This window comes from Hypanus sabinus, chromosome 3 (assembly GCF_030144855.1).
Source record: "Hypanus sabinus isolate sHypSab1 chromosome 3, sHypSab1.hap1, whole genome shotgun sequence".
Taxonomy (NCBI): Eukaryota; Metazoa; Chordata; class Chondrichthyes; order Myliobatiformes; family Dasyatidae; genus Hypanus; species Hypanus sabinus.
The window spans coordinates 43,045,324-43,289,116 of record NC_082708.1 but is presented as its reverse complement, the minus strand read 5'-3'; the positions used below and the strand labels follow the sequence as shown (position 1 = coordinate 43,289,116).

At 40.2% G+C, this 243,793-nt stretch overlaps 1 protein-coding gene across 8 annotated transcripts; it reads right to left on the bottom strand.

Moving 5' to 3' along the window:
- Nucleotides 1-231: 231 nt before the first annotated feature.
- Nucleotides 232-205,454, bottom strand: spata13 (spermatogenesis associated 13). Of its 8 annotated transcripts, none has more exons than XM_059964180.1 (14): nucleotides 205,090-205,448; nucleotides 137,965-138,096; nucleotides 95,502-97,304; nucleotides 79,794-80,135; nucleotides 76,250-76,394; nucleotides 46,076-46,212; nucleotides 37,179-37,358; nucleotides 33,505-33,696; nucleotides 20,261-20,440; nucleotides 16,348-16,580; nucleotides 13,529-13,658; nucleotides 11,165-11,537; nucleotides 6,403-6,477; nucleotides 232-1,791 (listed from the first exon to the last, which is right to left on the bottom strand). In XM_059964180.1, exons 2-14 carry the CDS (start codon nucleotides 138,028-138,030, stop codon nucleotides 1,613-1,615), a joined length of 4,035 nt encoding a protein of 1,344 aa, XP_059820163.1. In that variant the 5' UTR covers nucleotides 138,031-138,096; nucleotides 205,090-205,448; the 3' UTR covers nucleotides 232-1,612. The 8 variants fall into 8 exon arrangements, with proteins under 8 accessions (XP_059820163.1, XP_059820166.1, XP_059820165.1 ...); XM_059964183.1 differs by having other exon boundaries at nucleotides 137,989-138,096; nucleotides 205,090-205,446; XM_059964182.1 differs by lacking the exon at nucleotides 205,090-205,448 and adding an exon at nucleotides 184,512-184,618.
- Between the last annotated feature and the right edge of the window lie 38,339 nt (nucleotides 205,455-243,793).

Genomic DNA, 243,793 nt, shown 5'->3' with positions numbered 1-243,793 from the left:
CTGTTTATTGCTCTTTACTGTATTTAGAAATTTTCCATTTCATTATTTTTGAAAGCATCTTCACTTAACAGAATTTTTTTTTTTACATGTGCCTAAAACTCTTGCACAGTGCTGTATGTCAGTGATAATTAAGCTGATTCTGATAGCCAGTGATTCAGCTGGCTGTTAGGCAGCATGAGTAAAACCAGATTCTTGATTAAGCACAAGTAGCAAAGCTAATCAAAGCACTGATTGAAATGAGAGAATCATATTTATTTCACCAAAATAAACAAATTTAGCAATTGTTTTTATTACATTAACTGCAGATAAATTACTGCGTCAATTAAAAAAACAAACTAGCTTAAAAATAGTTACATCAGTTATGTACATTTATGCTTTATGTTCCAATATTGTACAACTGGCAATTGGGTTTATCCGGTCATAGACAAAAAGTAACAATGCATTCAAAGCATAACTATTGCATGAAGTTAAATGTCACAAGAGGAAAAGCAGTCTCAGCAAAAGATCAAATACATAAACTCTCAGTATGTACAGAACAATTTTAATAATGCAAATCATTTGACTGGACACCTGAAAAATAAAGAGGAGAGCTTTTTCCCAGCTTTTTAGCAGTTATTGTGGCTAATGTACTTTAGTGCAGAAGACTTGCACTATGGTTTGATAGTAACATTTCCCCAAACAATAATTCCCTCTGTAACTTAAAAGACATGTAGCAAAATGCTTTTTTGTTATAAATACATTTCAATGCCATACATTTTTAAGGCATCATTTATACAATAAATTAGTCAATAGTGAAACAACAGTGCTATACTTTTTAAAGTAAGTTTTAAATTCAAGACTTTGTAAAATACTTAAAATCACCATTTCGAGAAACATGCAGCAATTCCATAAATGCATTTACTGAGACACATTCTGGGGAGAATTGGTTATGCAAGGGTTTGGTTTCTGTTCTCACAGTTCATGCCATAATTATAATGATCATTAAAGTAAAATCAAAAGTAACAGTCCATGTGTGCTTGTTTTTGTATTCTTCATTTGGAATAAATTTTCCCTCTACTGAGCCTGGTGACTTACATACGGCAAAAGGAAGAAAATTCTTATTGTGCTTTCAGTACAAGTAAACAATAAATTTTAAGGCCTTAATACGTGAGGGAGAAACTATTTTATTTCCTTGCAATTCGTTGTTTCTATGAAGGAATTCATCTGCAAAAGTCTTCACTTAAAGCACATCTCAAATTTAGTAACCTATGTCTATGCACATTTTGGTAACATGTCACATTGTAATAATATAGTTCTTTGGAAAATCTCTGAAACCAAGTCAGGCCTGTGGATTTACAGTATCTCAGTTGGGAATGAATTGCAAATTTCATTTCCATGAAATAAAGAAAAAGAATGTAGATTTCCTTGTGACGGCTTCATTCTCCATTGTCTGGCTAATTTGAAAGGCATCAGCTGAGAAATGTGGAAAGCAGAAGCACAATTTTTAAATTCATACATGACGGCCCTTTATCGTTCGACTATTCTCAGAATTACTTTCCACAACTTTCAATAAGTTGAAACTACATAGTAATTGGTTTAGTTAATTTCATCCTTATACGAACCAAATACCTTTTCATTTCTTAAAGGGGGTCAACTTGCTAAAGCTGTGCCAAAATGGAGATGGTTTACGTTTAGGCTCAGCCAGTGCAAAAACTTGTTGTTGAGGAATACTGGTAGGCACTGTGATGTGACGTTGGTGGAGTGGGTGAAGGGGCTGATGTAGAGGAACAGAAAATCCACTGTAATTCGTTCCTAGAAGAGTGAAAGGAGAAAATAACATTGCACCATTAGCATTTTTAACAGTCCAACTCAGATCAGTAAGAGGAATAATATTTAGTCACTATAATTTCACTCACATACACTTACTTCCTTTTAAATACCAATGTGCCAATACCCTTTTTGCCACCTTACTTCTGCATCAAGGGCATTTGTTTCAACAAGTAAGCCATTGCTAATCTACTATGAGTTGCTGGGATAATTCAACAGCAGAAAGCAAATGTCTGGGTGACTATCAAAGTTCAAAGTATATTTATTATTAAAGTACATAGATGTCACCACATACTAACCCTGAGATTCATTTTTGTATATACATTTACAGGAAAATAAACACAAATTAATTTATGAAAAACATTAACAAAAACTGACAAATATCCAATGGGCAAAAGAAGACAAATCGCTAATAATATATATTTTTAAAGTACATGAATAATACTAGAAACATGAGTTGCAGAGTTCATGAAATTGAGTCTATAGGTTGTTGCATAATAACTGTTCCTGAACCTGGTAGCGTGGGACCCAAGGCTCCTGTCACCCCTGTCCGACGGTAGTAGTAAGAAGAGAGCATGCCTGGAATCAGAGCTCCTTGCTGAAAGGAAAAAAGCAAAGAATGCAGAATACCCCTTTCACTGTTGCCCCCAATAACAAATATATCACATTGGATACCAGTGGAAGCTGCAGCCATATCAAGTCACTGGCATTGAGTTTGGCTCAGAAGGGAAGGGAGGAGAGCAGTAAAGATACATGATTCAATAGTTAGAAGAACAGACTGGAAATTGTGTGAGCATGATAGACTCCTGGATGGTATGTTGCCTCACAGGTGACAGGATCAGGAACGCATCTGATCGGGTCCATGGCGTTTTTAAGGAGAAGGGTGAGCATGTAGAAGTTGTGGTAGATATTGGTACCAATGACGGACATTTGCAAGAAAAAGTTTGTGAACCTTTTGCAATTACCACGCTTTCTGCATTACTTACTTGTGTTCCAATTTTATCTAAATCATAATAATAGGCAAAACAATCTGAATTAACTAAGCAACACACATAAAATGCTGAAGGAACTCAGCAGGCCAGGTGGCATCTAAGAAAAGAGTACAGTCGACATTTCGGGCTGAAACCCTTATGCAGGACCCTTCTCTTGTCTGTCTTGATTCTTGTCTCTTGCCTAAACTAATAACACACAAACATTTGAACTTTTCATGTCTTTATTGAACACATTGTTTAATCATTCACAGTCCAGACAGGAAAATGAATGTTTATCCTTGTATGTAATAACTGGTAGAAACTCCTTTAGCAAGGATAAATTTTAGACCATTTCTTCATACAAAATTGTTTCAGTTCATCAATATTTCTGGGATACCTTGCATGAACAGCCCACATCAGGTAGTGCCATAACATCTCATGTTTTGGAACGAGATAAAAAGTCTGGACTCTGGCTTGGCCAATCCAAAACATGAATTTTCTTCTTTTTAAATCATTCTGTTGTTGATTTACTCATGTGTTTCTGATCATTGTCTTCCTGCATCATTCAACTTCTATCAAGCTTCAAGTAATGGACTGCTACCCTGACATTCTCCTGAAAAATGTCTTGACACAATTTCTTCATTGTTTCTTCAACATTTACAAACTGTAACAGTACTGAGTTTCCTCCATTTATGGACAATTCCTTACTGTGGACTGATAAACACTCAGGTATTTAGAAATGCTTTTGTAGCCTTTTCCAGCTTTGTGCATCTCTACAATTCTTCTTCTAAGGTCCTCTGAAAGTTGGTTTGATTGAGGCATGCTGCACATCAACATTTCCTTCTTGCGAAGAGCAGGCTCTTCTCAAGAAATTCCTAGAGTGCCTACAAGATGTCTTTTTAGAGCAGTTCATCAGTTATTCTAGAATGGGTGTTATGCAATGAACTAGAATTGATTAGAGACCTTAAGGTAAAAGGACCCTTAGGGGTAAGTTATCATAATATGATATATTCACCCTGAACTTTGAGAAGGAGAAGCTAAAGTTAGATGTATCAGTATTACAGTGGAGTAAAGGGAATTAGATAGGTATGAGAGGAGTTGGCCAGAACTGAATGAAAAAAGAACACTGGCAGGGATGATAGCAGAGCAGCAATGGCTGGAATTTCTGGAAAGAATTTGGAAGGCTCAGAATATATACATACCAAAGAAGAAGTAGTATTCTAAAAGAAAGGTGACACAACTGTGGCTAACAAGAGAAGTCAAGGCCAACATAAAAGCCAAAGAGAGGGCATTTAATAGAGCAAAAATTAGTGGGAAGTTAGAGGATTGGGAAGCTTTTAAAGACTAACAGAAGGCAACAAAAAATGTCATTAAGAAGGTAAAGATGGAATACAATAGTAAGGCAGCCTATAATATTAAAGAAGATAGCAAAAGCTCCTTCAGTTACATAAAGTATAAAAGAGAAGCGAGAGTGGATATCGGACTGCTGGAAAATGATGCTGGGGGATAATGGGGGACGACAAAATAGCAGCCAAACTGAATAAGTATTTTGCATCAGTCTTTACTGTGGAAGACACTAGCAGTATGGTGGAAGTTCCAGGTGTCGGGGGCATGAAATGTGTGAAGTTACCATAATTAGAGAGAGGGTTCTTTGGAAATTCAAAGGTGTGTAGATAAGTCACCTGGACCAGATGGTGTACACCCAAGGTTGTGAATGAGGTGTTTCAAGAGATTGTGGAGGTATTAGTAATAAGTTTTCAAGAATCACTAAATTCTGGAATAGTTCTGGAAGACTAGAAAATTGCAAATGTCTCTCTAGTCTTCAAGAAGGGAAAGAGGCAGAAGAAAAGATACTATAAGCCAGTTAGGGAAGATGTTGGAGTTGAGGGTGAGGTCTCAGGGTACTTGGAAGCTCCTGATAAAATAGGCCATAGTCAGTATGGTTTCCTCAAGGGAAAATATTGCCCGACAAATCTGTTGGAATTCTTTGAAGAAGAAACAATTAGACAAAGAAGAATTGGTTGATATTATGTACTTGGATTTTCAAAAGGCCTTTCACAAGGTTCCACACCTGAGTCTGCTTAACAAGTTACGAGCCTGTGGTATAACAGGAAAGATTCTAGAATGGATAAAGCAGTGGCTGATTGGCAGGAGACAAAGAGTGGGAATAAAGAAAGCCTTTTCTGATAGGCTGCTGGTGACTAATGGTGTTCCACAGAGGTCTGTGTTGGGACCAATTCTTTTTACGTTATATGTCAATGATTTGGATGATGGATGATAGCTTTGTCACAAAGTTTGCTGACAATACGAAGATAGGTGGTGGGGCATGTAGTTTTGAGGAAGTACAGAGGCTACAGGAGGACTTTGACAGATTAGGAGAATGGGCAAAGAAGTGGCAAATATAATAGTGTTGGGAAGTGTGAGGTCACAAACTTTCATATAAGAAATGAAAGGGTTGACTATTTTATAAATGGAATGAAAATGCAAAAAACTGAGGTGCAAAGCCACTTGTGAATCCTTGCGCTGGCTTCCCTACAGGTTAATTTGCAGGTTGAGTCTGTGGTGAGGTAAATACAATGTTAGCATTCATTTCAAGAGGTCTAGAATATAAGAGCAAGGATGTAATGTTGAGGCTATAAAGCACTGGCAATGCCTCATTTGATGCATTGTGAGCAGTTTTGAGCCCCTTATCTTAGAAAGGGTTTGTTGAAACTGGAGAGGGTTCAAAGGAGAGTCATGAAAATGATTCCAGGATTGAATGACTTGTCTTATGAAGAGTGTTTGATGACTCTGGGACTCAGAATAATGAGGAGTAACCTCATCGAAACCTATCGAATGGTGAAAAGCCTTGATAGAATGGATTTGGAAAGAGCTTTTACTTTGGTGGGAGAGTCCAGGATCAGAGTACACAGTTCAGAATGGAAGAGCGTCCTTTTAGAACAAAGATGAGAAATTTGTTTAACCTGAGGGTGGTGAATCTGTGGAACTCCTTGCCACAGGCAGCTGTAGATGCTAAGTCTTTATGCATATTTAAGGCAGAGGTTGAGATTCTTGATTGGTCAGTGCATGCAGGGATACGGAAAGAAGGCAGGAGATTGGGGCTAAGAGGCAAATTGGACATGATGAAATGACAGAGCAGACTTGATGGGCCAAATGACCACCTTCTTTAGGACTGGAAAAAAAAGAGATGAGGACCATGAAGCTGCTTGCTACAGAGATACTTTGGTACACTAAGGAGATATGCAGTTTTCCTATCAGATTCCCCCTTCTCCAGCCCTGTATCTCTTTCACCAATCAACTTCCCAGCTCTTTATCTCACCTCCCCTTCTAGTTTCATCTCTCACCTTGTGATTCTTCCTCCCTTCCCCCACTTCCTTACTCTGACTCATCTTGTTTTCCAGTCTCGGCCCATAATATCGACAGTACTCTTTTCCATAGATGCTGCCTGGCCTGCTGCGGTCATCCAGCATTTTGTGTCAGTTGTCTAAATGTTTAACATTATTTTCTTATTGCTATGTTTTTTTTCTGCTCATGTCTGTGGGATTTTAAAAAAAACATTTTACTAATTATATACCATTTCTATAGTTTTGTGAGGTGTCAGAATTATCTTTATTTCTGAACTTACCCTTCATTTTCCCTCGCCTGGATTTTTTGGCATTTAACATAGCTTGTTTCTTCTGGCTCTCTGATATCTCAAATCCTGAAAAACCAATGCAAAAATAAAACTAAATGTACTTCATAAACCACAATGAACCAGAACACAAAACATGTGTTGATATAGTAATGACAGGGGACAATGTAGAATAATTTCTAGATTCTGAAGCAATTTCTGTTTCTATGTATTTTTATTCCTGATCCTTTTCAGAATTTATTTTTCCTGAAGGTAGTGAATTGCCAGTTTCAATCACTGCACAGAAATGGCTCAGAAGTGATAACGATTGTTACTAAATTCTCCCAATTCCTCTCATTAGGGAAGTCCTTCCCCTGCAGTTAGTTGTGTTTCATAACAAAATGGATATGGCAGGTACACATGGAAAAGAAACTTGAATGTATTATCCCACCATGGTACCGCAACAAAACACAGCACAGTAACACAGTGAAAATGCTGTAAGCAACTTAGGCAGCATCTATGTTGGGGAATAAACAGTTGATGTTTGAGGCTGAGACCCTTCATCAGGACTGGAAAGGAAGAGAGAAGAAGCCAGAATAAGGTGGTAGGAGAATAGCAACGAGTACAAGTTGGCAGGTGAAAGGTAATTTCAGGTGAGGGAGAAGGTGGGTTGGTAGGGAAGGGGGAATGGAGTAAGAAGCTGGGAGATGATTGATGGAAAAGGTAAAGGGCTGAAGAAGAAGATATCTAATAGGATAGGACAGTGGACCATGGAAGAAAAGGAAGGAGGGGCACCAGAGGAAGGAAATGGGCAGGTGTGGAGCAGAGAAAGGGTGACAGAGGGAACTAGAATAGGGAATGGAAAAAGAGAGGTGGAGAGAGGAGAATTTACCAGAAATCAATTTTCATGGCATCAGGTTTGGTGGCTACCCAGATGGAATCCTTCAACCCGAGTATTCCCTCATTATGGCAGTAGAGGCGGCCTTGGACAAACACGCCAGAATGGGAATGGGAAATTGGATTGAAATGGGTGGCCACCAGGAAATCCTGCCATTTGCACCAAACGGAGTGAAAGTGGACAACAAAGGAGTCCCCAATCTACATCAAATCTCATCAATGTAGAGGAGGCAACCTCACTTACTTCATTCCCTTCCCCTCTCCCACCTTCCACCTCACCTGGTCTAAACCATCACCTGCCAGCTTGTATGCCTTCCCCTCTCCCAGTGTATCATTCTGGCTTCTGCCTCCCTCCTTTCTAGTCCTGAAGAAGTCTCGGCCTGATACATCGATTGTTTATTCCCCTCCATAGGTGCTGCTTAAGATTTCCAGCACCTGCAGAATCTCGTTTACACTGAACAGTAATCCATGTAAGATATTCCAACATTTCTATTAACAATCAATGGATCAAATTGAGACTCTGCTGTAAAACCACATCTAGTAATGATTGATAGTAGACAATCAAATTGCTAAAAGGAGACAATGTCATTTTCAGTGATAGCAGGGTCTGGCACGCTAGCAGCAAGAACAAGGCTAAAGAACTTACAACCACGTTCATCCAGAGAGCCCAGAAATTACATGTTACTTGCCTCTTACTTTTGACTTCCCCAAGTGCAACATATCACACTTGTCCAGATTAAACTTCATCTGCTATTTCTCTGTCTACATTTCCTACTGGTCTGTATTCTGGTGAATATTTTAACAACTCTCCGGACAATCCACAACTCTGCCAATATCAATCGGTTTACCTACATTTTCCTACACATACATACACACACGTCACAAACAACAGAGCTCCCATCGCTGATCTTTGCAGAACACCACAGGTCACAGAGCTCTAGTCAGAATAATAGCCTTCTATCTTGAATAGCTAAGCCAATTTTGAATCTAATCTCCCAAGTGTCCATGTGCCTTATCCTTCTAAATCGGACGACCATAGGCGAACTTGGTAAAGTCTGACTTGTTACGCCTGCAGCCCCCTCCTTTTTGAGAATCGCAGGAGCGCTGTTGATTTGGGTCAGGAGACCCAGGAAATGAGAGAGAGACGTTTGGAATGTCTGGACCCCCCCTCCACCGGCGATAGAAAGCTATGGGACACGGCCATTATCTCTTGAAGACGAACTTGTGTATTGCAATACTGTGTTACGTGGAAGCCCTCAGGCAAAGTGGGCTGGTTGAGGGAGGGATTGCATCACCCCCAACCTGATTGACATCTGAGACCCTGTGAGTCAGGATAAAAGAGGGTCTGTGGGAACAGTCCCTCAGACGCACCAGAAGAAACGCTAGCGATCCCGTAATAGCAAAAGCCGGTGGGAAGGCCACGTGCGTCCTTTTCCATTTGCCCCGGAATCGGTGTGCCTTTAACACGGAAGAACGGGGAAACCAACTCCCAACGACTCTCGAAGGATTGACATCATAAAAGGAATGGGCAAGTTTTAACCCGTCTTTCTCTCCAACCAGAAAGCTGCAGCTTGAATGAACTAAAGTGACTTTTATATTTCCATTGGACAATACATTATCTCCTAGACAACGATAGAGCTATTTCTTATTGATTATTATTATACCCGCGCTTTTAGATTTAGTATTGACGACGTATATCATCTGTATGTTTGCATTGATATTATTTTTGTATATTTTTATCAGTAAATACTGTTAAAAATAGTTCCATCAGACTTCAACGGACCTCTCTATCTTTGCTGGTAAGTGACCCAGTTACGGGGTACATAACAGACTGAAGTCCATAAACATCACATTCATTGCCCTGGCCTCATCAATTGTCTTTGTCACCTCCTCAACAAATTCAGTCAAATTTGACAAACTGGACTTCCCCTGCACAAAGCCATGATGAATATCCCGAATAAGTTCATGCTTTTCTAGGTGAGTAGACCCTATCTCTAACTCGAACACACCTCTAAGTTTCTGGTTTGTTTCTATTGCCCTTCTTAAATAGATGAACAACATTAGCTACTATCCAGTACTCAGATCTGTATCAAGGCCTCAGCAACCCCTTCTAATAACCTGGGATAAATCTCATGTCCTGAGAACTTACCCATCTTAATGTCCTTCAGCATACCCTCCCTGATTTTGTCCTCTTGCTGAGTACCAATCTGAGGTACTCCTTTAGAACCTTTCCCATTTTCTCTGACTCCAGGTATGATTTCCCTCTTCGAGTAGTCCTAAGCTCTCGTTTATAGGTTCTCTTTAATCCTTCTCACAAAGTCCTCCTGATTCTCTGCTTTTGTTCTTTTGCATTCCTCAACAGCTCTGACCAATTTCATCTTCCTATACCTTACACAAGCTTCAATTTTCTTTTGTAAAATTTGCACATCTCTCATCATCCAGGATTCCCCAACTTTATCAGCCTTGTCTTTATTCCTCATTGGAATATGTAGACCCTGGATTCTGATCAGCTGGCATTTAAACTACCCCCACACCAAATGTTAACCTCTCAATAAGGCTAGCTCCCATTGTAATACTTAGCGCTCACTCCTTACCCACACCACTGCCCCTTTCCCCAATGTCTGGTCTTATTACCTATCTTATCTATAATTATCTGAAAAGATAGAGTTATAGTCACTGTTCTTGAAATGCTTTCTGCTGAAACTCATTTCCCAATGCAAGGTATAGTATGGTTCCTCCCCGGTTGCACTATCCAGAAGCCTTCCTGGATGCACCTAACAAATTCTACCCAATGTAAGTTTCGGGGAATGAGCCTCAGTCAACATTGGGGAAACAAAAATGACCCTGTTGCTTTTACACCTTTCCATAGTATGCACACAAATCTGTTCCCCTGTCTCTCACTGGCCACCATAGCCCTATCACAGCTATTAACCATTTATTATTCCTGAGCTCTACCCATATTGCGTGACATCCTCTATAAGTGCAACTGTGACATTCTCCCTGATCAGTGGTGAATACCAGCAGCCCCACCCACCCTCTCAACTTTTTTACATTCCTCTCTATCGTGTCTGAAACATCTGAATCCTGTAATGCTGAGCTGCCAGCCTGCCATTCCTTCAACCAAGTCTCCATAAAAGGTACAGCATCATATGCTAATCTAGATCCCTTACCCATAATACTCCTTGCATTGAAATAAATACACTTCAAATCTCAAAGTACATTTATTTTCAAAGCATGCATGCTTTATACAACCTTGAGAATTTGTCTCCTTACAAGCAGCCACGAAACAACGAAAGCCAACAGAGTCCATTAAAAACTGAAGAGTGGCGAGAACGTTCACCACAACGTTCCTTGGGATCGGGGAGTTCAGTTACGAGAAGAGATTACCGTGAAGAGATAGGAGAGAGGACTGCAGGAAAGCATCCCCCCACCCCAATTGAAGGTAGATAAAACAAGAGGTAAAATACAGTTAGGATAAGGTCAGGGAGAAGAGAATTAGGGAGTATCTTTGCCACCAATGGATGGTAAGTTCATGGAATGTACTGCCGGAGGATGGTTGAAGCTGGATTGCTGACAGCATTTAAGTGCCAAACTGAGAACTTCAATTGCCTAAGCACAGAAGATTATGGAACAAGTACTGGGAGTTGGGACCAATATGAAAGGCTGCTCACAGCTGGGATGGGTGAGATGGGCAGAGTGGCTCGTTTCCCTGCTGGATGGTTCCATGACTCAAAGCTAGTAGGGAATTTGATTGTTCCAAGTCAGCATAGGCTTAATGGGCTCTAATGGCTTCCTATGTCATAAGGAAACAGGCATAGATGGAAAGAGTATACACCTCACTTCACCTTGTTGTACTTAAACATTCAGAAACCAAACATACCCAGTTCTTTGTCTTCTTGTACTCTTCTCCTTTCATCTAAACATGCCTGCAGCCATCGGTGTTTGTCCTCGGGCTTTCTGGCACAGAACAAGTGGACTTCCTCTGTTACTTTACTTATCAATTTAAAGGCATTTTTTAAATGAAGGTTAAGATCTTTGTCTTTGCCATCCTCAACATTCACTGTTTTTATCTCATCCATGTCAATGTGGCCCTTATAATACAACAAATCTCGTCTCAGTCTATCTTTTTTACAGAAAAACAATTGATGGTCAAAAAGAAATAAAGTCCTCTGTTGGTTTTTTCCTTGGCTTGAGATTTTGGTCAACTCTCCAGAAAAGATTAGTTCAGAACTTCTAGTTAAAACATCTTGCCCCTGAAAAATATGAAGAAAAATGACTTGATATATTGGAGCAGAGAAACAGATGCGGGCCACTTAATTCCTCAAAAAGGTTCACAGAATGTGACATTGCACCATATATCTCAATACCTCAATCAAAATGTTATCAGTCTCAACTTTGAAAATAGCAAATAACATGGAAGTAATTCCACAAGTGGGAAAGATTTCAATCTAAAAGTAACACACACAAAATGCTGGAGGAACTCAGCATCTATGGAAATTAATAAACAGTTGACATTTCAGGTCAAGACCCCTTCTTCATGACTGGAAAGGAAGGAGGAAGATGCCAGAATAAAAAGGTGGGGGGAAGAGAAGGAGGAGTGTTTTCTCACTACACTTGTGAAAGATACAGTACAAGTATCCTTTTCCTACTATATCTTTATAGCTGGATGTGTCAGGCAAAATCATGTAATTTTCTCCCTCTGCCTTTACCCAATTCATTCTCATAAATAACCTGAAAACTAACTAATCACCCCTTTCCCCTCGATGTTTCAAACAAAATAAATCTAGGATGTATGTAATTTCTCCTTATAATTTAACCCAAGATGATAACATATAAATCTACTATTGAATATATATTGTACTGCTTCTATAGGTGACAAGTAATACTATCCAAAAATGCTCAGTTCGCCAAATGTGGTTTAACTATGGCTCTCAATACCTGTACAATGTGCACTGTTTTTAACCCATTCAGTATCAAATCTCCAGCAGAAGAAAATGGTGGTGTCAGTTACAGGGAGTAAGACATTTTTGAATGGAAAAAATAGCAAATGCAATTCAATCCAGAGAAGGTCAAGATAATTACCGAAACTAAATAAGGGTGAGAGAATTGGGTACAGCTCTGAACGTTAAATTGCATGAAGGATGTGATATTTATTTATTTGGAGCTACAGTACAGAACAGGCTCTTTCAGCCCAACGATCTGCACTGCCATAGTGCTGTGCTAACTACTGAGCTACTGTGGCACCCATGTACTATAGAGGCTGAAAGAGGCAGCTTACAAAGATGCTTCCAGGGTGGGAAAATGTTATAACAAGTGACTGATTAGTTGCCTATTGTTTTATTTAGAATAAAGAATACTGAGAGAAAATTTAAAAGGGATGTGTAAAATTAAGGAAGTCCCACATGGAGCATAATTTTAAGGTAGAATTAGAAGGGGTGTTGTGTAAAGATTTCTTCACTTGAGGGTTGGGTGCCTGGGATATGAATCTGGGAAAATTGATAATTAAAATATGAGAGTAATTTTAAAACTAGATCTGATGTATCTGGCATTGTCATATGCTTCTCGATGGAAAGGGTCAGTTTGTCTGGCTGGTAGGCTCTGCAGATTGAGCATAGGTAGCAGCTGTGATCTGGTAAATAGAAATCAGGCACTGGACATTTGCCATTGCTATTTTCAGGACAAAAATTCATTGCCAATATTAAGGTATTATTTGACAATGGAGCCACTGGTTCTGTGATTCAACAAAATCAAAGAAACTAGGGGAATATTTATGTAGCACATCTATCTCAATCAGAATTTAAAAAGGATATTATCTCCATCACAATTTCTGAAGCAATGCACATGATGTAATATTAACTCTAACAATGACTTACTGTTTGAGTGAACCTGCTTGACCATTAAACTGGTTTAAATTCTGGAATCACTCTCTGACTCCGTCTCAATGAATTGTTTTCTGCTCCTAACCTTCTTGCCTGCTAAATGCTATTTTCACAAATAGTTACTGATTTACATATACATAAAGTAACCTAACTGATAAACTTGGAGAGCGAAAAACAGATTAGTCATTAAAAGTAATGAGAAATAAATAGCAATTTCCAGGAACTGTATATACCGAGTTAATGTGAAACTATAATAAATGTAAGTAAAACATTCCTAAATAAACAAACTTTAATGTAGAAATGTTAGAAATATTCAGATAAACTAAAGCAAGTCAAAATACAACTATTTACTATGTAACACCCACCTCCCAGTTTACAATGGACACTTGCCACTGAGCAATCTTGTCTATACTTTCTAGTCGTCTTTTGCGTTCATTAATCAGATGTGCTACATTCTTCATGGCCTCATAAGCAGCACTGATGCTTTGGTAATCACTGTGGAAAAAAGAGATCTTGTTGATCTTTGCTACAATTAAAATAAAATGATTAATAATAAAGACAGAGTAGTAGAAATACTCAGCCAGTTACGCAGCAATTGTAGAAACAGAAGCAGAGTAAACATTTCAGGTTGATTATCTTTCATCAAGCAATAAAGCAGGGTGGAAAATTACACATTCTAAGTGTTTTCTGGTTAATTGGTCCATCGTTTAACTGAGGCAGCAGGTTATTTGGCACAACTCTTAAAGAGCAAAAACTAATCAAGAAAATAGCCGGGATTCCCTTCATTTATTTGGGACAATATCCCACTTAACTTGGGCAGGCAACTGTTGCAGAATGATTTCTAATTAGTGTCAGGTGTGTGCGCTTGTGCCGTGCTTAGAGTGAACAGTTTTTAAATAGCATGTTTTTAAAGAATAAATAACAGTTTTTTAAGTAAACAGTTTTTAAGTTGCATGTGTTTGTGTTCAAAAGACAGTAATTTTGTCACTGAAGGTGGTGAGAAATAAGCAGCAAGACAGTTCAGAACAGTTTCGCTCACCATGGTTTCAAGCACTCCGGATAGGAGATGCCAGAAACAGCCAGGAGTGAAAATTAAATGTTTCTACTACTTCAACAAGTTAGGTACTATGAAGAATTTGAAGGTATCGGCAATCATCTTGATGCTACAATGAAAATGAAGATTTGGAGAATGTGATTGTTGATAGCATTGTATAAAGGTTATTCATTATCTACACTAGGTGTCTGCACTAATTTTGTTCATTTACGGTCAATCAAAAGAATGTGGCAGTGTACAGGTGTTACTGGAGGAACTCCTCCAGCAATAACAATTAGGAGCTAATACAGTTTTATAGTACTGAGATAGTATTGATATGTTCAAATTTTGTTCTGTATTTTATTTAAATACATACTTTGTTAATCAGTTTGTCTTTTTATTTTTTTTATCTATTTCCATGAAACTTCAGCTAATTGAGGCAAAATGTTTAATTAGGCCAAAATGTACTGGTCCCGATGTGTCCTAATTAACCAAAATCCACTGTAATTTCAAAAGTCTGATGGCAGATACAGCCTTGAAGTATACACAGTGGCCACTTTGTTAGGTACATCTATACACATACTCATTATTGCAAATAACTAAACAGCCAATCAAGTGGCAGCAAAAATGCATAAAAGCACACAGATATGGTCAAGAGGTTCAGTTGTTGTTCAGACCACACATCATTATGGAAAACAATGTCATCTAAGTGACTTTGGCCGTGGAATGAGTGCTGGTGCCAGACAGAGTGGTTTTATTATCTCAGAAACTGCTGACCTCCTGGGGTTTTCAAACACAACTGCCTGTAGAATTTACAGAGAATGGTGTTAAAAACAAAAAGAAAATCTATTGAGTGGCAGTTCTGTGGGTGAAAACACCTTGTTAATGAGAGAGATCAGAGGAGAATGGCCAGACAGGTTCAAGCTGACAGGAAGGCGACAGTAACTCAAATAACCATGTGGGGTGTTGAAGAAGCATCTCTGAATGCACAACACATCGAACCTTGAAGTGGATGGACTGCAGCGGCTGCAAACACAAACATACACTCAGTGGTCAGTTTATTAGATACGTGAGATACAGAATAAAGTGACCACTGAGTGTAAATAGTAGTAAAACATGTCCAATGATATCCTGACTCTGAAGTAAAAAACACATTCAGCTCTACGCCATCTGTGCCACATTTGCTTAGGTAGGTTCCGCCAGTTAAAACTGTGTGCAAAACTCTTCTCCCACCCAAAACAATGACGATTTTAGAGTTCTCAAATGGTTAGAACAAAATGGGTGGAAACAAATATATTGAAATCTTCCTGTTTCCATTCCTTTACTTTTCTAACTGATTTCAGTGCTAGCAGGGAGACAAAATTATCCTCTGGTCAACAAGATGAAATAATGGGTAATTAAGAATGATGTCCTCGCCTCATCCTAATCCTTCACCTCCCCTGAATTTGTGGATTTTAAGTAAGCATACGAAGTGATGCTGGTTTGAAGCCCACATGATTAAATACCAGCATTCTCCATGGATATTCACAGTATTTCCAATTATTTTAGTATTGAAATATATCCATGTACCCTGGCCAATACTCACAGGAGGACGAGGAGAAAATAAAGCTATCAGAGGGATGCAAAATTATGCATTTTAAATTTATTAAAAAAATTAATATCGGGTGTCATTCCTCCATTGCAAACTTAAATCTTACATCCAACTAAGAATTAATTTAATGCAGGAAAGAGGAATTATTGAGAATTATTGGCCATATTATTTTCTTTTGCAAAGTGAATTTCCGACACAAGCTGTCATTCACAGTAGTACCTGAAGTAAGGTATCTGATTATAAATAGCTAGAAATATAGCCTTTCATTGTAACCAGGTGGAAAGGTGTAATAAGCTCAAAAGGATTCCTAGTCCCTCACTCATAATAGTTGCAGGAATACAGACTTCTGATTCAGGTATGACATGAAGACTCTCAGATCTTGTGCTTCTAAAACTCAGGATGCTTTTCAGTGTAATTTTCTGTACTAGAAGTTGCTCTTGAATGTTGGTAATGATAATCTTAACCAAAATTATTGTACGGTCACTGACAGAAGAAAACACCTTGCACTTTATTTTTTGTAGGTAATGTGGTTAATACATATGGAGCTCCAATTCTCATACCTGTGATCTGGGGTAGTATATTTGAGTAATTCAGCGAGCTGTAGTGGGTATTTACAAATCTTCTGGACTGGAGTCAAAAGAAAGCCATCAATGGCAATGTCAATCATCTGTTGAAGCAGTCGACAAGCCTCAAAAAAGTGGCGGTATTTACTTTGCTTCATCAGTCTGGCCAGCTCAAGACATGCACTGGGATGATTATTGCAATATTCTGAGTATATCCCGAACTCAGCTTGCTGTAAGGAAAAAATATGTATTTAAAATGGGTAAAAAAAAGATTCCATCCTTAATCTTAAATGAATGTTTTTAAAAAAAACAGCTGAATTCAGAGCCACTGCCTCATTTCAACAAATAAAAATATCAATTTCAACATAGGCATTTTAATATATGTATATCTTGAGTTGGAATCACGTATTTTCTCTGAAGTACAGTTGAGTACAATACACAACAAATATGGTGTATCTACCACCATATCCAACTGCATCAGTCATAAACAAAGAATAACAATTTGCGTTAATACATAATCTTTAACAGAGCAAAACTTGCCAACGGGTGGAGCTGGAGCATTACCCTCCACATAAGGACAAGGCTTTAAAGTGTGCAATGAGGAAAGAGTTCAGGAAAGACGGGGAGAAAGACTCAGTGAGAAAATTTTCTCTGTCAGGAAGGTTTACCATGATTTAGGTTATAGTTTGAACAAGGGACTATAACCGACAAAACAGAGGGTTGAGGGAGCAGGTATGAGTAGGAGGTGGGAGGAGAGGTGAGGGGTGGAGGAGGGAGAAAGTTATAAGGGGGAAATTAAAAGGTAAAGAAGGTTATAGAAAAATATTGAAAATAAAATCAAAGAAAGCCCTAAGGCATTTTAAATGTACCAAAAAGAACTAATGAAAGAATAGACACAAAGAGATTCTGCCAATGCTGGAAATGAACAAACAGTCACCTCCTCCCTCACCACCATTCGGTGACCTGAACAATCCCTCCAGGTGAGGTAACACCTCACCTATGAGTCTGTAGTCATCATCTTCTATATCCAGTGCTCCCACTGCAGGCTCATCTACATTGGTGAGACCTGAGATAGACTGGGGGACTGCTTTGTTGAGCACCTGCATTCCATCCACAACAGGTAGGATTTCCTCCTGGCCACCCATTTCAACTCCATTTCCCATTCCAATATCTCAATCCATGGCCTACTCTATTGTCACAATGAGCCACAAGGAGGAGCAACACCTCATATTCCATCTGGGTAGCCTGACAGCACAAACATCAATTTCTCTGACGTCCAGTAATATCTCCCCCATGCTCTTCTCATTCTCTTCCATTCCCCATTCTAGCTCCTTTCTCACCCTTTCTCTTCTCCTCACCTGCCCATCACTTCTCTCTGCGCCCTTCTTCCTATCATCCACTCTCCTCTTCTATCAGATTCCTTCTTCTTCTTCAGACCTTTACCTTCTCCACCTATCATCTTCCAGCTTTTCGCTTCATCTCCCCTCGTCCACCCACTTGGCTTCACTATCATCTGCCAGCTTGTACTCCTTTCCCCTCCCCCCCCCCCCCACCTTCTTATTCTGGCTTCTTCTCTTTCCTTTCCAGTCCTGATGAAGGGTCTCAGCTCAAAATGCCGATTGTTTATTCCTTTCTGCAGATGCAGCCTGTCCTGTTGCATTCCTTCAGCATTTTGTGTGAATGTTGCTGTACTTTAGATCTGGGACTCTTAATCAGAACTGAGAGAGAGACAGAGAGAGATCAATTAGCAGAGATAAAGGGAGAGGGCAATGGGTGTAATAAAGGGAATTTATCCAACAGGGTGAAATAGTGGGGTAGTGAATGGGGCAAGTAAGCTTATTTATCTGTATAATGTGCACATTCTGTGTACTGTTGTACATACTGTATAATGTTTTACTGGAATATGCCTCTTTCTCCGTTCTGGAATGCTACACGATTCTTTTCTATAGATGCTGGCTGACCTGTTGTGAATTTCCAGCTCGTCCTACTTTTATTTGAGATTTGCAGAATCTCCATTTTTTTTGTTGATCTTACATTTATTGAAGATGTCGGGATAGTTAGTCTACTTTAATCACCATAATTTTGGTTTAACGACAGTGTAGATAAGGCTGAAAAGAGAATTCTTCCACCTATTTTAGGAATCTTGGGAATGAGTATGCTTTTGAGTACAGCTCATTTTCTCTCTTGTTGCACAAGGGTAGATAGGCAGGATAGAGATAAACACCCTTCTATCCTGTTTAAAGCAAAAAGGAAATTAAACAGTCACAAATAATTTGATATGAAGCTCGCAAGGGGGAAGTTTGCACCCATATTTCTGCCTGTACTTTCCCATTAGAGGCATATCTCTGAAGCTCATGACTATACATTTTTTAAACTATAAAGCCAGCAATGAGCAATCCTTGGGCTAGTTGGCATCAATGGTGTTTATTTTAATGAGCTGCAGAAACTGTAAGTAAAAGGAAACTTCAGAGGTTAATTATTAGTCATTACTGATAAATAAATAGTGGCAAATAATCAGTTTTGTATTAACTAAATCTTCACAGGCATATAGTCTGCTTGCTGCTCTAAAGAATTTGGAGCAAAATGATGGAATTCCATCAAAGACATTTAAGAAATAATGAAATCTTACTTTTATTTCTCTCAGAGTAGAGTTTCTGGTTTCATCACTGGACTAGCTCTACAGTCAATTGCCCAAACCAGTTTAGTTTCAAGAATGACAACTTTATATCTGATCAATTTAAATAAAATGTATAATTTTTGCTAAACTTAAACCCAGAAAGCAACCAACTGCAGCGTTGCCTGTGTGACAAATTACATATCACTTGTAACCTTAGTAAGTAAATCCATCAACCGCCCAAAACCTGAGTCTTATATGGGTCTTTTTTAGTTGTTGGACAGAGAAACATCAAAGGATATTGCACACTTTTCAGTAAAGATTCATCCCAGACTTTATATGGACAGTATTATTATTTAGAGTATGATAATGGCGAAGCAATTAAATGATCAGACAATTAATTTCAATACCTAGACTAACAATACACGGAACTTGAGTTTAAATCCTACCTTGACATTTGTAGAATTTAAATTCAATCAATAACATAGAGTCAGAGTACTGCAGACAGAAACAGGCACTTTGGCCCATCTAATCCATGCTGTCCTGAGCTTCTGCCTAGTCCCATCTACCTGGGCCTGGATCATATCCGTCCATACTCCTCTGATCCATGTACCTCCAAACTTCACTTCAATGTTAATGACACAGTTGAACTCTGCATCTATCACTTCTGCTAGCAGCTTGTTCCACACTTGAACCACCCTCCGAGTACATTTAAAAACAGAACCTGGTATCGTTCAAAGGAGGAAAACTGCCAGTCAGTCTATGGCTCTAGCCCAACAATACACTAGATTATTAAATTCCTTCTGAAATGGACTCTCAAGCGACTCAGGTCAAAGTTATTTAAGATGGGCAATGAATGTCCATATTCTGAAAAATGAATTTAAAAAAAATAAGAAAAGCTATACTCCAGAAAACATAAAAATGAGGTGGGTTTTGCTGGTGCTGAAACCAAGGAAGTATCTAGAATAAAAGTAGCCATAATCTACCAAATCTGAAACAGATTCAAGAAGATTACAGTTTAGTCAGAAAGGTCATAATTCACAATTCATCTCTACTTATAGCTATCACGTTTAAAAATCCACAAATATGAAGGCATTTTTAAGTATGGTCTACTGCTGTTAAATTATAGGAACCTATTCAAATAAATTCTACTTCCTAAAATGTGTTATTTAACTGAAATCCAAATTAAAAGGATGAAATGATTGTAGAAAATCTATAGTCAGGCATGAAATTGAATTGATAATGGAATCAAGTCAAGATTATGCACTTTAAGTTACAACTATGCATGTAACATACATGTCGAAGGAAACAGGATCCTATTTCACTCAGATGAGGCTCATTTCGATTGAACTGTTTCTCCAAGTCCTTCAGAAATTTCCTCTGGAATTTGTAAATCTCTTCAATGTTCCCAAAAATAGTAGTCAACTGTTCTTCAGCAAACATCCCTGTATGTTTGCGACACTGACGAATATACCCCTAAAAAGTAGACAATACATGTCAAGCATTTTATATCTAATATCAATCAATGTGATGAAAATAGTAATTAGAAGTGGTCTTGATTTTTCATCCAAGTTCTTCCAAGACCACAGCAATTTAAAATTGCACTGGTTTTATTATCCACAATCAGTATTCCTACGCATGTTAAATAATCAGCTGTGCTAAATGAACTTGCAACTCAAAGAAGAAACGGAGAAAGTACCACTTAATAAATTATCCCATTAGAGTGAAACAATAAAGATAGGTCATTCATATTGGACTGTCAGGATGAATCTTGAAAATGCACACATAGCCAGCATACCGAAAGGCTTTATTGTCTACATACAAATCATAAAACCCACATGATTTAGTTGATAGATCTACTAAACTTACAAATATGATGATGAAACTGGTTACACCATTAAAATGTTCAGGCAAATACATTCAGTGGACACTTTACTAGGTGCACCTTTCTAATACTGGATAGGACTCCCACCCCACCTTGCCCCCACAACAGCCTGAATTCTTTGTGGTCGGCTGCAGAATTTCAGCTTCACTTAGTTGGTATTGTAGTGGTTACTTTAAAACAAACTAAAACCCCTGGCTGAGCAAGGGACTTGACACTGTATGACACACTTCCAAATTGAAAAAAGTACGTTTGATCCTTTATTATGAAACCAGCAAAAATGAACATTCTTATATAACGATAAAAAACTAATGAAACTAAATTAGCAATAGCAGAATAAAAGTAATTAGTATTCAAATTAGTAGTCAACAAAAAATATCATCCCCAGCTCACTCCCCATCAACTAAGCTAAACTAACTAGATCAAAGCATGAATATGTAACTATACTCATTTGCTTCTACCATGTCGCAACCCACGACAACTTATCGTAACACAATATACAATACAGACAGAAAATAGATATGATGGTTACTACATCCCAGCCCCTAATTATTACACCACAATAATTAAAACTGCATAGGACTAAAGTAGGAGACAAAAAAATTTTCAAGGATAAACATCTTAACATTTATGCAACTGCTCTTTCTTCTTCCAGAGAAGTCATGCAAGAGTAATCTAGGCCAGAGGTTACCAGCACTTAGCTCGGTATAGAGTGCTCTTTACCACCACTCTCTGAAGTCATGAAACTTCTACAGTTGTAGCTCCTCAAACCTCTGCCTTCCGTAGTCTAAAGATCCTGGTTGTAGGCATGCCCAGGCAGCTGGTCTTGGTTTTGATGTGCACCTGCTGCACTAATCCTCTTCTGTCTGGAAAGACTCGAATGTCTTTTCCCATAATCCATGACTTGCAAGGTGCTGTGTCATCACCTATAGGAACAATGACTCCTAGGAGGAACCTGCATCTTATACCTGACCATTTCTGATGTTCCTTTAACTGCGGCAAGTACTCCTCAACCCACCATTTCCAAAACAAGTTTGACATGTTTTCAAGGATGAATGTCTTCCCTTTGGAACTCTCCTGGTGGTAAGGTCTTCAGAAGCAACAGATCACTGAGTGTTAGTGCTTCTAAATCATTGCGATCAGAGGGTGCCTTTGTAATTGTACAACCACTGATAATAGCCTCTACTTCGCTAAGGACTACTTGGAAACCCTCTTTGTCAAACTTCTGTACCTTCATGGTGGAATTGAGGACCATTTGCACATCTCTCCTATCTGCCCCCCCCCCCCCCATGATGTGAGCCAACCAGGAGTGAAAAATCCACTTAATTCCTTTCTGAAGTAGGGCATCACTGATCTGTGAATGGTCCCACTTCTCAATGGCTTCTCTCAACACACGCTCATTTCCAGCAACATTTGCTGCATTATCAGAGTGCAGTGCATGAACCTGTCCTCATCATGCTATAAAGTGTCGGTGCATTAACAAAGGAATGTGTGTCTAAAGAAGATGAAACCAATGTGAGCAGCTTGTATAGCTACAAAGGTAAATATGACCCCATACCTCTTCACGGTACTCCTTTCACTTGGAAGGTCCAAAGTAGACCAATGCTACACATGTGAACGAAGGTTCACCTAGAGAGACCCTGTCCAGAGGTGGATCTGCCATCCAGGAGCTGCGTGCAACCTGCAATAAACAACACGCCTAGACACGATTCTTCTTATAGCTGTACTAGCACTGGAAATCCAGCATTTTTGTTACAGCCTGGATAACGTGTGGTTAAGGCCAGCATGTCCTACCTCTTGATGTACATGCCTCAGAATGAGGCCTGAGATATGAAGGTCCTTTGTCAGTATTACAGGCTGTTTAGACTCTTCAGGCATGGCTGCCCTACTAAGCCATCCACAAACTCTCAAGACACTGTCTTCAAGGACTGGAATGAGCTTGAAAATATGGCTGTTATTTTTCACATTTTCGCCCCTTTGCAAACTTGAGAATTCATCTGGTAATACCTTTTTTGGGCAAAACTCAATTACCTCCTTTTCAGCCATTCTGATATTTAATCTTCTCAACCTCTCTCCAAAGAATACTCTTGTTTTTCTTCATCTGAGTCAGACTAAGGAAGAGTGATGTTCAATTGCTTCTTCTTCTTCTTCTTCAACAAAACCAGGTTCTTAAATCTAAGAGTCCGGGGCACTGTCTTCCTCAAAAAGGTCCAAGATAAGAAGTGATGGATTATATGTATTATGGATCCACCCCCTCTTCAATCTACATGGCATTCATTATAACAATTCTCCTGACTTCCAGATCATCTAGCAGGAGTACTCCAGAACAATCGGGACTCACAGGCCATTCCCTTTCAGGCTGAAGGAGATACTGAGGCCTTGAGATCCATGTTTTATTCTTCAGAAATGCTTTTAACTTCAACCCTCTCGAGGTCACATTTGCTGGATTGCTTTAGGTGTTGACATATCTGCCTTGAGATGCTTGTGAGACCTTAAGAGTTTCTGAAACATTGTAATGAAGGTTTGGAACCAGGAAGTTTCAACCTTGATATACTTCAGCAGAGAAGTCTTATCAGTTCAAAAAACTGTGTCATGAAGTTGCACGTGCAACTCCTTCCTCCACAACCTGTCCTTTCAGCTTGCCATCATAGCAGCAGTGAGCTCTATACATGGGAGGGAAACTAACTTCAGTGAAGCTACCCTAGATTTTCCCATGATAAAAGCACTGTGCACCTGACAGTCCATGTTGTGCAACAATAGGTAGGTCACTGCTCTATAGCCCCCTTTGCTTGTGGTATAACTGCTTAGCAGTAACTTCTCCAAAAATGCAAGGGCTTCAAACAATGAACAACCTTGAAATCTTCCAACTTGCAGAGTTCTTCCAGCCAGCTTGTCCACTCATGAGCAACTGATGCTGATATAGTGTCATCCCAGCCAAGTTCTTTCTTACATAGGTCTTGTAAAATCCTTTCAGCAGTTAGCACCACAGGACTTAGGATTCCTAAAGGATTATAAATGAAACTAACTGTGAAGAGGATCCTCCTTCTGGTGAGCGCTCCATCTTGGATTGTGATCTTGAACTTCAAAGTATCAGACAGCATACACCATTGCACACCCAGTACTCTCTCCACTGAAGGTACATCTTGATTAAAATCCTTTGTGTCTTCCTCTCTTTGCTCTTCTGGCATCACAACTAGCACACCATGTCTGTTGTTTATCCACTTTGACAGTCGAAGGCCGCCTTGAGCACAAATGGAAAGAAGACTATGATAGAGAGATACAAGGCATCATCAGCATAAGAGCAATGCAAAACCTCATCCACTGTCTTGCAGCTGAACTATTCCTTATTGTCTTCTGCACATTTCCTAAGAGCGACACAACTCCAAAGTCCACCATATCTTGGCTGGGGTCACATCAGGCCATCAGAGAAATCTCAGCAAATCTGCATCTTCCACTAGTAGTTTAACCAGCTGAAACATCAATTCAGTATCTGCCATCAGTGCCACTGGTTCTTTTCTGAACTGTTATTGCACCATTCTGTGAGATCATCCTTGTGAAAGCTGAGCATTAAGATATATTTCCTGAAATGTCACTCCATGGTCAAACATGAAGATTCCCTTTTCAGGGCTAATAAGCACCACGATGTGGAATATACCAGACTTGGCCATCACTGCTTTGCAGATCCTCTGCTGACACACTTTCGGCATAACCTTTGGAGAAGACATCCTTCGTGAAAGATGTGTCATCAGAGTGAAATGACAAATCCTTCCTAAACCTCTTCTTTAGATTTAGAGCACATGTTCAGCAATCTTCCTATTACTGGGCATGTTAACTTCCTTCTTTCTCAAAGGTAAAATGATCTGGTCGTAGCCATTCACCATTTTGCAGAACTTGCAACCAGCTCCACGAACTTGAGATCCTCTCTTGATAAAATAGTTTGTTCATCTTGACTGCATTCGGGAAAGTCTGCCTTAAACTGCTAATGCCAAAGTTCATTCAAGTTCAAAACTGAGATCCTGTTAACTCAGCTCAGGCTGTGCATAGACTCTTCCATTACCATGGTCTCCTTTCGGTGGTCCATTTACAGTCCAATCCAACATTGTTCTAATTACATATTAACACTGAGAATCACTTGCAGTGGCTCCAAACCTTCAGGCACATTAGTTCTTACCAGCAGCTTAATTTCGGAATCAATCTCTGGCAAAAAAACACGTTTCAAGTGAGAACAGCCCTGGAGATCTCTCTGTCATGGAATGTTCCTTCTATGGATAGAAATACTTTCCTCTGTACAGGTGTAAGGTAGTCACAACAGTTTTCACCATCTAAACCTGTAACTTCCAATTCTGAAACAGTATCGCTACTCATTCTCTTGACCCATTGAGTTTTAAGTGTATCTTTTTACCAGTGAGGTTGAGCTTGCCCTTAAGGCCCGCTGTGTAGAACACTGCTGTACTTCCTTGATCTAGGAAGGCATAAGTAACTACTGTCTTGTTACCCTTGTTAGACTTCACATCCCAGAACTATGGGAAGTTTACAATCACGATTGCCAGCCAATGTAAGGCCATTAGATACCAGGGCACTGCTCACTGCTGTGTCAGATTCTTTCACAGCTTGTTTTAATTCTGCACCCTTTGAATATGAAGTATGCTGGGATGCTTGCCACTGCAAACGTTGCCTGAAAGATGCTTCCTGCAGTCCTTGCTGATGTGTTCCGTACACAAGCAGCCAAAGTAGACACCATTTTCCTTTAGGAAGGCAAACTTCTCACTATCAGACCTTTGAGCTGTTGGATATGACATAGGTTCAGAGGGCTTTATTAGTGCAGGCTGCGAATAAACACCCTGAACTACCTCTTGGGGGTCTTGTTCCTGTATCCCAAACAACTGATGAACAAATGGATCAACACTCAGTGACTGGTTTTGTTTTTCTCCATGCCTCTTCAATATAAGAATTTGCACCATAGGACTATCCTACTGGAGCACTTCTAGCACTCCCCACACTTGAAGTCCTTAGCAAATTACTTTTAACCATATGTGCGGCAATTTCTTCCTCCAACTTAAACTTCCTTTTCTGTAGCTGTTCAAGTGGAACAGTTGTTGCTCTTCAAGCACATGTATGTCCTTCAATAATTGTCAATGTGTTATTAATGCAGCTAGATCAGACTGTTTCCATGCATAGAGGTGGTATTAGTTACAGAACATTTTCTTCCTGCAACAGCTTCGAGTGCTGACATTTGACACACTGTTGTTCAGTTTCACATCATCTGCTATATGCATAGTCGAAACATGCCTTGGAATTTGAGAAAAGTGGACAAATAAAAGGTGACACACACATTTACTCATTGCAGCAACATGACCTTCACTGTAACACATTTGAGTCAATCATTGTTTCACAAACTCGTTGAATGAACTGCTATAGCTATCAATGGTTGAAAAACATTCAGTCTGTATTTTTTTCCTATTTATCATAACATTTTTTCCTGTTCATCATAGGAAAGTAAAGAGATTGGTATTTGATGTTGCTTAGCAACAGCTTCACAAGAGATTAGTCAAGTCCTCAAGACAAGTTTGCACTTGTAAGGCATTCTCCCTATTTTCCATAAGATTCTTAATTAATGATATTAAACCTTAAATTTTGTTCGCATTTATTTTATACTTCTTTTGAAGACTTTTGATTCTACCAGTTAAAGCTTTTGAAGTTAAGCTTAATTTCCTTTTTGCCAGCTCCCAACTTCAGGGTTGTCAGCATCAGTTCCATGCTTTGATCAACTCATGTTATTTTCTCTTTATTGCATAACTCACAATTACCTCTTTGTTCACCCACAGCACATTTGCAAAATGTACTGGTGATATTTCATTCAATAAATGTAGGCAACAAACAAACTATCAGCGCATCCACAGCACTTAACGGGACAAACAAGCAGCCTTCAATTCAAATTTTGGCAACCTGGATAATATTTCAACACTTCAATAAGACAAAGTGATGAGTCCTCAGGCAAACATCACCCAATCAAGCAATGGTCCTCAATGGACAGGCAGCACTGACCACTCAAAACCATGTTCAAACTGTAAATACACAGCATGAAACAACAAAAGGTCACAGATAATCCTGTCACAGATAATCCTACCACAGGCTGCTCCAGTTTCGCTAACAGGTCCAAGGCCTGTTTGCAGTAGACTAATCTTTGCAGTAGATTAGTGTTTGTTTGGTATGACAATTTTTTTTATTGAAAAAGTGTAACGGTTACTTTACAAACCGAAACCGCTGAGAGACCGAATGAGGGATTCAACACTTTATGACACATTTCCAAATAACTGAGTTCCAATTCGGAAAATAGTACATTTGATACTTTATTACAAATGCAGCAAAGACAAGCAATCATATATAGCGATTAAAAAAAACAAACAAAACTAAATTAGGAATATGGTGGAATAAGAGTAATTAGCGTCCAAATTAGCAATCAACAAAAAAATATACCCGGCTCACTCCCCATCAATTAAACTACACTAACTATACTCATTAGCTTCTACCATGCCCTCAAGCCACATGATAAATTACTGTAACCCATGATAAATGCATAACACAAAATACAATATGTACCAGCATGAAATAAGCACATAGATCTTACAGGTATTAAGGAGCCTAGTGTGTGCCAGGCAAACATTCCCTACACCATGACACCACCACCACCAGCCTGAACCTTTGAGCCTGTTGTACATCCTACATTAAGGATGGATCTATGGAATCATGCAGTCACTGCCAATCTCTGGCCTTACCATAGGTAGCAGAAATTGAGAGTCATCAAACCAGGCGATGTTTTTACAATCTTCAACTGTCCAGTTTTGGTGCTCACTCTAGCCTCAGTTTCAAGTTCTTAGCTGACAGGAGTGGAACCCAGAGTGGTCTTCTGCTGCTGTGGCCCATCGACACCAAGGTTTGACAGGTTATGCATTCAGTGATGCTCTTCTAAACACCACTGTTGTAACATGTGGTTATTTGAGTTATTGCTGCCTTCCAGTCAGGTTGAACCAGTTTGGCCATTTTTTTCTGACCTCTCTCATTAACGTTTTCGTCCACATGGCATTTGTCAACCATGGGATTGTGTTCAAGTGCTATGAGGTAATGTTACAGCTATACAAGACTTTGGTCAGACCCTACTTGGAGTACTGTGTTCAGTTCCGGTCACCTCACTGCAGGAAGGATGTGGATACTATAGAGAGAGTGCAGAGGAGATTTCCAAGGATGTTGCCTGGATTGGAGAGCATAACTTATCAGAATAGGTTGAGTGAACTTGGCCTTTTCTCCTTGGAGCAACAGAGGATGAGAGGTGACCTGATCGAAGTGTATAAGATGATGAGGGCATTGATTGTGTGGATAGCCAGAGGCTTTTTCCCAGGGCTGAAATGGTTAACACGAGAGGGCATAGCTTTAAGGTGCTTGGAAATAGGTACCGAGGGGATGCAAGGGGTAAGTTTTTTGACACGGAGTGGTGGGTGTGCGGAATGCACTGCTGGTGGCGGTGGTGGAAGCGAATTCAATAGGGTCATTTAAGAGCCTCTTGGATAGTTACATGGAGCTTAGAAAAATAGAGGGCTAATCGCTAGGTAAAGTTTAGGCAGTTTCTAGGGTAGGCTACATGGTCAGCACAACACTGCGGGCCAAAGGGCCTGTAATGTGCTGTAGATTTCTACGTTCTGTGTTCTAGAACTTCCACTCACTGATTTTTTTTTGTTTTTTACACCATTCTCTGTAAACTCTAGAGATTGTTTTGCCTGAAAATCACAGGAGATGAGCAGTTTCTAAGATACTCAAACCACCCTGTCTGGGACAAACAATCATTCCGTGGTCAGTCACTTAGATCACACTTCTTGCCCATTCTGATGTTTGGTCTGAAAAGCTGAACCTCTTGACCACGTCTGCATGTTTTTTTAATGCACTGAGTTGCTGCCATATGATTAGCTAATTAACTATTTTCATTAGCGAGCAGGCATATTGGTGTACCTAATAAAGTGGCCACTAAATGTATTTTTGTTTACTTATAAAGACAATTCTTTTAAAATTATTGTAATTCACAGACCACAATTTAATTAGGCAGCATTTTCTTATTTAGTTCAACAGAACATTGTGGGTGAGAGGAATTGTTCCTGTGTTGTACTGTGTTGTGTTGTACCTATGATCTGGCTCATTATTCAGTCGTTCAGTATTCAGAATCCAGTAATTCCATTACCTAACACTAGCCACAGACCCTATCCAGAAAGATGCAAATGTTAATTCAAGGCATGAATTATACACACTGATGTATTCCCAAACCTATAGCATGCAGTCACTCAGGAATAGAACTGACAGGATGTATGGCCAGAATACACACGGATCTCCATTACAGGATTGCTTATATGGAATAGAGTGGAAGGAGACAATGGGAAATGGAAGATCTTAGAACCATTTGCTATTGCTCTTAGGGATTCTAATTCTGTGCAGGGTATTAAGAGAGCGGATAAATTACATAAGGTTTCGTTATACGTGGATGATTTATTAGTTTACATTTCAAACCCTAGGAAATCTATTCCTTTTATGTTATCTATATTTACGGAATTTGGTATTTTCTTTGGATATAAACTTAATTTACATAAAAGTGAATTTTTCCCATTAATAATTATTCTGATTATTATGATCAAATACCTTTTAATATTACTACAAACCATTTCACTTACCTTGATTTCAAAATTACTAATAATTTTAAAGACCTATACAAGTATAATTTCTCCCCTTTAATTGAATATACTCAACAAGCACTTTCTAAATGGTCGCCTATGTCGATGTCGTTGATAGGTCGAATAAATGCTATAAAAATGGGTTATTTTACTGAAATTTTTACATATATTTCAAGCAGTTCCCTCTTTTGTTCCAAAAACATTTTTTGATAAAATAGACTCTGATTTTGTCTTATGTTTGGAATAATAAAAGCTCTAGAGTGAATAAACTTTTATTGCAAAAACCAAAAAAAGATGGAGGACTGGCTTTACCAAACTTCAGATTTTATTATTGGGCAATTAATATTCGTTATATTACTTTTTGGATTTATGATATAGATAACCAAGATCGCCCTTCACGGTTACATTTGGTTGAAAATTCAGTAACGGGGTTTTCTTTAGCTTCTTTATTAGGAGCTCCCCTTCCGTTTTCGCTCTCCAGAACAGGTAGACAAGCTCTCAACCCTATTGTTAAACATACTTTAAAAATTGGGTTTCAGTTTCGTAGAATTTTTGAATTAAATGATTTTCTACTTTCTAGTAATATTTATTCTAATTTCTTTTTTAAACTATCAACTTTGGATAAGGTTTTTTTAACATGGAAAATTAAGGAAATAAAAACTTTTTTAGATTGGGTTTTACAGGACTGTTTAATGTCCTTTTCTCAGTTAATGGATAAATATGGCATCTCTAATACACATTTTTTTTAGATACTTACAGGTTAGGAATTTTTTACTTGATTTTTTACCGAATTACCCCTTGGCCTGCTCTTTAAATTTGGCTTATGCTATTTTTCAGCTTAAACCATTTCAAAAATGATTAATATATACTTTTATAAACAGTTAATGAATGCTCACATGTTGCCTAATGATAGGGTTCAACGCACTTGGGAAATAGAATTTTAACATTCACTTTCAGATAATCAATGGAGTAAAATTTATTATCTAGTCAATAATTCATCTATCTGTGGACGCCATACCTTAATTCAGTTTAAGTTAGTACACAGGGCCCATATGTCCAAAGATAAATTGCTGCATATTTTTCCTAATATAAGCCTTATTTGTGACAGATGTAACGCAGAAGTGGCTACTCTAACTCATATGTTTTGGTCACGTGTAAGCTTAAATAATTTTTGAAGGGATGTGTTTAGAATACTATCTAATGTTATAGATGTGGATGTTCAACCCAATTCACTTACAGCAATTTTTGGGATCATTCCAGAGGAAGCAGGCAGATTGTCTGCTTCCGCTCAACATGTGATAGTTTTTTCAACTTTACTGGCTAGGAGCGCTAACTTGCTACACTGGAAAGACTCTAATCCACCTACTGCTTTTATTGGCTCTCCTGCATTATGTCATGTCTAAGCTTGGAGAAAATTGGAAGCCGGAAATTTAATACATCTTTTAATTTTGAACAAGTCTGGCGACCCTTTATTCAATATCTTCACACAATTTAATTTTTTTTTCTTTATTCTCTTTACAGAAAATCCTCATCTCTCAAGAGGGTTCGGAGATGACTGGAAGATGTTTTTTTTTCCCCTTTCTCTTTCTTCTAATTTTATCCTCGAATGGATTGCCCAATCTTTCTTCTCTTTTCTTCTTTTTTTGTTTCAGTGGGTTTTTTTTTCTTTTATTAAATAAAATTTCCAATCTTTTTTTTTAACGATTGTTAAGAGGAGTTGTGTTTTTTTTGGTTATATTGTATATATAACAGCATAACATTTTACCTATCTGATTTTGACAATATATACTTCTTTTTACTGCTGTTTATATGCCTTTTGTATTATCTGTTTGCTAAACTTCTCCTCTGATTTGTATATCCTTTACTGGAAAACCAATAAAAAGATTGAAAAATGAAAGGAAATGAAATGAAATGAAGGATCAAATGCAAGGACCATTCACATAGATAAGGGCAATAGTGAAGGATCAATAGAACATTGTCAATCTGAAACATGAATAATTTCTCTGTCCATCTGTGATGTTTTACCTCAAAGTTCAAAGTAAATCTATTATCAAAGTACATATATGTCACAATATACTGTACAACCCTGAAATTCATTATCTTGCAGGCATACTCAAAAAAATCCCAGAAGCATAATAGAATCAATGAAAGATCACACCATCAGTATGCAAAAGACAACTAATTGTACAAATATAAAAAGAAATAATAATGATAAATAAATAAAAAAAGCAATAAATATGGAGAACATGAGATGAAGAGTCTTTGAAAGTGAGTCCATTGGCTATGGAACAGTTCAGTGATGGTGCAAGTGAAGCTGAAAGAAGTTATCCTCATTGGTTTAAGAACCTGATGGTCGAGCGGTAATAACTGTTGCTGAACCTGATAGTGTGAGTCGTGAGGCTCTTGTGTAGCTTCTCCTGATGGTGACGGTGAAAAGAAAGCATAACCTGGATGGTGGGGGCCCTGATGATAGAACCTGCTTTCCTGAGACAGTGCTCCATGTGGATGTGCTTTACTGTGATGTACTGGGCCATATCCACTCGTTTTTGCATAAATTTTTTTTGTTTAAGGGGATTGATGGTTCCATATCACACTGTGGTGTAGACAGTCAATATACACTCCACATCTATAGAAGTTTGTGAAAGTTTTAGATGTCATGCCGAATCTCTGAAAACTAACGAAGCTGAGGCTCTGCCATGGTTTATTCATAATTGCACTTACAGGCTGGACTCAGGACAGAACCTCTGAAATGATAACACCGAGGAAAGTAAAGTTGCTGACCCTCTCTACATTTGATCCCCTGACCAGAACTGGCTCTTAGCTCTCCAATTTCCTCCTCCTGAAGTCAATAATCAGTCCTTGGTCTTGCTGACAATGAGTAAGAAGTTGTTGCTATGGTACCACTCAGCCAGATTTTCAATCTTATATGCTGATTCATCACCACATTAGATTTGGCTTATAACAGCGAGTACTTCCTAAACATTCTCTTTTACTTTCATATTTCTAGTCCATGCAGCTTTGTTGTTGGTGGTAAGCCTAGCGACAGCTGAAGGAAAAATCAAAGGTAATGAAGGTTCCAACATCTACAGTGAAAATTTGAAGGATATGGTGTAGGTACTAGAAACTGAGGAAGTGATAAACAATGCTGTTAAAATTGAATATATAATTGAAGAGATCAGACAAAGCAAAAGAAAACAACACAACATCAAAATATTTAGAAATTATTTCCGTGAAGTATGAACAAGTTTGAACTTTGTCTATCTGGGCTATTATGTTTTTGTAGATCTGGAAGCAGGAAAGGCATGAGAAATTGGGGGTCTGAAATTAGGGATCTTGGAAGGAAAATCTCCTAAGGAGATGATGATAATTTGGAAAATTATAGTTTGTTTAATGGTTGGGTTGTGGCCCAAGGGTAAGTCAGAGAGAACTTGCACAGTTTCTTTGGACTGATTATTGTTCATCAGCCCTTCACGATCACCCTTGAGTGTATGAATGGTACTTTGTCAAACCACAACAATGATATCCATGTCAAAAACATTAATAAGCTTACTAAGATTGAATTTAAAAGGAATGAATGTCACTGATTTGCAATGAAGTTAGAGAAATTGATTTGAGAAGACAAAATAAAGTTGATTGATATTATAGCATCAAATCAAGAAGCTAGAAAGGTTACACTGGGACAAAGATTCTTAAAATAGAAGAAACGGTCCACTGTACTGGTGGAAAACAGAGGAAAATACATACATCAAGCGTTACTCTTGAAAATTGTTGATAAATTCATTAAAGAGCTGACATTTCCTCAAACACCTTTCTCTGCAACTATAGACCTTTGTAAATAAATTTGCTTGTTGAAAGGAAAACTGGACCGTGTTTCAGGGGAAAAAAAACCAAAGGTGCCATTATTGCAGCAAAACTCCCCCCAAATTCAGAATTGAATTTTTGATTACCTCACAGATGTCTTTCAGATGCTTAATGTAGACTCGTTCAGTGTTCATTATCTCTTGGATTACATTTGTTCTCATCTGCTCTTGGTTTTCCACGTTTTTGAGAAGGTGATATTTATTGAAGTGGGTATCCAACTGCTCATCTGGAAACTTGCCAGTGTATTCACCTACTGCACCTTCCTGGTTCACCCGTAGCTAATAAGATATAAAAGTAATTCCAAGTAACCTGCTGTGTCTAGAAAAGCTTTCACATCCATTAAGTCAGATACTGATTTATATATAACTAATTTCTAACTTACACACACCTTCACACGCACTTTTCTTTTTGCGTCACATCGTTTAACGAGAGCTAATGATGAAAGTCACTTGTATTAAGCTATAAGACATAGCAGCAGAATTAGGCCGTATGCTCCACCATTCCATCATGGCTGATTTATTATCCCTTTCAACCCCATTCTCCTCATAATCTTTGACAACTTTACTAACAAGAACCTATGAACCTCTGCTTTAAATATACCAAATGATTTGGCCTCTACTGGCATCTGTGGCAATGAATTCCACAGATTCACCACCCTCTGGCTAAAGAAGTTTCTCATCTCTGTTCCAAAAGGACATCCTGTATCCTGAAGCTGTGCTGTCTGGTTCTAGACCCCTCTATGTTCATTCTAAATAGGCCTTTCAATATTCAATAGGTTTCAATGAGTTCCCCCTCCCCCCCCTCCCCATTCGCCTAAACTCCAGCAGGTACACACCAGCCAAGAGTCATCAAACACTCCGCATAATTAAATATAGTTGTTCCTATTATCTTTACGCCACCACTCCTGGCAGCATGACAGATTTTGCATTGCTGGCTCTAACTACCACAGGTGTACAGTCACCATATCTCAAATCATGAGATTACAATAAATATTTTTCCAGAGACTTTCTATGATATGTATCATCATTTAATGGCTGCAGGGAAAAAAATGCACAAAATAAAATCTCAAGCATTTTAGTTGTCTTGTAGAATTACTTAATGGTATCTAGTTTAAATCTCAGAAATAAAACCAAAATTTAACAAACTCCTGATTTTTCAAATAAATACTTGTTTTAAAAATATAAGTACAGACATGTTTTTACAATTGAACTCAGATTAAGTGTTGACTTTGTACTTGAAATAAAAACAATTCCAAAGCAATGTATTGAATCAAATAAAATACAGATAAAATTTGGTTATTTGAAGTAATCTAAAATGTTTCATTAAATACTCTGTTTGAATCCCATTACAATTAAATTTTATATATATATATATATATATATATATATACACACACACACACACGCGCGCGCACATGCGGAAACTAGATTAAAATAATTAGTAAGACTTGACTGAGGTGTGCAAGATGATAAGTGGCATTGATAAAGTGGGGCAGCCAGAGACTTTATCAGGGTGCAAATGGTTAATATGAAGCAGCATAATTTTAAGATGATTGGAGGAAAGTATAGTGGGAATGTCAGAGGCAAGTTCATTTTTCCCCACGTAGAGAGTGATGGGTGTGTGGAACACACTGCCAGGAGTGGTGGTAGAGGCAGATACGTTAGGAACATTTAAGAGATTCTTTTTTAAAAAAAATATGAACTGACGGTTGATGACTCTTTTTCTTTATATATTTAGACGATGGTTAACTGTATTGCTTCTGGGGGTTAATTCCTAATGGGTTTTTTTGTAGTTAGTGGGTTTTTTTTAGTTAGATGGGGTTCTTTTTCTTCCCCCCCCTTCTTTTTCCAATATATAAAAAAAGAAAAAAACAGAGATTCTTTGTTAGGTGCTTGCTGCAGGTGGTGGGAAAATGGAGGGCTACGTGGGAGAGAAGGATTACATTGATCTCAGAACAAGCTGTAGGGTTGCCGCAACATTGCAGGCCAAAGGGCCTGTACTGCGCTCAAAAGTTTGTGTTCTGTGTAAGACAGAATTGACTGTATGCACGTTCTTGAGGAACAAATGGAATACAAAATGATTCTTTTCCCATAACAACTAATTTTTGTAACACAATATACATTTTGTATTACTTAGGACATTTTAAACAAACTGTTGTGACATTTTGAAGGAATAGTACTGTGATAAATCAATAGCTAAAAAAAGCAATGTCTATAATTGGAGGATGCTCAATTGTTGCTTTTTCTTGTTTGATTTCACAAAATAAACATCTTTAGATAGGTAACAAATTAACCTTATCAAGCTGTTCTTTGAAATGATAAAGTAGTTAACTAGTTTCCATTTGTCATTTACACCATTTTAAAATTTTGTCCATTATGACTAACAGAAATGTGTGATTCACGCATGAAGTAATGGAAACTGCTTAAGTTTTTGTACTACGTTTTTGTTGACTGGAATGTGAGTTTTTAATCATAAAGTTAACCCTAACCCCTCCTTTACCATTACTTTCCTATGCAATACCATACACTGTTCTGTATTGAAAAATGTTTATTTCTTAGATTTTGCCCTCAGTAAATGTCTCTCTGCAATGAATTCATGCCGAAACTTCATGCAAAAACATGTTAGTAATGTGTGCTCAAAGTTGTGTTTTTCTGTTTGATATACAGCCCACCATGTTAATCTCCTTGAGATTCTGACTGACATCTTGTTCACCACAAAAGTGTCGTGGAGGATTTGGCTGAAGATTGCCCAATTTTTCAAAGACTTCCTAAAGTTGCTTCTGGCAACAGGGACCTAACACCAGGCACAGTACCAGGAACACAAAACTGAAATAGCTGGCCATAATGTTAGTTCACGTCCAATCTTTCAGGTCCAAATACAAATCATTTTCATGCTCTAGAAATCACTGTACTGTACTGAGCATGGGTACAGTGTTCGTAGTTTACATCTGTTATCATTTATTAATACTGAAATACAATACTAGTGAATTCAAATCCTTTACTAGTATGCGATACAGTAGTGGTAGAACAATTCTATCCATTTTAACTGTTAACAGGAACAAGATCAGAGTCACTGAATGGTGAAATGACATTAATGGAAAACACTGCACATGGCATTAACTAACCCACAGCCAATGTTGTGGATTAACTTATTGCAGGGTTGAAGAGGATCTCTTGGCATGAAGCATACCCAAAAGAATCTATAGATAGAGTTCTGGATCATTTCTTAACACATACAAGATCAAGTCACACCATGGTCACCACGAGTTTAAACTCAAATTTTAAGAAAAATCAAAACCTATTCTTAGCATTGGTACTCATGAAACTACTGAATTGTTATGAAAACTAAAGTCCTTCGGGAAAGAAAATTGGCCAGATTTAATTAGTATGTGCAATATACAAACTCCAAGCCCACCAGCCTGAGTGACACTTGTCACAGACAGAGAAAATTAAGGAAGGACAATAACAATTGATCAGCTATATTCAAATTCAAAATATTAATAAAAAGTAATATTGAGCTTAAAAACAGCTGCTAGAAGTACTAACAGATATTGGGCATTTGGCTATATTAGATCAGGGTGGCAAAGAAGTAAGTTACTTGCAAAATGTAGTCATCGATGTGCGCATATTGCAGAGGAACTACAAAACTAAGGAATAACATTGAATTATAAGTAAGGTTTACCAAACATATTAACTCATCTGCACTCATGGAGAAGACAACCTATGATCATATTTCTCAAATTTCATACTCAAAAACATACTCGAACAAAGCTGGCAGGAAACCAAGCTTCTTTGTCATCAATCAGTCCCCACCACCATTCCTTGTTGGAGGCATCAAGTACTCGAATGACTTCTCCAGCTTTGAATCCAAGCTCTTGATCATCCATGGTAACATGATCCCATAATGCCTCTGCATATACAATGTGGCCGTCGCTTATTAGCTATAGAAAAGAAAACAAATTTCAGTTTCAACATATTTAATGGATAAATGTAAAATGTCAAACAGAATTAATTAGAAATCTATAATTATTAAAAAGTAGGGGACAGCCTGAAATACTTGGACCCAGTGATAATGACTAACGGAAAACAGTTCAGGTTCACTTGCTGATGTGTGTTGTGGTTTAATTTCAACTAAGCTAGCGAACAGCTTTGACTTGAGTTAATGAGGAGCAAATATCTTATCTATGATTGACTTCATAGAAAAGCTTGCTGATATTCACTGTAAAAACTCTTACAATGTTCGAAGTACATTTATTATCAAAGTATGTATACTGTATACAACCTTGAGATTTGTCTTGCAAACAGCCACTAAACAAAGAAGCACAATAGAACACCATTTTTAAAAACTCAAAGACCATCAAAAAACCAATGTGCGGGGAAAAAAGAACAAATTGTGCAAACTATAAAAAAGTAAACAAGTAACAGACAGAATGTTAACTGCAGAGTCCATGAAAGTGAGTTCACAGCTCAATGCTGAGGCAAGTGAAGTCGGTCCTGAAGCTCAATGGTTGTAGGCCAGTCATGGAGCCAGTTTAGGACTGAGGTGACTGCTGATGGTTGTAGGCCAGTCACGGAGTCAGTTTAGGACTGAGGTGACTGCTGATGGTTGTAGGCCACAGTCACAGAGCCAGTTTAGGATTGTGACTGCTGAAGGTTGTAGGCCAGTCATGGAGCCAGTTTAGGACTGAGGTGACTGCTGATGGTTGTAGGCCAGTCACGGAGCCAGCTTAGGACTGAGGTGACTGCTGATGGCTGTAGGCCACAGTCACAGAGCCAGTTTAGGATTGTGACTGCTGAAGGTTGTAGGCCAGTCATGGAGCCAGTTTAGGACTGAGGTGACTGCTGATGGTTGTAGGCCACAGTCACAGAGCCAGTTTAGGATTGTGACTGCTGAAGGTTGTAGGCCAGTCATGGAGCCAGTTTAGGACTGAGGTGACTGCTGATGGTTGTAGGCCAGTCACGGAGCCAGTTTAGGACTGAGGTGACTGCTGATGGTTGTAGGCCACAGTCACAGAGCCAGTTTAGGATTGTGACTGCTGAAGGTTGTAGGCCAGTCACGGAGTCAGTTTAGGACTGAGGTGACTGCTGATGATTGTAGGCCAGTCACGGAGCCAGTTTAGGACTGAGGTGACTGCTGATGGTTGTAGGCCTGTCACGGAGCCAGTTTAGGACTGAGGTGACTGCTGATGGTTGTAGGCCACAGTCACAGAGCCAGTTTAGGACTGAGGTGACTGCTGATGGTTGTAGGCCACAGTCACAGAGCCAGTTTAGGACTGAGGTGACTGCTGATGGTTGGAGGCCACAGTCACAGAGCCAGTTTAGGATTGAGGTGACTGCTGATGGTTGTAGGCCAGTCACGGAGCCAGTTTAGGATTGAGGCACTGCTGATGGTTGTAGGCCAGTCACGGAGCCAGTTTAGGACTGAGGTGACTGCTGATGGTTGTAGGCCACAGCTGCAGAGTCAGCTCAGTGCTGTAGCGCCTTCATCAAATCACATAAATAGTAAAACAAAAGCAAACAAAATCACACAGAACATGAACTACAGAGTTCTGAAAAGTGAGTCCACAGCTGTGGAGCCTGTTCAGTGCTGAGGTGAGTGAAGCCTGTGCAGGAGCCCAATGGCTGCAGGGCAACAACTCCTCCCCAGCCTGGCAGCGTGACAGGTGGGAGCCAAGTCTCCTGTACCTCCCACCTGACAGTAGTAGTGAGAAGACATCCTCAAAGATTTTAATCTTGCTCAACTCTTTAATCGGCATGGAGTAACTGAGACGATCATGGATTCACGCTCCACTATTAGGTCACTAAGCAGCATCCACTCCCAGAGATGGCCGTCTCGGCCTTACGTGCACTCCCATGTTCCGCTTGCTGAATCCCCCAGGAGACTGCAAAAGCTCCAGATCATTTAGGCAAAAGTACATCACAAATAAAAGCTTCAGTTATTGCGTGACCTACTAGTTCCAAAATGATCACAACTCTCACAGTTCCTTTGGAAATGATAAACTAAAACAAAATAAACACCCTCCAAAAGACAGAGTGATGTGGAAGAACTCAGCTGAACCAAACATAAAAATACTTACCAACCTTAGTCACACAGAGAATGAGCCTAGGGAATTAATAATGATAAACAAGGAAATGGCAGATGACTTACAATTGTCCTCAGCTTACAAGTGTTTCCCTTTGGTACCCTCATCCGAGTCACTTGTATCAATTTGTAAAAAAGAAACTGGGGCTCCAGCACCAATCCCCATGGCACACAACCCCTTAAATCTTGAACGCCTTAAATCTTCAATCGCAAGCTGCCTGCTGGAAATGTGTGTAGAATTTATCCTGGCTCTTCTCCCTCAACCTTCTCTAAATAAGATAGTAGTAACATCCCAAAAATATACCTGGGGTAATGAAAGTGATGGAAAAAAAACTCAGGAAAATTTCAATCACCGTAAACTTAGGACAAAGTAAATTGCTGGAGCTCCATGTTCTGACAGACATTATTCTAGGTTCTTAAAAGAAACAGCTGGTGAGATGTACAAATTTTTAAAAATTCTTGAATTTCACAGAATGTTCTATTTGAGTGGAAAACAGCAAACACAAGTTCCATTAGTCAGGAAGTGAGATAGAATCTAGGCCAGTTAGCTTCATATTGGTCACAGGGATGTGGCAGAAGCTATTACTGAGGACATCATAATTGGGTAAAGTGCAAGGTAACCTGGAAAAAATAATACAGTTTTGTAAAACGGAAATTATAGATCACCAATTTTCTGGAGAATCTTCAAGTTATTACGTACTGAAGATAATAGAAAATCAGAAATGAATTATGCATTATTTTCACAATGCACTTGTCTAAAAGAAAAATGATAAACCAAATGTTATAGAAAATGAAAGAACTCAAAATGGAAATGAAAAATTATTCAACTAGAGATGCTATGCTTTAGCTTTAGAGGACTGTAGTGAAACATCTGGAATATTTTGTCCATTATGCCCCCCCCCATTTAAAACCATAAGATATAGGAGCAGAATTAGGCCATTTAGCCCATCGAGCCTGCATCACCACTTCATGACTGATCCAATTTTCCTCTCAGCCCCAAACACCTGCCTTCTCCCCATATCTGTTCATAACCAAGAACATATCAACCTCTGTCTGAAATATACATAAAGACTTGGCCTCCACAGCCACCTGTGGCAACGAATTCCACAGATTCACCACTCTCTGACTAAAGAAATTCCTCCACATTTCCATTCCAAAAGGATGCTCCTATATTCTGAGGCTGTGCCCCCGGTCTTAGATACCCCCACCATAGGAAACGTCCTCTCCACATTCACTCTATTGAGGGCTTTCACCATTCACAGAGTCATACAGAAGTACAGCAAAGAACAAGCCCTTTGGCCCATCTAGTCCATACCGAAACCATACAAACTGCCTACTCTCATCGACATGCATCTGGTCCATAGGCCTCCATACCCCTACCATCTACGTACCTATCCAAATTTCTCTTAAATATTGAAATTGAGCTTATGAAATATTGAAATACACCACTTGTGCTGGCAGCTTATTCCACGGTCTCACAACCCTCTGAGTGAAAAAGTTTTCTCTCATGCTCCCTTTCAACTTTTCACCTACTTAATAGTTTTCAATGAGGTCACCCCTCATTCTTCTGAATTTCACTGAATACATGCCCAGAGCCATCAATCCCAGAATCATTTTTGTCAACCTCCTTTGAACCCTCTCCAATGTTGGCACATCCTTTCTTTTTAAGGAGCACAAAACTGTTCACAATACTCTGATTGCGGCCTCACCAGTGCTTTATAAAGTCTCAACATTACATCCTTGCTTACGTTCATTTCCTCTCAAAATGAATGCTAACATTGCATTTGCCTTTCTCACCACCAATTGAACCTGCAAAATAACCTTTAGGGAATCTTTAGGGAAAAGACGCCCAAGTTTGTTTGCACTCCTGATTTTTCAATTTTCTCTCCATTTAGAAAATAGTCTACATTTTATTTCTTCTAACAAAGTGCATTACCGTACATTTCTAGAAACTGGATTCCATCTGCCTTCTTTGACTATTCTCTTAATCTGTCTAAGTCCTTCTGTAGCACCTCTATTTCCTCCAAAATACCTGTCTCTCCACCCATCTTTGTTATCGTCCACAAACCTGGCCACAATGCATTGATTTCCTTCATCCATCATTGACATCAACATAAAAAAAAAAGCTGACCAACAAAGACCCCTATGGAACACCACTAGTCACCAGCAGTCAACCAGAAAAGGCTCCCTTTATTCCCACTCTTTGCCTCTTGCCCATCAGCCACGGCTTTACCCATGCTAGTATCTTACCTGTAATAGACTAAACATTTAACTTGTTAAGCAGCCTTGTGTGCACCTTGTCAAAAATCTACGGAAAATCCAAGTATATAACATCCACTGATCCTCTTTCATCTATCCTGCTTGTTATTTCCTCGAAGAATTCCAACAGATTTGTTAGACAAGATTTTCCCTTAAGGAAAACGTTGACTACAGTCTATTTTATCACGTTCCTCCAAGTACCCCAAACCACATCCTTAACAAATGACTCCAACGTCTTTCCAACCACTGAAATCAGACTAACTGGCCTATTATTTCCTTTCTTCTGCCTCTCTCTCTTCTTGAAGAGTGGAGTGACATTCACAATTTTCCAGTCTTCCAAAACCATGCCAGATCAATTGCCTCTACAATCTCTTCAGTTAGCTTTTTCAGAACTGTGGAGTATATACCACCTGGTTCAGGTGACCTATCTACCTTTAGACCATAAGATATAGGAGCAGAGGTAGGCTATTCAGCTCATTAAGTCTGCTCCACCATTCAATCATGGGCAGATCCAATTCTTCCTGTCATCCCCACTCCCCTGCTTTCACCCCATATCCTTTGATGCCCTGTCTAGTCAAGAAGCTATCTATCTCTGTCTTAAGTATACCCAAATACTTGGCCTCCACAGCCGCTGATGGCAACAAATTCCACAGATTTACCACCCACTGACTAAAGTAATTTCTCCACGTCTCAGTTCTAAATAGACATCCTTCAATCATGAAGTTGTGTCCTCTTGTCCTAGAATCCCCTATAATGGAAAATAACGTTGCCATATCTAATCTGTTCAGGCCTTTTAACATTCGGAATGTTTCTATGAGATCCCCCCTCAGTCTCCTAAACTCCAGGGAATACAGCCCAAGAGCAGCCAGATGTTCCTCATACGGTAACCCTTTCATTCCTGGAATCATTCTCGGACTCTGAACCCTCTCCAATGTCAGTACATCCTTTTTAAATTAAGGAGCCCAAAACCGCACACAATACTCCAAGTGTGCTCTCACAAATGCCTTATAGAGCTTCAACATCACATCCCTGCTCTTATATTCTATACCTCTAGAAATGAATGCCAACATTGCATTCACTTTCTTCACAACAGACTCAACCTGGAGGTTAACCTTTAGGGTATCCTGCACAAGGACTCCCAAGTCCCTTTGCATCTCTACATTTTGAATTCTCTCCCTATCTAAATAATAGTCTGCCAGTTTATTTCTTCCACCACAGTGCATGACCATACACTTTCCAACATTGTAGTTCATTTGCCACTTCTTTGCCCATTCCCCTAAACTATCTAAGTCTCTCTGCAGGCTCTCTGTTTCCTCAACACTACCTGTTCCTCCACCTATCTTTGTATCATTGGCAAATTTAGCCTTAAATCCATTAATACTGTAGTCCAAATCATTGACATACATCGTAAAAAGCAGCTGTCTCAACACCGACCCCTGTGGAACTCCACTGATAACCGAAGCCAGCCAGAATAGGATCCCTTTATTCCCACTCTTCTGTTTTCTGCTGACCAGCCAATCCTTTACCCATGCTCATAACTTCTCTGTAATTCCATGGGATCTTATCTTGCTAAGCAGCTTCATGTGTGGCACCTTGTCAAAGGCCTTCTGAAAATCCAAGTACACCATGTCTACTGTATCTCCTTTGTCTACCCTACTCGTAATTTCCCTCAAAGAATTGCAGTAGGCTTGTCAGGCAGTATTTTCCTTTCAGGAAACCATGCTGGCTTTGGCCTATCTTGTCATGTGCCTCCAGGTTGTCCATAATCTCATCCCTAACAATCGATTCCAACAACTTCCCAACCACTGATGTTAGACTAACAGGTCTATAGTTTCCTTTCTGCTGCCTTCCACCCTTCTTAAATAGCGGAGTAACATTTGCAATTTTTCAGTCATCTGGTACAGTGCCAGAATCTATCGATTCTTGAAAGATCATCATTAATGCCTCCGCAATCTCTCCAGCTACTTCCTTCAGAACCCAAGGTGCACTCCATCAGGTCCAGGAGATTTATCCACCCTCAGACCATTAAGCTTCCTGAGCACCTTCTCAGTTGTAGTTTTCACTGCACAAACTTCACTTCCCTGACACTCTTGTATATCCAGTATGCTGCAGACGTCTTCCACTGTGAAGACTGATGCAAAATACGTATTCAGTTCCTCTGCCATCTCCGCATCTCTCATTACAATATCTCTAGCGTCATTTTGTATTGGTCCTATATCTACCCTCGACTCTCTTTTAAACTTTATATATTTAAAAAAATAGTCATCTGTTCCCTCCTAATGACCTTCTTAGTTTCAACCTGTAAGTTTTTAAAAGCTTCCCAATCCTCTATCTTTGCATTAGCTCTGCCTTCCTTGTATTCCCTCTCTTTTGCTTTTACTTTGGCTCTGACTTCACTTGTCAGCCACGGTAGTGTCCTTCTTCACCTTTGAAAATTCCTTCTTATTTGGAATATAATCTCTTGCACTTCCCTCATTTTTCGCAGAAACTCCAGCCATTGCTGCTTTGCTGTCTTTCCTGAAAATGTCCCTTTCCAGTCAACTTTTGCCAGTTCCTCTCTCATGCCATTGTAACTTCCTTTACTCCAATGAAATACCAACATATTGGATTCGCTCTCAAATCTCAATGTGAACTCGATCATATTGTGATCACTGTTCCCTAAAGGCTCATTAAGCTCTCTTATCACCTCCAGATCATCGCACAACATGCAATCCAGCACAGCTGATCCCCTAGTGGGCTCAACAACAAGCTGTTCCAAAAAGCCATCCCTTAGACATTCTACAAATTCTCTCTCAAGATCCAGTACTGACCTGTTTTTCCCAATCCACTTTCATATTAAAATCCCCAACAATTATCATGACATTACTTTTCTGACATGCCTTTTCTATCTCCTGCTGTAATTTGTAATCCACATCCCGGCTGCTGCTTGGAGGACTGTATACAACTGACATTAGGATCCTTTTACCTTTGCCATTTCTTAACTCAACCCAAAGACACTCTACACCTTCCAATCCTACGTCATCCCTTTTTAATAATTTAATATTATTTCTTATACACAGAGCCACACCACCCCCTCTGCTTACTAATCTATCTTTCCAATACACTGTATATCCTTAGATGTTTAGCTCCCAATGACCGCCATCCTTTAGCCAAGTTTCAGAGATGGCCACAACATCATAATTGCCAATCTGTAGCTGAATTTCAAGATCGTCCATTTTATTCCTCACGCTGCGTCCATTCAAATCCAGTTTCAGTTTCCCCAAGAACCTTCTCTCAAGTAATGGAATCTTAAACACACTTCTGCCCCCTGACACTCTCAAACTTCCAGAATGCTGCTGTGTCTTCCACAAGAATGGATTAATGCACAGGAAGCAGTTTAGAGACATTTTACTCAATAAATATTGGTGTGGATGGGTTGTCTTAAGAGGAATGTTTAGACAAGCTAGACTTTTATCTACTGGAGTTTTGAAAAATGACATGCGATGATTGAAATATGCTAGATCATGTGGGGTCTTGATAAGAAGCAGATGTTTCTTTTTATGGTCAAATCCTGAAACAGTTTAAAAATAATGATTCATCCTGAATCTGCTTCACTCCTTATTAATCAAATGATGCCAATGGTAGTGATGTGATAGGCTCTCTGTCTCAATTTTAACATTGGTATGAAATTTGTGCTAATGTGATTACAATATATTTTAAAGAAACTCAGTTTATTTAATTATCTTTATAAACAATCTATAGATAAGCTTGAAGTGCATTCAAAGGAAGTAATTCATTTATTAAAGGCATAACTGCACATGCTGGAAATCTGAAATGAAAAAGAATGTACTAGAAATACTTAACAAGTCAGGCAGCATCTGTAGAGGGAGAACCAGTTAACATTTAGATAAATGGCACTTTATCAAAACCAATTCACTTAACTGTTTAATTTAAGTCAAGTCAAGTCAACTTTTATTGTCATTTCGACCATAACTGCTGGTACAGTGCATAGTAAAAATGAGACAATGTTTTTCAGGACCATGGTGTTACATGACACAGTACAAAAACTAGACTGAACTACATAAAAAAAAAACACAGAGAAAGCTACACTAGACTACAGACATACACTGGACTGCATAAAGTGCACAAGAACAGTGCAGGCATTACAATAAATAATAAACAGGACAGTAGGGCAAGGTGTCAGTCCAGGCTTCAGTTATTGAGGAATCTGATAGCTTGGGGGAAGACACTGTTACATAGTCTGGTCGTGAGAGCCCGAATGCTGAACTTTCGATTAGATCCTTAAAGTAAAATGTATGTTATCTCATAATACTTCACCTCATTTACAGCAAGCTGTTCTCCACCCAGCTGAAGGTATCTGGGATTTGCATGGTTTATTGCTGCATATGCTAAATCCTCCTCACTGCCATTGTCATCAACCAGTGCAGAAGACTCTGTAGCTCCATCTGCACAAACTGAAAGGAAAAAAAAATGGTTTAACAACTTTATATCTGAAACTTTCAATAAGTTTATGCTGCTTTTTAATAATCAACTGCATTCTGTGCAAAAGCATTGAAACTATGGTTAATTTAAATCTAGAACTAGTTATATTGGCAATAGCAATCAAAACATTTGAGGATGATGTCATACACAGATAAAATGACACTTCCTAACTACTTAGCCTTATCCATACTCCACAGCAAAATGTAGAGTCTAAAGAAATAGTCATCTTCAGCATTTGTGGAAACTTCAGTATCAGCCATCAAAAGTTACAAGTACTTGTACTGGCAGGAAAAAGAAAATCCAAAAAGTACAAATTGTATATATGTCACAGCAATCATAATAAACGGAATTCTGATGCATTGTGTTTGCATTATTTTGTTAACTTACAACAAAAGCTATTCCACATAAAATTTCATGGCTGTAAGGTAGCTTGATTTGCCCCGTGAAAGCCACTAAATAAAGCCAAATTACTTTTCTTTTACTATAGCTTAACAATGTGTAATGTCACCATATCGAATTTCATAGTTTCTTAGTAAAATTGGGAAATGCAGCAAATTTTCTGATTGCATCATAATTCAATTAATCTGAAAACATTGTGGATTTGCTATCTGTTTCTCTGATTCAATTAAAAAGTGCTTGTTACCATCAGATTTCTAGGAACCCCTAGTCTAGAGAGAGAGTTTAAAAGAAGTGAGTGGGGGTAGTTGATGAATTTTGCAATTGCCCCTACTCACATCCTTTAAACTCTTCCCCCTTTCTCTCTCTACGTAATCCAATGTCTCATTGGGGACCGTGGCTTGCCAAAGTTTGTGCACCACAGTTCCCGAAAAGACACTGGATTGTGTAGAGGGAGAGAGGGTTTAAAAGAAGCAAACAGGATCAGTCAGCACATTGAACTGCGCTCATTTATGCACCTGGCAAGAGCCAATATAAAGAAGTTACATTTAAGCAGAACAATTGTTGCATGAGTGGGCCATTGTGAGAGTGGCAGCTGAGGCTATGGCTCATTGAAACTTCAGCGAGGAGAGGCGTAGCCATAGGTAGATTTTTTTTCCTTTCATTATTTATTTTTACTTTCTTTTTTATTGCACATTCAGTGCAATAACAGGGTAGGGGAATGGTCCCATTGTGGGATGTAGGAAGGTAGAGAGGCCCAGTGTTCCTGACCAGCAAGAAGTGCATCCAGCTGCAGCTTCTAACAGCCTGTTGAGTTGTAGTTGGAGCTAGAATTGGATGAACTCCTTATCATTCGGGAGGCTGAGAGGATGATAAATAAAGTTACTCCCAAGGTGCAGGACATAGATAACGGGGTGACCATCAGGAGGGGGAAAGGGGACAGCCAGTCAGTGCAGAGTACCCCTGTGGCCATACCCCTCAATAACAGGTATATCACTTTGGATACTGTTGTGGGGATGTCCTAAGCCAGGGGTTCCCAACCTGGGGAGCGAGATGGAATTTCAGGGGGTGCGACAAAGAGTGGCTTGTGTCCTTGAGCGACGAGTCACAAGTCATCACTCAGCTAGCTACCAGTGTGCCTTGAGAAGAGGTAGTAACGTTTGCCCCAAGCACACTCCAGTCTCCCGCTGCCCGAGTCGAGAGAGACATAAACTCACTCCAGTCTCACGCTGCCCGAGTCAGCGTTGAGGATTCTCATCAATGTTAGCTAGAAAGTTGCACCTCAGAGTTGAGGAGTCTCATCAATGTTAGCTAGAAGGTTACATTCAGAATTAAAAATCAGCTCATGATGCCAAAATCTTTATACATCCCGAATCAAACATCGAGTAGTGACTTCGCGTTAAAAACAAACCCGCAGACATTAGGTAACTTATTCAATTATAAAATTTCAAAAAGCTGCATTTTGATAAAAAGCAGCTGAAGTCATTCATTCGTATTTGTCTCAATGCATTAAAGAAGTTTTTGAATTTCAAACAAAGGTTTTTTTTCTCTTAAAAGGTTTTTTTCTTGAATCGTCGATAATTTTGAATTGTGGTAGTTGAAGAGGTATCATGGTTAGCATCAAGGACTTTGAATCGTGTGATGGGAGTTCGTATCCCCAGTAATCATCGGAAATAGGTGTCTAAAGTCAGTAGGGTATAGCCTAATAAGTCGCATCGCATCCCCATAGCATTTCCATTTGACGACTTATCTTGGCGTAACCGCAGATAATATCGTAATATAATATTCGAAAGCGTATTTCTTGTGATACTTTGCTACAGGCGTGTCTGGTTGAGTAAAGCAGTTATCCCTGACTTAGTCAGATAGTTTTTCTCATATTAGCTCATTTTTTTCTCTCTTTGCCCTTAATCCTTCATCATGTCAAAAAGAAGGAAATGGAATGATGACTATGTGTGCTTGGTTTCACTTGCACAACAAGAAATGATGGCTTCCAAAAACCCTAGTGCATTCTTTGTAGCGTTGTGTTTTCCAACTCAAATCTGAAGCCATCCAAGCTTCAAGAGCACTTCAAGAACAAGCATGGCGGAGCTGACGTTGAAAGACATGATGTTGAGTCATTGAAAATCAAAAGAGCTCATTTTGATTCATAAGGAACTCTTCCAAAATTAGGTTTTGTTTCTGTTGAAAAACCACTACTTCTTGCTTCATACCAAGTGGCATATAAAGTGGCCAAATCCAAGAAGCCCCATTCAATTGTGGAAAATCTCATCAAGCCATGTGCACTGGAAATAGCAACAATTATCCTGGGCAAAGAAGCAAAAAAAAAAATTTGAACAGGTGCACCTAACAAATAATGTCATTCACAACTGAATCAGTGATTTGAGTGAAGATATTTTGGACCAAGTCATCTCAGATGTCAGTGCTAGTCCTCTTAAAATCTCTATTCAGTTGGAGGAGTTAACTGATGTCTCCAGTTGTAGTCAACTCATCACATTAGTGAGGTATGTCAATGATGGTGCTGTGAAGGAAGATTTCCTGTTTTGTAAAGATCTGAAAACAAACACAACTGCAAAAGATGTGATGCAGCTGGTGAAAGACTTCTTTGCCAAACATGATTTAGATATCAAAGTCATTGGTTCTGTGTGCACTGACGGGGCACCTGCAATGCTTGGAAATAAATCTGGCTTTTCTGCATTGATGAAAAAGGAGATTCCAGACTTGCAAGTTACCCATTGTTTTCTCCATCTGCATGCTTTGGCATCAAAAACATTGCCTCCAAATTTGAAGAAAGTCCTTGATACTTGTGTGAAGATCATCAACTGGATCGGGGGCGTGCTTTGAACCATCGCATCTTCAAATCATTTTGTGAGGATCTGGGAAGTGAGCATTCAGTTTTGCTTTTCCACACAGAAGTCCATTGGTTGTCACGAGGACAAGCTTTAACCTGCTTATTTGAACTGCGGGAAGAAATCAAAGTTTTTCTGGAGAGGTGTGAATGTGATCTGGTTGGGGCAATGGAATCACAGGAAATCACCCAAATGCTGGCTGGCTTAGCTTGGCATTTTCACTTGTATGAATGACCTGAGTGTTTCTCTTCAAGGAAAAGGGATAAACATATTGAAAGCTTGTGAGAAGTTGAATGCCTTCAAAGAAAAGTTACGTCTTTGGCGTCGAAGGATGGAAAGAGGCAGTCTCTCAAATTTTCCTTCAATAGAAGAGATGGTTGAGGATGCTGGATCCATAATTCCTACTGTGCGTAAAGAAATTGTGGCTCATTTGGAAATGCTGTCAGAATCGTTTGATGGATATTTTGCTGCTGGAGATCTGAAGATTTCAGAAGAGTGGATCATGAATCCATATTCCTACAATTTGGAGAAAATGTCAGATGATGAAGAGCTGAAGGAAGATCTTATTGATTTGCAGACAAATCAAGTTCTTAAAATGCAATTTGAAAGTAAGACTTTGGAGGAGTTTTGGTGTGCAGCACTGGATATGTTCCCAAGGCTTGGTGGAAAAGCACTCCGTGTCCTCATTCCATTTGCAACAACATACTTGTGTGAATCTGGATTCAGTTCTCTTTTGTCAATCAAGACAAAATCTAGGAATCGCCTGAATCCACAAGCAAACCTGCGGATTGCAGTCAGCAAGAAAGTTCCACTTTTTGACAAAATCATGAATGAGAAGCAGAAGCAAAGAAGTCATTGAATTTTATGTTCACAATTGGGATTGATTTTACTGTTTACATTTTTTCTGAATAAATTAGTATCTAATTGCTCAATTTATATTTGCATTTTATGCACTGAGTTAAAAGCTTATTTATTTTTAAGTTCAATTTGTTCACCCAGAGTATTGTATGTGGTTCAAAAATTAGAAAGTAAACTTCTTCATCTTCAAATGTGATATTACTTTTGTAGGGAGTGCGAACATTAATCAAACATTTCCTAGGGATGTGGGGCATAGAAAAGATTGGGAACCACTGTCCTAAGCAGAGGAAAACCATAGTGGTGAGGTCTCTCATATGGTGGCGCAGAAGAGAAGTTGGGGAGAAGAGGCAAGCTGTAGTGATAGGGCATTCATTGGTGAGGGGAACAGAAAGGAGGTTCTATAGACAAGAACGTGATTCCTGGTTGGTATGTTGCCTACTGGATGCCGGGGTCAGGTTCAGATCGAGTTCACAGCATTCTCAACGAGGAGGATGAACAGTCAGAAGTCGTGTTCCACGTCAGTACCAATGACATGGGCAGGGTGGGTGATGAGGTCCTGCAAATTGAGTTGGGAGTTAAGATTCAGAGAAGGACCTCCAGGGTAGCGACCTCAGGATTGCTACCTATGCCATGTGCTAGTAAGGCCAGAAATAGGAAGTTCATACATGTGGGTAAGGAGATGGTGAAGAAGGAAGGACTTCAAATTTTTGGGTCATTGGGCTCTCTTCCAGGGAAGGTGGGACCTGTACAGAAGGGATGGCTTCTACCTGAACTGGATGGGGACTAGCAAGAAGGTTTGCTACTGCTACAATGGGATTTTAAACTAGAGTTGCAGGGGGATGGGAACCAGAGCACCAGAACAGATAGTGGAGTGGTTATGGAGAAAGATACAAGATCAGGAATCAAAAAGTTGAGCGCTGTGGGACTAATGCTCCAAACTGCGTATATTTCAATGAGAGGAGTGGTATAGGAAAGGTGTATGAGCTTATGACATGGATTAGCACATGGAATTATAACACTATGGCCATTAGTGAAACTTGGTTGCAGGAGGGACAGGACTGGCAGCTTATTGTTCTGGTGTTCCAAAGTTTTAGACTTGATAGAGCAGGAGAGGTTGAAGGGAGAGGGGTGGCATTACTAGTCAGGAAAAATGTCACAGCAATGTTCAATCATGATAGACTGCAGAACTCAACTAGTGAGGCTTTATGGGTAGAACTGAGGAATGGCCACATTAATGGGATTATATTATAGACCACACAAAAGTACACAGTATTTAGAGGAGCAAATTTGTAAAGAGATTGCAGACTGTTGCAAAAAACATAAGGTTGTGATGGTAGGTAATTTTAACTTTCCATATGGGAATCCCATACTGTAAGAGGGCTGGATGAGCAAGAGTTTATCAGATGTGCTCAGGAAAGTTTCCTTAATCAGTACACAGAAGTCTCAACTAGAGACAGTGTGATACTAGATTTCCTATTAAGGAATGAAACAGGTCAGGTGACTGAAGTTTGTATAGGGGAACACCTTGAACCTAGTGATCAGGATGCATTAGTCTTAAGATAATTATGGAGAAGGATAAGTCTGGATTGAGATTCTAAATGGGGAAAAAAGCCAATTCTGATGGTATTAGAAAAGATCTGACAAGTGTGGATTGGCACAGTTTATTTTCTGGCAAAGGTGTACTTGGTAAATGGGAGTCCTTCAAAAGTGAAATGTTGAGAGTACAGCGTTTGTATACTCGTGTCAGAATACAAGTAAAGGTTAACAGGCTTACTGAAGCTTGGCTTTTTGAGAGATATTGAGGAAAAAGAAGGGACATAACAGGTATGTGCAGCTAGGAGTATAAGAAATGCAAGAGGACACTTAAATCGGAAGGGCCAGAAGAAGGCAGAGGTTGCCCTAGCAGACAAGGTGGAGGACAATCCTAAGGGATTCTACAGATATGTTAAGAGCAAAAGGATCATAAGGGACAAAATTGGTCCTCTGGAAGATCAGAATGGTAATCGATGCATGGAGCCAAAAGAGATGGGGGGAGACCTTAAATGGATTTTTTGCAACTATATTTAATTGGAAAACGCACTTTGTCTATAGATGTGAGGAAATGCAGCAGAGAGATTATGTCCCTATACTGATTACAAAGGTGTTTGCTATCTTAGGGCAAATTAGGGAGGATAAAATCCCAAAGCTTGACAAAATGTTCCCTCGGACCCTGTGGGAATCTAGTGTAGAAATTGCAAGGGCTCTAGCAGAGATATTTAAAACATCCTTAGCCACAAGTGAGGTGCCAGCAGATTGGAGGATAGCTTATGATGTTGTTGTTTAAGAAAACCTTTAAGAGTAAGCCAAGAAATTATAGGTTAGGCCACTGAGCATGACATCAGTAGTGGATAAATTATTGTTAGACATTCTAATAGCCTGATATACAAGTATTTGGATAGACAGGAACTGATTAGTGACTGTCAACATGGCTTCATGCATGGAAGGTCATGTCTAACCAATTTATAGAGTTTTTCCAAGGAAAAACCAGGAAAGTTGATGAAGGAAAGACAGTGGATGTTATCTACATGGACTTTAGCAAAACCTTTGACAAACTTCCACGTGGGAGGTTGGTCAAGAAGGTTCAATGACTTGGCATTAAAAATTAGGTGGTGAATTGGATTGACCTCACTGCTTTGTGGGAGAAGCCAGAGAGTGGGAGCAGATGGTTGCCTTTCTGACCGGAGGCCAGTGACTAATGGAGTGCCACAGGGATCGGTGCTGGGTCCATTGTTGTTTGCCATCTAAATCAATGATCTGGATGATCATGTGGTTAACTAGATTAGCAAATATGTGTATGACAACAGGATTGAGGGTGTAGTGGACATTGAGGAAGACTATCAAAGTTTGCAGTTGTACCTGGACCAACTGGAAAAATGGGCGGAAAAATGGCAGTTGGAACTTAATGCAGACAAATGAGGTGTTGCACTGGAGGTCCAACCAGTGTACTGTAGATCTTACATGGTGAGTAATAGGGCACTGAGGAGTGTGGTAGACAGAGGGACTTGAAAATACAGATCCATAACTCCTTGAAAGTGGTGCTACAGATAGATAGGACTGTTAAGACAGCTTTTGGCGCATTGGCCTACAACAGAGCTTTGATCAGCAGCCATTCTGGACATTGGAAGTTTGAAGTGCAGCAGCTATCATCTGAATGGAGAGAATCAGAGTGGAGATCTTGAGGCTTCAGTGAAGAGAGACTTCAGTCAGAAAGCAAAAAAAAAGAAAAGCTCAAGATTAAGTTTTTCTTCTCCTTTCCTCCTTTATATCTACTCAGGGTGGACTGTAGAGATGCCAGGCAGTTTAGTGGCTAACAAGAGAAGTCAAAGCCAATGTAAAAGCCAAACAGAGGACATAACTATGGCAGGATGCTGTTTATTGACCATAGCCCAGCATTAAACACATTCATTCCAACAGTCCTGATTGAAAAGTTACTGAACCTAGGGCTCTGTACCTCCCTCAGCAACTGGATCCGCGACTTCCTAACTGGAAGACCACAATCTGTGTAGATTTATAACAACATCTCCACCTCATTGACAATTAACACTGGCGCTCCACAGTGGAGACACTAGCAATATGATGCAAGTTCCAGGTGTCAGGGTTCACAAAGTCTGTGAAATTACTAGAGAGAAGATTCTTGGGAAACTAAAAGGTCTGAAGGTGGCTAAGTCAACTGGACCAAATGGTGTACACCCCAGGGTTCTGAATGAGGTGGCTCAAGAGATTGTGGGGATACTAATAATGATCTTTCAAGATTCAATAGATTCTGGAATGGCTCCGGAAGACAGGAAAATTGTAAATGTCACACCACTCTTCAAGAAGGGAGAGAAGCAGAAGAAAGGAAGCTATAAGCCAGCTATTGGACCTCAGTGGCTGGGAAGATGTTGGAGTTGATTATTAAGGATGAGGTCTCAGGGTACTTGGTGGCACATGATAAAGTAGTCTGTATGGTTTTTTCCCCCTCAAGGGAAAATCTTGTCTGACAAATCTGTTGGAATTCTCTGAAGAAGTAACAAGCAGGATAGACAAAGGAGAATCGGTTGAAGCTGTGTACTTGGATTTTTAGAAGGCCTTTTACAAGTTGCCGCACATGAGGCTGCTTTATAAGCTCAAGACATTAAAGGGAAGATTCTAGAATGGATAAAGCAGTAGCTGATTGGCAGGAGGCAAAGAGAGGGAGCCTTTTCTGACTGGCTTCCAGTGACTACTGATGTTCCACAGGGGTCCGTGTTGGAACCAATTCTTTTTACCTTATATGTCAATGATTTGGATGATGGATTTGATGGCTTTGTTGAAAAGTTTGCAGACAATATGAAAATAGGTGGGGGGGGGCAGGAAGTTTTGACGTAGGGAGGCTACAAGGACTGAGATGGATTAGGAGAATGGGCAAAGAAATGGCAAATGGAATACAGTGCCACGAAGTGTGTGGTCATGCACTTTGGTAGAAAGGGTTGACTATTTTCTAAATGGAGAGAAATTACAAAAAACCTTAGGCACAAAGGGACTTGGGAGTCCTTATGCAGGATTCCCTGAAGGTTAATTTTCAGCTTGAGACTGTGGTTAGGAAAGCAAATACGATGTTAGCATTCAAGGGGATTAGAATATAAAATCAAGGATGTAATGTTGAAACTTTATAAAGCACTGGTGACCCCTCACCTGGAGTATTGTAAGCAGTTTTGGGCCCCTTATCTTAGAAAGGATGTGCTGACATTGGAGAACATTCAAAGGAGGCTCAAGAAAATTATTCCAGGATTGAGCGGCTTGTCATATGAAAATCGTTGGATGTCTCTGGGCCTGTTTTCTCGGGAACAGAATTCAGAAGAATGAGAGGTGGCCTAATTTAAAGTTACCAAATGGTGGGAGTGTCTAAGACCAAATGACACAGCCTCAGAACAGAAGGGTGTCCTTTTCAAAAGGAGATTAGGAGGAATTTCTTTAGCCAGCGAGTGGTGAATCTGTGGAATTCTTTGCCAGAGGCAGCTGTGGAGGCCAACTCTTTATCAATATTTAAGGCAGAGATAGATACTTGATTGGTCTGGGCATAAAGGGATATGGGGCAAAGGCAGGAGATTTGGGGCTGAGAGGAAACTTTGATCAGCCATGGTGAAATGGTGAAGCAGACTCGATGGACCAAATGGCCTAATTCTGCTCTGAAATCTTATGGTCTACATAAGACTGAAAGAATGCAGAGCAAAATTACAAGGATGTAGCCAGGACTTGAGGACCTGAGTTAAGAGAAAGGTTGCATAAGTTGGGAATTTTCTTTCCTAGAGTATAGAAGATAGAGTGTGGATTTAATTGAGGTATACAAAATTATGAGGGGTATAGATAGAGTTTACGTAAGTAGGTTTTTTCCCCCCACTGAGGTTGCATGAGACTACAAGCAGAGATTATGGGTCAAGGGTGAAAGGTGAAATGTTTAAGGTGAACATGAGGGAGAACTTCTTTACTTAGAGGGTGGAAGAAGTGTGGGACAAGGCGGCAGTGGGAGTGCTGGATGTGGGGTGTATTTCACCTTTTAAGGCAAATTTGGATAGGTACATGGTTAGGAAGAGTAGGCAGATAAATGGGAGTGCAGATCGATGGGAGTAGGCGGATAAATGGGAGTGCAGTTTGATGGGAGCAGGCGGATAAATGGGAGTGCAGTTTGATGGGAGCGCAGTTTGATGGGAGCAGGCGGATAAATGGGAGTGCAGTTTGATGGGAGCAGGCAGATAAATGGTTCAGCATGGACTTGATGGTCCCAAGGGCCTATTTCTGTCCTGTAGTGTTCTGTGACTCTATCTCTCCTTATGTTTTCCTCTTGCACTGTAGTTTTACACATTCTGTCATTATTAAAGAAACCATCAACAATTTTAGTTACTTATAATTGTATTTTGCTTGTTTTCTCGGGAACATATAAATTTGTGATATTATTAAAATTATTCCAAAAACCTTCCCCCCACATTAGTAAAAGTAACAACACAGAAAACATTATTGTGCTGATTGTTTCACATTGTTTTGATAGCAAAGTAAACAAGTACTGCTGACCAAGCAAAAGTTCTATTACAACATAAAACTTGTATGTTATGTTCCTGAGGTCAGTAATAGAATGCACACTCTGAGAACAGAACATGCAGTTGCCTAGTTAAAAAAAAAACAATGTATTATCTAATATATGTCCAAATTAAAACTACTGTTCACCCACAAATTCTACAATAAGTTTCAAGTCAGTTTAGTTGTGTTCAAAATTCATCCTCAGAAATTATTGGTCCCTGAAGCTTCATAAATTAGCATTGGCTCTGACGATCACTAGAGAAATTCAAAACTCATGCCAAGTATGTCAATAAATACAAAAATAATATGGTGGAGAAAAATTTAAAGAATTAAGTCAATTGATCTAACTTTTTATTTTCAAGGGTTTTCAATTTGAAATCTATATATATTATTTATCAATTTGGAGAAATGCAAGATTCATTGAACATAGGATTTTGAATAGATAACAGATTTTTTATCCATTGCTCAAATATAATGTGCCATCAATGACACAATACTGCACATTACAAATGGAAGGAACAAAAATTTGACCCTAACTGAAGAGATGGATTAGTTCCTTAACCAATAAGATAAAAAATTGATAAGTGTAAAACAATGGAAGAGTGAAATAAAGAGCAAGAACTAGATTTAAAGGCGTACAAAAAAAGAAAAGTATAGATAGAATTAATAGTGAAGGCAAGTAAAAAACGTAATGTTGAAGTTAAGAATATCTAATAGTTATTACATGCATGATTGCTTTTCAGCAGCTTAATAATACTTTTTGAGCCAAAGATATTTAATAAGCATGTCACAAAAAGGACACACACACACAAGTCCTCTAATTAATTAAAAATAATTGCAATTCCAGCAAGTTTTTAAAAAGTAATGGGCAAGTTAAATCATGATATCTGTTTGCGTTGGTAAAGCCAAACTTTCAGAAGATCTGGAGATTTACAACGTATGGCACACCTTTACAGCCCTGAAATTGCTGGGACATTTGTTCACTAATAACGACAATGCTCAGTTAACATGCCATCATTTTTCTCAGCAGTTCACGTCAGTATCTTCTGTGTGGGAGTGGCAATCAGATACTACTAAATATGGTGCCCTTAGATACAAAAATAATCAGTCGTGGTTTAAATTAATTGGTGAGAACCAAAACAAAATGTGAATATTAATGAATATTTAGAAATCATAGTTCTGACAAATAGGATCACAAATGACATAATGCAACTTCAAGGACTGAAGATAGAAAAGTTAACTGTGTTACAAAAATATATTAAGCTGGAAATAATTTATACATCATCAATGAAAATTAACAGGGAAAAGCTGTAGATGCTATAAACCTGAAACAAAAAAAGAAAATGCAGGAAACTCAGATCAATCTGAAACATTAACTGTTTCTCTTTCCATACAAAATGCTCAATGTGCTGTGTATTTCTAATATTTTTTAGTTTTGTTAATACTTATGTAATAATCTATATTTGCTACATTGAAACATGTGGAGTGTGATAAAATATCTTCAACATTCAAATTCAACCTTACAGCTTTGCTTTTAGTTCTACAAAAATGCAAACAAAAAGGTCAATTCATCTATTTCACCAACCGCACAAAGTCATAAAAAAAAAATTTAGGAAGGTTATGGCTTATCAAGCACTTGAAAATATAAATGTCAAGCCAGACAAGCATACTGTAAACAGGGTCTGTTGCTAGGATACCAAAGCTCCTTGTTTATGAGAGCAGTTCAAGCAAGGAGACTAGGAAAAGTTGTCGTTATCTTCACAGTACATTTCTGTAGTTTAAAAAAACTCTGATCAAAAACCCTAAATGAAGTGTTACCAATTTTAAATGTTGCAGCTCTAACTTTCATGGTCTTCAAATTACACAGTAATACAGCAAGGTCCATAAGCTTTAGATGTGTCAAAATGGTTGTTGTGATGCATTTAGTCGGTTAGTGTAGTGGGTAGTGCTTGTCGCTCACTTTTAGCTTCCACCACAAGCTAGCAGAAGGAGAGCTGAATGTGTAAGCCTTCCCCTTGCCAGTACGTAGCCTCTCCAACAGGAAGCCTCATGTTGCGCCTCTTCGTTGGTGACACTTGGAAAGTGAACTCCTTTTGGACTCAGGCTGAACTACAGAGGATAGAGAAGAGGTCAGGCCCCTGCACACGTAGCACGCAGGCCCACCGGTGTGTGGACTTGCCCTGGTGCTCATGAACCAGACCCACAGCTCTAGGTAAATAACCCCACTGCCTTGTGAGCAGCCTCAAGAGAGACGAAGGCTACGCGAGTAAACCCAGACAGCAGATCCGGAGTGGAACCCCTAAGGCGGCCGGGTGTCATTGAACATTCTTCCGGCAAGCTAGTGCCGAACGTATTGCTTCATAAACCTTCCTTTGGACTACACTGGCGAGGCCAAAAGGGGGAACTTGATGACTAGGCATCTCAGGATCTCCATACCTTCCGCCCAGGCTTGCGATATGGTAATCATCACCCTTTGTCCTTCGGGGCAGACAGATGTCAACAACAGTGTATGCTTAAAATATCCACCTGAATTTCTCCTCTACTGTTTGCGTAACACATTGATTAATACCAGTAAATTAATGGAAATATTAATGCTCAACACCCTAGAATTCCAATGCACAAATTAAAGGTCTACATCTCTATATTGGTTAAGGGCTTTCAGTCAATTGATTAGATTAATGTGAAGGCACAGTAGCGGCTATATTCCATTAGGAGTTTGAGGAGATTCAGTATATCACCAGAAGATATCTGTGGATATATGGTGGAGAAAATTCTGACTGATCGCATCAAAGCCTGGTACGAATGCCCCATTGCACAAGATCACAAGAGGCTGCACTGGGATGTCGACTCAGCTAGCTGTACTGGCACAACCCTTTCCACCATCGAGGAAATCTTCTAGAGCCAATGCCTCACGAAAGTGGTATCCAGTATTAAGAACCCTCACCATCATGCCTTCTTTTCTTTATTACCATCAGGGAATACCCACACTCAACAAATTAGGAGCAACTCCTTCCCCTCTGCCAACAGATTTCTGTTCACTCCATGAACACTGGCTCATTATTCCTTTCTTTGCAATATCTATTTAGTTTTGTGATTGTTAGATTTTTCACTTTGCACTATACTGCTGCTGCAAAACAAATATCAGTAATAATAAATCTGATACCTATGAAATGATGCACTCTCCTTCTTATATAATAATTACCAATGGATCCTTAACATGGCCTTATAAAGAATCAATATGTGCACGAGGTAAGGTTTGTTTAGTATTGTTAATAGCACAAACTCAAAATATTGCGCACATTACAAAAAGCACAGTTTCAGACATCACCATGACAAATACCCAACATGCAAGTTTAATGACACAACATCCTTACAGTTAAAATTCTGCTTCTACAAAAACCATTTGATTTAATGATTTATTCATATAATTTCCAACCTTCTTATAGTTTGCAATGGGATATATAGATTTAGGCTGCAAACTTCCTCTACTACGCAAGACTTAGATTTATTAAAATGGCACAGCTTCCCAAAGTACCTCCAGGTTATTTTATGCCATTCTCTCTATGCATGAAAATTGTGTTTTCATTGATACAGTGTTCTATCTGGTGAAATACAATAGATTTAAAAAAGCTGAACCACATCTAAATAGCTGTCAGTACTCCTGTTGAAACAATGACAGATATAAGCTTACCCAATTATTTAATGGAGCAGAACCACAAACAAACTATTCAATTATAATCAACATGCACATTAATTTAAAACAGACTTTCCCTGTACTCTAGGCTATTAGCACTCCCAGTTTACAAGATCAAGATGACTAATGCATTTTTCAGAAACGTATATCCTTACAGCACTCTGAATAAATTCAGAATATATTTTCGTTCTTAAATTTTATGCAATGTTATATCATAATCCTGAGCTATTTCTCCAAATGAAATTTATCGTTAATTTTCACTACGTGCAAATCATCAATACATTTCTTCCATACATACCAAGCTGCAGACTCTCTAGGCTCCAAAATCTGGTCATTTCCCCCTTTGCAACCATTTTTGCAAATAAATTCTGCGTTTAACAGCAAAGCAGCTGACTTAGATGAAAGACATTACTGCTGTTTCCCACACAGCAAACCTTGTGCTTTTGAAACTCTGCAGTGACTCATTCATTGGGTCAATTGGCTGCTGAGTTCATTGGGCCAGACACCAATCCAACACCAGCAGCTTAATGTACACTATACTTCCAAATACTCTGTATTTTTTTCTCTCTGATATCATGGGGTGACTTTAGGGAGGTTGTGTTAGAGCAAAAGAACAGGCAATGACAAAGACATCCTGTGAAATTGTTTATCTTTAGTAATATTTCAGGAAATGTGCAAATATTATTTTTAAATTTATGACACTAGATTTTCAAGTCACTAAACACCTGAATGATAAGATTTGTAAAGCAAACTGGTAAAATATATAACATTCAGAATTTAGGTGGATAGGTGTTCATAATTGATGTCTTTTACAGAATTTATACTGATTTATTAAGCCATAAAGTTCCAACTCAGCAAAGCAAATTTCTCTCAATGACATGCTCAGAAACCCCCTCTTTCTCTAAGCAATCTTTGCAATGCACCACAATAGACCCCTTACAGTGATCTGTCCGCTACAAATTGAATTGGACCTGAATATAAATGAGTAGCTAAATGCTGCACTGCATTATTAATAATGCTTCACCAGCATACCTTCCACGATTCTTTCAAAAGTGCTGATATATGCATATACCTTGTAATCACCTAAAATTTCTCCTAAAATAAGTCAACAGTTAAAAAAATATGGACTCATCAAATTGTAGAAATTACAGTTTAAAGAGAATAGGAACTACTTAAAATGCACCACAAAAATAAGGGCATTATTATCCCATTTCATTTTGCTATTTTTAAAGAATTACATACCTATAAATATATTTTCCCTAGTGTGTGGAACACAACAGTGACCATTTCCAGGCCGATTGGTAATCTAAATAGGCACTTCTGGTTAAACTTTACCAATGCCCATCTAAAAGTATTTCCAAATCAGAAATACATTACAGGATGATATTCCCTTTGCACTGCAAAAAAATAGATGCACCTTGTTCCTGAAACAATAAAAATCTAAGAAAAAATGTTCCAAGGCCCCTGACAAATCCCAGAACCATCACTCCTCTCTCTCAGACCCCTTCCTCATCCCTGATGCTACATTTTCAGTCACATGAATGATGAATGATAATGTGCAATAGTGTTCAGTCACACCTGTGTCCTTGGACATCATCAATTACCCTAACACGCACCAGATACGGCACTGAATAATATCACAAATAAGCATCCAAAACTCATTGTATTTAGCCTGCAAAACAGAGCCCATCATTCTTCTATTTATGATAAGTGAGAAAAAGAACCCAAGCTCTCCGTGGCAAAACTTTCCAAAACTTTCAATAGAGAGAAATCCTTTCTCACTTTAGTCTCAAACAGGAGTTGCCATTATCAGGATTCTTCTCTCAATGGCGCAGTGCCGGCTAGCAAAGCTGCTACCTCATGTAGCCAGTGAACCACATTCAGTCCAGACCTTCTGTGCTGTGTGTGTGGTTTGCACGTTCTCCCTTTAAACATGTGATTTTCCTCGGGTTGTGCTGGCTTTCTCCAATATCCCAACAATGTGTGGGTTGGTATGTTAATGACAGCTGTAAATTGCATGAGGTCCTTTGGTGAGATGTACAGTCAAGTTCAACTTTATTGGCATTCAACCGTACACATGTATACCGCCAAATGAAACAACGTTCCTCCAGACCAAAGTACACAATTACTCACACACATAGCACCAAGTAATATTACCACTAGCAAATTAAAAAATAATAAGGCACATTTGCAACAAGATTAAAAGTAAACATTATAATGCCATTGGCACTTAATGTGTAATGAGATCTGGGCGGTGGCAGAGAATTCAGTAGACTTGAGGCCTTGAGGAAGAATCTGTTTCACATCCCAACAGTTCACGCACAAATGTTATGGTACCCCCTGCCTGATGGTAAAGGGTCAAAGAGATTGCTGAACAAATGGGAGGAATCATTAACAATGATAAGGGCCCAGTGTATGCATTGCTCCTGATAAACATGATGAATGAAAACGAGACCAAGATGATCCTCTCAGCAGTCTTCTCAATCCTTTGTAGGGGCTTGCTGACAGACGCCTCACAACTCCCGTACCAGACAGTGATGTAGCTGGCCAGGACACTCTTGATGGTGTTCCTGTAAAAATTAAGTGGAGGGGCTGGAGCAGGGGTGGAGTTACTCATTTCCTCAGGAACTAATGGAAAAGAGAATCAAATAGACTTTATTGTCAGATTAGTGAAAATGGATGGTTGATTGCCAGAGCAGATTCAGTGGGCTGAGGGCTTGCTTCTGTGCTGTATCTCATCCAGATGAGCCTTCACTGATTTATTTATTTGCTTACCGAGATACAGGGTGGAGTAGACCCTTACAGCCATGCAGCACAGCAATCTACTGATATAATTCAGGCCTAATCGCAGGACAATTTACAATGACCAATTAACTTAACAACTGGTACCTTGTTTGACTGTGGAGGGAAATCAGAGCACCCAGAGGAAACTCATGGTCACATGGAGAACATGCAAACTCCATACAGGCAGTGGCAGGAATTGAACCCATGTTCCCTGTACTGTAAAGTGTTGTGCTAACCACTAGGCTACCGTGCTGCCCAGCTGAGTCCAATGGAATAATAACCTTTGTTAAGAGTCATGAGAACTACTGTACAGAAACAGGCCCTTCAGCCCATCTAGTCCATGTCAAACTATTATTCTGCCTAGTCCCATCAACCTGCACCAGAACCAAGTCCTCCATACCCCACACATCCAAGTACTTTTCCAAATTTCTCTTAAATATTGAAATCGAACCCACATTCATAGAAACATAGAAAATAGTTGCAGGAGTAGGCCATTCGGCCCTTCGAGCCTGCACCGCCATTCAGTATGATCATGGCTGATCATCCAACTCAGAACCCTGCACCTGTTTTCTCTCCATACCCCCGATCCCCTTAGCCACAAGGGCCATATCTAACTTCCTCTTAAATATAGCCAATGAACCGGCCTCAACTGTTTCCTGTGGCAGAGAGTTCCAAAGATTCACCACTCTCTGTGTGAAGAAGTTTTTCCTCATCTCGGTCCTAAAAGGCTTCCCCTTTATCCTTAAACTGTGACCCCTCGTTCTGGACTTCCCCAACATCGGAAACAATCTTCCTGCATCACGCCTGTCCAATCCCTTTAGAATTTTATACGTTTCAATAAGATCCTCCCTCAATCTTGTAAATTCCAGTGAGTATAAGCCTAGTCAATCCAGTCTTTCTTCATATGAAAATCCTGCCATCCCAGGAATCAATCTGGTGAACCTTCTCTGTACTCCCTCTATGGCAAGAATGTCTTTCCTCAGATTAGGGGACCAAAACTGCACACAATACTCCAGCTGTGGTCTCACCAAGGCCTTGTACAACTGCAGTAGAACCTCCCTGCTCCTGTACTCAAATCCTTTTGCTATGAATGCCAACATACCATTTGCCTTTTTCACCGCCTGCTGTACCTGCATGCCCACCTTCAATGACTGGTGTACAATGACATCCAGGTCTCATTGCATCTCCCCTTTTCCTAATCAGCCACCGTTCAGATAATAATCTGTTTTCCTGTTCTTGCAACCAAAGTGGATAACCTCACATTTATCCACATTAAATTGCATCTGCCATGAATTTGCCCACTCACCTAACCTATCCAAGTCACCCTGCATCCTCTTAGCATCCTCCTCACAGCTAACATCGTCACCCAGCTTCGTGTCAACTGCAAACTTGGAGATGCTGCATTTAATTCCTTCATCTAAATCATTAATATATATTGTAAACAACTGGGGTCCCAGCACTGAGCCTTGTAGTACCCCACTAGTCACTGCCTGCCATTCTGAAAAGGTCCCGTTTACTCCCAATCTTTGCTTCCTGTCTGCCAACCAATTCCCTATCCACATCAATACCATACCCCCAATACCGTGTGCTTTAAGTTTACACACTAATCTCCTCTGTGGGACCTTGTCAAAAGCCTTTTGAAAATCTAAGTATACAACATCCACTGGCTCTCCCCTATCCACTCTACTAGTTACATCTTCAAAAAATTCTATAAGTTTCATCAGACATGATTTTCCTTTCACAAATCCATGCTGACTTTGTCCGATGATTTCACCTCTTTCCAAATGTGCTGTTATCACATCTTTGATAACCGACTCTAGCGTTTTCCCCACCACCGATGTCAGACTTACCAGTCTATAATTCCCCGGTTTTTCTCTCCCTCCATTTTTAAAAAGTGGGGTTACATTAGCCACCCTCCAATTCTCAGGAACTAATCCAGAAGCTAAGGAGTTTTGAAAAATTATCACTAATGCATCCACTATTTCTTGGGCTACTTCCTTAAGCACTCTGGGATGCAGACCATCAGCCCCTGGGGATTTATCTGCCTTTAATCCCTTCAATATACCTAACACCACTTCCCTACTAACATGTATTTCCCTCAGTTCCTCCATCTCACTAGACCTCACTGGTCCTGACGAAGGGACCCAGCCCGAATCGTTGACAGCGCTTCTCCCTATAGATGCTGCCTAGCCCGCTGTGTTCTATCAGCATTTTGTGTGTGTTGTTTGAATTTCCAGCATCTGCAGATTTCCTCGTGTTTGCGCATTAGAACTACTGTTCCTTTATTGCACGCATTTCTAATTTCCTGTTTAATGCCATCCCCAACCTCACTACTACTGTTAAGTGGCCTGTACACAACTCCCACCACAGCGTTTTCTGCCTCTTAGTGTTATGCAGCTCTACCCATATCGATTCCACATCCTCCAGGCTATTGTCCTTCCTTTCTATTGCGTTAATCTCCTCTCTAACCAACAATGCTACCCCACCTCCTTTTCTTTCCTGTCTATCCCTCCTGAATATTGAATATCCCTGGATGTTGAGCTCCCATCCTTGGTCACCCTGGAGCCATGTCTCTGTGATCCCAACTATATCATAGTCATTAATAACTATCTGCACATTCAATTCATCCACCTTGTTAAGAATGCTCCTCGCATTGACACACAAAGCCTTCAGGCTTGTTTTTACAACACTCTTAGCCCTTATACAATTATCTTGAAAGTGGCTCTTTTTGCTTTTGCCCCGGATTTGCCTGCCTGCCACTTTTACTTTTCACCTTACTACTTTTTGCTTCTACCCTCATTTTACACCTCTCTGTCTCTCTGCACTTGTTCCCATCCCCCTGCCACATTAGTTTAAATCCTCCTGAACAGCAGTAGTAAACACTCCCCCCTGGGACATTGGTTCCAGTCCAGACCAAGTGCAGACCATCCTGTTTATACCGGTCCCACCTCCCCCAGAACTGGTTCCAATGCCTCAGAAATTTGAATCCCTCCCCCTTGCACCATTTTTCAAGCCATGTATTCATCTGAGATATCCTCCTATTTCTTCTCTGACTAGCACGTGGCACTGGTAGTAATCCAGAGATTATTAGCTTTGTGGTCCTACTTTTTAGTTTATCTCCTAATTCCCTAAATTCACCTTGTAGGACCTCATCCCGTTTTTTACCTATATCGTTGGTACCTATGTGCACCACTACCACTGGCTGTTCACCCTCCCGCTCCAGAAAGTCCTGCAGCCGCTCAGAGACATCCTTGACCCTTGCACCAGGGAGGCAACATACCATCCTGGAGTCTCATTTGCGGCCGCAGAAATGCCTATCTATTCCCCTTACAATCGAATCCCCTATCACTATAGCTCTCCCACTCCTTTTCCTTCCCTCCTGTGCCGCAGAGCCACCCATGGTGCAATGAACTCAGCTGCTGCTGCCTTCCCCTGATGAGACATTTCCCCCAACAGTATCCAAAACAGTATATCTGTTTAGGAGGGAGATGACCTCAGGGGACTCCTGCACTACCTGCCTACTGCTATGATGTCTAGTGGCCACCTCTTCCCTTTCTGCCTGTGTAGCCTTTACCTGCGGTGTGGCCAACTCACTGAACGTGCTATTCACGACTTTCTCAGCATCGCAGATGCTCCAGTATGAATCCAATCGCAGCTCCAGACGCTCAATGCAGTCTGCCAGAAGCTGCGGTTGGACACACTTCCTGCACACATAGTCGTCAGGGACACTGGAAGTATCCCTGATTTCCCACATGCTGCAGGATGAACAAACCATGGGGCCGATCGCAGCTGCCATGACCTACCCAATACTTGCCTCAACTTTTGAAACTTTCTCCTTTGAAAGGAACTTACCCGGCCTTTCCTCACTTGGAGTGAAGTTCTTCCTCTGCCTCTTCTCGTTGAAGCCTCTCGAGTCAAAGCCTCAAATCTCCACTCCTTCACTGGCCACTTTCCACAGGCTGCTCCGCTTGAGGTAACCCTCTGTTTATTTGTTTGAGCTTTTCCAAACTGCTTGGTCACCTGACCTCGATTGCCCAATCAGCTGCTTTCTGCTGTGTCTGAGCTATTCAAATCTTGAATGTCTAATCAACGGCTTTCTGCTGAGCTATTCAAATCTTGATTGACTTGATTGCACAATCCAACTCCAAAACTGCCAAAATCTCTCGAGTCAAAGCCTCAAATCTCCACTCCTTCACTGGCCCACTCACTCACTGGCTGCTTTCCACCATTCTCATGGCAGCTAATCCCACACTCTCACCAACCTCAGTGAAATTGTCCCACCCCCGCTTAATCATTTCACCCATCACCCATGACCTTGAGTTCTAGTCTCACCTAGCCTAAGTGGAAAAATGCTGCTCGCATTTTCTCTATCCATACCTCTCATAATTTTGTCTACCTTTATCGACGCTCTAGGGCAGGGGTCAGCAACCTTTACCACTGAAAGAGCCACTTGGACCCGTTTCCCACAGAAAAGAAAACACTGGGAGCCGCAAAACCCGTTTGACATTTAAAATGAAATAACACTGCATACAACGTTTTTTTTGCCTTTACGCTATGTATAAACAAACTATAATGTGTTGCATTTATGAAATTGATGAACTCCTGCAGAGAAAACGAAATTACATTTCTGCATGCAACAAAAACATTTTGAACTCCGAAAAAAAGACGTTGGGTTGAAAGTTACTTTTAAGTAAAATATTCAATGTCTATTTGAGTCCTTCTTGTATTTATGAAAAACGCCGAACTTAAATTTTCCGCCAGCAGCAAACCAAAAATAACGTCAGCCAGCTGTCATCCTGAAAAATGAAAGGACTATTTCACTGAACAATGAAAAAATATGAATATAAGTAAAATAATAGGCAATTAAAATATTTATCATACTTGGTTAATGGGATTTCTGCTCCTGGACCTCAGCGCACAGCGTCTGCACATCAGGGCTGTATGATGTCACCTTCATCTTTACACAGGATCGCAAGCTGTCATCTGTGAGGTTTTCAATATCACTCCATTTGTGTTTCTGAGCAAGAACGGCCTTCTGACGGGCAACATCTTCAAGGTCTGCTGTCAAGCGTCTAAACTTGGACACCCATATGTCTTTGTCGGCTATGTCGGCCAGTTCCATCTCAAGATCAGGTTGACTCACACCTGCCAATGCAGTCGTATTCAGTAGGGAAGGATCGATGCTTAAGGGAGTGACCGGGAAGGATAATGTGTTTTTTTCCTCTCTGAACTCACAGAAGCGTTTCCCAAACGATGTTTGCATTGCGATGATTGCAGAATGTAAATACTCCGAAATTATCATGTCGTGACCTTGTTTGAACTCTCTCAAATTGGGGAAGTGAGACAAAGTGCCTTTCTGTAAATCTCTGGCAAGCACTGTCAACTTGCGCTCGAATGCCAAAACATCCTCCAACATGTGCAGGGCTGTACGTCCTTTCCCCTGAAGAGCTGTGTTCAGCGTGTTCAGGTGCGCTGTCATGTCTACCATGAAGTGTAGCTTTTCCAGCCACTCTGGCTGTTCCAGCTCAGGAAAGGTGAGCCCTTTGCTGCCCAGGAAAGTTTTCACTTCTTCCAGACACGCGACAAAGCGTTTCAGCACCTTCCGTCTGGACAGCCAGCGATAAAAACACGTTGTAGCGGTGTCAGTAAACTGCAGTCAAAGATAGCTTTATTCGAACTAAACAGCCTTGCTTTTAAGCCTCCCTCAACCCAGCCCCCATGGACGCAGATGCTGCAAAAGACGCGTACTCACAAACCCCCGTAGGCTATCTCCCTTAGCCGGAATGCTGGCTAATTGTGAGCCGTTTCGGATGTGGCAGGAAATGTGTCGCTACACTTAGGTTGTACAAGATCACCATAATTACATTTCAAAAGCTAACAAACTAACATAAAATACATTTTAATTAAATACTGACCAATTATTTCCCAAAGCCACAGGGAGCCGCAGCACAGAGGTGAAAGAGCCACAAATGGCTCGGGAGCCGCAGGTTGCCGACCCCCGCTCTAGGGAATAAAGTCCTAACCTTTCCCTGTAACTCAGGTCCTCAAGTCCCAGCAGTATCCTTATAATTTTTTTTCTCTACTCTTTTAATCTTATTGGTATCTTTCCTGTAGACTGGTTACTCGAACTGCACCTAATACTCCAAATTAGGCTTCAGTACATCTTGTAAAACTTCAAATTAACAACCCAACTCTTATACTCAGTACTTTGATTTATGAAGGCAATGTGGCAAAAGCTTTCTGTACAACCCTATCTAACTGTGATGCTACTTTCAAAGAATTATGGACCTGCTTTCCTAGATCCCTCTGTTCTACCACACTCCTTAACATCCTACCATTCACAATGAAAAGCCCTACCCTGGTTTGTCTCTACCCTTCCTCCCACCCCCACCCCACCCCCAATGTGCAACACCTCACACTTGTCTTAATTAAATTCCATCTGCCACATTTCAAACCATTTTTCCTGCTGGTCGAGATCCCACTACAAGCTTTGATAGCCTTCCTCACTGTCCTGGTATCATCTGCCAAATTTGCTGATCCAGTTTACCGCATTATACTCCAAATACGGAAACCAATTCTTAAAAAAGGGGAACAAAAACTGTTCACATTACGCTAGATAATCCCAATAGTGTCCTGAACAGCTGTAAAAAGGCATCCCTACTTTTATAATACAGGCCAATAAGGACACAAATATCATTTTAATAGGTTTCAAAGATACATTTAACATCAGAGAAATGTATACAATATACACCTTGAAATTCTTTTTCTGCGCAAATATCCACGGAAACAGGAGTGCCCTAAAGAATGAATGACAGTTAAATGCTAGAACCCAAAAACACCCCCCCAGCTCCCCCCTCCCACACCCAAGCACCAGCAAGGCAATAAGCCCCCCCCCACCACCCCCACCAGCAAAAAAGCATCGGCACCCTCCACAGAACACTCAAGCATGTCGCAAAGTGTCAATAAAGACACAGACTTGCAGTACCCCAAAGACTACTCGTTAACCTGGTAACTCGACATACTACAGGCTCTCTCTCTCTAATAAGGGAGAAAGAGAGGTCTCTGTTTCACAGCGAGACGGAGACATATCAAAACAACTTGCTGATTTAGGCTGTTGAAAGCCTGTTGCGTCGCTTTTTCCGAGCGTTCCAAAGAACTCGGGTCTCTGGGCACACAGCCAGCAACCAGCTCGCTGCTTTCGGTCTTCCGTGTCTTCCAACGAGACACATCAGGCGGTAGCACTGGCCTCGAATCAGTCCATCTCCCGAGCCACAAAAATCTGGCACCCTGAAGGTTTGCGACTTTTCCAGGCCGCGTCTTTGCCATATCCAAAAGTGGCCGGTTGTGAGGACCCGAGAGCGGGTCCCATTTCCGCAAAGAAACAAACTGAAGGACGCAACTACTTTTTTCTTTCATTTCAAGTGAACAACTATATATTTTCCTGCTTTATTCTCTAATTGCTAAAATGTATTTACTCACTTAACCTATCAATTTCTCCCTGATGGCTTCTGTATCCTCCTAACAACTTGTCTGTTCACTTATTTTTGCTTCGTCCACACAATCAGCTACTGTTCATTCAGTTACCTTTCTCTAAGTCATTAAAATACTTTAACTGATCCCTGGATTACCCCACTAGTTATAGATTGCTAACTGGAAAATGACCCCCTTATCTCCCTTCTGAGCTTCCAACCTTTCAGCCAATACTCTATACATATCAAATGAGATAACCTTATTGACTGTTTTCTGGAAGTCCAAATGCAATAAATCTACTCTTTTCCTTTTTATCAACTCTGGCTAAGACTTCTTCAAACTTATAGTAATATAAGCCATGATTTCACCTCCATGCACCAATTTGACTCAAGTTCTTCATATTATGATTTTCCGAATATGCTGGTACTTCTTTAATACTCAAACACCATCTATAGGTTTGCAAATTCAGATGGTAACAAGGAAGCATACAGGAGAGAGATAGTTTGGCTCGTGCCACAACAATCTCACACTTAAAGTCAGCAAGACCAAGGAAATGATTGTGGAATTCAGGAAGGCGAAGTTGGAATTACACACACCAGACCTCACTGAGGGTTCAGCGGTGGAAAGAGCAGTTCCTGGACATCAACATCTCAGAGGTTCGATCCTGCACCTAACACATTGATGGTATCAAGACAACAGCATGCCAGCAGCTCTGCTTCATTAGGAGTTTGAGGATAGGTGGCCTTTCACCAGCTATTCCTGCAAATTTTGATAGGTCTACAGTGTTTACATCACAGCCTGGTATGGGGGCCTCCATTGCACAGAACCAGAAGAGCCTGCAGAGGGTTGTAGACTTAGCCAGCTCCATTATGCTTATAACTCCCCAATATTGCAGGCATCCTCAAGAGGCAGTGCCTCAAGAAGGTAGCATCCATTTATAAGGACCCTTACCATTTCGGATGTGCCCTCTTCTCATTACTACTTTTGGAGAGGAGGTGTGGGACCTGAAGACCCACAGTCAATGATTCAGAAATAGTTTCTTCCCTTCCATCATAAGATTCTAACAGCCCACAAATACCAACTCATTATTCTCTTATCTGCCTTATTTATTTAGTTAATTTGCCATTTTATGTCTTCACACTGTGCTGCTGCCATAAATATCAAATTTCCCATCATGTAATTCAGTGATAATAAACCTGAAGCAGCTTTTAAATAATTTGGCTAAACTTGAATTCAACCAAGCATTTAGCAACAATATTTGCATTTTGGACACCACCTGATAGTTACATGGCATCAATATACTTTCAACTGCAACCTAAGCCCAGGTGTTTTCCATTATTTACTTCTGGAAGTAGTTGAACCTTGTGAAACCTTCAATGAACATTACTTCATCACAGAGGGAAAATTGTTTTTCAAAAGGTGGTGATACTGAGGACATCACCTGAGCAATTAGCAGAATATCCTGGGGGCTGCAAATATTGACTTCTGGCAATTATGCAAGTCTTGTTTTTAGATCCAGCTTGATTACAGAGTTTAGAAGAATTTGACTTCTGAGCTCATTTTGTTGTTCTTGGAGTTATGCTTGGTCAAATGTTTATTTGACTCTGAGGGGATACTCTCGAATCCAATCTACTGATCTGCAATTGAAGACCAAAGCTGCAAGGCAGGAGGAATGCAATTCCGGTAGAAGCAGAATTATTGAATGGGGTAAAGCATTAAATGATGCTTATAATAATTTCTAAAACAAAGGAGGTTGATAAAGTGGCATTTGGCTGGGTTAGAAAATCCAAAACTACAGATACTGAAAAACAGAAATAAAAGCAGAAAACACTGTAAACATTCAGCAGGTAAGGTAACAGTAGCATCTGGGAAAAGTTGCATTACATATCAAAGACTTTTTGTCAGAACTGGAAAAGGAGGAAAACAAATTTTGTTTTAAATTGTAGATAGTGGGGGAAAGCTGAATTGCATGTATTTTTATTGTGTAATAAGGACAAAAGTCTTATGTGGGCATATATCTTGGGTGTCTAAGAATATTTGCAAGTATTGTATTTGTCAACATGGAGCAGAGAGTAAGTTTGTAAATCTGACGGGAGAAAAAGGCAAGGGTGGAGTGCTACAGGTACAGACCCACCCAGCCCTGAGACACCAGGCAAGATCACTTGATTCCAAACAATTAGTTTATTTATCATTACAGAATGTCCTTCTGGTGCTTCCTGCTCCTTTCACTCATCCCTACTATGATTCCCTCCCCCTACCTCCTTCCCACTCTCAGTCCACAATAGAGACCCATAAAATTACTACAGTACTGTCAATGATCTTGGCTCCCTAGTTATATATATGTCCCCAAGACTTCTACACAGTACAGTACTGTACATAGGAAGTGTCGATTGTTGGAGAAACACATTCGAAACCTGTTGGGACAACACACACAAGATGCTGGAGGAACTCAGCAGGCCAGGAAGCATCAATGAAAAAGGGTAAACAATCAATACTTTGATCCCACACCCTTCAACAGGGCAAAGGTGTTTACTTTTTTCCATAGATGCTGCCTGGCCTGCTGAGTTCCTCCAGTATTTTGTGTGAGTTGCTTGGATTTTCAGCATCTGCAGATTTTCTCGTTTGAAAAACATGTCTGGATAGGATTGCAACTGGTCTCTGCCCTATCAAAGCTTTCAATATTTTATACATCTTTTTAATATCGAAGAGGTTGCGTTAGGGACAAGTAACTATAGTCAGAAAGTAAGTAGTACAAAATATGGCAGGTATTATGAGAAGATAAGAGAAAGAACCTTCATAAACCATTTAAGATGTAATAACCTGCAATAATCAGACAGACACAGGAGTCCCAAAGATTACAGGTTACTGGAACATAGCAGGAAGTCACTAAAGAGACAGTGTTTGAAAACTGCCACAGCAATTTCTTCCTATGACGGCTTGTTAAATAATGTAACAGCCGTAGCTACATTATGGATAGTGAAAGCAAGCATTAGATGTGGGAAACCAGGTTTTATAAATGCTTATATTAATCAGACTACATTGGAACCTCCCAGAAGAGATCAGAGAAGGGCTTACATTTAGGGCAAGGGAAAAGAGATTTTGAGATAATACAAGTGGCAAGCACCTGGAATGCACTGCCTGAGAAGTGTTTGAAGCTGGGATGCTGACAGCATTTTAAAAATATTGAGAATTCAGTCACTTAGGACTAGAGGACAATGGACAAAGTCTGGAAGATGAGATTAATTCAGCAGGGTGCCACCAGATCAGCATTGATGAGTGGGGCCTGTTTTCCAGTGATTCTCTCAGGTGCCCAGATTGGTTATCCTGCCACATCACATGGTTACAGACATTTCTCTGTCAAATCAGGATTAGGGCTGCTTGTGTACCTAAGGAGTTATTCCTTAAGACAGTGGTAAAACAAAGCTCTTTTAAGCAAAGGTATTCCTAATTACAGAAGCACCTTAACAGTTGAGATATGCTCCCTGTGCAAATATGTAATCCTATGGACCTGCTTGCCAACACTCAAATATTTAAATGAATTGGATTATTGAAACTATATTTAATCACCTACTGCAACACACACACACACAAAATGCTGGAGGAACTCAGCAGTCCAGGCAGCATCAATGGAAAAAAGTACAGTTGATGTTTCGGGTCGAAACCCTTTGGCAGGACAATTTGAGTGACCTGTGACGCCACTTTTAGGGAATTTTGTATCTGTTTTCCTAGATCCCTCTGTTCTACTGCACTTCTCAGTGCCCTACCATTTACCTTGTATGTTCTACCTTGGTTTTTCCTTCCAAAGTGCAATACCTCACACTTGTCTGTATTAAACTCCATCTGCTATTTTTCAGCCCATTTTTCCAGCTGGTCCAGATCCTTCTGCAAGCTTTGAAAACCTTCCTCACTGTCCGCTACACCTCCAATCTTTGTATCATCAGCAAATCTGCTGATCTAATTTACCACATTATCATCCAGATCATTGACAGATGACAAATAACAATGGACTCAGCACTGATCCCTGTGGCACACCACTAGTCACAGGCCTCCACTCAGAGAAGCAATCCTCCACTACCACTCTCTGACTTCTCCCATTGAGCCAATGTCTAATCCAATTTACTACCTCACCATGTATACCTAGCGATTGAATCTTCCTAACTAACCTCCCATGCGGGACCTTGTCAAAGGCCTTACTGAAGTCCATGTAGACAACATCCACTGCCTTCCCTTCATCCACTTTCCTTGTAACCTCCTCGAAAAACTCTAACAGATTTGTTAAACATGACCTACAACACACAAAGCCGTGTTGACTTTCCCTAATAAGTCCCTGTCTATCTAAATACTTGTAGATCCCATCTCTTAGTACTCCTTCCAATAATTTACCTACTACTGATGTCAAACTTACCGGCCTATAATTTCCTGGATTACTTTTACAGCCTTTTTTAAACAATGGAACAACATGGGCTATCCTCCAATCCTCTGGCACCTCACCCATAGATACCGACATTTTTTAAAATATATCTACTAAGGCCTCTGTAATTTCAACACTAGTCTCCTTCAAGGTCCGAGGGAATACCCTGTCAGGTCCTGGGGATTTATCTACTCTGATTTGCCTCAAGATAGCAAGCACCTCCTTCTCTTCAATCTGTATAGATTTCATGACCTCCCTACTTGTTTGCCTTATTTCCATTGACTCCATGCCAGTTTCCTTAGTAAATACAGACGCAAAAAAAAACATTTAAGATCTCCCCATTTCTTTTGGTTCCATACATAGCCGACCACTCTGATCTTCAAGAAACTTATCCCTTACTATCCTTTTGCTATTAATATACCTGTAGAAGCTCTTTGGATTATCCTTCACCTTAACTTCTTTTGTTAGCCAGTTATGTCATCTTTCTTTTAGAATACTACTTCTTCTTAGGGATGTATATATTCTGAGCCTTCCAGATTGCTTCCAGAAATTCCAGCCATTGCTGCTCTGCCATCTTCCCTGCCAGTGTTCTTTTCCAATCAACACTGGCCAACTCATCTCTCATGCCTCTGCAATTCCCTTTACTCCACTGTAATAATGATACACCTTACTTTAGCTTCTCCTTCTCAAACTTCAGGGTGAATTCAATCATATTATGATCACTTGCCCCTAAGGGTTCTTTTACCTAAAGCTCTCTAATCAATTCCGGTTCATTGTACAACGCCCAATCCAGAATAGCTAATCCCCTCATGGGCTCAACCACAAGCTAAAAAACCTCATAGGCACTCTAGAAATTTCCCCTCCTGCAATCCAGCACTAACCTGATTTTCCCAATCTACTGCATCTTGAAATCCCCCATGACGATTGTAATATTTGTCTTTTGGCATGGATTTCCTATTTCCCATTGTAATTTGTAGACCACATCCTTACTACTGTTTGGGGGTCTGTATACAACTCCCATCAGGATCTTTTTGCCCTTGCAATTCCTTAGCTCTATCCGGAATGATTCAACGCCTTCCGACCCTATGTCACTTCTTCCTAATGATTCAATTTCATTTTTCACCAACAGAGCAACATCGCCCTTGCCTATAACATCATACATACCAATCTGCAATTGTGCCACAAGTTCATCTACCGTATTCCGTGTTCTGTGCGTATTCAAATATAACATCTTCAGTCCTGTATTCACCCTTTTCAATTTTGTCCGTCTTTTATGTTGGAACTCATCCTGTTGACTGCAATTTTTCTCTACTAACAGCCTTCACTACACACTGTCTCTGTTGTTAAACCAGCTACCTCATCTTCAGCACTATCCTACACCTTTCCTTCTTGCATCTATGATAGTACGAAGTATGCTTTATTGAAGATGCCTACAGTCAGGATTGCAATACGCTTGCTGATTTAGAAAAGTCACTTACTATACGATGTCCTCTTTTGTCTTCTGCATCCAACCCGATCCAAGCCAATGGGGGTACTATGGGAAAAGGTTAATGGTCGAATTCTGGCAGACACTGCTTTGTATGGTGGTACTTGATGTGAAGGAATGGGTGGTCGAACAACTGACTGAAAATAAAAAACGTGAACAAAGTGTTTGATTAGAAAATATATTATTCATTAGAAATTAAAAACTTAATCAAATAAGTTGACTATTTGAGCTATTTGTTATACAAGCAAATACAAATTCTACTGAACTCCCAATTTAACCAAATATCAATATTCAAATTGTTTTAAATCGGATGTTTCAAGTTCATGATTTCTTTTTCAATTCACATTTACCATGTTTTTCATCTTAATTTTCCAAATGTAAGAGAGTTTAGCTCAAAGACAAAAGGGGATAGATGATCTTTCAGGACTGGTGTAAACACAACAACCTGAGTCTCAACATGGTCAAGATTAAAGATGCGATCATGAAGGAGCAGGCTGCCTATGTCTGACTGAACATTAATGGCTTCACCTCGGAGACAGTCAGAAACACCAAGTTTCTTGGCGTGCACATTACTGACGACCAACAGTACCTCTTTTGTCAAGACAGCACAACAGCATCTCCACTTCCAGAGGCGAGGCTCCCCACCCACCAGCCCACCATTCTCACTAAATTCTCTACCAGAGAGTGTCCTGACCAACTGCATCACCATCTGGTATGGGAATTGCAATGCATCAGCTCGCAAAATCCTACAACAGATAGTGACGGCTGCCGGAAACATCACCAGGGTCTCTTTCCCCCACTCCATTCAGGAACATATACCAGTAGCATTGCATATTTGGTGGTTCCAGCATTGTCAAAGGACCCTCCCATCTTCCCACAATCCCTTTGACCATCTGCCGTCAGGCAGAAGGTAGTGCAGCATAAGAACCAGAACTGTCAAGCTGGGCAACAGCTCCTTCTCCCAAGCTGTTAGTCTTCTTTAAACCCTAGTGCCACCCGGTACACATGTCCACCCTGTCTGAATGCCCTGCCTCCCCCTCTCCTCCCCAACTCACAGGCATATTCTCATTCTGTGCTGGTGATATTTTATCTTTCACTGCTGCTGTGTCATGTATTTATACTACAGCTTGTTTCATTATAGTGCCAGTACTGTCTAATATAAGCATGTACCTTATACTTAACGTCAACCAGTCAGCCTTCAGGCCGTCCTTCTCTGGGACTTGTACTAATGTTATTTTGCGACTGTGTGAACTGTGTTTTGCACCTTGGCCCCAGGGGATCAATGGTTCATTTAGCTGTACACATGTGTATGGTTGAAATGACGGCATTAATCAGAGTGGTGGCAGGATGATAGGCTGTTTTGCAGCAGGACAAGGTTTAAGAGATAAACCTCTGGAGTCAGGGGCACTACAGGTGTTCTGTGGCCACGAGCAGGAATCCAAGATGCTGTGTGGCTTTACTAGTGCCAGGGTCAAGAAGATTTTGATTGAGGGCAGTTCATTCTGAAAGGGGGGGGTGTGGTCAGCAGCCAGGGGTCTTGGTCCATTTTGGTACGAAGGCTGAAAGGAAGAACAGGCAGGGGCAGGTTAACGAACAAGGTGGGCTGATAGGTTGAAATGTATTTACTTCAGTACATTGTATTTCAGAATTACCAGGAATGGGTTCATACTGCCAGATAGTCTATGGAGAAATGGGCCTGGCAGAGATTATAGTTTCTACTTTGGCCATTTGCCACTTTCTTTGACTCATCAATCAGGAACAGTTTTCACCTTCTAACAAAGGGTTCACAAGTCACCTGTAGCATCTCAACTTTTGCTCACAGAAGTCCAGCTAACTCAGCAAAAAAAAAATCTTCTGATCTAAAAGACTTTGAATCACACCGCACCAAGAACTGTTTAAATCAAAAATTCTCCATTTTCCATTTACTGCATTTTTTTTTGCCTTTGAGTGTTGATTCATGGTGATAATACTCTATAGTACTCCAGTCCCACTCTCACATTATTTGCAAACCGAGACACCTTAAGCTTCTCACACAAGTTTGAACTCCACATATTTGCACCTTCAAGCTGTGATGATAATACTGTGCACCAATTCTGTAAGAGTACCTGCTTGCCCTTTATTCTCTTTGTTCTATGGCAAGGCTGGGAATTCAATTAGCCATCCTAATAGTTTGTCCTTTAAGTTAAAAAAAACATTATTTTTGTTTCTTAACTTTTCTATCCTGATACTTAATTTTGTACTCCCCATCACCATTTAATTGCCTGTAACACTCTTTGTGGACCAATGCTTTGTATTAAGATTTAATAGCCTGACAAATCTCTGTACAGCTTACTGTAACAGGAGTTACACGGGCAAATTCCAAAATTCAATTGCTTATAGATGCCTGCCTGATCACAATTAAGATTTCCATCCTCCTCCCAACTCCACCAATGGAATCAGAATTCATAGGAACTTCAGTTGAATATGTACCTCAAAGTTACACGGTTAGAAAGGGGGTGGGAGTGGGGGAAGCAGGAATATGGATTAAATTGGATTGTTCTTTTTGTGAGTGATTCAATCATTCTATAGTAGTTAAGACAAAACAACTAACTTTAACAATTAGGGTGGATGGGGGAGTGCAAGACAGTCATGATTCACCTGGATTTAAAAAAAGGATTAAATAGTAATTTTTAGCAAAAGGTGGAGGGGCAGAAAGTATGGGAACATACCGACTTGCAGGTTACTCTGCCCCCTCCCAACAAAGTCATATACCATCTAGACCTGGAAATATGTTATTATTTATTTTTATTGGGTGGGTCCAAATCCTGGAATTCACACCCAACCGTTGGAAAGGTGCAAGAAGACAGTTCATCAAAATCTTTTTGAAAGGAGATAGGGAGGGACACAAGATGTTGGCCTTGCCCGTAGTACCTGCAGTAAAAGGTGTTCATGACAATTTTTTTCTAAAACAATCAAAGGAAAAAATTCTGAACTTTCTCTTTTGCAACACTGAAGATGTTAGTCTTCACAAGTTCTCACCAGCTCAAATCCTCAATGAACATTGCTGCTTCTGCTGTAATCCCACTGAAAACATCTTACTGTGTGATAGATCAAAACAGCAAATTCTATGGATTCTTCTGGATGATTGTAAGCAACAAATAAAATTTCACTTAATTTCAACTTTAAAACATGGGAAATAGATCAACTATCCTTTCATAAGTCAATGCATTGCATGAAACAAATAGCTTTTATAATCATAATTTTAATTCACTTTCATCAGATTCGTGAATTTGCGATGCAGTCACCAAAATTTATTAAAGGCAAGGGATATGAAATGCATCTCAGAGATAAACATACTCCGGCACATATTATTGCCTTTCACTTTTTTTTTGGCAAAAAGCATTTTTTAAAAAGCAATGTCTGAATTTGTATAAAAAAAAGAAACAAGTCTACTTCCCATATATGAATCTCATGAAGAACAGAAGAGAAATTTTCAAAGATAAGAGCAAAGTGGGAAAGTTTTTTGTATAGTAGAAGCAGCAAGAGTATCATCTTACTTGTACTGTAAAAAGGTCCATTTCCTCAGACTTATTATTTCCGTAGATATTAAACCCATCAATTACAGAGATGGGTCTTCGTTTTTCATTTCGATATTGCTGAATACTGGTATATTTTTGTGCCTGGGAGTCAACACAAGATGTCTCAGTGCTGCCTTCACAATCTCCAAACTCCAGTTTTTGAGGCTGTATAGGAAGACCATTCTCTGGGATAGAAAAGTTAGTGCTTGCAAACTGGCCACAGTCAGAAAGCGGCCGTTGTCGCAGCCTGCCTTTCCCACAGTTCCATCTTCTTTGAGCAATTCTCTGTGTGTTTGTCTTTTCATCTTCCAGAGAGGAAACCTTTCAAATGTGAACACAGATCTTTACTTTTTTTACATCTTTACTAACACTACTGCTTAACTTCAAAATTGATTTCTTTTGTACAAAAGTCTCAATGTCAACTCCTGATGCATGGCACAGTATACATTCACACTAACTTGTCAGATCTAAGAAATATCCAATACAGTCTCCATCGTACTTAGTCTAAACTTCCTCGGATATGCATATTTTGCTGAATTGTGCTTTCTTCTAAAATCAAGTAATTGAAGAACACTGAGAAAACAGGGTTAGGCAAATCAGAACTATCCAAGCTAATTATATACACGCACATATAAATTAACAGGATTGTGATTAATGCTATTTGGGTTATGGATGGCAAAGGGAAATTTATTGAAAATGTGCACCCATCTTTGCATGACAATGAATGTTAAAGCATAAATATTTTATTATACAAAATTTAAAAATCATAGCATTCAATTTCTTTGACTGGGCGCCAGAAACACCCACAAACTGTTTCTCTTTAGATTTTTTTTTAATACTGTGGATACTGATGACTTTCTAGAGCAAATTTCCAATTAGTACACATATAAAGTTGGCAATACAACTTACTGACCAAAGTATGCAAGTCAAGCAGCTTTCAATAAAAAGGCAAATCATCAAAGTTTGTGTTTTGAGACAGTATGACAGATAATGCAATAATTGATTGTTCACTTGAGCATAGCATTCTCTAAAAGATGAATCCATTATTACACTGATCTTTACAAAGCATTCGCAACAACAGCTGAGTTGAAAGCAAAATAATTACAGAAATCATCCAACTCTCTGAAGGAAAGTAGAAAATAGACAGAGTAACATCTTTTTTATTGGCTGGTCATAGGAACTCTATTTCAGTAGTATATCTTTAAAGAACAGAAGTATTAACTTAAAAAAGGAAGAAATTTAATATCTACAAAGACAATGATAAAATACATCGCGATCTTTGTCGATAACATTCTGACTAGATGGGAAATACCACAGTGTTAGCAAAGTGCCCCAAATGTGAATAGAAAATATCCAAAATTATTCCAATATTGTAAAATTACAAATGCAGAAGAAATTTAAATCTTTTTCTTGTGCTTTTTTTCCCTCATAACGCTTCTCTTGAATGGCTCAATGTTCTCATCTGGATATTTTGAAATTAATTATCACTTAGTTACTCATGTGTAGTACATTACCATTAAATGTGTCTATGTACCTCCCTCTACCATCCTTTCAGGAAATGCATTCCAGAATCTATACTTTGGATGGAAAAATCTTCAACTCATTCTTCACCTCATATATTCTCCATGCCTCTTTCTCTTCACCTTAAACTTATATCCTCAAGTTTTAAGCACCTCTGCTTTGGGGAAAAATTTACAATAATCTATACTATTGATGCCCTTCAAACTTTTGTATACTTCCATCAGGTACCCTCTCAGCCTCCTCCACTCCAAGGAAGACAAAACCCAGCCTCTGCAGGCTCTCCTCATAACTGAATCAGTTCATTTCACCAACATCTTGGTTAATCTTTGTCGCACACCCTTCTGTACAGTCACCTCCTTCCTAATTAGTGTTTTATAATGTTGTGTGAAAGCCTCACTGTTCTGATATTCTGAGTTTAATGAAGGCAGGAATTCTATATGCTCTCCTCACCACCTTATCTGCCTGTGCTATAATTTTCAGGAATCCTCAGACAAGTACACCAAGATCCCTTTGTTCCTCAATACTACCTCAGGACCTATCATTCATTGTCAAAGTCCTCTGCTTGTTAGTTCTCCCAAAGTGCATTACCATGCACTTATCAAAATTATATTCCACTGGTTCCTCTGCCAATCTAACTGATTAATATCATCCTGTAATCTGATTATCCACTTCATCTTCAACAACACCCATCTTTCTGTCGCCTATAACCTTACTAATGATTCAAGTACAAGTTGTTAATGGATATAACAAATGGTAAATGCCTCTGCACTGACTATTGTGGCTTCAAATAAACAAGTAATGCTTCCCCCATCACCTTCTGTATTCTCTTACCAAGCCAAATTCAGATCTAATCTGCCGACCCATTTTAGACCCCATGGGTCCTAACCATTTGGATCTAATGCATTTAGCAACTAAACACTGCAGATATAGTTTTTAAAAAACTGTACATTTAAAGAAAAAAACTACTACTACTACTCCAGAGCAACACATACAAAATGCTGGAGGAACTCAGCAGGTCAGACAGCGTCTACGAAAAGGAATAAACAGTCAACATTTTGGGGCGAGGCCATTTTCATCAGGACTGGAAAGGAAGTGAGAAAGATGACAGAATAAAAAGCTGGAAGGAGGGGAAGTAGCACATGCTAGAAGGTGACTGGTGAAGCCAGGTGTCGGGAAAGGTAAAGGACTGGTGAAGAAGTAAACTGATAGGAGAGGGGAGTGGACCATGGGAAAAAGGGAAGGAGGAGGAGCACCACGGGGAAGTGAAAGACATGTGTACAGAAGAGGTAGGAGGACAGATAGGGAAAGAGGCAAAGAAGAGCGAAGGGGGAGGGGAAAAGAAAGAAAAGGGGAAAATACTGCCGGAAGGAGAAATCAATGTTCATGCCATTAGGTTGGAGGCCACTTAGACGGAATATGAGCTGTTGCTCTTCCAGTGTGAGAGTGGCCTTAACGTGGCAGAAGAGGAGGCCATGGACTGACATGTTGGAACAGGAATGGGTATAGGAATTATAATAGTTGACCACTGAGAAATTCCACCTCTGGCGGATGGTGCAGATTTTGGCAATTAGTGTTTTGTACTGACGATCTTTTCACTGGTTCTGATCAGATAATTGATCAAAAACATGAAAACTTCCTTTTCTCTTCACAACTGTGTGGAGATATACTTCACTTGCAGTAACAAAATTGCATCTTTGACTGTAACAAAATGGAACCTGTATTGTACCAGAGTACTTTGCTTATAGTGTTTGTGTAACATTATGCCAATGGACTTTGAGTATATGACAGACTGCAGAAAGAAAGACATTACTAGAAGAATGCCAAGTACACTGATATAGCAGGCAAAAAGAAGGCACCCTGATCTTGAACTGACAGACATTAGCTAACACTTGGTACAAAGGAGGGATAATGCTGTCTGTTTCTTTCAAAGCTATCACCACTTCTATGCAGGGATGGTCCTTCCCTTGCAGCAAGTAAAATAAACACAATCATGATTGATCCACTCTGATTTATCTGCTGTTTGTTATAAGACACAGTAAAAAGGTACTTGCAGCTCTTTCTGCAACTGCTGAAAATTTCCAGCCGTTCCCGTGAATTCAAAATTCCAGGACCAGCAATATTTGTATTTGTTTAGCTGTACCTGATGCATTGCCAAGGCTAGATAGAAATCTGGCGAACTACAAAAACTACTAAACTGGTTTACGTTACAAAGTTTAGGATCATTTCAAGTTTCCAAAAGCCAAGTCATAGTGCATTAGGACTACCAACTCTCCTAAAATGGCCATGAGTTTCTACTTAATAGTGAGTCAGCTTGTTTGGCACTGGGGAAGAAATACTGCTATTGGTTGCTCATGCTTATACTGCTCTTAATAAAGCAGATACATATTTGTTGGACAGGCAATCCTTAATTGTTTTGTATATCTCTCCTCAACCAATTCAATCAGAAAAAAATCCCTGTGCAGCAAAGAAATGATGTAAACAATCAGCATTGTTGGAATGCCTTACAGAGATTCAAGTTTCAGTTGCAGGAGTTCCCAACCTGGGGCCCATGGACCCCTTGCTTAATGGATTTGGCAAGGTTGGGAACCCCTGAATTAGAGGATTTAAAAACATCTCCTAATGCTTAAAATTTAATTTTCTATACCAATCATCTGTTGACAGCTAATTTTCACCCTAGATATGACTTGCACTAATAAGATGCAATATGGCTTGGCCAGTTCTGTTACACAATACTGCACAAAAACGTATTTCTGCAGGGAAATTTTGTGTTTGATGGATGGGGTAACATCATTCAAGTTGCATTCATTGGATCACTTGCCAGTGCAGTGATATTTCTAACCAGCTAAGAACACAGTAATCCTGTTTGCACTCGAAATACTGATACTCCCAAAGGGCTTCAAAGACTGTGCTTCATATAACTGACTTTGTGCAGAGGAATCCACAGCTTAGAAACAAAGAAAATCAGTGACATTAACAATTCCTGTATTATTCCATTAAAAAAATGAAAAGCAATGAAAAAATCAACAGAGCAAACATTATGATAGTGCTAGTTCAAACATGGGACAACGGGAAGTGTGATGTGTGCTGAACTTTACTCTGTACAAGATTTATGAATATATTTATACAAGGTGTTAGAGGTTCTCACATGATCCAAAGTTCAATAAACCTTCAGGAGTATATCCAAGCAGTTGCATATCTGATCTGCAGTGGATTTTCAATTACTCAATATCAAATAAAATCCCAGTTGAGTGAGACAGTTCTGATAAAGGATGTAGAAGAATACAAACAAAAAGAAATAAACAAAGGTATCTTGTTGCCAAAACACTGAAGGGTTGCAGTGCCTTGAGAAGGACAGTGATTAGTAGAAATGGAGAGTACACAAGGAACTAAATCCCAAAGGGAGCAGTGCCTTCAGAATGTTGAAATGGAGGGGAGAGGAAGACACATCTGGTGATGGAATTTTATTGAAGATGGTGTAACTTATTAATAATGATTAACACACACAAAATGCTGGAGGAACACAGCAAGTAAGGCAGCATCTATGGAGGAGAATAAGTAGTTGATATATCAGCCCAAGATCCTTTATCAGGACTGGAAAGGAAAGGGGCAGCAGTCCATGGAAGAAAGGGATAAAGGAGGGGAACCAGAGGGAGGTGAGATGAGTAAGGGTAAGGGGGTAAACAGAATGTGGAATGGGAAAAAAAGAGAAAGGACTGGGGAGAGGGGTGTAATTACCGGAAGTCAGAGAAATCGATGTTGAAGCCAGCAGTTTGGAGGGTAGTCAGGTAGAATATGAAGTGTTGCTCCTCTAACATGAATTTGGCCTCATCGTGGAAGTAGAGGAGGCCATGGACATACATGTCAGAGAGAGAATGGGAATCTGAAATGAAATGGGTGGCCAGTACTGTGGTAGTTGATAGTGGTGTTCCTATGCCAGTCAGTTAGACACTCGAGTATGGGAGGAGATCACATTCTGTACTATCAGGGCTGTAGTAAAGTTCAGTTGAGTATCCTGCATGCTGGCATCCTGGTGTGCACTGCACTATCCCTCGATAATGAACATAACATGGTGTCAGAAGTGGTTCATCAACAAAGAATTGATGCTACAGACTAACTGAGATCCCCAACAAGAAAGAATTTATAAGACTGCTCTTGTACTATGAAAAATATCCAGAGACCTATCAACATAAACTATCTATACTAGTTTGCTAACATGAGGCATGAGCTGAGAAGAGGCCAGGTTTGCTAGGCAACACCTTTGAGCTACACTCAAACAAGGATACGTTGTAATCGTCTTGGGCCATTAGCCTGAGGAAGTGCACAGGTGCACAGACGCAGCTGAGAAGTCAGTCAAACTCTCAGGACAGGAAAAGAAGACTTTTGTAATACAAATAAACAAAAGAAAAAATAAGCAAACAGGAAAATGGAGCAAATACCTGCAGTACCTACATCTACTTGCCCAATAATGCCCCCTCAGACATTTGATTTCTCTAAACCAAGGGACTTTAAGAAATGGCTCAGGCACTTTTGAGAGATTTAGGGTTGCAAGCAATCTCACTCAGGCTTCAGAAAAGCATCAAGTAAGCACACTGGTATACTGCATTGGTGACAAAGTAGATAACCATGGATGGATTAGAACTGTCAGATGGTCAGAAAAAGGAGTACAAAACAGTGCAGGGCAAATTCAAAGAGTATTTCACAGGAAAGCAAAATGCAAAGTTCAACTCCAGAATACAGGTGCAAGATGAAAGTGTAAATGACTTCATCACAGCATTGTATGGTCTGTCAGACAACTTTGCATACGGAATTCTGAGAAATGAGTTCATTAGAGACAGGATTACTGTTGAGCTACTGGACAACAAATTGTCAGAGAGGCTTCAGCTACAGACTAGAGAAAGCTATTACTATGTCTAGGTAGAGGGACAATGTTCATCAGCAACAGACATGATGCTAAGGTAAAGCTAGAAGCTTACAAACAAATTGCAGTCAGAAAGACTACAGAAAGAGGCGACAGTAGAGCTCAGCTCAAACAAAACACACAAGCGGAACGAAGAGCAGGAAAAATGTCATCTGCAGGAGGTGTGGCGAGTCTGCATTCCATGTCAAAGTTCTGTCCAGCAAAAGAAGTGAAATGCCACAAATGCAATAGAGTTGGCCATTATAAAAGCCAGTGTCACTCAAAAACAGCTCTTCAGGAGTCAAAGAAGACCATGATTCAGACGAAGAGAGAGCTTTCCTTGGGGCTCTAGTTTCAAATAGACAAGGCTGGTGTACGACAGTTCAGTTGCAAAATGAAGCAGTAATGTTCAAAATGGACACTGGGGCAGAGCCATCCCGAATGTCTGTTCACAAAACTGGTGAAGAAAACAAGCATTATGCTCACAAGGCTAGGGAAATATAAGCAAAATATGAAAGGAATGTTTATTTCTTTCATCTGTAAAAATCAGAAACAGTTAAAAGAAGACGTCTATGTTGTTCAGAATCTCTTCTCAACACTACTGGGGCAACATATCATCAAGAAGCTGAACCACAATGCAAGGTTGGATTCACTACTCAATGTTCAGTGACAGGGGAAGTACCCAGGGTTGTTCACAGACCTGAAAGAAGAGTACTTTATCCAGCTGAGGCCAGGAGTACTGACCTACTCTCTGATCACAATGAGGCCTATACCAGTCCCATTGATGAACAAAACCAAAGCTAATCATGAGAAAGGGGAGGTGCCTGACATCATAATTAGAGGGAATGGACCAGCTGACTAGTGTGCAGGCACTGTTCCTGTTCCCAAGACAGATGGCACAGTGAAGATCTGTGTTCATCTAACCAAGCTGAATAATGCAGTGAGGTGGAGGAAGTTTGTTTATACTACCCTCTTCAGCATACATTGGGTATGCTGGGTGGAGCAAAGTTCTTCACCAAACGAGATGCAAACTCAAGGATCCTGCAAATCCGTTTAACTTCTGAGTCACAGAAGCTCAGGACCTTTATCATACTAGGCCTTCAAGAGACTCCCTTTTGGCAACATCAGCCCTTGAATTCTTTCAGATGAGGACGAACCAGATTTTGGAAGGACTGGAAAGAGTAGTCTGCAATATGGTCAAGATAGTCATCTCCAGAGGCTCGAGTGAGGAACAGGGCAAAAGAGTGGAAAGCTGCCTTGGAGAAACTCAAGCAGGCTGGAATCACTCTGAAAAAAAGAAATGCGAATTTGCGAAGTTGGAGGTGAAGTTCGTAGGCCACCAACTGCCCTCAGAAGGAGTGTGACCAGATTTAGACTAACTGGCAGGAGTTCAGAACATGGAGCAACCTACGAATGTATCAGGGATTTGCAGTTTCCCTGGCACGGTAAACCAGCAGGGAAAGTTCATTCCAGATTTGGCAGAGAAAACAAAGCCATTACGTGACCTCTCTCAGAAAAATGTTTGGACTTGGGACACACCACCTATGTCGTCACTCTCATCACTTAAAGCAGAGCTTATCTCTCCACCAACATTGGCCTTCTTTCATCTGAACAAAATAACCAAGTTCTCAGCAGATGCCTCTTCCTTTGGCCTAGGTGGAGTGCTCATGCAGAACTGCAATGGTGTATGGAAACTGTTGGCATATGCATCAAGAGCACTGATTCCTGCTGAATGACATTACACACAAATCATAAAGGAGATGTTGGCTCTCATGTGGGCTTGTGAATTCTTCAGCTGCTACTTGATAAGACACTAAGTTCCAACTCAAAACAGTCCACAAGCCATTTGTCAGTCTCCTCAGCTCAAAATACTTGGGATGACTTACCTCTGGGTCTGCAAAGATTCAATATGATGCTTATGTGATACTGTTAAGACATTGAGCATATACACAGCAACTCTTTCACAACACCAGATGTTTTGTTGAGGATGCCATCCAAAAGTGAGTAGAAGGAAGGTGACTCCGCCTTCATGGAAGAGACTATCATACTTAGCTCAGGTATATGAAAGCTTTCCTGCATCGCAGAGTAAACTGGATGGTATCTGCACTGAGCTGAAAAAGAACTAATTCTGCAGCAAGCTCATACAATCACGTGAGCATGGATGGCCAGCTGTTCCAAAGGAAGCTCACAAACTCAGACCATACTGGCTTGAAAGAGACAAACACACTATTCTTGGTGAATTACTGCTAAAGGGCTCCAGACTCCTCATTCCTGCTTATATGCATCCCAAAATCATCAGTCAAATCCACCAAGGACATCAAGGCATCGGAAAATGTTGCCTAAGAGTAAGGCAATCTGTGTGGTGGCCTGGACTGAGCACACAGTGGGGGGATTATGTAAAGCAATGTAAAACATGCAGAAACTGCACAATAATCACGCTGAATCACTCTGTCCCACAGAATTCCCAGACCTTCCATGGCAAATTGCAGGCACAGACATTTTTGAGTTGAAAAAGAGACAAGTATCTTCTCATGGTGGATTACTACTCATGGGATGTTGAAGTGTCCAAGCTGTCCTCTACACCGTCAGCACCTGAAGGCGGTATCCACTCGACACGGAATACCAGAGACACTTGTGTCAGACAACGGTCCACAATTCAGCTGCTCAGAATTCAAAGCCTTTGCTAGGGATTTCAGTTCAAACACCAGACAAGCAGTCCATCGTACCCACAGGCAAATGGAGAAGTGGAAAGAACAGTGCAGGTTATTAAGAGTTTCCTACTGAAGGCAAAAGACCCCTCCAAGGCACCGCGAGCTTATCACTCCACGTCTCTTGTGAATGTCTACAGTCCAGGGTTATCAATGGGCTGGAGACTGAGAACAAGCCTACCTATTCTTCCTTTCCTTCTCCAACCTCACGAATGGACTCAGACAAAGTGAGAAAATTTTGAGACAACACAGCAAATAACATGCATGATCTCAGACTCAGAGCAAAATCATTGTTGCTGCTTATGAGTGGTAAAGCTCTTAATTTGCTTTCAGACCAATTCACCAAAGGAACAATACACCGGCAGCATGCACCATGATTGTTTGGGATCAGAACGTCACAAGGTAAAACCAGGCAGAACAGGTGTGCAAAAGACACCTTCTAAGTGCACGAAAGGTAGAGAAGGAAATAAAGTGGCCTGATCCGTATGACAAGGATCGCTTACCTGAGGTGGAGGCACCTGTTCAAGCATTTCCATCCATTCCAACACTTCCAGGAACCTATACCAGATCGGGTCGTTTATCTGTCCCACCACAGAGCCTAATAGCTTAGGGCAAGTGACTAAAGAGGCAGAATAATCCTCTCACTTTGTCAGAGTGCTCAGGTAGTCTACCCTGACCTCCTTTAGATTTAGTGCTTTTTAAAGAGTTCTATTGTTGAAAACATTTCACAAAATGAGACTGCTCTTAAAAGGGAATTTGTGAAAAAAGGAGGAATACAAAGAGAGAGACACCACTAAAAGCAAAGCGAAAGACAGTCATAATGTTGGCAATTCTTTTTTTAACTTTATGTAAGAAGGATAATTTACATGTTATTGGTAAAGTGAACTGAATCGCTCAATTTCAGTGACTATAATTTCAGTTCAGTCTGATGACAAGAAATACCTGGTTTTCTTTTGTTTCAAGAAGGGGAAATATAATGGTAGCTTATAGTATTATTCCTATGCCATTTGGTGAGCCACTCCACATGGGAGGAGTTCACATGCTGTACAAACAGGATTATCAATAAAGGCCAGTTGAGTATCCTGCAGGCTGGCACCCTGGTGTGCTCTGCCCTATCCCTCAATAATTAACAAAACAACCACTAGGAGATCCTGCTTTTGAAAGTGGACAGTAATCCTCTCCTACTATTCTAGTAGGATGGGAAATTACTTTAATTCACCCCCCCCCCCGCAACATCTAGTCTCATCACCCCTGCCAGTTCCTACTCCTTCCTCCCCCTCCACCTTCTTATTCTAGTTTCTATCCACTTCCTTTCCAGTCCTGATGAAGGGTCTAAACCTGATATGTTGACTGCATATTCGCCATCTTAGATGATGCCTGACCTGCTGAGTTCCACCAGCATTATGTGTGTTGCTAAAGATTTCCAGCATCTGCAGAATCTTGTGTACTAATGACATACTTAATGAAAGTACTAACGTGTTGGATAAATTACAAATCAGAATTAACAGCTGTATGTTTTAATTGGGCGGCAGAAAAACAACAAATACGTCTGGGCCTCACACCTTCACTGACAAATTCAAACCAGACTTTCACTGTATATTCACTGTCCACCTTGAAGTGGCCTCAGGATATAGTGAATGGTAGAATCTAAGAATAGGTTAAAGGGGAAGTTAGAGGGTAGCAGGTTTGCTCAAAGCTGGTGTAGATGAAATAGGATGAGTCGACTTCCTTTGATATAATGAAAAAATACAAAGCTGATCCTAGTAAATGGACACCTCAAATTCCAAAAGGTTTAAACTAAAATAATTAACCTTTAATATTTTCGATGCTGCTTCAAGTTTTGAAAATATGACAAAAGTAGTTTGGAGATATATGAAAACAAAGCACATAGGATAGCTTGGCCATTATAACACAACAATGAAATTCCAGTGAATTACCAAACAGCAATTATAAGAAAAAGTACACGTGGAATAAATACGCTCCCCCCATTAATTGGAAAACTTAATATCCTAATGCCAATTTTCTGCATTGCTTTTCTGACTGCAATGACAAGTTCAATTTCACCACCATAGTCATTATCCATTGATTCAAAGACCAAATCATCAATGTTTTGCACAAGAAACTTTTAATGGATTATTGATCAGGGGATGCAGTCATGTCTATTTTCCTTCTCAAATATTTAATTATCAATATACATAGAAGAACAGTGCTTTCCCCATTGTTTAATAATTTACAAAAAGAGAACGATTTAAATCCAAATGTTTTGTGATCTTGCATAAAAGCTATTAAAACATCTATCCATGTAAATCTGGCAGGTTTGAGTTACATTTTTAAATTTAGATTCAAATTCCACCAATTCTTGCCAATTTTTTAAAAATAGCTGAAAATTTCTGGAAATTGAATCTAAATCTAATTCCATCCCACTGGAATCAGAATTTCTAACTGCAATGGAAATATGACAGTGAATGGCTGGATGTAAAATTTGAATTAAGGTTTATTCTACTCCACTTACATTAATAAAATCAGATATTTTCTAAAGCTGATTCATCAGTACAACTTATTTTAATACCCAAATAGCTGAACCTTATAACTGTGGATTCTTTTGTAATCTCCCTCAATATCAAAGTATTACATTTTTGTAAAATAATTACATTAATCAACCAGCAGAGGGCAAAACAAAATCAAATTTCAAACTACAAAAAAAATCGCATTTTTAGAATAAAAACAAAATTTGGCAGGTCAGCCAAATCTGTGGAGAGAGAAAAGAAGAATAAACATTTCCTTTTGATGAACGTTTAACATTAAAAGATGGGGGACTGTGTTCTATACAAACACCATTCTATTCTCACGGCTTCTTTGCATTTGCTGCACTTGTTCTAAAAGAAATGCCACCACACCAGTGCTTCCACTACATCTTCCTTTTCCTGACTGTGCCACCCTAGCTGACAATGCCTTGTGCTGCATCTGTTTTAAATCCTGCAGTTCATTTCTTTCAAAGCAAAGAGTTTCCTTATTGTCTTCACCTCCTACCCCAGCAGCTTTCAAATCAACAGACCATCCTTCAACTACTTCTAGCTCCTTTAACAAACGAGCCATTTAGTATCTTCCCACTCCCTTCCCCTTTCGCTGCTCTAAAGGGACTGTTCACTTCTGGATAATTCAGTTTACTCCCCCCCACCCCCCACTCCCACCACTATCAATGCCCGTAACTGCAAACTTAACATTCATCTCTTTACCTCTTCCATTCCACCTACACGGACTTTCCAAGTGTTTTGCTTACATTGTATTCAATTCATATTATTCATTGTTCCTAATGCTGTCCACTTTCAGATGTCGAATCAAAAGCAGTTTAGGTGAATGCTTTGCAGAATGCCCCAATTCAGTCTGCACACTTCAGTTCTATCTTTCAGTCACTTCTCAGCTTAATTCTCCATTCCATTCTTATAGTTTTGAAAGATTTGGCATCACTGCATTTAGAATCACTGACATAAAAGTACATTTTTAAACAATTTAACAAAATTAGAGATGAATTTTGATCACGTTTAACCATAATAAATCACTAAACTTTATAGAATAGCTAAACTACTTATTTTTATAACAGATTTTTTTTTACTTCAGTTTACAACAATTAATCCTTTCTTGTACATTTCAATTATATAGTAAATGTGGTAGGGTAGGTTATTATTCCAAAATAAGGTGCGCTGGATATGCTTAAAAACATTGATAATTGGTGACAGATTACAATTATTATAAATGAGTCCACCGTTTTAAGGAACTTAACTAAGAATCTTGCTAAATGCTTATGATTAATGCATGGCATAAAGGTTTTATAATTGCCAGTCCTTATAATCAGATTATTACTATTTTAAATAATTTATTGAGTGGTGCCAAGATAAATTTTAAGTACATTATCAATATTGGACTTTTACTCAGGGTCTTCTACGGTGGTTGAGCATAGGAGATAGAAAAAAACGGAGAGGGGGTAATACAAGGTGATCCAAGCCCTTCCATCATGAAAAAGAATCTAATGTTTTCCCGGTATATATGACGAAGAAACTCTTCTCAGGCTTTCAGCCGGGTACAGATATCGATTATAAACAAAGTTTCGATGACAAACGCTGCCACCTTCATGAGGAATGATTCCTGGGCATATCTATAATCAATACCTGTACAAGCCCAGGCATCATCCCTCATAAAGATGGCAGAGTTTGTCATTGAAATGTTGATTATAATTGATACCTGTACCCAGCAGGAAGCCCGAGAGAAGTTTATTCCTCTTCAATACCGTTTAATTGTGTGATGGATATCCAATTGTGCACATTAGAGAAGGAAGGGAGCTATTTTCATCTTAACAACTATAATATTTCATGCTCAACCTTTTCCATTGCCACTGTAGTTGGTGATTCTCAAAGTTGTAATTTCAGAACTGTGTAAAGATTTTGTTAATATAGGACTTCAGCTTAATACAAAAAAAAAGGTGGATTTTATATGGTCTCAAAACACTTTCATTTATAAAAATGCTGCAAGTTGGAAGGCTAATAAGATGGACTTGGAAATCATTGATCCTGGGTCCTATGAAAAGTATTTAGGAGCTATGACCTGGAAGTTCCAGTTAGGACGTTGTGGGAAAGCTAAGTGGTCTTTCAATTAAGGGAAGGCCAGGCAGAAACCCAGGTAAAAGATAAAGATTTTTTTGGTCTTTATAAAATCTCAATTACCTTATTCATTGATTTTAAACAAAGGGTAACATAATACCTTACAAATGAGGTCATTATGAGCAGAGTTGTAAAGTTACAATTTTACCCTATAGTGAATAATCATCTTTTACACTCAAGGGCAGGTGATGGGGATCAACATCAATGGTACCTCAGAACCACATCACAATTATAAAGAACTTGAAGGGTTTTAGCAGAGCAAGAGATTCTCTTATTCTGACGTTACATTTGTTGGAATGCAATGATTAAGAAATATCATGATCTTAAGTGTTCTGGTTTAGTAATGGTAGCAATGTGGGAAGAAGCTGGTGAGGAGCAGGGTACTTACGCCCTAATGGAAGGTGTCAGGATGTTTTGAAAATGACCTGAGGTCAGATGGACGGGCAAAGGGCTTTTACTGAAGCTATTTTTATCCACTCTTTCACTAAGACCAAACATCTATCCCAAGAAATTTCATCTTGCCATGGCAATACCAAATTTAGATAAGGTCTTAGGCTTTAAGTACATTGCACAAATTCTATATATATTTGACATACAGAAATACAGAGGCATAATTATTCAAATGTAAGGGGGGTTCTTCTTTATGTTACTGCATGTGTTAGTCAAAATGGCTTCTTTGTTAAAAGTAAAAATGCTTCTTTGTTATGCTAACTGGAGAGAGAGTGCTTTCTCTCAAAGCTTGTTTGGGTTATAATTACTGATAACGAGAATTGTATTAGTTTGATAACCAATTGGGATAGAGGTTATTCTTTCTTGTGGGTTTGTAAGCTAGTGTTGTGCGGACTTTGAAGGAGATGGCACGAGGGGGTTAGAGGGAGAAGGTGCGATGTTGTAAGCTGGGCAATGGAACAGCCCCCGAGCGGGGGTCCGAGGCCCAGGGTTTTTGGCACGGAGAGGGGACGAGGACAGATTCGTGTGGAGCATCTGGTCAACCACCGTTGTTGGTCCCAGGTGGCACATCGAGGAGGTCGGAGGGGATCGGATGGTGGCCAGAAGACTTCGTTAACTGAGCTCCAACGGTTGTGCATTAAGAGGTTTGGACTTTGATAAGTTTCGCACCTTTTACTTTTCCTTTTATATTGCATCTCTATTAAGTACATAGTTCCAGTAAGATCTATAAAGTGTAATCATTTAATCACATATGGTGTACTGTCTGTTATTTGGCATGGTGAGGACATCACACAGCGTCTACACAAGCTGATTACCCAGTTTGGTGGGGCGAAGGCTGCTCCCCCTAGACGGAAGTGAGCAGAGCGAGCCTGAGACTTACCGGGGGCTACACAAATATAGATGCCAAAATAAATAAAATGTGAATCCAATGTCGGATCAGGAAAAGAGTTTGAAGAGAAAGTGACAAGCTTGTGCAGAATCAAGCAAGTTTGTATACAATGAACTGAATTCCTAAAGCCTCAAGCAAAAGGAAACTAAATCAACACTGGCATGAACACTAAAGTTATCCATCTATGGAGGTAATTCACAAAAATTATTTCATTAAAGAGATAAGACTGTGATTAATTTTAGCCAAATTATATTGAAGTATATTAGATCCTGCTAAAATATCAGTTTAGCTCACCAATAGCAAATACACATTGAAGTTGGCTGTAGATTGAGTCATTTAATTTTGGTGACACTAGAGCATTGACAGATGCCATCCATTCAAAGCACTTTCAGAGGATGTGTTCAATAAATAATTAATCCACCTTTGTTGAGGTAGATATTTTAATACATATCCATGTGCCAAAAAGTAGGTTAAGTAGCCATAAATCACATTTATCATATATTGAACTTTGTTAAGTATAAATGGTTAGATTTTTGAAAGAAGATTATTTAGGATATATAATATTACCTCATCCTTCTTTTCATCCATTCCAGAAACTACTGTGTTCAGACTAAGCTGTGAATAACTGCTTATCCCACTATCCTCATTACCATCATCGAAGTACACTGTTTGCACCAGATCCTGAAATGATACAGGACATCTTCCAGCTTTTGGGATAACTTCTTCAATTCGTCCATCACTATCCGTTGAGCTAAGTGATGAAGTACTTTTTTCATTTGAACAATGGAATGTAGTATTGTGTTTTCTCTTTTCAGCATTAAGACTCTGAGGTTTAGAAACAGTTGGCCTGTCAGGAATACCACAATGTTCATTTTTAATTGTGAACTGAGTCAAATCACTTGAATTGTTGAGGAAAACTTCATTAGCAGCTGGACAAATGAGCGAACAAGCAATCTGATTGTTTGGATTTATCACATCTATGTTGGAACACTGAGAAGGTCTACTGGCTTTAAGCTCTGGTGAGGATAATGATTTTTCCACGTGCGTGGTGGTAGTTGGAATATTTGTGGAGGTGAATAGACTATAGGGTTCAAGGAAAGAAGAATCTTTCTTCCAGCTGGAATTATATCTTTGTCTTTCACTGTCAGCACCACTAGAAACTCTTCGAGAATAATCATCATGCAATCTGCTATTCGGTCGAACCGTTGAATTTCCTTGTATGCATAGCGATGAATTCTCCTTCAAGGTATTCTCTCGCCTTCTTGCAGCATCTGCAACATTACTCACTAATCTCACCATTCTGTCAAAACCTATAGTCCTGATTGGGCTCCTCCAACGTTTTGATTGGTTTTTAGTATTCCCTTGGGCTTCCTCATCGTTTTCTGAAGTGCTTGTTGTCTTTTCCAGCCCTATAGTTTCATTGTTTAGTTTTACCTCTGTGAGGTTGGAAGCTGATTTCCTCTTAAATGAACTTTTCTTGAAAAAGCTTAAGTTATCAGTGCTTTTGCTTCTTCTATAGATAACTTTGTGGTTTTTATAGTGGGTGACTACTAAATCATTAATGTTTGAATCTTGATCCCCAAGAGGTACAGCTCTGGTGGAGTCCTCTTGACTGGGTGATTTATCACAATCAATTAAATTTATCCTACCGGCCCTGTAAGCACGTCTAATGCTCCGTGATCGGTGAGTATGGCGCAAAAAGGCTTCATCAGTATCTTCAGTATCTGAGCCATCTGAAGCAAAGTTCTCAACAGAGCTACATACATTCTGCAAAGAGTCTACGCAAGAAGACCTATTCTGCATTTTCTTGTCACTGCCATTTTGCATAAATTTATGCACATTTTCATAATTTTCCACATTTATAACCTCAGAGTTTTCTCTTGCTTGAATTCCTTGAAAAACGGAAGATTTCAACTTTTTGAAAGAACCCATTTTCCGTAAGGATGATAGGGCATTCCAAGTGGGAGAATTCTCCAATGTTATCACAGAACAGGGTCTATTTTCAGAGCTCCAAATGGCCTTCTTCCTAGGACTTGAAAATATTTGCATTATTTTTGAAGGACCCGTATTATCGTCCCCATTTTCATGTCCCTTGATATTTCTATGTTCACAACAGTTATCTACATTTTGTGGAGTTGAATTTTGGAACATTCTAGAGTCTGGATTACTGACGGATAACAAAATACCAATGCTCCCATTTGCAGATTCATTACACAATGACTTCATGTTGCCATTGTAATAAATGCTGGACGGATTTAAGCTGTTAATCAGTTTGTCATTAATGTTTTCATTAGTTGACTCCACTTTGGTTTCACTTTCTTTCTCTTCTTTTACTTGATGTGACATTAGTAATTCACTGGGTTCAGGTACCTGCATGGAAAAAATACCAAGAAATGTGTTAATAATCTTTTTTGCATTTACCAGAGGACAAACTGCTTTGACTAAAAACAGATAACGCAAATGATTTATGAGTCATCCAGATTTTAAAATTTACTCATAATCAATCTTCTATGAGAACACAGTCATTCACTGGTAGAAGAGATGATGATATTCCTGCCTCAGTTCAATCCTGACCCCTTATGCTGGCTATATGGAGTTGCACACTCTTCCAGTGACCTTGTGGGTTTCCTCAGGTTGTTCACATCCCAAATGGAGTAGGCTAACTGAATGTTGTAAGTTACTCTCACTTTGAGCGCATGGTTTTGGAATTAGAGGAGGGGGTCGGAGGAGAATTAACTGATATGCGAGGGACAATAGACTACATGGAAATTAGACCATGCGTAGGTTAAGGGATTCATAAATAAATTTAGTTGAACTCCATATAAATCAGCTCCCATAATATTAAATTCAAAAATCAGAAGTCCTCACAAAAATTCATTCCTACAATTGGCAGAACTAGTTCTCTTTCTCCACTTTTAGTAACTGTTCTTTCAGATCAGCCTTATAAACTGTTAATGCCATTAATTCCAGACATGGAGATTTGATTATCAAACAAGTGGTATTTCCTGCTGATTGAGAAAATTGAGTTATGGACACCTGTACAGATAGAACCCCTTCATTACCCGGGAGCAACCTGTATTGGCATTGTTACAAAAGCCAGCAAAGATTCAACAAGTCAAAGACTCAACAAGACTCAAATTAGCCATTTTAGTCAGAAAGCAATGAGACATTAGGTTGTAATGTATGCAAATAATAGCCACATGAATAAAACAGTTATTATTTGGCAGTTGGCAGCACTACCAGTCTCTGACATGTCTTATCAGTCGCAATCAAGGCCACAATTATGAATCATCTCAATGGACAGCATTAATAAATACTGCATTTACTCTAAATTATGCCACCTCACAACACCTACCTATTAGGAGCCAACTGTCTACGTACCTCACACATAGATCAATGGTTTCAGGTTGAAGACTTCAAGTTTATTCATCAAATACAGTAGTTATCCAGACCAATACTGCCCGTAAGTCATTTTTGTATTAGCAGAATTTCACTTCAGATGCTATGAGACAAATGTCTTTGTGTCTATTCTGATCTCATACTATAAGAGATCATCTTATTCACAATTGTGGAATAATACTCCCCAAAATTTTGTATAACATTTTTACTTCAAAGTTTAATAGATTTGCCAATAAACAAAACAGTAGCTCTACAACTACCTGGTTAGACTGTGGGCAAGGGAAAAGGGGGCAGGAGAGATTTAATACAGCACCAAGTTAATGCCACCTGGAAGACACTGACCGAAGAAATAGAATGAAAGTGAAATACAAACTTCATTTTATTTTTTAATCTTTGTTTACCTTTAGTTAAAGTCTGTTCATACAACAGTCTGCTTTAATTCACATCTGCCAGGCTGGGCAACTGTTGATGTGAGAAGCTGTAAAAATGCAAAAACTTGATACTGTAACACCCAAAAGGATTTACAGTACTGCTTCAAATTGCTCCTTTCAGAAAAATTGATTAATAATTCACAGACTAGATACTAAATGACTCCAAATGCAGCTCTTGTGTAATCACTCACAGCATGAATATGAATAGGCAGTTACTGTAGCCTTTCAGAATAATATGGAAAATCTAATTCTAACGATCAAACTTTGGAGAGGACATGCAGCAGGTCACAATTTCAGTTTTTTTTAATGTAATCTTATGATAACCTTAAGTTTCTTTGTTTTATGGTTGTCTATAAGGAGACATAGAACATAGAATAGTACAACACATTACAGGCCCTTCAGCCCACAATGTTGTACCGACCCTCAAACCCTGCCTCCCATATAACCCCCCACCTTAAATTCTTCCATATACCTGTCTAGTAGTCTTTTAAACTTCACTAGTGTGTCTGCCTCCACCACTGACTCAGGCAGTGCATTCCACGCACCAACCACTCTCTGAGTGGAAAACCTTCCTCTAATATCCCCCTTGAACTTTCCTCCCTTTACCTTAAAGCCATGTCCTCTTGTACTGAGCAGTGGTGCCCTGGGGAAGAGGCACTGGCTATCCACTCTATCTATTCCTCTTAATATCTTGTACACCTCTATCATGTCTCCTCTCATCCTCCTCCTCTCCAAAGAGTGAAGCCCTAGCTTCCTTAATCTCTGATCATAATCCATACTCTTTAAACCAGGCAGCATCCTGGTAAATCTCCTCTGTACCCTTTCCAATGCTTCCACATCCATCCTATAGTGAGGTGACCAGAACTGGACACAGTACTCCAAGTGTGGCCTAACCAGAGTTCTATAGAGCTACATCATTACATCGCAATTCTTAAACTCCATCCCTCGACTTATGAAAGCTAACACCGCGTAAACTTTCTTAACTACCCTAACTAGAGACAATTCTCAAGGTTGTATATAATATACATACTGTACTTGGATCATAAATATACTTTGAACTTATCTTTGACGATAATGTGGCATTGCAGTGTGAATGGTGAGTTATGGCACAGATCAGCTACTGCCACCTAGAACTAGAATGGAATAGAGCTTTGACCAGCAACCAATCACCATCTGGGGTTGATTGGTAACAGCAAATTAAAGAAAGGCAGGGGTAATCACAGCAGCATCGCCAGAGTGGACATTGTCAGAGTGGTGATCATGAGGCTTTAGCTCATTGAGGCTTCAGCCAAAGAAAGCAAACTAAAGTTAAAAGTTTTTTTTGTTCCCTTTATATCTGCTCAGCTAGGGCAGGGGTCACCAACCTTTATTGCACTGCAGACTGGTTCAATATTGACAATATTCCTGCGGACCGGCCGGGGAGGAGGTGGGGTGGTGGTGGTGTGGGTTTAATATCAACCGGAATATAGGTGATAAGTCAACTATAAAGAGTAAGCGTTCGGCACGGACTAGAAGGGCCAAGATGGCCTGTTTTCATGCTGTAATTGTTATATGGTTAACTATAAGTCACTTATAAATGGCTACTACACTTAATTTCTTTTCTAAAAGGGTTATCTAACGAATTTAATATTAAACATACAGCACATATTTTCCTCGCATAAACATAGTGATAATTTACTTATGTCAATAGCATCATAACATTTTAAGTATTGTTTGAATATTAAACACACAGCACATATTTTCTTTGTATGATCATATAAAATCATTGCAACACACCAGTAAGAGGACAAGGTCAGGGCCAGAGGTCCCCGTACCGGGGCCTTGGCAGTTACAATTTGGAGAGAGCGAGCGAGCGACCGAGGAGTGTGACAGGGCGCGTGCTCCCCCCCCCCCCCCCCCCCGTATATCTATCAGCCGACAAAAGTTTGGCTCGAGGGATGGCTTTCAGTAGATCGCAGTAAGGTAGCTGCTCTGCTACTTACGAAACCCTGAGCCTGAATTAGGTCGTCTGCAAATATTTTAGCACCAAGTTCACCACGAACATTCAGTGTGCTAAACAGGTTAAGAGGCAGTACCCATCTGTCCGTGCTCCAGGCCAGTAGCAATGGCACTTCTCGTCAGCCGCACAAGGCGCCCGGTTACCCGAGGTCAACCAGTGATCCCTGGCGCTAGGGTATCACTGCGTTTAGGCGACTGATGACCTCGTGTGAGTTCAAGTTCAGAGGGTGTGACAGGGAATGAGGAAATGTGCAGCTGACTCATATCATTTGATATCGACAAATCATATCATTTCCTCACAGCCCGGTAGCACATGCTTTGCAGCCCGGTACCAGATGGTTGGGGACCACTGAGCTAGGGACAGTAGAGATGACAGGCAGGATAGTGAGGTTCTCCTTTTGCAGGATATGGGAAGGCAGGGATCACTCCAGTATCTCTGATGGCTACAACTGCAAGAAGTGCATTCAGCTGCAGCTTCTAACAATCCACGTTAAGGAGTTGGGGTAGGAACTGGATGAACCGCAGCTCATTTGGTAGGCTGAAGGGGTAATAGATAGGACGTGTAGAGAGATAGTTACACCCGAGATGCAGGATACAGGAAACTGGATGACAGTCAGGAAGGGGAAAGAGATTAAGAAACCAGTGCAGAGGACCCCTATGATCATGCCCTCAAGAACAATTACTTTATCTTGGATAATGTTAGGCGGAGGAGGGAATAGGGGTTGACTGAATAGAAGAGAGTCACAGTGATCAGGTCTCTGGCACTGAGTCTGCCTCTGAGACTCAGAGAGAAGCAGGGAGAAGAGGCATGCTGTGGTGATAGGGGATTCGTTAGTTAAGGGAACAGACAGAAGGTTCTGATCTGTGGGCAAGGACGAGATTCCCAGATGGTATGTTGCCTTGCAGGATCTCAGATCAAGTCCTCAGAGTTGTTAAGTGGTGAACAGCCAGAAGTCATGGTCCATGTAGGTATGGACGAGTGAAGTGGTTCTGCATAGGGGGTTCAGGGAGTTAGGTGCTAAGTTAAAGGGCAGGACCTCCAGGGTTGTGATCACAGAACTGGTACCCATGCCACATGCTAGTGCGCCTAGAACTAGGAAGATTATACAGTTTAATACGTGGCTAAGGAGTTGGGTGCAGAGGGAAGGGCATACGATTTTTGAATCACTGGGGTCTCTTCCAGGAAAGGTGGGACTTGTACAGAAGGGACAGTTTGCACCTAAACTGGAGGGGGGGGGCCTAATATTCTAGTAGGAAGGTTTGTTAATGCTGAATGGGGCTGGGGTGTCTAAACCACAATTGTAGGGGGAAATGTCCAGAACATTCTGGAGTGGAGAGGCTGCTGAGGCAGATGTTGGCAAGACCTCAGACAAAAGTTAGGAATCAATAGGTTGAGCATGGTGTGACTAGTATTCTGAGCTGCATATATTTCAATGCAAGAAGTATCGTAGGACAGGCAGATAACAGTGCTAAAGATGAGGTAGCTGGTTTACAAACACAGACAATGTGTAGTGAAGAGAAGCTGTTAATAGGGCAAAATTTTAGTCAACAGGATGAGTTGCAACATAAAAGGTGGACAAAATAGAAAAGGGTGAATACAGGACTGAAGGTGTTGTATCTGAATGAGCGTAGTATACGGAGTAAAGTAGATGAAATTGTAACACAGTTGCAGACTGGCAGGTATGATTTTGTAGGCATCACTGAATTATGGCTGAAAGATTATAGCTGGGAGCTTAACGTCCAAGGATGCACACTGCATGGAAAGGATAGGCAGGAAGCCAGAGAGATGGCATTACTCCGTTGGTAAAAAAAAGATATCAAATCATTAGAAAGAAGTGACATAGGGTTGGAAAGTGTTGAATGACTGTGGATAGAGCTACAGAAATGCAAGGGTATAAAGACCCTGATGGGAGTTATATACAGACCTCAATACAGCAGTAAGGATGTGACCTACAAATTACAATGAGACATGGAAAATGCATGCCAAAAGGTGCTGCATTCCGGGGGGGGGGGGGGGGGGGGAGCTTCTGTCTATGAGTTTGCCTTTTAGAGCAGCTCGTGGTTGAGCCCACTAGAGGATCAGCTCTTCTGGATTGGGTGTTGTGCAATGAACCAGAACTGAGTAGAGACCTGAAGGTAAAAGAACCCTTAAGGGCAAGTGATCATAATATGACAGGATTCACACTGAAATTGGTGAAGAAGCTAAAGTCAGATGTATCAGTATTCCAGGAGAGTAAAGGGAATTACAGTGGCATGAGAGAGGAGTTGGCAATAACTAATTGGAAAAGAACACCGACAGGGCTGATGGCAGAGCAACAATGGCTAGGATTTCTAGAAGCAATTTGGAAGGCACTGGATATATATATCCCATGGAGGAAGATATATTCTAAAGAAAAGACCAACATAAAAGCCAAAGAGAACGCATATAATAGAGCAAAAATTAGTGGAAAATTAAAGGATTAGGAAATTTTTAAATACCAGCAGAAGGCAACTAAAATAATGTCATTAAGAAGGTAAAAAATGTAATACTTAAGTAAGCTGGCCAATAATGTTAAAGAGGATACCAAAAGTTTCTTCGGATACATAAAGTGTAAAAGAGAGTCGAAAATGGGTATCGGACCACTGGAAAGCAATGCTGGAGAGGTAAGAATGGGTATCGAGGGCATGAAATGTGGTACGTTACCACAACTATAGAGCAGGTTCTTGAGAAACTGGAAGTAGAAAAGTCATATGGACTAAATGGTGTACACCTCAGAGTTCTACAAGAAGTGGCTGAAGAGACAGTGGAGGCATTAGTAAATACCTTACAAGATTCACTAGATTCTGGAATGGTTCCGGAAGACCAGAAAATTGCAAATGCCACTGCACTCTTCAAGAAGGGAGAGAATCTGAAGAAAGGAAACCATAGGCCAGTTAGTCTGACCTCAGTGGAAGATGTTGGAGTCGATTATTAAGATGAGGTCTCAGGGTACTTGATGGCACATGATAAAATAGGCTGTAGTCTGCATGGTTTCCTCAAGGGAAATCTTGGCCAATAGATCTGTTGGAATTCTTTGAAGAGATAACAAGCAGGATACAGAAAGGAGAATCGCTTTATGTTGTGTACTTGGAGCTTCAGAAGGCCTTTGTCAAGGTGCCACACATGAGGCTGCTTAACAAGCAATGAGTCCATGGTAGTACAGGAAAGATTCTAGCATGGATGAAGCAGTAGCTGATTGGCAGGAAACAAAGAGTGGGAATAAAGGAAGCCTTTTCTGGTTGGCAACTTTGTTGAAAAGTATGCAGACAATATGAAGATAGGTGGAGGGGCAAGTAGTTTTGAGGACGTAGAGGCACTACGAAAGGACTTACAGACAGATTAGGAGAATGGAGAAAAACGGCAGATGGAATACAGTTTCAGAAATGCATGGTCATGCACTTGGTAGAAGAAATGAAAGGGTTGACTATTTTCTAAATGGAGAGAAAATACAAAAAACTGTTGTGCAAAGTGATTTGGGAGTCTTTGTGCAGGATTCCCTTAAGGTTAATTAACAGATTGAATCTGTGGTAAGGAAGGCAAATGCAATATTAGCATTCATTTCAAGAGACTAGAATATAAAAGCAAGGATATAACGTTGAGGCTTTATAAAGCACTGGTGAGGCCTCACTTGGAGTATTGTGAGCAGGTTTGGTCTTATCTTAGAAAGGCTGTGCTGAAACTGGACAGGATTCAAAAGAGATTTACAAAAATGATTCCAGGTTTGAATGGCTTCTCATATGAAGAGAGTTTGATGGCTCAGGGCCTGCACTCACTAGAATTCAGAAGAATAAGGTGTGACCTCATTGAAACCAATTGAATGTTGAAAGGCCTTTATGGAGTGGATGTGGAGAGAATGTTTCCTATGCTGGGAGAGTCTAAGACCAGAGGATACAGCCTCAGAATAGAGGGGCATCCCTTTAGAATGGAGATGAGGAAGAATTTCTTTAACTAAAGAGTGGTGAATCTGTGGAATGCTTTGCCACAGGCAGTCAGAGGCCAAGTCTTTATGTATATTTAAGGCAGAGATTGATAGATTTTTGATTGTTCAGGGCATGAAGGGATACGGGGAGAAGGCAGGAGATTGGGACTGAGAGGAAAATTAGATCAGCCAAGGTAAAATGGCAGAGCAGACTCACAAGGCCAAAAGGAATAATTATATCTTATGGTCTTATGGAATAGCAGTAAGAGGGATCACCAGTGAGATCAGAGGTTGCCTGAAGCTGAAAGCAGTCCTTTAAATGTCATTCCAATTTTTATTGTGCTCTGCATTGAGGAAACTGTCAAATAACATACACTCCTGAATTAACAGCTTGAATATATGTCAACAATACTGAAAACATGACAAAAAAAAACTAGCATGGAGTCAGAAGATCTTCCAGAAAGCCAATTCTAGAAACTGCAACCTAATAAACACTGCGATTATGCTCCACTCATGGTAAAACATAGCATTCCTAAAGAAAGAGTGTTACAATTGAGAAGTGCCTGCCAATTCTTAGCAGGTGAAAAATAAAATGAAAAAAGCTTAAGACAACAATAAATCAGAAAATTCTCTTCAGGAACTAATTTGCAAATCAGCAAAAGTTTGACAACTTTTATTTCAAAAACCAAAGTGATGTTGTTCCACTTTTCACACCATATTATTAAATCATAAATATATAATTTAACTGTATTAAAAATAGGAACACACCATTGCAATTAAAGGTCTGAGTGACAGTTTTGACGTGAATTTCTGCAAAGATTACTTCATTCAACCCAGCACAAAAGTTTTAAGTTCTAAGATGCTGTGCTTCTATTTACATGACAATCTATAGCCTTTGAATACAAAGTCTGTAGAAATTGACCAGTGCTACAGTTATCATTCTTAAAAAGTATTCCTTATATGTGAAATAACTTTCCCTCAGTTTTTTTCCTGAAAATCATCAGAAACTTGATTGAATTGCAGCTCAGCTGGGAAACATTGCTAACCCTATTCAAACCCACAAAAAAACATGAACACTATAATGCAAATCCCACAATTCCCAGCCATTTCAATAACGCTACAAATATATTGTCATTGATAATGAAAGAGCAGTGCTCAATGAAACTTGTTATATTTATTATGAGCATCGTAACTTTATAAAATTAGTCTTCAGTTACCTGTTGCAATGCACTGGATCATTACTGAAGTATCCCTGACCTACTTAAATTGCACTTAAGGACATATGCTTGAAAATTATCTTACCTTAGTGACATGGGAGAGAACAAGTAGAAAACATGCAGATTTACTCTTTAAAAGACTGTTGAACAGTAGCCAGTTTATGGAGACAAGACTATCAAATCACAAACCAGTTGGACCAGCTTCATACAATGGAACAGCTCTAGACCTCCCAGCCACAACAGAAATACCACATTTGGAGGAAGTGAAGAAATCCCACTAGAATAAAATGGAGGTGAGCTTCTATTACAAGCAAAAGAAAAAAAGCAAAGCATCTCTAGGCATAGAGCTGTCAGTGACAAGCTGGTTGTTTGTTTGGCAAATGATATCTCCAGAGAACAATGAATGTTTAGAGAAAGCATTCACAGCTGCAGGACTCTTGGGGCTAGCTTCCTCCTTTGATCCACTGTGTAAAGTTGTCATTGCAAAGATCCAAACAGATAATAGTCTCTTCACTCAAGAGAAAGGGGAAAAGGAAAGAATTGTATTTGCTTTCAGCCAATTGTATCAGTATCGACCAAAGATGGGAAGGTAAACCAGAAGCCTGAAAATTTTGGGGTAAGAAAAAAATCCTTAAAAGAAATGATTCTGCAGTTCCAGTACGGTGCTGAAGCAAACATTTAAAACAACCAATACTGTTCACCAAGCACATGAATTCTCCTGAGCAGCAAATATAAATCACTTTATCCAACATAGCGAACACATTGTATTCTCAAGACACCTGTTCTGAATTTGAAATCCAAAACAAATGTCCTTCATTGGCCACAATGCATCACTTCATACATATTATAAAATTTTGAAATTGTCAGTAATAACTATAAAAGTGTTAACATTAAAAATAACAATTTTGCCACATTTTATGGTGAGAATTTTGGCTGGAATGGTGCATTCAAAATATAAAAACTATCTACAGCAAAATGTAAAAATATTTTAAATTTAGCTCTCTTTTAAAATGAACTTTAAGCATTGTGTAAGTTATCAAATTTGCCTTTTGCCATTTTGTAAGCCATTTTCCTGCATATGTTCCCATCAAACTTTGGAATTGGATTATAATAATGCAATCAGAGCTATTATTCAAGCCATAACTCTTTTGAATAATTTTTAAATTTTAAATTGCCAGTCTCAGTTAATGTCTTAACAGAATTATGACTCGTTGCTGGCACGAAGCCTATGCCATGTCATTCAACTTACAAATGCAATCCACTGTAACTTCTACATCCATAAATGTACCGTGGAGAGCATTCTGACAGGCTATATCACTGTCTGGTATGGAGGGGCTACTGCACAGGACCAAAAGAAGCTGCAGAAGGTTGTAAATCTTGTTAGCTCTATCCTGGGTACTAGCCTACAAAGTACCCAGGACATCTTTAGGAAGTGGTGTCTCAGAAAGGCAGCAACAATTATTACGTACAACAAGCTGGAGGAACTCAGCAGGTCGGGCAGCATCCGTGGAAACGAGCAGTCAACATTTCGGGCCCAGACCCTTCATCAGGACTGAAGAGGGAGGGGGCAGGGGCCCTATAAACTACCCTGAAGAAGTTTAAACACCTTCTTTATAAGGCCCTTGCCCCCTCCCTCTTCAGTCCTGACGAAGGGTCTCAGCCCAAAACATTGACTGCTCGTTTCCACGGATGCTACTCGACCTGCTGAGTTCCTGCAGCTTGTTGTACTTGTTGCCTTAACCACAGCATCTGCAGTGTACTTTGTGTCCATTATTATGGACCTCCAGCACCCAGGGCATGGCTGATTCCTAAATGGACATTGAAGCTTTGGACACTACCTCACTTTTTTTTAAAAAGATACAGTATTTCTATTTTTGCACATTTTTTCAAAATCTATTCAATATACGTACACCTTGTCCTTATTATATGCATCTTCAGACAATGTAGATTCAGTTATACAAGGAACATATTTCTACCAAAATCTCTTTATATGCATCCAAAACTCACAGTTATGCGAGGAGCACTGCTTTCCCTTTAATACAAGTCAGGTGCGCACGCCTCACAATCTCACTGTTGGGACGAGAGACTCTGTTTTCCCGCCAATACAAGTCAGGTGCACGCGCCTCACAATCTCACTCCCGCCAGTCTCGCATTGGTTTTGGCAACGTGTGGATGTGCGATCTTCCACTCTTAAACTTTTGTTGGTTTTACCTACGATGCAGTGATTTTGTGCTTGAAATATTTAACTATGCCTCCTAGCGTCCAATGTCATGTCCTGGGCCATCGGCTGAGTGACAGAGAACCGCTTTAACACTTGAAAAAAAGTTGGGAATTATAAACATCGAGGCATCAGGTGAAGGTAACGCAGCTCTGGGACGCTACTGCCAGGAACAGAATCTTGTCTTTAACGTTCTTTTGTTGCTTGACAATGCGCCAGCCCATCTTAAACATTTGGACAGCATTCATCCTAACATAACAGTACATTTCCTGCCGCCTAACACAACATTGCTGATTCAACTACTGAACCACGGTGTGATCCACATTCAAGGCGTTTTTTTTTTTACGGTGAACTATCACTCAGATGCTATAAGCAACAGACGATTTTGAAAATCCTAGAAGTTTACCAACGGTGAGGGAATGGTGGAAGTCGGAACGCTTGGCTCAAATAGCGATGGACATGGACCCAAGTTTAGAACGGAGTCAGCATTTCAATCGTTCCCTGCCGTCAACCCTTCTTCCTTACAAGCAAATTTATGCTGAAAAATAAAATGCTGAAATAAAAATAAATGCAAACAACCCTCACCACTTTTTTCAAACCAGTGTCATCTTCTGCTGCCAGCAGTTCTAAGAGTTCTGTGAGTCTTCCTTCACCCCTTGCTGTGCTTGATATGATCCTGACGACCACAACCATCCACCTTATCCGTGTAAAGCTGCCTGACTCCACAACCACTCATCTCCCAGAGCGAACACACCTGCCACTGTTGGTAAGTACTGTACACCCTAGAATGTTAACTTTCTATGATTTATTACATTGAATATTACCTTAAATTGATGAAATATAATATGAATGTTGCCTTTTGGTACTGCTTTTGTGTCGTATTGGTATGAAAATGTGAATAAATTACAGATAAAACATATTTAGGAAGCTCTCTGGAACGCATCCCTGTTTTCTCCATTTAAATAATTATTCACATTATGCGTTTTTACATTATGTACTGACTGCGAGGAACGTATCTCTCACATATGACGAGGATAGGGTGTAATTGATTTACTTGTTTATTGTATTTATTATTAAGTTTTATTTTATTTATTATCATTTTTCTCTCTCTGCTAGATTATGTATTGCATTGAACTGCTGCTAATAAGTTAACAAATTTCATGTCATATGCTGGTGATAATAAACCTGATTCTGATATCCAACAGCTGGCAGTCTGAACAGCAATTTAAAAACCTGCTGGAATAAATGTTTTCTCTGATGACATTAACAGCAATTCAGAAGAAAGTGCTTTACAAGATTTTATAACTTAAGATTTTCTGATCAGTTTTATTTAACCATTCCTGCAATTAGATCTGTGGAAAATCATGCTACAAAGACTAAATTGGACAATTCCATTGCAGTAAATGAGAATAATTTAGCAGAAATTGTAGAATTCATGAGATTCTCAAAAATTACAACATGTCCATATGCTGTTTTTTGTGTGACAAAAGAAATCAAATTTATTTTAATTACTGGTAAGCTAGTAATCTGCCTAATGCATCTCTATCAACTGGGGAACTGGACCAAAGAATAGCAAATAGAATTTAACGCCGTGTGAGATATTGTAAGTTAACCCATGGAAGAGCTTATATAGTAAATGGTAGGGCCCTGTAGGGTTCTGTGGAAAATAGAGATCTAGGCATAGTTATAGCCACATAGTTTCTAACAGTGGAGAAACAGGAAGACAAGGTGGTGATGGCAGCATTTGGCACATTTATATTCAGTGGTACAGGACTTGGGCCATCATGTTCCAACTGTACAAGTCGCTGCTGAGACCCTTATTGGAGTATTCTGTGGAGTTATGATCACCCCGCTATGGAACAGATGTCATTAAGCTGGAAAGGGTACGGAAAAGATTGACAAGGATGTTACTTACTTTTTTTCATTTATTTTAATCTCCTATAACAATAAAATATATAAATATTGTGATACCACCCTCATTGGTTTTGACAGAGGAATATGGGCCAAATCAAGTCAAGTCACGTCACTTTTATTGTCATTTTGACCATAACTGCTACTGTGGAGTACATAGTAAAAATGAGACGTTTTTCAGGAACATGGTGTTACATGACACAGTACAAAAACTAGACTGAACTACGTAAAAAAACAAATACACTAGACTACAGACCTACCCAGGACTGCATAAAATGCACAGAACAGTGCAGGCACTGCAATAAATAATAAACAGGACAATAGGGCAAAGTAAGGTGTCAGTCCAGGCTCTGAGTATTGAGGAGTCTGATAGCTTGGGGGAAGAAACTGTTACATAGTCTGGTCGTGAGAGCCCGAATGCTTCAGTGCCTTTTCTCCGACAGCAGGAGGGAGAAGAGTTTGTACGACGGGTGCATGGGGTTCTTCATAATGCTGTTTCCCTTGCGGATGCAGCGTGTAGTGTAAATGTCCGTGATGGCGGGAAGAGAGACGCCGATGATCTTCTCAGCTGACCTCACTATCCGCTGCAGGGTCTTGCGATCCGAGATGATGCAATTTCCAAACCAGGCAGTGATGCAGCTGCTCAGGATGCTCTCAATACCACCTCTGTAGAATGTGGTGAGGAGTGGGAGATGGACTTCCCTCAGCCCTCACAGAAAGCAGAGATGCTGCTGGGCTTTCTTTGCTATGGAGCTAGTGTTGAGGGACCAGGTGAGATTCTCTGCCGGGTGAACACCAAGGAATTTGGTGCTGTTTACAATCTCTACTGAGGAGGCGTCGATGTTCAGCGGAGAGTGGTCGCTCCATGCCCTTCTGAAGTCAACAAACCATCTCTTTTGTTTTGTTCACATTCAGAGACAGGTTGTTGGCCCTGCACCAGTCTGTTAGCTGCTGCACACCCTCTCTGTAAGCCGACTTGTCATTCTTGCTGATGAGACCCACCACGGTCATGTCTTCGGCGAACTTGATGATGTGATTTGAGCTGTGTGTTGCAGCACAGTCGTAGGTCAGCAGAGTGAACAGCAGTGGACTGAGCACACAGCCCTGGGGGGCCCTTGTGCTCAGTCTGATGGTGTTAGAGATGTTGCTCCTGATCTGGACTAACTGAGGTCTCCCAGTCAGGAAGTCTAGGATCCAGTTGCAGAGGGAGGTGTTCAGGCCCGAACTTAAATTAGAAAATTAAATTAAAGTAACACCAGGTCTGAAAGGCCACTGCTGCCGTGCTGCGCCGCCTCGCGGGCCAAATGGAACTCACTCAGGTATACTACCTGGACAATGTGGATGAGTTTGGCCAAAGGGCTTGTTAACATGTGGTATGACTCCTTGACACAATAGTCATCGACCCATAGAAAACTAACAGTACAGAAACAGGCCTTTCAGCCTTTCCAGTCCAAGCCCAACCAGTTAAACTGCCTAGTCTTCCTGTCCATGTATCTATCCAAACTTCTCTTAAACATTTAAATCAAAATCGTTTCCACCACTGTGCTGGCAGCTCGTTCCACACTCTCACCACCCTCTGAGTGAAGAGGTTTCCCCTCAATTTCCCTTAAACACTTCACTTTTCACCCTTAATCCATAACCTCTAGCTATAGTCTTGCCCAACATCGGGGGTAAAGTCTGCTTGTTTTGTACCTTATCTCTATCCCTCATAATTTTGTATATACCTCTATCAAATCTCCCTTCAATCTTCTATGTTCCAGGGAACAAAGTTCTAACATATTCAATATTTCTTTATAACTCAGGACTTCCAGTCCCAGCAACATTCTTGTAAATTTTCTCTGTACACTTTCAATCATATTTACATCTTTCTTTTAGGCAGGTGGCCAAAAATGCACACAATATTCCAAATTTGGCCTCATCAACATCTTAAACATATCATCCCTACTGATGGACTCAGTACTTTGATCTATAAAGTACAATGTGTCAAAAGCTTTCTTAATGACCCTATCTACCTCTGTTGCCACTTTCACTGAATTATGGACTTGATTTCCAGGTCTGACAGCAATCCTTGGTGCCTTGCTGCTCACTGTGTAAAACTTACCCTAGTTGATCTTCACATTTGTCTGCATTAAATTCTATCTGCCATTTTTCAGCCTATTTTTCCAGCTGGTTCAGATCCCACTGCAAGCTTTGATGGTCGTCCTTGCTGTCGATTACACCCCAAATCTCGGTGTCATCCACAAATCTGCTGATCCAGTTTACTACATTATCATCCAGATAATTGATATAGATGACAAGTACTGATTCCTGCAACACTCCACTAGTCACAGGACTCCCGTCAGAGAGACAACCAAATACAACCATTTACTATCTTCACCAACCTCCCATGCAGGACCTTGTCAAATGCCTTGTTAAAGTCCATGTAGACAATATCCACTGCCTTTCCTTCATCAACTTTCCTGGTAATGTCCTCAAAAAAACTCTCTAGGATTGATGAGACACAACCTATCACACACAAAACCATCCTGACCATTCCTAATCAATCCTTCTCTATCCAAATACTCATATCTGGCTTCCTAGAATATCTTCCAATAACTCTCCCAATAGCTCACCAGCCTATCATTTCCTGGTTTATTCTTACAGCCCTTCTTAAACAACAGGACAACAATAGCCATCCTCCAATACCTCACCTGTCACTAAGGATGATTGAAATATCTCTGTAGGGGCCCCTGCAATTTCTGCACATGCCACTCAGAGCCAAGGGAACACCCTATCAGGCCCTCGGGATTTGTCCACCCTAATTAGTCTCAAGACAAGAAAATGCCTCCTCCTCTGTAATCTGTATAGGATCCATGACCTCTCTGCTACATTTCCTCACAACTATAGACTCTGCATCCATCTCCCAAGTAAATACAAATGTAAAAAAAATCATTTAAAATCTCTCCCATTTTTTTTTGCTTCTCACGTAGATTACCATTCTGATGTTCCAGATGACCAGTTTTGTCCCTTGCGATCCTTTTGCTTAACATGTCTGTCGAAGCCCTTTAAGATTCTCCTTCACCATGGCCAGGGTCATAAGATATCAGAGGAATTGAGACAGATTGACATTAGGAAAGAAACTGTGATGAGTAGACTGGTAGGACTGAAGGCTAATAAATCCCCGGGTCCGGATGGTCTGCATAGAGGGTTCTAAAGGAGGTGGCTCAGGAAATTGCAGATGCATTGGTGATCATTTTCCAATGTTCCTTAGATCCAGGATCAGTTCCTGAAGATTGGAGAGTGGCTAATGTTATCCCACTTTTCAAGAAGGGAGGGAAGGAGAAAACGGAGAACTATCGCCCTGTTAGCCTAACGTCAGTCGTGGGGAAAATGCTTGAGTCCATTATTAAGGACAAAATAGTGGCACATCTTGATGGCAGTAATAGGATTAGGCCGAGCCAGCATGGATTTACCAAGGGCAAATCATGCTTGACTAATCTGTTGGAGTTTTTTGAGGGTGTAACAAGGATGTTAGACGAGGGTAAGCCAGTGGATGTTGTGTACCTAGATTTTCAGAAGGCATTCGATAAGGTGCCACATAGGAGATTGGTGAGTAAAATCAGAGCTCATGGCATTGGGGGCAGGGTTTCAACGGATAGAAAACTGGTTGGCAGATAGAAAGCAAAGGGTAGCAGTGAATGGGTGTTTCTCGGACTGGCTGGAGGTGACTAGTGGGGTACCACAGGGCTCTGTATTGGGACCACAGCTCGTTATGATTTATGTCAATGATTGAGATGAGGGCATTGAAAACTATATCAGCAAGTTTGCTGATGATACTAAACTGGGTGGCAGTGTGACATGCGAAGAGGACGTTAGGAGAATACACGGAGACTTGGATAGGCTGGGTGAGTGGGCAGATACTTGGCAGATGTCATTCAATGTGAATAAATGTGAAGTTATCCACTTTGGAAGCAGGAACAAGAGGGCAGAGTATTGTCTGAACGGTATAGAGTTAGGTAAGGGAGAAATGCAAAGAGACCTAGGAGTCCTAGTTCATCAGTCAATGAAGGTGAATGAGCAAGTGCAACAGGCAGTGAAGAAGGCAAATGGAATGTTGGCCTTTATTACAAGGGGAATTGAGTACAAGAGCAAGGATGTCCTTTTGCATTTGTACAGGGCCCTGGTGAGACCACACCTGGAATATTGTGCACAGTTTTGGTCTCCAGGTTTAAGGAAGGACATTCTGGCAATTGAGGAAGTGCAGCGTAGATTCACTAGGTTGATTCCTGGGATGGCAGGGCTGTCTTACGCAGAGAGATTGGAGAGATTGGGCTTGTACACACTGGAATTGAGGAGATTGAGAGGGGATCTGATTGAAACGTTTAAGATAATTAAAGGATTTGATAGGATTGAGGCAGGAAATATGTTCCAGATGTTGGGAGAGTCCAGTACCGGAGGGCATGGATTGAGAATAAGAGGTCAGTTATTTAAAACAGAGCTGAGGAAGAGCTTCTTCTCCCAGAGAGTTGTGAAGGTGTGGAATGCACTGCCTCAGAAGACGGTGGAGGCCAATTCTCTGGATGCTTTCAAGAAGGAGCTAGATAGATATCTGATGGATAGGGGAATCAAGGGATATGGGGACAAGGCAGGGACTGGGTATTGATAGTGAATGATCAGCCATGATCTCAGAATGGTGGTGCAGACTCGAGGGGCCGAATGGTCTACTTCTGCACCTATTGTCTATTGTCTATTGACTGCAAGAACAACCTCATACCTTCTTTTAGCCCTCCTGATTTCCTTAAGTTTTCTCTTGCATTCTTATATTTCTCAAGACCCTCATTTATTCCTACCTGCCTATACCTGCTGTGCACCTATTTTTCTGAACCAGGGTCTCAATATCTCTTGAAAACCAAATTTCCCTAAACCTATTATCCTTACCCATTTCTTCTGACAGGTTCTCTCAAAATCTCACTTTTGAAGGCCTCCCACTTAGCAAATACATCTTTGACAGAAAACAGCCTGTCCCAATCCACACTTGCCAGATCTTTTCTGGTACCATCAAAATTGGCCTTCCTCCATTTTAGAATCTTAACCCAAGGACCATATCTATCCTTTTCCCTAATTACCTTGAAACTACTGGCATTATTATCATTAGATGTAAAATGCTCTCCTACGCAGATTCCTGCCATTTACCCTGTCTCATACCCAATCAGATCAAGTATTACACTTCCTCTTGTCAGTACTTCTATGTATGGATTAAGGAAACTTTCCTAAGCACACTTGACAAACTCTACACTCTAGCCCATCTAGTCCTTTTACAGTATGGGAGTCCCAGTCAAAATGTGGAAAGTGAAAATCACACACTTTTACAACCTTATGTTGCTTGCAGCAGTCTGCAATCTCTCTACAAATTTGTTCTGCTAAATCCCTCGGACTGTTTGATGGTTTATAATATAGCCCCATTAACATGGTCATAGATTTCCTATTCAGAGTTCAAAATAAAATTTATTATCAGTGCTTACATGTCACTACATTCAACCCAGGGATTCTTTTTCCTGTGGGCATTCTTAGAAAACCTATAGAACGGTAACTGTAAACAGGATCAATGAACAACAAGCTGTGAAAATGCAAATATAAATAAATAGCAATAAATAACGAGCATGAAATAACAAAATAAAGAGTCCATGAAGTGAGACCGTCGGCTGTGGGAACACCGGAAATAGAATGAGTGTAGTCATCCCCTTTTGTTCAAGGGCCTGATGGCTGAAGGTAGTAACTGAACCATCAGTTCCACCCATAAAGCCTCACTAGGCAAGTTTTCCTGTCTGACCTGACTGAGCATTGCTGAGACATTTTCCCCGACTAGTTAGTAACACCATCCGTCCTCCTTTAATCCCTCTTGCTCTATCATGTCTAAAGCAACAGAACCCCAGAATATTGAGCTGCCAGTCCTGCCTTCCCTGCAAACAGTGTCATTAATGGCTACAATATCATAATTCCATGCGTTGATCCTTGTCCTGAGCTCATCTGCCTTTCCTACAAAACCTCTTGCACTGATATATACAGAAGTCAGAATATTAGTTGACATTAGTCCCACCATGCTCAACCTTTTGCTTCTTGACTTAGTCTGAGGTCTTAACAACATTGTCTCCATGGCCAATCTATTATCTGTTCTGGCACTCTGGTTCCCATTCCCCTGCAACTCTAGTTTAACCCCCACCACACACACACATAACATACACCCCGTGTAGCTCTAGCAAACCTTCCTGCTAGGATATTAGTCCCCCTCCAGTTTAGGTGCAAGTCATCTCTTCTGTACAGGTCCAACCTGCCCTGTGTTCTTGATAAATTCTTTTGAATTTTTTTGCCATGTTAAGTTAATATAAGCAATTGTTTGTTATTAATTTTAAAAAACTGTTCTGTTCAGAAAATGAATGTTTGACCTTAAGAGTGATGTTTAAGATGTCAAAGACAGACCTCGATATTGGGTCTGATCCCATTTGTCATTTCCATGGAACTTGCTGTATGTTTTTGAACAAATGGTATAAGCCATTAAATACCATTAGGCAGAAATTACTTCATTCCAATAAAATTATATTATGAATCAATTGTCAATCAGATTGTACATGCAGTTATTGCAAAGGAAACCAATGCCAGTGCTCCATGACATACGTACATAGTATTTACTCAAGATTAAAATTAACACTGCAACATACATGTGCAGTGCAATTAGGAGCTTGACAAATTCTATTTTAAAAGAAACAAATGGCATCAGATACTTTTCATAGTGTAAGCAGATGTCGAACAGAAGCATGTACAAGCTAATAATATTTGCGCTTTAACATTTATTGCAATTAACAAGAACTTCTTGAGAAAAAGTGAAACCATTATCATTATATTTTGGTTTGTTCAGTAAATTACTTGAAAAAAATGATCAAATAAGTTTTATGATGATTCATAGTTTAAACAAAAATGCAGTCAAACCAAGGCAGAAGAGGACTGAAGAGGACAAGAGACACACTTTATGGGAAAGTACAAACAATGAGTATCACAGTTCCCTTCTAATGCCCTTCCCTTGGACAACATCGGTGGCGTGGAGAGGGGAGACTTGCAGCTTGGGCAACTGCCTGTCTTCCATTAAAAAAACCTTGCCCAGGCTGGTGCTCTGGAAACTTTCCGAGGCACAAATCCATGGTCTAGCGAGACTAACGGAGGCCTATACACAGTCCCCTCACTGCTGCATTGATGATGGTGCAATCAGGAAGGTAACCTGCCAGTGGCTCTACTTCAGTAGGCATGTTACTAATGACCCCTGCAAACTTCTATGGATGTAACATGGACGGCATTCTGAATGGCTGTATCACAGCCTGGTACGCAGCCTCCAATGCACAGGATTGAAAGAGGTTGCACACGGCTATAGTCTCAACTGGTTCCCCCACAGGCACAACCAGAGAGACTTGTCTCATGGAAAGAGGGCCATCCCCCACCATTTCAAATGCAGCGCTGCAGCTTGATGGCTTCATCATTCCCCGTAAAGACAGGACAGCTCAGTCTATTAAAGGCAGACGTGGGAGTATGCTTTATGGTGCATCATGGTGCATAAATGCCATGGTTTTATCACAGTACTGCTCACCTGATGAAATGTGCAGCAGTCAAATGTCATTCATTTTATCTGCCGAGGGAGATTTCTACTGTCTGCCTGATAATGGTATACATTCCACCTCAGACCAATATCAGGTAGGCACAGGAGAAGCTGTGCAATGCATCAGCAGGCACGGAACTGTGCACTCTGTTGCTTTCCCTATCATTGTGTGAGATTTCAACCAGGTCAGCTTGAACAAGTCTCAGATCAACTACCACCAACATATCATTTGTGGAACCAGACGAGCCAACACACTTGACCACAGTTATACCACCATCAAGAATGCCTGCTGTGCCATCCCACGCCCACACTTTGGAAAGTCTGATCGCCTATATGTATTTCTATTCCTAGCATATAGGCAGAGGCCACAGCAGCAGTGGTGAGGACCTAGAAGGTGGCTTTAAAGGAGGTGGAGGAGCACTCACAGGATTGCTTTGAGTCAGTGGATTGGACTTTATTCAGGGAATCATCTTAATGTCAGAATGGATATGTCAAAGTTGTCACCGACTTCATCAAGACCAGTGTGGATGAGTGTGTGTGCCTTTGAGAACATACTGGGCACAAACCAAAACCTGTGGATGAACCAGCAAATTCATAGTCTGCTGAGGACTAGATCAGTGGCATTGGAGACCATACAAGAAGTCCAGGTTTGACCTACAGAACACTATTTTAAAGGCAAAAGGATACATCCGATTGATGTCAGAGAGGGAATTGTTTGCATGTCAGCTCTGGCAGGGTTTGCAGGCTATTAGTTCCTATAAAGTGAAACCCAGCATCATGAATGGCTACGATGCATCACTCTCGGGTGAACTCAAAGCCTTCTGTGCACAGTTTGAAAGGAAGAATAAAACTATACCTGTGCAAATCCCTTCAGCATCTGGTGAACCTGTGATCTCTGAGGCCGACATCAGAACATCTTTCAAGAGGGTGGACCCTTGCAGGGTGTCAGGCTCTGATGGTGTACCTGGTAGGCACTGAAAACCTGTGCCAACCAACTGGCAGGAGTGCTCAAGGACATCTTCAATCTTACTGCTACAGTCCACCTGCTTCAAGAGGATGACAATTATACTAGTGCCCAAGAACGAAAGGGTAAGCTGCCTCAATTACTATCATCCAGTGCCACTTACATCTACTGCGATGAAGTGCTTTGAGAGTTTGGTCACAGTTAGAACCAACTCCTGCCTAAGCAAGGACCTGGACCCTCAGTAATTTACCTATCACCATAATAGATCAACAGCAGATGCTATCTCACTGGTTCTCCACTTGGCCTTGGATCACCTGGACAGTAGCAATACCTACATCAGGCTACTGTTTATTGGCTACAGCTCGGCGTTCAACATAATCATACCATCATTTCTAATCAAGAAGCTCCAATCACATGGACCTCTGAACCTTCCTCAACAATTGGATCCTTGACTTCCTCACTGGGAGACTGGTCTGTGTAGATCTTGACACCTTCAAGAGACAGTGCCTCAAGAGGAGACAGCCATCATTAAAGACGCCTTCCACCTAAGACAGGTCTTTTTCATAGTTCTGCGACTGGAAAGGAGATACAGGAGCCCGAAGACTCACTCTTAATGTTTTAAGAAGAGCATTTTATCTTTAACCAATGGATTTCAGAAAGGCCCATGAACATTACCTCATATTTTGTCTTTTGCACTTTTTGGATGTTATAGTAATTTTTATGTCTTGCACTGTACTGCCGCCATAAAGCAACAAGTTTCATGATATATGTCAAAAATTATAAGCCAGATTCTGACAAATGATGCACATAACTTACAAATGTATCAAGCACATGCACATATAGTCAATCATCTAGATTTTCTTCCTACATTTCTGGTGTTGTGACAATCAGTATAAAAAGGATCTTAGTGTTTCTGAGGTAGAGAAACAGAACCGTTAGTGCTTTCCATAGTTTTTGAACTAGCAATTTCTGATTATTGTTTGCGTGTGCGTGGGGATTGGAATGAGCAGAGGATGAACATGAAGTGTGTACATTGACAACATATAACTGCTTGCTTAGGCACCAGAGAACACAAGAAATGGAAGTAGATCATATGGCTCTGATCACTTCCAAGGCCATTAGACAGAAGTAAACTTATGCTATACAGCCTTCAAGTTCAGTAAATCTTCTGTGCGGTACAGACACATAATGATCACTGAAGCCTTCTGCAGTTGCAGCAAGACTTTATTTTTGTACTCCAACCCCTCTGCAATGGTCAACATGCCTTCTGTTCTTTTCCTAAATGATTACCATGGCTATGTTTTAACTTTTCTGCTCACTCTTCCAGATACCTCTGAATGATAATTAACCTGTCATATCTCTTTACAGACTTCTTCCGTCCACTTTGCAGCTCACTTTCCCATCTATTTCTGTATGCTAAGCAAACTTGCAGCATACTGTCATTTCAATTTATTCATTAAATAGACTGGTAAAAGCCAAGGTCCAGTGATTCTAGTAATATCCAAATAGTAAATGTCAGCTATACTGAAAAATGTTTTTTTCTTAAAGCTTAAAACATTTTAATCGATCGCTTACACATGTTAATTTCTCTCCCAAAACATTGTCTTATTTAATGTAACAACTTTGGTGTGATATCTAAAATGTCTTAAAAACCCGCCAGTTCACAACAGGCACCTTCAGAAATTCCACTATTCTGTGCCATTACTAGGGGTAGCAAGGTAACAGGTTTGGATCATTTTAGTGGCATTGAGAAGCGGAATAAAGTGACATGCAGTGGAGGATAAATGCGTGGCTGAGGGATTGGAGCAGAGGACAGGGATTCAGATTTCTGGATCATTGGGACCTCTTTTGGGGCAGGAATGACCTGTACAAAAAGGATGGGTTGCATTTGAATCCAAGGGGGAACCAATATCCTGGTGGGGAGGTTTGCTAAGGCTATTGGGGAGAGTGTAAACTAGAATTGCTGGGGGGGTGGGAGCCGAACTGAAGAGACAGGAAGGGGCAGTTGGTTCGCAAATAGAGAAAGCTTGTAGACAATGTGAGAGGGAGGATGGACAGGTGATAGAGAAGGGATGTGCTCAGACTGATGGTTTGAGATGTACCTACTTTAATCCAAGGAGTGTCATGAACAAAGCGGATGAGCCTAGAGCATGGATCCACATTTGGAGCTACAACGTAGTGGCCATTACAAAGACTTGGATGGCTCAGGGGCAGGAATGGCTACTTAGAGTGCCAGGCTTTAGATGTTTCAGAAAGGACAGGGAGGGAGGCAAAAGAGGTGAGGGCATGGCACTGCTGATCAGAGATAGTGTCATGGCTGCAGAATAGGAGGAAGTCATGGAGGGATTGTCTACGGAGTCTCTGTGGGTGGAAACAGGAGGGGGTCAATAACTGTTTTTATAGACCACGCAATAGTAACAGGTACACCAAGGAGTAGATAATGGAGACATATTCTGGAAAGATGCAATAATAACAGGGTTGTCGTGGTGGGAGATTTTAATTTCCCTAATATTGATTGGCGCTTCCCTGTCAGAGGTTACAGCGGGACATTAATAGGATGCAAACCTGGTCTGAGAAGTGGCAGATGGAGTTCAACCCAGAAAAGTGTGAGGTGGTTCATTTTGGTAGGTCAAATACGATGGCAAAATATAGTATTAATGGCAGCGTAGAGGATCAGAGGGATCTTGCGGTCCGAGTCCACAGGACACTCAAAGCTGCTGCGCAAGTTGACATAGGAGGTATACGGTGAATTGGCCTTCATCAACCATGGGATTGAGTTCAACAGCCGAGAGGTAACATTACAGCTATATAGGACCCTGGTCAGACCCCACTTGGAGTACTGTGCTCAGTTCTGGTCTCCTCCTACAGGAAGGATGTGGAAACTATAGAAAGGGTGCAGAGGAGATTTACGAGGATGTTGCCTGGATTGGGGAGCATGCCTTATGAGAATAGTTTGAGTCAACTTTGCCTTTTCTCCTTGGAGCGACAGAGGATAAAAGGTGACCTGATAGAGATGTACAAGATGATGAGAGGCATTGATCGTGTGGGTAGTCAGAGGCTTTTTCCCAGGGCTGAAATGGCTAAAATGCAAGGACACAGTTTTAAAATGCTTGGAAGTAGGTACGGAGGGAATGTCAGGGGTAAGTTCTTTTATGCAGAGAGTGTTGAGTGCATAGGATGGGCTGCCAGTGACTGTGGTAGAGGCAGATACAACAGGGTCTTTTAAGAGGTTCCTGGATAGGTACATTGAGCTTAGAAAAATAGAGGGTTTTGGGTAACCCCTAGGTAATTTCTAAAGGAAACACATGTTCGGCACAGCATTGTGGGCCGAGGGGCCTGTATTGTGCTGTAGGTTTTCTATAATGATTGCCGTGCAATTAATGCAGCTGAATCAGCCTCTGTTTTAATGTGTACAGAGGAGGTGTGAGACACTGAAGATTTTCTTCCTGCAGCAGAACTTCCAGCACTGACATTTGACAGACTGTCGCTCAGTTTCACATCATCCTGTGGGTCACCTGCAGTCCCCGGGTTACAAACGAGTTCCGTCCCTGAGTCCGGCTTTAAGTCGGATTTGTACACAAGTCGGAACAAATACATCCGGTATTACTTAGCATCAGTTAGTCAAACATTTGTTTTAGTATTTAGTATATATTTTACCTTTCTATGCATATAAAACACTTAAGAAACTTATGTATTTCAATAATTAAACCACTGTGTTGCTTAGTAATAATTGTAGCCTTCATCGGGGCAGAGCCTTTCACATGCTCCAATATTCTCAATTTATCATTTAAGATTGTTCCGATCGTTGACCGACTGTAACCTAACACTTTTCCAATGACCGATGATGACATTTCACCACTTTCCAAACGCTTTATTATTTCCACTTTATTTTCAATCTTGATCGCATCCCGTCAATGGAACAGAAACACTGCGGGCAGTGGGTCCCAAGCTCCGCCAGGTCCTAAGGACCACCGCACTTAATTCCTCGGGTCCTAAAGTCCACTGCAGTGAGACAGGGTAAATGGGACAGTGAGGGCTGTGCTGAGCTTGGGTATTTGATCCTCCACAATATTCCGCGTGGGAATTTAAACTGGAGCCAGCAGTGTTTTTTATACAAGGTCGAGTTGTGATCTCAATATCAACCCAGCACGGATGGAGAGCACGCTCGGGAGCGACCTGTCACTGGATCGAACTCGGGAACCTCCGTTCTCAAGCCCGGTGCTGATCTCACTGCGCCACCAGCTAACTGGAAAAGGGGTTTGGGGGGGGGGGGGGGTCAGGGTGAATCTTGCTAAGAAAAATTTAAGCCAAATACAAAGTTACACACTCAACACAGTGTCAATGGCAACAACTTAAAATGGCAGACAGCGTCACGGTCCAATTTAAAATGGTGGACGGCATCACGATCTAACTTAAAATGGTGCACGACATTCTCCTTCCTCAGTTCGTAAGTATGAGTTGTTCGTAAGTCGGACGTTCGTAACTCAAGGACTACCTGTATACGTAATTAAAATGTGCCTTGGAATTTGGAATCATTATCTGATGTAAGATGAGACACATATTTACCTGGTGCTGCAAAACGACCTTCAATATGATATCTTTGGATCAGCCAGTGTCTCATTGCTTCTATAAATACACTGTGATTGTTACTAATGTTTGAAAAATATTCATACCGTTTTTTCTGTTTTTCCTGTACTTTCCTTGGGAAGTAATGACACGAGTATTTGGCATTGATTAGCAACAGCTTCACAGAGATCAGTCAAGTCCTCAAGATAAGATTGCACTTGTAAGACATCTTCTTTATTTTTCATAAGATCCTTAAACCTTTAATTTTGTTGAAATTTGTTTTATACTTCTTTCAAAGACTTTTGATTCTACTTGCTAAAACTTTCGAAGTTTCTCTTTTGCGAGCCCTGACCTAAAGGTCACTGATGTCAGTTCCATGCTTCGATTCACTCATGTTACTTTCTCCCTATTGTGCAACTCGCAATTACCTTTGTTCATCCACAGCACATTTGCAAAATGCATCAGTGATCTTCTGTTCAATAAACACAGGCAGCAAAACAAACTGCTCACGCATCCACTGTGCTTAAACTAGACCAAACAAACAGCATTCAGTTCAGTCTGCAACAGGGACAATGTTTCAGCACTTCAATAAAACAAAAATGACAAACACCATGCAATGGACTGGCAATGCTGACCATTCAGTACAGAGTTCAAACCACAAATACACAGCATGAATTATCAAAAGGTCGCAGATAATCCTACCACAGCTGCTCCAGTTTCACTAACAGGTCTGAGACAATCCTTTGCCATAGACTGGTGTTCATTTAGTTTATCTATATTTTTTTGTTGGCAATAGGTGTAGCAGTTACTTGAAAGTAATCTGAAACCACTGAGTATGGGAATTGACGCTGTGTGACGCACTTCTAAACAACTGAGTTCCAAATTGAAAAAAGTACATTCAATCTCTTATTATGAAATCAGCAAAGTCAAACAATATTATAGCAATAAAAACTAATGAAACAAAATTAGTGATATAGTAAAATCAGAACAATTAGAGTAATTAAGTGGTCAACAAAAAAAATCACCTCCGGCTCACTCCTATCAACTAAACTAAGTGAACACGTAACTATACCCTTTTGCTTCTACCACGCCCAAACCCAAGTGACAAATGATTGAAACCTATAAAAAATGCACAATAGAAAATAGATACATGGTTCCTACATTAGCACTAAACACCAACACCTGTACACCTCAAATTATCCACACATTATATCTGCCAATTACACATCAATTCTATTCAATTATTTATCATTTATTTATCATATATACCCTCTCACCGGGCTCACATAGAAACTTGGCTTGTTAGCTAACTCTGATAACAGCCACATGACTCAGCGGTGAGAGGGCAACATTTATAAGCAATACATGTCTAGGGTCAGTAAGCTTTGGAGTTCAACCAAACAGGAAAGTTAGAATCCAATTAAAGAACATGGATTGTACCAAATAGTGCCTCAAACACAATTATTGGTTACCAAGAAATGACAGATTGTACACCAGCATAAAATTATAAAGAAATTGTATTTACCAATTTTCAACTTTATCAAACAATTCACAGAAAAAGAAAAATAAAGATAAAAGGGCCCATTATAGTTAAACCAATTCAATGTGCTCATAAACATTGGAGCTTATTTCTGGAGTAGTCGGGTGTATTGTTTTATTCACGCACTGAACTCACGTTCTGCATGAAAGACACCAGTCACAGTTCGAACTTCCCTCAAAGACCATCTCGAATGAACTGGCTAAATCAGGAGTACTGGCACTTCCTTCTCAGAACCATCTGCACAAAGCAGTTCTTACAACAGGGCCTCTCCTTTGAACAGTATTCTGTGTTGTCTGCCCCTGTGCCCCACCCTGCACTCCAACCAAAAAACCCCAAACCTGACTACTGTCCTTCAGAAATCTGATCCTGCCCAGCTCTCTCAAATGTTCCATCACATCCCACTGGGCAGGACATGACAACTTGTACCCCAAGACAACCCCGAATGGCTGACACAACATTCTTAAGCTGGACTGAGGAATTGAGGATGTAAAAAACTCATTTTAAACCTATGTAACCTCTAGAATAATTGGGACTGAATAGGAATTTTTGAACTGAAGTAAACTCTTTCTTTAGCAGTTAGCTAAGACAGACTCATTACCAGTTCTCCCTGGCTTGCAGGGACATTGAGAGTTTCATAACTTTGTACATTGTATCCTCGTTTGAATAGGGGAGGAGGACTCACCGATAAGGACAGGAATGAACATTCATCTGTGATTAACTCAGTGCCTAGCAAAGGAAATAACTGATAAGGACTGGACAGCACATACATCTATCAATAAGCCTTGATTTAGTGGACTCTCTTATGTAAGTAATTAAGCTTTGCACCAACAGACTTAGTGGTCATACCAGTTCAAATAACATCTTGCAACAGTATTGTATGTGGCTTATTATGTATAAATATACGGCTGTAACCTGAGGGAACGGGCCCATTTGTCGGATGGTGGCAGTACTTACGTGCCTTCCCTTCGACAACTGGGTCTCAAAATCCTGCAAGAGGGTGCGCAAATAAACTGTTGTAACTATAAGAAGCTGGTCACCCGAGTTTTATTCAGATTCTACTTTAACAGAACAACATGGCTCTTTATCTTTAGCCAAAACCAAAACATTCATACTAGCAGCACACATTGCTAAAATAAAAATACCTCACAGCATAGCAGTAGAAATTTGAACCATTAGAAGTATATCCTGTGAAACCTCCTTGGATCAGCTATCCTGTGAAATAATTCATTACAAATTCATTTTTCCTATAATTAATTCATTACATTAACATTTTTGTTTATTTGTTCAGCCATATGTTCAAAAGAAATGCAGCATCTAGAATTACCCACACCTTCCCCCCGCCCACTCCATTCCATCAGAACTCCAGCACTACAAACATGAAGGACTGAATGATATAACCAAATATGTAACGAATAAATGTCATCAGTCACAGTAGGTGTGTAATACGAATAGAAAAGTAAACCTATAAAAATTCTGAAAGGACAAAATGCCGAAGGCCAATGTTTAGATACAGGATAGATATGATACATGAAAAAAGTAATTGGATTTTTAGCATTTGTGCAAAAAGAAATATGGTTTGCCTTTAAATGAATTCTAAAATATTACCAGTTTTCCATTAAATGATTTATAATTCAATCACTCCAACATGCTAATTAAATTAGTATGCTAGAGTCAAAAGTCATCAATTTCCAATGACATTCAGCAACTCTGATGAGCAGCATATTCATTCATTTAAAAAGCAAGAACTACATAACAAAAAATGAAATTCTGGTGGTGCAATTCTTTTCTCCCAATCTTAAAACAAAGAAAGTGCTTTAAAAATTTTCTTTCGACTTCAAATTCATTTTTTAATTATTAAAACACCTTCCTAATTCAATTTTTTTTCTTTCTTTCATTGTTACTTTCTTGTTCAATAGTCTTTGCACTAAGAAATGGACTCATCCAGGCAAGCTTAATGAAACATTTGCCATGCTTTCAGCCATCACTCATACAGTTTGTGGATGAACTCAAAAATCTAGAGGTGGTGAGCATGGAGAACTGGAACCACATGCAAAACTGATTTAAAATGTTTTATCATTTACTATAAAATCAATCTTTACAAATGCCTATTTTACTGTTTCAGAGGGGCAGTAATAGTGGCACTCCCCACATTTTTTCCCTTTTACTAGCATTGTCAACATTTTGGTAGTATTCACTCTATTTAGAATTTTTAAAAAGGAAAGTCATGGCCCAATAATGCTAGCTAGTGGGACAATAGTTTTAAACTTATAGATTATATTGTAACAGATTTGACTCAATTAATAACAACCTTGCCTCAAGTCAGAAATTATTCAGAGCATAGCAGGAGACTTATAGACGGAATGTACATCAGAACAGTGGGGTTTTCTGTGGCACTGGCAGAGGGGCATTCACTTGCATGAGATGCAAGCTGAAGCCCTATTTCTGCATTCTGTTAGCACTTTACTCAAATGGGCTTTAGGCTGGATTGTGTGATTTAGAATTTAAATGAGGACAACTGAAGGTAAGAGATGAAATAGCAATATTTTAAAAAGAGGAATTATTCTTTGTACCCTTACCAATACTTGTCCACCATTTAATATTGCTGCTACAGATTGAGCCATTGTTAAATTACTATATACAGAAACTTCTGATAGAGGTTGACCATTTTCACTGTCCCTCTGGTGTACAGTCACAACACTGCATAAATTACTTCACTGGCTATACCACACAAAGCTGCAGAGGCAGATACTCTGACAATATTTAACAGGTAACAGACATTTGGATGGGTACATGGATAAGAAAAGGTGTTGGATTAGACTGCATAATTGTTATTTTCTGTGCAGTTTAACAATTAATTGCCTGCTGTATTTTATAATAACTACCTATATATATGTAAATGCTTAGCACGTTACCTAGTGGCCACAGTACGTATATGCAATTGTTCAGTGCATCCCCCAATGATTACACTCTATTCTTAGGAAGACCATATGACATAGGAGCAGAATTAGACCATTTGGCCCATCGAGTCCGCTCCATCATTCAATCATGTCTGATCCTCTTATCCCCTCCTCAGCCCCATTCTCCGGCCTTCACCCAATGCTGTGTCCAATCAAGAACTCATCAGTCTCTGCCTTAAATACACCCATTGACCTGGCCTCCACAGCTGCCTGTGGTAACAAATTCCACAAATTCACCTCATACTGGCTAAAGAAATTTCTCTGCATCTCTGTTTGAAATGAATGCTCCCCTAACCTGAGGCTGTGCCCTCTTGTCCTAGGCTCTCTCACCATGGAAAACATCCTTCCCACATCTACGCTGTCTAGGCATTTCAACATTCGAAAGGTTTCAATGAGATCCCTTCTAATCCCTCCAACTTCCAATGAGTACAGACCCAGAGCCATCAAATGTTCCTTGTATGATAACCCTTTCACTCCCGGAATCATCCTTGTAACCGCCCCTGGGTCCTCTCCAATGCCAGCACATCTTTTCTTAGATGCAGAGCCAAAAACTCTTCACAATGCTCAAGGTGAGGCCTCACCAGTTCCATATAAAGCCTCAGCATCACATCCCTGCTCTTGTATTCTGGACCTCTTGAAATGAATGCTAACATTGCATTTGCCTTCCTCACCAGTGACCCAATCTGCAAGTTAAACTTTAGGGTGTTCTGCACAAGGACTCCAAGGTCCATTTGCATCTCAGATTTTTGGATTTTCTCCCTGATTAGAAAATAGTCTGCACATTTATTTCTACTACTAAAGTGCATTACTATGCATTTTCCAACAGTGAATTTCATTTGCCACTCTCTAGCCCATTCTCCTAATCTGTCTAAGTCCTTCTGCAGCCTTCCTGTTTTTTCAACACTACCTGCCCCTCGTCCAATCTTGGTATCATCTGGAAATTTGGCAACAAAGCCATCTATTCCATTATTTAAATCATTGATATGAAGCGGTCCCAACACCAACACCTGCGGAACACCACTAGTCACTGGCAGCCAAGCAGACAAGAATAATTTTATTTCCACTCACCGCCTCCTACCAATCAGCCAATGCTCTAACCATGCTAATTAACTTTCCTGTAATACCATGGGCTCTTAACTTGATAAGCAGTCTCATATGTGGCACCTTGTTAAAGGCCTTCTGAAAATCCAAATATACAACATCCACTGCATCCCCTTTATTTATCCTACATGTAATCTCCTCAAAGAATTCTAACTAGTTCATCAGGCAAGATTTTCCCTTAAGGAAATCATGCTGACTTTGTCCTATCATGTTCTGTATCGCCAAGTACTCTATAACCTTAGCACTTGACTCCAACATCTTCTCAACCACTGAGGTCAGACTAACTGGTCTATAATCTCCATTCTGCTGCCTTCCTCCTTTCTTAAAGAGAGCATGTTACAGTCCTTAGGAAGTTCTGGGAAGTTCTCTGGCATAGTATTATTTGAATTGGGGGCTATCTAATTGGTTAACCCTTACAACTTATATTTGACTGGAGTGTTTCTTGTAAAGCATAAAATGATCTCAGAACATAGTATAGAATATGAGAGCTCACAATCTTTATTCTTTAATCGTTGTTCTCTTTAACTCTGAGACTCCTGGTACTATCTGCTTCCAAATCTCTTTGTTCTATTAGTACAATAAAATGATTATGAAGCAACAAGTTTTATGACACTTTCTTGACTTCCAAAAGAACACTGGATTCAAAGCATCAGAATCCAACAAATTGGCACAGTCAGCAGAATGGCTGCAAAGAATTAAGAACTTGGAAGAATTGCCTCATTATAATTTGTAGAATCTGTAGAATCCATGTCATGTCTATCCTGTAGTTCTTCAGAGTTCAGATGGTGGCACTGTCTTGGGGGGGTGGGGGGGATGTTTCCTAAGGAGAAGTGTTGTTAGAGTGTCACTGGCAGGACCACCCCCTTGAAGTCCCTGCTGGGCTTTCTGATATCGTTTCAGTCTGCTTTGACATTCTATATGATGCACTTTAGTTTTATCACGCTTTCTAGGTTTCTTTCCCAATTGCTTGGTGAACGTCTTTACTTGCCTCATGAACTTTTTCATTTGCTCAGTTAATTCTCAAACTCACTTCTCAAGCTGACCACGTGTCTTATCTTTAACACGTAGGTTTTCCTCAGGCATTCTCAGGATCTTATGATATCCCTTTTTAAATAAATGTAATAAACATTTGTAACAAATCATTGTTGATTTTTTCATTAAAATTTTGTGATTAATTTTATCAAACTGAAATGTTTTATTCAGGGAGGAGCTTGGTTTCGCGACTTTGGGCATTGTTTTAACCCAATCTCATGTAACACTTAACACTTAAGTATGTTACATACTTTATATTACTCTGACCAAGTCTCAAAATATTAGCAGATTGCAACCAAAATTTTAGTCAGTTTAATTTTACTCCCATATTTGCATGAGTTCTACCCTACTGGCTTGCACATATTTAAGTATTTTTATACCTTTTAGAGGTTTTTTTTCAAATTGGCAATGTAGTAGTTTCCTCACTCCTACTTCCATCCAATGATGAATTTGGAATTAGAGGAAGTTCTTACTTCTTTTGTTTGTGTGTTAATAAGCCTCATTATAATTTTCATTTTTACTTGTACAGGAGTGATTATGTGGTATAAACTTATGTAAGTGTGCCAATTAATCTGCCTAACCATGATGTAAACCAAAGAATACGTTGAAGAATATATACCTTTGATATTTCTGTAGCTTGAGTAGTTATACTTAACATAGATACCACAAGTTTTTCTCCCTCTGAATTTTCAGATGCAATGATTCTAAATGGGTGATTTAGAATCAAAGAGGGGATTGTGGATTAGGCTGCTACTTCTATTTTATATAGCCACCTACATACATGTAGCTGTTCAGTATACTTCCTAAAGATCACAGTATGTATATGCATTTGTTCAGTGTGTCCCTTAGCGGTTACAATTCTTTGCAAGCTCTGGACAGTTTTCTGATATTGCAATATTTGATTAGGGGCTATCTGATTGGTTAACTCTTGTTGACATAATTGACTGGAGTGTATCTACCCATGTTTTCAAAAGAGCTGAACACTTAAGCTCACCATCTTTATTCTATATTCTCTTTATTTCTTATTTCCCTTCCCCTACTAGACTCCTGCCACATCTGTTTCCAATTCACTTTGTTCTATTAGCATTTAATAAAATGACTGAAGTAATATGTTTTATTCCTCATTCTTGACTTCCAAAAGAATTCTGAATTTAAAACATCAGAATTCAATATGGATATGGGCCAAACACAGGCAAATGGGACCACTTCAGATAAACATCTTAGACCATAAGACTGGAAGACATAGGAGAATTCGGTTACTTGGCCCATCGAGTCTCGTCCACCATTTCGTCATGGCTGATCCATAATCCCTCTCAGCCCCAATTTCCTGCCGTCTTCCAGCATCCCTTCATGCCCTGAATCTATCAAGAATCTATCAAATTCTGCCTTAAATATACCCAATGACTTAGCCTCCACAGGCACCTGCGGCAATGACAGATTCACCAATTCCTCCTCATCTCTATTCTAAAAGGAAACCTCTCTATTGTGAGGCTGTGTCCTCTGTGTCCTTCACCACAGAAAACATCCTCTCCACATCGATTCTATCAAGGCCTTTCAACATACAATTTCAACGAATTCTTCTGAATTCCAGTGAGTAGAGGCCCAGAGCCATCAAATGCTCCTCATATGATAAACCTTTCAATCACCAGAATCATTTTTGTGAACTTTCTTTGAACCCTCCCCAATGTCACCGCATCCTTTCTTAGATGAGGAGCCAAAAACAGTTCACAATACTCCAAGTGAGGCCTCACCTGTGCTTTAGAAAGCCTCAACACTACATCCTTGCTTTTATATTCTAGTCCTCTTGAAACGAGTGCTAACATCACATTTGCCTTCCTCACCATTGACTCAGCCTGCAAGTTAACCTTTTAAGGAACCTGCATGAAGACTTCCAAGTCCCTTTGCCCCTCAGATATTTGAGTTTTTTCTCCATTTAGAAAATAGTCTACACTTTAATTTCTTCCACCAAAGTTCCTGACCATACACTTCCAACACTGTACTCCATCTACCACTTCTTTGCCCATGTCCTTAGTTTGTCTAAGTACTTATGTAGCTACTCTGCCTTCCTCAAAACTCCTTGCACCTCCACCTATTTTCATATTGTCCATAAATTTGGTCACATAGCCACCAATTCCATCACTGACATATAATGTAATAAGCAGTCCCAACGCGGACCCTGTGGAACACAAATTACCAGCAGCCAAGCAGTAAAGGCTCCCTTATACCTATTCTTTGCCTCCAGTCAAGCAGTCAATGGTTTATCCATGTTAGTATCTTTCCTGTAATACCATATTAAGTAGCCTCTTGTACGGCACCTTGTCAAAAGCCTTCTGAAAATCCAAGTATACAACTTCAACCAATTCTCCTTTGTCTATTCATCTTGTTATTTCTTCAAAAGAATTCCAACAGAATTGTCAGACAAGATTTTCCCTTAAGGAAACCAAGCATGTCCTTAAACAATCAACTCCAACATCTTCCCAAACACTAAGATCAGACCTACTGGCCTATAACTTCCTTTCTTCTGCCTCTCTCCCTTCTTAAAGAGTGGAGCGACATTTGCAATTTCCCATTCCTCCGGAACCATGCCAGAGTCAATTGATTCCTGAAAGATCATTACTAATGCCTCCACAATCTCTTCAGCCACCTCTTTCAGAACCCCGGGGTGTATACCATCTGATCCGGATCTTTTAAGTTTCTCAAACATCTTCTACCTAACAATTGCAACTTCACACACTTCTGCCCCCTGACACTCTTGAGCCTCCAGCATACTGCTAGTGTTTTCCACAGTGATGCAAAAAACTTAATCAGTTTGTCTACCATTTCCTTGTCTCCCATTACTACCTCTCCAGCATTGTTTTCCAGCGGTCCAATGTCTACGCTCACCTCTCTTTTACACTTTAGGTATCTGATGAAGCATTTGGTATCCTCTTTGATATTACTGGCTAGCTTACTTTCATATTCTATCTTTTCCTTCTTAGTGACTTTCTTTAGTTACTTTCTGTTGTTTTTTAGAAGCTTTTCAATCCTCTAACTTCCAAATAATTTTTGCTATCATATGTCCCCTCTTTGATTTTATGTTGGTTTTGACTTCTCTTGAGAGCCACGGCTGTGTCATCCTTCGTTTAGAATACTTCTTCCTCTTTAGGATATATACATCCTACACCTTCAGAATTGCTCCCAGAAATTCCGACCACTGCTGCTCTGCCATCATACCTGTCAATGTTTGTTTCCAATCAATTCTGGCCAGCTCCTCTCTCTTGCCTCTGTAATTCCCTTTCCTCCACTGTAATACTGATTCATCCGAGTTTAGCTTCTCCTTCTCAAATTGCAGCATGAGTACTATCAGATTGTGATCACTTGTCCCTAAGGGTTCTCTTACCTTAAAGCTCTCTAATCAATTCCGGTTCGTTACTCAACACCCAATCCAGAGCAGCTGATACCCTCATGGGCCCAAACACAAATTGCTCTAAAAGCCATCTCGTATACATTCTAGAAATCCCCCTCTGGAGATCTAGCACCAACCTGATTTTCCCAATCTCTCTGCATATTGAAATCCCTCCATGACTATTGCAACATTGCCTTTTGGCATGTATTTTCTTTCTCCCGTGGTAATTTGTAAACTACATCTTAACTACTGTTTGGGTGTCTTTATATAACTCCCATCAGGGCCTTTTAACCCTTGCAGTTCCTTGGCTCTACCCACAATGATTCAACAACTTCTGACTCTACCAACCGAGCAACACCACCCCCTCTGCCTACCTGCCTGTCCTTTCGATACAATGTGTATCTTTGGACATTAAGGTCCCAGCTATAATCTTGTCTGTTTTCCATGCTGTCTGACTTTGTATGTCCACTATGACTATGCACTTGTGAGAGTGCAGAATGGAGGAACAAGAACACAAACAAATCACAGTCCACAGGTTAGCAGTAAATGGAGCACTGGTCTATACTTGCTGATTAGGGAGGATGTATAATTGCTGGCATTCATCCATCAAAATTAATCTAAACCTACTATAAAAACATACCATGCATTTTCCAAATGTTATTATGTTCCAGGTTGAATCTGTAATAACAACTTGCAAGTAATTTGTAAACCATAACAGCCTTTCTGCAAATATTGATCTAACAACATCTGACCAACCATTTAGCCAGCCAGAAGAGTCTAATTTCTTTTGTTAAAGTTTTGGAATTATACATTATTTCAGACTGTATCAATTCTTAAATCTGCACTCTCCAGACAGCTAAATAATAAGCCAAAGTGAGATTTAGTTAATTCATAACTATTTACATCCAGTGTGCAGATAATGAATAACTGAATATTACAGTCAAGTACAGTTAGTAAAGGCACTGGCCAGTAAGAACGGAAACATGCATAGTTAAACTAATGTCCCATAGGTCAGTACAGTGACAGTGGTGCATTTTATTCTAAAAGTCAAATCATAAAACGACATAGTTAAAATTGAGACCATAAACACATAGCTTCTGAAGTGACCTTATTATGTTTCAGAAATGTACTCACTAAACTGGAGAGGCAAGTTTTATTTACCTTTACATAGACAGTGGTAGATGCTTGGAATGGGTTACCATGGGAGCAACTCATGTAGCAGAAGCAAGCAGTTCAGTGGTTGTTAAAGAGTCTTTTAGGTAAACACATGGATATGAAGGAAATGGAGAGATATAAATCATAGGCAGGAAGTGAAACATTTAGTATACATTGGTATCAAGATCAGCACAACATCGTGGGCTGAATGACCTATCAGATGTTGTGTTCTATTCATCTGCTTCAGTTTCGGCTGACTATTTCTTTCCTTTCAAGGCATATCAATTACATTATTATGGGTCAAAAATATAACAGGAATATATCTCGCATTCTAGAACTTCAGTGAGTGCTTTTTTTAAAATTCTCTTTAATAACTCCTGCTGAACTTGATTTGTAAATGCACTGCTCTCTGTGGAAATATGACAGTTATGTCGGTGCTGCTCAGCAGTTCAAATCAAATTTATCATCCACGTCATGAAAATTATTGATTTCTAGCAGCCATGCACAGCAAAGACATAAAAGAGAAAATTAATCTCAGCGTAGTGCATGGTAACATATACGTAGTTTGATAATAAATTTACTTCAAACTTTGAAAAATAAACTATAAATTGCAAAATAAGTAGTGCAAAAGAGAAGGATAAAGAGGCAATGTTCAGAAATCTGATGATGAGGGGAAGAACCTGTTTCTTAATCGTTGCATGGGGGTCTTCAGCCTCCTGTACCTCTTTCCTAGTGGAAGTAACAAGAAAAGGACATGTCTTGGATGGTGAGGGTCCTTAGTGATAGATGCCACATTTTTAAGGCACTGTCTCTTGAAGATGCCCTCAATTGTGGGGAGGGTTATGCCCATGATTGGGCTGGCTGAGTCTATGACCCTCTATAGCCTTTTGCAATCTTATACATTGGAAGTCCCATACCAAGCTGTGATGCAACCTGTCAGAATGTACTCCACCATATATCTACAGAAATTTACAAGACTTTACAAGTCAATTAACAGAGCCCCTCAAAATCCAATTGACATGCCTTCTTCATGTCTGCATCAATGTACTGGGCCCAAAAATCCTCCAAGATGCTGCACACCCTTTCCACCACTGATCCCTCAAATTATTGGCCCATTAATGAAAGGATGGTTTCACAGGAATACAACCCTTACATAACGTAAGAGTCACCTGTATACAGAATGGAGAGACTTGTCTATTCAGACAAGCATGCTCCTCTTTGAGAGATGTAAGACTGAAACACATTCTTCAACCCAGGACAACTATCAACTACTAATGCCATTAATGCTTTGTATTTTATTCTTGCTGTATTCTCAACTCTACCCAGATTCTGACACTCCCCTATATGGTTAGTTACCGCCTGTTACGCCACTGTTTTTTAAGGCAGCAATTAATGTCCTCTATCTCTGTTCATCCTTGGCCAGCTTCTCTATTGTGCCTCAGATGAGGTTCAGGGTCCTCATTTCTGCCTCCACAGTACAGCACCAAAGCTGTCTTTGATCTCCCATATTTCCTCCACTCTTCAGGGGTCCAATGAAGTGCAGTCTTGATCATGGAGTTGGCTTCTCATCTCTTCACATCTCCAGTGTTTCCTCATGATAATGGTGACCATATCCTCTTGGTGACACTGAAGGAGTAGGGCATGGTTGGAGATCATTCTTGGCCAGAAAATACAGAGGATCTTCCAGAACCTCAATGCAGAGTCTCCACCATCCGTCAAGACACATGGTATCGACTTTCCCAGAACCAGCAGATTCACCCACCTGGACAGAACCATTCAGCAGGATGCTGGGACCAAGCACAACATCCAGAGCAGACTCACCAAAGCTAGAAACGTCTTCAGATCAATGAGAACAAATGTCCACACTGAGGTGAAGCTGTACTAGAGCAGTGTTCTGTCCGCACCCTTGTACATGTCAGAATACCGGTGCATGACAGAGAATGACCTTGCCAAGCTGTTGTCACTCACCTACACACTAGCAGCAATTTGCACAGGCCAATTCTTACACTAATCCACCCATCTTTGATAGGTAGGTGGAAACAGCAGGACTCTTGAGGAATGCATGCAGTCACAGTGAGAATGCATAAATTCTATGCTGGCAGCACTAGAAGTCAGGATCGAAATCATGTCTCCAGTACCACAAGGCTATTTGCTGCACCCACAGACTTCCTTCTTCCTTTCCTACATAGAAATACATGCCTGAATTAGGTGGTACCAAGATCTAATTTGATGATTCCTGTTGAACAATAATTATGTGAGTAATATTGCATTAAGCAAACAGAGGTGCAATGATTCTCAGCTTAATTGTTGTAAATCTTCCTTTTGCTTCAATTTACTCATTCTATTCCATTTTCAAAACATTGATTAAACTGCAGAAGTTACTCTACAGTTGCTTCTTTGATTAGCATTCCTCCTCATTTCTCTGGCTTTTTCCTTCAAAGAAAGCTGCAAGAATGCAAGATGAAATAAATATTTCACCACTGAATTTTTTTTTTTACTGAGGGAGTAAAATAAAAACAATTGTGCTGATTTTAAACTGGTCAATTTAACAAGAAAAACTTCTTGCAGTCAGAATGCTGCAATTATCACTCCAAAACACGCCCTGCCTAAAAGAGGCACATGGCCAGTGGTGTAGTGACACCCACACCAGACTTTGAGGCAAGTGGCCCTGGGTTCGAATCCAGTTGGCTTCTTGTACGCTTTCCATCCATGCTGGGTGGTGTGTCCAGCTAGTAAATAGGCCTTGCAAAAAAAAGACAAAACTGCTAAAGAAACAGCATGGTTGCCGCCTGTTGCCCCACACAGTGCAGCAAAGAACAAGGAACAACAAAAAAGGCATAAACCTCAGTAACTCAAAACTCGCTGGAAATGTGATATAAACTAAGTACTGGAAATAGAGTGAGAAACAAATGAATTGTTGGGGTGGATAGCATGATAAAGGTGTAAGGCAAGACATATGTGATATAAGAGGGATATAACATGGGGCACCACAGTAGTGTAACGGTTAGCACAATACTATTACAGGGCGCTCCAGAGTTCAGAGTTCAATTCCGACACCATTCTGTAAGGGGTCTCTGTACTTCCTGCCCATGAAATGCACAAGTTTCCAAAGACATAAATTTGCATGGCTCTAAGGGCCTATGAATGGACAGATGGATAAAGAGAATGACTGACAAAAGTGGAGACAAAGTCTAATCAAATTACGTGATAACAGCAATCCGTCCAATTCAGTAAGTATAAAGGGGCCATTTACAAGCAATAAACAACAGCCCACCCTATCCCCTAAATATAAATAAGAATTTCACCTTAATTAATTTAAAGCTTTATATTGTAATTGACACAAACTCACAAAATAAAATTAAATACAGGAATAACAAAGAGATTGTTATTGCACCTTCATATGACAATTGGCAAAGTTCACATATAAAAGTTTTGTCCTTCTTTTACAATGACTTTCTTTCCTTAAGGTTCTTAGCAACAAAGTTGACATGCTTGTAGCTTTTGCACAATACTTCTTGCAGACTGTCCAGTGACATATTCGTTTTCCTTTCTAAGCAGTATATTTGAATGTTATTAAATGACCACCTTTTCCTTTACCTTTGTATCATCATATACCATTACCTCTGTAGGGCCACAGGCAGAAGTTCCAAACTCTCTGGCCATTTTCCATCTACGATTTCCCAATAAGCTCCGACATCAGTTTCCTCATAAAGTCCAAGAGCAGAGTACCTATGAGGGAAGTCAGAGACTTTGTTCACTTATATTGAAAGAAATGAATATGAAGGAACAATGCAAATATTTTCAATAATAATCTTTCAATAACTTTTCAACTTTTATGATTGAGAATCATGAATCATGTTAAAGAACAATGATAGTCAAAAGCATTCTTTGATCTCAACATCTGACAAAATGCTAAAGCTGGGAGGGCAGGGGGTTGGTCAGAGTTAGTGAATGGGTAGACAGTACAGTCAATTTGCTGTTGGCAGGTAATTGAGGCCTTAAGCCCGCTGAACAATTTAAATATTATGGGAAGTCATGACATAAATTCCACAAGCTACTATACTGCATGACATCAATCATCTAGCCAATCTATTTACTTAAAAAGTCTTGGGTACAGTCAGCCCTCTTTATCCACGGGGGATTGGTTCTGGGACCCCCTGCGGATACCAAAATCCACGGATGCTCAAGTCTCTTATTTAACATGCATCAATGTGGTGGTCTTCAGGACCCAGCGGAACCCCGGACTTGATTTAACATGTCTCTGTGTGTGGGAAATTAGGACCTGGCAGCACAGCTCTGAATCCGCAGTGTTTCTGTTCACGAAAATAATCACGATCGCGATTGAAAATAAGGTGGAAGTAATAAAGCAATCGGAAAGAGATGAAACGCCATCGGTCATTGAAAAAGCTTTAGACTACAGTTGGTCAATGATCAGAACAATTTTAATGGAGCATGTGAAAGGCCCTGCCCCGATGAAAGCTACAATTATTACTAAGCAATGCAGTGGTTAAATTATTGAAATACGTATGTTACTGAAGAGTTTTATATCCATAGAAAAGTAAAATGTGTACTATATACTAAGAAAAACATTTGACTAACTGACGCTAAATAATACCAGATGTACTTGTTCCGACTTCAAATCCGACTTAAAGACGGACTCAGGAATGGAACTCATTCATAACCCGGGAACTGCCTGTACTTTTAAGTCATTTCTAGATTACTTACAACACCTAATATAATGTAAATGCTATGTAAATAGTTGTTATACTGTATTGTTTAGGGAATGATGACAAGAAAAAATAGTCTGTACATGCTCAAGCAACGAGTGCTGGAGAGAGAACCTCTGGGTTTTCCTGATCCGCGGTTGGCTGAATCCGCGCGTACGGAATCCGCGGATAAGGAGGGCCGACTATACTTTGAATTAGGTTGAATAACTGAAAGAACCTTTTATTTTTTTTTAATGTGTGGCTTGCTGGCAAGGCCAGTATTTATTGCATATCACTAAATGTCCCAAACAAGGTTGTGATTAGCCTCCTTAAACCACTACTGTTAGCCTGAAGAATTTCTCATAGATGCTACTTATTGGGAGCTTCAGGATTTAAAGAGCATGGTGTGCAACCTCATAAGGAACCTGTGGGTGGTGGTGGCTCCATGTACTTGCTGTTCTTATTCTTCTTGCTGACAGGTTCAAAAACTACTATTGTATTGAAATAATTGTTAATCCACCTGGGGTTACCAGGCAGACAGAAAAACAGATTCAAGAATACGCTCAAAGCCTCAATTGACCAACAAAGAGCATTTGATATCGTACTACGGGCACACATTGGGAGCACACAAAAGCTGTGTATTAATAGTGGAAGGAGAGCTCCATCTCTCAAACTACTCACCTCCTCCTCAACTGTTTAAGAAGCATTAGTTCCCATACTAGCATTATTGGTTTTGTTGCTTCTAAGCAAGCTACAGCAGAAGACAATAACTTTCAATCACAAGGCACTGCCTCATGACAAAAGGGATGGTCACTAACAGAAAGATGGAATGAAAGTTGATAATGTCCACATATGTGAAAGGGTAAGATTGCTTAAAGCAAATCACGTTGGTCTAGATGGGGTGTACATTACATTCCTATTGGAGGTATGATGGAGGTTGCAGAATGCTCTGCCATAATACTCACTTGAGGCGCAAAAGGATTATAGTGACAAGAAAAATATAAAAACACTTCTAACATTAAAAACAGCAGCCCATTTAATTTGGCTTCTGGGAAGCAATTATGAAGGTAAACATTAAATAGTGTTTGGAACTGTTGGAATTCATGGAGGAGTCAGCAAGAACATGGCAAAGGCAAACCATGTCTGAGAAACATGCTTTTTTTTAATTTAAGTAACAGAGCATGCTAATGAAGCAAATGCAGAAAGATGTCAACAAACTGGATTTTCCATAAAGAGTTTGATAAAGTCCCCACAAAAAGCCAGTTGGCAAATCTGAGTTGCACAGAATTAAAGGTCAGTTACTGAATGGATGAGGAACATGCATAAAAATAGAACTGACAAAGTAGTAAAAAAAAATCATTTGATTTTCCAGCAAGTGGAGCTTCCCAGAAGAATTGCAACCACTGATTTTTCTTTGATATGCTAAAGTCTTCAGACACGAGTGTGCTGGATAAAATTTGGCAAGAGTGATGGGAAGAGTGATAAATTGGACAATGAGCAGACCAGTAATATATCCCATGAAGATTTTTGAGTTAAAAACCTTTGCTTTACAAATGTAATATTTTCATTACTTAAAACCAAATGTTGTTTTGCTTTTTTTTAGTATAAAACCTCAGGCTATTAAGAATTTCAGCACTTGGAACTGGGTTGAATATGCTCCAAAGAGCTACCTCCCAATTTACAAACTTTTGAACAGCAAGTTTTTTTTTTAAATGGATGTAGCCCCTTTGTTAATTGTTACCAGTATTTCCTTTTCATTTTTTATCTTGTTTTCTCTTAACTCCTGAATGTAGCTGGAAACGGGTATTATTCATTTGCAATATCCACAGGGTATATTAGTAAGTTTTGAGTTGGATACCAAGCTCTTTGGGCCACTATATATTCACTGACCACCAAAGATTCATTTTAATCTCCTTGTATATTTGACCCATCTGGCTTAGCCACCAAGTATTTCTACAGCAGACATAGATATACAGGGAATAAAGAGAGTAATTAAAGAAGAGATCAGCAATTATATTATTGAATGGCAAAATTGGCAAGGAAGGGCCAAATGGACCCAACTCATTCATTCAGAAAAACAATGGCAGTAAAAGGAAAATTCAGATGTTTTCCTTGGCACTCTTTAAAGTTAAGAAGAAGCCCAATGCATTAAGGATTATAGTCAAAACTATTGCTGTTATGAGGCTGGATGGGCAGGAAGAAGACACCTCTCACAGTTTACATCGAGAATCAAAATTAAGGCAACATATTCCTCCAATATAAATTTGCTTCCTCAATCTTTTCCTCCACTTCTTATTCTAGCAATCTGTGCAGCATTCAGTGCTCCTCCTCCTCCTCCTCTTCATGGGCATTCCACCACAACACCATTACCTCTTTTACTCACATCAAACCAGGAGAATAAATATTTAATTACTCCAACATATCAGATGTATTAATGGAGTAAACCTGCTAAAATGGCACTTAAATATATTAGGACCTATTTTAATACATCATGGAAGTCTAGGTATGAGAGAGGAAAAGGAGACATTAGCAAACCTTTAAAACTGAGGGATTGTTTTCTCTGCTGCTTATTGCTTCATTCATTCCAAATGCCAATTTAATGTCAGGCCTTTGGCCAGTTCGTGAAGTTATTGCTTCTTATTACTGACTGATTTGGCAGGCCTATTAGTTGGCAAAAATTTGATTTTCCATTGTGTACATTGTGGTATGTATGCAACATGAAGAACAAAGTCAAATTTGACTAGAAGCTAGCTGAATAGTGTCTCAACAATCCTGCACTCAACATCAGCCAGACCGAGGAACTGATTGTGGACTTTGTAGCGTATTTAGTATGTCAGTAATATTTGAGTAATGTTGTAAATATATTGTTTGATTAAGCATTTTTAAATAATTAAAGGTTATATGTAAGAAATACATGAATGATATACATCATACCTGCGCACCTCACTAAAGTAAAAGTTAAGTGGACATGTTTTTAAATGAACCCCAGATAACTACCTACCCTTGCTGTGCAACATGCTTTTCTTTTTAGGAGACACTTCAGTTAAAAAGAATGCAGAAAACAGACAAAATTAACAAGCAACGAGTATGGCCACAGGTTCATAAACAGTCTGTACTGGGTGATAAGAATAACAACAGATTTTTAAAAATACAAATGGCTGACTACATTGGAAAGATAGATGGTTCAATTATACAACGGATAACTGGCCGATGCATGCTGAATGAATTGAACAATATTTTGAAGCAAATGAAATAGCCAATGAAAAATGAGTGTCAGTGTTGCTAAGTGTAGCAGGTGGAAAATAATAGTTTGCTTAGAAGTTTGCTCCAACCAAACCAGTAGAAATTAGCTTTGCTGATATCATGAATGTAACGCAGATACATATAGAACTGAAACCATCGTTGATTGCAGAATGATTCAGGCTTCATATGCAGAATCAAAAGTAAGGGAAGTGAAGAAATTGTCCAAGCATTGTCAGATCAGTGATAAGCTTAATGACACACTAAGAGATTGTTTAATTTGTGGAATCTTACAAAAATACAATTCAGTTGCAGTCAGAAGTTAAAGTGAACGTGAACAAACGTGAATAACAATTGAATTGAATTGACTTTATTTCTTACATCCTTCACATACATGAGTAAAAATCTTTATGTATCCATCTGATGCTCAGTATTAGATTTACTCCAGATGTATCATTTAGTGTTAAGGCTAAAAAGTTTCATTTTAATCTGATTTGACCACAAGACCTTCTTGCTCATCTTTATACTGTCTTCTATGTGATACTTTGCAAAGTCATTTGGCAAGGATATGTTTTTTTAAAAGCAGTATATGTGGCATAAATCTAATACCGCACATCAGCCAGGTAACAACATATCTACTGTGAAGTATAGTAGAGGTAGCATCATGCTATGGGGATGCTTTTCAGCAGCAAGCACTGGAAATCTGGTTGGGATTGATGGGAAGATGAATGCTGCTAAATACAGAGAGATCCTGGATGAAAAGCTGCTAGCCTCTGTGATAAAATTTAAACTGAGGAGGAAGTTTGTCTTTCAGTACGACAATGATTCAAAGCACACTGCCAGAGCAACCATGGAATGGCTTCAAATGAAGAAAGTTGATAGCCTTGATAGCCCAGTCAGAGCCCTGACCTTGACCTGAACGAATATCTCTGGCAAGATTTCAAGATTGCTATCCACCTCCACTACTCAACTAACCTGGCACAGCTTGAGCAATTTTATGAGAAAGAATAGGCAAATCTTGCTCTATCACATTTGCAAAGCTAATAGAGATGTATCCAAAAATCTTCTGGTTGTAATAGCTGTAACAGGTGATTCAACTAATTACTGAACAAAGGAGGATGAATACTTTTGAACTGCTACACTCCAGTTTTTTAATTTTTAGTTTCTCATGCTTTACAATTCTCCCTGTTTTTTTTTTGGGGGGGGGGGAACACTCTACTGTGGAGAGAAAAAGGAGCTTGTGATTCATGTATGTAAAAATGGTTTGGGGGCTGAATTCTGTTTTAAGGCACTGTACATTAAGGACATTTATGAGAATCTTAGATAGGCACATGAATGGAAGACAAATGGAATTCTATGTGGGAGGGAAGGATTAGATTGATCTTGGAGTAGGTTAAAAGGTTGGCATGACAACGTGAGCCAAAGGGCTTGTACTGTATTGTTCAGCGTTCTATATACAGAGTATCTTGACTGATCGTAACACAGCCTGGTATGAAAGCTCCAGTATGAATGGCAAGAGGCTGCTGAGGATTATAGACTCAGCTAGTTCTATTATGGGCACAACCTTCCCCACCAGTGGACATCTTCAAGAGACAGTGCCCCAACAATGTGGCATCCATCACTAAAGACCCTCACAATGCAGGGCATGCACTCTTTTTGAACCAAGTATGGGAGCCTGCAGCCGCACACTCAACAATTCAAGAACACCTTCCTCCCCTCTGCCGTCAGATTTTTGAATGGTCTGCGAACAATATCTCATTTTTTTAATTTCATGACTTAAAGCATACATTTTATTTATAGCAGTTTTATAGATTTGCATACTACTGTAGCAAATCTGATCATGCCATTATAAAAAGGACATCAAAGCTTTGGAGAGGATGCGGAAGAGTTTTCCCAGGATGCTGCCAGGATTACAGGACATGTGCTATGTTGTTGCATGAATGAGGGAGAGGGAGGAGAGAAAGGGGGGGGGGAGAGGGGGAGGGGAAAGAGAGAGAGAGAGAGACAAAGCAGCTTTATTCAACAAAACAAGATACAGCAGGCATCATATGGAGGTGCTTTTGGTGGAAAGGTCTCCTGGCCTGACCGGGGGGGGGGGGGGGGGGGGGGAGGGGCTCGATATTTATTTGCTAAACACAAAGGACAATTCCATATTTACAAAGTATAGTCAATGCTTTCTTTTGAAGCTACATACAAACTTCACACCTTCTGATTCCAACCATCCCACAGGCACCAGCAGCATCTGGACTAGAATCCACAGTTTTTAGGAAAAGCAGTGTTCCAAAGTAAATCCACAATACATTACCAAGGAATAGAAGACTGGTACATTTGCTAAATGTAAATGACCCAAACCCAAAAATCTCTCTAACAGTCCCTCCTCTTGTCTCTCCTGGACAAAAATAAATTTGTACCAGGAAAGGCCAACCAAGAAGGATGTACTCAAATAGGGCAGCAAAACCACCCTGCCTCGAAACTCCCCCCCCCCCCAGTTTTGTGTGCCTCAATATCTACCCTAGCATTCCCTAATCACTGCCTACCAAATGTTCAGAGAGGTTGTTCCAGAAATTTGAACAAGCCTTTAGAAATGCAGCTCCTTTCAAAATGCCTGTCGGCTCTTTCCCTGTGGGCTGACTGCAGCTTAATCACATTCCTTTGTCTTCAGCTCTTCATCCTCTGGTCGCTGAAACTCTCTTTCAAGGAGCACCCACAGGCCCTTTCATCAATGTACAGGAAGGGGTTGGGGGTGGCCTCTATGTAGATGTCTGCAAGGACCTCTCCTCGGAGACACCTTCCGAACTGTCTGGTCGATCACTGGCCCGACTGCTGAAAGGGCCCAGCTCCTCATTCAGACAGGGTGACTGCTTTCAGATACCATGTGCAGTCTGAAATACCATCGAAGTTGTGGAACTTGCTGTCTCTGCTTTAACTTAAGAATCCCTCCCCATCTATTTTCCAATATCTTTTCTATTCTATGCTACTAATCATCTACCTTCAGCAACTAGCCTTCATTACAGAGTACCATCATCACACTTCAGCACTTGATATTCTTCTGGAAAATGATGCAGGTGCGGTAGCAATGGGGGACGAAGAAATGGCCGATCAACTTAATGGGTACCTTGCATCAGACTTCACTGTGGAAGACACTAGCAATGTGCCAGAAGGTCCATGAGTGTCAAGGAGCAAGAATGAGTGCCAAAGGGGAAAAGTGCTAGGCAAACTCAAAGGTCTTAAGGTGTACAAGTCACCTAGACCAGATGGACTACATCCAAGAGTCCTGAGAGAGTTTGCTGAAGAGGTAATGGATGCATTAGTCATGAGCTTTCAAGAATCACTTGGTTCTGGTGCGGTCCTGGAAGACTGAAAGATTGCAAGTGTCACTCCACTCTTTAAGGTGGAAGGAAGGCAAAATAAAGGAAATTATATAGGCCAGTTAGCCTAACCTCAGTGGTTGGGCAAGTGTTGGACTCTATAATTACAGATAAGGTAATTAATAATGGGACCACTAATTTTCACATTGCTTGACAATGATTTGGATAATGAAATAGGTCACTTTGTGGCAAAGTTTGCAGATGAAGCAAAGATAGGAGGAGGAGTAGGTAGTGCTGAGGAAGCAATGCAATTACAGCAGGACTGAGAAAAATTGGAAGAATGGTCAAAAAAGTAGCAGATGGAATACAGTGCTAAGAAATTTATGATAATGCTCTTTGGTGAAAGGAACAATAGTGCATACTATTATCTAAATGGGGAGAAGGTTCTAACACCAGAGTTGCAGAGGGACTTAACAGCCCTCGTGAACGATACCCAGAAAGTTAATTTACAGGTTGAGTCTGCAGTAAAGAAAAATGCAATGTTGGCATTTATTTCAAGGGGAAAAGAACTTAAACGCAAGGAGATAATGACACTAGTCAGGCCGCTCTTGGAGTATTGTCAACAGCTTTGGGCCCCATATCTCAGAAAGGATGTTTTGCCATTGGAGAGAGTCCAGAGGAAACTGACAAGGATGATTCAGAGGAATGAAGAGCTTTGAAACTGAAAGATTGAAATATCTTTATTGTCATTGCATAGTACAGTTCATCATGCACCAATACAGCTAAAATGAGTTTGCAATGCTATAAAACAACAAATAAATAAACAATAAAATCAAGTAACCAGCCAGTACAAGCAATGTCCAGCAGTACAAAAGCGCAACTCAGATGCATGACAGCCATAAAGCCAATATTAAAAGTAGCAATATAACAAATTTATGGATGATGCTTCATCAATTGGTTCAGAGCAATTATAGTCTGGGGAAAAAACTATTTTTCACTCTGGGTGCAGGCATAGAAAATCTTATAACGCCTGCCCGATGGAAGTTCAAACAGATGATTGCATGGGTGTGTATTGTCCTTACAGATGCTTGTAGCTTTCCTTGGGCAGCGTTAGCTGTAGGTGTCCTCCAGGGCTGGGAGCTGTGTCCTGATGATCTTCTGTGCGCTAGAGACGACCCACTGAAATGCTTTCCTATCAGCTGCTGTACAACTGAGATAGCACACAGAGATGCAGTGTGTTAAGATGTTCTCTATGGTGCAGCGGTAAAAGGTCACCAGCATCTGTTCAGGTAGACCAGCCTTCTTCAGCGTCCTGAGGAAAACAAGCGTTGCTGTGCTTTCTTAACTATTGTTGTGGTGTTAGTGGACCATGTAAGGTCTTCTGAGATGTGTAATCCCAGAAACCTGAAACTGGACACCTTCTCCACTATGTCTCCGTTAATGTACACGGGAGTGTACTCGTCATCCCGTGACTTTCCAAAGTTGATAATTAGCTCCTTACTCATTGCTGTATTAAGAGACAGGTTGTTCTCTGAGCACCAGCTCACTAATTTCTGTGCCTCCGCTCTGTACGCTGATTTGTCTCTGTTGGAGATCAACCCGATCACTGTTGTGTCGTCTGCGAATTTGATGATGGTATTGGTGTTAAATTCAGGTACACAGTCATAAGTGAGGAGGGAGTAGAGTTTGGGACTCAATACACAACCTTGTGGTTTACCAGTGTTCAGGATGGTAGTGGAGGACAAGTGAAGGCCCAGTCTCACTGCCTGTGAATGCCCTGACAAGAAATTCAGGACCCAGTTGAAGAGTGATGAGCTGAGGCCTAGCTGGTGGAGTTTGGAGATAAGCTTGCTGGGGATGACAGTATTAAAAGCAAAGCTATAATCAACAAAGAACATCCTCAGCTTAACATGTGAGGAGCGTTTGGCAGCTTTGGGCCTGTACTCACCGGAATTCAGAACAGTTCGGGGGATCTCATTGAAACTTATCAAATGTTGAAAGGACTGGATAGGGTGGATGTGGAGAGGTCGTTTCCTATGGAGCGGGTACTCACAACTAGAAGGCACAGCCTCAAAACTGAGGGGCAACCTTTTAGAACAGAGGTAAGGAGGATTTTTTTTAAAGCCAGGGTGGTGAATCTGTAGAACGTTCTGCCAGATACTGCAGTGGAGGTCAAGTCCGTGTGTATATTTAAGGCGGAAGTTGATAGTTTCCTGATCAGTCAAGGCATCAAAGGATAAGGCAAGAAGGTGTATGGGGTTGAGTCAGATCCGGGATCAGCCATGATGGAATGGTGAAGCAAACTCAATTGGCTGAATGGCCTAATTCTGCTCCTATATCTTATGACCTTAGAAGCTGTTATCCAGTCTGGCAATTCTCGTCATGATGCTCCTTAACCTCATTCCTGATGGTGGTGGATCAAAGGGATTGTGGAATGGGTGGTAGGGATTCTCAATAATGCTCTGGGCCCATCCTATACAACACTCCCAATAGATACCACAAATAGGGGACAGGGAGACCCCAGTGATCCTCTTGGCAGTTTTTACCATCTCCTGTAGGGTCTTGCATTCCAGCGCTTTTCAAATTCTAGACCACACAATGATGCAGCCAGACAGGATACTCTTTATGGTGCTTCTGTAGAAAATTGTTAGAATGGGGGTGGAAAACCTTGCATGCCTCTGTGTCTTCTTGACTAATGAGGTGGTGCTATGGGTCCACATTAGATCACCTGAATGTGCACAGCAAGGAACTTTGTGCTCTTCACTCTCTCCACAGCAGAGTGCAATGGAGAGTGGTTGACCTCAACTGTTCTAAAGTCCACAATCGTCTTGTCTTGTCCACACCTGGACTCAGGGTTGCTGTTTTCATACCAAGTATGCAGACTCATCATTGTTGCTGATGAGGCCAACCATGACACCATCAATGAACTTCAAAATGCGGCTTGAGATAGATTGTGCAGCGCTGTCGTGAGTCGGCAGCAGCCCTGGGGCATCCAGTGCTCGGAGTGATGGAGCTTGAGATGTTACTGAGTTGGATCTTTCCATCATATCCAGTTACAGAAAGAGGTGTTGAGTCCCAAAGTGAACAGCTTACCCACCAGCCTCTGAGGGACAATCGTGTTAAATGCTGAGCTGAAGTCAGCGGGCGATACTCTGGCGCATGAGGCATTGTTTTCTAGGTGGGACAGGTTGGAATGCAGGGTAGGTAGGGGCTGTGGCGTCTTCAGTGGACTGATTTCAGCAGTAGGCAAAGAGGAAAGGGTCCAATGTAGCTGGAAAGAAGATTCTAGATTTTATATTAATCATTACCAGGATTTTTGATAACTCTAGCCTGTTGTTCTTGAGAAAAAGATTGTACAAATTCCTATTAATGAGTACATTCCAGTATCCTCAGATGAAACAATACATTAGGGGCAGACTTGGGTGTAACTTTGCTTAGCGTAAGTAGATTATCAATCCAACTGAAACTCACAAGAACAAGTTACAGCCCTGAGCTCAATAAACTGCATTCTAAAAATATTTTCTTCCTGAGAAGGTAACACTTCATAAACTAGAGCAAATATTTTAAGCAAATAATTTTGCATTATGAGTAACAGTCAGCTCCAGCCGCTTAATCTTATATAAAAACACTGTCATGAGCTGCAGTATAGAGCACAAGCCAAAGAGGAACAAATTATCTATTTACAACTGAACCATAATTAATCATTTATCATACTCTAGTCTTTGCTGTATTCTATTACATTATTCCTTCAGAAGTACAAACATATAATTGTATAAAATTTCAAATAGCAAGATCAAAAAAACTTTCAGATTTATAAGTTTATCTAAGCAGAGTTATTACTAAAAATCCACATTAGATTTATTATATTTCATAATCAAATACAATCAAAACAACCATCAACTTTTAAATGTTACAAATGGAGGCGCAAGATAATCTGGAAGAAAAAAAACAGCTGCTGCTGGAGGGATTCAAATAGACATCTCAAGACTCCACGAGCCCAGATGAGAGGCTTCAACTCAAAATATCCACTGCCTATTTCCCTCAAGTGATGCTGCCTGATTCACTAAGTTTCTCCAGCAGTTTGTTTTTATCCATTTACATTACTAAAATTGTTTCAAGTCAACTCACCAAATCTTGAGAAACAAATCTGTTTAAATTTCACTGGCTTCCAATCCAAACGACAATACATGCTCAACTGAACCAAATCCACTTTCTTGCCGAGAGGTTGATCTTCTTTACATTGTAGTGACTACAATACTCACATGAGGTGCACAGCCCAGGGAGTTACTGTGTGATACGCTGGCAGTAAAAAAAATTGACTCCACCCACACATTTCTGGTTGGTAGTAATGCATTCAAAGCAAAGAACATGCTTCATACTTTCCTTCAGTCATCTGTTTACACTGCAACCAGCATATTTTGACAAAATTATACCAAACACATTTTGCTGGAAGACAGAAAACGCCTCAGTTCACCACTCTTTAATCTTTGTACTATTGATATTGTGGCAGGAAGTGATATTTCATTTGGCACAAGGTTTTGTGTATTTGTTTTGATTAAATATACATTTTCAGGGAAGCTTTTTTCCTCTCAAGTGATTTAGGAAAGGAACTTAGTATGAACAGCATTTGAACCAAGTTAAAATCAATCCTCTTCATGGTTCAGGTTCAATTTAAAAGTAATTTCAAGAAATGTCAAACATTTCATGCAGCCAGTTCTTTCAATGTTGTATGACTGTCTGACTCTAAGATCAGAACCAAAGAGAATGAATTTGGTTCATAGATAAACTGATACAACATGTAAACAGGCCTTTTAGCCTAACACATTCACATCAACCAGTGGGATCCCATCTGTTATTAATCCCATCTTCTAGCACTTCCAAATTCTGCAATGTAGTGCCTGTCTAGACATTTCTTAAATGCTGTCTAACCACGAAGAGGGTGCTATTTTAACAAGCCTCTCTTTCCAAGGTTTTCAGTTTTAAAAATATTTAAAAGATGCCGAATCGTTTAATCTTAAATGTTACAGAAGATGAAACTATGCATTATTGCTATTCCTTTCATTGTAGGCTGTCTTGTTGGTTTCTTGCTTATAAATAATCAATCTAATTAAAATTTTGTTTAACTGTAATAATTTTCAAGCTCAAAATACTTTGTCTACTATCAGAATTTTCTACAGCATTTTCTCAGAATCTACCTTGACAAAGAAGTGTAGCAGTCCCTCTTAGTTCATAAAATTATCATTTGCTCCACCTCGTCTTGCGATTAAACAGAAGTGGAATAAGAGCTATAACTACTTAAATAAATGCGAATCCAGCCAGAGAAGAGCATTTTATAAATAAGTAACAGCCCTGGTCATTTTGCAGTACAGTGGATTCCAGTTAATTGGGACACATCAGGACGAGTACATTTTGGCCCAATTACATGGCTGCCCCAATTAACCGAAGTTTCATGGAAATAGTCAAAGAGGTATAAAAAAACTACCATTTAACTAAGTAGCAAATTATGTATTTAAGTGATATAGAGAACAGATTTGAACACAACCAATGCTGGTTGGTTAGTAGTGAGGACAATGAGTGACGATCATCATCTTAAGCCTGGGTGGAAGCTGAAGAGATCCTGAGATGCCCCCCTCAGCCTCACCAGTCTAGTCCAAAGGAAAGCTAATGAAGCAATACGTTTGGCAGCAGCTTGGTTGCAGGAACTGCCAGAAGGATGTTCCATGATGTCCGGCCGCCTTAACGGCTCCACTCCAGATCTGCTCTCTGGGTTTACTCTTGTAGCCTTCATCACTCCCTAGGCTGCCCACAAGGCAGTGGGACTGTTTACTCATATACCACCACTGTTTAATAGTTCCAAATAGTTATCAATGCAAAACAGTTCTGAACTTACTATTATTTCTCACCAACTATCAGTGACACAAAAAACACTGCCTTTTGAACACAAACACAGAATTGATGGTGTTTAAAAGCTTTGTTCTAATCACAGTGAAGCCAGCTAGAAACTGTCTCCTGTCCCAATTAAGCGGCGTAGTGTCCCAAATATACAAAGCAAACCCCAGCTATTCTAAACCGATTAGTGTTTGTTCTTTTAAAGTTGTCCCAAACAAGCAACTGCCCCAATTCATCAATGGCCCAATAAAACAATCTATTGTACACAAATTCTAAAACACTTTTGTGACCCAACAACTAAATCTGTCAAAACAATAAAGAGAATAAAATAAATACCAAGGATCACTACATTCTGAGATACAAGATGTTCAAAGCTGAAACAAAGACAAATATGATGTAAAAATTCCTATCAATTCTCAGGATAGAACTGAGCTAACTTGTTCACACAATTAGAGCATGACATGGAAATGACAAATTAAATCTCTACATGAAGTTTTAAACCAAAACTCTCAGAATAAAGCTTTGTTTACATAAAACGCATGCTAAAAATGACAATATTTGTATTACTTTCCCTCACCAATTTGTATTAGTGGACAGAAAATGGTGACTGGATTAGTTGCTATATACATGGATGCAGGATAATTGGGACATCTCGGGGACCAGTACATTTTGGCCCAATTAAGCAGCTGCTCCAATTTGCCAAAGTTTCATGGAAATAATTAAAATGGTATATAAAAAAAAGACAAACTCCTGTTTAACTGAGCAGAAAATTATGTATTTAAATGAAATACAGAACAAATTCGAACACTGCCAATATAACTACATTACAGTTCCAAATAGTTATGATGGAATCCATCCAGTGCATGCTGCTGTTTTCCTTTGATTGACTGTAAATGAACAAAATCAGTACCTGGTTTAGATAATGGACTGCCTTCACACAATGCTATTGATGATCGCATCCTCCAAATCTTCATTTTCATTGTAACATTCAAGATGATTGTCGATCCCTTCAAATTCTTTGTAGTTCCTAACTTGTTAGAAGCAGTGAAATCATTTCATTTTCACTCCCAACCACTTCTGGCATCTCCAAGCCTCAATATGTGAAAGTGCAGTGAGCAAAGCAGTTCAGAATTATCTTAAAGCTTATTTCTCATGAATTATCACTGACAAAATCACTGTTTTGTTTTAACACAAATACATGCAACTGACACTATTTAAAAACGGATTGCTCTAAGCACCATGTAGCATCTAACAGCCACACAAGTCCAATAACTGACACTAGTTAGAAATTGTTCATCAAGACTCCTATCCAAATTAAGCAGCATACTGTCAGCTACTTTCTCAATTAGTTTTTGTTCTTTGCGAGTTTTCCCAATTAAGCAACTGCCCCAATTAACTGATGGCCCAATTAACCAGAATCCACTGCATGTCAAAATAACAGATTAGAGTGAGCTATTAAGTAATAATATAATGCTGGGCAACAAATTTTGGATAATATAAAATATCAAACTAAAAAAGACTATTTGAGATTTAAAATCAAGGGTCTATTTTTACCATTATGATATAATAATATTCAGCAACACATAGAACCTCAGTGAACACTTTCAGTGAAAGTTTAAAATGCTTATTTGGAACAACTCTTAAAGAACAAACAGTAATCGAGAAAATAGCTGGAATAGACACCATTCTGGTTCATTGGGGCTCACCTGTTAGAAATGAGTTGGTGCTGGATATCAGACATGGGTACAAGTTAATTTACCCACTTGAAGATCCAGTAAAGCATTTGATGAAGGCCTACACACATTCATTTAAATGCTGTCAGTAATCAGTGCAGACAACCAATGTTCACATGTGGACATGGAGAACACGTTTTGACTGATGGTGACACCAGATTTCAGCCCTACCCCTTCCTCACTGACATTCATGTGAGATTTCCAAAAGTTTCTGAAAAATATATTAGAACAGTAAATTAAAGGACATTGCCTTCCACTGTGAAAACTTTGATTGCTAACTGAAATTCTATGATAGAATTTGGTACATTCATGATTTCAACACATCAATTGGTTGTGCCATCTGCAGCAATTTAATACTTTTATTTCTAATGAGCATTGACAAATCTGCTACCAAATAACCACCAACTCCTGCTTTCAAACTCAAATTACTTTATTTTATAAGGAGTTGCCACTCTGAAAGTTAAGTCCTTAAATAAACCTTTGCTCCAGACTGCCTCAAATATACAGTTCCTCCTGTCCCAGAACAGGTACTAATATCTCACGAAGCAAAGCACCTTTATTCCCCTACACTAGTCATTTTGTACAAGTTGATTTTCCTAGCTTGTTTGACATTTGAAAACAGCTTGATGATTATACCAGAACTATTACATGAGGTCTTGCTTTTGAATTCAGCTCCCAACTGTAAACTCCTAGAACAACAAGACATTTCTATATCACTAGCTCTGAGTTGGAGCAGGCAATTGGATCCTATCCCTTCCTCCACTTTTTGGTCAATCAAGAACCATTCTACCGTGGCAATGATTTGGGAATTGACCCTTCAGGATTCTCAATTCTGACTGCTAAGATATTATGCTCTACAGTGCCCTTCTTAATATTGTATGTCCTTTCCATTGTCTTTACACTTACACTAGTAGTGAGTAATCTCAACTTTTATTATTATTTTATCCAGCTGATTTAAATGGTCTAATTTGCTCCTTCCTACATCTATGCTTTCCTCTGGTGTCGATGACCAGTATCTCCTGCTTAGCAATTCTCAGCCAGCATCTCAAAAGAGATATTTTTCTTAATCTATAGTCCAAGACAGTCTAATATTATCAATAAACTCGCAACTACACAGAAAACAAAATCATTTTACTTTCAACCTACATTTGAGCTTGCTAACTTTAAATCTAAGTGGACCTTTGAAATGATATCTCAATACCACGATGGCAGAAGTAAACAGCAAAGATCATAACAATTAACAATTTATCTCATCAGTTATCAAAAGTAAATCAAGATCAGCATCAGAATCAGGCTTATTATCACTGGCATATGACATGAAATTTGTTAACTTAGCAGCAGTTCAATGCAATATATAATATAGAAGAGAGAAAATAAATAAATAAATAGATTAGTCGATTACAGTATATGTATATTGATTTCAATGCCTATTTAGAAATCTGATGGCAAAGGGGAAAAAGCTGTTTCCGAATCTCTGAGTGTGTACCTTCAGGCTTCTGTACCTCCTACCTGATGGTAACAGTGAGAAGAACCCTGATAGGTCTATTCCTGCTATTTTATCCTTGTTGGTTCAATTTGGTACTTTTTCTGGTTATAAACTAAATTTAGATAAGAGTGAATTATTTCCTTTAAATGCACAAACTTTATTGAGTGATAGGATACCACTTAAAGTTGTTACTGATAACTTTACCTATTTAGGTATAAAAATTACCAAGAAATATAAAGATTTATTTAGACTGAATTTTTTACCTATGCTTCATCAAATTCATCAACTTACTACAAGATGGTCTCCTTTGTTTTTATCATTAATTGGTCGGATTAATGCTATTAAAATGATGATTTTACCAAAATTTTTATACTTATTTCAAGCCCTACCAGTTTTTATTCCTAAATCTTTTTTTGATAACATTGATTCAAAAATTTCCTCATTTGTGTGGCAAAATAAAAACCCTAGGTTAAGTAAAAAGCAATTACAAAAATCAAAAAAAGATGGTGGTTTAGCTTTACCCAATTTTAGATTTTATTATTGGGCAAATAATATTCGTAATTTATTGTATTGGAAACTAGATTTGGATTCACCACTGTGCCCACAGTGGGTAAATTTGGAATGTAATGAGGTAAAGGGATATTCTCTATTCTCTGTTCTTGGTTCTTGTCTTCCTGCGGATTTAGTTAAATTTAATAAACAAATATCTAATCCTGTTATTAAACATACATTACGAATTTGGTTTCAATTTCGTAAGTTTTTTACTTTGAAAAACTTTGTTCTTGATAGCCCTATCTTACTTAATTTCTTTTTCAAACCCTCCTGGACAGATCAAGCTTTTAACATATGGAAAAGGAAAGGTATAAAATGTTTTCGTGATCTCTTTTTTGAAGATACTTTGATGTCATTTGATCAACTTTCCAACAAATTTGAATTACCTAAATCTAATTTTTTCAGATATTTACAAATTAGAAATTTCTTACATAAAGTTTTACCATCTTTTCCTAATTCAACTTTGGTGGACATTACAGATTTGATTTTTACCTTAAATCCTTGTCAGAAGGGATTAGTAGCTTTTATTTATAATATGATTATGAAGATACAACCAGAAATATCAGTTAGAATTAAACAAGAATGGGAAAAAGAACTTCGATATAACATATCAACAGATAAATGGGAAAAAATTTTGCAAATGGTTAATTCTTCTTCTATATGTGCTAAACATGCTTTAATACAATTTAAAATTGTACATAGAGCTCATATGTCTAAAGATAAACTTGCTCGATTCTATTCTCATATTAACCTTCAATGTGACAGATGTCATTCAGAAGTGGCCTTATTGACCCATATGTTCTGGTCATGTCCCACTTTACATAATTATTGGAAGGACATATTTACTACTATTTCCTCAATTTGGAATGTAGATTTACAACCTCATTTTATTACTGCAATTTTTGGCATACCAAATGAAGATGGTAATCAGTTTTCCCCTTCAATCAGACGAATGATTGCTTTTGTAACATTAATGGCTAGAAGGTCTATATTACAAAATTGGAAAGAAGTAAATCCTCCTACCACATTTCAATGGCTTTCTCAAACTATTTCTTATCTGAGTTTGGAAAAAATTAGCACTATTTTTGACTCATCAATTAAATTTGAAGAAACTTGGAGACCGCTTATTCGACATTTTCATATGAATTAATTTGGCCTTTTCCAGACCTTCTTTCTGCTTATTCATGTTCAGGTATGGAGTTCCGGAGTTCTTTGACACTATCATATACTTGTAAACTGTTATTATTGCCCATGTTAGTTTAGTTTAGTGTTTTATTTTTTTTTAATATATATTTTTTTTCACATATTTTTAATTTTTTTTTCTTTTTTAATGGTTATTTTTGTTTTTTTTTCATATAATCATGTGGACTTGATTGATTAAGGTATTTTCTTCTGTTGATGTTTAGTAGGATATTGTTATCTTATTATCAATGTGATTTCAAGTCTATTGTATTCATAATTTACTTATTATTATGTTATTTTTTTTGTGTATATATGAAAATCAATAAAAAGATTGAAAAAGAAAAGAAAGAACAGTGAGAAGAAGGCATGTCCTAATTGCTAGAGGTCCTTAATAATGGACGCTGTCTTTCTGAGACACCGCCCCCTGAAGATTTCCTGGGTACTTTGTAGGCTAGTACCCAAGATGGAGCTGACTAGACTTACAACCTCTGCAGCTTCTTTCAGTCCTGTGCAGTAGCCCCTCCATACTAGACAGTGATGCAGCCTGTCAGAATGCTCTCCACAGTACATCTATAGAAGTTTTTCAGTGTATTTGTTGACATGCTGATGCACCATCAATAACTCACTCTGAGAAGTAAGGCGAGATATCGGCTTTTATTGACTGGAAGAAGGAACAAGCAGTGAGTGACCACCATACTACATCCTGGAGACTGAGAGGCCGGGCTCAGGCCTTGATCGCCTTTATACCGGGGTTTGTGGGAGGAGCCACAGGAGCAGTCAGCAGGGGGCGTGTCCAGACAGGTATATGTAGTTCACCACATTCACCACCCCTTTGTTTTAAAAGAGTCCCCATGTGGCGAAGTTTCTTACAGGTTAAGTCTATCAGGTGGTCGAATCTGTCACTGTGATCTACGTAGCACCGGCTGTGATTGCACAGATGCAGGCGGTGGTGATTGCACCGGTGCCGGTGCCGGTGGTGGTGATTGCACAGGAGACGGAGGTTGTGCTGGTTCCAGCCCACTAGGCGTCAGTGATCCCTCACGCATGTGCGAGGCGCCTGGTATATATGCGTACAAAACGCCCGGTATATGAGTGTCGTGAGGAGTCTGTGTAGGGCCTGGTGTGCGCGGTGTCACCTCTGGTGCAGGGTTCATAGTTACTGGAGAGTGTTCAGGGTAGTGGTCTGCTGCACCTGCGGGCGCCAGGTCGCGGACAGAGACCGTGTCCTCCCGCCCATCAGGTAAGACCATGTAGGCATACTGGGGGTTCGCATGTAGAAGGTGAACACTCTCGACCAGCGGGGAGTATTTATCGCTCCTCACATGTCTCCGGAGCAGCACTGGCCCTGGGGACGTCAACCAAACTGGTAGGGTGGTCCCAGTGACAGACTTCCTGGGAAAAGAGAATAGGCGTTCGTACTAGCAGCTCCGCATGCTGTTCTGCCATGAGCGTCTTGCAGTCACAAGTTCAGACGAGTGTCTGTAGTGCTCGGAGAAACTCGGTGCTCAATTCTACAGGCCGCTGTCGCCGGGTAGCTAAGCGATGTCTTGCGTAGACGGTGTTCACCGGCCGCAGGTACTGTCTTTTGAGGGCGTCCAGTGCCCCTTCGTAGGTCGGCAGGTCCCTGATAAATGAATAAACCTTTGGGGTGACCCTCGAGAGGAGAATTCTGTGCATAACAGCGGGTTCAGTTGCATGAACCTCCTCCAAGTATGATTGGAAGCATGCAAGCCAGAGTTCAAAAACAAGAGCTGCTTCAGGGTCTTGGGGGTCCAAATCCAATCTTTCTGGACGTAAAACGGTTTCCATGTTTTAAAACTTCCAGTCAATAAAACTGGTGCACCATCAATAACTCACTCTGAGACGTAAGGCAAGATATCGGCTTTTATTGACTGGAAGAAGGAACAAGCAGTGAGTGACCACCATACTACATCCTGGAGACTGAGAGGCCGGGCTCAGGCCTTGATCGCCTTTATACAGGGGTCGGTGGGAGGAGCCACAGGAGCAGTCTGCAGGGGGCGTGTCCAGACAGGTATATGTAGTTCACCACACATGCCAAATCTCTTCAAACTCCTAATGAAGAATAGCCGCTGTCTTGCCTTCTTTATAATTACATTGATATGCTGGAACTAGGTTAGATCCTCAGAGATCTTGACACCCAGGAACTTGAAAATGCTCACTCTCTCTACTTCTGATCTCTCTCTGATCTCCTTCATCTTGTGCTTCCTGAAGTCCACAATCAGCTCTTTCGTCTTACTGACATTGAGTGCCAGGTTGTTGCTGCGGCACCACTCCTTTTGGCATATCTCACACCTGTACACCCTCTCATCACCACCTGAAATTCTAGCAACAATGGTTGTATTGTCAGCAAATTTAAAGATGGTATTTGAGCTATGTCTAGCCTCACAATCATACGTATATAGAGACTAGAGCAGTAGGCTAAGCTCACACCCCTAAGATGCTCCAGTGTTGATTGTCAGCCAGGAGGATACATTATCACCAAACCGCACAGACTGTGATCTTCTGGTTAGGAAGTCGAGGATCCAATTGCAGAGAGAGGTACAGAGGCCCAGGTTCTGCAACTTCTCAATCAGGATTGTGGGAATGATGGTATTAACTACTGAGCTATAGTTGATGAACGGCATAGGTGTTTGTGTTGTCCAGGTGGTCTAAAGTTGTAAGCAGGGCCCTTAAGGTTGCATCTGCCATTGACCTATTGCGATGATAGGCAAATTGCAATGGGTCCAGGTCCTTGCTGAGGCAGGAGTTCAGTCTAGCCACAAAGCATTCATCACTGTAGATGCGAGTGCTACTAGGCAATAGTCATTAAGGCAGCTCACATTATTCTTCTTAGGCACAGGTCTAAAAGGCCTGTGGCAAGAGACATTAGAACATAGAACATAGAACATTACAGACCCTTCAGCCAAAGATGTTGTGCTGACCATTTAACATACTCCAAAGTTAATCTAACCCTTCCCCGCCTCACACAGCTCTCCATATTTCTTTCACCTATGGGCCTGCCTTTTGCAAGATTGCATCAATGACCGGCGGCGACATACTTCGGTCTGCTCATGAAATTACTAGATACTCTTAAATATTTTCATGAATGTGATCAATGGCAGCCTGTAATTTCCATTTTGAGGATGTGTTTTTGAGCCAACTAAACAATCTGTCACTTTTGCAGTCTCTGGGGGGATTCAGTGAGGTTGAGGGCAGAGTGTACAGGGATAGCCGTGGATTCCTAATGGCAGAACTTAAACCATTGTCAGCTTCATTACTCCATGCCAATTAAAGTGTCGAACAAGATTAACACTGAGGATGAAAGCAGAAAAAAAACAGGTGTTCAGCGCCACCTGCCTACGTTTGACCACTCTCCATCCTGCCGCTACTGGCAGAAGGTGCTGGGTCCCACACCGCAAGGTTTGGCGGCTTATAGCTGTGGACTCACTTTTGGGGGACTCTGCGGTTTGATGCTTAATGTTCTCAGCGTTGAATGTGCTCCGTGGATCTAGATTCACTTTGAGACCCTCAGTCTGTTGTTTAATCCTCCCAGCGATGAATATGCTCCGTGGCTATGGACTCACTTCTGGAGACTGCAGTTTGACAATTTTTAATGTTCTGTGTGCTATTTGCTTGCTTTTTCTCATTTGTGCGATTTGTTCTTTTTTTCCGCATTAGGCGTTTGATGGTCTTTGTTGTGTGGGGTTGTTCATTCTGTGGTGTTTATTTGATGGCTGCCTGCAGGAAGGCAAATCTCAGAGTTGTATACTATATACATACTTTGATAATAAAAGTACTTTGAAATTCTGAGTCTGTTAAATGTCCCTAGTGTTTTTGCCTTTACCAGCACCCACAGCAGAGTATTCTATGCACTCACCACTTGGTGTAAAAATGTACTTTCGACAGCTTCCTACACTCCCTTCCAATCACCTTAAAAGTATGTTTTCTCATATTACACATTCCTACCCTGGGAAAAGGCACTGGCTGTCCTCCTTCTCATCTTATGCACCTTTATCAAATCTTCATCATCCTCCTTTGCTCCAAACAGAAAAGCCCGAGCTCACTCAATCTTTCTTCATAAAGCATGTTCGCTAACCTAGGCACTTAGTAAATCATGAACACAAGAGATTTTGCAGATGCTGGAAATCTTGAGCAACACATGCAAAACAGTGGAGGGACTAGGCACGTCAGGCAGCTTCTATGGAAGTCTCTACATTCTCTCTAAAACTTCCACAACCTTCCTATAATGAAGCAACCAAAACTGAACACCAGAATGATCGAACCAGGATTTAATAGAGCTGCAACATTACTTCACATTAACCCCCACGGGATGACGGCCAGCACGCCACATGCCTTTTAACCACCATCTCAACTTGTGTGGCATCTCCATTTGCCACTTCCCTGCCCAAATCTGCATCCTCTCTATATCCCTTTTTATGCTATGACAGTGCTTCTCCCTATAGATGCTGCCTGGCCTGCTGTGTTCCACCAGCATTTTGTGTGTGTTGCTTGAATTTCCAGCATCTGCAGATCTCCTCGTGTTTATTCTATGACAACTTTCTACACTAACCCTCGGCACCTCCAAACCAGATACCTACATTCAATTATCCACATGGCTTCCAGTTCCATTTTCAGGCCTCCCAGTTTGGACTCACCGAGGATCTCAGGTACCTGCATTCAATTATCCACGCACCGCCAACCTTTATGTCATTGCAATTTTACTAACCCACTCCTCCATTTCCTCATTTATAAGCATTCACAAAGAGCAGGGATCCCAGGACAGATTACTGTGCAGAACACCACTTATCATCAAATGCATTCAGAATGTGCTCCATCTACAAGTTTTTATGGATGGCATGCCTGATGATTTTCTGAGCCCAGTCTGAGTAACCTTGTCAAATGCCTTCACTGATGGTTAGCATAAAGCCATTACAGTGCCAGAGACTTGTTCAATTCCATTGCTGAAAGAAAGCAGTTCGTACCTTCTCCCTGAGACCACATGGGTTTCCTCCTGGCACTTTCCCACACGTTCCAAAAACATATGGGTTAATAAGCTAATTGATCACATTTGTGCAACTGGGCAGTGCCAGGAGGGCCTGTAACCGTGCTGTATCTTTAAGTAAATAAAATAAAATCCAAATGCAACACATCCACCCTGAACCTTCATCAAATTTTTTCTCTCCTCATTGAGAGGGGAATTTTTAATTTACTGTTTTGAATTTAAAATTGTGGCAATTAAAAGTAATTATATCCAGCATCCCAAAAATATTTAGTGAGTTTTTCCCAAGTAAATTCACAATTGATACATATGTTACACTCCTCACTAACATCAAATACTCTGAATCCAATTGTGTTACTGGAGGAACTCTCTGATTTTCTGCAACCACTTTCCACAGGGATTATTACAACTTCTGAATTACAGATAAAATGTAAAATGAACTTGTATAATGTATACATATGGAAGCAATCAGTTTGCTGAACAGTCCCACATCTTAATTTTAAAAAGATCTCCTGATAGATCCACCTGCTATCAATTATCACAGATCAAATCCTATTTTATATAAAGTCTAAAACACCGCTGAAATACAATTTGTAACAGTGTTAATTAACAAAATCTTAGTGTGCCTGCATAATTTTAGAATACTCAGTTTCAAGGGAATATAGTTAACATCAGAGATTATTTACTAATGTAAATATTTAACCAATGTAACTATTATGTAACTATACTTTTATTTACTGAATAGCACCTCAGGTTTCTTGGCTATAACATTCACCCAACAGTGAATATTAATTTCTGCTTTTTAGAAGCATACTAACTGACCAGAGACTGCACCATGCATGCACTTTTCTTTCTTCCACCATTCAAAGTTTGATTCAGACATCAACATTCCACACAGTGTTAGTGTTAGTGGCCTGTGGTCACTTCAGTATCTAATGATTACTCACAACATTTCATGGAACATAGTAATGGTTTATTCTATAAACATTAAACCACAGGCACTGCAAAGTTAAATATAAAAGAATATAAGCACAGTAAAAACAGGAAATTTGTTCACCATTAAGTATTAATCATATTTCTAATGGCTACTATAGACTAAAAATAGTTCACAACTAACTGTGCAATGCAAAACATTAAAGGAATAGTTCAGACTAAAAAAAATTAAAACACATCAGAAGAAGTCACTTTTCAAGATGTGTGTGCTTATAATTACTGTTAGCTTTACCACTAGGCACACTTACACTCTTATATCTCTTCTTATTCCCATTAAATTCCAAATGAGTATCATATGGACATTTTAGAATGTGGTTTCTGACAGCCAACAACTACTCTAGATCATGCCAATGTATGATACCGTTAGCTTTAGAAATAGAGCACAGAAGTGAATACATTGCATCAGTTCAACATCAAATGGAATTTCTCTTTAGGAAGGATCTGTCAAGAATAGAGGGAGGTATTGGCCAAACCTCTATAAGACCCAGCTACCTTGCCTTTGTACCCTAACTCCTGGTGGAGTCATCGGGGCCCCGTCTGTCATGGTTGTGTGCCAGAGCCTGGGTCACCGCAAATGTTTTCCCTGTCTACTCTTTAATGTTGTCCATCCATCTTTTCCTCTGTCTGCCTCTCCTTCTTTACCTCTCCACAGTTCCTTGTAGAACGGTCTTCGCAAGGCCACTGAATCTTGTTACGTGGCCATACCATCTCAGCTTTCTTTTCCTCATCGTTGTGAGAAGGTCTTCACGAGGGCCAACGTGGAGCTGGATGGTCTTGCGGACCTGCTCGTGGTCCAAATATGAGATGCCCAAGATGTTGCAATAGCATCTCATTTCCAATGCCTGTATCTTCCTCTGCAGCTCTGTTATGAGGGTCCGTGTCTCGCATGCGTACAGGTACATGTAAAACCTAGCTACGTAACCAAATAATTTGGGACAGTATATGGTTTTGTCTGATATCGGTCCTGTACAGCACAGTAGAACATTTTACAAAGTTGAAAGGGCTATAAATTTTTATTGTTTATTGATCTAATTCTTACTTCAAACTTTTACATTAAGCTTTACTACCTTTCAGGTGAATTTAGATGTATACTTCCTTTATGACAAATACACTCTTACTGGACTGTTTCTAAACAGTCCAAACATGACCCAGTCGAGATGTGAAATATTATACTTACCACACTTTGTACTCTACCTTGTTATGATTTTGCACCTTCTTGTCTAACTGCACTACACTTTCATTGTACCTGTAGCACTTTATTCTACATTCTGTTATTCACATTTAAGCCTATTGTCATTCAACTGTATACAGGTGACTGCCAAATGAAGCAACATTCCTGTGGACCAAAGGGCACAACACTGTGCATGTAACTCACACACATAATGCAATGTAATATAACCATAAGTAAATTAGCAAATAATAAAGTGCATTTATGACAAAAGTTAAAAAGTAAACAGTATAACACTACTGCCTCTTCAGACACGATGAGCCTTGGGTGGTAGCAGGTCAAATAGATTGTAGGGATCATTGACAATGCTAAGGGCCTGCATACACAACATTCCTGAAAAATATCTCAGATGGGTGGAAGAGCAACCTCTCAGTGATCCTTGCAATCTTTTGTAGGGATTTCTGGTCAGGTTCCTTGCAATTCCCGCACCAGACTGAGATGCAGCTGGTCAGGACACTCTCAAAGGTGTTCCTGTAAAAATTATTTAGAATGGGTGGGGGGGGGGGGGGGGGGGGGGTTGGTGAGGCCTCACTCATCTCAATCTTCTCAGGAAGTGGAGACTTCCTGAGCTTTCTTGACCGAAGAGTTGATGTTAAAGGACCAGGTGAGATTGTCCATTATGTGCACTCCCAGAAACTTGGTGCTCCCAACTCTCTCCTTGGAGAAGCAATTTACGTGCAGTGAGGGCTGGGCAGCCTGAAACTTCCTAAAATCCATGATCATCTCTTCAGTCTTGTCCATGTTGAGACTCAAGCTGTTGTGCACAGGCCTTTCGACCAGCTGCTCTACCTTCTCTCTGTATGCCATCTTGTCACCATTGTTGATGAGGCCAATACTTGTGTCGTTGTGAACTACATGATTCCGTTTGAACTGGATCCAGCAGAACAGTCATGCATTAATAGCAATGGGCTGAGCACACAGAACTGGAGGCGCTGGGGCTCAGTGTGATGGAGCTGGAGATGTTGCTGCAAATGTGGACTGACTTGTCTGCTTGTCCAACAACAGAGGAAGGGGTGGAGAACCAGTGAGGTCAGTTCATTCACCAGCTTCTGAGAGAGAGGATCATATTAAATGCCAAACTGAAGTTGATAAACAGGATCCTGGCAACATGAGGCACCACTTTTCAGGTGGGACAGGACTGATTGGAGGGAGAGGCTATAGCACCATCAGTAGACCGATTTGTGAATTGGAAGATAGGATTAAGTACAATCTATTATCAGCCACTCAAAGTACTTAATTATCATTGAGATCAGTGCTACTGGACAGTAGTCATTAAGACAGGTTACTGTCACCCTCTTGGGCACCGGGATGATGGTGGCTGCCTTAAAGCTTGTGGATATAGTGGACTGCTCCAGTGAGAGAGCGACATCTTGCAGGAAGAGGGCCATTTGAAAACCTCAAGTCTCATCAGGAGCGAGTTTATTTGAGCCAATAAAGACAAAAAAAGGTGTAAAGGCAAGGACGATATTTGTTGGAGCATCCGTTGTGAGAGTGGGCCAGTGTTAGCATGGTCTGGCTTTGGTGAGAACAGGATTGGGCAAACATAGATGCAGGCACTAAATAAGCTTCTAGTAAGTTTTTTTTTCCCTGCAAGTACACTGCTAGTGCACTGAGAATGAATCCAGGGTTAGTGGTACGTTGCATGTGTGAGATGTGGAAATTTTGGCAGACATCCAGTCTCCCTAATAACTACATCTGCAAGGAGTTTCAGCTCCTTAGAGACCACATTAAGGAACTGGAGCTGGAGCTGGATGACCTTCAACTCATACTGGTGAATGAGGAGGTAACAGGAACTATAGGGAGGTAGTAGCCCCAAATTGCAGCAAGCAGGTACTCAGGATACTGTCTGGAGGGAGAAACAGAAGAGGCAGCCAGTGCAGGGTACCCCTGTGGCCATTCCTATCATTAACTACGACACCCTAGATACTGGTTGGGGTAGGGGGGAATGGGTGACCTACGAGGGAGAAGCTGCAGTGACCATGCCTCTGGCACTGAGTCTGGACCGGTGGCACAGAAGGGAAGGGGGTGGGGGGGGGGGGGGAGAGGCGAGCTGTACCAATAGAGGATTCATCAGCTACGAACGCGGACGAGAACAAGATTCCCAGACAGTTTGTTGCCTACCAGATGTCAGAGTTAGAGAAAGGATCATAACCTGATGGCATGAACATTGACTTCTCTAACTTCTGTTAATGCCCCTCCTCCCCTTCTTACCCCATCCCTGACATATTTAGTTGTTTTTTTCTTTCTCTCTGCCCATCACTCTGCCTGTTCTCCATCTCCCTCTGGTGCTTCCCCCCCCCCTTCTTTCTCCCGAGGCCTCCTGCCCCATGATCCTTTCCCTTCTCCAGCTCTGTATCACTTTTGCCAATCACCTTTCCAGCTCTTAGCTTCATCCCACCCCCTCCGGTCTTCTCCTATCATTTCACATTTCCCCCTCCCCCCACTACTTTCAAATCTCTTACTATCTTTCCTTTCAGTTAGTCCTGACGAAGGGTCTCGGCCTGAAACTTCAACAGAGCTTCTCCTTGTAGATGCTGCCTGGCCTGCTGTGTTCCACCAGCATTTTGTGTGTGTTGTCAGAGTTGAGAGAAGTGAGGCAAAATGGCAACAACTTTATGGACCCTATACAGATTACAAAGGGGGAGATGTTTGCTCTCTTGATGCAAATTACAGTGGATAATTCCCCAAGGTCTGACAAGACATTTCCCCAGACCCTGTGAGAAGCTAGTACAGAAATTGCAGAGGCCCTAGCAGAGTTGGCATTTCATTAGCTATTCCATATTAAAAATCTAAATACAATTTTTAGTAATGTTGATCACTCGAAGCTTAATAAAAGGTTCTTGATAAAGATTAAATGGGGACTTTCTAAAAAAAAAGAAATTGCTTTGTTGGGAAATTCTGAAATTTTCTACATGGGATTCCAACTTTAAAAAGGAACTGTGCAATTTGAATTACATTGGAATAATACCATATTATTCTAAATCACTTAATGTCATTTCCAGTTCCATAAGTGTGTGTGTGTGTGTGTGTGTGTGTATGTGTATGTGTATGTGTATGTGTATGTGTATGTGTGTGTGTGTGTGTGTGTGTGTGTGTGTGTGTGTGTGTGTGTGTGTGTGTGTGTGTGTGTGTGTGTGTGTGTGTGTGTGTGTGTGTGTGTGTATATATATAAAATACGCAAGATAGCTTATGTACATGGATAGACTGTACATCCATAAAGTGATGCTCAGCACAGGAGTATGTACACATAAGGGAACTCTGACAGAAAATGATGAAGTAGCAGCACGGGGGGTGTTGTAGAGAGTGTTACTGGGTGGAGGTGTTGATCAGCCTTACTGCTTGAGAAAAGGAACTCAAAGCTAGGCTCAAATCAAAGTAAACAAAGTAATCAAATCAAGAAAACAAACTTCCCTTCCATGGGAACGAGCAGTCAACATTTCGGGCCGAGACCCTTAGTCAGGACTGAGCCCAGACTTGGCCCGATATGCTGACTGCTCATTTCCATGGATGCTGTCTGACCTGCTGAGTTCCTCCAGCGTGTTGTACCTGTTGCTTTGACCCCAGCATCTGCAGTGTACTTTGTGTTCACTCCCATAAACTGTCTACAGTTCTCGCTGCTTTGATAAAACAACTAAAGATCTCAGCCAACTTGAACATTCTTTTTTTTTCCCCGTTCCCTCTGGCCAGAAGACACAAAAGCCTAAAAGCACATACCACCAGGTTCGTGACAGCTTCTACTCCAATTGTTACAAGATGGTTGAAATGTTCTCTGGTATATGATGGACTCTGGACTTCACAATCTAACTCACAACTTACTGTCTACCTGCCCTGCACTTTCTCTACACTTGTAACACTTTATTCTGGAAGCATAGAGCAACACACAAAAATGCGGGAGGAACTCAACAACGCAGGCAGCAATGATGGGAGGAATGGACAGTTGAGGTTTTGCAGAAATGTTAGAAAACTAAATTTCTAACTTTATTTTAGATAAACTAAGCAATTTCTTTTTATCCCTTTGCGATACATTTAAATGACACAGAAGGAAAAGTAGATGGTTGTATAAGCAACTCAGCAGATGACACAATGATTGGTACAGTTGTGAACAGTGTGGTGGTGGCATCCATCAGTCTCAAGAGACCATGGATCTGCGCCTGGAGTTTCCAGTGCGCAGGCCTGGGCAGGGTTGTATGGGAGACAGGCAGTTGCCCAAGCTGCAGGCCTTCCCCTCTCCATACCACTGACGTTGTCCAAGGGAAGGGCACCAGGACCCAAGCAGATTGGCACCGGTGATGTCGCAGAGCAATGTGTTGTTAAGTGCCTCACGCTGCCTCAGCTGAGGCTCGAACCAATGACCTTCAGGTTACTAGTCTGATGCCTTGCCCACTAGGCCACGCACCAAAATGGTGTAGAAGGCTATCAAAGGATACAGGAGATATAATGTAGATCAATTACAGACACAGGCAGAAAGTGACAGATGAAGTTTAATCTGAGTTGTTACACTTTGGGAGGTCTAATGCAAGAGTCAAAAGGAGGGCCCTTAGCAGTATGAATGTACCAAGGGATCTTGCGGTCAAGGTCCAAGGCTCACTAAAAATGACCAGACAAGTCAGTGGGTGGTAAAGGTGACATTTGGCACGATTGCCTCCACTGTTCAGAACACTGAGTACAAGAACAAGAAAGACACGCAGTAGTTAATGTTAAACTTAGTTAGGCCACACTTGGAGTACTGTGTGCAATTCTGGTCTTCCCATTAAAGGACGGATTAGAGGCTTTAGAAAGAGCACAGAAGAGGTTTGCAAGGATACCTGGGTTAGAGTGTATGAGCTATAAAAGGAGAGGTTGAATAAACTGGAGTTGTTTATTCTGGTGTGTCAGTGGCTGAAGGAAGACCTAAAAGATTTTTTTTATTATTATAAGAGGCATAGATTGGGTACACAATCTTAATCTAATCTAATTTTTTTAAGGCAAAAATGTTAAACACCAGATGACATGCATTTAAGAGGAGTAAAATTTAAAAGAGGAGCAAGATTTTATTCCCCAACAAAAGCATAATACGTGCCTGGTACAGGCTGCCAGGAGCTGTGGTGGAAATAGTTACGATAATGCTATTTAAGTAGCCTTTAGATAGACACATGAATAAGCAAGGAATGGAGCGATATGGTCATGTGCAAGCAGTAGTTTAATTTGCCATTGCCAATGGCAAAGACATTGTGGACCAAAAGTCCTGTTCCTGTGAATGGAGGGAGAAAACATGGCTTACATTTATTTCCTGCCCAGCCTCAGTCTATGCATGGTTTCAACATTGTAGAGAAGGCCCAATCACGAAAACCAAATTCAGTAGACTGGACAACCACTTTGTGTCGCGCCTCAGTTTTGTCTACAGTGACTAGCTTGAGATTCCAGTGCATGTCATTTTAAATACCCTTGCCAATCCCATACCAACCTGTATGTCCTGAGCTTTCTCTATTGCTATGGAAAGATCAAATTGGAAGAACATCTTATATTCAGCTTGGCTAACTTGCAACCCAATGGTATGAATATTTAATTTTCACTACAGGTAACCCACACCCTCAATGCTCTCTTCCCAAACATACTTTTCTAGTTTTCATCTCCCTTGCTCATCCCTCCAGGCTCCTCCCCTACCTAATTCCATCTGCCCATCATCTTTTCCCATGTGTCTCCACCTATCACGTATCAGCCTCAATCCAATTCCCTACACACTATTATATACTAGCAATCTTGACTGTTCGTTCAGTCCTAATACAGGGTCAAAACCTAAAACAACAACTTACACTTTCTGCCGCCATGGGAACAGCTTGAACTATTGAATAATTCCAACATTATAGCTTCCAGTATTTCTCGTCTATTTTGCTCTCATACCCTCGGTGGGTGCTACAACACATTTTGTAGATGTTACTCACTGCTGCTATGATGGACCAGCTGTGACACAAGTAAACGTTTAGGGTGGAAGACCAGATGACGTGCTGAATCATGCAAAAGTCAAGTCTTGGAACTGCACCCAGATAAACAGAAAGCACTAAATTACATTTCTGAGTTGTTCCTGTTATGCGACTTCTGCTTCCTAATTGTATCCTAAATGCCCAAAATCTTATTGCTTATAGTTATCTTTATCTATTGCATTTAATATACAAGTAAATTAAGAAGATCTAATTTCTCAGGAGGTTATGACAATGAGAAGAACTGGTGGGAGGTGGGCAGATCTTGTTGCTTAATCTCAGGAGTAACAGGAAAATGCTGGTAACACTCAAAAAGCATCTGTGGAAAGAAAAACAGAGCTAACATCTCAAATCTAAGACCCAGCATCAGATTTAACAAAGAGAAAACAGACTGGTTCTCAGTTTCAGAGAATGAGGGGGAGAGAATGGATATGACAAAGGGAACCTCTCTGATAAAAGGAAAACAAATATGTTAATAAATCATTTTGTTTTGAATATTATATTGATTGTTTGTGTTATGTTGCTAAGAGCAGAACAGTGGGACATGCCCAAAATGTTGAATTGAACTAATGGAGAGACAAAAACTGAGCCAAAATGCAGATGGATGGTAGAAAAACTACAGGCTGGAGGGAAAAAAAGAGGGTTATGTAAAACAAGAGAATTCAAGCTGGAAGGCAGCAATGCACTTAGACAAAAAATGAGGTACTGTTCCTCAAGCTTGCTTTGGGCCTTGAATAGTGTTGGAATCCTGATAGGTCAGAATGGGAGTGCAATGGATAAATGAAGTGGCAGGCAGTTCCAAAGTTCAGCTTTATTTCTCTGGGTTGAGTACATGTACTTCATAAAAGTTTGGCTGCTCCAATGTGTTGGAGACCTCATTGCGAACTTAGTACACTGGACTGGAAAGTGAGGACAGAACAGCAGATTAAGTGACCATGAAGTGATCTCTTTAAAACCCTGTCAGGAAGGATAGTGAAAACTACTTGAGGCTGGTGGAAATTGCAGAAGGTAATCCAATGAATGTGGAGCCTGGTGGAGTGGAAGACAGGGGCCAAGGTAAATCTTTTCCTGTTACAAGATGAGAAAAGAGGTATGAGAAATAATGAGCAGTAAAAGGCAGTCAACTATAAAAAAGGAAGATATTTCAAAATGTGCCAGTACAGAAAGTTTCATAGCTGAAACAAACTAAACAAATGCACATGGAGGAGCAAACAGAATGGAATGAAGCCTCCCCAAGAGACAGAAAGTTGTGGGAGTCTTGGTCTTGTAATAATGTTTATGGTTAATATGTCAAAACCGGCAATCTCTTCAAACCCCAAACAGGCAATATCAGCACTCTTGACCAGCCACTGAAGGAAACTTAGAAAATAGCAAGTTCATTAACTTGCTACACAAATCAAAATTGTTTCATTAGTATCAAACCAAAACAATCCCAAGGTTCTTCAAAGGATATTTACATACTCTGCTTCTGAGTTGTGACCCTGACCTGAAGCAGATACATGCCTTGACAAACAACAGACTTCCTTAGGCCTCTAACATGTAACATAAATATACCTTTCCTCCCTGAGATGTCAGTTCAGTTAAGAGAATCATTTAACATGTTACAGATAACACATTTAACTAGGGTGCATGCTTACATAGATCCCAAAGTACTAAAAATAGATTATATCTCAGTATCAAGACATCAGTATAAAAATTCAAATAGCTCAAGTTTCGCAGTTGACCTCCAATGTAATATAACCAATATAATTATCTTCACTTGCACAAGAAAATATTTTAATGTAAACTATTTTCAGGTGTCAACCCAGATAATTATAATGAAAAATTGTAATTAATTTCCCCCAAATTGAAATTAATATGCAGAGCTCCACCTGGTGTTCAAGTTCAAAATTTTTTTTACTCAAAATTGGAACATAATCTCTGAATTTGTGTTAATTACTAGTGTGAAATGAGTTCTGCAATCTTTCTGGTTTGCCCTATGGTAGCCACTGAACAAGGAACCAAGTTCTTTGAAGTTAAAGCTTGGTTTAGTATTTTTGATGAGTCAATTTACAAGGTAAATTGTGAAATTTTACTCCTAAAGCATCAAACATTAGGCAGCTTCTTTTTTTTGGGTACTATCAACTCTCTTGTTCTTCAAGCCAGATCCACCGTTTTGATGCTACTGGTATTTTAAATAAAAACTTGAAATGCTTGTAAATCTCAGGGCAGGCAACATCTGTGAAAAGGAGAAATAGTTAATGTTTCTCATTACATAGAATACTATCTAAATCGCGGAATTTTTCAACATTGATTTTAGTCCAGTTTTCCAACATCTGTGTATATATTTTGCTCTATTTCAGGACTGTTCATTCCAATCAAGAAGGGCTTCAGCCACTGTTGAATATCACATAAAATTATTAATTCCCAATTCACCAATGCAGTTAACTGCACTGCTTGCATGGATACTAATTTGTAAATGAACAAAACAGTCATTTCCTATAGACACAGGTGCAACTGGCACCGGTTACCTGCACATGACTATTCAAGGAATACAATTTCTAGGTAAACTTTTCAGCAAAGATTGAGAATTAAAAACAAATCAATTTTTCATTTCATTTTTAGTTCCGTGAAAAATTGTTTTCACTAAACAATGATGAATACATGAAAGCTTCACTCTTCTCCATTCTGCTTATGCATCACACACACTTTACCTCTTTTTGCATTGCAACTTTAGGGATAGATAACCAAAGTCAGGGGTGATCTAGGTTAATAATCAACCTCTATTTAATAAACATATATTTATTTTGTAATTATTTCATAGTAGAAATGAGGACAAAATAGTAGTGGCACAAATTGACCAAACAATAAATCAAAGTTGGCATTCAGTGGATTTAAAACATTATATTCATTCAATATTATGGTCACAAAAGTTTTTTTTAAACAAAAGAACATATTGAATAAATTTAGCTACTAGAAAGAGAATGGATCCTCATTTTATGGTGTTTACCACTTGTGATCATTCACTTGGCCATCAGTAATTTAGAGACTTCAAGTAGGAGAGAACAAAGAACATGAATTGATGATAAGATGAAATTGAGCAATGAGGTACAAACTAGCCACGATTTTATAGAAACGCGTTTGATTAGATGCTGCTGTCAGTTCTGCACTCAAACTATATGAATTGTCAGTTTACTATAATAAATGACAAAGAGCAAATAAATCTGAATACATTAAAATCAATTTTTCTTTCAAAAGAATGAAGCAAGCTAAATTCCAAACTTAACACTATACTGAAAAGCAGATGCCGTTAATGTAAAATAACACAAAATGTTAGACACAACAGTCTATCGGCACTTACTGAAGAATTTCATGGACAAACACCTAGACTATCAGGGTTACCATGGAGACTGAATAGATATTCTGCAAAGCAGCTATCTAATCTTCCATCTCTGCTGTACGCACAGGACATCGCATAAATGCAGCGCACTAAGGTGGGAGTAGTATGACTGCAGTGCCGGTTCACCTTGAAGAAATGTTAAGGTCACTCCATGATGAGAAGAGTTATAACAAAAGGCAGCCAAATTCTTCAAGTTCAAGTTTAATTGTCATTCAACCATACTAGAATACCCACGAATACAGCCAGACGAAACTGTGTTACTCTGGTGCAAAGATGCAAAGCACAGTGCCAACAGTCATACATGTACTCAGCACAAGGCACATATAACATTTAAAATAGCAAGCTTATTCTGCATTCCGAGTATATAGCAGTTCATCTGAATTATAATCCTATTTACAATCTTCATTCCACAACCTCACATTGTTGCCCAAACTTATCGGTTTTAAAAATCTGAACTGACCTATTACTACAGGCCATTGAGAGGGTTCTAGATTTTTAATAAATTTTGTATGTAAAGATCTCTCTTCAATTCAGTCCTAAATAAAGTTGCTCAAAATTTTAAGATTTTGTCTATTCATCTGAGATTTCCATGGAGAAAGTAGTTTCAATATTAACATTAAAATTAAATACAGATTTAATAAAAATCACAAATTAAAGCACCACCTACTCAAAGTGATACAATCTTACGTATACTTTTCCCATATTTTGAATCCTGGATGAATTCTGGTGAAGCTGTACTCTTTCCAAGGTCTAGGTATCCTTTCAATGATTCCTTAGAGAAAACTGCAGTATTGCACAGTAGGCATCAGAAGGATTCTCGACAACAAAAACATCACATTTTTATTTTTACATGGTGATCAATATTCTCCAAAGTTGTCAGAGACAAGCCCAAGATGTGTTTAAATAAATTAAATCCTGAGATGAGATCCTTACCCAGATTTCATGCATGCAAACTCTACTTGCTTTGTCTAACACAATATAGATTAAAATCCCAAATATGCACTTCATGAAAGCTTGATCTTCTGCACTAATTGTATATTTGTCCTCTTTTATAAAATGACTTTGGATTTTAGCTCTGCACTCTACCCTTGACATCAACCACCAGCATTCTACATCCAATTTCAAAATGTTTCCTTAAAAATGTCATGCTACAACCATCAAAAATATCGCCATTTTATTTTGCTGAGGAATGCTACAAAAAAAATTGAGTAAGACCCATATATACTAATGTTTTATAATCAATTTACCCATGCATTTATGTTATATACTTAAAAGACCAAGTCCCATAGTTAAAATTCCTTAACCAGAAGCCTCTAAAACAAAATCAACTTTCAACAATTAATACCCCATTGTCGAAGACTCAAGTAGAGGTACAATAAGTCTACAGTGAACAATTAGAGTATTGATGTACAATGATCACAGAAATTAAGTTCAGTCCAGTTATAAAAAGGTTCAACAGTATTCACATAAAACAAGTGATCTGATCAATCTTTAACTTGATTTTTGAGTCACGTTGGCCAAGTTTCAAGCCTTGATGATAAAATGCTTTTACATTAGAAACAAAATGTGATTTTTAATTAAGATAATAAAGACAACCTTAGAAATATATCTCAAAGTAAATAATAAATACAAAAATTTTCATCCAAAATTAAATTTCAATTAGAGGACCAGATTTGGCCAAGACTCAAACGTATGAAATGGAAGTTAAAAAGAACTTTCAAGCATGAAAATCCCTTCATGCAAAGAGGATGTTGTACTTAAAATGGCTTCTAGTTCTAGTACTTAAAAGCAAAATCCTGTAATCACTTAAGTCATAGCTGGATGCTGTGATGTGGAACTACAAAATTTTGGAATGTATTTTATGATGAACATAAAAAAATTAAACTTTACTCAAAACCATAAAGCTTTTTTCACACATTAGGGAGATGACAGTTAATGATGACAATTCAAGGTGCAGACTCTTTGCTCTAACCACAAGGCATAGCTGAACTATTACAACATTTTGGATTTTTGCAAGCCCACTGTTTTTTTTAAAAAACTTACAACTCTGATTAAGCTTTCTTGAAATAAACATTGGTGGATCAGAGTATTTAATTCTTTAATTCACTTACCACAACTATGCACAAAATGATGAAGCATTTCCATAGGCAACTTGTTTCTATGTGCAGCTACAAACATTTTGCTAGCTAAACCATCTGTTTCTGATCGCTTAATAAACAAAAGGGCAGGTCAAATTCCTTAAGTTATAATCATAGCTTTGATAAATATTGCACCAAACACTACTTCATTGGATTCTTCCGTATTAAATGAAAGAAAATAAAATTCAATTAGATCACCAACTCCCTTTAAAGGGGGCATACCCACGCATTACAGACCACTCCAGTCTACATTCCAGAGTTGACTGTTAATGTCCTCAATGTACTGAGAATTCCCAATAAATGTAGCCTTATCAGCAACTTAGTAAATTTTAAATAACAGTAAAATTATGATAGTCCAGTATCCTAGGGATTTTGATAATAGTAGACTGCCAGCTTTTCCAGTCTATTAGATGTGTCTTGTATTCATACCTGAATATAGTTTAATTTCTTGGTTTTGCACATTACATGGCAGTATAATAAATTATCCAGTGAACTTAGCAAATTTAAAGAGAGTGGAAAACATAATACCACTCCTGATTCTGCTTTAAATGCACAACAAAACACACAGCAAGAACTTGGCCATACAGTGTCTATATAAAGTATTCATCCCCCTTGGAAGTTTTCGTGGTTCATTGTTTTACAACATGGAATCACAGTGGATTTATTTTGACTTTTTTGACACTGATCAACAGAAAAAGACTCTTTTGTGTCAAAATGAAAACAGGTCTCCACAAAGTGATCTCTACTAAACCCTAACCACAAATGTAAAACACATAATAATTGATTGAGTAAGTATTCACCCACTTTAATATGACACACCAAATCACCACTGGTGCAGCCAATTGGTTTTACAAGTCATATAATTAGTTAAATGGAGATCACCTGTGTGCAGTCAAGGCGTTTCAATTGATTGTAGTAAAAATACACCCATATTTGGAAGGTCCCACTGCTAGTGAGTCAATATCCTGGCAAAAGCTACACCATGAAGACAAAAGAACACTCCAAGCAACTCCGGAAAAAGATTATTGGAAAGCACAAGTCAGGAGATGTATACAAGAAAATTTCTAAGTCACTGAATATCCCTTGGACTACAGTTAAGCCAATTGTCAAGAAATGGAAAGAACATGTCACAGCTGTAAATCTGCCTCGAGCAGGCTGTCCTCAAAAACTGAGTGACTGTGCAAGAAGGAGACTTGTGAAGGAAGCCACCAAGACCTTTGACATCTCTGGAGGAGTTACACGCTTTGGTGGCTGAGATGGCAGAGACTACACATATAACAACTATTGCCTGGATGTTTTATCAGTCATAGCTTTATGGGAGAGTGGCAAAGAGAAAGTCACACATGAGAAACTCACATGAAATCTTGGCCTGAGTTTAGCAGAAGGCACCATGGGAGACTTTGAAGTCAGCTGGAGTAAAGTTCTATGGTCTGATGAAACCAAAATGGAGCTTTCTGGCTATCAGATTAAATGGCATGTTTAGCATCAGCCAAATACCATACATCATCAAAAATACAACATCCCTACTGTGAAGATTGTGGGTAACTACATCATGCTGTGGGGATGCTTCACTGCAGTAGGCCCTGGAAGACTTGTGAAGGTAGAAGGTAAAATAAATGCAGCAAAATACAGGGAAATCCTGGAGGAAAACTTGATGCAGTCTGCAAGAGAACTGGGGCTTGGGAGAAGATTTTCCAGCAAGTCAATCACCCCAAGCATAAAGCTAAAGCTGCACTGGAATGGCTGGAAAATAACAAAGTTAATGTCCTGGCGTGGCTAAGTCAGAGTCCAAGTTAACGATCTGGAAGAAGGGATCAGGTGTAGTGTATCTAAGTTTGCTGATGATACTAAATTTAGTGGAAAAGCAAATTGTGCAAAAGATACAGAGTCTGCAGAGGGATCTCGATAGGTTAAGTGAATGGGCAAGGGTCTGGCAGATGGAATACGATGTTGGTAAACATGAGGTCATCCACTTTAGAAGGAAAATGGAAGATCAGATTATTCTTTAAACAATAAAATATTTCAGCATACAGTTGAGCAGAGGGCCTTGAAAATGCTTGTACATGAATCACAAAAGATTGGTTTCTAGGTGCAGCAGGCTATCAAGAAGGGATATTAGCCTTCATTGCTAGAGGGATTGAACCTAAGAGCAGACAGGTTATGCTGCAACTGTACAGGGTACTGGTGAGGCCGCAACTGGAGTACTGTGTAGTTATGGTCTCCTACTTGAAGGATATACTGGCTTTGGAGGCAGTACAGAGGAGGTTCACCAGGTTGATTCCAAAGATGAGGGAGTTAGGCTATGAGGAGAGATTGAGCCACCTGGGACTGTACTCGCTGGAATTCAGAAGAATGAGAGGAGATCTTGTAGAAACATACAAAATTATGAAAGGGGTAGATAAGAGAGGCAGGAAAGTTGTTTCCACTGATAAGTGAGACTAGAACTAGGGGACATAGCCTCAAGATTTGGGGAGTAGATGTAGGATGGAGATAAGAAGGAACTGCTTTTCCCAGAGAGTGGTAAATCTGTGGAATTCGCTGCCCAATGAAGCAGTGGAGGATACCTCAGTAAATATATTTAAGACAAGGTTGGATAGATTTTTGCATAGTAGTGGAATTAAGGGTTATGGGGGAAAAGTAAGTAGGTAAAGATGAGTCCATGACCAAATCAGCTATGATCTTATTGAATGGCAGAGCAGGCTCGACAGGCCAGATGGCCGACTCCTGCTCCTATTTATGTTCTTGAGTCGATTCTGAAAATCCTCTTTCAGTGACTGCAAGTGTAAGCAGTATTCTTGCAAATCACCATCTGTGAAAGAATGCCATACTTTCCATGCAGGAAAATTGTGAGAACATACTTCTCACAATGTTTTGCCTGTATATTATCAATTTTCTGATAAAAGTGGACACTGGACTTTTTTCCTGGATTAAACTGAAATTCTCAGCCTGCAGTTTCATATTTAGAATGTTCATGTTGTCATACAGATCAGCTACGTATGCCACCTTTCCATTTAGAAATCCTGTTTCCCAAGCTCTTGTCGACTTTGAGAAAAAATTCAACCAGTGTCAAAAAGATCAAAGAAATGTTTTAAGCAACAGCCTTTTGACAACCAACAAACTTCAGTGTGAAGAAACGCCCAAACTCTTCATCATTATCTTGGCACTTTTAAGGTCATTTTTACCTTTCTTGGCAAATGACTCGGGAGTGCAATGCTTTTCAAATGCTTCTTTTCATGACTATGTGGTTCACTAAACAAAAGCCACTTTCAACAAGGTAGGAGGATGGAAATGCAATGAAGAGTAGTTTGGAACTGAGTAATACCATAAGTAGCCTTTTCAGGATGTCTTTTATGGAATCATTCCTGCAATTTTGATGGTTTCATTAGACAGTACAGTATTATAAACAAGACACTCAGGGAGTCGCTGATCTGACAGGAATGGAATAAAACCATACTCCAGGTATGTAACATTGCATTAATGCACTTTCTGTAGTTTTTGTTTCTTAGCAGGATTAGAATTCAAGGCTTCACCACCTTCAGACACAGATTATGCCATATGTATGTATTTATTAACAGGGCTAAATTAAAATTAAAAATTAACACACTGGGAATGCCTGTTGGATGTTGAGAACAGCAAGTTGGCATGAATGGAATGATGGTAGCAGCACACAAAAGGAACGGCGAGGCAAAGATGAAGATGATTGCAACAGCAAAGATTACATTGACAAGGATTCAGATTGAAATCTGAATGTTAGTCGGCATAGAGCTGGTGTTCAGCAAGCTACCTTTTTACTATTGCAGTCAGCTCGACTGTCCAATCATGTAAGGTCTCATAATTATAGCACCATAGTTAGGGTGCTGTTTATCATCTCCCCCCCTCGATGATTTCTAGTTCCCCTAATGCCCCCTTAGGACGCATAACCACCCTCATTGGGAATCACTGCTCTATTGTGCCCGGTACTCCTGATGTAAAAGAGGCCACTTTGGTGAGACTTGACATAAATTGGAGGTCCACTTTGTCGAGCACCTCCATTCCAACTGCCTAAAGCAAATTTCCCAGTGGCCCCCCATTTCAATTCCCATCCCCATTCCTGTTTTGACGTGCCAGTCCACGACTTCCTTATTTCCCGCGATGATGCTGCTCTCTGGGTGGAAGAGCAGCACCATGTACTCCATCTAGGTAGCATCCAACCCAAAGGCATGAACATTGATTTCCCCCTCTGATAATTCTTTCCTTCTACCTTCCCTCTTTTTCTATTCCCAACACTGGCCTCTCATCTCTTCTCCTCACCTGCCTATCAACTCCCCCTGGTGCCCCTTAATATTCCCTTTTTACCACGGCCCACTTTCCTCTCCTAAGGTTCTTTCCTTCTCCAGCCCTTTACCTTTCCCACACCTAGATTCACCTATCACCTTCCAGCTAGTCCTGTTCTCCTCACCCCACCTTCTTATTTTTGCATACTGTGAACAGTTTTGGGCTCTTCATCTAAGAAAAGATGCACTAGGATTGGACAGGGCTCAGATGAGGTTAACAAGGATGATTCCAGGAATGAAAGGATAATCATATGAGGAACATTTAATGGATCTGTGTTTGTACTTGCTGGAATTTAGAAGGATAAGAGGGAGAATCTCATTCTGAATCTTCGCACCCAACAGTGGATAAATGAATTTTCAAAAAATCTATGATTTTATTTCTCTTTTCTTCCCCTCAAATTGCTACACAGAACTCAACAAATGAAAGAACATTACATGGATCTTGCAGCACAGAAACTACCCTGACCAACAGCACTTTGCTCCATTAGCTAAGGATTTCAATAATTTTAAGCTACTCTCCAAACCAAGTAAGGTAAAATGATACAATGCTAGCTAACTCTTCAGAATCCCCAACACTTTGGCACGTGTCTTACAGGGGCTCTGGCCCCCACACTCCTGATATCCAGGGATCCCTATTCCCTTCAAACTCACTTGGTTCCATTTTACACACTCATTGAAACATACCAGAGCCTATTTTCCCCATGTAGTCTTTAAACATAAATTTCCCTGATAATGTATTTTCCAAAGCCTAATGTTTTTTAGACATCCTACAAATTTAATGTGTTGTTGTATTGCATCCAATCTAGAAAATCTGTTTCTTTTGGCACCAAATCCTAAGCCAAACCACACCAGGTTCTACTTCTATACCTAATAAAATGGCCACTGAGTCCAAATACTCATAAATTAACTGAACTCTTAATACAACTCTTCCAGCGTGAGAAAGAATGAGCTACCAGATCTAAAATAAGTCAATAAGCAACTCACTAGGCTAACAACAGTGCACACATGGCCTTTTGCCTTCCCTCTTTCTTCAAATAAAGTTACTGATTAGCCCCACCAATAACATTTTCCTGAGTCAGCTGTTCACACAAAAACAAACAATACTGACCTAGATTTTTTTTACTCATTACTACAGCAACACTGACACATAGAATAGACAGTCCTAAGTAAGCAGTGAGGTAATGTTAAAGCTATACAAAACCCAGGTCAGACCCCACTCGGGAGTACTGTGTTCAGTTCTGATCACCTCATTACAAGAAGGATGTAGATACGATAGAGAGAGTGCAGAGGAGATTTACAAGGATGTTGCCTGGATTGGAGAGCATACCTTATGAGAATAGATTGAGTGAACTTAGCCTTTTGCAACAGAAGATAAGAGGTGACCAAATAGAGGTGCATAAGATAATGAGAGGCATTGATGTTGTGGATAGCCAGAGGCTTTTTCTTAGGGCTGAAATGGCTAACACAAGGGAGCATAGTTTTATAGTGCTTGGAAGTAGGAATAAGGTAGATGTCAGAGGTAAGTTTTTCCACACAGAGTGGTGGGAACATGGAATGCACTGATGGTGGCGATGGTGGAAACAGATGCAATAGGGTATTTTAAGAGGCTATTGGATAGGTACATTGAGCTTAGAAAAATAGAGGGCTATGCGGTAGGGAAACTGGGCAGTTTCTAGAGTAGGTTACATAGTCGGCACAACATTGTAGGCTGAAGGGCCTGTAAGGTGCTGTAGATTTCTATGTTCTATAGTCTTTCTTAAAACGCAGTAGAAGTAGTACATTGCAAGTCTACTAAAATGATAACTGTTTGGCAGATTTACAAATAAGAACAGAACAGTATGGCATAGCAAAGGAACAGGCCCCACAGCCCATGATACCTGTGCTGACCATGTCAATTTTAACTAATCCCATCCACCAGCACAAGGTCTCTATCTCTCCATTTCCCGCATGTACATGTGCCCCGGTTAAGTTTTTAACGTTACTATCATACATCGAATTAATCAGGTTTTAAAGAAAAACTAATTTCATTAAAATTATGAAATGAACAGGAGCCATTGATGAACTATAACGAGGGCATAACATAAGATACTTGCACACAGTGACACTCAGTAACTAATGAACTGTCAATGAGCTCCTGTACTTCATGCACTGCATAATGTCAAATAAAAACTATGCCAATTAACTAGGTTGATGCATTCTGCCATTGAAGGAGATGACGTCAATCATGCTTTTGCAGTCTACAGAAAGACATGATTAACTGAAACAGGGACACCTCTTTTTCCCTTATAGAGAGGGAAAGCCTGTGGTATGTTGAATACCAAGTGAATGAGTAGTCTTTGGGGTACTGCAAGTCCGTGTTATTAATGCTTTGTCGCACGCTCGAGTGCTCGGTGTGGGGTGCCGATTTCTTTTTTGCCAGTGGGGAGGGTCGTTGCTTTGATGCTGCTTATTCATTGGGGTGGGGGAGAGCTGGGGGGGGGCTTTGAGGTTCTAACATTTAACAGTCATTCATTCTTTGGGTCACTGCTCTGTTTTTGTGGATGTTTGTGAAGAATTTCAGGATGTATACTGTATACATTTCTCTGACATTAAATGTAACTATTGAAACCTATTGAAAAGAGTGAAAAAGATGACAGAATACTAACCAGGAAATGAGACTACACTAATATTTCAATATCCCTCAACAGACTGGTGAGGTGAAAATATCAGCCTAGGAAAGCACATCAGGTTTAAGCAGCTGGGATCACACAAATCTCTCGAGTCTTAGGGCTGTTAAGAATATATTTAAGGATGAAATCAGAAAGGCAAAAAATGGGGACATGAGATATGAGCAAATGAGGTAAAGGAGAATCTTAACATCCTACAAATACTTTAAAAGAAAAAGTGTAACTAGGGAATGAATGAGTCCATTTAAGGACCAGTGTAATCATCTGTTTGAATCCACAGGAAATGGGCAAGACTTGAAGTGAATACTTCATGTCTTCATTTACTTTGGAGAAGGTCACAGAGCTTGGCAACATTGTCCTCCTCAAACATACTAGCACCACAAAGAAAGATGTTGGTGGTATTGATGCGGATAAAAATGCTTAACCCACTGGAGTCTGGACAAGTTTATCTTAGGATGTTATAGGAAGTGAGGGAAAAAAATTGCTAGGGTTGTGGCAGTTATTTTTGCATTTTCCTTGGCCCTGGTTAAGGCATAAGGACAGGAGGGCAATTAAAATGTTGTCTTTATTTACAAAGGACTGCAAGGACAAGGAACTACAGACTGGTGAGCCTGTAGTGGTAGGAATGTTACTGAAGAACATTCGAGGATTCAAAGAAACAAGAGCTGTTTGCATTTGGAAAGGCAAGGACATTAGAGAAGTCAACATTACTGTGTGGAAAATAACATCTCACAAATATAACTAAGTTTGTTTTAAAAAAAGAGATGACAGAGGATTGACAAGGGCTGGGCAGAGCAATTAATGCTCTCTACGTGGAGGGTCAACCACCTTTTGATTTGCCCAAAGTTTGTACATCTTCCAGCCAGCAAGGTGTCTGTAAGGGTATCCTGTAGACAGTCACAGTCGCATGCTGAGGGATGCACTGACACTCAGTGGAACAAATGCCGTCTCCTTGGGGAAGGACCATAGTATATGCTGCTTCCACTTCCGCACATAGAGGAGCAGTGTTGGGTGGTGAAGCTTCTTGAATAATGAAATGGGTATAATCAGCCTAAGTGGCCACACGAGTGGCATTTTGCCATGTTTATTTCTCTTTTTTAAAAAAATTACACTACTGAATGTAATAACCATAAATATAAAAGTTTTGCACTGTCTCTTCCTTTATATGTATTTTTATTAGGCCTATATTTGTTTAAATAAAATTAGTGTGCTTTATTGAAGGAATCAATGCCAACTTGGACTTCATAAGAGTGGTGCTGTGCAACTCAGACTGAAATTAGTGTAACTTGGATCTGGAGTGGAGGTGAAGAACTGTTTCCGGTCCTTCTTCAGATCAGCTTGTTGAAGATAAAATAAGACTGCTGCAAGTAACAAAGAAATGTCTGCACTGGGATTGGGTCTGTCAGCAAACTGTTAGCAACAAACAGTGAAAGGACAGTGGTGAATTTACATGACAACCAAATTTGACCAGAATCTTCCATAATTGGACTGCTAATTGAAGGCTGGTGAGGCAGTGACATCAGCGCCGGACTCCTGAGCAAAGTTTCTCGAGTTTGAATCCAGTCGGGCCGCTCCCGGACACGCTTCCCATCCGTGCCGGCTTGAATGTCGAGCTTGCAACTCGGCCCATTTTAAAAACACTGCGTTGTGAGAAGGACTTGGGGAACCACTCACAGAATCCTTCCTCCAAGACAACCACTTGAAAAAGATGAGTGGTCGCCGAGGCTCTGGCAGAGTATTGCACACAAAAAAAACTGAAGGCTTATGAAAAAGTCAAAGGCAGCCACATAAACATGCATTCTTCTTCTGTTACATGGTAAAGATTATCTCCATTGTGTCTCTTGATGAACAAAATCCACTGAGACTCTGGAAGGGATTCCAACCATTGGTAGGAACAATTGAGGAGCTTCTTGCAATGACTCTCCCCATGGCAAATAACAGGGGCTAATATGAATATAAATTAGGAGCAGGTATAGGCCACTATGCCCTTCTGGCCTCCAATCCCATTTAAAATGACACTGCTACTGCGAATGAGGTACAGAAGCTTTGGTTCCCTCACCAACAGGTTCAGGAACAGTGATTACCCTTCAACTATCAGGCTCTTGAACCAGCATGGATAACGTCACAGACCTCAACAATGATTCCACAAATATGGATTCATGTTCAAGGACTCCACAGTTCATGTTATTAATATTATTAATTATCTATTATTTGTTTCTTGCATTTGCACAATTTGTCCTCATTTGCACATTGGTTGTTTGTCCATCTTTGTGTGTAGTTTTTCATTGATGCTATTGTATTTCTTTGTATCTACTGTAAATGCCCACAAGAAAGTGAATCTCAGGGTAGTATATGTACTTTGATAATTTACTTACAACTTTGATATGATTTGGCTTGTCTGATTGCAACTTCATCCACACCCTGCCATCAGCCTGTGTTCATCCTTTACTCTCTTGCTTAACAATAATCATGCTCTTGCTACCTACAGTATATCAATGGGAAAAAAAACAATTCAAATAGTCAATTCCTTCATACTTTGGGGAACAACTTTCAAATATAAATGATCCTCAAGAAGTTAGCTTATCTATCTTAGTTGCCTTAAAAACAGTAATCAGTAGTAGATTCTCCAATAAAAGACAACGTATGCTTTAAATTCACTTGTGTCAAGACCCATCTGAATGTGGTAAATTTCAATGAAGACCTTCTATATTCTTCAGATTCCACTGAAATTGTCTCTTCTTGAATAACAGTCACAATTAAGCATCCGCCGATAAACTCTCCATTGTCAAGCAGGGTAACGTTGTCGCTATCAGAAAAACTTATCTACTTAGTTCTTGACAATCTGCTACAGTGGTCTCATTTTATTTTGGCTGTTGAATGGCCATTTCAACATCTTGCTGTGCTTTGGAAATCATGTACAATTGTTTCGTCCACTATCAGTTCTTTAGGCCACAGGCTATTTTGTTGTACCTCAACCTTACAGTTTTTCTCAGTTGCCTAGACACTTTGATCAAGCTAATTCTAAACTCTATATGAGCAAAACAGCAACCATCTCATCACAACAGTCAACCATTTATCATTATATGTATACCAGTCTCAGTTGCTAATGAACTTTTTGCTGAACGTTTGACACAATAGTCATCAGAAGACACAAGTCAGAACAATCAACTGGAAATGACGAAGGGTCTCAGCCCAAAACTTTGACTGCTCGTTTCCACAGACGCTGCCCGACCTGCTGAGTTCCACAAGCATGTTGTACTTGTTGCTTTAACCACAGCATCTGCAGTGTACTTTGGAAATGTCGTGTAAAGCTAAAACACAATCAATTGGCCCCAACTGACAGCAATCAATCCCAAATCATTGACTCAAAGTGGTTCCATTTTGCACAGAATTGAGAAATCACTGCAAATCTGTTGATACACCAGTCTTGTCTAAGACAAGAAGGGAAGGGGAGGAATGTCGTAGGGCAAAGGCAACAGTCCAGGTACCTCGCTGAAGAGATTCAAACATTACCACATGAACAGCCATATCAGACACTGGCGTTCAGGTATACATCCTCACAAATGGGCCATGTAACACCCAGCACCATATCACATTCCTTGATGGGCTTTACTGATAACTCTTGGTGTCTGCAGAGGAACAGGATGTCAGGATCAATGGACTACATTATAAGTACCATTAATGGGCAATGCATTTTTCCACCACTCATCTGCAATGACCAATTGGTTTCAGGATCATCATAGCAAGCCCATGGAATTCCTTTTACTGTACTCCCCATTCATCAAACCTGTTGAGATGATTTCTTTTTAAAACCTCCTGGGAGATGGAAGGTCTAGACCAAGCTTCCTACTGAGAAAATGCTGCTGACAGATGCTAAACTGAGACTTGTCGAATAATCAACAAGTCAGACTGCCAAGGCATTCCAGAAGGCATTTACCCCCAGGTATCACCAGGGAGCACATTTTATGTGATTTGATGAAAACATGTGGCCCAACATTAGGGAGAGAGAGATGAATAATTACCATTATTGTACAGGTAGTCACTGAGTTACGAACATCCGATTTATGGACAACTCATACTTACGAACCGAGGAAGGACAACACCGTCCGCCATTTTAAGTCAGATTGCAACGCCGTTCACCATTTTAAGTCGTTGTCGTTGCCGTTGACACTGCGTTGAGTGTTTCACTTTGTATTTGGCTTAAATTTTTTCTTAGTAAGATTCACCCTGACCACCCCCCGCCACCGTTCCGGTCGCATGGGGATGCCGGGCTCAAGTACAGAGGTTTGATCCAGTGATAGTCCAGTCCCGTGCCGGGTTGATGTCGAGCTCGCAACTCGACCTCGTAAAAAAAACTGCCACCTCCAGTTTAAATACCCACGCGGAATACTGTGGAAGATCAAATACCCAAACTTAGCACAGCCCCATTTAACCTGTCTCAGTGTGGTGGTGTTTAGGACCCAGTGGCCCCCCGGGACGTGCCGCCCGCAGTGTTTCTGTTCCGCTGACAGGGTGCGGTGGGTCCTTAGGACAACCAGCGGCCCCCCGGGACCTGCCGCCCACAGTGTTTCTGTTCCGCTGACAGGGTGCGGTGGTCCTTAGGACCCAGCGGACCTCGGGAGCCGGAACAGCTTGGGACCCGCCGCCTGCAGTGTTTCTGTTCCATTGAAGGGAAGCGATCACGATTGAAAATAAAGTGGAAATAATAAAGCATTTGGAAAGAGGTGAAACGCCATCAGTCATTGGAACGTTAGGCTGGAGTCGGTCAACAATCAGAACAATTTTAAAGGATAAAGTGAGAATAATGGAGCATGTGAAATGCCCTGCCCCAATGAAAGCTACAATTATTACTAAGCAACAAAGTGGTTTAATTATTGGAATACATACATTTCTTAAGTGTTTTATATACATAGAAAAGGTAAAATATATACTATATACCAAGACTAACATTTGACGATCTGACACTAAATAATACCGGATGTACTTGTTCTAACTTACGTACAAGTCCGACTTAAAGACGGACTTAGGAATGGAACTCATACATAACCCAGTGACTGCCTGTACTGTATTTCTGTTATCAAAGATGGATGATTTTTTCCCTAAAGATGTGAGCAATAATGTCTTTGACTTTCATGTAACGACAAAATAGTGAAATGTTGCGATTACAGAGAAGACTGTGTTTGCATTCTTGCATCTTATTCTGTTGCTCCTTCAACGTTCTAACTCATGATTGGAGTTGTAATCATTATATTTACAATAATGGACTAAATGTCCTGATCTATGATAGCACCAGCAGACAACGTGACCAATGGCAAAGCCCTTCAGACAGTTCATGAAACTACTTTTACACCTTCTCTTCTCAAATGCGGTTCTACTACTAAGATGGTTCCAAGGTTGTCAAGCCGAGGAGTGGTGGTGGGGACAAGCTCCCACTGCCTAAAAGTGCTCCTCATGGCACGCACCTCAAATAGTCTCTGATGACCAAGTCCAGCTCCTGGCCTTCTCGAGTGGCTTACCCTCTAAGACAAGCAGAACTGTTTCTACCGACAAGAGAAGGGGCAAAGATGTGTCCTGGTGCCTTAAAACCAATGCATAGGGTAGATGGAGCTCATCAGCCTGGGAAGGCAGTCCATCTAAGAGAGGGAAAACTCTGATTTCAAACCTCCGCTGCCTTGCGGCCATACCCACTCATGGGAAAGGCTTCGGGAGTAAACCCTGAGGACCTATCTGGAGCTGGAGTCCCTAAGGCAGTCCGACGTTGCCTTCAACCTCGTTCTGGCAACTCCTGCGACGTCACTGGTACCAAGCTGTATCAGCCCTTGCCCTTCCCTTGGACAACATTGGTGTCGTGGAGAGGGGAGACTTGCATGGGCAACTGCTGGTCTTCCATATACCCCTTGCCCAGGCCTGTGCCCTGGAAACCATTCCAGGCGCAGATCCATGGTCTCGCAAGACTAACGGATGCCACCACTGAGCTGCTTGTAATTGAGTGACCTGGCACTTTGCTGTCTCTGACAGAGTTCAGTAAAGTTTGGAGCGGAATGTGTGGCCTGGAGATAGGGCCATGATTGACTTCATTTCTCTCCGACTAAAACGTCAAGCAAGATAGAAACCAGCAAGTACGCGAGTGGAAGGTGAGCGGGTGGTCAGCATCATCTGCACTCATTTGACTGGCCTCTCACTCACTGCTGCTGGAGGAAGGTATACACACACACACACACACACACACACACACACAGACACACACAGACACACACAGACACACAGAGTCTTGGGCCTTGGGTATGGTTTGATCAATGCAATTTGTGGATTGGACTCTGCAGTTCATGTCATTTGTGTTTCTAGTTACTGTTTTCCTATTGCTATTTTGTGCAGACTGGCTCTGCAGCCAACAAGCAACAGCACCAAATTGAACAGAACTAAACTAAACGGAACATTCCTAGGCTGGTTCAATGACTCTGTAGTTTCGATATTCTGTGCTTTTTGCTCATTTTTTGCTGTTTGTGCGATTTGTTCTTTTTTTGCATGTTGGTTTGATGTTTTCTTTGAATGGGTTCCATGGTGTTTCTTTGTTTTGTGGCTGTCTGTGGGAAGACAAATCTCAGGGTTGTATACTGCATACATAATAAATGCACTTTTGAATGTTTGGCATTATACAACAAGCATCACACCGTATGACTGACTATGCTGTTCATGTGAGAAGGATGATCAATGTTTTGCCAGTGATTATCCAATGGTTCCTTATGTGTTAGTGATTTAAGGTTGTGTGCTACTTTTTTGATTGGCTGAGTGCATTTTGCAGTGAGAATGAGTTTTGCACAACACTTTAGTCTTTAGCAGGCTGTGTCAACTGTTTTGAGAATGTGGCTACTGTTTTGACCAGTGTGTTTAAACGATTGAGAATAACTGTAAGATGTCCATTGGTCATTTTGCTTTACCATTCTAGTTGCCACAATGTTTCTAGTCCAAGAATACATGGAATGTTCAAAATTTAAGCTCCTCGATCTGCTGGTCAATCTCTTCAGATCAATCTTACCATTATCCAGTAGGCAAAACAGGAGTGTCTTCACAGGGCAAAGTCAGTATCAAATACTCACTGCGGCTCCTTTTAGTTGTCAGGTTGTTTTAGAAATGCCAAATGAACAGGGCTTTGTAATTCTCACAGAACCATAAATTATAACCTATGTGCTAGAGTCTTATATAATAATCCCAAGATAAATCCTATTCCATTAAGTACACTCAACATACCACTGCAGCAGTTCCCAAAATTGTCATTTTGCAATTTTCACAGCCAATAGTGGAAATAAACATTCAAAGAGGCATGTGCCTTATGTGTTTTTATATAGCCAACATGAGTACAACTTTTAATGCCAAAAGAATAATCCAAGTAGTTTTTTGAAGCAGATTGATTCTTACATGCAAAGCATACATGATATGCAGTCAGTGTTTTGCAAGTCAGTGAAACATATCAGATAAACTAAAACTCTCCCTAACCAGTTAAAAGAAATTGTGAAACTTTAAATCCTCAGGTTCACTATTGTCAATTTATTTCTTACCTAAAGTTAGTGCCTGACAAGTCTTGCCTCAAATCAACAAAAGAGCCATTTTTCTTTTGCAACAATAGCTAGTGAAACCTTGTTAATTTCAACAATATCGCAACAGAAACTAACCCTATGATAGTATCTCCAAAACAAAAGCCAAAAAAAATTTCTTATTTAACAATTAGCTTTGTTTTTCTTTAGAAACTCAGTTCTGGTTTCTCATAGTACAGAAGAAACAAATAAGAATAAGACAACATGCAGCAGAGAGAATACAATGCAAGTCTCTTTCCAAACACAATGTTTTTACTGCAGGGCAGCACAATTGTTCAAATAGTATTAACAGGCAATACTACCACATTTTGTTAGGCAGACTAACTCAGAATGAAATTACAGAAACTACACCAAAACACGGATCTTGAGCAACTGCTTGAATTATTTATGTTTTTACCTTTTTATGTATGCTGAAAATTGTTGGCCCATCAATGATAACTGTCCAAGATTACCTACAGAAAAAATACAATTCCTGTTCAAATCTTCAAGCAGTATCTTCCCATTAATAATCACATTGACTTGACACCTAACTTCCACTTGCTTTTCTTTCAGTTCTTTCAGTCACTTTTGTAGCAAGGCCTTTTGTCAATCTTTTAAACTGACCACCACAATCACATTATCAAGGCTCACCTAACTTACTGAAATGCTTTGAACTAATTCACCAACTATCTTAATGATGATTTCAGTATCTCATTTCTCCTAACAATCAAACTTTCATGATCTTTAAGGCAATCTGATTGGTGCCATTTTCTAAAACAGTGACTAATTAATCAAACTATTTCATGAACAATAAGAATGTTGGAATCATTTTTGTTGCCAGTTTAATGTTTCTTTCACAATAGCTTCACATAGACATCTAAAAGCACTGCAGCTTCTAATTATGCCAGTGGGAAAAATGGCAGTGGTTAGCCTAACACTTCACAGCAATAGCGATCACGATCAGGGTTCCATTCCCACTGCTGTCTGTCGGGAGTTTGGATATTCTCCCCATGGGTGCGTAGGCTCCCACTTGGTGCTAAAGTTTCTTCCCACATTCTAGACATACGGTTAGATTTAGCAATTCACAGATATGCCACACTGGTGCCGGAAGTGTGGTGACACTCGCAGGCTGCTCTCAGCATATACTGTATTGATCATTGACACAAATGAAACAATTCAATGAATGTTTCAATACACAGGACAAATGACACTAATCTTTAATGACTGGAACACTATTCTTGTGTTTCCATTCATGCCCACATCTTTGTAGATTATAAATTAAGTGTTTGAATACAGGGAAAGCTGATTTCAATGTCATAAAACTGGACCTGACAAAAGTATACTGGTGATATCTACTTTGGAGATTGTATTCAACCATGAAATAATGAGAGTTAAGTGTGAAAATTACAGACAAGAAGTCAAAAGAACTCTTGATGTAAAGGGATATTGAAGGCTTGACATTGATTTAAAAAATATAGCAGATATAGTGACTTATAAAGAGAAGATCCTTCAGGAGTCTGTAAAATGTTAGGAGGTGTAAAGGTGGCAAGTTCAAGTTCAGTTTATTGTTATTCAACCATACACATGTATACTGCCAAAGGAAAGAAATTTACTCCAAACCAAAGTGCACAACACAGTACATTGCCAACAACTCACACACATAATGCACAAAGTAATATTAACACTGATAAATTAACAAATAATAAAGTGCATTTACAAAATGTTATGTACTCCGTAACTGGGTGTCTTACCAGCAAAAATAGAAGTATCCGTTGGAGTCTGGTACTATTTTCAAAACAGTGTTTATTAGTAAAATATATAAATCAATATCAACAATGCAAATATACAGATAATACACGTTAGCAATACTAAACCTAAAAGTGTGGGTATAATAATAATCAATAATAAACAAGCTCTACCAATGTCTAGGGATAATGAATTGTCGTATGTGAATATAAAGTTCAGTTCAGTTCATACAGGCTGAGGTAGTTGTTGGTCAATGTGTTGTAATTGTTGGAGGGGGAGAGGGGGAGGGGGAGAAAACAGTGACAGTCATTCAAACCTTCCTTTACGATCTTGATCCATCGATGTGTTGTTGTGGCCATTCAGGTATGACCCCTCTGTCCTTTAGCTAGACCGTTCTTCTGTGGTGGACTCATCACCCAGGCAAGGGTGGACACACACCCAAGCCCCCACCAGACCTCACTATAAACACTGAGTTAAAATTGACCGATCCTTCGTTCGGTCTCTGATGCCCCCACACTTTCTCGTGGGTTCCAACACTTAAGCAGTGTGTCTCTTGGTGCGTCTGAGGGGAGTCTCCCCAGACCTCACTATTATCCCTACTCACGGGGTCTCAGGTGTCAATCAGTTTTGAATGGCTTAGCCCATCAAACCAGCCCACTCCGGCTGTCCACTGAGGAATTTTAATGAACAGAATAGTACCAAGTAAACAGCCCTCTCCAGAGCCGTGAGTCTTACAGGAGTCATAATATGGTCTCTCTTCCCTGGTGTTATCTCTCCCTTGTCTGAAGCAAATGTTCCAGTCCCAGTATGTTTTGTTCCATCTCTTTCTTTCTCCTTAGCAGCCTGGCAACGGTAACAGTTTGTTGTTTCTCCCGGGGGGGGGGGGGGGGGGGATATGGGCAACCCTGCACCCTTCTGCCCATCAGAGTTCTTCATCCTTCGTAACAAACACAAGTTAAAAAGTAAATAGTATAACATCACCGGCACTTCATTCAGACCTGGGAGCTCAGCAGTCTCACGGCTTGGGGAAGAAGATGCTTCCCATCCTAGCAATTCTTGTCCTAATGCTGGGATACCTCCTGCTCGACGGTGGTTGGTCAAAGTGATTGGTGAACAGATGGGAGGGATCACTGATGTTACAGGAGCACAACTGAGAGCATCCTAACAAGTTGCAACTCCACTGGGTATGGGGTCAGCTGAGCATCAGACCAAAAGCCCTGCAAAGGACTGTGAGAACAGCTGAGAGGATCATAGGTGTCTCCCTATCATCCATCAGGGACATTTATCAGGAGTGCTGCATATGAAGGACCCTTACTTAGTATTATTAAGGATCCCACCCATCCCTACTGTGCTTTACATCCTGGTTTGAAGAAACAATGTCTCATTTCTATCTACATTATATGGTTACATACATGTACATAGTCAAATGACAATAGTCTTGGCTTGACTTGATAAGGGCTGTGTACACAGAGCTCCTGATAAATATCACTAATGGGTGAGAGACCTCAATGATCCTCTCAGCAGTCCTCGCAATCCTTTGTAGGGACTTACTGTCAGACACCCTGCAAATACATTGGCTGGTTAGCTCAGATGGTTAGAGTGTGGTGCTAATAATGCCAAGGTTGAGGGTTCAATCCCTGTATGGGCCAAGTGATGTTCTTTTGTTTGGCACAGCTTTGTGTGCTGAAGGGCCTGTATTGTGCTGAGGGTTTTTCTATGTTTCTAATCCCCGTTGATGCAGCTGGTTAAGACACTCTTGATGTGCTCTTGTAAAAATTGGTTAAAATGGGAGGGATGGGTTTGAGAGCCTCAGTTGCCTCAATCTCCTCAGGAAGTGGAGACACTGCTGTGCTTTCCTGACCGTAGTGTGACGGACCAGGTGAGATCATCTGTTACATGTTATGTTAATACTGCACTGTACTGTGCCCAGAAAACAACAAATTTTTAACGTGTCATTGACAATAAACTTGATTCTGAAATCCCACAGTATGTTAAAGGTGAGGACAACAAAGGAAAGAGTAGGGCACAAGAGAAACCAAATTAGCAACGTGTACATGGAGCCAGAGGACAGAGGTGAGATTTTAAATATGGTCAATTCTGTTCGAAGTCATCTTCCCCCTTAGCATAACCTAAACAGCAGTTTGCATCATACTTCCTCGTCACCCTCTAAGTACCCCACAAACAACTCAGTCCACAGCCACACTGGTTTCAATCTATTGTGGATATTCTCACTATCCTCCCCATTTAGCTCCTTCCTTTTCTGCAACTTCTAGATTCTCATCTTTAACCCTGGGTGAGGAAATACAAAACTTTGTCAGTCAAGCCAGCCATTACTGCAGCTCACTTTACACTGTTTTATCAATTTTCCAACAGAAAGTTACAATGACAGATCTGTATTTTGCATGCTTATTTTTCTGCATTTTTGAGAGCAGGAATTAATATCTGTATTTTTTCCCCAGGCTTTTAGCCCCATCATCTAAAAGGCTGTGGACAAAAACCTCCACAATTGCCTTTTTTAATTCCCTCCAACTCAGAATGCATCTTATCCAAACTAGATTTTTCAATTTTGAAAACTATTCTTATTTCATCAATATCATCACTACCACAGTCCGGATCGGAGGCAGCATCTCCAACACCATCAAACTGTGCACGGGGGCTCCCCAGGGCTGCGTGCTCAGTCCACTGCTGTTCACTCTGCTGACCCATGAATGTGCTGCAACACACAGCTCGAACCATATCATCAAGTTCGCCGATGACACCACCGTGGTGGGTCTCATCGGCAAGAACGACGAGTCAGCTTACAGAGAGGAGGTGCAGCGGCTAACGGACTGGTGCAGAGCCAACAACCTGTCTCTGAATGTGAACAAAACAAAAGAGATGGTTGTTGACTTCAGGAGGGCATGGAGCGACCACTCCCCACTAAAGATCGACAGCTCCTCGGTAGAGATTGTTAAGAGCACCAAATTTCTCGGTGTTCACCTGGCAGAGAATCTCACCTGGTCCCTCAACACCAGCTCCATAGCAAAGAAAGCCCAGCAGCGTCTCTACTTTCTGTGAAGGTTGAGGAAAGTCCATCTCCCACCCCCCCATCCTCATCGTATTCTATAGAAGTTGTATTGAGAGCATCCTGAGCAGCTGCATCACTGCCTGGTTTGGAAATTGCACCATCTCAGATCGCAAGACCCTGCAGCGGATAGTGAGGTCAGCTGAGAAGATCATCGGGGTCTCTCTTCCCGCCATCACGGACATTTACACTACACACGGCATCCGCAAAGCAAACAGCATTATGAAGGACTCCTCGCACCCCTCATACAAACTCTTCTCACTCCTGCCGTCTGGGAAAAAGCACTGAAGCATTGGGGCTCACACAACCAGACTATGTAACAGTTTCTTACCCCAACCTATCAGACTCCTCAATACCCAGAGCCTGGACTGACACCAACTTACTGCCCTCTACTGTGCCTATTGTCTTGTTTATTATTTATTGTAATGCCTGCACTGTTTTGTGAACTTTATGCAGTCCTGGGTAGGTCTGCAATCTAGTGTCGATTTTTTTTCTGTGTTTTTACGTAGTTCAGTGTAGTTTTTGTACTGTTTCATGTAGCACCATGGTCCTGAAAAATATTGTCTCATTTTTACTGTGTACTGTACCAGCAGTTATGGTCGAAATGACAATAAAAAGTGACTTGACTAGACTAAACTCTAATTTTCTGCTTCACTAGCAGTGTGCCTTTCACTACCGAAAAGTGTTGCAAATTATTTAAACACATTAGCTTTGACATCTGTAGTTGGAATGTGTTCCTCAAATCGTCCCACCACTGTTTTTACTGTGTGTCCGTAAAACATATTTGGATTCCCTTTTAGGATAATTACCAACTTACTCTCATCATTCTCCACTTAGTCCTCTTACTTCTTTACAAGTTCTGCAAGCTTAGGTTGGCTCTGCACCATTATGAAATTTCTGTTGCATTTTACATAGATTTTATTTCATTCTAAATTATCTGGGTAGCTCATCCCCATTAAGAAAATATTTCTACTTTACAAAAATACTGTTCAGTGAGGTGTTTCACAATGTTCACTCTAATTGGCATCTTTTCATTCTAATCTGGAACAGATCACTCTTTAGCTTTCTGAAATTATCCAACACCTAGTTATCTAGAACTAATGTTCCTATAACATGCTTACTTTGGATTCCACCCCGCCCCCCCCCCCCTCCCCATCCCTTAATGTTCCATCTGACTGATTCCTGAGACAGCAAGCCCATTGCTTGAGAAGATATGGTCACTTTAATTTATATTCTTTTTTAGGAGAATGAAATGTCATTTCAAAATTCTGAAAGGGCATAACCAACCAGAGTTCCAGAACCAGGACTTGCTGACACAGCATACAGGTATGGAAGCCATATTTTTGAATATACAGTTGCTAAGCAGATATATTTCTGGATACAAAATGTATTGGAGGAGGAGTATTGGAAGACAGGACTGGAAGACAAAGGAGATGGTTATCAACCAGAAAAAACCCACACCTCTTCACATCAGCGGCACAGCAGTAGACACTGCTAACAGTTTTAAACTCCTGGGAGTGTACATCTCACACAACCTCGCATGGTCCCAAAGCATTCCCCACAGTCAAGAAAGCTCACCAACAGCTCTACTTCCTGAGGAGCTGGACCACGCACATTGATACTCACACAATGTGGCACAGAAAATGCACTGTAGCAGACAAGAGCTCTACAAAGGGTAGCCAATGCTGCCCAACACATTACTGGCACCAGCCTACCAGCCATCAAGAACATAAATATAGAAAGGTGCCAGAAAAAGGCCAGAAATATTATGAAAGATCTCACCCACACAGCTTATGGATTTTTTGTCCCACTCCAATCAGGTAACAGACTATGTAGTATTCACACCAGGACCACTAGACTCAAAAACTGTCAAATTTCCCCCAAGCCATCAAGAAATCAAGAGCTCCAACCATTTACCTACCCTATCACAACTTCATCCACATTGGCTACTCCTCTCCACAGCCTCTCAGCACCTTTCATCTTCCCTTCCCCCCACCCCCCCCATGCACTGCCACCTTACAGTTACTTGTATATCGTGTTTGATAGGACTGCTTTTATATTTATCATGTTTTTAAATGCTGGATTGGATCTGGAGTAACAATCATTTTGTTCTCCTTTACACTTGTGTACTGAATAACAATAAGCAATATGGAATCTTAAATCTGAGGATCAATGATGATCGTAACATATACTGTGGAGGTAGCTCAAAATACTAAACAGCCTACTTACTATATTTACTGTTCTCGAAATATGCCCCCAAAAGTATGTGCTCAAATTATCCCACTTCACTTCTATAATTCCAGGCAAATAAGTCCATGATAAACAAAGTTAAGTACTTTAATTTAGTAAATGTGATAAACTACTAAATATATTCCTTTAATGTCAACTCAAAAATAAAGATTGTGAACAATCATCATTGCCCATTTGAAATACCAATGCTTTTTTGAGATAACTCAAAACCACAGATGCAAATCCTTATTACATCATTATTATGGTAGAATATGCAAACTTGTTTTATGTAACAAATTTTGACACTGATCCACTAAAAATTATTTTTGCATAAATGACCAAATCTTTCGTCAAAGATGGACATTTCAAGGAGCATCCTGAATGAGAAGAAACTGTTGAACTTCTTGAATACAGGTCACTGGCAACAGACAACATACTTAATGAATGGCAGAGCAAAGAATTTCAGAGATCTGCTAGAGGCCAGGATTGTTGCATGTCAGAAATTCACAGGCAGTAATGTTGCGAAACGAAATTACCAAAATAGTTGGAAATAAGGTCACTGAAGGCTTTGAGACAGGTATGAAAATTTAAGGCATTGCCAAATAGGTGATAGGTCAGCAACCAGAAGAATGATGAGTGAAAAAGGCCTACTATTTTTAATATGCAGACAATAGTTTTGCATAACTCTTAAAATATCAATAATTTAGAAATAGCATTAGAAAGGACTGATAAAAAATGCATCTCCTTCCAAATGAACAATGTAACTAATTAACTCACATTAAAAAAAACAAACGCATAATTTAATATCCCTGGGACCACTTCCCCAAGATACCTTGTGCAACAAATATCTTGCCATGCAATGGAAAGTGACGTAACATCTGCCTTTTTATCTCAGCCTCTCCAATCAAACTTGGACCCAAACAATCCTCCCAGATAAAGCAGCAATTCACTTGCATTTCTCTCAGTTCAGTCAATTGTAATTGATCTTAATAACATAGGCTACATTCCACTGGAAAACCAAACACAGGCTGAGTAACCCTTTTGCCAAACGTATGTTCAGTCCAAGGTGAAGCCTGAGCTGCTTGTCATTTAAATACCACATTGCACTCTGTCCTATCTTTTGCAAAAGACAATTCCAAACACTTCATCTTCACCATTTACGGCTGCTATCCTAAACCATCAAATTATCAGACCATCAACACTCAAAATATTCTTGGAGCCTCCTTCTATTGTTCATATCTCTACTATTGTTCTAAGAAAAATTAGAAAAAAAGCTGGAGAACATTATACTGATCCCAGGCTCAGGGCTGGTTACGCTTTGCATTTTTTTTGTTTGGCTTCATGTGGTTTGTGCTGTAACATTACAAACTCAGCAGACTATTTTTAGGTAGCCTGATGTTACTCCTGATATGTTTTTCTACATTTAAATAAACCAGGGTTTACCGCTTGGCTAATGATTAACGGCAGGAGTGAGAGAAGTTCTGACAGGAGATTACTGAGATTTTAAAGAGAGGTTTTTTTCAAGTAAAGGTGTTGCACTGAGATGCTTGCTTTCAATGAGAGTTCAACCAACGTGCGATGCACTCTTTAAATTGAACAAACGTCATCTAGCTTTTAAAACAACTGAATTTTTCAGTGGAAACATGACTCAGTTCTGAAGATTAATTGGACAAAAAGGCACCATGAAGGTTAAAGATTAGCTTTGTCACGTGTACAGTACATTGAAACGTACAGTGAAATGCATTGTTTGCATCAAATGAAATCAGCAAATGTCACCATGCTTCTGGGGCAGAAACAGCATGCCCAGAACTTACTAACCCCAACCGTACATCGTGGCAACGAGGAGGAAACCAGAAAGTACAGCCACGGGGAAAACGTACAGATTTCTCACAGACAGCAGTGGGAATCAACTCCTATCAGTGATAGCTGGCTCTGTAAATTGATTGCACTAACTTCTACGTTACTGTGAAAGGGAAATCTTTGGGAGCATTCCAGAGGAACCATACAGCAGCAGGTGTATCTTTGCGGGTGTGCTGATCTAATAGTCCATTTCATGAAATGTCAATTGCTGGGAAAAGGAACTGACGTGACAGGAGAAGGATAGCATAGCAACCAAATCAACAGCAAAAGAGAAAACAAAGAGGAGGAAGTATACCATATTCTGTCATTCAATATCAAAGTGACTGATTAAAAAATGTTTTTCATAGTTCCTATAATCAAAATGAAAATAGTAGTTCTAGGAGAAAACGCTTCTCAGGCTTCCAGCTGGGTACAAGTATCAACTTAAACCAGAGTTTTGATGATGAACCCTGCTATTTTCATCAGGGATGATGCCTGGGCATGTCTAGTCCAGTGGTATATATACTCAACTCCCATCATCCATTCCCCCCCCCCCCCCCCCGGATTGGTTGGACTAACCAATCAGGTTTTTGCTGTCCCATCTTATTTACAGACAAATTCCAGTTCTTACTTAGAGCGAGAGCTTCGTCTTTGTTAAAATTCTTTTTCTCTAGTTTTATTTCAAAGACTTCCTTCACCAGATGGTCCCAAGAGCCATTGGTGCAGCACAGTAGTTTTGTGCCGAAGTCAATCCTATGGCCATTGTGAATACAACGTTCTGCCGCCACCTTTTTCTCCAGATAACCCAAACGGACATACCTCCTGTGTTTCCACCATGCAGAATCTCAGATGGTGGCAAGGAGGCAGTCAGGAGCACGATAGATCAGCTTGTTGAGTGGTATCACAACTACAACCCTGTACTCAACTTCAGAAAGACCAAGGAACTGACTGTTGGCTTCAGGAAGAGGAAGTTGGGAGTGCACATACTGATCCTCATTGAGGGGTCAGAAGTGAAAACGTTGAGCAGTTTCAAGTTCCTTGGTGTCAACATCTCAAACAATCTATCCCCAGGCTCATTGAAGGTGGTACATAAGTGTCTACATTTCATTTGGAGTTTAGTAGATTTGGTATATCACCAAAGACCAGCAAATTTCTACAGATGTATGGTGGAGAACTTTCTGACTGTTTGCATCACCACCTGGGATGGTGGCTCCAATCCACAAGATCAAAAGTAGCTGCAGAGTTGTAGACTCAGCCAGCTCCATCACGGGCATATGACTCCTCACCATCGAGGACATCTTTAAAAGGCGGTGCCTCAATAAGTCAACATCCATCATTAAGGATCTTCACCGCGAAGGGCAAACCCTTGTCATGAATACCATCAGGGAGGAGGTTCAGGGGCCTGAAGATCCACACTGTACCTTTTAGTAATAGCTTCTTTACCCGTCTTCAGATTTCTGAATTATCTGTGAACGCTACCTTGTTATTTATCTTTGCAGAATCAGAATTAGGTTGATTATCACCGGCATGTGACGTGAAATTTGTAAACTTAGTAGCAGCAGTTCAAGGAAATACATAATATATAAGAAAAATAATAATAATAATTAATAAATCAATTACAGTTTTTAAATTTTATGTAGAGATACAGGACAGTAATTTCCAGCCCAAGGAGCCTGCACTACCTGATTACACCCATGTGACCACTTGTAACGTGGGAGGAAACCCACATGGTCATGGGGAGAAGGTACATATTTCCTACAGGTAGCAGCAGAATTGAACCCATGGTCATTGGAGCTGTTATAGCCTTACACTAAATCTATGCTACCATACAGCCCCATTTTCTTAAGTGTAATTTACAGGGTTTTTTTGTCTTGCACTGTACCGCAGCCAAAAAAACAACAAATAAACCTTAAATTATAAACCTGAATCTGGTTTTTTCCTCTTACAAATAACAGAATTCCCATAATAATTCAACTGATTACCTCATAACTACAGCATGATCAAATGGTGATCACAGAATTTTTTTTTTGGTAGGATAGTATTCTAAGCTTACATAGTTAATTGCTAACATTGTGCAGCATTTTAAGCATGCATGAAAATTGCAGTTTTGTTATCTGTAAAGCAGTTAATCTTTTCCAGCATCAGAAACAAAATAATTGAAAATGTTAAGTAAATGGTCCCCTTCACCTATGGTCATTATGTGCTAACATTAGACAAAACAAAATTAGCATGCCATCCACCTTCCCCCTCACCCATCACTTGTACTCCATCCCCTCCCCATCCTCTTACTCTGGCCTTGTACACTTCCTTTCCAGTCTTGATGAAAGATCTGGGCTAGAAAATTATCTGTTTATTAGCCTTATAGATGCTGCCCGACTTGCTGAGCTCCTCCAGCATTTTGTGTGTTGCTCAAGACTTCCAGCATCTGTAGAATCTCGTTTAAAATTAGAATAGCACTTCCCCCCCCCAAAAAAAAGATTCAACTCAATTTCAAGCTCAAATGGAAAGAGCACACATTTGTAAAAAAAAGTTTTTAAAAAGTAGAAAAATACATGCCTAGAATTTAACTCAAGACAATAATATAATCTTTAAAGTTGTCTGTCCTTGTTACTTAGGAACTCTAAATTAAATATGAAACTTATTACCATCAGCATGTCTTAAGGGTGTACAGTACTTAATAGCTGTAACACCTTGACCTCAAAGCCTCCTTGTGCAATTGGATCCTCAATTTCCTCACTTGCAGACTCAAGTCAGTTCAGATTGACAATGTCTTCTCCATAATCTCATCAGCACAGGTGCATCACAAGGCTGTGTGCTTGGTTTCCTGCTCAACTCGCTTTATACATATGACTGTGAGGCTAAGCACAGCTCCAATGCCATATTTGAGTTTGCTGATGACACCACTGTCACTGGCCAAATTAAAGGTGGTGACGAATCAGCATATAGGAGGGAGATTAAAGATCTGGCTGTGAGGTACCACAACCTCCTCTCATTCAATGTCTGCAAAACCAAGAAGCTGATTCTCGACTTCAGGAGGAGGAAACCAGAGATCCCTGAGCTATGTCCTCATCAAGAGACCAAAGGTGGAGAGAATCAGTGACTTCAAATTGCTGACTATCGGAGTTATCATTTCAGAAGACCAGGATGTATGTGCAATTAGGAAGAAAGCACTCAGGCCTCTACTTCCTTAGAAGCTTGCAAAGACTCCATTAACATCTAATTTTGACAAACTTCTATAAAGGCTAAGAGAACCTTTAGATCAGGAGACAGGGAGGAATTGAAACAGATGCAGAGGGAGCTAAGGAAGATCCAGGTGGTTAAAGAGGAGAGCTGGAGAACAAGCTTGGGCAGAGTAGCAAACAGGAGGTGTGGAGAGGCATGAAGAACATCACTGGCTTCAATCAGCCTCGCTGGAGAGCCTCAGAATGCAACTGTGAATTGTCTAATGAGTTAAACCAATTCTCCAATTGATTGACAATTACCCTCCTGTTCAAAACCCCCCTCAGCACATCAGTCCAGGTGCCAAGACATCCAATGCTGTCAGCACCAATGCTTCCTCTCCTCCCCCTCCAGTTCAACATAGGCTACCACTGTCTAAATCTCCTCCTTGCCCTGCACCTACCATTCACACCTCCACATATGAACTGCTATCATCCAGATTTTCACCTCCCCCAGGCCCCACTTTCACCAACTCCCCACTCACAACAGATTCACCTTCAGTACTGAGCAGGTGAGAAGGACTCCGGCGAAACATAAACATGACAAAGCATTGGGACCAGATGGTGTAAACCCCATTGCCCCGAGGGAATGTGCTGAGCAGCTGTGTGGAGTTCTCCAGTATATTTTCCCAATCGGAGTCTCTGTCTGGAAAGGGTCGCAACTGTGTGGAAAACATCATCTGTGGTCCCAGTACCCACGAAGGGCAACCGAAGGAGTTGAATGACTACCATCCACTAACCCTGACCTCACACATCACCAAGACCCCAGAGACGCTAATCCTGGCTCAACTCCAACCCCTGGTCAGATCAGCCCTCTATCCCCTGCAGTTTGCCTACCAGGACTACATTGGAGTCGACAATGCTGTCATCACCTGCTGAACAGAGCCTACTTCCATTCGGATAAGCAGGGAAGCACTGCAAGGATCGTGTTTTTTGATTTCTCAAGGGCCTTCGATACATACAGCCCTCATTGCTGGGGAAAAAGCTCTGTTCAATGCAGGTTGGCACTTCCATTGTATCCTAGATAATGGACTACCTGACTGGCAGACCACAGTTTGTGCAGCTTCAGAGCACTGGGGCTCCACAAGGGACTGTACTGTCTCCTTTCTGTTTACCCTGTATACCTCAGACTTTAAAACAATGAGTCATGTCATCTGTAGAAATTCTCTGATGACTCAGCAATAGTTGGGTGTATAAAGGGAGGGTGAATACAGGGCCCTGGTGGAGGACTTTAGGAAGACCAAGCCTGTTACTCTGTTACTATTGATGGTGAGGATGTGATTTAGTGAGGACATTCAAGTACCTGGGGGTGCACCAGTACGACAGACTTGAGTGGAGCACCACCACAGAGGCTGTGTACAAGAAAGGCCAGAGTCACCTCGATTTCCTGAGGAGACTGAGGTTCTTTGGAGTATGCAGGCCTCTCCTTCACACGTTCTACCAGTCTGCTGTTGCCAGTACAGCCTTCAAAGCTGTACTGTGGTGTGCTGGAGCAATGGCATCAACATGGGTGATGCTAACAGGCTCAATAAACTGATTAGAAAGGCTGGCTCTGTTATAGGAGTCAAACTGGACACACTGGAGGCTGTGGGAGAGCAAAGGACCCTCTGGAAAATCCTGGCAATTCTGGACAATGTTTCTCACCCTCTGCATGTCACCTTGGCTGAACAGAGGAACTAAGATGACTGACAACTGCACTGTTCCAAAGAGCACCATACAAGGAGGTCATTCTTATTATAGAGCCTAATGGCCGAGGGTGAGTCAACCTACAGCCAGGGAAGTGATGACTCCCTCCTGTTAGACTGTTTGAGGTAACTTCTTTTTTATTCTTTCTTACTTCTCTTCTAATATTTGTATATCTGTGCACTTGTAATGCTACTATGATACTGTAATTTCCTTTGGGATCAGTATAGTATCTATATGTGTTGATCAGTATATTGACTGGTTGTATCAGAGCCTGGTATGGAAACACTAATGGCCTTGAAGGAAACCCTCCCCTCCATTGAACACATCAACAATGAGCACTGTAGCTATCACAGTAAAGCAGCATCCATCATCAAGGACCCCCACCACCAAGGTCATGCTCTCTTCTCACTGTTGCCATCAGAAAGCTGGCACAGGAGCCTCAGGACTCACTCTACCAGGTTCTGGAACAGTTATTACCCTTCAACCTATGAACTCACTTTCAAGGACTCTTCATCTCAAGTTCTCCATATTTATTATTATATTTGCTTTTCTTTGCACATTGATTCCTTGTCCGTCCTGTTGGGTGCAGTCTTCCATTGATCAAATAATGGCTCTTGGATTTACTGAGTATGCCCGCAAGAAAAAGAATCTCAGGCTCGTATATTGTGACGTATACGCACTTTGATAATAAATTTACTACTCATTTAACTTTGAAATCACTAAACTGCGTCTATTACGCACTCGGAAACCAAAACAGCCTCCCGATCTCCCAAGGCTCTAAAATATTATTTACTGCATGATTACCGGCTCATCCTGTAATCAATTAATCTTTCCCCACCCCACCAATTCTATCTGCCCGTCCTCCACCCCACTTCCATTCATCCATTTCCAACCTCTTTCGCTGTTTAAGTTTTTGAGGTGAATAGTTCTCAGTAGCCGAAATTTTCTTGCCCGAACCGCTCTACTTCGGTCTCAACCCTCACAATTAGTTTAATTTTGAACTGACGCCCATTTGTCCCAGATTGCGAACACCGGGTTTTAATCCAGCTTTATAAAATGCAAGCTAATATTGTTGGAACTCGACTTTGTGTTGTTTCCATGGCTCCCCGTTTGAACAAAGTGTTCCAACTAAACCCGCTGCAGAACGCCGGTGAATGCTTTTCAAAGTGTGGGTTGATTTTACAACTACACGGAAAACTTTTACTGCAACAGATGTTTAGTACACGATGGACCAAACTATCTACGACCAAAGTTTTGAAGTCAATGGTGCCGTGACCGTTGGCGAAAACAGCTCTCGAATCCGTTGGTGCCCATGGGTTCAGAGGCGAGATTATCGGGAGTGCGGGACTCAACCCCGGGGCTTCGACACGAACTAGCAGCAACCCAGCCAGCCGTGAAGCGCCCTTCCAACCGGTGTAACCGCAGTTTCGATGGTTACTGCCAGCCACTTGTTGGCGAAAGCCCCGGCGGGCACAGAACAGGCCTCGGACAATCTGTCCATTATCTGACCCAGGTTCCTTACCTCCGCCTCTTTCCTCCCATCCCCATCCGGCCTTCTTCAACCACCTGTTTCTTTCCAAATACAACTTGTGGAACTTACTTTGGTCCTGGGCATCCCGAGCTGGCTGCAGCGGACGTGCCCACCTCCCCCCACTGGTCAGCAACGCTGTGGCCGCCGCACACGCGCTTTATCAGAGGCAACGGCGCAGTGTTCGGCCGGAGCGGCTCCCAGAGGGGGCAGGGTGGAGCCGCGGCCGCCCTCATTTGCATCTTAAAAGGTGAAGAGTTTGCTCTGGGGAGGGGGGTTTCTCCATCAGCACGGCCGATACTCCCGGTCCACTGTCCTTGAAACTGTCGGGTGCTCCGTCTCACGTATTCCTTGTGCGGTTGGCAGGTTGTTAGCAAGTGATAAATACCCGCGGTGTCCTCTTTTGAGCACCTTCCTGCGCGAAGGGAACAGTGTTTTCCCCGTGGAGTGCGATCATTTTCCTTTACAGAACGGCCAGAAGCGATTTTTTTTTCGCATGAAGAATGCAACATTGAAACGTGGAAATATTATTCTTTCTACTCCTACTCTCGTTTGGTTTCTGTTGGTGTGTTTCCTAAGCAGCCCATACATTCAATCACAATCCGGTTTATTATTACGAGATGGTGGAGGTACAGTGAAAAATTTGCCCTGTATACCACACATGCAGATCATTTCATTACAACAGTGGACTGGAGTAGAGCAACGTCAAACAGTAACTGAGTGCAGAATCAAGTGTTACAATCGCCCAGAGAGAGTGTTGTGCAGGTAGATAGATTATTATCCACCTGCACTTGTTCATAACAAGTGAAGTGTGGCCACCATTTTTAATCCACTTTCCATTGTTTAACCATGGCCTCCTCCACTGTCCTGATGAGGCCACACTTAGTTTGGAGGAACAACACCTTATATTCTGTTTGAGTAGCCTCCAACCTGATGGCATGAACATTGATTCCTGAACTTCCAGTAATGCCTCCACACCCTCCTTCACCATTCCCCATCCCCTTTTCCCTCTCTCACCATATCTCCTTGCCCGTCCTTGCCCTCTGGTGCTCCTCCCCTTTTCTTTCTTCCATGGTCTTCAGTCTCTTTCACCAATTTACTTCCCAGCTCTTCACTTCATCCCCTTCCCCTTCAAGTTTCACCCATCACCTGGTGTTCCTCTCTCCCCTCCCCCCACCTTTCAAATCTACTCAGCTTTTTTTCTCCAGTCTTGCTGAAAGATTTCGGCCCAAAACGTCAACTCTACTCTTTTCCATAGATGCTGCCTGCCCTGCTGAGTTCCTCCACCATTTTGTGTGGGTCACTCAGATTTCCAGCATCTGCAGATTTTCTCTTGTTCGTGATTGTGAAGTAAAATCCATTTTCATCGGACTGGGAAAGTGTTTAATAGACTTATAAAAGTGAGCAGAAGCTGTCCTTTACCTGCTTTCAGACTTGTATACAGTATCTTCTGCCCGAATCGGGGGGGGGGGGGGGGGGAGGAGGGGGAAGGGTGCTTTCGATTTGTCTTTGTTGGGTCCTTAATTATTCTTACTGCTTTAGCAAGGCAGCAAGAAGGTAGGCAGTATCCTTGGAGAGAAGAAGGCTTGTTTCTGTGATGCATGGAACTGTGTCCACAACTCTAATTTCTTGCAGACATGGGCAGAGGAGTTGCCATACCAAGCTGTAATGCATCTAGGTAGGGTGCTTGCTATGGTGCATTAGTAAAAGTTGGGGAGGATCAAAGGGTATCTGCTAAATTTCTTCAGCCTCTCACCAAGTAGAGTTGCTAGTGAGCTTTCTTGTCATTAGGAACTACACAATGGTAAACCTGCCTTTATTTGTTGACAAGCTGCCGGAAGGAATTCAAGGGATGAGGTCTAGCATCACCTAAAAAGTCAAGACCTCATTGGAAATAGTCGACACGGTTTCATGCTTGGGAAGTCATGTCTGATGCATCTTTTGGAGATTTCTGAACAGGTGGCTGAACAGATAGATGAAAGTAGGGCAGTGAATGTTGTCTTTGTGGACTTTGGTAAGGCCTTTCACAAGGCTCCACATACCAGGGTGATCCAGCAGGCTTGTTTTTATGGGATTCAGGGGGGAGCAGGCAAGGTGGATCCAGAATTGGCTGAATGAAGGGGAGCAGAGGGTGATGGCTGAAGGTTGATTCTCTGACTGGAGGCTGTGATTAGTGGGGGAGCCTCAGGGATCAGTGTTGGGACCCCTGTTATTCACGTTTATGATTTTGCTATGAATGTACATGGCATGGTTAGCAGGTTAGTTGATGAATCTAAATTAGGAAATCTTGTTTAATAGTGAAGCAGATTGCAACAAATGGCAAAGAGATCTTGATCAATTGGGGAGATCCACTGAGAAATGACAAGTGGATTTCAATTTAGATGAGCATGAGGTGGTGCATTTTGGACATTCAAACCAATGTAGGACTGGTGTAGTGAATGGCAGAACTGACGAATGTTGTGGAACATAGAGACCTGAAAGTACAAGTGTACACTCATATTCTGAAAGCAGTAGACAAGTAGTCAGGGTGTTGAAGAAGGTGTTTAGAATGCTTTCTTTCTTTTTAAATCTTTTTATTAATTTTAAACAAACATAAATAAAACATGAATACACAGTGTTTGAGAGTACATAATTAATAGTTTAAATAGACATTTATATAATAATAAAATAGATAACCTCTCAAAGTCATAACATTGATGAACAAAGAAATAAAAATTTAAAAAAAGACCCCAGAGAGAAACAAAAGAAAAAAAACACTAACCAACATGGGCCATTGAATAATGTTAAGTACATATACAGTAGTGCCAATAACTCCGAACCTCCATCCAAACAATTAAGGATAATATAAGTAAGGTTTAGGAAAAGACAATTCAACTCATATGAAAATGTTGAATAAATGGTCTCCAAGTTTCTTCAAATTTAACTGAAGGGTCAAAGACAACACTTCTAATTTTTTCTAAGCTCAAACAAGAAATGGTTTGGGAAAACCACTGAAATATAGTTGGAGGATTAATTTCTTTTCAATTCAATAGAATAGATCTTCTAGCCATTAGTGTAACAAATGCAATCATTCGTCGGGATGAAGAGGATAGACAACTATTATCCACCATTGGTAAACCAAATATTGGAGTAAAAGGATGCGGTTGGATATTAATATTTAAAACTCTTGAAATAGTACTAAAAATATCTTTCCAGTAATTTTGTAAATAAGGGCAAGACCAAAACATATGGGTTAATGAGGCAACATCAGAATGGCATCTGTCACAGGTTGAATTAACATAAGAATAAAATCGAGCCAGTTTATCCTTAGACATATGAGCTCTATGTACAACCTTAAATTGTATTAGAGTGTGTTTAGCACAAATAGAGGACGAATTAACTAATAGTAACATTTTCTCCCATTGCTCAGTGGATATAAGACAATGAAGTTCTTCTTCCCATTCCTTCTTAATTTTTTCTGACACATCTGGCTGTATATTCATAATCATATTATAAATAACAGCTACTAAACCCTTTTGAGAAGGATTCAGAGCCAAAATTCTTTCCGTAATGTCCAATGGACTAGTTTCGGAAAAGACTGTAACTCATTATACAAAAAATTTCTAATTTGCAAATATCTAAAAAAATGAGTTTTAGATAAATTATATTTATTAGATAACTGTTCAAAGGACATAACGTTATCATCTAAAAACAAATCACGAAAACATGTTATACCTTTTGTTTTCCATTAAAAAAAAGGTTTGATCCATAAAGGAAGGCTGAAAAAAATAATTAGATACTATAGGGCATGATAGAATAAACTTATTCAAACCAAAAAATTTACGAAATTGAAACCAGATTCGCAATGTGTATTTGACAATAGGATTAGTTAATTGTTTATTCAATTTAGATAAAGAAAAAGGAAGTGAAGATCCTAAGATTGAAAACAACGAAAAGGCTTGTACAGATTTACATTCCAAATTTACCCATTGTGGGCAGGCAGCTGTAGTCAATTATTGTGTCCAAAATATTAAATATCGTATATTAACTGCCCAGTAATAAAATCTCAAATTTGGCAAAGCCAAACCACCTTCCTTCTTAGGCTTCTGTAAATATTTTTTGGCTAGTCTAGGATTTTTATTCTGCCAAAGATAAGAAGATATTTTGGAGTCAATAATATCAAAAAAAGATTTAGGAATAAAAATTGGTAATGCTTGAAATAAATATAAGAATTTGGGTAATACCATCATCTTAATAGCATTAATTCTACCAACCAATGACAAAGATAGTGGAGACCACCTGGTAGCAAGTTGCTTAATCTGGTCAATTAAAGGTAAAAAATTAGCTTTAAATAAATCTTTGTGCTTTTTAGTAATTTTAATACCTAAATAAGTAAAATAATCTGTAATAACCTTAAATGGTAAACGTTTATAAATTGGAACTTGCATATTTAATGGAAATAGTTCACTCTTGTTAAGATTCAATTTATAACCAGAAAAGTTACTAAATTGAGCAAGCAAAGACAAAATAGCAGGAATAGATCTTTCAGGGTCAGATATATATAATAACAAATCGTCAGCATATAATGATAACTTATACGTCCCCTCCCCACGAGTAATACCAAAAATATTAGGTGATTCACGAATAGCTATAGCCAAAGGTTCTAGAGCGATGTCAAATAGTAAAGGACTTAAAGGACAACCTTGCCTTGTACCACGAAATAACTGAAAAAAAGGAGATCTTTGATTATTGGTAAAAACCGAAGCCAAGGGTTTATGGTATATTAATTTAATCCATGATATAAATTTTAAACTAAAATTAAAATGTTGCATTGTATTAAATAAATATGGCCATTCAACTCTATCAAATGCTTTTTCGGCATCTAAAGAAATGACACATTCTGGTGTTTTGGGTGAGGAAGTGTAAATAATATTTATTAATTTTCTGATGTTAAAAGATGAATAATGATTTTTAATAAATCCAGTCTGATCTTCAGAAATGATTCGAGGTAATATATTTTCTAATCTAGTAGCCAATATTTTACTAAAAATCTTAAAATCCGTGTTCAACAAGGATATAGGCCGATAAGATGCACACTCAATAGGGTCTTTATCTTTTTTAAGAATTAACGAAATAGAAGCTTCATAAAAAGATTGTGGCAATTTGCCTATAATTAATGCATCTTTAAAAATTTTACAAAGCCAAGGAGAAAGTATAGAGGAAAAAGATTTTAAAAATTCTGCAGAATAACCATCTGGACCAGAAGCTTTACCAGAATTCATTGAAAAAATAGCCTTTTTTATTTCAGTTTCCATGATAGGTGTATCTAAAACTACATTATCCTCTACTGTTAATTTTAGAATATTCGATTTCCTTAAAAATTCATTTATTATAGAAGAATCTTCAGCAGATTCTGATTGATATAGGGAATTATAAAAATCTTGAAAGGCTTTATTTATCTCTTTATGGTCAATCGTTAGAGTACCATCTTGTTTACGAATCCCAGTAATCTGTCGTTTAACCGAAGCAGTTTTCAATTGATTAGCCAATAATTTACCAGACTTATCTCCATACACATAAAATTGAGTTCTAGATTTAAATAATTGATTTTCAATCAAAGAGGATAGGTGCTTAGAATGCTGGCTGTCAACAATTGGAGCATTGAGTTTAGGAGCAGGGACATTATAATACACTTATTTTAGACCATAAGGAAATATCAGAATGTGTGATATCTTTGGATGCAGAGAAGGCCTTTGACAGAGTTGAATGGAATTAACTTTTAACATCCTAATTAGTGTGGCCACACTAATTCATATGTTTTGGACATGTCCGAGCCGTGAAAAATTTCAGAAAGATGTATTTCAAACTTTTTCTGTACTCTTCAGTGTTAGTTGACTGCCATGTTTGGTATTGTTGAGGATAGTATTACAAAATTGAAGCCATCTAATTTGTGGGTATTGGCCTTCATGTCTCTTATGGCCAGGAGGGTGATCTTGCTCAAGTGGAAGGAGGCTGCCCCGCCCACTCATGTTCAATGGCAATCTGAAGTTATGTTGTGCCCTGATCTAAAGAAGATTCATTGTTCAATTTCCAATTCTAAACATGATTTTCTAATGTTATGGGACCCTTTCTGAGTTATTTTCATCATCTTTGAACTGTTATTGAAGTATGGTTCTGAGCCACCATTATTATAATATTATATGGTAAGGTTTTCTTTCTCTTTTCTTTTTCACCAACCAGCTCATTAGTGGGGGTAGATCTTTTTAATAAAATACAATCATTCTACTTTATTTCATTTCATAATTCAATCTTTTTTTCTACATGATTGATTTGGAATATGGGATACTGTGATCATATTACTGTGATTTAAATGTAATGTAATTTGTATTACTTGTATCCTTATGAACTTTGTATTTATACCCATGCAATTTATATAATATTAATAAAAATATTGAAAGAGACCATAAGACATAGTGCAAATTATGCCATTCAGCCCATCAAGTCTGTTCTACTATTTGATCATGGCTGATTTATTTTTCCCTCTTAACCCCATTCTCCTGTCTTCTCCCCAAAACCTTTGACACCCTTACCAAACAAGAATCAACCTCCACATTAATTATACTTAATGAGATGGCCTCCACGCCCATCAAGAATAATGTGGTAACTGTTTCAATGACTATTGTCCAGTAGCACTTACATCCACTATGATGAAGTACTCTGATGTTGATCATGAAGCATATCAACTTCTGCCTGAGGAGTGACGCAGATCCATTCCATCACAGCAGGTCAGCAGCAAATGTAATTTTATTGGCTCCTCAATCGGCTCTGGAACACCTGGACGGTGAAGAAACGTGTGTCAATCCATCACATGCAGAGTTCTCCCCACCACTGAGCACATTAACAAGGAGCATTGCCATAAAAAAGCATCATCCATCATCAAGAACCCAATCATGCAGACCATTCTCTCTTCTCGCTACTACCATTGGGCAGGCAGTACAGAAGCCTTGGGTTCCACACCAGGTTCAGTAACAGATGTTACCTTCAACCATCAGGCTGCTAAACCAGCATAGATAACTTCACTCCCCACAACTAATTTTCTCAATTTTACATTTTATTTGCACAATTTGTCTTCTTTTATACATCAGCTATTTGTCGGTTTTTATGTATGTATTTATCTATTTTTATCTATTGTATTTCTGCAAGAAAATGAATCTCAAAGAAGTATACAGGAATATATACATACTTTGTTAATAAATTCACTTCTCTTTGTACTGATGTCTGTGACGATGAATTCCACAGATCCACCACATTCTGGCTGAAGAAATTTCTCCACACCGCTGTTCTGAAGGTTTATTCTGAGGCATTGCCCTCTGGCCCCAGCCTCTCCTATTACTGAAAACATCCTCTCCACATCTATTCTATCTAGGCCTTTCAATACTCAGTTTGTTTCAGTGAGGTTCCCCCCTCATTCATTTAAGCACCACAGCCAACTAAATGTTCCTCATTCATTAACCCTCTCATCCCCAGGACTATTCTCATAAGCCTCTGAACCTTCTCAAATGCCAGCACATCCTCCCTTAGCAACACACACAGAGTGAGGAAGGAACTCAGCAAGTCAGACAGCATCTATGAAGGTGAATAAACAGTTGATGTTTTGGGCTGAGACCTTCATCTGGAATGGAAAGGAAGGGGGATAAGAAGGTGGGGGAGGGGAAGTGAAGAAGTACAAACTAGCAGGTGATAGGTGAAACAAGGTGAGTGGGGGATGTGATAGGTGACAGAGGTAAGGGACTCAAAAAGAAGGAATCTATAAGAGAGGACTGTAGACCATGAAAGAAAGGGAAAGGAAAGTTGAATTGAAGTGGGTGGCTATTGGGAGATTTGCCATCAGGTTGGAGGCTACCCAGACAGAATAGGAGGTGATGCTTCTCCGGTCTGAGTGTGGACTCATCACGGCAGCAGTAGAATACACGGACACTTGTGTCGGAATGTGAATGAGAAATCACATTGAAATGTGTGGCCACCAGCAAATTATAAATTGGGCCTAAAACTGTTTACAATACTCCAAATGTAGTTTGGCAAATACCTTTTAAAGGCTGAGTATTACATCCTTGCTTTTATATTCTAGTCCTCTGAAAGTGAATGCTAACATTCCATTGGGCTTCCTTACTACCAACTCAACCTACAACTTAACATTTAAGGAATCCTAGAGTAGGTCTTCCAAGTCCCTTTTGCAACTCTGATTTCTGAATTTTCTCCCCATTTAGAAAATAGTCTACACATTTATTCCTTTCAGCAAAGTGCATGACCATGATCATATATATCACTATGCTGTATTCCATCTGTCCCTTCTTTGTCCATTCTCCCAACCTGTGCAAGTCCTTCTGCAGACTCCCTGCTTCCTCAGCACTACCCACCCCTAAACTAATTTTAGTATCGTTTGCAAACTTGGCCACAAAGCCACAGGTTCTGTCATCCAGATCATTTACATATAGGGTGAGAAGTAGTACAGCCAACACCAATAACCCCTGCAGAACATCATTAGTCACCATCAGCCAACTAGAAAAGGCCCCTTTGTCTTCTGCCAATCGGCTAATCTATCCATGCAAATACTGTTCCTGTAATATCATTTACTCCTATTTTGTTAGTAGGCACATAGCACCTTCTCAAAGGCCTTTTGAAAATCCAAGTACACAACACCAACTAATTTTCCTTTGTCTATTCTGCTTGGTAGTTCCTCAAAGAATTCCAAAAATAGTTTTCAAATAAGATCTCCCCTCTTGGAAATTATGTGACTTGAGCCTATTTTATCATGTGCCTCATCCTGAATAACGGACTCTAAAAATCTTACCAACTACTGATGTCAAGCTAATTGAGCCTAAATTTTCCTGCCTTTTGCCTCCTTCCCTTCTTAAAGAGTGGAGTGACATTTATGATTGTCCAGTTCTCTGGAATTATTCCTGATTCTAGCAATTCTTGAAAGATCACTGTTGGTGCCTTTATTACCTATCAGCTACCTCTTTCTAAAGGCCAGGTTATAGTCTATCTAGTCCAAAAGACTTATTCACCTTCAAACTTTTTAAGTTTCCTAAGCACCTTCTCTTTATAATGACTACATTCACTTTTTTTCCCTGACTCTGGCACTTTGCCAATGTCCTCCACTGTGAAAGCTCAACTAAAATACTTTATTAGTTGTCTGCCATTTCTTTGTGCCCCATTATTACTTCTCTAGCATAGTTTTCCAGCAGTCCAATGTGCACTCTTGCCTCTTTTACTTCTTTTCTATCCAAAAAAGCTTTTGATATCCTCTTATATTATTGGCTAGTTTCTCTTAAAATTTCATCTTTTCTCCTGTTACTGTTTTGTTTAGTTTCTTTCTATTAGTTCTTAAAAGCTTCCCAACCCTCTAGCTTCCTGCAATATTTTATGCCCTCTCTTTTGCTTTTATGCTGTCTTTGACTTCCATCGTCAGCCACAGTTGCCTCATCCTCCCTTTAGAATGTACTTCTTAGAGTTGAAATGATCCAGCATCTTCCAAATTCCTCCCAGAAATTCCTGCCATTGCTACGATACCATCCATCACCTTTCAATCAATTTTGGCCAGCTCCTTTCTCATGCTTCTATAGTTACTTTTATTCAATTATAATACTGATTCATCTAATTTTAGCTTCTCCATCTCAAAGTGCAGGGTGAATTCTATCCTGATCATTGTATAATGATCACTGACTCCAAAGGTTTCCTTTGCCATAACCTCCCTAATCAAATCTGATTCATTGCACAATACCAAATCCAGAATTGCTTTTTCCCCAAGCTGCTCTAACAAGCCATCATGTCAGCATTCCACAAATTCCTTCCCTTGGGATCTAGTGCCAACCTGAATTTCCCAGTTTACTTCATATTGAAGTGTTCCGTGACCATGTTATTGCCTTCTGATACTATGTCACTTCTTGCTAAGTTGTTGGTGAGTACCACATACAGTTTTGATCACCCTGTTATAGGAAAGCTGTCGTCAAGATAGAGAGGGTGTTGAAGAGATTTACGAGATCATTGGCTCAAGTAGAGGGACGGAGTTATAGGAGACATTGACCACACTGAATCAATTTTCCCTGGAGTGTAGGAGAATGAAGGGTATGAATAATATGGACAGTCATAGTCCTTAGGCGTCCAAAACTAGAGGGCACAGATAGAAGATACAAGGTGAATAATTTTAAAGATCTGCGAGGTACTTTACACAGAGGATGGTAAGTACCTGGAATGAGCTGCCAGAGCAAATGGTCAAAGTGGGTACATTTGTAACATTTAAGAGGCATTTGGGAAGGTACATAGATAGAAGAAACTTGGAGAGTTATGGATCAAACATGGGTAACTGGGACTAGCAGAGAGAATGCTGAGGTTGCATGGACTAGTTGGGTGAAAAGGACTGTTTCTATGTTGTATTCCTCAGTGACATCAGTGTGGTTGGACCAAGATAGATGACGTTTACTCCTCGGAACCTGAAGCTCGCAACCCTCTCAACCTCAATAGCATTGATGTAAATAGGAGCATGTGCACCGCCTCCTCTCTTCCTGAAGTTAATGACCAGTTCTTTTGTTTTGCTGACGTTGAAAGAAAGGTTGTTGTCATGACACCATGCTTCTAGATAGATATGTAGATAGATTCAACTTCATTGTCATTGTGCCGAGTACAGATACAAAGCCAAATGAAATGCAGTTAGCATCTAACCAGAAATGCAAAGAATAGTGTTATTTACAAAATAACTGCGAATAATAAGTAAGTGCTACAGTGCACAAATATAAAAGTACAATATGGGTGCAATACTGCTTAGCGCTGTGATGTGAGGTTCAGCAGGGTCACAGCCTCAGGGAAGAAGCTCTTCCTGTGCCTGCTGGTGTGGAAGCGGAGGCTCCTGTAGCGCCTACCGGATGGGAGGAGAGTAAAAAGTCCATGGTTAGGGTGAGATGCATCTTTGATAATGCTTTTTGCCCTGCCCAGGCAGCGTTTATGGTAGATATTCTCAATGGTGGGGAATTGAGTGCCAATAATCCACTGGGCAGTTTTCACCACACGCCAGAGTGCTTTGCGGTCCGATATGGGACAATTGCCATACCACACTGAGATGCAGTTGGTGAGTATGCTCTCAGTGGTACAGAGGTAAAAGTCCGTCAGTATCCTGGGACAGAGGTAAGCCTTCTTGATGTTCCACAGGAAATAAAGGCACTGTTGTGCCTTTTTGATCAGGATGGAGGAGTTCAGGGACCAGGTGAGATCCTCTGAAATGTGGACACCAAGGAATTTGAAGCTTGATACATGCTTCACTACAGCTCTATTGATGTAGATGGGGACGTGAGTGTGGCTCCTAGCATGCCTGAGGTTCACAATGATCTCCTTGGTCGTCTGGGTGTTAAGGGCCAGGTTGTTGTCGGCACACCACGTGTCCAGGTGCTGGACCTCATCCGTGTAGGCCATCTCATCATCCCCTCTGATCAGGCCACCCACCATGGCGTCATCTGCGAACTTGATTACGGATTTGGAACCATTTAGAGGAACGCAGTCATAGGTGAAAAGGGAGTACAAAAGAGGGCTCAGTACACAGCCTTGAGGCACATCGGTGCTCAGGGTGAGAGTGGAGGACAAGAGGTTGTCTAACTTAACAGATTGGGATTTGTTAGTCAGAAAGTCCAAGGTCCAATTGCAGAGGGATGAGCTGATACCAAGCTGGCAAAGTTTGGTGATCAACTTGGAGGGGGTCACAGTATTGAATGCCGATCTAAAATCAATGAACAGCATTCTGATGTTAGAGTTGAAGCTGTCCAGGTGGGTCAGGGCAGAGCGAAGTGCCGTGGAGATGGTGTCCTCTGTTGACCTGTTGGTGTGATAGGCAAATTGATGGGGGTCCAGGGTAGTGGGCAGACAGGATTTCAGATGTGGTAGAACCAGTCTCTCAAAGCAGTTTGCAATGATGGGGGTGAGTGCAACTGGGCGGAAGTCATTCAGGCCCGTGGCAGTGGAATGCTTCGGCACTGGCACGATGGTGGTGATCTTGAAGCTTGTGGGGACAACTGCCTGGGCCAGGGACAGACTGAAAATGTCCGTGAAGACCCCGGCCAACTGCCCTGCACAGACTCTGAGCACACGGCAGGTATTCCATCCGGACCAGCCGCCCTCCGTACATTCACCCTGCTCAGGGTGGCGCAAACATCAGAGGTGGAAAGTGAGAGAGGCAGTTCACCAGGTGGGAGATCCGCTTTGAGGGTGACCTCCTTGTTCCCTCGGTCAAAGCCAGCGTAGAAGTAATTGAGCTAATCAGGGAGGGGAGCAGAGCTGGAAGGGGGCACAGTACTAGGTGACACTTTTTACCTCCTTCCTGTAATGCAACTCATCAACTCCATTTATGGTAGTATCATTTGCTAACTTGTGGATGGAGTTAGAGCAGAATATGACCACACAGTTGTAAGTGTACATTGAGCAGAGTAGGGGGCTGAGGTTACACCCTTGTGTGGTGCCAGTGTTGAGAATAATCGTGGCAAAGGTGTTGTTGCCTGTCCTTACTGGTTGTGGTCTATTGGTTAGGATGTCAAGGATCCAGCTGTAAATGGAGGCTTTGAGTCCAGTCCGGATGGCTGAGTTAATCTCTTGGCATTCCTGATGGATTTACAGAAGTCGTGTCACAATTTCTTGTAAAGGTCGGGGTCACTGATTTGAACACCGCAGTCCCAGATGTCAGTAGGGAGTGGATCTCCCAGCTGATCCATGGTTTCCTGCTTGGGAGCATCTGTGCTGTACACTTTGGTACACAGTCCTCAACACACTTGCTGAAAAGGTCAATGACAGTGATGACATACTTATCTAGGCTGGCTGCTGAGTCTTTGAACATTGACCGGTCTACTGACTCAAAGCTTTTTTACCAGAGGACATGGCTTTAAGGTAAGGGGTGGGAAGTTCAAAGGGGATATTAGAGGAAGGTTTTTCACTCAGAGAGTGGTTGGTGCGTGGAATGCATTGCCTGAGTCTGTGGTGGAGGCAGATACACTAGTGAAATTTAAGAAACTACTAGACAGGTATATGGAAGAATTTAAGGTGGGGTTTATATGGGAGGCAGGGTTTAAGGGTCAGCACAACATTCTCGGCTGAAGGGTCTGTTCTGTGCTGTACTATTCTATGTTCTATGTTCTTTTTAGTGAATGGTAGTCTTCAAATAAGATTGGAAGATATCAGCGGGGGTAGAACTTTTGCTCTACTAAATGATGGTGGGAATAGCAACAACTCGTTTCAGAGCCTTGGAGATTAATATGATAGAATAACTCAGCAAGCAAATGAGTCCAACTGGTCCTTGCCAACCAAGGTAACACCTAAGCTCGTCCCATTTGCCTGCATGTGGGCCCATATTTCTCCAAAACTTGCCTTTCCATGTACCTGTCCAAGTACCTTTTAAATGTTAATGTGTACCTGCCTTAATCACTTCTACTCGCAGTTCATTCCATATACTGAGGTTTTCCTCAGGTTCCTATTAAATCTTTCCCCTCTCACCTTTTAACTTGCATCCTCTTGTTCTGGATTTTCCCAGCCCTGGGAAAAAGACAATGCACATTAACACTATCTATGCTCCTCGTGATCTTATACACCTCTGTACAATCATCCCTCATTCTCCTATGTTCCAGTAACACCAGTCTCAACCTATTCAATCTCTTTCCATATCTTTGTCCTGTATTTCCATTGCCTCCCAAGTTGACCAGTAATCTGTTGTGGAGGGAGAAGGTGGCAGACTGGCCACACACAACACACATGACCTTGAGAGTTTGGAGAAAATATGCCCTACGTCTGCCCTGATGGTCTGTTACACCCAAACCTCTTTAGAGTAGGAATTGGTCCTAGTTTGAAGCTGTAATAAGAAATTCACTTTGCATGAGTAAAAGGTACCCAGCTCCTTCAAAAGGAAGGGAAAATCCTAGGTGTAGATATGACTGACAGCAAACACGTTTTAAAAACATGCAGTTTTCCCTTGAGAATTTTTTGTTTTGTTACCATATTTCTGCTCTTTTTCCAAGTCTTATGTGCTAGTCCACCATCACCAGCATCAATTGAAGCAGAATGGGCGTTTTAAATTTGGTAGGTGGGTTTACAGGAATATGTTCTTGCCTTGCATTCGTAAAAACATCACTTCCCTAAGATTCTATCTAGGATAATAGGCAGAGGTCCCACCATTATCATACATGTGACATTTAAAAAGTAACATGAAATTATTTAACTAGTAACTTTGTTTCCTTTTGTCTACGGATTTTCTTCTGTGAGAATTGGTCACTTTCTGGCAAAACGATTTGGCTGCTAGTTGACTCCAGATACTGAGCAACTGGCAGTGTGACAGGTTTTCTAATTGTGTAAAATGTAAGCACCCAGGCCGGTCCTGCCAGGATCACTGCCAGAGATGTGACCTTTGCATTCTATCTTATTTCTCTACCAGATTACTTATTAATATGGGCCAACTAGACTTATATTGATATATCAGTCTAGGTCATCAGTAACTGGCCATCCTGAGAATAAAAAGATTAATTCCATCTAATGCAACTGTTTATTACATGTACATTTCAAGCAAATCAGAGAACTACAAGCTATTTTAGAATTTAATTGCATGTTACCTTCTAAATGTTTTGCCATTTCTTGGACATTGTAAGAAATCCTAATTCTTAAAATTCTGTTTCAAATGCCCTCAGTTTGCCAAGGCTGTCCATCACAAGAAAACCTTCTGCTGAAGTAAGTACATGTTGGAAAATAAGGACAGCAAAATGAGGCCAGGTATGTGCACAGGTGATAATGTGATGGCATTATAAGGCACTAATCAGGCCACACTTGTAGTCAATAGTTCTGGGCCCCATATCTCAGAAAGGATGTGTTTCATTGGAGGGAATCCAGAGGAAGTTCATGAGGATGATTCCAGGAATGAAGGGGTTAACATATGAGGAGCATTTGGCAGCTTTGGGCCTGTACTCACTGGAATTTAGAAAAATGTGGGGAAATCTCATTGAAACCTACTGAATGTTGAAAGGATTAGATAGGGTGGATGTGGAAAGGATGTTTCCTACGATGGTGGTATCCAGAACTAGAGGGCACAGCCTTTAGAACAGAAGTAAGGAGCATTTTTTTTTAGCCAGAGAGTATACATCTGTGGAATGCTCTGCCACAGACTGCAGTGCAGGCCAAGTCCATGTGTTTATTTAAGGCAGAAGTTGATTGTTTCCTGATTGTTCAGGGCACCAAAGGACATGCAGGTGTATGGGGTTGAGTAGATCCGGGATCGGCCATAGTGCAATGGCAGAGTAGACTCGATGGGCTGAATGGCCTAATTCTGTTCCTATGTCTTATGGCCTTATGTCAGATTTGAACAATAGGGAGGGCAGATGTAGTGCTACAGTCTTGGTAAACACGTCCCGATGCAAGGTTTCAAGACGAAACATCAACAATTCCTTTTCTCTCAGTTGCCGCAAAGTTCTTCCTGCAGGTTATTGATGCATAAGTGCTACTAGATGATGTTGCCAGTGACATCTTCCATCACTATGATGGTTGACAGTAGACATGTGTGGTACTAACTGGATGGATTGGATTGGTCCTGTGTGTTACGGGCGCTGTTGCTGAAATATCAGCAAGACTATTATATGTTGCCCATTGATAGGTACTTTGATAATATTGGAGAATTAAGAATAGGATTGAGGTTTGTGATATGTGCAGACCAAGAGAAGCCGTATACGTGATAGAAATATTGGTGGTTATTTGAGAGATGGGTGGCAAAAACATGTGTTGTTCTAAATGGAGGACATGTAAATAGAAGAAAATTTGTGAAGACAAAGGTACACACAAATAAAAGAGAAAGGTGCTGAAAAGTGCTCTTTAAATTACTCCCACTGTGATTGGCTCTGCTCAAATTTTAAAAATCATTGCACAAGGAGCGTTCATGAAATTTGGATCCTTGCAGACATTTTGGCTTGTGCCCCCTGCACATTGCTACAGTCCTTTATCATGTACTTGTCAGCATGATCCAATTTCTAGGCTATTGATCTCTCAGATGGAGCAGCAGCTGTCCAAAATAGCCAGATAATGACAAATGCTTCATTGTCAGTATAGTTAAAGCAGTGTTCTTCCATGCCTTTCATGGAGCCAAGTTTGCTCTGATCATTTTCATGTGATAGCCATTCAAAAAGAGTCCAGAGGAAAAAGCTTCTTTATTTGTGTGAGTGTAGGAGGAGCAGCTGGGATGGTTTGATTAACTGTAGAGATGCCTATCACTGTGATTATGAATTACCTGAGGAACGAATAAATCAACTTTGATAAGATTACTTTTGATCTGGTGAAATTATGTAGGAAAGATGAAAATAGATTATTTATTCAAATTGATTAATTTTGCTTGCTTTTGCAACATGAAATTGGAACAGAATTAGTGAAATCTAGATATTTAAACAACTCTCCCCCTTTAGTATTGAATTCTGCTTCTTTTCTGGGTTATTCTATTAGAATACAGCCATTATAAAAATAAAGATAAGTATTGGGAGAAAGTGTAGGACATTCATCTCCTTGACCCTGCTCTGATATTCAAAAAGATCATGACTGAATTCATTGTAACCTCAGCTCAACATTTCCACCTATTACCTGTGGTCTCTTTCACTTCTTTCATTATCAGCAGTCTGTTTGTCTGTTTATGCCATAAATATTTTTTAAAAATTATTTTTCTACTGCCATTTGAGAAAGAAAGTAACAAAAACTTATGAGTCTCCGGAAGGAGTTGCAGTTGGGAGCGGGAGGCAGGGGGTTGGAAATGACCTACCCGTGGTGGAGGCCTAATCTGTGGGTATGTTTAAGGTGGAAGTTGGTAGCATCCTGAACAGTCAGTGCATTAAAGGATCTGGTGAAAAGGCAGGTGTAAGAGGTTGAGTGGGATCCAGGATCAGCCATGATGGAAGGTGGAGCAGACTTGAGGGGCTGAATGGCCTAATTCTGCTCCTATGTCTTGTGGTGTAAATGGGTGACCCTCTAAGTTTAAACTAGTCCTGAATTATCCCACAGGAAGAAATGGTCTTTCCACATCCAATCACAAACAAGAGAAAATCTGCAGATGCTGGAAGGATCTCGGCCCATAATGTTGACTATTTTCCATAGATGCTGCCTGGCCTGCTGAGTTCCTCCAATAATTTGTGTGTGTTGCTTTTCACATCCATCCTGTTTTTCTCAAAATTTCTAATCACTGATACAAGCCTAACCTGTTCAATATTTTCTCATACTGCAATCTTCCATTCCAAGTATCAGACTGGTTAATCTTAACTGAACTGTTTACTTGTATTTACTTTCTTCCACAATTAAGGAATCTGATATTCAAGATTGTTTATTGCCATGCTTCAGTACACAAGTGTAACGAAGAATTAAATGATCTTTACTCCAGATCAGATGCAGCATAAAAAGCACAATAAGCATAAAGAATGCAATAAAAACAATAAATATAAATATAAAAGAGGTCCTATAATACAAAATATACAAGAAACTGTTTTCTCCTTGTGTGTGAAGTACGAAGTACACAATTCAGTGGTATGCCAAATTCCACTCAACTGAATATGGGAGTCAGAATAAAGCATTCAAGGTCCAGGTGTTTTATTTGGGCAGCACCCACGTACACAATTGAGTAAGAGTAAAAAGTCTGTGATTTTGATGGTGCAAACAAAAGAAAGACAAGACAGGCACTTCAATCTGACCGAAATCCTCCATCAAAACAAAATGGCTGTTGCCTAACGTGGTCCAAGTGAATTTCAGAATTAAAGCCAACAGCGCTATCAAAATAAAAGTCAGCAGGGCTCTATTTCAAAATTAAGGCCTGTACACTTCCTCTCTGGCATCTATAAAGATACAACAAACAGTTAATGGAACAGGATACAAGGTCGGTCCAGCATTTTCAGAACAATCTCAGATGTGGGCCTGAAGAACTGATTGCTTGACCCTTGCTTTTTCTCCTTCCTACTTTGTGAACTGTTCCGTGAATGATGCTCCACCTGTCTGTGATAGTGGCGTATGAGCTATGTGGAGACGTGCTGTCATGGGGTTCCTCTCTGAGTTGCTCAAGTCTGCTTGCTTTTTAACAAAATGGGGAGGAATCTTGTATGAATATGTCCAGGTCTTCTCATTCCAAGCTTTCTCAAGTGCCGGCAAAGTTCGCTCTTTCATCCTGCACTCTTCTTCAAGCAAACAATGGTGTGGTTTTGAGGTAACTTCCATCAAGACATCATTCACAGCTGACACAGACCGTTGCTCCACAGCTCCAGTTGGGTGATCATCAATAATGACAATGTTTGCATAATTATTTAAATCAAACTTGGCCAAAACATCAGTCTTTTCTTTTAGCTTTTTCACACCAGATTTTCCATCCCTTTCCTTCCTTTTAATTGATGCATCCTTCACTGTATTTTGTAGAGCTGCTGGGTCACTGGGAACCACACACTCTGCACAATACAATGTGTTGACACTCCCTGCATTCATTGCTATCTGATCACACAGTTTTTCATCTACACACCTTTTGCTTCTTGATGGCTGTCCAGATGTCTTTTCATTTCTGGGACTGGTTCTATTAGTCTTAGGAGATTTTCCACCATACCCTGGATTTACCCTACAGTTTAGCTTAGCAATTGGGAGTTGGCTTGAGAAACTGTGTTTAGCTAATTGTTTTCTCTACCCAAGTCTAGTGCCTGCCACATCTTCCTGAGGAGACAAGTTATTCTGGGATGTTCTATTGACACTGACGCTCTGTGAGACACCATGTTGAGGCTGTGAGCTTGAGTGTACCTTTCCTTTTCTTGCAGCTTAACATGGCTTCTGAAAAGGCCCAACAGTGAAGAACTCCCATCTTCCATGATGTTTGTCTTAAAGCTAAGAGTAGCCTGTGGACATTCCCTAAACACATATCACCAAACAAGGACCCGTCCTAAGTCCAGCTTCTGTGTAAAGGATGCATTGCCAGGACCATTGATATGCTTCCCAACCTTATGTGCAATGAGGATATCTCTCCCAAGCAGAAGTAGGATTTGGGCTTGATCATCTAGAGGTGGGATTTGTTCACCAAGACACTTGAGATGGGTGTGATAGAGAGCAGTGTCAGGAGTTGGTATTTCTTCGCGATTGTCTGGGGTGTCATTACACTCAATTAGTGTTGGAAGTGGAAAAGAAATTACTTCCATTCCATTGTTCGATCCAATAACCTGTTGTACTTCCACCTGATCTCTCCATTACACCAGCACAGGTCTTCAAGATGCAGCATGATGAATTGCCATGGATACAAAACAAATCAAAGAACTCTGACTGGGCTAAAGATCTGTTACTCTGGTTATCAGGCTTAGAGTACATCTTGTCCCTTAGGATACACTTTAACTAGACATATCTTAGTACAAGAATGCTGTTACAAACCTCTGTGCATAATGAGTTCACAGATGGCAAAGTTTCTTCCTCTTCATCCCTGCTGTGCTCTGAATAGTGATCTAAAACCTTGGATGCCCACAGAGGTAGGTAAGGATATAGGGGCTGTAATATGACTTGTTGCATTCATCACACTTTAGAGTGTCCTTGTTGTTATGTGCAAGATGTGTGATGAAGACCACCTTGCTCTTTCAGGTAAGCCTTTTGTTCCTCAATGGTTTTTAGCCTCAAGCCATGCAACAGGTGAAGTTCATCATGGAAGGGCAATGTTTTGCTGGGTCATCTTTAAGTAGAGCTTCATTTTCAGCTGTAGGCTGGGAGACGTTGGTCTTGGACGCAGACACACTGACAGTGGATTCCTAATGTTTGTGTGCTTCAGAGGCTTCTCGCTGGGAAGAGCAAAGCTGAGATGATTTCTTATTTTAGCTTGAAGATAGATAAAATCAGTGAAGAAAGTAAAAGGGGGACATGTGATTCCATTCTCCTCTTTATGCTTTGAACCTTGAGAAGTTCATTTCTCTGGCAAAGAATGTGGCAGCTTTTCAACAATAGGGCCATGAGCAGTGTCTAAATAAACTAAGACAGGCAGACAACCACCTTCCTCTGCTGAAAGCAGCTCCATTAACAGACTCCCCATAATCTCTTCATTTATAGTTATCCTTACTTACAGTTTTTGAACAGCTGTCCAACTTCTTGGAAAGTGCACTTTCTATTACCTCTGGTACACTGTAAAATTTGTCAAGCCTGTCTCAGCTCATTCTTAACGCTTCAGTTAGTTCGTTAATATGAATTTCTCTGAAGCACCTAACAACGTCCAAGGATTTCTTACCAAGCCCTTTCGATAGCAACTCCAATTCCTCACCAGCAGGAAGAGACAAGTCTGTGATTATATTCATAAAAGATGTTTTTCATGCTCTAAACTTACTTGGATGGTCAGCTGTTTGTGATAGGCTACTTCTCATGAGCTCTTTGTGTTGCAGATTTTTTGCTATGTCCATCAAGCTTGAAGACGTTGCATGGCCTACTGGAAAAAGAGTTTTGCGTTAAACCTTGGTTGTTGATGTGGATTGCTACTGCCAAATCTTGGCAATATCTTTTCTGTTTTAACAGTAGGGTGATTCCTTGTTTGGTGCTGAACAGGTAATTATGAGTTGTATAACATATGTGAAGAGTTAAGTATTCTTGAGCTTTGCTGTAAGCAACTTACTGGAGGATGACCTTTGGCTAGAGTGTGCTGATTGCTGTGTTTTTCCAAAGGGTCATGTGAACACAACAAGAGAAAATCTGCAGATGCTGGAAATCTGAGCAACACATACAAAATGCTCGGGAACTCAGCAGGCCAGGCAGCATCGACAGAAAAAAAAGTACAGTTGAAGTTTTGGGCTGAGACCCTTTAGCTGGACTGGAGAAAAAAAGGTGAGGGGAGGGAAGAGAGAAACACAGGGTGATAGGTGAAACTTGGAGGGGGAAGGATGAAGTAAAGAGCTGGAAGTTGATTGCTGAAAGAGACAGAAGACCATTGGAAGAAAGAAAAAAGGGGGGAGGAGCACCAGAGGGAGGCAATAGGTGGGCAAGGATATAAGGTGAGAGAGGGAAGAGGGGTTGGGAAATGGAGAAGGGCAGGGGATGAGGCATTACTGGAAGTTTGAGAAATCAGTGTTCACACCCAGGTTGGAGGCTACCCAAATGGAATATAAGATGTTGTTTCTCCAACGTAGTTGTGGCTTCATCACGACAGTGGACGAGGCTGTGGCTGGACATATGGGAATGGGAAGTGGCATTGAAATGGTAGCTACTAGATCCCACTTGTTCTGGCGGACAGAGTGTAGTTGCTCAGCAAAGTGGTCTCCCAATCTACATCAGGACTCACCGATATACAGGAAGCCACACCAGGAGCACTGAACACAGTAAATAACCCCAACAGACTCTCAGGTGAAGTGTTACCTCACCTGGAAGGACTGTTTACAACCCTGGATGGTAGTGAGGGAGGTGGTGTAGGGGCAGGTGTAGTACTTGTTCCATTTGCAAGGAAAAGCGCCAGTAGGGAGATCTGTGGGGAGGGACGAATGGACAAGGAAGTTGTGTAGGGAGTGATCCCTATGGAAAGCAGAATGTGGGGGGGGGGGGGGGAGTTAGGATGTGACACATAATCCAGCACATAATTCTCCGAGATTTCCGCCACCTCCAACAGGATCTCACCACAAAGCACATCTTTCCCTCCCCCCCACTTTCTGTTTCCCTTATCTCCTTGCCCACCCATCGCCTCACTCTGGTGCTCCTTCCCCCCTTTTTCTTTCTTCCATGGCCTTCCTTCCCTTTCAGCAATCAACTCCCAGCTCTTCACTTCATCCGTCCCCTTCCAGGTTTCACATATTACATAGCAGTTCTCTCTCCCCTCCCCACACCTTTTACATCTACTCCTCGGCTTTTTTCTCCAGTCCTGGTCCTGCCAAAGGGTCTCAGCCCGAAAAATTGATTGTCCTTTTTTTCATAGATGCTGCCTGGCCTGCTGAATTCCTCCAGCATTTTGTGAGGTAAATTGAATAGAGTACTGTGGCTTTCGATCCTGTGTAGTGTCACAGGCAGATTCAGTCTGCTGGCTAAGATGTTTGGCTTGATTGCTGACATTATGACTCATGTGTACCCTGTATTACTGCTAAGAGTTTTTTTTTAATTTAACTAAAAATCTCCTCTCCTCTTACTCTGCTGCTGCCTCCAATACCTCCACCTGGGCAGTAGCAAAACACAGAGATTTTTCAAAACACAGAGCTTCCAAATTAGCCTGGAGCTTTTTCTGTGTTATGGCAATCTCTCTCTGTGCAAACGTAGCACGTGCTTGTACAACTTCTGCCCGTGCTCTGGCGCGTGCTGCTGCAGCACCAGCTGACAATCTCTTCAATTCAGCCACGTACGCTGAAGTGGATTCCCTGCCTTTTGATCCTGCTGATGAAACCTAAAGCATTCTACAATCAACAATGACTTCAGTTCTAAATGTTCACACATTATGTTCAGGATTTCAGCAAAGCTCATTCTGGCTGGTTTGGTTGGAGCAGTCAAACTTCAAACAAACTGTACCCAACTGTACCATGAATTGTACCCAGCAAAGCTGGCACTCACTTCTCATCAGCTATTCAACTTCTTTAAAACACAGCTCAATTCGTTCAGTATATATCACCCAGTTATCTGTTGTGGAATCAAATGTATCTACCTTTCCAATATGGCTGGCCATTTCTGCTTTTTAAAAAATTTGTTATTATCACCCAGTATTCACTTCATAAACCTGTGAATTTTGTCCATTTTCTGCCTTTTTTCTTCTTCTTCTCTTCCAAAGAAACATTTGCTGTGTTTCTCATCTTTCATCTCATCTTTCAAAGATACCTTTGATTTCTTTATCCAGGTCATTTATATAAATTAAATAAAGCTGAGGCTCAGTATGTCTGGCATAACATCCTGTCTATGTTAAAGGCCATACACAATGCTTCATATGTATGACTTGAACTGAAACAACCAAATTTTGTGCCCAATTTTCCTTGGCAAACATTACAAATTTATTTTAAAATAGTTGTATTTATCAGACCATTCCTGTAACAAGGGACTAAGTAAAGGTTATTAATGTGGGAGAAAATTTCCCGTTGGCCATAGTACTTGTTTCTTCTCCCCTGACGACAAACTCAGAGATCATTCCTAATAAAATCACCATTGGTAATTTGTGTAGAAGTCCAAATCTTTTTCCTTTTTCGTTGCACAATTAATTACAGTAACATAGTGAGGTATAGTATCACAGAGATTATTTTATAGATACGTGTTATTCTGTGCTGTACTTTTCTATGACCCTATGTAATCCAGATGTTTTAATCACTAAAATAAAAATGCCATAATTGCATTTTGAGAATTCAAATTAATCTTAAAAGAAATGTGGAAACATAAAGCTACTATGGGGGAAAAGTTGTTAGATTCTCTTCCAAGGCTTTATCTGCATCTAGGGGAATCTGGGGAATGACAAGGTGTTTTCAGTATCAGGGTCAGTCCAGGGTCTAATGTGTATAGTCAATAAGGATGACAAAATTAGTATTTAATTTTTCAAATTTTCCACTTTTAAGGTATGTATTTATATATGTCCCTCTAAATTAAAAATGTATAATTCAATGTTTCTGATTGGAACTGCTGACTTCCAGCCAATGAATTTTCAATAAACTTTTGCCCACTGCACATGAACTACCGAACTCAGAAATGGAGCAATTGAATGGAAGATGATATCACTTATATTATTATTCTCTTCTGCTTGATTCTGTGTGGCCTTCCATGGTTGGGTCCAATTTTCTAGGATTCCTCAACATTTCAATGGAATTCCCGTCTGTGAATTAGGGTGATACAAGTCATTTTTAACTAAATGATTGGAAATGACTACTTGGAAATGATTAAAAACATCGAACAAAATATTTGTAAAAAGCATTAAATTTCCTCACAATTTTGGCAGGTGACAACTTCACCTTCATCAAAATCCTATCAACAGTACACTTTCTGAGCCTTGGAGACCTTGAGATGCTTCTGAACCCTTGACACCTGTCTCCAGTTATACATGACCATTATAATTGAACCTCTAAATCCTAAGCAGAAGATTGATCAGGCAGGAATTCCAGGTACAGGCCAGATTCAACACAATGCAACACATTAACTTCAGACCATATTATATATCTCCAGAAATTCAGACCATCTCTTGTTAATGTTTGTTGATCCTGATTGCACTTCTAGCCTTATCTTTTGTTTCTTGTTCCACTTATCATATATTTTTGTCTTGCAGCTTCATTTATTTAGTCACGTAATTCTCCTGTTATTCTTTCTGTCCTTTCCAATACTTCTATATTTCTTGCCCTTTTTTTTTGTTCCCCTCCATGCCTTGTGGCACATCGAGTGGCAACCTTGCCAGTTCTGTAGGATTTGTTTGTTTTTTACAAGGCTGAATTCCTAGCTCGATGCTCAATCCTGTGCAGATGGAAAGCGTGCAAGGAACTGGCTGGATTTGAACCTGGAACCACTTGTCCCGAAGTTCAGTGCAGGTGCCACGACACCACCTGCCTATGTATTTCTTAAAAAGTTGTAGTATCTCCTTGTTCTTTTCCATTTCAACATGAAACATGGACATTGTTTCTGCTTCTACAGAGGTTGTCTGACTCGTTGGAGTCTGCCAGCTTTTTCTGATTTTTATATCAGAATTGTTTTTTATATTGAAGTATTTACCATAGAGACATTTTCAAGACTTTACTGTACGGGTGTTTTGAGAAATACTTCGCAACATTTCCAGACTCTAATGATTAGTTTGCTAAGTAGGAGTGACAGCATTCCTGCCCATATTTTGCAGATAAATAAAGGAGTCAGTGTGCATGCAGCAGAGCCTAAAGGGATGAAACTTGGCCTCAGCAGCAAAGATACCATGGATCAAGAATACTCACAATGTTGCCTTTCATAAACTATTTATTTTTTAACTTATCATAGCAATTTGTGTGAACAGTAATTTTTCTAGACTCATAACTAAAGTTTAAACATTAGAGTTATGGTTTAAGGAGATTATGAAAAACTCTCTCATCACTTTTTGTATGGTAAATATGGATTAATTAAATTATAAAGCAGTGGGGCAAAGAAAATTAATTTTATTTCCAGCATTTTAAAAATAGTAGATGTATTATTCACTACAGCTGGATATATATCTATTTCAAGCAACCAGCATAAGAACAAACATTGAACAAACTCCTATGCAGGGTGTTTTTCTGCTATTGCCAACGCTTGTATAAACCTAACCCTCACATTTCTAAAGTTTGAACTGGAAGACAAAAAAAAGTTCTTTTGCAATCATTCCACATTCCTTAATTCTTCTAACTTCAATTATTTATTGCTATTAGTATTTCTACATTAATTTATTAAGCAGAATTTATTTCCTTCTGCTATACTTAAACATAAATCAGTGGAAACAGGTGTATGTTACTAGATATTTACGGACTTGCACTGAAAATGTTTCGAGTTTCAATGCCATTCCAGCATGGCTATAAAACTGCTCCGCAGCTATTTGAACAGTTGCTGATCGAAAACCTATAGAAATGTAACTGCAAAAGAAATCCAGGGTGAGAAACTGCCTTGGTTGGATAATATTTCCTATAAGGAGAAGTTGGACAAACTTAGATTGTTCTCACTGGAGCTTAAGAGACTGAGAGGTAACCTGAGAGTATCTATGCCTCTTTTAATTTTCTGTAAGGTAGATGGTCAGAGTCTTTTTCCGAGGTTAAAATGTCAAATGCTGGAAGGCATAGTTTTAAGTCAAGAGTTGGAAAGTTTAGAAGCAATTAATAGGCTAGACTTTTTTTGTACAGAGGGCATGTGCCTACAACAGAGTGCCAAAGTGAAAACAGCAATGTTTAAGAAGCATTTAGAAAGACATTTGGGCAGGCAGGGAATTGAGGGAAATGGACTTCGTGCAAGCAGATGGAATTAGTTTAACACAAAAAATGCTGGAGGAACTCAGCAGGTCAGGCAGCATCTATGGAAATGAATAAACAGTTGATGATCGGGTGAAGACCTCAAGGGATAACATCGACTGTTTATTCATTTCCATAGATGCTGCCTGACCTACTGAGTTCTTTCAGTATTTTGTGTGTGCTGCTCTGGATTTCCAGCATCTGCAGAATCTCTTGTGCTTGGAATTAGTTTAAGCTGGAATCCTGATCAGCACAGGTCCCATAGACTAAAGGGTCTGTTCCTGTGCTCTGTTGTTTCAATGCAGCTGATTTTATCAACATTAAAACAGCATTGTGTGTGTCCTGGATGTTGTATTTAAAATCGTTCAAAAGATCATGATATTGCAGGGTATCATTTCAATAAAAAGACTTCAAGCTCTGTAATGTAGTACAGTACGTCATTGGTGCAGAAACTACGGACATTACTGAAGAGCTCTGTTAAGGTTCTCACAGCTGCCAGTTAGTCAACCATACAGCTATGAGCTCATCAGTCAGTTCTTAAAGAAACACACGGTTCCAGCACCAGTAGGATAGACGCTCGCAAGTTTTCTGTTGGGGGCTAGAAGAGGCTGACATATCACATTACCTCTAGGAGAAATTAGCTCTAAGGGCATCATGGAGACCCTCCAACTTCAGTAAGAATATTGAAGAATAGAATGGCCTGTGGTGGTAACTAGTGTCAAAAATAAATTATGATTAGTCAGGGTGAGACAAGGCAACTTCTTAATTACATCTATAGACCTTGTCTTCCATTTGTACATCTGCCTCCCATCTCCTCTCTGTCCTTTCCATCTGTCTCTCTCACTGCATTTCCTCTGTTATTCTTTCACTATCTCTTTCTCCTGTTCTGCCTACCCTTTTTCCCTTTACTATTTTCCACGCGGGCTCTGCTCTTCTGCCTGTTTCTCTCACCCCTATTTCTCCTGTTCTCCATGTGCCCCTCTTTACCTCTGCCTATCCCTTTCTCTCACTGCACCGCTTGTCTGTCACTCTCCTTTTCCTACCCACGCACTTGCACTATCCCCTTCAACTTGTGGTAAGTCATGAAATTCCTGGACCCGCACCCTGAACACAGTGCTGGCACTTCCAGCGAGGACAGCTGTGCTAGTCCAGGAATCACAGTTCATTTGTATGATATGTAAAGGTCAAGAGCCTGCAGCTGAAGTAAGGTTGGAGCAGGGAGCACAGATTGAATGAGTGATGATTCTCTAATCCTCAAACTTTCATTTTTTAAGTTGAGAGGTTAACACAAAACTATTGCAGTGCCAGCTCTAAGATTAGGATCCCATTCCTGCCACTGTCTGTAGGAGTTTTTATGTTCTCTCCATGATTGTGTGGGTTTTCTCCAGGCGCTCCAGTTTTCTCTCATGTTCCAAGAAGACACGTGGTTAGGGTCACTGAGTTGTGGCATGTTACGTTGGTGCCAGAAGCAGGGCTTCACTTTAATTGTCATTCAAGCATGGATAGGCCAAGGTGCAAAAACATACACGCAAATTCAAAATAATGAGAAATGAAAAAAGAAGATAGTCATGTAGAAAACATATTTTTAGCCATGTTAGAGTAGGGCATCTGAGCTACACCAGATGATGTCCCACAAGAATTTGTAGATAGAAGTTGAGTTTTTTTGTGAAAATAAAGGTAATTAAATGAAAGCGTATAAATTACTTTGTTTTGCACTGTTGTTTTAATCATGGAACGTTATGCCTCCTAATTCTTCATCCTACAATCTCCATAGTGTGGTCTTGAATCCTGAGCAAAGTAGCACTGTGTTTCCCTATTGCACTGCAAGTCATCTGAATCTATTAGTGAGACCAAGACCTCATAGTGGCAATGCGTTACATAAAAGTCAGGATTTGCTGATTTCATTGGCTGAATGCCAGTGGTTCTAATTAGAACCGTTTCTCCATCACACCTCTACTCTCCCTCTTGGTAGGCAGCCAGGCAGCATGACAACTGAAATACTGAAAATGAGTTCCTCCAGCAGTTTTGTTTTGTCTCAGATTCCAGCATCTGTGGTCTATTGTGTGGACAACCTGCCCAGCTATTGAATAAGAGATTAATGACTGAATGCTGAAAGGACATTCAATCATTTAATTTATTAGATACTACAGATCTAGTTTATTAGATACTATTGTTCACCTGCTCCCCGTTTCCTCTCTTTCTAACTCTGAGTAAATACTATTGCCTATACTTCTGTTACTGTGTATTCTTAGTTAACTTGTTCTCTCTCAATTACTCCGTCTTTAATCCATGTAGTCTGATTTCAACCCAGTAAGGCACTGTTCACAATTGTTACTGTAATTAAAGTGAATCTCTTTGAAGATGGAACAGAAAGATGCACAAAATATTTGATATGGTTAACTATCTATTCTGTTTCCTATTAGTGAATGAGTTAAAAACATTTCTGCTCACCGGGGTGTAATAAAGCTATTATTTTATTTCATTGGTGAGAGGAGGTTTAGATTATACCTAGCAAACCTTAGTTTTCTTAATTAGCATTACAATTTATTATGGTAACCATTTTAAGTTCAGCCTGACCAGTCTATTCAAAGCAAAGGCAAACTTAACCGTTATGAAACAATGAATATTTTAGAATGTTAAATAAACACAGATAATATCTAGGTTATTTGCTGTACTGATATCTATATGTGTTTTAAGGAAGCTCTCCTTTCAATCGTTTCCAATACTTATTACCCCTCATCCGATGGGAATAAAACACTCAGAATGCTGGAGATCTGGAACAACACACAAAATATTGGAGAAATTTAGTGGATCAAGCAGCATCAATGGAGGGAAATGGACCACACAGTAAAACAAGCACATTGGTAATTGCATGATTATGGTTCTAATATAGGCTGCTGTTTTGACTCCGCACAGAACTGAATCAAGAACAGTGCAGTCAGTGGGAAGCATTTTGATTTTATGACCATAAGATCATTGTGTGGGAAGAACTCTGTAGACTCCTTTGGTATTATACAAAATGGGCGATTTATTGGTGCATGATGTTCATGTATTTTAAATAGGAAAATGATAATGTAACCTCTTTGAATTTTGATATACAGCCTACCAAATAGTTGCATAATTTTTCTGAATTTTACCATTTTTTACATGATAAAGATTTAATTGAACCAAAACTTTTCATTTCACACGGAGCTTAAAAAAGGCTTCCTTTAACCATGTTCTTTGAGTACATTAAGAGAATAAAACAGGAAGGAACAAAATGATAGCACTATCTGGAGAGCAATTTAGCTATTTGTCACTGTCTTCAATGTGCCAGTACAGCAGTTGATTGATTGAAAAAAGTGTATCTGATGATTAAACAATGCATGGTTTAGCAGACAGCTGTGACCCCTGCCTTTCTGTATGCTTTTAATTGCAGTGTTTGCATAGAACTGTACAACACCCATAAGAGGTCCCCTGCCCATGATATCTGTGCTGACCATGGTGTAACATTAAACTAAGCCTATCTGTTTGACCATGATCAATACCTGTCCATTGCCTGCATGCTTAAATGATATTTAAATTTCACAATCACATTTTCTTTCACCATTGCCTTTGGTACTTCATTCTTGGCACTTCCACTCTCTCTGTATTAAAAAAAATGTTTTACCAATCCTTTAAATCTTTTCCCTCTCACCCTAACTACTGACAGTATTTGACATTTCCATTCTGGGGAAAAAGACTTTGACGATCCGATCTACCTGTATATCTCTCACAATTTCATAAACTTCTATCAGACCTCCCCTCAGTCTCTGATGCTCCAGATAAAACATCCCAAGTTTTTCTAACCTGTCCTTGTTTACATCTTTTGCAGAGTAACATGTACAAAATGCTGGAGCAACTCATCAGGTCAGGTAGCATCTATAAAGAGACATAAAAAGTTGACTTTTTGGGCCAAGACCCTTTGGCTACAAATCAAGTCATTACACAATGCATTGAGGTAGTACAAAGTTAAACAATAGCAGAGAGTAACATAATGTGCAACAGCTTTAGAGAAAATGTTGAACAGGCCAACAATAAGATTCAAGATCATAATGAGGTAGATTGTGACACCAGGGTTCCTATTATCACACTAGAAAATCATTCAATAGTCCTATAGCTTCAACTTTTCTACTCGGTGCCCTGGCCAATGCAGGTAAGCATGCCGAACAGCTTCTTAGCTTCTTTACCAACTTTTGCCTCAAAGCATTAAAAAAAATCACTCTACAGAAGTCTTCAACTTCACTGGAAGATTAGGCAAAGCAAAGTGTTTGCTGTGTTGTTACATGAACAAAGTCATTGAGAGACACTGAAGCTAGTGGATACAGAGTGTTTTATTCAACAAAACTCTGCAACAGGCATCATGTTGAGAAAGTCTTGGAGGAAAAGGCCTTCTGACCCAATATTACATGACATTTTTATATGCTAAAGATCGAAGGCAACAGCAGGACACTCCTATGGTTACAATGTATCTACAATGCTTCCTCTGAACTACATATAGGTTTTCACATACCTCTTTGGCACCCACACTCCAGACACCCAAAATGAATGTTAATCAGGATTGTCTGGTTTGCAATCACTTCTGTCCTCAACTCCAGGAAAACTACTGTTCAAATTCAATCTACAATCCACCGTCATGTCTGAGGATTGGGTGTTGGTAAAGTTAATATTTGCTATATACCCTAACTCTTGAATTTGCCCTAACATGCTCTTTGCCAGTGTGCCCAGTGTCAGATCCCTAACAGTAGTCAGTTGATGGACAGTCCACATTGTTCATGTGGTTTACACAAGAGTCCTGAAACAGACACTCTATCCCAAGTTCATTAGAATTACCAGATAGGCAGAGGAAACAAATTAAGGTATGCTCAATAGCTTCTTGAGAAAATGCAAAGTCCCCTCTAACTCTGGAAATGTCTAAACCATGACTGCCCAAGATAATGAAGAAGCGTTGGGGAGAGTGTGGACAATCTCAAATTCAAGCATCAGGACCATGAGGATGCCTTGTGCCACCTCAACAAACTGATCGACCATGTTCCATTATCTGTGGGAGAATCTGTACTTTGTCCATTGGCATCATTAGTCATGCCAGAAATCATAAACCATAAAACTCGAGTACGGTCAAAGGCTCCCAAGGGACTGCTTGGGAAGAAGAAAGTTATATTCAGTATTATTCTGCACTTTGTCCTCAGAAACTATTGTTTCTTTCTGTACTTTGTATCTCATTTCATGTCTTATTCAACATTGGAATGGCTTCAAACATTTGAATGACAAAGATTAATTCTATAAGCAGTTAAATGTAGACAGAAGTGTAGGCTTTCCACCCCTCAGACCTATTTAACTCTCCAGTTGTCACATAGCTCATTTGCAACCCAGCTCCTTATTTCTTCAGCTTTTAATCCCATGTATTAATAAACAAAAAAAAACTTGCCTTGCCCCGTGACTTTTCCACTGTTAATCTCCGATTTATGTAACTGAGGTTTTGAATACCATCAGCTTGAGGTCACGCTGACATACAGCTTGATTAGGCCTATGACCTGGCTACTATTAAAAATGGAACATATTAAATGTGATTCCAGTGTTGGCATCATCAGTGTTTCATGATTTACATGATTCATAATTCACAATTTGGGAGCCCGTTCCAAGAAAAACATAGCCTGACATCTACTAATTTCAGGCAGTAGGAGCCATGACTTGCAACAAGAGTTGGGACTTTCTGTTCAGTTTCGGGTAGCAGGAGCCTAAAACTGTGAATTGTTAGTTGAAAATTGTTTGACTAATTAGGCTATTGACAAGGACCAATAAAAAGAAGTTAGGTTTAAGCAGAGCGGCCATTGTGGGAGCAGCTGTAGTATGGGTGGACAAGGTGAGAACGGGGTGATAATGCATTGGTGAGAAGTGGCAGAGTCTAAGGCAGGCGTGGGCAAACTACGGCCCGGGGGCCATATGCTTTTTAATCCGGCCCGCAGAACTTGATGAAATTATATTAATAAACCTTGTTAATGTTTTTTCCCCGCAATTCTGGCGTTTTCCCAATAAATGACGCACTCTATATACATTGACCTTTGTTGAGGTGCAGCGTATTACTCCACATTTGCGCTTTACTCTTTGTTCGGCTCGACCTATTTGTGTGAACAGGCGTTCAGCGTCATGAACATCAACAAAGCCAGCCACAGATCCAAGTTAACTGACCAACACCTCAGATCCATCCTGAGAATCGCCACAACAAAACTAAATCCAGACTTTGATGCGCTGGCTAAAAAGGGAGACCAACAACACTGTTCCCACTGAAATTAAAAATAAGTTTCTTCGTTGTGTTATGTAAAAAATGCATTTGAAATTTTTTTTTCAATAAGCCTTACATGTTACATGTCATTTCTGTTAAGTGATGGACATGAGTAGTGCGCAGGTGCACGTACGTTCTCAAAATAAAAAATGTGCTCCAGATCAAATAACGCGCTCTGCATACTGGCGCGCTGTCACTGTTCTGTCCTTGTGCTGGTCGTTGTTGAGTTTTGGCACAGGGGACAATTGAATAAGAAGGAGCAGGACAAGTAGACCTGCATCTCCTACCGTTTTTGAAATAAAGACAGTCAGGAGGAGAGTGATGATGATAATATCTTGAAGGATAACAGAATTTTCAGTACTTTAAAATAATAACTGTTACTATTAAAAAAAGCTGTATTTTATTCATTTAATTTTCAGTGTTTTAAAAGTCATTTCAATAAATAGCTTTGGGAAAAGTACTGTACGTACAAAGATTAAAACTGCAAGGCTGGGCTTGGTGGGACTATTGTTCTGAGTGGCATATATCCCAATGCAAGGAGTATGAAGGTAAAGCAAATGGGCATGACCTCAAGGGTAGTAAATCTGGATTGCTACCACATGCAGTGAAGGTAAGAACAGGATGACTGGTAGATGAATTTGTGACAGAAGAAATGGGTGCAGGGGGATTAATTTATTTTATTTTATTTAGAGATAACAGCGTGGAACGGGCCTTTCTGGCTCACAGAACCACATTGCCCAGCAACCCACCCATTGAACACCAGCCTAAATCGCAACACAGTTTACAATGAGTCAACATATAGCCAGGGAATTGAAACCACCCCCTCTCCCCGGTTAGGGTGTTTGAAGGATTTTATTTTTTATTCTTTCTTACTTCTCTACTAATATTTGTACATCTGTGCACGTGTAATGCTACTGTGACACTGTAATTTCCTTTGGCACCAATAAATTATTATGCTAACCAACTAACCAGTGTGTCTTTGGGCTGCGGGAAGAAAGCAAAGCACCCAGAGAAAACCCACGTGCTCAGGAGGAGAACATACAAACTTCCCTTGCAGGGGGTGCTGGAACTGAACTCTGAACTCCAGCGCCCCTAGCTGTAATAGCATCACACTGACTGCCACGTTATCATGGCAATGTTTGGGATCTGTCCTGGGGAAGGTGTCACCTGTACAAAAGGAGTGGGTTGCACCTGAACTCGAGGAGGACCAGTGTCCTTGCCAGCAGGTTTAGGAGAGAGTTTAAACTATGTTGGCAGGAGGATGGGAACTCGAGTGATAGGTCAGATGATGGAGCAATTGGTGTAAAGGTAGATACAATGTGTAGAGGGATTGTGAGGAAGGGTAGGCAGTTGTTGGGGCATAAATACCGTCAGATGGATGGGTTGAAATGTATCTAATGTGAGAAGTATCAGGAATAAGGGCGATGAATGTACACAGAACTATGATGATGTGCCCATTACTGAGCCTTGGCTGTTACAAGGGCAGGAATGGCTAAATGTTCTGGGGTTTGGATATTTCAAAAGAGACATTGAGGGAGGTAAAAGAGGTGGAGGAGTGACATTGTTAATCAAGGATAATATCACAGCTGCAGAAAGAGATGATGTCACGGAGGGATCATCTACTGAATCGGTGTGTGTAGAAGTCAGAAACAGGAAGGGAGCAATCACTCTGTTGGAAGTATTCAATGGCCCTCCCCCTGTAGCAACAGATATTGAAGAGCAGATCAGTTGGTGGATTTTGGAAAGGTGCAAAAGTAACAGAGTTGGCATCATGGGTTACTTCAAATCCATAATATTGGAACCGCTTTAGTGCAAAAGGTTCAGATGGGGCAGGAATTGTTATCTGTGTCTAGGAAGGATTCCTGATACAATATGTGGACAGGATAACTAGGGGAGAAGCCATACTGATTTCAAAGTAGGTAATAAACCTGGTAAGGTGATGGATCTCTCAGTGGATGAGCACTTTGGACACAATAACCACAAATCCCTGACCTTTACCATAGCCTTGGGCATACAATATGGGGAAAGTAATTGGAGAAGGTGAATTATGCTATTAAACAAGATCTTGGCAGCATAAATTGGGGGCTGATGTCCTCAGGGGAAATGTATCTACAGAAATGTGGAGATGCTTAGAGATCACTTGGACTCTGGAAATGTTTGGCCCATTGAGGGAGGGAAAGGATGGTAGGGTGAAGGAACCATGATTGACAAGAGAATTGGAACACCTTGTAAAGAATAAGCTTATTTACGATTTAGGAAACCAGGATCGGGCAGAAAGTTATAAGGTAGCCTGGAAGGAGCTTCAGAAGGAACTCAGAAGAGCTTGAAGGGGATATGTGAGTAGTGAAATCCTGTTCTGTATCCTGATTACAGAAGTGGAGGTGCTTGCTCTGTTGAGGCAAATTAGGGAGGATAAATCTCCAAGACCTGACCATGTCTTGGACTTCGCAGGTGGTTAGTGCAAAAATTGTAGGGGCCGTGGCAGAATTATCTAAAATATCCTTAGCTATGAGTGCTGAATGCTGGGTCCATTGTTATTTATCATCTAAATTATTCATATAATATCATAATGTGGTAAACTGGATCAGAAAATTTGTAGGTGATGCTAAGATTGGAAGCATAGGAAGGCTATCGAAGTTTGCAGTGTGATCTGGACCAGCTGGGAAAATGGGCTGAATAATAGCAGATGGAACTTAGTGCAGATAAGTGTGAGGTGTTGCATTTTGCCAGGACAAACCAGGCTAGAACTTGCACAGTGAGTGGTAGGGCATTGAGGTGTGCAGTAGAACAAGGGGATCTGGGAATACAGATCCATACTTCCTTGAAAGTGGCATCACAGGTAGATAGGGTCATAAAGTGTGCTTTCACCACCTCATGAATCAGAGCACTGAGTACAGGAGGTGGGATGTTATGTTGAAGTTGCATTAGATGGTGTTGACGCCAACTTCAGTATATTGTGTGCAGTTGTGGTCACGTACCTACAAGAAAGATATCAATAAGTTTGAAAGAGCACAAAGAAAATTTACAAGAATGTTGCCATGACTTGAAGACCTGAGTTATAAGGGAAGGTTGAATAAGTTAGGACTTTATTCCCTGGAGAATAGGAGAATGAGGGGAGATCGTAGAGATACACAAAGTCATGAGAGGTATAGATAGGGTAAATACATTTGGGTCTTTCCCCTGAGGTTCAGTGAGACTAGAACTAGAGGTATAGGGTCAGGGTGAAAAGTGTAATATTTAAGGGGAGCTTATTCTCAGAGTGTGGTGCAAGTGTGGAATTATGGTGAAATGATGGATGTGGGTTCAAAAGCAACATTTAAGAGAAGTTTTGATTTGTGCATGGATGGGAGGGGTATGGAGGGCTATAGTCCAGATGCCATGAAGACCAGCTGAAAGAGTATTGTAGTTGAGAGTTTAATATCCATGGATACATAATTTATCGAAAAGACCTGGAGATAGGCAGAGTAGAAAGGGAAGTGTCCCGGCTGGTGAAACAAACAAGAAATCAAATCTTTAGAAAGAGATGACATAGGATCAGCAGATGTCGACTCGTGTGGGTAGAGTAAGAAAATGCAAGGGTAAAGAGACCCTGATGCGAGCTATTAACAGGCTTCCAAACAGTGGACAGGATGTGGTCTGCAAATGACACATGCTGGTATGGACTGAGCATTGGCTGATTGGCAGGAAGCAAAGAATGGGAATAAAGGGATCCTTTTCGTATTGGCTGCCAGTGACTAGTGTTGACCCACATGGGACCTATGTTCAGACCACTTCTTTTTACGTTGCATGTCAATGATTTTGGATGACAGAATTGTCTTTGTGGCCAAGTTTGCAGATGATGTGAAGATAGGTGGAGGGGCAGGTAGTGTTGAGAAAGCAGAGAAATTTGGAGAATGGGCCAAGAGGTGACAGGTGGAATACAGTTTCATAAAGTGTATGGTCATGCACTTTAGCAGAAAGAATAAAGGCATAGACTAATTTCTAAACAGGCTGAAAATTCAAAAATCCAAGGTAGAAAGGGGTTTGAGAGTCCTCGTGCAGGATTCCTTAAAGATTAATTTGCAGATTAAATCACTGGTGAGGAAGGTGAATGCAATGTTTGAATTAATTTCAAGAGGACTAAAATATAAAAGCAAAGAAGTAATGCTGAGGCTGTATAAGGCTTTGATGAGACCTCACTTGAAGTATGGTGAGCAGTTTTGGTCCCCTTACTTAAGAAATTATGTGCTGTCGTTGGAGAGGGTTCAAAGGAGGTTCACAAGAATGATTCCAGGAATGTAAGATTTATCACATGAGCAGTGTGTTGCCTTTAAGGCATTTGTTTAGTTTATTATATTTTCGCTTGAGTAATTCATTTGTTATCATTTTCTAGTTAAAGTTAAGATTGCTTAAAGTGAATTCGTTCTCTGTGATATATCGCGGCATGCGATGACATCTCACCCGGTTTCACCACGTCTTGTGGGAAAATACCGGTTTGGAGAAACGGGAAGGAGGGGGCTTGTGTGTGCAGGATCAGCATGAGGAAAGTTTTCTTTCTACGCAGTAGAAACATCATAGAAGCAACACCGTAAGTTCATGAGATAATTGATATGTTGAATTAAAAATGTTAATGCTGATTCTGTTAAAAGTAATGACGGATGATAAAGTTTATGTTTTTTGTTATTTAAAGAGTTGCAGATAGTTTGTGTTGAAGTGTATTTAAAGCCAGTCGATGGCGTAGGTAGATTCTGACTGTAGGTTGCACTTTATTGTAATATAGTTGTTGTAGCTTTACTTTTGCAAGTATTTATGATGAAAATGTGATGTCAAGAAGGAAACAAATACTGTATATATTTTGTATTGTTTTATCAACAGTTTTCACCATACGTTAATGTGGAAGAGTGAACAGTAAACGGTTAATCTTACTGGGACCGCCTCATTGACTGGTTTATGCTTGGTGTTTAGTTCAGAGTTCTTTTACACCTGTGTGAGAACACTACAGTGGAAAGGCGGCATTACCAGGTGTTTCAAGTGCTGCAATGACAACTCGATCCAGCATCAAGTCGTTGCCATCCAGAGACAGGGGCAGTAGGGCATCATCAAGTAAGGCTGCCCAAGCAAGAGCTAAGGCAGAAGCCACCTAGGTGCGAGCGCTGTATGCCGAACAAGAAGCAAAATTGAAAATAGAAGCAGCTCCCAGAGAAGCCGAAAACCAGAAGGAAGTGGCTGCCAGAGAAGCCAAAAACCAGTTGGGAAAGGTAAGGATAGCGTCAGAGTTAGAAGTGCTGACGCTACACCGAGAAGCAGAAGCTGGCAGGGTGGAAGCAGAGATAATAGAAAGTGCTGAAGAAATGCATGTTCTGGTTGACATAAAATCTACTTCAGAAAAGACCAGATTGGAAAGCACAAGCGACTATGTCCGATCTCAAATGGACTTGAAGATTCGTTCTTCCTCTCCATACTTATATGCTAACATCCCACCTCATGAGGAGTCTCAGAGAGGCCCAGTTGCATCACATTCACCTGAGGAAGGCAATTTACCCTTGCAACTCCACGATGAATTCAAGAATGAAAGGGCTGATGACAAATACTTCTCGACACCAAACTTACCAGATTTGGCGAGAAAAGAGGCAAAGGCTGAATTCAGAATCGCAAACTCCATAACAAATGTACACTCTCAGTCATACACCCGCCAACATATTCCCTCAGCCAGCAAGCCACTTGCAGTTGAACACATAGCACAGTATTTAGCACGACGAGATCTCGTCACTTCAGGACTATACCAGTTTGACGATAAACCTGAAAATTACCGTGCATGGTACTCCTCATTCACCAATGCTATCCACGGAGTCCAGCTCGGAGCAACCCAAGAGTTGGATCTTATGACAAAATGGCTGGGAAAAGAATCATGCGAACAGGTGAGACACATACGTTCAGTCTACATTAACAACCCCAAGCTAGCCTTACGCAAAGCATGGGAGAGACTTCGGGAGTGCTGTGCGGCCCCTGAAATTATTGAAACGGCACTATTCCAACGTCTGGAAAATTTTCCTAAGCTATCAACCAAGGACCACACTAAGTTAAGAGAGCTCGGAGATTTACTCATGGAGATTCAAGGCGCCAAATAAGATGGCTATTTAACTGGTCTATTATACCTAGATACTTCATGTGGGATTAGACAAATCGTGGACAAACTTCCATTTGGGCTGCAGGAAAGGTGGGTGTCTGTTGGCTCAGAGTACAAGGAAGAGAACGATGGTCGATTTCCTCCCTTCGAGTATTTCACTAGGTTTGTGTGCAATGAGGCGAAGAAGCGAAACGACCCTAGCATCATGAGTCCAGGTAGCAGTACAATTTACACCAAGCCAGTTAAATCCACTTCGAATAATTTCAACATTAATAAACCTGTCTCAGTGCGTAAAACTGACGTCTCTACAACTAACAATGACCCTAGCAAGAATTGTCCATTGCACAACAAACCCCACCCCTCAAAAAATGCAGAACGTTTAGGAAAAAACCCCTTGAAGAGAGAGTGGCCCTTCTCAAGGAGAAAAAAATGTTTTAAATGCTGTTCCTGTACCTCTCACCTTGCTAGAGAGTGTACAATCTCCGT

Bases quoted from the DNA above. Each gene is read 5' to 3' on its own strand.
- spata13 (XM_059964180.1), bottom strand. From the start codon at position 138,030: ATGGCCAGAGAGTTTGGAACTTCTGCCTGTGGCCCTACAGAGGTAATG. The intron at 97,305-137,964 runs GTAAAGGAAAAG...TTTTCCATGCAG, and splicing joins TGGTATATGATGATACAAAG to GTACCTGAACCCAGTGAATT. The intron at 76,395-79,793 runs GTAAGATGATAC...TTTTATTTTCAG, and splicing joins TGGACCTTTTTACAGTACAA to TCAGTTGTTCGACCACCCAT.